The sequence below is a fragment of the Hippopotamus amphibius genome, chromosome 11, assembly GCF_030028045.1.
Source record: "Hippopotamus amphibius kiboko isolate mHipAmp2 chromosome 11, mHipAmp2.hap2, whole genome shotgun sequence".
NCBI lineage: Eukaryota > Metazoa > Chordata > Mammalia > Artiodactyla > Hippopotamidae > Hippopotamus > Hippopotamus amphibius.
In genome coordinates, this window is record NC_080196.1 from 112,526,004 (window position 1) to 112,814,361 (window position 288,358).

General features: G+C 49.6%; 1 protein-coding gene across 2 annotated transcripts; it reads right to left on the reverse strand.

Moving 5' to 3' along the window:
• Window positions 1–32,284: 32,284 nt before the first annotated feature.
• ZNF516 (zinc finger protein 516) lies at window positions 32,285–144,536 on the reverse strand. Of its 2 annotated transcripts, none has more exons than XM_057699170.1 (6): window positions 144,379–144,536; window positions 96,253–98,182; window positions 52,189–53,601; window positions 46,284–46,388; window positions 45,404–45,471; window positions 32,285–36,485 (listed from the first exon to the last, which is right to left on the reverse strand). In XM_057699170.1, exons 2-6 carry the CDS (start codon window positions 98,003–98,005, stop codon window positions 36,426–36,428), a joined length of 3,399 nt encoding a protein of 1,132 aa, XP_057555153.1. In that variant the 5' UTR covers window positions 98,006–98,182; window positions 144,379–144,536; the 3' UTR covers window positions 32,285–36,425. The 2 variants fall into 2 exon arrangements, with proteins under 2 accessions (XP_057555153.1, XP_057555154.1); XM_057699171.1 differs by lacking the exon at window positions 144,379–144,536 and adding an exon at window positions 118,665–118,926.
• Window positions 144,537–288,358: the final 143,822 nt, after the last annotated feature.

A 288,358-nucleotide genomic window follows, 5' to 3' on the forward strand; every position in this document is an offset into this window, starting at 1 on the left:
CATACAGCCCTGCACACGTGTGTGACCTTGTAGCATAACCAAGAGTATAACAGCTTTTCAAATCTCCCATGGACATTTCATTCCAGGGATCTTCCTTTCACCAAATGGTATCACAGTCTCAGGCAACTATGTCATTAAGTAGATACAACTGATTATTCTGCAACAAATGCCCTGGGGACAGAGCTTTTCCTGCAGCAGGAGCTCTGAGTCAAGTCAAATAATAAGAATGTTTTCACAGGGCTTTTCCAGGGAGCTGTGGGACAGGTCGAGTAGTGGCCATGCTCTGGGGTTGGGGCTTTTTGAGTTCCAAACCCTCTTGGCTGCCTTTGGTAGCAGCAATAAGGCTGCTGGTTTCCACAGCAACATGGTTGCAAAGCTTCTGGTGTTCTAGGGTACTACAGGGCTCAGGAGACTTATGGGAGCGGGACACGTTTTATCATAAACCCCATCATTCTAACTGAGTCTCAGTAGTTTTCTTTAATAAATGTTTCTCAGATTGTTGCAAGCCTTTGCTGAATTTTCGGAGTTCCAAAAAACTTTATTTTGACAATTCCCCTTTTTTTTTTTTGCTTTTGTAGAGGAGTGGCATATTACTTTTCCATTGCTGCAAATTAGCACAAATGAGGTGGCTTAAAACCACACAAATAAGTAATCTTAGTTCTGAAAACTAAAAGTCTGAAAGGAGTCTTTCTGGGCTAAAATCAAGATGTTAGCAGGGTGGAAGTGAGAGAGCAGCATAGACATAGACACACTACCAACTGTACAATAGACAGCCAGTGGGAAGTTGCTGTATAACAAAGGGATATCGACTGGAGGAGGGAGGGATGATGCCTTAGAGGGCTGGGACGGGGAGGGTGGGGGGGAGTCGAGGGAGGGAGGGAATATGGGGATAGGTGTATAAATACAGATGATTGACCTTGGTGTACCTCAATAAATAAATACATAAATACATAAATTTTAAAAAAAGATGTTAGCAGAGTGGAATTCATTCTGCAAACCTGTTTTCTAGCATTTTCTAACTTCCAGAAGCTACACATGCTCCTTGGATGGTGGCTCTATCCATCTTCACAGCCACCGATCACGTCTGCAACCTCTGCTTCCACTGTCATACCTCTTTCTCAGATTCTGACTCCCCTGTCTCCCTCCTCCACACTTAAATGACTCGTGAATACACTACCCTCCCCCCAGAGAATCAGGATCATCCTCCACATCAAGACCCTTGACTTAATCACATCTGCAAAACCCCTTTTGCCATGTAAAGTAACATAGTCACAGATTCCAGGAATTAGGAAATGAACAGCACTGGGGAGCCATTATTCTGTCTGCTACAAACACATCTAGGAGGTCTTCCGTCTGTCCTTCCAGAAGTCCTGCCCCTTTCTCCTCATTCTTAACCATGTAATTCCATGCAGTTGACTCATGGAAGAGCATGTATGACTGCATGTATCAGTCAGCTCCTACTTGGTCATTCCTCATAACAAACAATTCCAAAGATTGCAGTTGCTTATAGCAACAGTGGTTTATTTTTTCTCATGTTTTATGTCACTGTTGGTCTACTGCAGTTCTACTGATCTCTGCTTAGCTGTCTTCTTTACTTTGTCATCCCAGCTAGAAAGAATTCCTCATCTGGGCCGTGTCCGAAATGTAATTTTTCCTTAATCTAGGAAAGTAACCAATCAGAGGTTATTTTGTCACCCAGATTCAAATGTGACTATAGGGGCATATGTTTAGGGAGGACCTTTTGCATCTCTGAATCTGCTGGTTCTGGAGGATACCTTTAGAAAAAAAACATAACAACCAAGATAAAGTTTCTTTCCAGTTGACCCATTCAGCATTTTGTTCACAGGATTGAGGTCTTTCAGCACCACAATAAGTAGATACAATTATAAGGAAGAAAGAATTGATGGGAAGATACAAGTCTGAAACCTATTGTCTCCAGTTACTTGTTTAGATATAAGAAAATAAACTATATGAATGTTTGAATTAAGGAGAAACAGAAGGAACACTGTGAAACAAATGTGAGCACAGGAGGATAAATGGATTATTTGCACAGAAGAGCCTACATGTCTTATGCAGAAAGAATTTACCAACCCCATATATTTGATCAATTCATGGAGTCTTCAAACATTTAGGACAATCCATGTGAATAATCCCAAGTGATTTGTCCTGAGCTTGTATTATACTGATTTTGTAGCACATTGACTATCAAAATGAAGTTCTGTTCAAGTTAATGGTAAAGTTTTCTGGCATTATTCCAAAACAAAAACCCCAGAATATGCCAGATGATAAAACCTCAGGCTGGGGTGAGCGTTCTACTGTGTAGAGTCCAAGGAAATGGTCTCCTTGTGCAGAGGTAGAATCTGATTACAATTTATTTTCTCAAGACACAGCATCTCAGATTGAAATTTTGTGCAGTCTCACATACATAAATTCAGGATTTATGTGTATATCATGATCTTCCACCTATAAATTCAAGTAAGTTTAAAAAACGGAACAAATAAAACACAAAGGTTAATTCACTGTAAAAAACTGAGGGTTAAATCAAGGTATAAAGCTCTTCTTAGCATGATTTTGGCGATGGCTGTTTTTCTCCACCCGAAGTATCAAGAATCTGGCTTTATGCAAACAAGATTCATTCCTCATCCACTTCAAGGGGCCTTGCCTGGTGCCAGCCAGGCTCAAGTCGCTCTATAAACGCTCGCTGAGTCTAAACATGGTTCTACACAAGGAGCACTGAGCCTACACGGTAGACTAAATGTTCACTTCTCCCTAAGGACGTGGGTTGTGAAGCACTGAGGCCAACCTAGCTGCATAATTTTCATGCAAATGCCTAACAAAGGAATCCAGTCCTTGAAAAAATGGAAGCAATGACATAAGAGACTTGTGTGACTCACCCCTAATCGACCAAAGGAAATGCCTTCCCTCTCTCTCCTCATCTATATTTCATTGGCCCTATAGTTAACAGTGGAGAGTTCCCTGTAGGGTAAGAAGGTGATTCCATGTGGGTTGCAGGTTGAAGCCAAGCAGGACCCCGTGGGGCTCCTGAGCACAAAAGCCTTTCTGTGTCTCCCATTTCTAGGTTACAGGAAATAGGCTTCATGCAGCCTCTATGACCGTCCCTGAGTTCCAACGGGCAGGACCAAATAGGTGCTCATCAGGGAAGGGAGGGGATGCGGCGACCAGGGAGAAGCAGTCAAGAAACAGTGATGCAGCCTTGGGGCAGGTCCTGGTCCCCACTCAAGGGATACACATCATGTCTTAGAGCTGTGTTGCAGAACCTGAAACCCCCACCAGGTGGAAAAAATTAACTGTATGCTGCCCACAGGCACGTCGACCCCAGACCGTTGGAACCAGAAGGGAGACGATGCTGACTCCCCGTTGCCTCACCACCAGCCAATCAGAAGAGCGTCCGTGAGCTGACCACGCCCTCTCTGAACCATGACTGTAAAACTCCTCACCACCCCCTCCAGGGCGGGACACGCAGTCTTGAGGGCGTTAGTGTGCTGTGGCCCCCTGTGCCTGGCAAAGCAATGATGCGATTCTTTTCTCCTTCACCCCGAACTCTGTCTCCGAGACTTAACTTGGTGTCGGGGTGCAGAGGCCAGATTCAGCTTCAGGGCCCGCCGTTACTCACCCTCCAAGGCCCAGAAGGAATGATTCTGACCTAAAAGGCCAGGACGGGCTTCTCTGCCAAAAGACCAACTGCTCAACGAGGGCCTTGGTTTTGAAGGTAGAGCCCAGAGAATCTGACTGTGAGGTCGCTTCTTCCCACACTCCCGGCTCTCAGGGATCTCAGGTCATGATTTAGATCCTAACCCAGAGGCCCGTTGTCACCACCAATAGATAGAGTCACGGACCCTGTGCCTGGAGGGGAGGTTCCAGGCAGGGAAAACCAGAAGTAGTGTTTTTGTAAATACATAAAAGAAGGCCATTGAACTTCAGGGGCTACCACTTTCCCAAGGGTAACAAGCTGTGTGTGGGTGAGACGCGCGTGGACAAATCGCAGACTCAGAAAGAGGGCGAGTGGAGGAAAAGTCACAGATGAAAGACGTTTCTGGGAAAATGAAAACCTAAAGCCACGCAAGCATCCGGAAATAATAAATAGTACAAACCTGAGACTTGAAAAGAAACCGTGAAATAAAATCCAAAGGGACCTAACTGGTAGCAGCCTGATTTAAATTTTGGAAAGAAAAAATTCGGCCATACACCACGAGACGTTTCCTCTGAAACCTCTGAACACAATCACAGCCGTGGGCCTGCCGCGGCTTCACATCTGGGGAGACCAGACAAAGCACTGGTCAAATGTTTTGGGCAAAAAATGCAAATAGAATGGATCCTTGGCTAGATTTAAAAGATAAAATATGGAAAAAATCCTGTTCACTGGGGAAGAGGAGGAGCTCTCCATCATTTAAGGAGATCTATCGCTTTTCGCATCCAGATGAAATCTGGGAAAATAACAGAACTTTCTGTGCCTGTGAAAGCAGCCCCGAGGGGATTCTAAGCTGCTGAAACACCCCCGTCCCCTGCAAGAGACACAGATCTGACAGGGTGAAGGTCACGCATTCTCAGAACGAGAAGGGTTTCATCGGAATTCCAAGACGGCATCCACACCCTCCAACAGAACGGATTCTGTAGGAAATGAAACACTCGTCTTAACAACCTCGCACATGTTTGTACCTCTTTCCCTTTTCCTTGGAGCTCACTGGGAAGCCCCCAAAATGAAAGAGAATAAATTTTCCTCTGAGATCAGTTCTCTGCTCCTCCATCTTCCTGAATGGAAGCCAAGACTCAGGCAAGACGTTCCTGCATTTAGGTGTAAATAACACTGCCTGTGTAGGAGGCTCCCCCTTTCCCGTTCATTACTGTCACAGATTTGAAAAGAAAAAAGCAGAGGTCATTTATTAGAGGTTATTTTTCATGCAAAACACCCTGTGTTAGCTGTCATTCAAAAGGATGTAGTCCACGCCTTCACTCATATATTAACAGGGCTTCGGGTCATAACCTTTTATGGCATTTGGAATTCCAGAACCTCTGATTAGTGCAATATTTACATATCCTTCAGTAAAAATGTTCCTCTAAAGAAATGCATGAAGTGTTGTAAATTTGTTTGGCCTTTAGTCTAGACTCTGCATGAACTCTGAATTCAAAGCAGGGTGCATTAAACCATATTACTTTGTCTTGCGATAGTGTTTCCATTAATGGGACGCCGGTTAACCCCTTAGAGATGGGCAGGCCTTTCAAACCAGTAACATCAACTGAGGGAGGTCTTTTCAATAAAATTAATAGTTGCCACTTACCCGAACTACCTTGACCATCTGATCCCATTTATATGTTACCGTATAAGAGAAATATTTATGTCCAAATCAGCCTGGATTTAATGGCCTCAATAGGATTTGAACTGGTGGAAATTTACTGGAAGTTTTAAGAACGTCATTGAATTATGGCTTCATCGTGTGGGAAGAGAATCACCAGTCAGGATTCTGGGATGTTCGATAGTAAGGGAACTTCTCCTGTTTAGGTGGCATGATCAGAGTACGCTTTTTTAAAAAAATTTGCCAAATCACGTTGTTCCCCTAGCTGAGAGGGCTGTGTTGAGTCTTGGCTGGCTTGTTGCTGTGGCTGGTGGGTAGGTTGCTGAAGCCTGCCATCCTCCAGTATTGAAACAGTGACCCAACAGATCTAGCAACTCCAGGTTACGAGTGACTTTTAAGTAAAATGTAACCTAGAAAAGGTGTCCATCAGGTGTGGCAGGGGTCACCCAAGAGACAGACTGCCGCCTTCTCACTGGAATTCCTCCACCAGTGAAAAGGAGGCATATCCTGGACTTTTTCAGAAACAGAGTTTACAAACCTCCCTTAACCTGCTGCTCGAGCTGCACTGTGGTTTTGAAAAGACAGATATGTTACTGTTACCTTCTTCCCAAAATGCTCTCTTTCCCGGGACGTTTGCATGTGCGGATGCCTAGCAGAACTTCACGTTTCAAGAAGGGTTTTCTCTCTCACATATCTTAATTTCCACCTGAAGCATTTGAGCATCGTTTAAAATATGTTTGGTTCAATAGAGAAATAAGCATATTTTTAAATTTTATGTTTTGAAGCTGTCCACTCTGCCCCAGATCGCGAAAGTGGGAATCTATCTCCCACACGTAAAAGTGATACGGCTGGTGGACCCACTGGGGTTAGAGGCAGGACAGAGTTGAGAAGATGCGAAGTGGGTGCGTCCTGTGGACGTTTACAACACTCCGTCCAATTTACACCTCCTTCCAGATGCAGGAGGGCTGGCATCCTTCCCCACTTCCTCTTCAGATCTTTACTCATAACCTGCTTCTATCTTTCACCTGATATTCCTTCCTGTTCCCCATTTTCCAACCCTATTCCTCTCTTCTCAAAACCTTTCTCCATCTTTCTGAGCACCCACCCAGAACCTTGTAAACAAATTATACATATATAACATAGCTACGTTTTCAAAACACCTGAGACAGTAAATAATATCATACTATACTTCAATCCATAAAAACAAAGAATATCATCTTTGCATTTTATTAGTTAGAAAATATATTTTTAAAAAGTAATCCTTTCTGCCTAGCTTCTAGAAAAATATGCTAATTTTTTAGCTTAGTTAGAGAAACAATATTGTTGAAATAACGCACATTTTCTTGGCAAGGAATCTTCACTTTAGCATACGAAGCATTCAGACTTTTTCATTTGGACTTCTGCAAATTTGCTGCAGTCGGAAAGCTGGTTCGCAAAGTAAAATTATCACTTATTAAGCCCTTACTACATGCCAATATCGGTGCTACCTAAATTATTTCCACCGTATTACTTAAGACTCACTGTTATTACCTCTATAGGGCTGGGAACTCTATTCTCAGCTGGGGACCCTGAGGTTCAGAGAGGGAAGTTAACTTGTCTAAAATCATATCTAGGTTGGTGAAGGCAAGAAAGAGATTTGAACTTGGGTCTGACCCAGGCTGGTGCTTTTGACCATGAGGTCATTAAAGGCATATATTTCCTCTCTCTTCATCAGTTTCATGCTTTGTATCTCAGTTGTAATGGGAGGGACACAAGGAGGTGACTGCCTCATTGAAGACCCCCTTGTGCTGAAAAAGACCTGATCCAAAAGAGTTCAGTGCCCCCCCACCCAAGCATGAAGGGGGCAAAAAATGGTGTCCGAATGACAAAGTGCAATGGAAAAGCTGATTCTCGCCACTTTCGGAAACAGACTGGCCGTATCAAGCTTTGTTATGGGCTGTGTAGTCTTCTTGGGCCTGTCACAAGGCAGGTGCAAACATGCGTCCCCAAAACAGATGCAAACGGCTCGAGGATTACTCACGGTTTGGGACCATCTTCTCCTGGGCGCACCTGTATTGCTGTGGGGGTCACAGGGTCCGCCAAAGTCACAAACGTGCAAGCAAAAGAGGAGAATAAACATCTGACCCAAAGAGCAGACCGAGATCCCGCAAACAGGACTGCTCTCTGCATGTGGCCCACGGACCTCAGCTCACGTCGGCGGCAGCTGAGTGTTCTGGAAACAGCTCAGACCTCCCCCAAGTACACAGGCTGTGAACATAGCGTCTGAAAGGAAGACAGCGCCTCGGAGGCCACAAGTAACAGCACCATTCCACTAAAACAGGCAAGTCCAGTGGACCTCGGTCTGTCCACTCTTTCCTGTCCAGGGGTAATCACGACTGATAGGCGTCCACGAGCATTTTAATGTAGATTCCAAGTCCCAACAGCTCAGTGTGCACGTGGGCAGAGAGCTGGGTTAAATTGCTTCCTTATTCATGAAAGTGGATCCTAACATTTTATTCAAAAGAAAAGAAGCACTCATCATTTCTGTAGAAGTGTTTTATCTCCATCTCGGTCACTAAAGGCTACATGAGTGGGGAGCTTGCAGAGGAAAAGGGGAAGAAGCAGACGTGTGCAGCGCTCCGAGCCAGGCGGTTTGGAAGGTTCTGGACGTGAGGGAAGGGCAGGCTGGGGGCTGTGCTGTCTGTGGCCTCCTCGCCATCCTCTCTGGGTCTGTGGACGGCCTGTGCTCAGCACTCTGACAGCATCTTCTGCCTGACATGACCGCCTGCATCCCCTCCCGACAGCAGAGGCGGAAAGCCTGGAACCCATCGCCCCGGCTCCTCCACCCGGTGCCGTGGACTCTCGGTCGTCTTGCCTTCGGGTGAAAAGGGCTCTTCCCGTGCAGCCAATGGGTCTGAGGGAGGTGCCGGGTGCTGATGGAAAAGGGGAGGAGGACTCGTTTATTTCACACCTCAGTTAGGAATCCAGGTCGGAGCACCTCTCAGAAAAAGACTCGACGCTATGACATCGCTTTGCCTTGAATCCGCTCCTCACAGCAGAGAGGGCTAAGTGTGGGTGAGTTTAGAAACCTGCATTTCTCTCTTCCAAGGGGATATTTGCTCGACTGACCCCTAACAGTTTCTGAAACGGATGCAAATGCTTTTGCTTCAGAAAACAAAGCTGTACACGACACATAACCCGTCGATTCCGCTGGTGGAGTGCCGGCCCATGTGGCTCTTGGCTCCATGCTCTGGGGGAAGTCCTGTGTGCACAGACTTTGGTTTTAGACCAACACGTGGTCTCCCCTTCAAAATATTCACATCAAAGGCCAGGTGCCGAGTCCGAGGGGAAAAGGCCTGCACAGGAACCACCCTGCCACGCAGACGTGTATTAAGCCGATTTTAAAAATTAAGTGCAAAGACACATCCCTTTCTCGGCAGTTTGCTCAGCCAGTGTAACCAGTGACAACAATTACACTATTCTCCCCAAATGCACCCTGTTCCTTGCCATTTATCTTCTTTCCCCTTCTCTAGAAAACACTCCTACCCAGGGAGAAAATCACCAACACACTGAAGTTCAAAACCATTATATAAATAGAGTCTGTTCTCTGCATCCTTTTCTGTCCCTCTTTCATTGGCTCTTTGCGGCGAGATGATATGGAATAGACCTCTGAGAGTTCATGAAATAACTCTGTGTTATGCTCTGGAGCCCATAAAATGCACAATGAGAGTCGTGAATATAACTTTTATTCCCAAATCGAATTCTAGCCCAAGCAGCAGGTCTGCCTGGGATGCTTGACTGGACTAGTTATCTGGAGCAGACAGTGGACTCCTGGTGCTACCAGTGAACTTGGCTTTCCTCTGGAGCCACACACAGTTCACCTAATGCCAGGTACGTTCTTATAAATGGAGGTTATTGGTGGCAAAACACTTGGGCAGGACCACAGGGAGGAGATTGCACCATCAGAGCCCCTTCTGAGCCTATTGGGGGCTGAGCAGTGGTACCCTGGGTGGATGAGGGGCCTGGAGGTAAAGGGTGAGAGCTTTGAGATGGTGACAGACTACATGGCGGGAAAGTACACTCAGAGACCAAATCCAGGAGTGACCAAAGCAGATTTAGAAAATAACCTTTATACCTACACTCTGAACCAGGGTCACCTCTGCAGCAGTAAGTGGTTTGTGATTAGATCATGAATTAGATCAGGAAGGGCAGCAGAGATTTACACATTCAGAGTCATGAGAAACCCAATACCCTCACCTTACTGTTGAAAAAGCAAGGCCTAAGGACAGTGTGACTTGCCCACGGTGATGGAGAGCAGGCTTTCCATCCCTTATTTCTCTTACCACCCTGAGTACCTGAGCTATGTCCTCATAAACACACAAGGTCTTGACCACAGTCTATCAAAAAAAAATAGTTGAAAATGTTAAGGGCAGAAAAATAATAGGTAATCAGCAGGTGTCAGTGTGCCTGTGTATAAAATAAATTAATAAGCACGTAAAGATATATACATAATGATATTTATGTACATTACGATATTTATATATCTTTGCAGGTATTGTAGCAGGCAGAATAACACACCACCCCCCAGAGATGACCACGTCCTAATCCTCGAAACTGTGACTATGTCACCTTACGTGGCAAAACGGACGTTGCAGGTGTGATGAAATTAAGGGCCTTGAGGTGGGAAGATGAGCGGGGGGGTGTCCTGGACGGACCAGTGTCATCACTTGGGTCCTCATAAGGGAAAGAAGGAGGCGGGAGGGTCAGAGATGTGACGTCCGAAGCAGCTTCAAAGAGCAGCTGGGAGGTGATAAGCCACTGGCTCTGGAGACGGAGGCAGGGGCCGCCGTCCAAGGATGCCAGGACCTCTGGGGGCTGGGAAAGCAAGGACACAGGTTCCTCCCCAGATCCTTTGCAAGGAGTTCAGCTCTGCCAACACCTTGACCGTAGCCTGTAAGACCCATCTCAGACTTCTGACCTCCAGGACCGTAAGATAAAATCTGTGTTGTTTTAAACAATCAACTTTGTGATAATTTGTTACAGCAGCAATAGGAAACTGGAATATATACACATATATATGGATTTTAATTATTTAAATATATATAGAGAGAGAGTTCCTCACCCATTTTATTTCTTCCTTTATATGAGGTCAATCCAATGTAACGAATCCTTTTCCCAACTAAATCTTCAGTTGCATAAACCATTACTTTCACACCACACAGAAGAGGCCTACATGTTATATTTGAAAATTGCACTTTGCAGACTGTCTCAGTGGATAGATTCCAGTTTAGACTCCTCTCTGGGGTCAGGCAGCCCTGGGGGGATTCCTGGCCACACCACTCACTCGAGACTCAGGCAGTCAGCTCCAGCTCTGCAGCCACAGGTCCTCGACAGCACGATGAGCATCATGGCACCTGCTCGATGAAACTCCTGTGAGGGTAACGGGATGCTGCACTGGAAGGGCTTCTCATCGGATGTCACCCCTCTTTCCAACACAGTAGATAAGTCACGGGATAAAGCATAGACACGGCTCTATACCCGAATCCCTGGTACCTTGCCAGGGTCACCCCCCCTTCCCTACTTCCCTCCTTCACAGTCTTGCAAACCCCCAGAGTCACTCCCACCCACCCCTTGACATCCTCACTTCTCCCATTTCCAAAGGAAACTTAACTCCTTCTGCAGCATTTTCTTCATAGACACAGAAAGTACCTATGTGAATGATGGCAGTTTCTGCATCTCTAACTGTGTGGCTCCTACCTAGTGCTCAATGCATGTGTGAAAGCTATGTGTGTCCTTTGGGGCTCATGGCCAGGAACCAGAGGTGCCACTCTCTCCGGAAAGGCAGGCAAAGACTTTGTCCTGGTCGTTGACATGAGTGTGACGACAGAGCTCCCTGGTAAATATCACCGCCTAGCTGTATGCCACCAATTCTAAATTTGCTATGAGTGCGTGAGGCTTCTCCTTGGCAACAACAAAGACTTGTTAATAATGGAGGAGAAATCACAGGGCCCTCTCACAGCATGGTAGCCAGCGTCTCTACTTCTTGGCCATAAAAAGTCTCAGAGAACTGCAAACTTCTAATGAAAATTTCAAAGACATACTTAAGGTTAAATGGATACCTTCAAGATGTGTGCAGAGAAGAACATCCAACATGAAAATTACAACACACAAAGAGTCCCTTTTTTGTTTGGAAAGCAACGCTCATTTTGTGAAGTGACTAATCGGGTCAAATTCTATTGCACCTGCAACAAATTTACCCAAACCCTCCACGGAAGCATCTTTCTTTCTTTTTATTTTTCTTTTTTCTTTTTTAAATGTTTCACTGAGTCCCTAGACTTTTTTTTTTTGGAGTATTTAATCTTATATTGAATAGTTGTATATTTCAGTCATTTCTTATAGAGTCTTACAAATGTGTCATATATATGTTTTTAATGACAAATAATCCCTTACGCCTATATTGTGATTATTGCAATCATTTTAAGTACACTCAAATAGCTCTAACATTACCCACCACTGAGGAAAGTGCAGAAGAATTAGGCAAGATTCCTCCTTGATCAATAAGGGTTACAACCTAAGTCATTCCCCAAACATTAATGCCTAGACTTTTTATTTATTTATTTATTATTTATTTATTTATTTATTGGCTGCATTGGGTCTTCATTGCTGCACGCAGGTTTTCTCTAGTTGCAGAGAGCAGGGGCTACTCTTCATTGTGGTGCGCAGGCTCCTCACCACTGTGACTTCCCTTGTTGCAGGGCACGGGCTCTAGGTGCACAGGCTTTCAGTAGTTGTGGCATGTGGGCTCAATGGTTGTGGCTCATAGGCTCTAAAGCGCAGGCTCAGTAGTTGTGGCGCACGGGCTTAGTTGCTCCACAGCATGTGGGATCTTCCCGGACCAGGGATTGAACCCTTGTCCCCTGCATTGGCAGGCAGATTCTTAACCACTGAGCCACCTAGGAAGCCTGCACCTCTTTCTTGAGAGGTGAAATGTTGCTTGGAGCACAGGACGCAGAGGCCACTACAGCTGGGTTGAGACCTTGGGGGGAAAGTTTGATGCGGTGACCTAGATTGTGCCACATCACTCATCACAAAGTAACTGACGTGTGTACGATGGCAAAGAGAAAGCCAGATAACTGTACATTGTACAAAACGTAATTATCTAAACATCCTTAGTTCAGAGCCAATCTCAACATCTTTTAAAAGACATCCACCCTCACCCCCACCGTTTATCAGTAAAACTTAAAAAGGCGACTTTTTACAGCTCCGTTGTCTTAAGAAACATATTGAGTGAGTGCACCAGGACATTTTTAAACAGTTGCAGGAAAATATTTTTGCAATTTAAATGTTCCAGGGGGAGGGACTCCCCTGGTGGCTCAGTGGTTAAGAATCCGCCTGCCAATGCAGGGGACACGGGTTCCATCCCTGATCCGGGAAGATCCCACATGCCAAGGAGCAACTAAGCCTGTGAGCCACAACTACTGAGCCTGTGCTCTAGAGCCCGTGCTCTGCAATAAGAGAAGCCACCACAATGAGAAGCCCACACACTGCCGTGAAGAGTAGCCCCCACGCGCCACAACTAGAGAAAGCCCACGTGCAGAAATGAACACCCAATGCAGCCAATAAATAAATAAATAAACAAATAAATAAGTAAATGTTCCGGGGCAAGATACGGAAAAGCCGTCGCTTGTGTTAAGCTGTGTGAACCTGCTTATTTAAAAAATAACTCCATGTTTGGCAGGCTGCTCTGTCTTTAAAGTAAAATATTCAGAGAGTTCATAAAAAAATTAAATAAATACATAAAACACAGAGAGAAAACCGAAACCTTCCAAGAGGAATATCTCAATTTCTTCCAAGCTACACAATTTAATTCAAGCCTTTCTCTAATCATGTGCGCTTATTCAGAAGTGGTCTAAGGCACCAGCCCCATAATTACTGGACCCTCCACACTGATCTGGGGCCGATTACTGCTCAGGATCTTAAATCTCAGTAATCTATTTGAAACATTATTAAATATTAGAGATTTGCGTGATTTGTTTTCTCATCGCTCTACTTGTAACTTCTCTGCCACTCACTGCCAAGAGATGATGAACAAGAGCCTGCTGCTTTAATCTCAATTTGTTACACTAAAAATGCAAAATTAAAGAAAAATGGGGAAAGTGTAATATTACCAGGGAATGTGATTGATAACATTGTGTCACGTTACGAGTTTTAATATTATAAACTGAGTTTTATGTTACTCTCTTGTAATAGTGACATATTTAACATTTTAAGACTGGATATAATAATTTTATGGGGTAAATGGATATTATTAGATGATTATACTGTAGTACTTTGTCAAATTCTTGTATATTAAATACAAAAGAACTACAATAAAAATAAGAGGAAGTTCTGCCTTCAGCTGAGTGAAAAAAGGCGATTCATCCTTGCCTCTCTTCTTATGATGGAGGGTCGTCCTGGCCCGTCTCAGGGATCTGAATCATGTCGATTCTGTGGCATCGGCTAAAAGCCACGAATGGTATTTTATCCCCATAAATAATTTAACATCATTTCTGGCTGGTATCACGGCTGTCTTCAGTTTTATCCTCGGGCAGCACTGCCCCCCAAATCTCATTCCTATCTTGGAAGCATTTTCAAGAGTCATAAAGAGCAGGGTGTATGTGACCAGTTTAAGAGAGGCTAACAGACGACTTGCAGGCCCTGGGATACCGAACTTCTGGAAGAATGCTGCTTGAACATCTGAAATTATAGGGAAAGGCGGACCGAACTTCAGCGGAACACCTACAACAGAGGAGCAGTTTCTTTGGGGGCAAAGATTTCATACACTGCACAAGGCAGGTACGCGTAACACCTGGTCAGGTGAGAGCCACAGAAGTGAGATAAGAAAAGGGCAGGAATCAGGCTTTGTGCTCCCTGCCAAGATTTCGGGAAATTCTAGCCCTTCAGACCAAACATGGAACACACAGCGGGGCCTGCGGTGGACACTGAGACAAGGAACAACACCCTTTTATGCTGTTAATACCCACGTGTGGTCCTTCCACTCCCTGTGGACTCAGGCACATCTCTCCTGCTCACCTCCCTTTCTCAGCACACGGACTTCTGACTCACGGCTCCCCTGGGGACAGGAGCATCATGGTCTCAACTGTAAGCCTTTACTCTGCTCGAGGAACCTAGACCAGGCAACAGGCAGTCCGTCTTTTTGCCTCCTTATTCTTTTTGAGCAAAAAGAGAGGAAGAAATTAAGAAGGTGAGGATGTCAGGAGAAAAGGCAGAAAATAAAGCCAGGTCTTCCTACCCATCATGTCACACGAGCTTCAGATTTGGCACAAACCTGGGGGTGTGATGGGGCATGTTCTAAGAGGTGAACCCAGCTGTCTCCTCAGTGTGGGGCCCGCTGGTTCCCTGGATGAAGGCACTGAGAAGTCCTGTTCACCTTCACCTCGGGAGGGACCAGGGCTGCGTCCAGGTCCAGGTGAGGACACAGACAGAGAATCGCTAAGGTTTCTCCACACCAGCTCACCTGTCGGCAACTCTCCACAAATCCACAGTTGGTGCGGAGGTTTCCGTCACCCCTGAATTCTCATCCATCATTTTCTGAAAACAGGAAAAGTGAAAAGCAAAAATTTACCTTCACTTTCAAGTGTTAAAATCACAGTTACATCCTGACTGTCTTATCACTTTCTCCTCCCCGCTTTGTTTTACTCTCAAACACATATATTCTGAATCTACTTCATATTAATACATATCTAAATACCATATAGGTTTGGATTTAGATCTAGCTATAACTACAGGTAAAGGTGTAGATACAGATATTTAGATGTAAATTCTATCAATAGACATATATGTGGTTACATTTCTGCTAGTGTCATAATTTAAATATCTGTGGTCATGGTCGCAAGCCCTGTGAAAAAAAAATGATCCAATAGAAATATTCAAAAAATTAAGAACACCCACCGTAGGTCTGCGTGTCTCCCCTTACATTTTCTCGGCCCATTTGAGAGGAAAACAAGGCCCAGCAATGTCTCATCATTATCATTCACCCAGAACACCTGTGATAAAAGCAGGCCCTGTGATGTCTAAGCATTTCCCTCTGTCCTCATAGTAAAGCACAAAATACGAGTGAATCCAAGGTCCAGTCTATGTAGAAAAATTCCTACCAGGAGGTGCACATGTTAACCCCCATTTCGAGTCCAAGAGACAGATTCCTAGTATGATTTGTTACTTCAATAATTCAAGTTCCCTGACTCCCCTGATTAAGACTTAAAAGAAATGAAAACAGCCTCAGGGACCCAAGCCGGGACCTCACGGAGATCCGGCATTGGAATTAGAAGGTGCTGATATAACCACCCCGTCTCTTTTCGTTTCCTGTCATATTTGGCTTTTATGAGCCCAATGTTAGTCAAACTTGTTCACATAAATTTTCTTTTTTTATTATTTTTTTTTTCTATTTATTTTTGGCTGCATTGGCTCCTAGTTGCTGTGTGCGGGCTTTCTCTAGTCGTGGGAAGCAGGGGCTACTCTTCGTTGCAGATTCTTAACCACTGCACCACCAGGGAAGTCCCCACGTAAACTTTCAATACCAGCATCTTTTTCCTTTTAGGCTGATGGTCAGAACAGTAGGCTTAAGGGTGGACATTCGTCAGGATGGGGAGGAAGGGTAACAGTAGAATGGGGTCCAATGATGGGAATTTGACCCAGGACGCCAAAATGTTTGCAGAGCAGTTTTGTTTGAAAATGATTTGGGAAGCCGTCTGTATGTGTTTTTCCTCCTAGAATCTTGCTGGTACAGAACTCTTCTGTTACCAATGTGAGAAGAAGATAGTCAGCATGGGTCCAGCGCAAGGATCCCTGGGTTCACCCCAGAGTTCGGACCACAGCACCAAGACGTACTCGAATTCAAAGAAAAGTGTATTTACGGTGTTCTTTGTAAAAGAAACCCACTCAACCTGCCACACAAAAAACCGAAGATATTAGAAGTCAGAACTTCGCCTGAAAGCTTTCCTCGATATTTTCTAAAGACTAAAAACTGTTAGACTAGCTTCTTTGTTTTACAGGTCAACTCAAAAGGTAACTACTTACAGCTTTCGAATGGCTGGATTTAGTAATGATGAGAGGAAACAAAATTACATTTGTTTACTGCCTCGTCAGAGGCTCAGACCCGTCTCACCGGCGTGTAGGTTCTGCAAGGTGGACGCTGTGGTTTCTTTAGGCTGTGGACCTGGGTGGGAAGCGCCGGAACCCCTGACGCAATCCTTTTCCAACCTTCCTCGCTCCTACCAAGTCTTGGCCTGGGGACCAGGGATCCCCCCCGGGAAGCCCTCCCAGCGGGCTCGGCTGGCCCTCGGGACATCTGCCCTCCCATCCACTCACGTATCACGACGTGTGTGTCAGCGCAGCCCGCTTGCACATCCGGGTGCTGGGCTCCCAGGGTCAGAAACCACATCTGTCTCGTCTGTGTATGGGCAGTGCCTTCATGAATGAATAGGGCCACCTGTCCACCACGTGCAGGCACTGGACACCCGGTACCCACACGATGCCGGGCGTGCGGCCCATGACAGGAGCGCACAGAACGTGCTGGCAAAGTGAACACAAAGTGGACAAGGCTTACGGAGGCTGCGTGTATGAACCGTGACTGCCATCTCCAAGACAGCAGCATTGCACATTCTGCAGAATGTTCCCTGGGACCTCCGGGCGCTCTGTGGCTCCGGACAGGACCCCAGCTGTCTTTACGTTGTTGAGTCTGAGGTCCCCAGAGCATCAGCACAGCAGAGCGCCGGCACGAAGAAAACAGCCTTCAGAGCCAGACAGACGCACATTCCCATCCCGGTTCTGCCACTTCTTCACGGGGTGACATCTGATAAGTTAATTAACCTCTCTGAGCTCCAGAGTGGTGATACGAATGGCTCTGGATCTCCAAAGTACAAATAATAAAATCATCCTTAAGAGGCAGATATAAATAAGACGTGTATATGAAGAACACAACAATGTGTTTTAGATGAAAATAACTCATTAAAATGCCATGAAAAGCCAGGATGAGTGGGAAGAGGAGAGAATGAAAGGCTGGCTTCGAACTTGGCGAGAGAAAAAAATTGAGGCGACATTTAGCGATTCAGCTGCACTATTATTAATGTTATTATTTATAAAGCATGTTAAGTGAGTAAGACATTTTACCAAACACAGACAATAACATGGTCTCTATTTTTACTTAACCATCACAAAGGCATAAAATCAGCCTCCTTGTGGTCTCAGACAGATGTCTCAGTGGTGTTTTAAAGCAAATGTACAATTCACGGTGCTATTGTAACGCTGTGCGTGGTTTATGTGTGCAGAGTACACGATCACACACACCCTCCAAAACACCTGCAGAAATGTGGGGGGAAAGAGAAGGAGGCTTGCTGTTGCCTGCATCTTTATCCCATAACTTGAAACATTTCTAATAAAAAAAGAAAAGATTCCACCCAAAGCTAGAATGGCACCAGAAATGTCAAGAAGTATGAAAAATAATTACTATTCGGGAAGAAATTACTGGAAATACCAGTGAGCGTGTACTTTAGGTCTAAATCCAAGTCTGGGCCAAAAGACGGAGGAGGTAGAACGTCAAAGTCGTCTTCCATTGACTTTCCCCGTAGCAGAATCATGTCAGACGGGTGATGGCTTCAGAAGACCCTGACGGGGCAGGGGTGCATCCTTGTTCGACCCAAATATTGTTTCTGTGGACTTTTTGCCTAAACTCTGCCGGGGGTGCTCTACCCACTGCTGCCTGTGAGCGATGGAGACAGGTGGTTTCTCTTGCGCCGCCCCCACACCCCGCACTGAAACCGGAGAAGCATCCACCTCATAAATGAGGGTGCTTGTAGGGAGCACTTTGGTTGGGTTTCAAATCTTCAAAACTTATCAAGCAGCCATTTTCGAGTCCTAGTACCACCTAGCTAATTGCAGGGACCATTTTATATTATGACATGTTCACGGCATAGCACGAGGGTGGCACGTGGACGTGTCAAAACAAATAAACCTTTTTTTTTTTAAATGAAATCTATTGCACAAATTACGGGGTAGAGGAAAGTGTCTACCTCCCCATCAGCATCACCTACCTGGAGAAAAACAGTGGCAACATTCAGGAACCGACTGAAAATTAATTGCGCACGGATGGAAGGTGAGGACAAGGGCAGCCAGGACAACACCCTCCTTCACAGCCCAGGGACCCAGCGGCCTGCCCCGCAGTCCGAGACACAGCTCACCACTCAGACCGCAGGGGACTCTGTGCAGAGGCCCAGAAGTGGCATCAAGGCCCTGGGGCGGCACAGAGAAGGGAAAGGAGATACCTCTTGGGTGACAGGCCTGGGTTCATCCCTGGTGCCTGAAAAACAGAGACTGGTTTAGCATCCAAATCTCTACCTTCTTGTTTTTAACCAGAGAGGAGAGAATTGGCCCAAAACCAGAATGGCAAATAGACAGGAACCAGGTAGTCAATGAAAACAAAATTTAAAAGAAAGGGGCCTGCTTTAAAATGAAATGAATGAAAATGTTTAGGGTGGGGCACAAAGGAGCCAGAGCAGAGGGGACCTGGTAGAGCCTGTCTGGAGGGTCTCTGACGAGCTGTGTCCATCGCCTCTTCAGATCAGGGTACAAGAAAGATGGGAACAGTGCCAAGAGGTGGGTGAGCCAAGGATGCTTATCGGAGCTTTCCTTATATTACTTTTTTTAAAAATAGAAAATAGCCTATAGGCACATCAAAACAGAACTGGTTAAATAAGTAATACTTCACAAAGCGGATTGCTCTGCAACCACTGAAAAGGATATTGTAGACAAAAATTCATACGCATGGAAGATGCTCACATAATAGATTAAATAAACAGGTTATAGAACGTGTAAAATAGTGTCTCATTTTGGAGAACATAGGATGCTGTGTCCTATTATATTAGCTATGGTACCATATATAAAAACTCTTTGGAGACATATTGACCAAAATGCTAATGTGGTGGTGATCTCCTCACTGTGGGATTTCAGACAGCTCCTTTTTCTTTTTGAGAACCAGTCTTCTCTAATTTTTTAAAAAATTAACATGTTTAGTCTAATATCAAAGGGGAAATATTTGGAATTTTTTAAAAAGGAAAATGAAAGCAAGAAATAGCTAGCCATAATGCATACTAAAAAAATAAAGAAAATAAAATGAAAAGCCAACAAACACTCAGCAGAGGAAGCAGGATGATACAAAAATGCAGCTGCCGTTGCTACAGACGGACAGGCTTCCTTCCCTCAGCCCGCGATCAGCCCCATCCATCTGTTCCCAGAGCGTGAGCCCAAGCCCTGGCCACGGTCTCCTTCTCTGTTTCTGAACATACTGGAAACAAATCCTGCAAAACCTGCCCCGGGTGACGGCAGACGATGCCTAGCTTTCAGAGGCACATTCCAAGCTTTAATAGTTCATCAGCTAGAGACGCAGCCCATATAACACTCTACCCATTGTTTTTTTGTTGTTGTTTTTTTCCTACCAATTCATTTAAAAGAATAGTGTCACAAAATTCAAAATCACCCAAGGCTGCCCAGACAATAGTCCTTCATTAGACAGGTGATGGGTCTTTAAGATAAACGTGGGTATGAGATGCAGAAGTGGACACACACAGAGCCCTATAATGAGACTGTCGCTGGCAGGACCAGGGAGATGTTCGGATAAGTGATGCCAGCAGCGTTATCCGCCGAGAGACAGCAAGAGACACACCGCACGCGGCGGTGGGCCGGTGCTTGGAGGTGGTGGCCCCTCCGGATGGGAAAGCTGCCCCTCTCCTGGGAAGCCTGGGGGCGCAGGTGAGGAGGAGCTGAGGTTCCAACCACGCAGCCGCACACAGAGAACGCGGGGGCCTCGCCTCACTCTGCGCCTTGTCAGTATCGAGGCCGTGCCCATGGCATCTCTGTGCGAAAAGCGCTTCTTTCACGAACCTCATTTCTCCGCTGAAGTCAAGTCCATTGCAAGCAGGCTGGATCTCATATGGCTTTCTCTGGAACCAGATGACTGGAAATGCCCACTTCTTTTCTTTTCCCTCCAAATCATTTGCATGGTTCGGATGTTGCTGCCAAGACAAACCTATAAAAAGGGTCATTTTACAAAAGAGAGGATGTGAGTGAATGTAGCAATGACCTAGGTTTGCCTCGTGGGTCACCGTCCCCGAGAGCAAGCACCCCCTCTTACAGATCCGCCGGACGTGAGTTCTCCCCTTGAAGGCCCCGTGATGGGGCTTCCTTGAGCCATCCGGCACGCCCTAAGTGTGTTCTCCTGGGTGTCAGCCAAGGACATACGACATCCCTGAAAGAATCAGCCCCGTTTCGCCCTGAGCCTAAGGCCAGAGAGATTTCCTGCTGCAAACGTGGCACCAAATCATTTTCATGTGGGAAAAAGGACCAAGCAACGGATAATGCCGTGCGGGGGAGGGGCGTACATCATTCTCACGCAAATCACAGAAGGGCTGTGACTATTACTTCATGTCCACTCATGTCTTGGTTATTTGGGACTGAGTTCAGGTGAGTGCCTCACAGGGACACACGCTCTCCAAAGAATCCCAAACACCATCCAAGGTTTTAGTCAACCTTGCTTTCCAGGCTGCGCTGTTTCCAGCTCCGTAGGTGAGGCATGCCCCAGGAGAACATTTACACAAGGAGTGGGACACAAAGTTAAACAATACCAGCACGTGATGTGTCCGTTCCCTGGGCAACGTGGGCAGACGATGTGTGGCCCTCTTTACCCAGTCTCGTTCGCTCGTACATCCCTAGGGACCCAGCAGAGCCCACAGTTCATCCTAGAATCCCGGGGGAAATGGCATGCTCAAGGTTTAAAGCAGATGCTGCACCATCAAGAAGAAAGAGCTGGAGCTTGAAGGAAAGAGCCTGGGACTGGCCAGCTCCAGCTCATCACAGGAGGCTGTGCCACAGAGCACCGCCTCCATGCTCCAGACTATGAAACAGACGTAGAAATACCGCACAGACATCGGTCCCGAAGGCCCCAGCCCACACTGTGAGAGCACGGGGCAGGCCAGCAAGGGTCCAGCGCTGTGTACTCCACTTCGGTGTGTCCGCAGGAACGCACAAAGCCCGTGACGAGATGGAGAGTTCCAGGGGCTTTATTATTGGAACGGTCTGCCTTAATTTGCCTTCTCTGGATGCCCGTCCCCCAACCCTGGCCAGCCCACTTTAGGAAGGGGCGCCGAGAGGTAGCTGGATCATTTGGGCAATGCAGTGGGTCTTCCTCCCCTGAGGGTAGAGCTTTGCTGTGATGAGTAGAAGAGATCAAAGCTTTTTGTCCTTCACATATTTTTCTTTCTCTACTTCTCCACATTAGAGCAGTAAGGTGATGTTTACGGGATGGGGAGGGGAGAATACAGTCTGAGAAGATTCTGTTTGGGAGTTTCCCTTGGGATGAGCCAGCAAAGGGCTGGAACCAAGGTGTTTTGTCCCCACATGGTTTGCCACGGGGGTCCTTTTCATCCCTATGTGTATTTGTCCCCTACAAATTTGACTTCCGGGTCTTCTCCATCTTCATCAGAGTCATTCGGATGGATACGGAAGAGCTCAGAGCCCATGGCAGCCCCACAAAAATGACGGTGTCCACTCAGCTCCACTATGGGTCAGCTCAAGCCTGACCCTTCCCTTCCCTCCAGGCACCTGTTCTTCCTTCACTGACTCCCGCACTCAGAAAAGGGCCCCTCAGGCTTCTCCTCCAGCATACACACTCCCTCGGCCGGTCCCATCCCATCCAAACCATCACAGATTCCTGCCACTTCTGCCTCCCAGTACACATCACATAGGTGTTTGCCTTCCTCACCTCTGCCTCCTGGGCCACAACATCCTCCTCTCTCCCCCGTACTAATAAGCTTCCCCCTTTCAGTCCACTCCTCACCCGACAGCCATGATGAGCTTTCAGCAATACAATTCAGATCACATCGTCATCTGCTTTAAAAACCATCTGTGTCTCACATTTTCACTTAAAATCAGGACCGGAAGTCCTGGGCCTGGCATAACCACAGGTCCCGGCTTTCTGGCCGCACTACACATCCTGACTCTCCTCACTGCCACACCCTTTCATGTCCCTACTAAGCCACGTTCCTCCCTTTGCAACACCTTCGCCGCCTCCCTAGGCGCGTCCCTGCTCATCCTTCAGGGCTCAGCCTCCGCCTCCCTTCAGGTAAGAGTTCCCTGTTCCCCCTCCTCCAGGTCCAAATCAGGTCCCTCATTTTAAAAATATCAATTTGTCATCATAAATGTATTTGCACAGGTGTTCATTAAATATCTTTCGAGCGAAAAAGTAAATAACTCATGAAGAGGGCTTTTCATTTGCACAAATGTCCACGTCATATTTTTCACTTTTCTGCAAGAATAGCTGGTCAAATCCCCTGCTGCAGTCCAGATATATCATTTCTCTCAATTCGTTCATTTACTAATTTTCTTCCAAAGCTTTCAAAGGAGGAAATGCAGTCAGACTCAGCATGATTGTTTCAATAATTTGTGTTTATTCCATAGACATTTCCAGAATACAATGATATGTCAGCCCTGGGCCAGAGAGGACGATGTGGAGGGACCCGTGGCAGAGTTCTCAGTGAATGCGTCCCCTTCCAGGGGCTCTCAGACCACCTCCTTAATGCTGTCTTCCAGAAGGCTGTTCAAGCAAACCGATATGGCCTGTGCGAATCTCCCATCTTATTATTTTTAAAAACTAGAGCGACATTTGTCTATTTCTTGGCACTTCCCCAATTTTCACAATCCCTCCAAGGTCACCGACGGTGCCCTCATCTGCAACTTCTTTCCACGTCTTCAGAAGGAATTGATCCAGTACAGGACATTCAGAGGAATTTCACTTACCTCGGAAGCACTGCCACAAATTCTCTTTAACCTGTCTCTTTTCCCTCCCATCCTTCACCAAAGTGCCAGTCACAGTGTAAGGTATTAGACACGTAAACGTGGCCCTGCCCTTGAGAAGCATCTTACAATGCTTCACCATTCATATCGGCTCATGGTTACATCATCTAGAATTTATCTGAAAATAATAAACAGCCATATCGATGCCAGATATTTATATCATAGTCACTTATCTATTTGCCTCGCAAGTTATTTTAATGAGAAAGTACTCCAGTGACACAATAAGTTCATCACAGGAGGTCCTGCAGTTAGTTCACTCTTTTTCTCCCCTGAAGTCTTACATTATAACAGATGCTCCCTCATGGTTCCCTGAAGTGACACTATGATAAAACAAGCAGTCTGAGAATCTCCAATGACAACTTTCTTCCAAGAGACCATTTAATAATTATGTAACTGATTTAAGTGGCTTTTAAATGTTTTCTACTAATAGCACAAGTTTAAATGCTAGTTCTCCAAGCAAACATGTCAGAAGAGGCGCCTTGATTTGGTTCCGTACAAACCCAGCAGGTGTCCAGCAAAGGGCTCGACTTGTACATCTGCTGATGAGCAGAGGCATTGGAGGGGCAGACGTTCTGCCACGTCCAGCGCTGCGACAGGTGCGCTGCACTCTGAACTCTGTCTCCACCCTCCCCAGAAACCCCACCCTCGCATCCACAAAGGCAAGCTTCCTCTGAAGCACAGCAGCCCCATCACCATCCGCGTCTGCGTTGACCTCACTGAGGCATGGAATGCTCCCCTTCCCGGCAGCTCTCTGTCTGAACCTCAACTGGCTCCACTTCGTCCCCTCTTCATTCCTCCAGGAGCATCATCACCTACCGGTACTTTGACCGCTTTTTCATTTTTATTTTGTCCTTCAGGAGCACGTACATTTTCCTGGCTTTTGCCATGAGTGACTAATCACACATGAATTTTTATTTTCCATCTTGCTTTCTCCCTAAATCTTAGGTCTGTGTTTCCAGCTATTTTATTTTATTCCAGGACACTGCCATTTACATATGAGGATAACGGTAATGGTGATGGTGGTGGTGATAGGGATGGTGGTGGTGGTGGGGATGGTGGTGGTGGTGGGGATGTGGGGATGTGGGGATGGTGATGAGATGATAACATCATCAGAACGTCACTCTTGTCCTGGATAGAATCCCTGCCTCTGGGAAAGATGGTCACTCAGGAGATAATTTAGAGAGAGAGAAAGAAGAACAACCTACGCTAATAAATCTGCAGACCCCTGAAAGATAAAGACTCTCCAGTGCGGGAGACAAATAAACAACAAACACATGTATATACATACAGATGACATACGGTGGCAAGTAACATGAGAAAAAGCGGAGCAGAGAAGGAATAGGGAATAAGGAGGACGGTTCCACGCAAAGAAGAGGGTGGACAGCGGGGAGGCAGGGGGCAGGGGGAAGGCTGCCCTAAGAAGGGGCGGAATGAAGTGAGGGAAACAGGCCAGCAAAGGTCTAGGGAAACACCCTACGAAAAGCACGACGGTTTCACCAAGGTCAATATTTATCCACCACAATGTGTAGCCCACTTCCCGGGGCTCAGATAACGCTGCATATTTGCTGGCCAGAATGTGGAAAAGCACAGGGCTTTATTGGGCTTCAGCAATATTTCCAAATGGTGATCAAAAATATTAGATATGCGTCTTTCCCCAAACCAGAGTGTTTCCAGCGTTCATGAAGCTAATTGTATCTAAAGGTGCACTCACTGAGAATTTTACCCAGAGAAATACTCACATCGGAAATCTAGAAAGACCTTATAAGTCTCATTATCTGCATCTGACTTGTCAAGAGCTGTTTTCCAGAATCTGCACGTTATTCTCAATAAAGTAGGAACCCCAGGGGGTCATCTGGAGTCACTCGTGGCGGCCGAGTGGGCCAGTTCCGAGCAGGGGGCTGTGTCCTCCCCGGGCCCCCACCACGCGCCCTGGGATGTGGCCCTGGCCCCTGAGCCGCGCTTCCCGCTTCATCTCCGCCAGATTTCAGTACTTATCCTCCCCTGGCCGGGTCTGCACACCCGCATCCCGGTGCCCGGCCGGAGCTGCGTGGACGGGGCCGGCGGGTGGGGTGGGGGTTCAAGTGGGACGCACACTGGGCCGGGCCTGGTGTGGGGGCCGCAAGGAACCCCCAGGTTCCCGTGCCTCTTCCCCACCCACCTTCCCCACACTCAGCGCTGTCCTCCCGCCTCTAACAGTTCGCTCACGTGCGAGTGAAGGACGCCCCCCGCGCCCTCTGCCCCAGGAGAGCTCGGCATCCTCAGCCCCCGCCGCCCTCCGCACTGCTGCCCGCCCGGCCCCGCCTCCTGGCTCCGCCCCCCCCGCCCCCCCCCGGGGCTCCGACCTGGCCTCCAGCTCACACAGCCACACGGCCCAGCCTCCTCCCTGCAGGGCTGGCAGCCTCTTCCCCCTCATCCCATGAGAATGGTGGCCCTTTCCCCGTGCCCTCCAGGCAGAGCTGCCAGCCTGGGCCCCCTTGCCTCACTCAGCTCTCTCTCTGGACTGTCCCCCAGGATCCGGACCAGAGATGCTGTGTAAACTCTGGCGGCTCACACGTTCCACCCCTGCTCTCCTCTCCTGCCCGGCGCAGACCACGGGGCCAGATGCCCTGCACTGGGCCCTGAACCTCTAAGGAGGCGAGGTCCCAGCCCCGTCTTAGTAAACAGCGCCACCCACGTGCCCTGAGGCCCCAGGCCTGGCACTGCCCCAGTCAGGCCCTGGGAGGCAGGTAGTCCCAGGAACCTGGCGTGTGTCTGCCCTGCAGCCTGTCTGTCCTTCCTCCATGCTCGGGACCTGGGACCCCAGTCCTCGGCGGATCTGCTCCCAAGCCCAAGGACAGGGTCTTCCATTTCCAAGCCCAAGATGCTCCCCAGGGGCACGGTGACCCATTCTGTCAACAGCAGACAGGAGTGGGGTCAGGTCCGCACAGCGCCGCGGGCCTCAGGGGTCGCGCCTGAGCCCCTGCAGCCCTGCTTCCCCGCCGCTGCGCTGGGGGCCTCGGGGGCCTCCTCAGCTGTGCACACGAGGTGGTTTCCCCTGCAGCCCTTTGTCCTTCTCGCCCTCGGCCTGATGCCGGAGGAGCGAGCGCGTCCCCGGAGGCCCTGCCGGCCACCGGAAATCTTCCTCACGACCCCCGGCCTTTCTCTGTTTACCGCGTTCATCTCCTTCCGAGATTTGTGTGTTTGTCCTCTTGACCACTGAGTGTACCCCCAGGAGAACGTAAAAGCCCTTGAGAGATGCGCGCTCGGGTCGGATGCACCCCCGCATCCCGGGGGCCTGGACCCCAGCGGGAGCCCAGCAGGTGCTCACGTCGGGGACCGAGGAGGGACAGCCAGCGCCGCTGACGGCCGAGGACTGCGCACCCCCAGCGCCTTCATACGTCTTCATCTTGGCGGCCCCCGCTCCAGGCAGCAAGCCCACTGTCTGGCATGCAGTAGGTGCTCAATACTTGTTTGCTGACAAAAACGGTGACTGACGAGGGAGTTTGAAACGGGGGTTACTTTACACTCTAGTGTGACCCCTACCTGCCATCTAGCGGTGGGAGCGGGCAACTTCAGGATGACAAGCTTTGGAGAAGCAGCTGAACAGGGAGGAGGGCCTGTGGGTACCAGGACGCCGGCGGGGTTCCCCGCACCTCCATCCTCCCGTCTGTAGGAGGAACCCTGAGAATTCTGCTGTGGAGCCAAACCTTGCACGTTACTGGAGGGCCGGAGTGGGTAACAGGTTGAAACCCCAGCAGAGGAAATGATGCAAAGGCAAAGGAGCCCCAGTTAAATGCACATAAAGCTTCCAGGGGTCCCGCGGGGAAGCCCAAGCAAATACTCGTGGTTAAGTTTGATTCTCCAGTGGTAGGATCGGCGCTCGATCGGCTTTCATGGGCTTTGTTCCCAAATTTGTGGGGTTCAGGTCTGTGTGGAGCTCTGACTGAAAAATACAACAACACTGCATTCCGGGTTGCCTGGGGGAACCTGCAGACAGTGGGGAACATTCTAAGGAATTGAGAAGAAGGAAGGCTGAGCAGGAGGGAAAGCTGAGGACCACCTGCCTGGATTAGGATTCACAGAGAGGCCCAAACGACACACACTCACTACAGGCGATTACAAAATTGCAGTAAGACTGCAGACTCCAAGTACCTGTGGGTGCAGGGGAGTCACCTGATGCCTCTGGATCCCAGCTTCCTTCTGTATAAACAAGAATTTGGGGGTTTTACAACCCTCAAGTTTCCCGGCTAGATCCCTAACTAAAACCTGGATGATGTACATTCATGACAGGTTTGAACTTCTCAGCTATTTCCTTGAAGAGTTGTTTGTTACATTTCTATAGGATTCACCTCACACGGAAGGGTACTGATCCCAGATAAAACATTACGTGATTCATTACTACGTGAGCGTGCCCCTCGGTTATGTGGAACCCTAACAGGGCTTTGAGAACGCCGAAAGGACGTGGGATTGAGGGGGTGGGAGCGGGCCTGCCCCGCTGCGAGCCATGACCTCCCTGGCAGTGGGCGAGTCAGGCCACGTAGGTGGCCAAACACGGCATCGTAAACAGGCACCGAGAATGGCTGTCTGGGATGATCCACCAGCCGGTGTTTTAATAAAGCCCAGGCATGGCTTGACCTCACTCTACACAGACAACTGTGGGACAGGAGCCAGTCTTATTCTTCAAGAGATTCGCGGGAAGCCAGGGGGGTTTCGGAAGTGGCAGCCCCTCCTTCCCACATCCCCATGCCTCCAACCTCAACCCGCAGCCTAATCCCTCCCACGTGTGGTGGGACCTGCTGGGCATCTCGGCCCAACCTCCATGCTAGCCGGGCGCTCAAACCATCCCAGGGCGAGAGCCAAGGCCCTGGATGTCACCGCCACCTGCCCCCCGGCCCCACATCCTCCCCGTCCACCACCCAGCCCCTGAGCACGGCGAGTCCCGACAGCTTCCCCCACCTCACTCCCGAGAGCGAGGCTGGGACCCGAGACCCAGACACTGGGGGATGGAAAAGCACATGAGGAGCGAGGTTTGAGGAGAAATCCCGCGGAAGGCTTAAGGAATGTAAGGAATGCCACGTTCCTGTTGCTGTGGTTTTTAAAAATACACCCCTGGGAGATGCACATGAAGTATCTGCAGCTGAAATGTCACGGCGTCTGGGAATTACTTAAGTGATTCCAACTCAACACAACCACAACAGCAAAGTGCCAAACACCAGCGACTTGGCAGATGGTGTCATAGTTGGATGATGACTGAGGGTAAGCGTGTGTGTGTCATTTTCCACTTTAAAAAGTTAGAATAGGTGTCGAATAGAAGGAAAAATAATCACACTATACAACTATCAGGGCCTTGATATCTTGGTTTGGGGGAAGCAGATGTCTGGGGCATGAAGGGAAGAGCCAAGAGGGAAGGAAAGACTGAACCTGGGCGAGGCTGGCTGATGGTTCAGGGTAGCACACGCCTGCAGTTCACACTCGGGAATCACAGCCAGCCTGTGGATCTCTATGCATGTTAGTTCTTAACTCACAGAAGGTCAACCAAGGGAAATTTCCATCCTTCTGAAATATGAGCTCAGAAATCCAAAACGTCTTGTTCTGATCCAGTGGTGGTCCTCTGCCCATCTCCTGAACACGGGCCGTGGCGGGTACACCCCTCACCTGGCAGAGGGCGGCGGGGCACCCGCAGGATGATGGGTGTCGGTGCTTTGGAAAGCGGCAGCACGTCACTGGCAGACCACCTTTGTCACTAGGCTGCATGCAGGGCTTGCAAGCCCACCCTCCTGGGCTCCAACGGTGTGGCCGCAAGTTACTGGCTGTGTCGCTTCGACTAGGCTGCATTGCCTTCTCCCATCTTTTTTTTTTTTTTTGCTTATAAAACGAAGCTAACGATGCCTGCTTTGAAGAGTGCTGCGAGGCCTGAAGGAGATAAAATAGATGAGAACTTTCTACCTCAGTTCCTGGCACACAGACAGCCCTCTTACACACTAGCTTCCTGCTGCTCTCGTCCCACATTCACCTCAGGACTGAAGGGTGTACTGCCTAGACCTGAACTAAGACAATTCCCTGTGCGAAACTATCTGACCCAAGTCCTTCCCAGCCTTTGTCTTTCTTACCTAAAATGCCTCACTTTTTCTGTCTCATGTTCAAGCTTCCCCTTGACCCCCGACTGTCCACCCCTGGCTTGCCTCTAGTTCTTGAATGAACGATGACAGACACACACAGTGACTCAGGACAGACGCATGATATCTACACAAAGGCAGGCCGCTGTGCTGACGCTGGGTTTTATCACAGCAGCTTCCCCGCTGATACATCTTGTGGATCTTTGCCTGAAGCCTCACTTTGAGTTAATGTCATCAAGGGATAATTGACAATGATCCCCGTCCCTTTCCTCTGTCAGATTTGACAATTCAAAACATGTTCTAAATGTACTGAGGGGCACATTTCCTTGGGCTCTTCCTCGCGGAAACTCGCATGTCACTTTTCTCTCTCATATCAAGATCTTCTCACAGATGATCCAAGTCAACTAAGGTTTGATACCAGCTGCAAATCCTATTTTAATTCCAAGTCATCACCCCAAGTATTTTGTAAAATTGTTTCCAAAATTTCAGGCAGGTGCCACCCAGCCCTGGAGACACGGGGCATTTGGTCTATCTTAGGAGCTCCTGGACTTCTCCCCAGGTGGACGCATCCCTTTTTGGTCCACACCCGCAGAGCCTTCATCCCTCTGGCTCAGAACTTGCGCTGTTGTCTGCCCTTCTCCCCGACTGTGAGAGCACCAAGAGCAGGTGCTATTTTCCTCCTCCCTCCACCCGGGTAGGGAGGGCTGTACTTAGCCACGGCAGGCACCCAGAATTTGTTGAATGAATGTATAATGTCAAAACCTTTCTGCACAATTTCTACAATTTCAGGGAAGCCTGGAGTCTTTTGATCAGATGAGACTTGCGTGTTCATCTGGCTCCGACTGCCCTCTCGGCACAGGGGCCCCGATACCAATCCCCTCCCACGTGGACGTCGCGAGCTTGTGCTTGACCTCTCTGGGGTCAGGGAGTCTGTCGCCCTATGCTGAATGGCCTGACCCTCAGGTCATCCTATCTGTTAAGCCGAAGTCAGCCTATACCTTCCACCCACTAGTCCCAGGTCTGCAATGCAAAACATCCAGAAGCTTCAACTTGCTATTTCTCAGGGCAGACCTCCAAATACCTCGCAACAGCTCATCTGTCTTGTGTGACACCTGCCTTCTTTGAAAGAAACCCCCTTTCAGTTTCAGCTACCCTGTTCTGGAAACGTTTCTAGTTTGTCTTCACCACTCTCTAGATGTCACGTCCAGAACTGAACAGAACATGACATGAGGAGACTGGGGAAGCACAAAAAGTAGGAATGATGCTCCTTGTGGCCCAAATACTGCTCTTCTGTTGACAAATCCCAGGATGATAAAAGGCCAGCTTGCCCTTCTCTTACGAGGTTGGGACTGCTGGCAGCCAAGCTAAGGGTTCACTCCGATGTCCTACTCTCAGCAGATCTGACATCCCATTAGGCTTGGAATGGGACTCTCCACTATGTCTTCTTTAGTTGAAAAAAGGGAAGAAAAGAAAGGGAAGAAAGAGAAGAAGGAAGGGAGGGGCGGAGGGAGGGAAGGAAGGAGGGAAGGAGGGAGGAAGGGAAGGAAAGAAGGAAGAAGGCATTCTCATTGACATCTTCGTTTCACTGTATCTTTCCTCTTCCCACAAAGGAAACTGACCATCACACGCTTCCACATTTCTGCAGGACTTCCCCGACCTTGAAACCTGCCAGGGCTGAGGCATCAGTTGACAGAGAGGAAGTCAGACATTCCAAGAACTTGTCACACAGGCAAAAAGCAGGCATTTCACATTCCGCTTCAGTAATCTTGCTGATCTCTCAAAGAATACCTCACCTCTTTAAAAGGTAAGATTGAGAACATGAGTAGCTCAAATCAGGAACGCACCACTGTCGTTTTCAAACAGCGAGACAGCGAGGGGGAAGAGAGGTGCCGTCCGAAGTGGAGCGGTTCTTCCTGTGTGTGCAGCTCGACCACGCCTGCCTCCAGCAGGGCCCGGGGCAGATGACAGACGCAGAGGATGTTCAGGTGCCACCTGCCACCTGAGTCCCATCACCAAGGGGGACGTGGCATGGGTATGTGGCAGGACGTCCACGCTGCTCTGCGGTGACCAGTGGAAGGACATAGAGATAAGACAGCTGCTTTGCTAGAGGAAGGAGCACGGTCACGCGTAGGACACCCCCGGATCGGGGCAAGTGTCTGTCTGGGATTGGACCCCACGGGCATCCCATGCCCGCGTTCCCTGGAAGGAATTCCCCACACCTGGCGACACACACAGAGCTCTGGGCCGATTTTGGTTGTGTCACACACCAAGAGTGCTACCAGGCTAGTGCTGCCCTTCCGCATTTAGAATCAGCATGCTTCTGCTCAGAGCCAGCCACCCGGGAGGAGACAGTTTCTTGATAAACTGGGTCATAAACCTCCCCTGTGCGAGGTCCAGTTCTGCAGTTTACAAAACCTAAAGGTCTTCCAGAAACGCCTCAACATCGGCATTTTCATCTGAGAACGGAGGGGCGTGAAGGGGGCACCCGTGTCCCAGACCTTGATGCTCTATTTTCTGCCCCAATATAACGTGAAAGCTAAGGTCACGTCCTTACCCCACCCCTCCTTTTCCTGCCAATTGAGACACAGACCTTTTAACGTCAAAATGCGTGTTATCTTTTTACGTTAAAATTCACTTAGTGCATATGAGAACCCCAACGAGTCCTGTTCCTACCACCTAAGCAGTAAGTTTACTGCAAGTCTAAGCACAGAGGGTGTATTTGGCATCGGGAAATGAGAGGTGCCGGGGGAAGATGAGAGATACAGTCACCTTCAAAAAAGAAAAACAGCGTGTGTGTGTCCTGAAGTCCACAAGACTTGAAAAAAATACTCTGGCCATCTCGGTATCTTTTTAGATGAACTATATTGTGAATCACCCAAAAACTCCTCTGCTTATATACATAAAGAGCACTAACACTGGGCTTTGCGTTCAGCCAAGAAAAATTTTCGAACCACAGATCCAGATGGGCTGACAAAGGAGTTAAGCCACCTCCTGAAATAGGGGAAAAAGGTCTTACAAATCTCAAGAACTCCAAGATGTTTTTATTGATTGCAATTTCCAATAGAATGAATATGTTTTATCTAAATATTTTTTATCACACAACTGAAACATTGAATTATCTTTTTCAGAAATAGAGTTAAATACATCAATCTAGTTACAAATTCTAATATAAAGAGTACAAAATATAATGTTATAAATTGTATTTTAAAAAAGAAGTACAAACTCTATGGTCTTTTGCATTTTACTGCCTCAAAGCATAATTAGCAAAGTTGAAGAATGAACATTTTCCCTCGGTCACGCCACACAGACACGCTATGGGGCACCTAACCATCACTTGAAGTCCTGGCCTGTGATTTTTTTTCTCTTTCTTTTTGCTCAGTGTACAGAACATCCTGCGATTAGAAGCCACCTAAGTTAAAAGCAGTGAAACGGCATACGCTAATTCAGACATGGAGACATTCTGAAAGTGGAAGAGTAAAGTTATACACACACAGTCGTTTCTCTGTGCATTGTTCAAACCTCCCAGGGGATGATCTGCCTGTTTTCAAGGCGCAATGTTGGTAAAGAGCACCTGGCCTTGAAAACCCAGGAGGTGCACTGTGTTTCAGCCACAGACTGAGAACTGCAGTCCCTTTCTATGACCCTGTGGGCCACATGACACTCGTAACTCCTGGTGGAGAGAAGGTGCAGCGACCTGAGCCAGGGGCCTGGGAGAGCAGAGAGGCGTGGCGGGAGGCTACACCCCAGAGGCGTGCTGAATGATGACCGTGTGTGGCGCACGCCTCCGTGTACTGTGTGCATAACACAGTACCCCCTGCGGCAGAGTGGCCGCATCTAAACATGGCTCTGGACATGCTGGGCAAAACTATGCCTCCTAATCGCACCCAAGTGGCATGTGTCATTCCCAGGGCCATCTCCTGGAGCACCTTCAAGAAACTAGTGCCTTTCTTGGTTTAAAAAATAAATACGTACATATTGGGAGGCATTTCTTAAAGCGTGGAATACTTTCCAAAACCAAAAAAGGCGACATCCACTTGGCTCGAAAATCTGTATTGTGTCATAACCAAAGTGAAATGTATCCATCAGAGATGGCCCCAAGGCCTTCCAGGAACCAGGCAAGAAAAGTGACAGGACCGCTGACAATTGCCCCAAGAAGATGCTGCGCAGCTGATTTTGCAGAGAATTTCAATGTTCATTCTTCAAATTAAGGAATATGAGTGAATAACCTGAAAGATTTCTATAAGCTCATTATTTGTGTTATTCGAGTTGGACAATGAGGAAGAGGCGTGAGCGGGGTAGGAGCGGGAGTGAGACCAACAGCAGGAGAGTGCAGGCGGGGGCGGGGCGGGGAGACACACGGAGAAGCTGCGGTGTAGACAACCAAACCCTTTATTGTCTAAGTTACATTGACGCCAACACTGTAAAATCCTGTTAAGAAACAAGGAAACAGCAGATTGGTAGAGGTAGTAGAAAGGCTGTAACAGTCAGAAGGTGACTTACAGGAGAGACCATGCGGAAATTATCAATCGAAAAAAAGCGAATCAAAACACATTGGCTAAATAAATAAGAAAAACACAAATCATATTAAATACTATGGTCGAACTGACATAAACGCGTGAACAAACCAGTACAATACTGATGATCAGTGGAAGAAAGGAACCACAGTCAGGCCCCCAAAAGGCTTGTCTTGGTGGGTGGCGTTCTTGGAGGGCCCCCACCCCCATGGGCTGAATTAAGGGAAACCCTGATTTCTGTGCTCCAGGAAGAAACAACTATTCCAACTGGCTCGGGCCGCATGTCTGGCCAACGGGACCCTGGGATGCGCCGCTGTGCACCAGGCTCCCCGCGAAGGGGTCTCCCGAGATGACACCTGCGGCACGGAAGGCGCCTCTGAAGCGGTAAGAATGTACACGATTCCTCCGTGTCACTCTGGGTACAGAATTCCTTTTAATAACTAAAACACAGAGAGACAGACAGACTGAATCACTAGCCCCTGTGTGTTCCTGAACTGTCACCCTTCACTGTCAGCCAAGGTAATCAAAGCCAGAAGATGCTGAAGCGATCACTGTGGGGAGACTATGGAAATGATCAAACACAAGCCAACAGAAAGGCGTTCTGATTTCCAGCGTGAACAGAGGAATGTATCTCTGCAACTTTGCTCCGCGTGACTTCACAGGACAGTCAGTTACAGTCGCTGAATCACATCTGCACGGACATTCCGAAGGACACCAACACGACAGATCATTCCGGTACATATGTGGTGTAAGAATATCAGGAAAAAACAAGTAAAAAAGTTATATATATACACACACACATATATGCATGTACGTGTTGTGTATATACACGTATACATATTTATAGATATAAGCTAGTCAGTTACGATGCATTGTTTGCAATTGTTGCAAAGTAACCCGAACTGTCAAGTAATTTAAATTCAGTAACAAGTAGAATCCAGAACCCAACATTAACTAAGAACAACAACAATAACAATAATAATAATAATAATAATATAATTCAACAAATCATTAGAACAGGAAAACCACACTTTAGGGGGTGGGTGGGTGGGTGTATGTGTGTGTGTGTTTAAACAAGTCTTTGTATCAGAAGCCCATTTTCTACAAAAACCACACTAATCCATTACTGTACTAAGTAAACTGTCGCTCTCACCAGTATTAAAGGTTAGGATAATTTCTGTACATGTAAAATTATTGCTTTTTGAAAAATATATTTAGCATGCTCATTTTAATCCATTTCCTGCCTTTACAAAATTTCACAATTAAAAAACACCTAGTAAAGCTTTTGCAAAAAATTTCACAGGACATTTTCATTCAAGGCAGCAGTAACGTCTGATGATGCGTAAAAACCATCATGTGCAAAACTCTGAAACTCTCAGAAATATCGCCGCCACACACAGTGCCGCGGCGACAGGAAGAGGAACCATCTCTACCTGTGGGACACAACGTTCACTGCGTGCACTGCAAGGCTGAAGGTCCTGTGTCACGGGCCTTAACCCCACCACGAAAACCTGCATCTGCGTGACTGAGGAAGAGGTATATAAAGCCGCCCCCACCCACGGGCCTGCGGGCCTCCCCGCTCTGGGAACGAAGGGACTCGTCTGCTGGAGGCTCCCAGGCCCAAGAAGAAAAGACGCCTACTTGCTGGGACAGGTGGACGGGCGGCAGGGTGGGAGGCGGGAGAGCAGGAGGTCCCAGAGCACAGGACCCCTGTGACCTGGGTCCCCCGTCTGCTCAGGGACTCTCCTGCCGTGACTCAAAGGGTCCGGGGTGGGGGGGGGGGGTTCAGTGGCTAGAGAATGTGTTAAGACGGGCAGTCTTCCGTTGTAAGCAGTTTGCAGAATGTAGCCCTGTTACCAAAAGGTCCTGAGAATAAACAAAGAAGCCTGCTTTTCTTAGTGTTCAACTAGCTCTCTTTTCCGAAGCACAATAAAAGCCTTCCCGTGGATGTGTTTCCTCTGCCGGATTCACTGAGCGCAGATGGAGGGAGGGACACACCTGGGAAACGCACAGGGCCCCCGAGGGGATGCGATGGGACCCGAGGGGATGAGAAGGAGGACGTCGCCACCCGCCCTCCCCCACAGCATCTGGACGCCCATCCTTCCTCTTTTATTTACTATTTTAAATACCCACTAAGACAAGGAGAGGCCAGGGCGCCAATACTCCGTCAACCTGGACCCTCCGCGGTCCGCCCTGACGTCGCCCCCACGGTCCTCCGAGCATCCGCAGCTTCTGTTACAGTGCTTGGCTGCTTCACTCTGTCCAACACACGCGAGCATCTTTTTTCCAGTGTCTCAAACCTGTCCTGAACGATACAGATGCTCCGTGCTCCCACCGCGCCTGCCAACACCACTGTGTACTGTACGAAAACGGACTATGGTCGGTGAGCACATACACGCATAGAGAATATCTACATGTAATTCTAAGTCAAGCCTCTTCACTGATGTTTTAAAACGCGTGACAAGGAGAAGCCCCCCTTCCGCTTCTGCTCCGGCCCAACGGCGCCAGGATCTGAGGTGTCCGGTCAGGAGTTCTTCCGCGGGGCGGTCGGGGTCACTGTCGGGACATCCACGAGGGGACTGCTGACACTGTCCCGGGGCACCAGGTGCAGCGGAAGCGTGTCTCTAGGTCCCCTTTCTGAGAGGCACGGTTTGGGCAGTATCTGCGTTAGAATGGTCTCTCGCCTGGGGAAAAAAGAGACAAGAGAAAAGCTCATTTCTGCCTTTTGGTTTCTAAGTGCATTTTTCCTGTTAATCTTCTTAGCAACGCCCAAAGCACAGACAACGACCTTCACAGAGCCACTGAGTCAGGTGGGCAGAGACCCCTGCTTCGGCTGTCACTCCCTGCACACGCGCCGGAGAGGCTTGCCGTGTGCCTCCCTGCCTTCCAAGGCAGCTTGAGAAAACCGCTCCCAATGGTCTACAGAGGGTCACTCGACATCTCTGCTGCACACACAAGAACAGCAGATTGTGTCTGAACCAGCTCTGGAAGGAAGGTGAAAAAGATGGCAGCTTGGGACGCAGGAGGATTCAAAACAACCGCACTCCGTGAGCAGTACAAGGCGGGTGGACACGTGAACGACGGTTCCAGGACAGGGCTGAACTTGGGGGCCATGGGATCCAAGAGGACAGCACTCCCATAGGTCTGTCAGGACCTGAGAGAGCGTCCACCCGTTTCCAAACATAATCACCATGCTGGAAAAATAGAAGGGGTTTTCTAAAGTCAAGGCAACTGCAAGATGGAAATGAGAATGGATGAGAGCTGCGGCTTCCAGAGAAGGCTCTCACACAGCGACTGAAGCGTCACTGTTTGAACAACGGAGTTTACAGTCTGAGGACAACACGACAGGGCAGGATTAATCTTACTTAACTGCATTAACCTTCAGCTAAAGTCTCCATGAAGTAAAACCAACAGCTTGAAATTAACATGCAGCACTCATGAAATTCTCGCTGGTTTCCAGCTACGCCTGTAGGAACCCTAGATGTACGTGTGTGTGCGGCGGGGGGGTCTGGTTGACACAGTGAATTAAGTGCTTCTCTTCAGTTAATCATGTCAGAAAACCCCTATGTAGAACCAGCTCTGCACTCACGACACCTACCAGTCGACATCTAGTGGAAGTCAGAACGATACCCAGCAAAATTTTACGGGGGGCTGAGGGTGGGCACAACGGCACCGACAGTAGCTTATTTGAAATGTAGGAAACAGTGACGGAATGGGAGAGGTGATAAAACCTCCCTAAGTGGATGGTGAATTTCCGGCAGTAAACTGGGAAGGATGTTGTGCATTTCTGCACCGCGACACCCCACCGCAGGACATCCATCAGCGCCGGGCTCATTCGGAACTGGTTCCAGACACAGTCGCGGAAGGAAAGCAGCCTTTGTGTTCACGGACAGAGAAACAGGAGTTATCGTGAGCTGTTCTGCGCGTGGCCTTGAACACTTCTAGGAAGTAACAGTACATAGCAGACAGACTTGCCAGGGATTCCATAGATGGGCAAGGAATGTGTGTGAACATGTGTGCTGTGCGTGTTTATATTCTGTACACACAATCTAGGCATCCCCTGGCTTTCCCTTCCTTTGGACCAGAATACGCAGACTTGTACTGGAAGAAGGAAAAAGGATGGTTAGAGAAGAAACATGGCCCTCTCTCCATAAAGGACTGAAGTTTCACACTGCGGGCTGAGAAAGTTCTAAAACTACTGATTTTAGAGGGACTGTAAAATCTGGCTAACCCAAAGAATCAGGTTGTCCCGTTCAGCCCACAAACCTAGAGGCACGGGTGCCAACCTTCTCTTTATGAATGAGGGGATGTGCTCAAATGGAGCTCACTTTTAAGACAGCAGTTTCCACTTACTGATTCACTAGGCCCAATACCTTATTTCTCAATGCAGCAGTCCTAGAGGGTTTTTAAGAAATGACTGAAATTCATCTGAGAAATGAGGTGTGGGGAAATGCAGCCACAGGATAAAGGAGTCACAGAAATACTTAAGTGGACACACGATGTCTGAGCACAAACAAGCTGTCTGTTTCCTCCCACAAAAAAAGGAGTGGTCAGAAAACGAGAATTACGCCCTTAGAAAATGTGGCTTTCCTTTACTGCAGCTGTGCGGACGGCAGACTCCTCCGTAAGACTGAAATAAACATTATCTTCTTTAAGGTGTTTCAGTGTTCCAGGGATGAGTACTGACTTCTGAACTTGATGAGGCCGACTCTGTCTTCCCCTTTTGTCTTGTAAGGTAAAGGAATGCATGTGTGCTCCTGTGCGGGGGTCAGTGACATTCACACACAAAAGCCTATCTCCCCCGGGAGACACCCGAGTCTCTCGGCCCCCAGAGGGAGGTCGGCCTGTGGAGCGAGGCCTGCATTAGACACGCGTGGTGAGGCTAAATGCTTGAGGATGTACATGGAGCGTCTTACAAGGATCTTTCCCCACAAGCCATCGGTAAGCCGGGGCCCACATGATCACAGGTCACTCTGGATAAATCACTAGTTATAGTCACGACTTTTCACGTTATGTTATACTTAGTGGAAAAACTGACACTGTTTCAAAACGTTTAGTTTACATGAGTAAGAAAATTGCTGAGACAAAACAGCTGAATTTTGAAACATGAGCTGTGATACTGAGAGTCTAAAAGTGATACTGAAAATAGATCACACATATATTCAAATATACCAGCCTTCGTGAACTCTCCATCGTTTGTGTTATAATCTCCAGAGCAAAAAATGAGACAAATTAGGTCGCCATTTATTTTCTCATTTCCCTTTATTTTGATTAATGGAATTATTTCTCCAGCTTAACTATTTTAAAATAACATTTAGAATAATACGCAATAAACTATTAATCATAGTCTATAAATTTCAGCAAGGAATCCAAACAAAACAGCAGATTTCAGATTTCAGCAAAAGACGATCTAGCCTCTTAAATCCCAAAACCAGGGGAATGGAAGGAGAGAGGGTTAATTTTTCTTCGTTTTAGACATGATTTAATTTCTAACATTTAACAAAATAATGGAAAAATGCAATTTCTCCATAACATTAAAGAAACTGCCTACTTTCTCCCCTGACATCCACAGCACGATGGTACCAATATCCTGGCATATTACTTTCAAAAAAGTATTCCTTCTAAGAATGAATTTTGATGATTCCTAGAAATCAAACGTTCAGCTGTGTCAAATCTATGGCAGAGCATCTTGAAAACAACGGTGTACATGAACCCCTCCCCTTATTCAGAGTCCTGCTGGGAACAGTAGCTTCTCTTATGGTCAGAATTATCTTCCCAATACAACAAAGCACAAGCAGCAGGTGCCTTTACCCCTGAGGCCCAGAGACGCACCCCCACAGCCGGGACGCGCCACCCACGAAGAGGGCTCCTCACCGCCAGCGCTCAAACCCTTTCACCATAAATGCAAAGGAATAGGAGCCCTACAGAACAGACGCTGCGCCCAGGGACCCACTACCCGACACCCTACTCTTACCTAACCTAGACCTGTACCTTCCGAGGAGTCAGTAATCCCTTCCACCCCACCCACCAGAGGAACGTGCTGATGAAGACACTGTCCTGGGATCTCCACGTTCAAGCACACGCTTGTAACACCGCTGGGGCTTAGCAGGTGTGCCTGCAGAAAACACACCGCGACCAAAATCACATGGAAGGGAAATGGTGGGGGAGGCGGGTCAGGGAGGGATGGCTTGGGAGACTGGGGTAAGCAGATGGAAGCTGTGACATATAGGACGGATAAAGGAGGTCCTGCACAGGGAACGACAGTCAATATCCTGTAATACACATTATAGAAGAGAAAAAATAAACTGCACCTATGACCCTGAAAAAACAAAAAAGGAAACTCTTTTATTCCTCCTCAAGTAACTAACTGAAGTAAACCCATTCCGGCGTATGTATAATGTGACATCAGGATTATCCCACGTAGAAACCTCAAACATTAATACGCAAAGTAAGCGCAGCTGCGGTACGGCTGTGGGTACAGACACGGCACCGGCCCACCAGCGTGAGGTCGTCTGAACACGGGGCGGCAAACAAGGGACCCACACGGATGCTGACGACACCCTTCTCAGACGGAGGGTTCCCCATCCTCCCTTCAAGGCACCACGAGCAACGAGACTGTAAAACGAGACAAAACCAGAGCGCTTACACGCACACGACCGGGTCCCGACAAAGCAGGAAGATGCCGAGGAGAGGACGTGGCCGTGACATCTGCTCGCCGAGCACAAGCATCCACGACGGGCACGTCCGCACAGGCACCGATACTGTGTCGACACGTGTACACGCGTGTGCACCACCCACATACACTGCACCCGAGTCTCCCCAGCTGTTCAAGACACGCGTTCGCCCTCAGGATAACTGACGACAGCTACCGTGCGGGACGGGTGGTCTCCGCCAGGCTCGGTCCACTGTCCTCGTCAATCTCCTCCGCGAGCGCAGCTGTAAGTGCTGCTGTTGTCATTTTACAAGTGAGGACACTCAGGTGACGTGCACCTGCTTGAGGCGAGGTCTAGGTTAGAGCCTCCAGATCAATAACCCAGCATCTTAACAATGCATGTCACTGAGTCTCTCGGAGTAGAGCTGGCTGATGCCGGCTCACCTTCAGTGTTGAGAGCTGTTTAAACACCCACGCGTCCTCCAGCAGCACCCTTCTCCTACACGTCAAGCCCACACACTCGCCTGCCAAGAGGTTTCCGTGGCAGCTTCCCACGAGCCATCTACTTGACACGGGGTGGTGTAAAGCCGTCAACGCTGCTCTCCCGCTTGGTCCCAGCTTCCCCTTGCCCCCGCCCACGACCTAGAGGGGTGGGACAGGGAGGGTGGGAGGGAGGCTCAGGAGGGAGGGGGTATGAGGATACATGTATAAATACAGCTGATTCACTTTGTTGTACAGCAGCAACTGGCACAACCGTGTAAAGCAACTGTAATCCAATAAAGATCTGGGGGGAAAAAAAGCATCACGAACTTGACTTGAAGGTCGGCTGGAACTGGTTTTGTGCGGCTCCTCCTGCCATGTTCTAGGCTCCAGGAATGGCTCTTCCTGAGATCTGGAGCCTGAAGCCAGAGCCCGGGTCCACTCCATCCCTTCCCCTCCTGCCCGTCCCGCATCCAACCCCCAAGCTCTGCCTCCCCCCAGCATCCCCACACCCATCTGCTCCTCCGAGCCCCACCCCAGCTGAGGCCACCTCTGGGTCTCGCTGGGACCACCCAAACACCTGCAGAGTGGGGCTCAGCAGACTCCAGAACCTCCGCAATCCATCCCCGACCCAGACCAGCCAGACACTCCTGGGGACACAGCAATGGTGATGTCACGGGTCCCCACTGCCCTCGGGATGGAATTCCCACATCTCAGGGCTGGTACCCAACGGCTGGGTGTCTCCCTCGGCTCACGTCCTGACCTCCTGCCCAACCGCCTGGCTCTCCCTCCCGCCTGGCTCTCCCCTCATATGATTCCTCCAATGAGACATCTCTTCCCCCTCGGGGGTGGGGGGGTCTCTGCAGAGGGAATCCACCTGCTGCCCCTCCCCCAGCACAGTCTTCTCGAGGCCCCAAGCCTGAGTTTGAGGACCCTCACCCTGTCACCACGCTGCACCTCTCTGCCCTGTTTTCTTGTCTAAACCACCCACTGGACCTCAAGAACCACAAAAGCAGGAAAAATATTTACCTTTTCTCCCAATATCCTGATTATCTCCACCAATATGACAGAGCCGGGCACAGAGGAGGTACGCAATAAATACTGCTAATGAGTGAATAAATGAGTATTGTAAAACTGAATTCCCAAACACTGTTTCGGCTAGATAATTTAACATCTATTATGTACATCCATAAAAGTCCATCAACGTTAAGTGCTACATCAAATACTTTCTGCATGAATACACAGTGTTGCATGATTTTAAAAAATCCCTTGATCCACAGCTTCTAAAGCCCACAGGGAAAGAATGAGATTTAAATATTAATGAGTTAAGGTTTGTAAAGCACGCAAAACACGAAAAAGAACATGGCCGGTACGCATAATGAGTCGCGTTCTAGACGTAAATAACTGCAGAATCGCCCTATGAATCTATGTCATATTCTAAACCTAAGACAGCAGTTGTGGTGTGTGCAAACAATGAGAACTCCAGGATAAGAAAGAACAGTAGATATAAACCAATACCTACTGCTGCCATGTTTCTCAATTATCCTGGCAGACACACCTGGATGAGAATTCTACATTCCAAAGTACGTTAAAGAAAACAGAATTTGCTTCAAGAACCAGAATTTTCAGGGATTATTCAACAAAAGCTACTTTTAATGTAACAAAGGACAAAAAGTACTTCCAGGGACTTCCCTGGTGGTGCAGTGGTTAAGCATCCGCCTGCCAGTGCAGGGAACTCGAGTTCGATCCCTGGTCTGGGAAGATCCCACATGCCACAGAGCAGCTAAGCCCATGTACCACAATTATTGAGCCCACATGCCACAACTACTGAAGCCCATGCGCCTAGAGCCTGTGCTCCACAACAAGAGAAGCCATCGCACTGAGAAGCCCGTGCACCACAATGAAGAGTAGCCCCCGCTCGCCGCAACTAAAGAAAGCCCGTGTGCATCAACAAAGACCCAAGGCAGCCCAAACTAAAAATAAAATAAATAAAAATACTGGGGAAAAAAAGTACTTCCGGAGGCCATAATCTCGAACATGGTAGCACGAGAGGCACATAAGTCCAGCTCAGTTTTGATGCCACAGGCCTGACACACATGGTCAGGACACTGAAAAGCAGGACAGCTGACCCATGGAGGCCGTGCACCAGAGCCAACAGTTGCTACGACCACAGTGTTGAGCCACTGTTCACATGAAACTAAGAGGTTGGCTGGTAATAAGCACGGAATTGCAGAACTTGGGTTTATAGAGACATAGACAAAAGTATGAACACACCTCTTCTCTTTCATCACCAAGGATGAGTAACGACTGCTGTGAATCCCCAGCACAACCACAAGTGACAAAGCGCTAATTTAAAATACAGCCTTAGTGATTTGCTTTGTGGATCTATTAATATTTCTCCCTAGGACAGAAGCCTTTGAAAAGAGACTTCGGTAGAATTCATATGCGGCAGATAAACTGACACATGTTCCTGAAGAATCTCACCACATTATTCAGAGGCCTGCCTGGTGCTTCCGGCCCGTCAAACACTCTTCTGGAAAAGCCACGTCTTAGGCGGACGGAACGGTCGCCTGTGTCTGCAGGATCAACTCGCCGCGTACTATCAGTATGTAATTCTCCAATTACGGCACGACCTCGCTGCTGCTACAACCGGCAAACAGGGCACAGTGACTCCTGTCGAAAGGGGGTTTTATTTCTGTTACAAAGGAGAGCGCCGCCTAATTCGAGCTGAGGTCACATGTGTCCGGAAACCTTTTAATTCCACGTTCAGCGAGATGTTATTTTCTCATCAACTGTCACAGCATCGTGAAATAACAGCTTTTCATTCTAAAACTGTGGGTTTTATTAAGAGAGAAGTCACTTCCAAAAAAACTGCAACAAAGGGCAGGGCATTCTGTCCGTGATATATGAAGAGAAAGCTTTTAACAACAAACAGGGATTCTGAAAATTCGATAAAGAACAAAACCAAAGCCTCTCATCAGGTACCGTCCACCCTGAGGCCAGCTCAACCACTAACCAGCAGCAAGCTCCGGGCAGAGTTCTCTTCCAGAGGAACAGACCGGCCTTTCTGGAGGCGCCTCTCACACCTGTGGCACCGCCCGCATCCTCCCCGGCCAGGAACCCACACGCATCCAGCAGCGCGTGCTAACTGCCTGCGACCGCGTGGACCAGGAGCCTGGATGTTTACTCTGGCGGCAAGGAAACCCCGCTTCATTTACAAAGGGGAGAGGGCTGCAGTTACAGAATCCTCTAGGGCAACTGATTAGAAAACAAGAAGGTTACACAGAAAACGCTTGTGGGAGAACAAGGATGGGTGTCACATCCTATAAAGGGGCAGAAAGGAAGAGGGGCTCTGACCCGAGAACTCTTTGCCCAGGATGACGGGACAGACCACCTAGCACAGCGTGTGCCTCCCTACTTCAGAGCTACATGCTGAATCCATGGTCCCTCGTGCCCAGGAGCTGGCCACATTTTGTGGACTGAATGGTTTACACACTAAGGCTACACATCTATGGTAACCTGCGTTTTGTGTACACGCACATGGGTATTTTTATGCACTATGGCCGAGTCGGAGGTGTGTTACACACAGAATCAAATCAGAAAAAGGAGGAGGCCATGAGACACCAAACTCAGCAGAACGCTTCTCGTGGAGTGATTCAAAAATACAGTTCTGAAATAGTGCCACGTGCAGCGACACAGATGGACCTAGAGGTTGTCGTACAGAGTGAAGTAAGTCGGACAGAGAAAGACAAATATTGTATAATAGCGCTTATGTGTGGAATCCAGAAAAATGATACAGGTGAACTTATCTGCAAAGCAGAAACAGAGACACAGACGTAGAGAACAAACCTATGGACACCAAGGGGAAAAGGCGGGGGGGATGGATTGGGAGATGGGGATTGACATACAGACGCTACTGATGCTATGTGTAAAACAGTAACTAATGAGAACCTACTGCACAGCACAGGGAACTCACTCAGTGCTCTGCGGTGACCTAAATGGGAAGGAAATCCACAACAGGGGACACATGTACATGTATGGCTGACTCACTGTGCTGTACGGCAGAAACTAACACAACAATGTAAATCGACTATGGTCCAAAAAAATTTTTTTTAAATACAGTTCTGAGGACAGAAGGCGAAGCATAAGCTGTTCTTAAGCCACCTTCCTGCAAAACATCTTGAGTGGAAAAGTATGGCTTTCTAGTATTTTCCATCACCACCAGCCTCTCTACCAATTCCCTCACCCCCAACGAGACCCAACGCAGCTGCATCGACCCCAACCGTGTCATTCACGGCCCAGGGGTGGCGGGTTGGCCTTCAGTGATTATCCATCACCCAGACACCGTCCTGCAGGACTGGGCTCACACTTGGGTGAAGCCCTCCGTGGTACCCTTGTGACGACCACCGTGACACCCCTTTGCCCAGCCACACATGAAAACCCCCACACCCCGTGCGTCGGGAGACCTACTTGTTTGGGGGCATCTGTGGACGTGGCGTGGGCTTCGGCACCTCGGAGACCGTTAGACTCAAACAGCACTGTGGGGACAAGGACATGCGTTAGCAGGACAGGAGCTTCCCGATGCCCCATGACACGCATCCCTTAAGAGCAAGCACTCGCACAAAAAAAAAAGACCCAGCATCCAGCCTGTGGCCAGAAAATACCAATTTACCATAACACTTACTGTAAGAGACTGAAAACGCTGCCTGGGGCCCGTGCCCTTTCTAATTCAGGCTTCGAGGCCAGAGCCCCATCAGTGACAACATTAATGAGCCGGGCACGTGCAGAGGCCCGTCCTCCGGCATCACTCACCGCGTGGCCCCTGTCACTTTGCATCAGACGCGGGTACGGACGCATCCCTCACACTTGGGGGAAAGCCCCCCGGCCCCGCCTCGCCCTGGCTGTGGGGTGTCCCCGCCACACACACAGCCTTCACCCGATGCCGTCTCAGGCAAGCTCTTCACAAAGAGGCCGAGGGATCCTGCCACTCAGCACCGGCCGGCCCACAGAGGCCCGCCGGTGCCGGTGAGGAAAGAGCAGCGGGTCTCACGCCGGTGGGGGGCTTGGGGCGCAGGCGTCCTGGTGGCAGCGTGACGCGTCACCCCACGCACGTCTCAGGTGCCCACTCTCTAATTACAGCGGCGCATCTGCAAACAGGCTTTTCTCCGATTAAACCACAGGGCACTCGGATGCAAAGGAAAACCCATCTCAGGCGCAGGCGCTGCACGGCAGGGTCTAGAGCACAGTCACAGGCGCGGACGCCTGACCCTTCGCCTCACCGCGGCCCCATCTGAACACGTCACAGACTACTGATGAGTAAAGACCGACCCCGGGGCCTGCGGGTGGGTACCTGTGTGCGCCCGCATGTGGGCCCGGAGGTGGCTGGGCTGGTGGAAGCACGTCCCACACTCCACGCAGACGGAGTCTCCCTGGTGGGCCTGCGTCCGGAGCGTCCCTGGGGGGCGGTGCAGGTGCGGGGGTGGGGGGGGGTGGGGAGAAGGGGGCGAGAGGAAAACATCATTAGTCCACCTGCTGTGTCCGGATGGGAGGCCCCTCCAGGCCCCCGACAGCCGCACGCACCAGAAGGGAGCAGAGCTTACAGAAGATTAAATCCACTCCCGTGATGCACCCCAGATGTGTGGGGCTGGGCAGCTGGCGGCCCGCACCTGACGGACGCGGCTAGGCCAGGTAAGGGACCAGGAAGCAGGGCCGGGCCCTGTCCCCGCGACGATGCTGGGCCACCCTCCAGGGAGCTTCGCCCCTCCCCCCCCACCCTTCCCCCACCAGCCCCTTACCTGCGTGCCCTGAGAATCCCGGGCAGAGCACAGACGGGACACCTGGGAAGGAGGCCGGGCTTATGGCACCGACCTCCTGTTCCCTCCTGAACCTAAGAGATGCCTGGCTTTCCTTTAAAAAGGGACGCAGAAGACGCTTACTCGTCTGTCTGCTTTCTGTGTGAGGGCATCTTTCTAAACAAAAGGCTAATTTTTCATGTAATAGTAGCTCCAAAACTACTTCCCTGAGCCTGATTTCCCCCATCAGGCTCAATGGTAATTCAACTCAACAGGAAACCAAAAATCAAAAATACGAACTAGAAAGTTATACCTGTAACAACAAATGTTTAAAACTTTTGCCCCCTGAGCTGAGTATTTATGTGCCTGAAGTCTGACATTTGAACGTAAAAGGTGAGTGAAAGGATGACGGAGGGTTTTAACCAAATCGGCTGAAACCATATCATTCTCTTGTCCTAAGTCAGAAGCCACGACACACAAAAAATAATATAAAATCATTTCTACATGGCAGATGATGTTTATGGAGATAGCAGTCAAAGAAATGTACGCATCGTAGGGCAGATCTCGGCGGACTTCTCGCTGAACACGTCATGAATGGGAGCCTCGGAGCAAGAGGAGAATTTGCCCACAAAGTTCTCAGCCTCCCACCGCCAGGGAGTGATAAGACACGTTTTAACCCACTCGCACCCTGTCCCTAGTGAAAGATCAGGGTGCCCGGTTCCTGGTAAGACACGGAACGTGTCACCCAGCCAGGCGACCTCAGGAACCGCGGGCTCTTTGTTCTGGGACCACCCGCCTCTTTCCCGGAGTTCTGACCCGGCCGGGTGGCGTGGGGAGGAAAAGCTGAGGACGGCGTCCCTGGATGACCCACCGATGGGCCCAAGTGGAGGGCCGGGGCTCCTGAGGGCACCGGACCCGCCAGATCTTCTGACCCCAGGCAGCCAGCGTGACGACGGCTTCCCTCAACAGCCGTTCAGGGCTGTCCCTCGCTCCTCCGATCCTGGTCCAGGAAAATCTCAACTTGACGGGCGCCTCTGTTCCTCCCTCCTTTTCACGGTTAGCCACCAGCTGGGCTCCTACAAAGGCCCTCCCTGACCACGGCTGCGGCCACGCGGATCTCCCGAGGAATAACAGGGCCACCTCTAAGTGCGCGTCCTAACGATGCCTCCAGCACACCGACCCAGCATGACGCCCACGGGGCCTCCGCATCTAAGGTTCACAACGTGCAAAACTAAGCCATTAGGATACGTTTTTCTGAGTAACTCCCATCCGAACTAGCAGCATGGAAAAGCACAGCCCCGTCGCCACTCACCCGCTCTGACCGCCTTGAATTACGTGTGCATCAGCACGCACGCACACGCACACACAGTCTTCCTGTGCGTTCCATCCCATCACTTTCTCCCTACTTTTTAAAGAAAAGACCCTTGCCCTTTACGGTCAATAATATTACACCCAAGCTACTCCAAAATTCTGAGCCAGTAAGAAGGTTACAAACGTCATGTGAATTGAAGGCTACCTGGTGAGCAAGCAGCTCTGACACCCTGACCTCAAGAGTGAAGCTGTGTACAGAAAGTGGGCTCGCAGAGGAAAGGAAGAGCCGCCTGCCGGGTCCTCAGGGCACCTGCAGACTCTCCTTCAAAGCTCTGCCAACAGCTGTTCAACCTCATCATGTGGTGAGGGGCCCCCCAGCCCCCTGCAAGGGGAGGAAGGAAACTGAAAGATTCTGCAAACCTTCTACCAAGATTCACGCAAAGGAAGCATACATCTTCCCTCATCACCCACTAATGCTTCCTGGACACAAATGATTTTTTTAAAGTCCCAACAAAAAAACCTTATATATTATCCTATCCAGAATTATCCTATTCTTTTATCTTCAATTTTTTTAATTCTAAAACCCATATCGTCCTGGATACAAAGTCTGGAAACACAGACAATTTATTATTTTATGACTATTCTATCGACAAACCATTCACATTATATTCATACCTGTTCCCAGACTTGGGATCCACACTGCAGAATGATCACAGAAACTGTAGCTTTTTTCATCTCTAAAGGACTAGGCTTCAAGCCCCTAAGGGAAGTGACAATGGGCTTTTCCATGTGATGTCCTTTCTCTTTTGGCAGAGTCTCCAGACTATTCATTTCTACACAGATATCATTCGGTCAAAACGCAGGTGGGGAAAAGCTCCCTGAGAATTCTCTCTCTTAACCTCAGACACCCGGGATGTCTTAGAGGCATCGCCTGAGAGCAACGTTCTCTGTCTCGAGACAGCACATCCCTTGGAGAATCACAGAATCACACCTCCAGCACCACAAGGCTCTCGTGTCCACAACAGACAAGTACCTCTTCTTTTACAAGATTCCCTTCTGCACGTTTCTGCCTCCCCCACTATGAGGCGGTACTATCGAGATACATGTCACCCCACGGCCAGCGTGGAGGGGCTGCAAGCTTCACCCCGCAGATGGCATCCCTCGGGGAAATACACCCAAACTTCATCACAGGACAGCATGACACCCAGAAAGTGCTGACAGGCTCGTGGAATAGGACAGTCGCAAAGATTACTTGGAATGGAAATGAATTCGCTAAGATTCTAGATTCAGGATGCCAACGTCAACCACAGATGGACTCGAGGAAAAATGGGTGCTCAGCAAGGAGTGGAAACCAAAACCTTGAGCGTTGAGTTACTGCAAATTCAGTAACATGTCAATACTGTAATTTTTTGGAGGGGCTGCACATAGCTGCTAGGCTGCAATAGTAGACGTAGTCTCCACAGCAGGAAACATCATGGCTCTGCTCACCTCCCAAACAGACCTCGCCACGCCTGCTGGGCTGCCTTGTGGCCACGACACTTTCAAAGCATCATAAACAAACACTCAAAGGGGAAAGGAACCCGTAAAGGCCCCGGAGGCCAAGCAGGGACTGATACCCACCTGAGGGACCAGGAAAGGGATGCAGGAAAGGTCAAAGGGCAGGGTTTGAGGACTCAGCAGGCTGGGATGAAAAGAGCTCTAGGCTTGCTCTGAACCGCCCCCAAGTCCAGACCGGGAGCCAAACCAGGTCCACGTGGGAGAGAAGGGACCGCTGGCGGAGCAAGTCCCCGCAGGGCACTCGAGGTAAACGGAGGCAGGCCGACCAGGATTTCCACAGCTGCTCTCAGTGCTTCCCTAAACCCAGGAGCTTCGGTTCTCAAACCACACCTATGAACTAACGCATTAAGGCGAACATTTTTTAAGCACTTTCCCTAAGAAGCCCAAACCAGGGTGAACGAAAACACCATAAATTTGCAGACTTACACCCGACATATTTCAGTGTGTCCGAAAGAAGAGCAAATCATCCAAGAACAGCACACACCCTTTGAAGACGACTTAGCATTTTTCACATTTAAAAGATAAATATTTAACCTCTGTTTAAGGGGGAAACAAGCCTTAGAAGCATTTATTTAAAAAATCTTAAGGAAAAGGAAAACGTTCCAGGCTATCTGTACTTCAAATTCTGTCATCTGAAATTCTCTAAACCTTAACTTAAAACTCGCTTCTACTTTTTGGGGGCAAAAAGCAACAACAAGGCGGGTCAAAGAGCCTTTAGGATGTGGGCGTGAGGGCTGCTTACTAGGTGCAAACTGGCAGGTTTAGAGCTGTGATCGTGCAGGCCGTGGGGTGTAACAACTGAAGTTCAAGTCTGGTTTACTAAGTGGAAGTCATCCAAACACTGTGCAAACTCCACCTGCTCCCGGGTGGACGTAGACTCGGTGAAGCCCTGGACGGAGGCGAGAAGGTGACCAGGAACACGGCGCCCACAAAACTCACCACCATCTGCATCTAAGTCCTCTCTGCTTTAGGGTCCACGAAAACCCATATCTAGAGAACTGAGGTTGGAGTGAGATCCAAAAGGCCAACCCATAGACATTTATTCCATCTCAGAGCAAATACCCTGCACAACTGAGAAACACTGCTGAGAACATGGACAGCTAAGTTTAACGACATCCAAAACTGTGGAAACACTAGCCTACGTGGTAGCAGCCTTTCCCCACCTACCAAGGGCCGTGTGCCCAAAGACCCTGAAGCTCAGGGGGGTGGCAGGGGGAGAGTCTTAACCGGGACACATCCCTGTGCATGGCGTCTTATGAAAGCCTCCACCACCTCCGAGCAGCCAGGTTCCCGCTTCATTCTAAAAATTCTCGAAAAGCTCTGACTCTGAGCCACAGCCCCAGAGCCACCAGGGGTAAGGACTCCACTGGCAAAATCGCTAAGCCTGCGGAAGGCCGGAGTTTTCTGCTTGTTGAAAAACATCTTACTTTTTCTCTAAGGGTCAGCATGGACCAAAGGCTCCTTGTCACACCAACGTGGCCCCAGCAATGGAGATGGGAGGGTTCCAAGTGACAGGAGAAAACCAGAACTTAGAGACGCACATCTGTCCACCAAGAACCACAGCCACCAGGCATCCCACACAGCGGATCAGGTGCCTCAGTTCACACGACTGCCCCAGACCTGAACCTCGTCCCCTAAAGGTGCTCCTGAGTTCCTGGAATCTCAGGGACTGGATCACACAATGCATCTTAACTGGCACCGCACTTTAATAAATTACAGGTGCTCGATGTCCAGTTGAATCCAAAGAAGGGTTGGGACTACCCAGGTAAGTAGCTGACAGCCAGAGCCCCACAGGGTTTTTGTCTATTATTTTTTCATAGGAGATACTTAGATTTCCCAGCATTCTGGATATTAACTGAGAGCTACCTTCAGTTTATAATCAAGAACAAGGCTATCGTATCCCATGCATGCATTCAACAGAGCATGTGTAAATCTGCTGACAATTCCCAACTGTTACTACAATGGGTATCAAAACCAAGATACTGGGAGGAAAGGAAGAGAATGATTTGAGGTATAATTTTTCCAGAATTTCCACATGAGCCAATTCCCCAGACCTTGTAAGGCACTCACACTCGGCAAGGCTCTGCTTACAAGTGCTGGAGCACCGATGTGAACTTTTACAATTATATATGTATAACGGGAAAACTTAATCACACCAAACGAACATCCTGTCTTTGGAGAGACAGGAGACAAAATGAACATCTACTGATTCTTGTTTAAAATAACCAAATGGAGGGAATTTCCTGGTGGTCCAGAGGTTAGGACTTGGCACTTTCACTGCCGAGGGCCCGGGATCCATCCCTGGTCGGGGAACTAAGACCCCGCAAGCCGCGGGCGCAACCAAAAAAACAATAACAAAAATAAAATAAAGGGACCCAGTGGAGAAGTGCCGTGGAGGCCGCCTGCTCAGCGTGGAGGGGACGTGACTGGGCGTGCAGGGGCGTGACCAGGAGGCCGGGCACAGCAGCCAGGGCGCACTGCCCGGGCTCTGACACAGCAGGTGGGCAGCACCGTGACCTTCTAAGGAGAGGTACCCCCCACTCCGCGAGGTCCCAGCGCCCCCAGGGTGGGCGGCGGGGAGGGTCCGCGTCTTACCTCTGTGCTCGAGTGCAGGGCCGCTGGAGCCCCAGCTGTGGTAGAGGGAAGCAAAGTCCTTTGGAATGTACGTCTTAAAGATATTGAGGATGTCCAGGCGTTTCTCGGGGCCCTCGGACGCGGGCTCCTGCTTGATGGCGTGCAGGACGGGCTGGGCCTGCGAGGCCGCGGTCCCTCTGGCGCCGGCCTTGGAGGGGGGCTCCCGGGGAGGTAGAGGGGGGCCCCCGTCGCCTTTCCCGTGCGGCTGACCCTGAGGCTGAGGGCTGAATTTGGCTCTGGGGGGGTCCGGGGCGCTGTGCTTATTCGGGGGCCCGAGGCCGGCCCCGGCCGAGGGGAGGCCGTGCTTGTCCCCCTGCCTGCTGTTGGCCGGGGGCTGGGGGCCCGCCCGGGCGATGACGGTGGGCGTGGGGGTGGCACTTCTGCTGAGACCCCCGCCGCCCGCCGCGGGCGCGGGTCTGGGGCCGGCCTCCGGCTTGGGCTTGGGCGGGGGCGGCGGAGCCGGAGCCCCGGGCTGCTCGGGGCCGGGGCCGGCCTTGGTCTGCCGGTGCCCGTCGGGGCTGGCGGCCCAGAGTGCGCAGGGCCCCCCGGCGTGGCTCTCCTTGCTCCTGGGCAGGCTGGCGGCTCTCGTGGGCACCCCCACGGGCGAGGGGCTGCCTCTGGGGCCCGGCGCCCCGCCCGGCACCTGAGTGCGGGTGAACCGGGAGATGGGCAGAGGCTGGCACTCTTTGCCCCCGAGGGCAGGCGGGGGGCCCGTGCGTCCGCTGCGGGCGAGGAACACCAGGTTGTTCCTGATGCTCCTGTAGCCGTTGGGCTGCACCCACGGGGGGGCCACAGCGTGGCAGCTGACCCTGTGCCAGATGCGCTTGTGCATCCACAGTACCTCGGGGTAGTAGGTCTTGTGGCTGCAGTAAGGACACGGGTGAACAGCCAGGGCAGCCTGCAGGGCGGAGGCCAGCTCCCTGCGGCCGGGCTGGTCCCGCGTCGACCTCGCGCTCAGGTCCAGCGGGCTCGGGTCTGGGGCCGGCGCCCTCCTCCCGCCCCCGGGATGCTCCTTATCGTGCACGTCGGACAGCTTCTCTCTCAGGCGGGTGGCCTGGCTCTCGGAGGAGAGCTGCACATCTGCAGTCGGAGAAGGGCTGGGAGGGTAGTCTGCAGCGTCCCTGGAGCCGGGGCCCTCTTGCTTGGGATGAAATGCTGGCATCTTTAAGTCCACGGAAAACCTAGGCTGCTCTGCTCTCTTGGAAGTGTCTCTGCTACTGCTTTCAAGTACGGACACAGAAGCTGCAATCCCCATGCTGGGCTCCCCGGCGCCTCTTCCTGGTGCGTTATTTCCAAGGGTGTGATTTTGGTCTCCATTGGAGAGCACAGTTGAGGCTGCGCCCTCAGGAAAGCAGCAGCGGTGTGGCTTTGTCCCTGGAGGATCGAAATGGAAAACGTGAGGTTACCATTTCTCGTCAGCACAGAAGACAGAGAAGCATACCCAAAGCACTGCGTGCACACGTGCAGGGGAGCGTGTGGGTCTCAGGAACGGTGTGATCCAGGGCCTAGATCAGCAACTCTGTTAGGAGCCGTCCAAACCTGAGGACAAAGTGGCGAGATCTGGGGTGGGGCTTCTTTTTCAGTTAAAACGACTCAGTAGACTGCAGGGGAAATAACATAGCTGCTTATCTAGTGGCATATAACTACGCTGTTACTAGTTATCAGAGGGGGACTACCAGGGAAAAAAAGGCTTAATTCTTTATAACAGCATAAGGCTTCCCGTTATCTTCAAAGAACCCCTCAGCCCGCCGTCACACAGAGGCTGGGCTGGAAAACAGCTTGCTCCCCCCAGGGATCCAGACGCTGCCTCAGAAACCACGGGCTTCTGGTGTGATCCAGGACGGGCCCCTGTGACTATCTTGTAGCGGCCAACATTCGGCTCTGAAGCCCGGACGACAGTTTCCTCCGGAGGCGTGAGAAGGAGGGGGTGAGTCACACTCTTCATCCCCATGCTGCCCGGGGCGGGGGATGCCCGGGAGAAACAGTGCTCCAGGGTGGGGACCCCACCCCCGCTCCCGCGGAGCCTGCCTGGAGGCTCGGGCAGGAGAGATGGCCGGGCACAGGTTTCCCGCCACAGGGCGGCCTCGCCTCCTCCCGGGCGGAGGCTGCGTGCCGGGACACCACCCCAAATGTGGCCGGGCTCCCGAGCTCTGGCACCCAGGCTGCAAAGCTTCTCCCCGCCTGGACTGCACTGCACGTGGATTCAACACAATTTCACAAAGAGCCCACCTGACGTTTGCACCGATGACCTAGGGTTTAGCGCGTGTCTTTGGATGTCCTAAACCTTCCCAAACTGCAGTGCGTGGATTCTGCCCATCAGTACCAGCTCGGAGGTGTTTCACCTCCTTACAGGTGTCACAGCAGGGATGGACTAAAATGTTAGGTTTTCTTTCATGAGAAAGCCCAACACTGTTGGTGTTTAAATAAGACTTTTTTAGAGATTTTAACATTCTGGTGGAATGTAGTTATCTGTTTACAAAGAATGGTCTTTAAAATTTTTCTACCCTCAATATTTTACTGTACTTCTAAACTTAGTATTTTACTATACTCAATATTTGGTAATAACCTAAAAGGGAAAAGAATCTGAAAAAGAATGTGTGTATGTGTTCGTATATAACGAAATAACTGTGCTGTACACCTGAAACTAACACGACATTGTAAATCAATACACTTCCACAAAAAACAAAAAAATAAAATAATTTTCTAAGTATATTACTAGAGTTAAGACTTAGTAATAACATCAAATTGGTTAAAAAAAAAAAAAGTCTATTCCGAAGGCATCTTCGGGAAAGCAGGAAGGCATCCTTCACAGGAGGCATTTACCAGAGATCTGAAGGAACACAGTACCAAACAGTTATGCTCAATTAGTGGGTAGTTAGAGAGCCACTCGGAAGCAACTTTAAAGGATTATGTCCAGGTAACAAATGTTACCAGTATGTAGGGATGGGCAGAATTGATCAGGAAATAAGACAAAGGAGGGATACATTTTCTGATCCTATCAGCTCCAAAAAGCTCACATTTAAATAAAGTCAGACATACCTCCCTGTCATGTGGGTAGCTAGCATTACTCAGAAAGCAAACCGGGCTGACTTGGAAAGCTCCGTTGATAGAAAGGGCATTTAACCTGGAATTAAATACAGGGACCGTCTTAGCCTTTGTTTAACTCAGGTTGAGGCTCAGTTTGTCAAATTCACTTTTACATTTTCAAAAAGAGTCAGGCCGGCAGCGGGGGACCTAGTTTTTCCTGCAATAAAGGTACACGGATTTATGAGAACACACGCCAAAGCCTATTAGGGGAATCTGTAAGTTGAAACAACGGGGCCGGTGTACCTGACACTACACACCTGCAGGTGTTCAGAGCACATCTGTCAGAGCCCACAAAGGTTATGTTCCCACAAAGGATTTCAAACACCACGAGAACCTCCGGTACCTCTGACCAAGACACCAAGTGAAAAATTACATCAAGCCTTCCATCACAGTAGCAGAATTCGGAGACAGGGCTCCTGGAGCCCCACGCCGCACAGTGGGCGGGTACACCCGCACAAAGATTCTGAGACACCTTCCTTAGCCCCTCACCTCTGTGCGTGGGGCTTACATTGCACTGAGGAGAAAAGGAAGCACTTTGCAGCAACGTTAACGCAGATCAGAACACACTTTTCAATTGACCTGCTGAGAAAGCAGATTAGATCAATTCTGTGAGCCCTGGTGGTCTGGTTTATAAAATAGGTACCATCTCAAAATATTTTATCTCCAGCTTAGGGGGAAAAAGAAATAGCACCATAAAAGCCCGTGAGTCCCCCCATACAGAGGCTTACCCCACGGGTCATTCAGGGGACAGGAGAACACACGGACCTGGTGTCTCCTGACAGTCTCGGGCACAAGACGAGGTGTGGCTGGACGACAAGGTGGACTGGGAGCTGACCCAATGCCCCGCCCAGGACCCACAGGGAGGAAAGTCTCCTAAAGATGCTACAGCATTGGTTCCCCCACAGCCCACCATCATTTATCAGTGGCCTAGATGAAGAAATGGGACTGGACAAAGGTACTGGAACCAGGACTGACACTCAGCTCGGAGCGAGAGCCAAAACCTTCACCAAAAAAAAACCAGGTTCAAAAGTTTTCAACAGGATGGAACAAAGGCTCGAAACTAAGAAGAAACAAAGTGCAGGAAGTGAAAGGTCTGGCTTAGGAGCTGTGCTATGAAAAAGAGTCCAGGCTCCTAGGGGACCACAAGCTCAGCGTGAGTCTCCACGGCCCAGGGTTTTATATGAAGGTAAAGCCACAGCCAGGGAGGCAAGGACACCGACAGTGCACACCTAGCTGGAGGAGCCCAGTCTCGGCTCTGAGCCCCACACTAAGAAGCTCTGAGATCATGTCCAGGACAGGCCCACGGAGGGAGGTCTCTGGAAACCAAGTGATGTGGAGAACGGCTGCAGGAACTGGGAATGCGCCACCTAGAAAGAGGGCTGCTGGCTGGACCACCACGAACTCTGACACTCAGTCCGTGTGTCCTGGAGGGAGGGCGGACGGGCTGGGCTAGTTCATCCACAGCAGCGTTCCTGCTGCGCCCTGGAATCATCTGGAAGGGACGTGAACTGTCACTGGAGGAAAGACCCAAGGCCAGTGCCCAGACCAAGAACCAGCCTTTGGGGAAGAGAGGTCTGCACGTTTTTTGAAAAAAACCTTTGGATGATTCTAACTGTGGCCAAGATTAAGGTGTGCTGGGGTCAACAGGACAAATACTTGGGAGTCATCGAGAACCGGATTTCAGGAGAGGCCAAGACAGAGACAGAGCTGCCAAGGGGCTGGAGGTCAGCTCCCAGGAGGCGGGGGGCCAGCCTTCCAGGGCTCACAGGCTGCGTCTGCTCTGCCTTCAACTCCGGGGCTGGCAGGATCGTGCAGGAGGGACCGACGACCACCAGAAACGAACCGCTGACTGCACAGGCGCCTCGATGTCCGCGCTGCTCTTCTTTCCATTCCGCGGACTCAGGTGTAGTGGCTTCTGCACAGGCATGTCTCAGTGATGCAAGGGGGAGACACACTTCTTTTTTTTTTAAAAAAAATGCTCTGACACTTCTTTTTTTAAAAAGAAACGCTCTGTCATTGCTTTACGTATGACTTTAAAAATAGCAAGTTATCACTTCACTCTGAGAAGTGTGTGCGTAGCCATCACTATGTAACCTTGGGACGTGCTGGGGGGAAAGGCGTCACGTCTGGGGGAAGAGGCGCTTCTGTAAGAAAAGCCTCATTTCTAGTCCTCGGTTATCACACAGCACCTCATCTCCTCCTCATGGTTTCATTAGTCCACCTGGTGCATGACTGTGGCTCTCTGCCTCTCTTTTACTGTTTATTATAATTTCTTTGCTTCCCACCCTTGGTTAAAACAAAACACAAAACAGAAACTCTAATACAACCAAAACCCTGAATGCTTTACCTTACAGTGGGCCATCCCCTGGCACAAGTACCCCGACAGACTCTTCAGTAAACCCACGGCCACTGCAGGCAGCCGTGTCCCAGGCACTGAAGGAGGAGCTTCACGCGCTGACCTGTCCCTGCCGTCAGCTGATTTCTGACCAGCTTCCCCGATTCCTCACCCAGTGAGCTACGCTGTCAACACAGATGGCTCACTCTGATCGGAACCTAAGCAGATCTCAGAGGATGGACGTCCGCTGTCTGCAGCTACCAGCGGCTGGGACGGGACGAGAGGGACGTGGCTCACCAGCCCCGCCTGCCGCAACGCGGCTCCGCGTCACCGGAGTCAACTGCCAGTGGCCAGACGTGGCCCCCGGTGCCCACCAGCCCGGCTCCCCCACGGGACGTGGTGCCGGACGCCGCAGCAGAGCCTGGTCAAGGTTGACCACACGATCCTGCCAGCATCCCGTGGCCTCGTCTGGGGGGGGGGGGGGGGGGGGGGCGTGGCCCTGATGGGTCCCCAGGCAGAGAGGGCCTGACTCACAGCAGGAACCACACAGACGTTCGCCGTCACCCTTAAGGGGAAGAAGGCGCCTCGGTTCCCGCCGATGAGCTGCCGTCCAGCCAGGAGCACCCAACGCAGGGCTGGGAGGAGGACTCCCCCCACACACCCCGGGAGCCAGAACCCTGGCGCAGCCGTCTACACACACTATCACCTCTCTCAACACACCCAGGAGGTGATGCTGCAGCTAAGGCAATCGGGGCAGAGGGCCACTTCCCGAAGGCCTCGCTGTGGGTGCTGGAGCCCGATCCCCACCCCGGACACCCAGCTCCCGCCCACCCGCGGCGCCCACAGCTGGGGAGGGGCCACAGGGACGGAGGGGACCCTGTCCAGTAACTGCTGGGGGGAGTCACGTCCTACAGGGGAAACCTGACTTGGCTTTTCCACAGACTTAACCCTATTTGGGTTAGGTGCTCGTGAGGTGAAGTACGGAGCCGCACGTGTGCAGCAAGGTTCTAGAACGTTTCATACTGGACCCCAAATGACGTCAGGTCCTGCAATTCTAGAAGACAAACATTCACTCCAAAAGAGGAAGCACAAGCACATGGTAACGCAATCACGCTCAAAATGACGGCCAGATAAAGCAGTCCGCACAGCACCGGTCGACCCTGGGCACGCTGGAGGGGGCCACCCGGCCGCCTTCCAGGCCCAAAGGTGTCAGAGCCACGGCCTCCCCGCTCCCAGGGCCTCCTGCCATGGCCACAGACCAGCGTGTGGCCCCCGGGAGTGTGCAAGCTGCAGAGGGAACCGGAAGACATACTCTCTTCTGCGGCCCCTCCTGCCCCAGGAAGTGATCCTGGAATGAGATGCCACTAGCAGGCCCACCCCTTAACTAAAACCCAGACATCATACATGTATGATGACCTCAAAGGCAGCTGGCGCTCAGGGCTGAGAGCAAAACTGCACGTTCAGGCAAATGGCTCTCCCAAGCCCAGCAGCTATGAGGATGAGCTGCTCTTCACGCCCCTTCCAAGCTGTTCCTCTTTGTTGAAAAAGAAAGAGCCACCAAACTAATTCCACACACAAGTATACAAAGGGGGGTGGAGTTGAGTGGGGTCTCAAGATAGGAAGTAGCCTAAATCCAAATTATACTAGTGATCTGTGCCTTACATGGGACAAGCAATAACCCTCCCCCCAAAGACAAAATATCCCAAGTACTGTAAACGCCTGAAGAATTCTCATAGTTAAGAATTCCTGGGTTAAAAGTAATTTTGAGACTTCGGCAGTGATTTTTAATATTTGTGAGTTCCTAGTAACTTTCATAATAAATATTACCAGTCACCAAAAACTTGTGGCAGCAAGAACATCCGTTTTTAAAGAATGTTTCCCAGAAGATCCTTCTTTTCTAATTTTTTACCCTGTCTTAAAAAGGGACAGCTGGTGACAAAAACAGATACAGAGCAGACTGAAAGGTAAGATGTTTTGAGAGAAAGGAGAGCCACTATACACCCATATTCAGCTGAAACTTGAGAGTTACTCAGACAACGGAAACATGAGAAATTAACAAAGAGAAAACTACATGGAGTGGGGGGCGGGGGCGACCCTGGAAACATATTTCAGCTAAAAGAATCTCAGAAAGACTGATTCTCAATGAAATGTGATGAAGAGGATTATTAGGAAAATAGGATGTCTGGCATATAATACAGAAACGACTCCAGAAAAAGTTTTAGCTGCAGTATCCACAGGGCTTTTCAATTAACAAACACGGTTTCATAAGTTTTCTGTGCAAGCGAAGCAAAGGAAATGCTGAAAAACACCGCCCCGGGCTGGTTCCATCCGGAAGTTCTCCTTCTGGGAAAATGATAACCAAGGGGCAAAGACACACTTAGTATTTGCCGTGTACAGAGGGGCACCCGGGAAAGCACGTGACCAAGTGACCTACTTACGAGGCCGCTTTAAGGAAATGACCACGGCTTCCAGGCCCAGGGACACCACCAGCAACCAGAGCAAAAGTCCCAGCTCAGCCCCACTTCACCCTTTGTGAAAGGACGGGCTTTGTTTCCACAGAGAGTAACACAAAAACCGCTTCTAATGGCCCAGCATCTACCAAGGACGATTCAGTTCTACGGTCTGAAAAGTCTCTTTAAAAGAAGCGTTTCAAAGCTCTCTCTCATTACACATGCAATGTGAACCATGATGATGATAATAATAATAATAAAAAAATACCGTCTCGGTGATAAGGAGACCAGAACAAGAACAGTGACTGCTGAATAACCGTGCTTTAACACTTTTAAAACTGAATATTTTATTCCCTACATTGTTCCTGCTGGTTTTTCTGTCTGAATATAGGATACGGGTTTTCATTTTAAGTAATTAATTATTCACATAAATAACTTGCAAAGCTGTAACTTATTTGTGTTAATGATAAAATACGTAGCACTCTGGAAGCCAGATTTTGATTTCTGAAGAAAAACAGTTACAGATTAAATAGAGGACTTCTGACTAAACAGAGTAACTACATTCCACAAGAAAACAAAGCGTGAAATCTGGCAAATAATTTTTTCAAGAATGCTCCCATTCAGAGAGTACAAAACCAACATTTTAAAGGTTAATCAAATACCCCGAGTTTCCACCCGAGGTTCCAGTTACCAGACTGGAGTAAAACAGAATCACACCTAGAATTCTAGAGCTTACTAACCGCTTCCTCATTGACGCAATCAGAAAAACATATCACTCGGGTTGTTTGTGTTTTGTTTGTTTGCTTTTTAAATCAAATCCATGCTGAAGCGAACAGAATTCAAGCCTATTTTCATGGCTACTGCACATTTTACACACCCTCTTTCACACCCAAGTCCTAACAGGAAAGTATAGCTTGTCCATCTGACAAAATTCAAACAAATGGAAAAGGAAACCATTAAACAATTTTACAGACCACGGTCTGAAGAGTAATGAACACTTCCATTTTACAAAGGCAAAAAAGAAAGTAAACCAAATGTTATAAAGAAGTCTGTTAAAGTGGAAGTACCTGTTGAAAGAAGGCATTTTATATCACTTTTAGATTTTAAAATGCCGTTAAGGGGGTAGAGTAAGAAACAGCCCAGGAAGCCCAGCCTGTGACGCTCCTTTCACATCATCCTGCAGTCCTGCTGCTTCTGTGAGGCCAGGGCATCTACAACAGCCTCTCCAACGCTACGAGCAAGGCACTGCACTGAAACCACCTTTGTTTCTTCTTTCACAAGATGTGTGTTAAGAGACCAAGATCAGAGCAAGACTTCGGAAGAGAAGTAACCCTGCAAACCTCCAACATAAAAACAGATGCTACCTGCCCGTTTCCTTTCATTAGACTCTGAGTTTCTGAAAGGAATACTGTCGTACTCATTTTGAGATCTTTAATACCAGCACAGGATACAGAATACAGTATGTATCTCATGAGTATGACTGAATGGATTTTTTAATGAATAAAATAAATCGGTTTTTACAGTTAAAAAAAAAAAAAAAACACAGATGCTACAGATACAAACTGGCATTCGAGTGGTTTACAAGTTTTTCTGCTGCTTAATTATCCCCAAATACAAAACCCGAATTCTGCGTATGTGCCAATTATAATGGCCCTTTTTAAAGACACGGGACCATCCATCACGCAGTCTCCAGAGGTAAACCCGGCACGTGCTGACCTGCAGAACAAAGGCCACCGGGGCGCAGCGCTGGCCGCCCCAGAGGAAGGGCCTGCGGTCGGGGCCGTGCGCGGGCATCACCGCTAGATGGCGCCCGGCGCGCGCTGCGTGTGCGGTCCGAGGAGGCACCGACTTCAGACACCAGGTGCTCACCTGCAAACAGGTGCCCCACAGCTCGCTTTACGTGTGGATCAGCACAACCGTGCACATTTCTTCCGCAAGGGCTTCCTAAGCACAGAATGTATTTCAAATGGATAAAAGCAGCTGCAGCAAAAGCTCTTCAAGCCGCTTACCTTTCGACGTATCTGTTCAACCGTATTTTCAGAGATTACAATGCAGAGAGCTTTGAGCTAGTCTGAATGATGTGGCCAAAATGAACTTGGGTGAGAGGCTGTATTTATGGCACTCGGCTGTGGGGTTAGATTATAAGGGATCGCCTTCAAGTGTCCGATTTCGGGACAGAAACGCACAGAAACGGGGGGGCTCCAAAGGGTAACCAGCCCGAGATCGGCATGATATGGCCCGATTTTCCACACACAGAACTCTGTCTACATCAAAATCAAAAATCTTCTCATTCCTGGGGTGCTGTCATATGTGCCTTCATATTGGGGGGGGGAGGGGGCTGAATGTCCTGGGGCCATGATTTCCGAGCACTTGGCATCTACATGGCTGCAAAGCTAAACCTTGGTTATTTCACGAAGTGGAATGCATACAACGCACATCCCATCTTGCCTGGCCTAGCATCCCTCCTCTTATGGCGCCAGCTGACGTGTAACAAGGATGCTCCTGACCTCACACGGAGCTAACTGTAAACTAAGAATCCGTGAGCCCGGGAAGGAACCATGGAGAATGTTAACTAAGCAGCACCAGCTGTTTGCCGGGTAACCGCATCCCCACCAGAAGCTGGGCACAGTGACCCGTAGCCTTTTATGGTTATAAACGTATAAGTGGGTATAAAATATAGAGATTTTTCTGTATCGCTCACATGAAGAGTTCAAACTACTTTACAAATATTAAATTTCAGAAGTTTCACCCTACCAGAGACACTCAGTGGCAAGAATTATTTTCTATTTTACTTTAGTAATTTAGCAAATCCTCCCAAATTACATCACTAAACTGTTTCTGGATTCTCAGACAGGCTGCCCAGGCCTGCTGTGCAATGGGTTCAGTGATACTGTTTTTCATTAAAATGCAAAAATAAAGTATATATACATTTCTTCTTCATGAACATCTTCTTTCCTTAGTTTTCATTTTCTCTCTTTTTTTAATAAAGAAGAAATAACTCTATTTCCCTTTCTTGCATATCTTTGGTTCTTCTTGACTTACAGCTCACCTTCAATTGATCCAGGTTTTTAAAAGTCTAGACAAAGAATGACAACCCTGATGGCGCAATGCCGTGCAGAGAAGCCTGGGGAAAGCCCCAACTGCTAACATTTACTTCCTCAATCCTCCCAGTCCTATTTCTATTTTCAGGAGTTGCAACATCGTTCTTCTGTGATTGTTTTCCAGGAGCACGCTGGCTAAGCGGGAGCTGTGAATCTATGAATTAAAAATGTTTAAAGCTAAATAAATTGTTTTCCATCAAAACTGTTAGCCGAGCTCAAAAGGAAGGGCCCTCCACCCAGTCCCTCCGCCTCCACGGGCCTGGCATCCCATCCGAGGCGTATAAGGGGACCTGAAGCTGCAGGATCTCTCCCCACCCAACCTGAAATAACTCACACGCCAACGCGGAGGGATGCCGGGGGCGGGGGCCACCGCTGTCACTCAGCCCACGACAGGCCCCACTGCCCTCAGGCGTGGTCAGCATCCTGAGCGCACGGGCTGCGTGCGGGCAGCGCCTTGACAGCGGCGTGTGCACGTGTGCCTGTGCCTGTGCGTGTGCACGCGGGGGGGGGGGGGGCCTGTGGCCCTCCCAGGGGGTGGGGGCAGTTCTCTGAGGACATATTTTGAGGACACAAGTCACGTCTCAGCCCCAAGTCTTCCACTTGCTAACGATGTCATCTCGGTCGATACTAATTAATTTATTCCCTCTTTCTATACAACCCAGGCGTGACTGCGATGCCTCCCGCTGGACTCTGTAGTGGGCGGAGCACCCACGCGGTCCTCACGCAGCGCCTCCCCCAGAGCGGCGGTCCCTGTTAATCACACCACCGGCGCACGTGCAACCTCAGGGCGACGAAGGCCGTGGCCCAGCCACGCGCCGGGGCCCGCAAGGTCCCCCACGGCCTCCGCGCCGCCTGCCCTACCACACCTGTGACCTGTGTTCTCCCTCTGCGCCCATCTCCCGAGGCCCCTGGGGGACGGGGACCCAGATCCTTCCCAGAACACTGAGTTCGGCCTGGACAGCAGCCAGACGTAAAACGGGGAGTGATCTGAAAAGTCACCACGGGTCTGAACGTCTAGATTCCGTGACCTAAACCCACTTTTTAAGAACAGCAGCCACGGACACTATTTCTTCTCTCTGACCTAAAACACACCTTCACCAGGCTGCTGGGTCGGTCCCCTTCATTCACTACCTCCATGTCTCTCCAAATGCGGGCAGCTTACAGTTTTATCCGGGACTGAAAAGATACACTGAGGCCACAACAAAGCACACGCAAAGACGGCACGCGTTCACGAACGCGACTCACCCGCAGAGCCGCCGAGTCCTGCCGGGGCCACCCTGGCGATCCCCCGGCCCAGCCGGCACCCCTCTTGCCTGCGTCCGTCCGTCCCCATCCTTCCGTCCTCCCAGCACAGAGGTGACGCGTGTGCACGAGGCCACGCGGCCACACACACTCACAGTCATGTGTGCTCAGATGCACGCCCAGCCACAGGCATCTACACAGCATGCATGAGCACACACACACACAGTTTCCCACAAGAGAACGGCAGTGCATCTGGGCTGCAGGACCGCCGGGGCAACTACTGTCCAACCAGATGACTGCCCGCGCGACCCCCCATCCTGAGAACTCGCTCCCTTTCCCACAGCCAATTACAGAGTCCAGAATTCAAAACCCCGTGAACATGCCATTCTTTAGAAGTAGAAAATATATCTATGTGTGCGTGTGCGTGCATGTGTGTGTGTTGAGGCTATTTTAAAGGCTGGGCGCATCAGTCCATACCCTGAAAACTTCAAGTGGCCGAGCCCAGCACCACCACGAGCTACACAAGCAGGAGCCCAGGGCCCCCGCTTCTTTCTTCCACTCAGACTCCGATGGACTTCTCAATTTCTAGAAAACACACACACCAAAACTAAAACAGTAACTGCAAACAACAAAATGGGTATTACTTTTAGAACCTGGGAAAAATGACACAGTCACCCGCCGTAGTCATCGTACCTTCAGAACCACAGCCCCACGGCTGTGTGTCCACGCGGGTCACCACGTGTCTCTGCGTCGAGGTCAAGGCTACCGCTCGGCCTGTGCGACATGCTCTGCTGCGAGGCCCCAGGACGTACCCAGGGCACCAGCCCTGGGACAGAAATCACCCCATTTCTGCTCTGCCAGGGGCAGGTGGCCAGGGCGAGGACCTCAGCCTTCTACTCCTCCCCAGTGGCTTCTGCAAAGCACCCAGCGGGCATGGACCGACTTTTATGAGCAAAGTAAGGACCATGGAGCCCAATCACCTCTTCCCCCTCACTGCGGCTGGGCCTGGGGACCATTCCACGCGTGGCCTCACCACCACTCCAGGGGACCCCAGGCCACCGCCTTACTACCCCCTCCAGTGTTAACGACCCATGATCACCACTGTGTGCATGTGTGCGTGTGAACACACATGTGTGTGTCTGGGGTGCACGCGTGTGCACAGTGGTCCCCACGGAAGACGGTGCCTCCACCCTCACAGTCCCCGGCAGCAAACCCTGCGATACACGCCTGCCCCTTGCTCCCTGCAAACACCCCAAACCCACGCCTCAGGCGGGAACGGGATGAGTGGATATGAACTTTTCTTGGAAGCACCTGGTGAAATGGCTTCCTGGCGCCAGGGCAACAGTGCACCCCAGCAGGCAGGAGACACGGTCCCCCAGGGGCGGGGTCTGCAAAGGCACCAGGACCAAAGGCAGACCCACGCGGCCCCTCTCACTGCACCCCCCTCCGACACTCACACAACGTCCCACGGGTCAGCAGTACGGCTGAAATGTAAGAGCAGGGGCCAAAAAGATTAATTTTACCATTTCAGGCGTGTGCGTTAAACGCATCCATGTGAAAAGCTATGAGTTTGGGTGTAAACTAAAAAAGGTCCCAAAAACCTACAAAATGGCAAATGATATACATTCCAAGTAAACACACACCCGCCTATTGCATCCGTGAACGGACAACAAGGCAGAAACCACGTGTGCTCACGCACCTACAAGCAGAGGCGGGACGGTCGGGGGACGAGGGCTCACTGCCACCTGCGGCGGCATCTGAGCCCCTCCCGGTGGCAGGAGCCAGGGCCTCCCTCTGGAGTCAGGGCAGGAGGCGCTGCCGGAAGCAGAGGACCGGGACTCTGTCTGACCGCCGGCCACTCAGCAGCCCGCGCTGGGGCTCCCCTACGCGGGAAACGAGGGAAGCGGCAGGAACTGGCAAAGCTGCCATACGATGGGGTGCGGGACCCCATGGGGCAAGGCCGTGTCATGTTCGTCCGCAGGGCACCTGGTTCCTCCCGGAAGCCTGGAAGTGCCGTCGGGACCACCCTCCGGGCGGGGCACCACAGGGCTGGACGTGCCCCCTGATGGCCAACTGTGCCCGCCACCCCCGGCCCCATCTCACACACACACACACACACACACACACGGGGCTCCCTGGGTTCGGGGCTGCTGGCATCTGGGGGCCGAGACCAGAGGCTGCGACGTGCCCCCAACACCACGGACAGCCCAGCCAGGGAGCGATGCAGCCGGGGGTCAAACGCACGGGCCGAGGGGTGCCAGCTCGGGCTCAGACTCGACCCCGGCCCCACCTGGAGCCCTCCTTGCAGGACAGGAAACCCAGGAAAGGCCCAGAAGTGTGACGTAGACGGGTCTGGCGATGAGGAGGGGCAGGACGGTGCCGGACGGGCAGGAGGCACCCGTTGCGGCGGGGACAGCCTCTCGTCCCCTTTACCTTCCGGACACTCAAGGCTGTTGCGTCCTCACAGCGGTTCTGCTCATGGGTAATGTAAAAACCACAATGAAGCATCCACCCATTACAGACAACCACAGTCATAAATCCCTCTGTGTTTTTACGAAGCGTCCCCACGTGACTCACTCACGCGGCACACGAGGAACGTGGGTCGCGCTAACCACAGAGCCTCGTTCCTGGGTTCACGGCGGACAAAGGCCTGTCCCGCCCCGTGTAGCAGCTGGGGTCCAAAACCCGCTCCCGCGGCTCGGGATCCCGCCTGCCGGCCCGTCGGGCGGCGGGCCCGGTACCGCAGGCGTGTCTGCGGACCACCAGGGGCCCATCCCCAGGGGCCCATCCCCAGGACCCACGAGCCGCTCCCACGCCAACTGGCCGGCAGGGCGCCGCGCGCTGACGCATCATTCCGTGCCCCTCCCGGCCCTGCCACGGAAAGTCCACGGCAGAGGCGCGCCGACACCGGCCCGGCAGGCCACGGAGTGGCAGCACCCTCGGGTGCGGGGCGGCCACTGGGACCCTGACCCAACCTCTGCTTCGGGGCCCACATGCCCGGCCGCTACCTCTTCAGGTCGCGGTTACTGTGAGGAAGCATCCCTGTCCTCGGACACCTGACTCCCTCACGGCCAGGGACCTCCGACCTGTTTCTGCACCCGAGGCCTTCCTGTTAATCCGATTCTTCTTCTTCAAACAAACAGCCAAGCCTGTGCGAGCAGCTTTCGTGTCTCACCAAGGCCCTCCCTTTCCAGGCTAACCCTCTGCGGTTTTGCTAACGTGTCTGCGATGGTGAGGATTTCTGGGCTTCGGCTGAAGCTTTCTGTCAACCCCAGAGACCCACAAACCCCCAGGCGTCAGTCACACCCTCTTTCACCATCAGCTGCAGGTCCCATCCGAACCCACGGGCACCCCCGAGACAGACAGGGAGCCTCCTTCTCAGAGTCAGAAACGCGGAGCCCTCCGTGTGCCCCGGCCTGGCCCTGCCTGGGCAGCCTCACACACCCCAGCCTGCGCGGGCCCCGCACGGAGACCCACCTGGCGGCACCCAGGCTCCCTGGGTTGCAAGCGAGGGTGCCCAGGTGTGAACTCTGAGCGGCACTCCCCGCTACCCCCCCTGTAACATGGGCCGATGCCTCTTCTGTGACGGGGAAGGCCGACAGGACAGAAGCCCTTCACAGGGCCGTGGACGCCCGCCGAGCCATCTGTCTACCATGCCGTCCTGGGCAACGCCCCCGTTCCCCCCGGAGGCTTTCAGCCTTTTTATGGTAAAATAAACCACAGATTCAGAAAATACACAAAACCAGTGCACGGTTAACGAAGTCACTCCAGGGCGAACGCGCTCGGAACCACCCCCAGGTCAAGAGACAGGTGCCGCCCCCCCCCCCCCAAAGCCCTTCCCAGGGGCCTCAGAGGGCCCCCCACCGACCCCCACACGCACAAGGAGCCTGCACGCGGGGTTCTGTGGCGGTCACTGCCGTGCTAGCACGTGGCTCCGCCTCTGGAGCGCCAGCCCACCCCCCCCCCGGGAAGCAGCCTGGCCACGTCTGATTTTATGAATGCGGCCCCCCACCCTGCCCTCCCCCAGCCCGACTTCCGTAAGAACAGCCCCGACCTGTGGGCTCCCCACCAGCTGCCCCGTGATCACGCCCCCCGGGTGCCGTCAGCGTGTTCTCCCATCCTCGGTGTTCATGCCACGCGGGCCAGGCCGCCTTTCCCACGAATCCACGCAGGGAAGAGGAGGAGGAAGAGTGTCACCTACACTGAGATGAGGCTGCGTGTTCCGGGAGATGAAGAGAGGTCTAGACCCTGGGGGACAAGACTGGTAGGAAGAGGAAAACACGCTCCGCTTCTGATCTCGTGCAACCATGACCTTGCTGTCCTCTTCAGAACGTGGCCCCTAACCACACACCACTGTCCACGGCGGACGGGGGCTCCCGGCAGAGCTGTGGGCGGGAGCCACTGAGACTCCCATCCGCGACCCGGGACCCGCGGTCCTGCGGGACCCGCCCCCAGGGAACCGGGAGGACCCAGGACCCAGGGTGACTCAGCTCACTGAGATTTAAAGGGTGGTATGAAAGAACCTGCAAAGTGGAAAACCCTGAAGACGGGCAGTGCAGATGGCTGCTGGCACGGCGAGGAAGCCCCCAGGGCACCGTTCAAGAGGCTGCAGGTACGTCACCCCCAAAACCGAGAGGACCGAGACGGCGGGGTCGGGGGAGACGTCTGAAAGAGGCTCCAAAGCTGACAGATGCGTGTTTCCAGGCTGACTGTCTTCTGTTCTCGAATTCCTATAAAACTGCTTCTACAGAGCTGTCCTGGGACCTCCAGTAAGGGGCTACCTCGGTGGACAAATTTTCCTATGAAAGACTTAGTATCAACTTTAAATAACCTATCTCCTTAACACCTGGAAGGAAGGTCACCCTAACACCGGCACCCAGCTCCGCTAGACGAGGCCCAGCCACCCACTCACAAGCCAAAGCAAAATACATCAACAGGTACAGACAGCCTTATCCGTCTAACCTTCAGAAAAGAGAGAGCTGTGAAATACTAAAATTCAATCAGAATCCCGATTTGGAATTTGGGATTAACATATACACACAACTATACACAAAGCAGACAAACAACAAGGTCCCACTGTACAGCACGTGGAACTCTATTCAGTACCTTGTAACACCCTCTAATAACCTGTAATGGAGAAGAACTTGAAAAAGCGCGCACACACACACACACACACACACACACACACACACACACACACGACAGTCAGTTTGCTGTGCGCCTGAAATACTGTAAATCAATTATACTTCAACGGAAAAAAATTTTTTTAAATCATGACACATTAACAAAATGAGGATTTTTTGGCCACAAACACTGTTTTACAATTTCCCATACTTGGCAGTTATATCTTTTCATAATAAGTTGACAAACATAAATAATTATTGTGACCATTAAAAAATAACAAAAAAATAAAATTCATAGAAGTTGTAATTTCAGAGGAATATACAGCAAATGACTATATATATAATTTCCAATTTAAGCAAATACGCAGCCAGAAGAGGACCGAGAGAAAAGATTTCAGGACAATTAGATTGAAACTTTCCTTAATGGGGCTGTTCACTCCGGTTCCTCTGCCTGGGAATGTACTGTGTAAAAATACTATTTCCGTAGATCAAGGACACTAGAGTAGGACTTTGATGACCAAATTTTCACTACCGAAGTTAGTGATGAAAATTTCATCATCAAAATCAATTAAAATGTATAATCAAAATTAATAAAACTCTATTTCTTAACCTCACCCTCAAAAGACCACAGTAAATGCTGCCACCAGCACAGCTCACTTGCCAACTGAAATTAAAAAGAAAAAGACTCTAAGAAGATAATTTTGAAGTTAACATTATTTTGAGGGAAAAAAGGCAGGCACGTGAACATCACCTGAGCAGAAATTATTCTTCTGGTAGGAACAGTACCATTCACACCAAAGTCAGTGACGCCCAGCAAGACACCAACCCCCCCCCCCCAACGGCCCATCTCCGAGTGGCCCCTGGCGTCTGTGCCAGGCACCCGAGCCAGCTGACCCCCGACCCCCCTCCCGGAAGCTGGGACCCGGGAACTCTGGAAGGAAGGGCACCTCCCACACACCCCCACCCCCCACATCCCCATAGTCGCATCTGCTGTTCCAGGCCCCACATCAGAGGCCCCGGCGGATCTGGAGCGAGGCGGCCAGGCTGGCGTGGCAGTGGGGCATGGGGCTCGGCCCCAGGGGCCTCTTTTTTTCAGCAGAGACAATTCTGGAATGTTCTGGGAGCCTTCCAGGAGGCCGGGCCTAGAGCAGGAGCCCTCAGCCCACCCAAGGATGCTGTAACTCCCTGTGCGGGATGCCTTCCTGCCTGACATACCTGGGGCAGTTTCTACGTCCTGCGCTGAACCCTGACAGTGACACTGCCTTGATTTGTCTGGGGGCGGGGGGTACTATGACCCTGAAAACTTCAAATCATTTTGATAAAAGGGAAACTTTTCTCTTGCAAGTTAACTTCTGGAGTCAAAGATACCATCATCCACTTGTAGGCGATTTGTGAGTCAAGACAGAGGAAGAGGAGAAATCTGCAACTCAGATTCTCACACAGGTTTCACCTCCCCGAATTCATCACATCTGAAGGCAGGCGGCTCACACCCAGTCAGCAAACATCTCCCAGAGGAACTGATTATGATTTCAGGTTGCAGCCATTTCAGTACATCAAAGATCAAACACCAATCCACCCAGCCCTCTAGGGACCACACGGCACATGCTCATCTGACCTCCAACCTATCAATAAGGCGAACTTGCGATCCTAAAGGAGAAAACACTTTCAAGGGTCAAACACGAAATAAGAGCAGCTGGAATTCCAAGACAGTTTCTGGATCTTAGAGGCCATGTCCCTGAGACAAGCGAGAAGCCCTTAGGCCAGCACCGTCCGAAAGAACTTCTCCAATGACGCAGGGCCCCACCCGCCTTCCCGTCCCCCAGAGCTGCCTCACGTGGACCAAGCACATGGGATCAAGCATCCTCAGGATAAAATCTCGAGCTCAGCCACATTCCTAACACGAACACCAGCCACAGCCAGTACCACTTTCCTGCCTGAATCTAGATAAATCTCCCCCAAAGAGACTTCCACCAAGCACCACTTATTTCAGGCAAGCAAACTTCCACAGAGTGAAGCAAGAGGGACGTTGCTTAAACGAAATACTCCTTAACCAAGGGACTCGTTCTAAGTTCAGATCTTCACTTAGGATCATGCTCTCAGAGTTCAGAAACAAGTCCATGCTCCCTGGCATCAGGAGAGCAGCAGCGGAAGTAAGGAGGTGAGGCAGAACCATCACTATTGAACACGTGTCACCCACTGGTAACCCCCTGACTTGATGGAAATTAGAACTAAAGTATTAGTAACTCCAAAAGTATAGACAGTATACAAAAACCAAAAGCACCAAACTCAGCAAGTTCTAAAACTGTATCTTAGCCACAAAGAAAGGGTCCGTCTCGACTCAGGAGGCCTGAAATCCAGGCTTGGCTTTTACTTTCCATTTGCAAAATGAGGAGGCAGCTCCAGAACTCTGAAGCACCTGCCAGCTCCGAGGATGCGAGGGGGTGGCTCCCCCATAACATGCAGGTGTCATCTGCACTTAGGCAAAGCAGAAACCCATCTGCCCCCCTGCGCCGCCCCTCAGCATAAGATGTTTTTTTAAAATATGTTAAATAAAAATATGTTAAACATCACCTTTTATTATGAGATACTTAGATAAGGAAGCTAGCAAAGCATGTAGGTCATCTTAACCTCAAAATAACCTTAAAATTACCTTAAGATGAAAGTGTCTGAGCCCCGAGGGAGTCAAACCCAAGCAAGTGTCAGAGACAAAACACACAGCAGCCCGGAGGCGCCAGGCGGGGCAGCGGATGGGCACTGCTGCAAAGGTGTCATCCATTATTTTCCGAGTGAGTGACACCAAGGTGCACTGTCCCCTGATTGGGTCCGATCCCTGAGAGCGCGGACAGGGAGACACAGTCCTCACACGTACTGCTCCCAGCGCCTGCAGGGCAGGGAATTCTAGCTCCACGTGGTGGCGGTGGGAGGAGACAGGGAAGGGGACAATGAGCCTAGAGGGACACCCCAACGGGACAGGAGGAGGGGCACCGTGCCCAGTCCTCATCCTCGCTCCTGGACTGTCACCCCATCACCCACTGCACGGTGTGGCCTGGAAACCCCGCCTTGGTCTGCAGGAGAACTAGACTCTACAATCTGACCTGGTGACCCACAGGGCCAGCCCAGGCAGGAGATTTTAAACTCGTGTCGCTGGGGCTGCTGTATGCGGGATTAGCATGGGGACGAAAGAGGAGGACCGGGCGGCAACACGAAGGGTGTGGACCTCAATGGAGAAGGCGGGAGGCCAGCCCACGGCCAAGATGCGGCCCTGACGACACAGGGGACCAGTGGCATCTTGGTCACTCTCAACACTTCCACCTCAAGGTCTTCTGAACACAGCTGTGGGCAACGGTGGAGGCCTGAGTCAACTCAGTTCACTCCTGTTCCCAAGAACCTGGGTGTCTTCTTTCTAACGGTGTCTTGAAAATCCCAAGGCCACTTACCCCCCACACAGCCCTGCCCCTGAGTGTCATCCCACCAATGACACCAGAAGTCAAGCCCGGGTCCATGCCCGGCCCCCTCCGCGTGCCCCTTCTTGCAGACTCCACTGAAGACTCCTCCCTTCTCTGACACCAGATTCCGCATCTGGGAGGAAAGAACACAGAACTCCAGGGCCTCAAAGAAGAACTGGAGGCAGAAGCCAAGTGCTGTAGTTCAGAAGCGTGACCAGTGTGTAAACAACCACACTGGTTCAGATTCAAAAGGAAAGCTTTTCTGTCTCTGAAGTTGGCTCTGATCTCCCCTCCCCCCACCACGACCCCAACCACCCCAACCTGGCCAAAAAAATTTTTTTAATTGTTTCTGGGGACTTCCCTGGAGGTCCAGTGGTCAAGACTTTGCTTTCCAATGCAGAGGGTGCGAGTTCAACTCCTGGTCGAGGAGCTAAGATCCCACATGCCTCAAGGCCAAAAAACCAAAAAAACATAAAACAGATGCAATATTCTAACAAATTCAATAAAGACTTTAAAAAATAAATGGTCCACATCGAAAAATAATCTTTAAAAAAAAAGTTGTTTCTGAAGTTGCAAGTAGAATTTAGTAGCTAAATTTTACTACTTCAGGATTTTAAAACTGTATATACATACACACATACCTAATGGACAGGACATACGCTGTGTATTCACATCTGCGTGCGTGCGTGTGTGCGTGCGTGCGTGTGTGTAAAATCTGGATAAATAGGGACATATCCCTAAGTTCCAAATATGCTGAGCAGGAATATACTAACTATCCTTCTCTGCAAGACTGTAACTTCTTAACAAGACGCATGGGATGCTATCCATCTCTGATGAAGTGCAGCCCCACAGCCGACAGAGTCCTGTTGAATGAGGCAGTCAATGGTTAGGCCGACACCAGGACTGGAGAAACAAAAGGACCCGTGTTTCCTCTGCAACCATGTATGAGTCAATCAACTGGGCCCATGTTTTAGAAGCACACGAACAAGGTAAAGTGCAAATTTCTAAAAACAAATGTTGTGTAATACTGGAACTTCCAATTTGCCCAGCTTTTTCCTATTACTTTCTGATATTTTGAGGCATTCCTACACTGTTTATTCTATCACGTAACTAAGATCTGACTTTATTCTCTGAAATAATCAGCCCCACACCCCCGCACCCCCTGCCCCCCACGACGGTCTCACACCAGAGAAACTGATTTTACGCTAAGATAGAAAATGTGTTTTTAATCTAACCCACTTACGGCGCAGCTTAAGTGTGACTGGATAAAACTAAAACTGAAACGGGGTCTTTAAAGAATGACGTATGCTAGTGAACGAGCAAAAATCTTCATGAAATCCCATGAATGAAAACGTTCCAACACAATTTTTATGTATTCAAAATTAGTGAACATCTGTTATTTAAAAGGTTTTGTTAAATATTTTCTCAAGTTGATACACTAAACAGCTTCTATAACTACCAAGCAGCTTAAGGAATTTTATGTAACTTTTATTTTTTTAAAAATTAAACATTTTAAACAAAAAGGTGTTTTGGAGAAACTGATGCCACCAAAACCACATCGTCCTTTGCCACTACTCTGAACAAGTTCACTTTAAAATTGTCCTTCTAACAGAACCTGAGAGCTTTACATGTGCACAGACACACACACATTCCTAAGTACTGAAATAAACTATATTATTTATTACCGCTTGGCTTTCAGCATTACCCACAGATCGCTCACAACCCCGCTGTGGGAAAAACCCTATTTCTTCTGAAATAAGGCATTTTCCTTTTTTTGTGAAGAGCACACCTAGCATGCACTTAACTAAGATTTCACTGAAAAAATAACCTTATGTAAAGCCGGCATACCAGCTATGAGTTTCCTCATTCAGGGAGTTTTTCAAAAGTCTGCATCCCTCAAGTGTAAAGTGAGGTTTTAAGAGTCAGCTGGTCAGAAGCAAGCGTCCCAGCAGGGCAGGCGCTGCAGCCGGGATGGCCAGGTGGGCGCCCGACAGCCCTCCTGGGTCTGGTGGCTTAGAGTTCAGTGTCTGAGCCACAACCTACATTCCAATCTATTCAGAACCATCAAAGTTTCCTTTTTTTTTAGGTTTTCTTAGACTGTCTTCACCCAAAAAAAGTTACCTACCTCATTAGCACTGAAAGCTTGTTAAAGCGCTCTTCATCTTGCCAAACTGGCTTAGAGTCATTCGATTATGTGAAAGGTAAAATACGCCAGTAAATTCTAGTTTTGTTGCTAAATGATGGTCTTAATGTTTTTAATGACGGGTCACGAGAAGGATGCTATAAACGTGCACGTACCATTCCTGTTCCCACCAAACATGTGATACTAAACACACAGCGAATCCGGCTTTCAGTCCTTTTTTCAAATGAAGTGATACACATACATACACGTATATACGCACGCACACACTCACACACACTCACAGACACACACCACTCACAGTCACAAGTACGCACATTACACACCCCGTACACACACCCCGTGAGCGCGTCCGGAAGACAGGGCTGGTTTCAGAGCTTCTCCCTCCAGTCGCTCAACACGGCGCTGCCGGGACGGTCAGCATCACCCGACGGTAAGAGCAAGGGCTTCACAGGCGCTTCGCTTCCATCCAGCAAGGACCTCGGTTTGCAAAGCAGTCCACATGCCATTGGCGACCGTCTCCAGCACCTGGAAATCCCTCTGCTGACTTACACGGACAGACGGAGCTGCGCCAGCGCACGTCCTTGCACCCTAGACGCACAGACACTGCGCAGGAAAGACCGACTGCCCCGGCCTCGCGCTCAAGCACTGCATCTCACAGAGAGGGAAGGCCAGGCTCGCAGAAAAGACAAGCGAAACTTTAAGGATGAAAACTGCGGGACGCTAAGCCATCTTGTGAAAGGCATGGGAGCTTCCTAGCTGGAACACACTCAGCCCCGCTGGAGGAGGCCAGCCCCACAGGCAGCACGGTCCCCTGTGCGTCACCACACACCACAGAGCACACACAGCCTTCTCTCCTTCAGGCGCAGCTGGGAAGCCCCCGGAGCTCAGCACCAGGTCCCCGCCTAGTAGCGCCGGCTTGGGAAGGTGACCCATGCTTCAGACCACATCGGAGGCCATGAGTTTGCAGCTTAGTGACCAACGACAAGATCTGCACGTTTTCCAAACGTACTGTTTGGGGCTTTTTTTGGACTTTGGACAAATATTTAATCCTGTTTCAAACCATAAGATGTAACCCAAGTCCAAATATCAGATTAGAAAGTTGCGATTTATATTCTCTGTGGGCCTCAAGAAACAGAAGGCAACAGTTCCTAGAACACTTACCATGAGACTTCATCTGAAACATCTCTCAACAGTCAATGCAGAGCCATCTTTGATAAGAGGTAACTACGCACTGAACCTCCACAACAGCGGAGACCAAGGCTTACAGACTCATAGGAAGGAAAACTTGGGGAGCGTCTTCATCGATGGCAAAAAAAGTATTTCGGAAGATACACATTTCCCTCCGTCTTAGATACTGCCTCCTTCCCAAGCTGACTCTCAATAAAAGAACATGCCCTCCATGCCTCCACTCTCCCTCCTCCAAATCCATCTGCAGTTTCAGAGGAAAGAAGGATGGAGGCAGGCATGTCCAGCCGTTCCCAGGCTTAGCCAACACAGCCCCAAAGACCTCCATAAATACCCTGGAGAACGCAGGGTCAGGACGGCCTGGGCTACGGAGAAATAAACAGATTTTCACAATGCTTCTCAGCCTGCCACCATTTGATGGTTGCTGTAAAGTTTTGAAATGAAACTTGGCAAAGGGTCTCGCGAGATGCCTTTGAACTCTGAACGCTCCCACTCTGTAACAGCTTACCCAGCGGTTCATCTGGTCCCTGATTCCCGACTTCAAAGAGCAGCCTCGCCCTGTCCCGGCAAGGGCAGAGATCTGGGAGCACAGTGTCAGCTTTAAATGCTTTACTCCATGGTCCTCTCAGCTCTTTCAACATTTTATTAACCCATGCAAACATCGAAACCAAAGCCACCAGAACAACTCCAGAAATCCTGAACGTTCAAAATCTGAAAACTTTTCTGCCTTCACCCAATTTAAAAACATTCATGACTTCTTGTCTTTACCAAGGATATTTGCAAGCAATGCATCAACGTCTCTAATCATGCTCTGTGAAAATTTAAATAGGTACAAAATCCAAGGACAATCTTTTATGACTTTAACCTACCCCTTTAAGTAATTCTCAGTAAAAATCTGTTATCTCAGAATTCACATCTGACATTTTTCTGCTATTTAAAGCCAAGAAGTAATAAAACCTGAAGGGATTTTTTTATCCCTTCTTTGATGTAATTAATTATATTAACTTGGTAGCTTTCACTTAGAGAAAATACTGCACTGAAGATTTTATTATTCCTAAAAAAAAAAAGGGAATGCACAGTTCCTTTTACAGAACGGCTGCCCTGGTGTTTCTGCATAAGTGTCAGAAGTTTCTACGTCAATAATTACATCATCTCAGCCTCTGAAGGAAAATGCTATTTAAATGTTCAAAGACAAAACAGGGCTCACCTAGTAAATGTGAAATCCTACTATTTTGCTAGTTTTCGAGTTGCAAGTTTCTCCGCCTAGTGGTCACATACAACTGTGAATTTTTAAAATTAAACTATAAAGCAGTTTGTTGGTAAAATAAGTGTGTCAGTAAAATACAGCCTTTTAGAATTCCTCTTTCCCAATGCTTTTGGGGTCCCCAGCACATTTCTTCACCACTGAGAACAATATCTTTCATTAACACTAACTCACTCAGGTCACTGCCTGAAATAAACTGGCCTAAAATATGAAAAAAATAGGAAGACGACGACTGGGTTTCTTGGATTATTAGCCTTACCTGTGAAAAAAGAGTTAAGGTAGACACAAAAATCCGTTAGCGATAGCTTCATTCAAAATGTAATTAATCCTTTTTCTCTTGAAAACCTGTCATGCAGTGCTAGGCAAGAGAAAAAGGAATAAGCGCTTTAAAATATAAAAATAATTTAGTTGTGACATCAAAAGCTGAACAAAATGACAGACCCAGTGTGCTAGTAAGTGAAGACAAAAATGTGCTTCTGCTTGAGGCAGCCACAGAACCGACCCACTGAAGAAGCAGGGACGGCAGAGAGGGGATCCGGCTGGGACCCAAGGCCTCGCCTCCCAGGTGGGAAAAGACACGCACGAAGTCTGCGGAGGGTCAGTGTCCAGGCGGGGCTGGAACCCTGTTCTTCTGATCATCGCTGAGTTCCAGAAAGTAATCCGCCCCACTGCTAAAAGCAGTCCAATGCCAATAACTAGATGTGGGAGAAACACAACCGGGGAAGCTAGGGTCCTACAGGTTTCTCATTTCAGGGGCATACACACTATCTGGAGGACTATATATGAGGGGAAGGCAGGGCCGGGGGGCAAGGGTTACATTATTCCATGGAAAACAGTGGATACCTAAAGAAAATAATTTCTAAATCTGAGAAATGATCAAAACAACTTGGGCACACAAGCAATTCCTGTAGCTATACAAGTTCATACTTCACATGCCTTTATTGCCATCTTAAAATGCTGGGGGGGGGGGGGCGCAGGGGTTACACCCTCTGAAAATGTTATATTCTAAAAAACAAAGTACATATAAACCCGTTGTTCAAAAATAAAATTGCATTTTTTATCAGAAAATTTTATGCTGGGCACTTAAATTCCCAGACTCTCCCCCAAACAGGTACTTGACCCAACCAACACTGAAGGTTACTGACCGCCCGGTGACTATGGTGATGTTTTGAAGACACTAGTAACAGACAAAAAAATGTGGTGACTTTTCCCCCACCAAACAGAAGGATACACAGAAGAGGACAAAGAGACAGGAGACCTCTGAGTTTTGAAGGTCAAGTGAAACACTATTCTCATGCATATTTTCCACTGTCAAGGTAGACCACTGACTCAGAAATGTTCAAAAGTGATGTCAAGGGACTTCCCTCATGGTGCAGTGGTTAAGAATCCACCTGCCGATGCAGGGGACACGGGTTTGAGCTCTGGTCCAAAGAAGATCCTACGAGCCGCAAAGCAACTAAGCCCGTGCACCACAACTACTGAGCCCTCGCACTGCAACTACTACGCTTAGAGCCCGTGCTCTGCAACAAAGAGTAGCCCCCACTTCCCACAACCAGAGAAAGCCCACGGCACAGCAACGAAGACCCAATGTAGCCAATAAATAAATAATTTTTTTTAAAGTGATGACAAAAAAATAAATAAATAAATAAAATAAAGTGATGACAGCTCAGGAGTCACCCTGAGTTTAGGCTGAGGCACGTCGGAAAGGGGGGCGGAGACATAGCTTGAGGTGATGTTCAGGGTGTCCCAAACCCTGAGACACAGGAGGGGCCAAACTCCCCCGCAGAGCACAGCGCTGGCCCGGCTGCTGCTGTCCTGGCCGCCCGGGCAGATGGCCTGGCCCACGTGCTGGCTGCACAGGAGCAGAAAGTGGGGTGATGGACACACACCTGGCAGGTCAAGGCTTCCTGTTTAAGGGACATGTCACATGTCCAGGGCACATCCCGGGCCCTCGGGCGGCACCCTGTCTTAGAGCTGAACAGAACCCAGCCCGAGGCCCTGGCAAATTCTGTTCTAGCAAAGCTGCCACCTGGTCCCTCCCTCCACCCTCAAAGGAACCTGCTGGACAGCTCAAGGCAAGGGCTGGCCTGAAGGACACAGGGGTCACCGGGTCCCACACTCTCCAAACGGCTGGCATTTTTCAAAGCACCGAAGCAGGATGGATGGGCGCCCATCCTCCTGAAATAAACGCGATGGAGCTTTCCCCAGCGCACTAGCGCGTTACTATATAAGGGCTCCTCGAAACCACGCACAGGGCTGCCTGTATTTTGGCAACACCTCACGTTTCTTTGGTTTTACTTACAGTGAAAAAGTATATACGTTTGCCCCAGAACATGTACTTTCAAGAGAAAAAGGAGGTTTTGAAGACATTTCCACAGATCTTAGTCACCAGGCAGGTCTGGCACCCAAGCCATCACAGGTCTGTCTATCTCATGCATGGATCAAACTATGTAACTTTGGCCATTTTAAAGCAAGCTTTCTTTTTTAATCTTAATTGATTAACGCAACAGACTATCAATGATTATTATTGCTATTTTAAATAAAACTATGGCTACTTGAGCAATTTAAAGTAAATCCCAGCCAGACTGACATATATACACTACTATGTATAAAATAGATAACTAATGAGAACCTACTGTGTAGCACAGGGAACTCTACTCAGCGCTCTGTGGTGACCTAAATGGGAAGGAAACCTAAAAAAGAGTGGATATATGTATACGTACAGCTGATTCACTTTGCTGCACAGCAGAGACTAACACAACACTGTAAAGCAATTATACTCCAATAAAAATTAATTTTAAAAAAAGATATGCATGAAGAACATACTCTTTCGAGAAAAAACAAAGCCATCAGTGCTGTATAGAGAAACAAGGACATGCAGCTCTTTGGGCACTTATGACAAGACTGCCAGTATCCTGACCTCCGGATTAATCCCATCAGATTGATCATGGAATATCTTTTTTTCTTAGTAACAGAAAACTTCATAAACTACAGATTTTTAAAATTTAAAACAAAATTAACGTAAATCCCAGCCAAATTCAGCCGTTATTATATATGCTAATCATGCCCTCCGGGCCTTTGCAGGTGTTGATTAGAACACAGTAAGTCACCGCTGTTAGCTGGAGGCGTGGAGGACACGCCCTAAGCGAGGCTGAGGCGGACCCTTCCTGGAGAGAAGCCAGAGGACAGTGCCGTCCCCGCCCCCGAGGCGGTGTCCATCCACCTGCAGGGCTGCGGCTCCGCGTGGCGGGTCTCAGCATCCTCCCCGCAGCAGCCGGGGTGAAGCACACGCCCTCCGCCTGCTCAGCCCTCAGGACACAGGCCCACAGTGGCATCAGACACAGGCAGGGCTGTCCTTGAGACCATGAGCCCAGGGACTCATTTTCTGGAAACCGAGGAATCAGAAATGCAGGTTGATGCAACGGTTAAAACAAGTATGGTCTCCAATGAAAAGAACTAAGGAAGTATGAGGCAGTTCTAAGACTGCAGGAGACGTGTCTCCATGTTTATGGGAAGGTGAGGACTGAAAACACCCAGACACCAGCTAAACGGAAAGGAGCCGTGGACCAGACACACCTGTGCACACAGACCACATCGAGGAGGGTGAGGGGGACGAGGAGGGTGACCTGGGGAGACGAGAGAGGTGTGTTTCCAATTCTGCCAAGGAAAGGACAAGCTAAAGAGTTTAAATTACAGGCAGTAAAGGCGAGAAGGAAATCTCAGATTATAAAATAGGTCAAACTGGAAAAATAAAACCATCTAACCTAATTCTCCTGTGCACAGATCCTTAAGATAAGCAAAGATAACTCATCTTTGTAACTGGTGGGTTGAGTCTGACCTAATGAAAGAAGAGAAGAGGTCCTCTCAAAATCGTAGCCAGTCCTACAACCAAGTGTTGCATCGTCCTGCTGCCTGGCATCGGCATGGAAACGCTGCGCTGAGCATATCTGAAGCCTTCGACCGGGATACCCTCGGAGATGCCAGGAGTCTGTCCAACAGCCAGCAGCCCCTCCCGTAAAGGTCAGTGGAAACAGGACTCCACACCGGGTTAACATGGGTCCTTCCAAGGGAAGAGTCCTCAGGAGGAAAACAACTGCAAGCCCTTTTACAAGCTGGAAAAGAAGTTACAGGGATCAAACTCTGCGGTTCTGAAGTTCCTCAGGGGACTTCAGCCCAGTCCTTCCTGCCTGTTCCCACAAACGCGTCTCTGATGTGACCTGGCAGGACCTCACCTCAAATGCCGAGTAAGCTACAAGACAGGACAAGACATCTGTTGGCAGGAGATACCACTCATCTCTGAAATGCATTCAGGTGGAGTCAGGACCTCCCATGGACCCATGAAGGCCTCATCTCAAGGTGACACCAGATTCTAGAACCTTCTATTTGAATTACAGACCAATCTTTCAAAATGAACTCAAGAGCTCTTTGTGCATTCTGTGACGTCAGAGAGATGGGAGGAGCCCACTGCTTTTAGGACTTTTCCATTTGCATCATGGAATCTACAACTGATACATCAGTAATTCTTCAACAGCTCAAATCCGGGACAAAGGATTTCCAAGACGGGTGATTTGCCAGATTTTTTTTCACACATATTTACACAATAGTTTTTTAACTGAAACTAAATAAGGATAGATCAATCACACACAGGCAAAATCAATTCAGAATCAGAAGAGATATACCCAGTAAATAAACCACTTCAGGACTAGAAGTGAATTCCTTACGCTGCTGTGGGGGAGAGGTAGTCAGTCCCGGGTCATCATTGACTATTATTTGTGAAAATCACAGGCTACAGATCACGTACCACTGAGATTACAAGACACGTGTCTACATCTGGGCAGCCCAGATCTAGAGTAGGGCCTAAAGGAGTCTCTGGTCTCTTTTTATTTTGAATTAAGGAGAAAGGCCCATGTGTGTGAGCTAAGTTTTAGCAATTAGGGCCAGGGTCTTTTATTAACCAGATTACCAGATTCTGTGGGGCATTTGCCAGGGTCCCACAAAGTCAGGGCAAAGCTGTGACCCCAAGATTACACACACCAAGGAATACTGACACCCCACCACGGAAGAGCACTGACCCAAGAGAGGGGAGCAAACTTCAGCCCAGAAACTCCATCTACCAAATTCCAAACAACACAGAACTTTCCGTTCTGATGACCGACGTCCGTACCAGAGAAGCAATCCCTGCAGCATTTATTCTCTAAGACGTATTTCGGTAACTCTCAATGCCACGGTTCCCTCGATGTACAGAGCACTCAAATATGTCACCCGTCCTGACTCCAGGAACTCTGCAGAACATTCTCTGTTATAAAATGCTAAGACTTTTTTTTTTTCATCAAAGAGACTAGAGGCAATCCTTGTTTTCTCTTGAATCTCTTTTCCACCAGCACTGTCCTGACCCTCAACAGAGCTAAGGCATGCGTTTAAAGTATGAACATGTGTAAACCATGGAAAGAGAGGGCTCTCCACCAGAAGAACCTCCCCTCCTCTCCCAGCTAATTATCCTCCGAACATTCACAGCGTGAGGTGAGGTCTCCAGCATCTCTGACCAGTAGTAAACAGAGCTGCTAAACAGGCCTCAGTCAGCCAACGAGCAGGCCAGGAAACAAGACCAGACATTTCCTGGGTGCCCTGAAATAACCACCCGCCAGAAGATTCACCCAGAGACACGCACCAGGTAACACTCAGGACAGCCAGGCAATCTGATTTCAAGACTGAGGACGAGTAACTTTTAGCGTAAGTGTGTCTCAAATATTACAAGGGACATACTTATATTTTTAAAAAATGTTCGATGTTTATCTGAAATTTAACAGGCATCCTGTATTTTTTATTTACTAAACCTCTAACATGTTATCAACTAAACAAACACATTATTTACATGAATGACTTCAAAGGAAGCACTGTGTGAGTCAGATGCACAGTCCAACAAAAAAACACGTAAACGCTGACGTAACCGCCAACATCATGTATCACTAAGAAAACTACTTTTCATCTACATGCAGTATCATTCACTTCCTGACAAAAGCTGAGTGGATTCACGGAAAACAGAGGAGAAGCCAATATTACCTTCAAAGGACCCAAGCCACAGGGTGGGCACTTAACTAACAACCAGTCTCTACTGCGAGGGGGCCTCTCAGAGCCTCGGTGACTCCAAAGGTCCCTCCTGTGCAAGCGAGGATCTACCTGCAGCCCCTCGTTCCTGCACCTTCTCTGGGCAGGTTGCCGAGACATCCCAGTGCCAGGCCCCAGCCCGAGGCCCTGCTGCTGGGCCGGGCTTTGGGGCAGAGCAAGACCGGGAAGAGGAGGATCGGAACCGTTCAAGAGCCAAGGAGAGACCAGGCACGACTCTAGCACGTGTGAGGCAGTCCCCATCCTCTCCTCCTCCTCCATCCCTCCTCCCTGCCTTCTGAGCAGCCCATGTGAGCAGTGGAACAGAACAAGCTCTTGATGTCTGGAGCCACTTGGCTTCAACACTTATAAGAGGTGCAACCCTGAGAAAGCCTTCTCAACCTCTAAATCTCAGATTCCCCACTCACACCCGTGACCCACGGGGTTAGGATGGTTTCCCAAGCATCCAGATGCTGGGCAAAGAGGCTGGCACATGGACACTCACGTGCACTGAGGATGTTTCAAGCCAGGGGAGGAAAGCCTGATGAAAGAATAAATCATGTTGGAAAAACTGGAAAGCAAAACGGAAAAAATGTGAAAGGGCCTCACAGGATACGTCAGACGTTCCCGGGCGGGATGAGCTCCGTGTGGAGTAAAGTAAGTGTGGTGAGGCAACTAGCTTCAGTCAATGAAACTACTCTACCCGTAGGGTGGCACTGCCTTTCTAAGCGGCGTGTAGAGCTGAAGGACCGTGAAGGGAAAAATGGACAACTCTGACGTTTTAGAACTTCCACAATAAAAGACTTCATAAAGCAAAAAGCCAAATGGAAAACTAGGAGACAGTATTTAAAGCAAACAAAGAAAGACTCATATCCACAACATATAAAGAGTTCCTACAAAATAATAAGGACAAAACACTATAAAAGTGTGCAAAGCACACTAACAGGCAAATCATGAAAGAAGTACAACGGCCAGCTAACGTGAAAATATGCTTCTTCTCACTGAAACCACAAAAATGGAGGCCAAAGCAATAAACAAATATATAACATTTTTCCTTTTTGGGCGGCAACTACAGAACATCTGTAACACCCCGAGTGGTTGAAAGCCTGGGATATTGGATCCGCCTCATAAACTATTGGTGGATATGAGCATATTACAACATATCTGGCAGAATCTCCTGAAATGTAAAATGTGCAAACCCCTCAAACCAAGAATTTCATTAAAGAAATTGATCATGAAATTCTCCTAAGTGTTCTCAGCACGTTTACGGCAGCTCTACTTGTAGTGAAAACGGAAAAAAATTTCGAAGTCCACCCGCTGAAGCAGGTCAGGAGGGAAGCAGAGACACAGCATGTGGGCGATTTCCAAGACATGCTGTGTGCTGGAAAAGCAAACTGTGCAATGAAACAGAGAAAGTCATCTTATTAAGTATCAAAACAAGAAAAAAATTTACATACACATATACACTACATACATACATACTCTTTAAAGACCTGAGAGTACTGACTGGCTGAGGAGGGGAAGCACAGCTGCAGAGTGCGGACTGTTCTCCAAAGACCTGTACGTTTTGCAAAGGAGAAACAGAATTCTCACACGAGCGGCGCGTGCCAGCCTGAAAGGCAGCCCTTGTTGCTTCACCTCCATCCCCGCCCCTGCACCCGCGGGGCTCGGGGACACAGGGTCCTGGGGAAAGAGGCAGAGAGGAGTCGGTCATCTGCGTGGGGACTGGGAGGCGGCAACACTGGACTCAGGCAGCCGCGGCCCCTGCCCTCCTCACCTGGGGGCAGGAGAGCCGAGGTGGCAGGGAGCAGTCCTAAGGCAAGAAGACCAGGTGTGGGGGCCCCTAACCTTGCCCTGGAAGGCCCTCCCCCCACCAAGGGCATCAGAGGGAGCTGAGAAGTGACCCACCCTCTGCAGCCAGGGCAGAGGGATGGGGGATGGGGGTGAGGTGGGGATGGCGGGGGGGTTCCCAGAAGAAGGCCTGTGGGAATGCCAAGGGCAGGATCGTGGCCACCTGCTCCGGGCGCACTGGCCACAGGCTGGGATTCTGTGTCTGGCCTTCAGACACGGAGGAGACAACAAGCACAGGATCCTCTGAGACTGGACGGGGGCCCCTGGGCCCACGCTCCCCTACGTCACACCCAGTTGTGCGTGCTGAGCGCTGGGTGTGAGCTGATGCCCTGTTTCCTTCCGTTTCCTTGCTCCCCTTTGCCCATCTGACAGGAAGAGGATTGAGGGGGAGGAGCAGAGGGGCTGGACAGGATGAGGGGAGGTGACGACCAGTGGCCGGCTGGGTGGGCGTGGCCGGCGCTGGACAGGTGGATGGCAGGAGGGAAAGACCAGCCCCTCACTCGCCTTCCACACCTGCGCTGGGGGGCTTCCAGGTGTGCTACTGCTCCGAAAGCTTCTACAAACTTCTACAACACCCCCGCACACCAGTCCTTTAAATTCAAAGAAAAAGATCTTTAATGCAAGAGAGAAAAACCAAAGAAATCCTGAGCCAGGATGGCAAAGAAACGTGGACATTTAAAAGGGATCCAAGAATCTGATGTGTTCCCGGTACCGTCCAGCTTACCAGGCAGCTCTGCGTAAGCAATTTTATCTCTTCCTGACTAACTTTCAAGCACGATGCCCTTTGGGGGCTGAGGTTTCAAAACAACATCAAGAAGTTGTTTCTAAGTGGTGAGTAGGCTGTCACCATGGAAACTGCAGCGACTCTTTCTCTCATTGATGTAACACACGACCCGTCCAGAACCTTGTGTTCAGAGTTTCCAAAATTCCCCAAGTCAGGACTTTGCCATCCCTTTCTTCACACCTGAAATGCAGGAACTCCATTTAAGTCACCTCCGCGTAACACATTTAACAGCACTGTGAGGCTAGTAACGACATTCCTCTATCAGCCAAGGGCCTTTACAAGAAAAACAGCTTTTAAGGGTTTAATGCCTGTTTTCAACCTCCTGGCCCTACGCTACCGCATTTCATCATTTTTGAAGAAACAGCACCAAATCATACTTCTTCAAAATGAAAATGTTCAACCCACCCCACGACCCTGCATTTCAAGTCCAATACCCGAATAATCTATATAAATCACATCTCATGAATTCTGCAGAAATCAACTTTTAAAGCCAGGAACATCACAGACAAGTTTTAAATCAAAGCAATTGCAGTACCTAGGAGTCACACTGGAAACCTGACCATCATTCCAACATCAAAAAAGACGTTCTCCAATAGCGCAGTCCACCGATGAGCTCTTCAATCACTGGAGTACCACCTGCAGGAGCAACCTGACTTCATCGTCTTGGAGGAAGCCGCCAATCCCCCGCAGGCTTCAGACGTCAGGGTTAGGCACAGGTGACACTTTCTATAGGGTGACCAATCTACCATCAGGGCGTGCCGCTGGCTTACCATGTTAAATGATGTATTTCAGTAACCAGTCAGGTTATTACATGAAAAGAGTAGTCATAGTAAAAGTGGAATACAGCTTATTCACAGCGCTGAGGGTGATTATGCTGGAGTTCTCAAAAAGAACACGAGTGACACTCAAGTCTGGCACACCGTGCAGGGAACACACTTGGCAGCTAGCACTCAGCCCAAGCGTCTTACTCATCTGTGAAAATACTTCTCTCCAATCGGTGGCTGCCTCTGTAAATAAAGCGAAGACGAGGCATCCCTTAAGTGGCTATGACTGCACTGACCACACACACAGGTACCGGTAAAATTCCAGCCATGAAAGTATGACCTTCTAAACTTTAATCCAGGGAAGGCTATCCGGAGCTTTTCCAATGCCAGTAAGATGTAGATCTGAAACCACAATCTGTGTTAATATGTAAAGGCTTATGCAAACTCGGCATCCAAATACTGGATCATATCTGTAGCTTACAAAGGTTTCATGAAAAACCAGCCTCAGATTAGGCCCGGCACAGAGAAAATGAAGAACTTAAAAAAAAAAACAAAAACCTAAACTTACAAATTAAAAATTAAGAACTTACGCCAGAAGCACGTACACAACATATATACTTATCAAGTAAAACCTAAGTGCTTGAAAACAGAAAACCTCAGCTAACTAAATGACTCACTGTACCCACAACGAACACGCAGACCAAGGATGATACAAACTGACCAGCAACCACGGTGCAGAGCTGGCCAGGCCACACTGTACCACGGGAAGGACAGCACGTCCTGAAAGAAGGGGCCGCCTGAGCCCTGGGTGGGCCTGCTTCCGAGGTCTCGGCCATGACTGTGAACTTCAGACTCCAGTGGGCTCAGTCCCGGTAGGCGCAGGCAAGAAATGCTTTCCTCAGCAGGAAACACCCCAGGGCAGGAGGCAAGGGCACAGGGTCTCCGCAGCTTCTCAGCGTCTGCACACCGGGGATCCCCCCAAGGGCTCCAACCCCAGCGCCCCACACAGTCCCCAGACAGCCCCCCGGCTCCTCGCTCTGCCAAGGTCTTGGGCCCTCCAGTGCCAAAGCTGTGTCCACCACCGACTGCCCCACCAGGCCCACCCTCCCGTCACTGCCCCAGCCCGGGGCAGGGGTCCGCCCTGCTGCACGTGGGGCCTGGTGGACGCTGCGCTCCAGGGCGGTGAGGCAGGCACAGGGTCCAGAGCCCCAAGCCCTGCTCCAGGGTCCTTCTACTGCCGCCAGGCAGGGGGACCCTGACAGTGAAGTGGGAAGCCCTCGAAGACCTGAGTCACTGCGTTCTGGGAAGTGTGCTATGACCATGAGCAAGGTGGAGCTGACCGCACACCAGCCGCCCTGCACCCGGCCGTCCAGCATTGGAAACACTGAGCCCGCTTCTGCTCCTCCAGTGACAAAGGTTCACAAAGAGGCCAGGATGCAGACCCCAATCACGGCACCATCAGGAGACATGCAGGGTCATAAGTCACGTGAAAGGGTTCTTCCCGGAATCCTGAATTCACCACAAATCACCCCAAACGTGACAAACACCAGCCCACCCAAAATGGCCCTGATATTATTGCACATTCACTGAAATCTGCAGGATCACACGAATGCTAAACGCTGCTGGATGAGCCACGGCCGCTGTCACCCGCCGTTGCTACCGTTACAGACATGTGGCGGCTAGACGACTCGAGAGCATCGCCGCATCCCCGCTGCTCCAGGGCACAGGGCCTCCCGGGAACACGCCGCCCCTCTGCTGGGAGTTCCCTGCAGATGGAGGACAGACCTGACGGACCCCTCGCTGCAGGGCCACCGGCCACCGCGAGGTCAAGGTCACCGCGGGGCACTGGGATGGACAACCAGCCCCGCCCACCCAGAGCACAATTCCAGGAGAGGGATGTGCCCACCACCTGTGTTACGGGGCGGACGCCGTGTCACGGCAGAGCCGCACGAATTCCAGGAACACAGAGGAACAGGGTCCGACATGAGAGTCCAAGCAGGAGTGTGGGGTCGGGCGAGAGGAATTTCCAGCCTCCGAAGCGCCCAGTGGGGAAACGGGATGCTCGGGCCACTGGAGGGGGAGTGGGGAGCTCTGGGCAGGGCCCTCGGGGCGCAGAGAAGGTGCAGCAGGGGAGACGGGGAGGCAGATCGGGGCCACGGCTGTGGTCCCTGAAAGCTGGCGTAACAGGCTGGAACGCCTCCACTTGCAACGGCAGCATTAAAGGGCTGAGCAGATCAGCCACCCGCCCAGGTCTGCACTTCCAACAAACGGTGAGAAGGGCTGCAGTCAGGTGTGCCCCATCACAGGTCCAGACAAACATTATGATCACATTTACGATCACAAACGCCGGCGGGTGTCAGGGCTGGCTGGAAGCACGTGCCTAAAACAGCAGGGGCAAGGCACCCTCTCGGGGGGGACACCCCCACTCCCCAGGCGTGAACCTCGCTTCCACAGCCCAGGGTCACCCGCCTGCAGGGCCGATCGGGACACCCCCTGCGGATGAGCAACTGATGGTTCAGACCAGAATCAGGTCGGTCCGCCTCCTCACACATGAGGCCACATCTCAGGGGACTGGGGCGAAAGACCCAAATTCGATCGCTTCTGCTCGGTAATCAAGGGTAACGTCTAGAAAGAGGAATCTCACGCTTCACATCGGACGTCACAAGCTCCCGTCTGAACTGGAGAAGACCAAGCTCCTCTTCACGACGTATGAACCACAGGGAGGAGCTGAAAACTGTAGCCAGCACCGTCCACACCGCAGACTGGGGAAAGCTAAGTCCAACAGGGCAGCAGGACAGAAATAACAGGATCTAGGATGTGAAGCCGAGATGGGAAACACTGAAAAGCTGTCACGTCAAATAAGACTTGTAAACACCGCGCACACGTCTGGACTGGAATCCAGCAACACGGCTGATTCTGCCTTCCGACAACGCCCACGCGAGGCTTCCCACGAGCAGCCTCCTGCGCACAGGCTGAAGCCGACACCCCACCCCGCCAAGGACCGGCTTCCGTGGAGCTCAGCAGGGCTGCATCGCGGCCGCCTGCTGCACAGGCGGGAGGGGACCCTGGGGACCTGGAGCCCTGGATGGGGCCTGAGCCACCCCGGGACCACATGCTTCGGCCCCTCGAGTGACAAACCAGGACAGACACCCTTTTATAGATTGGGAGATGGACGCTGTGGCCCCTGGTTCTGGTTCTAACGCTTGTACCGACAAGAGCTGCGTGGACAGGATGCCCCGGCCACGCCAGGCATCGCACAGGAACATGCTGTCAACGACCCCGCCGGCAAGGATCCGGGCCCCCACAGTGCAACTCAGGAAGCCAGGCACCCAGGGAGTGAGGACTGAAGACACACCGCTACCTTGTGCAAAAGAAGAACCGCAACCTAGGCGTCCCCGCTCACGTACCCTCCACCAACCAAGCCATCCTCGGGCAATAAACACGCCCGACGGCTCTGGGCAAGTCACAGTGACTCCCCCGACGCCTGGGTTTCTTTTCTGTTACAACGGGGAACATCCCTCAGTTCCCTCCCAGCTCTAAAATTCTCGGATTCTATCTTGTGTGAAAGAGAGAGCTGGAACAGAGAGACGGAAGATCAAGCGTTTGGACTGTGCTAACAAACCAAGCGTCTGCACGGCGTCCGCCTGACGCCAGAGGACCGTGCATCCCACGTGTGTGTCTGTGTCGGAGGAAAACCTCCAGAGTCTGACGTGTTTCACAGCACAATCACTTCATTCGGAAAGGTCAGGGGATGCAGCCTTGGGTCCAAGCAAATGTGAGAGTGCACGCCGTGCACAGACGATCAATGTCTGAAGAATCAGAACACAATAAAGCACACTTCTGAGCCACGATTCACATCGTAATTCAATCTCCCTGGGATAATTCAGAGGCTTACCAGGGGACCGCAGGGCCAGTGAATGATGACCGCCGTCTCCGTGCATGTGCGCTGACGGAGATGCTTCTGGTTGCTAAGATGCTGACTAAACCACAGGGCACTCTGCAGTCGGTTGTCAAGTGCATCTGGATATTTTTCTTAACGAACTTCAGGGCATTTTTATACTGAATGAGGATTTAATAGGAAGGTCCTCAAGTCTCACCTTCTTCCCAACTAAGTAAATTCCTTGGTGTTCAGCACAGTAGAAAACACTACGGATGCTGCCCCCCTCACGTCTTGCATAAAGGCATCTGTCTGCATTTTACGGCCCCTCTTCTATAATCTGGAATCAGCCTGCTCTTCCTTCATCTCCATCTCTGTCTCCTCCTCACCGGCCCCCACCCTAGTGCTGTGTTTCAGACACTCGCTGGCACGTGGCAGGGAGCATCCGAGCTCTGCGGCCTGGCACCTGCGCCAGCATCACGGCCGGGACACCTGAGGCGCGGCCCATCAGCCTGCATGTGGACGTTTATTAGGTGTCAGTCAAGACGCACCCAGGCCGCCAGGGAGATGAGGAAACGGGCCCAGCAGGCCGGCGCGAACACCGTTCGAAGAGAGCTGGCCTCCGTTTCACTCGCACCAGTGGCTGCAGGCTCCTCTTTAACCGGGGCCCCAGTGCCAGGTAGGACAGACTCCATCCCCTCAGGATCACCCCCGCCCCCGCCCCGGGCCCCGGCGTGCTCCCTTCTTGTGCAGGACTGCTCCCAGGCGTGCCTGCCACCTCCCCACAGCCACACGCATTCTATACCCTGTCCTCTCACTGTATTCGGGTTCTCTCCTCCTGGGTGCCCAACCCCTTTCTTTGTGGTGTCATTTTTAGTTTCTTGGGCGGGGAGGGGGGGCCCTGCGTTAAGGTAAAAATCCTTCCTAATCACCGAGCATGGGAGGTGGGAACCGAGCGGGGCTGCGAGCGGGTCCCCGCTCCCCTGCTCAGGACACGCAAGCCCCCCGCGGACCCGGCCAGAAGGACAACGGGGAGAATCCGTCCCTTAGAGCTCCTTCTGCTCTATCAGGAAGTAAATGCCAAGAATAAGTAACAATAAAAGCCACCCATCCCAGCAGGCCCGGCCACCACTGCCAACAGCCCTCCCCGGCCCACCGCACACTCCACACTCTGACGGCTGTCCCTCAACTCCTGCTTCAGTGAGAGGACGCGTGACAACAACGCCTCCCTAAGCCGTGCGACGGCTGTCCGTGTGCTACCAAAGAAGGAGAAAGACTGGCTGGTTAACCTGTGTGGGAGCTGAGTGCCCACGGCCTGGGCCGCCTCAGCCACCCACACTCAAACGTGGACAGCAGGTCCGTCTCAAAGCACACGCTCAACGAACGTCTTATAAGCAACACACTGTGGTTCTTCTCGCAATGACAACAGAAAGATGAACTGTAATGTCCAAGAGTGTTGGCCTGGAGGCAGCAAACAGAGAAATGTAAGAAAATAGAGGCTTTCTGAAATAAATCTATTTCTTTCTTCTAATCATCTTGACTATATTTTTAATTACAAAAACTCTCTAATTCTTGCAACTGCATGTAATACTACGGCACGTGTTCTGAGAACTTTTTATTCTGTTAGGTTGAGCCATATGGTTTGTCGGTCGAAAGCACTCACACATGTACAATTTCATATTTGCAATTTCAAAACCTGGGGTTTTACTATTAATTATGTTACAATCAGTACCCGAAGATACACAGAGAGGGGGCGCTCAACAGACTATCCACTTGATGTGACAGAAGTTAGAATAACAAAAATAGTCAGAGCCAAGGATATACTGCACAACACAGGGAAATAAAGCCATTACTTTGTAATACCTTTAAATGGAGTATTAATGTATAAAAATACTGAATCAGTATGTTGTACGCCCGAAACCAATATAATATTGTAAAGCAATGACACCAATTAAAAACAATACCTAGGATAGTCACCTAAGTTTTAGCAGAAAGGTTATGCAGATAAACAGTAGGAACGGGTCTTGCATCAAGGCAGGGCCCCCACACGAGGCAAGGCTTCTCCCAAGGGCACACGGCTCTTACAGTACAGGGACCTTGTAAAGAGAGTCCCTGGAGACCCACTCTGCGGGCTTCTATCACTCCTAAGTCATCGCAGCGCTTTCTGAGCAGAAGTCCACTCTGGCCCACGCACCTGTCCTCAGTGATGACCTGGGAGCACCCTGACTCTGCTTTGTGTTTGAAACTGTTAATTTTTCTGCCTTTCAATTATATGCCCTTTCAACGCTCCTCTTCTCTAATTAAAAAGATTAATTTTTGCAAACTCTGAAAGTGTACATTCTATCGATGCCACATCTCTTTCTCAATGAAGATTTAACTCCAGCTCAGTAACACATTTTAAATTATCGAATTTTATTCACAACTTTGCTCTTAGACTATTTTAAGTCCGTAATGAGGGCTACTGGGACCTGGTCTCATGTGGAAATAAAAGTAACGTGACCATCAGAGCTTTCCAAAGGAGTAGACGGCAACACTCAACAGACAAAGAATGCTTCATGAAAAAAGGAAGTTTCTTTCAATTAATCTGGTAATGCAAATGGTCTCTAGATCCAGAAGCATCATTCAGATCCACTCCTGGATGTCAAGAAATTTCTGGGGAAAACGATGGCGCAATGGGGGTTTACTGGAAGGGCCACCAAGATCTGAATTACACAACTGCGGTACCACAAGAAGCTGAACTCATTCTTCTGAGAACTTTCCGTCCCTCAGTTTCTACACGTTTCCTCTCATCATTTTAACCAGTCATCCCATCAAGGTTCTATGAGAATTTAGAGTCATTTCAACGTTTAAAGATCTGTCATCTTTTAGTGGCAAGAAAGGCGAGTATTTTCCAAAGCTGAATGCATTTTTTTAACACAAGAAAGGTTTGCTGCAGATCAACATAGAGGATTCAAAATACCCATTTGCTCTTCCAAAGCAGCTGCTTCCGAGGCCTTGCCAATCCCTGCTAATGAGACTGCTCTGTGAGTATTAAATCCACATAACACATCTCGCTCCTTAAGGGCATCCATGCAGCAGCGATTTAATGCCAGCTAGAGCACTAAAGGCCTGCTATGATATAAAGTTTGTGTTTTTAGGAGGAAAGATACTGTCCTTTGGGGCTATAAAAAGTGAACCGTGCAGACCTACGATGTTCTTCAACATTTTATACCACTGTCATGTCATAAGTTTCTTTTTCTAGTCTCTCAGTAAGCTACAGTATTCTGTTGTCAACGTGTTACACTCAGGACCACATGTAATCTTGTTATGGAATCATCGAGGCATCAAATTTCTCAAAAAGTAGATTACGAATAGAGAAAAGATATATAATCTTAGTAAGAAATAAATGACGATCTCTAAAATTTAATGAACCTGAGAAGAAAAAAAAGAGTAAATTCCAATTTACAGTGAACATAATTTGACCCCTCCCACATCTTGACTGTAAAAGCACTACTGAATTAGCTTATTACTAATCACACTTCACTGCCATTACCAGAGACGGGGGTAAGGACAGCTCTTCCAAACATTAAAAATATCTGTCATCAAATTAAAAAAAAAAATTGTTGCCAACTTACTAGTTTATCCAATGTGCTCCCAAACGTAGGCACAGTACTGCTGGAATGTGACCAGCAAAATCTACAGTTGCCAACATTTTTAAAAAGGAAACCAAGAGTTAATCTTCAAAAATGCCACCCAGGGGTCACGACTGGGTTCCCCAGGTCTTACATGACAAAGTGCAAAGAATCCAAAAAAGCTCACAGGATGAGCACTGTCAGAGGACGGTACATTGTCCTCCTTCCCACGGGCTAATGACTAAGAAATGAAATGCAGGACACACGCTGATGCATAATGTGTCATTTTCATTTACCTACACGCGCATGTGTGAGGAGTCAGCACAGACCGCCCTGCAGGATCAAACAAACAACTTTCTCCTATAATTTAAAGATTCCATATACACCTCAGTGTATCAGATGCTCACACAATACATGGTATAGACCTGTAATAATTAACCTCTGTTTGGGAAAACAGATGAAATCTTTAATAAGGGGAAAATAACATATATTTGTGGGGTTTTTTAAACCATGCACATGGGTGATTTTCCTCACTACAGAATATAAAAAGCCCAGCTGAAGCACCTGGGGTTCTATCATCTCTGACCTTCCAGTAAAAGCAACACCCAGTAATCAATTTTCAGGGAGAAGAGAAAAACATTCCTGGCCACAGGGAGAAAAATCACAAGTTCCTACCTGAAACATCACTTTCCACTTAAAAGAATTACCCGAAACAAAAAATAATGAAGAAAATACCAAAATGCTTACAATGTATTAAAAATTAGGAAAATGATGAAAATAAAGTTGGCCAAGCATCTTTAAATATTTACATAGCTGCAACTTGGAAAGTAATCTGGTTCCAGTTAGCCGTCTCTAAACCCACAGGGTTACTTGGATCCAAGGAGATTAACTATAACTGCACACAATCCGATGTTCCTCTTTCGCTCAGCTGTCTGGTGCAAGGAGGGAGCAGAGGAAAGCATGTGTGCCCCAGCTGACGGTGAGATGAGAAGGGAACCTCCTGGAGGGGCTCCATCACCTGTTCTTTGCTCAGAAATGTCTGATGCCCCAGAGAGATGCGGTGATGCCTACAGGGTCTGCACCCACCAGCCTCAGCTCCAAGGACACACGGGGTGCAGACCACCTGAGCACAAGTCTACCAGAGCCTGGGACCCCTGGGAAACGGCACCAACCACAGGGCTACCTGGGGGTAGGGCCAGCTATGTATAAGGCTGCCTGAGCACCCAGACTATGTTCCCCACCTGGGGAAAGGGCTAACTAAGCCCAGATTGCCTGACCATGAGATCCCGGGCAAGGGCTAGCTGGGCCTGGGTCACCTGGGGACAAGGCTACCTGAGCCTCAACTACCCCTGCCTGGCTGATCTGGGCACCAGGACTACCTGGCCTGGGCTACGGTCTACTGGGCCTGGACTTGCCCAGCTCAGGACCATCCGAATACAGAGATACCTAAGCCTGGACCACCGGAGCACGAGCTACCTGGGCAAGCACTTCCTGGGCCTGGGCCTGGGCCACCAGGGTATGGGGCCCCCCAGACACCGGACTACCTGAGCCCAAGCCACCTGGACGTGGGATACCCGGGCAAGGGCGACCTGGGCACAGGGCTACCGGGCTACACAGGCTACCCCACCCGCGCCGGGACCACCCAGGCGCACGCGCTCACCTGCTGCCGGGTGGGCCGCGCCCTCCTCTCCGCTCTCGTCGGCGGCCTCGTCGGCCAGGCCGGAGCCCGGGGAGTCGGCGGCGGCGCAGGCCGAGCCAGGGCTGCTGGGCTGTGAGGCCGAGTCGCCCTCGCTGAGCGAGCCGCAGCGGGCGCGGGGCGCGCGGTCCCCGGGGCCGTCGCGGTCGCGGCGCGCGCGGCGGTGCACCCGCGAGTGCAGCACCATTTGGTGGTAGGTGCGGAAGATCTTGCCGCACTCGAAGCACTCGGACGACTTGCCGTGGCCGGCGGGGGCGGCGGCTCGGCGGCTGGGGCGCGCGGCCGGCCGGGGATCCGGGGGCCCGGGCGCGGGGTCGCCGGGCGCACCCGCCCGCTTGCGCGGGGGCCCCTGCGCGCCGGGCTCGGGCTCGCGCTTGCGCTTCTCCTGGCTCACCAGGATGAACTCGCGCCGCTCCTTGTCGAAGGCCACGTCCCCGGCCAGCGCCTCGTCCCACGCCGCGTACTTGAGGTACTCGGCCGGCTCGGCCACCTTGCCGCGCGTGGCCAGCTGCCAGGCCTGGTAGCTGTTGACCGGGTCCAGCTCGGCCACGCGCCGGCCGGCCTGCCCGCGGGAGGGCGCGCCGGCCGCCGGGCGCAGGTTCAGGCACTGAAGGAAGAGCTGCTGGGGGTCGGCGGGGCCGGGCGCCGCGCCCTCCCCGACCGGGGCCCGCAGCCGGCCGGCCTCCACCCGGCGGTGGATGGCGTTGTGCGCGTTCAAGCTGTCCAGGTTCGTAAACAGGTTCCCGCACTTGGTGCAGACTTCGTAGAGGCTCAGGCCAGCCACCATCACCTCCTCCTGCACCACGTTGTTGATGGTGGCGATGGGGTCCAGCTCGCTGCGGGGCTTGTTCTTGCTCCCCCCCTTCGGGCCGTGCGCCTTCATGTGGTTCTTCAGGAACCACGGCTCCTTGAACCTCCGGCCGCAGATGTGGCAGCCGTGGTCGAAGGAGCCCCTGTGCTTCTTCATGTGCGCCTTGAGGAACCAGGTCTGGCTGAAGGCCTGGCCGCACACCTCGCAGGGGAACTCGCCGGGGGGCAGCTCGGGCTTGCCGTTCTCCGCGAAGGCGTGGCCGCGGGGCCCCTGCGCCGTGATGTGGTCCTTCTCGATGTGGCTGAGCAGGGACTCCTCGCGCAGGGTCGCGTAGCCGCACAGCCGGCACTTGAAGGGCTTGTGCGCCTGGTGCACGTGCCGCTCCAGGTCCTTCTTGCGCTCGAAGCTGCTCCTGCAGAAGGCGCACTGCCCCGCCGGGGCGCCCGGGGCCGCCGGGGCCGCGCACGCCGGCCCCGCCGCCTCCTTCCGGCTGCTCCGCAGCAGGATCTTGCCGTCGCCCGCCTGCGCGGCGCCGTTCAGGATCTGGTTGCAGGCCGAGGTGCTCTTCGTGGGGCTGGCGCAGCCGTCCAGGCCCTCGGACACGCGCGCCTCGCCCGCCTCGGGCTCGTGGCCCTGGATCAGCGTCCCCGTGCGGTGGCCGCGGATGTGGATCTTCAGGTTGCCCTTCTGGGAGGCCCGGTGGTCGCAGTAGGGACACTTGTAAGGCTTCTCGCCCGTGTGCTTGCGCATGTGCTGCGACAGGGAGCTCTGGAAGGGGAAGCTCTTGCCGCAGATGCAGCAGCTGTGGCTCAGCGCCCTCTCCCCGTCCGCCTCGGGGCTCCGGCTGGCCCCGGGGGGGCTGGGGCCCCTCCTCGGCTCCGTCTGGGCCTCCCGGGGGCGGTCCATCTCCACGACGAGCGCTCGCCCGGCCGCGGCGGCTCGGCTCTCGGTCACGCGAGCCTGCAGGACGCCGTCTTATGGCTCCATGTTCAGCTGAGCCTCCCGCTGCCCGGCTGCACGGGCGCGCCTGCCGCGCGGACGGGCATGTCCTACCTGGAGAGCATGGCAGACGGCCGCAGGCACCTGCAACAGAAAAGACACGGAGATCTTAGGAGCCCGGTTTCCCAACATAACAGGGGCCGGGTGACATCCGCAGTCGGTGATCCCCACGCCCCACCTTCAGAAGACCGAGCCCTTCCAAACTAAAGGCAGGAAGCCCCGCAAGAGTTTACCCAGACGTAGCAGCAGCTGCTTTGCTTTAAAAGATCAGTAAGTAACCAATTAATGACAGATAATAATTGGATGCTGTCATTAATAGTCATTGTGAATGACTGTGTACTAAAATAATTTTTTATCAAACATCCAATCTTTAAGGAATGACTGTGGTGAGAAAGTCCGTGAGAGTGTGAGGAACACAGGTGAGGGGACAGGAGCACATCTGGGAATGAGGGACAGAGACACGGGCCGGGAGGAGGATGACAAAACGTGGGGACACGTGCAGGACACGTGAGCTGTGAGCCCTTTTCACAGCCGGGAAGGGCACTTCACAAATGCATCACTGTGTCTTGGTGAAGAAACATGGATGATTTAGTGAAAGAGAGGCGAGAAGAGCAGCAGCAGAACCCTGAGGTCCTTCCGGATCTGGGCCTGAATCTGCTGCTCCAGGACCTGGTGGCTCACGCCAGCCACCCCGATGGACACCACTCCCAGGGGCGTGTGACCACCAGGCCGTTTCCACAGCGACATTAGTTCTCCCTGCCTTAGGTAAAACCCGAACGCCTCGGCTGACCCTCCCCGACCTGGCCCTGTGTTTTCTTTCCTGCACTGCCCCCCCACTCTCCCCACCAGGTCCCTGATGCTCTGGCCGCAGGGCCCCAGAACACCCTCCCCACCCCAGCAGGTCGGGCAGTCTCCCCACTCCTCCACGGGTGGGGTCCCCATAGCACCTTCCCAGGGAGGTAGGGTCTGAGCCTGGTAGCAGCAGGTGTCACATTGCGTGGTCACTGTCACTCTCACGGCCGTCCAGCCTCTGGAGAATGAGAGGCCAGCCCGGGCTGCTCCTGCAGACGTCTGGGCACATCCCTCACCTGTTCACAGGCAAAGGTGACATGGACGGGGCGCCCCATGCTGTGCCCGACACACATTGGCCATACATCTGGGCTGCGAGAGAGCCAACCCAGAGGCCTGCAAACCACCAAACAGGCCCAAGACACTATCTCAGGAATGTCCATCTGACGTCTGATAAGGAGAATAAACAAAACAGCCGACCAGAAGAAGTGTGAGGGGTAAGGAGTCTTTCTGGACGGTATTTTGATGGGTATATATATGTATAATTGAGTCACTTTGCTGTACAGCACTAATTAGCACAACATTGTAATTCAACTATACTTTAATTTTAAAAATTATTTAAAAGAAAGCTGGGGAGGGGGGTGGGAGTTGGGGGAACCGCACACACAGGCCCCTAGGGCCCGGTCTGGTCATCCTTCTTATCTCTCAACAGAAGTCACTGAGTTAATGATTCTGAGGGTCTCCCTACTGGGGGAGGCTCCAGACTTGCACAGAGAGGAGCCCAGATGGGCAGATTTTCTTTGTAAAAAAAAGCTATAACATGTAGAAAGGAAATCACGTTTTTTACAAACTTCCAACCTCATACACACTAAGAACTCCTATTTGAAAAGTTACAAAATGTGAAGAAACTACATGTTTCTGATTGTCAAGCAGACAGTGTACAATGCACATCATTTGTTCAAAGTCAGAGGAAGGTCCCGTCCCCAAAGAGCCCGGGCAGCAATGTCTTGTTTGCTCTGAGTGGTCCGACTGCCATGTTTCCCCCGGAGCAGACCCAGAGAAGGATGCTGATGGTGGCACGGAGGGTGTCACCCGGACATCCCCAGGGCTCCGAGCAATGACCTGTTCCTCCACTCACCCTGAGGCGGGAGAAAGCACACAGGACAATGCCTTCTGGAAAACAAGGCACCTCCTGCTCTCTCCCAACACAACCCCCAGAAACCCACACAGGAGGCAGAAATCTCAGTTACTTATGTATCTTTCCAGACAGCTTCATCCTAGCAAGTTTCCCAGGCACCTGATGAAACCAACACAGTCTGAGCAACAAACTGGAAAGAAGCAGGAAGCACAGCTGCACACAGATATTCCTGAGTACAGAGTTCCCCACCCCCGCACCCCAGGAGAGAGGGGGAGAGAGAGAGATGTGAGACAGGAAACTCCCAGTAAAAGAAAGAAAGAAAATCTCCCCCTGAAACAGGATAAACAAATGAGGTTAACAAGAACACTTCTTAGAGGGAGGGAGGGGATACGGGGATATGTGTATAAAAACAGATGATTGAACTTGGTGTACCCCCCAAAAAATAATAAATAAATTAAAAAAAAAAAAAAAAAACACTTCTTCATGACAATGTAAGCTAATTTATTTTTTCAAGCTGTTCTGGCCTTGACGGCTGCATATTATTTATGATGATTTTATAAGGCAAATGATTTGTAGGCACCCATTTTTTTAATCCCAGGGCTTACTGCATCCCCCCAAATGTTGGATTTGATGTAATATATAAAAGGATAAATGAAACAGACTATTTACGTGTCACTTAGTGACCTAATCTGGGTATAAACATCTTCCATTTAAAGAACTGTCTAGAATGGGTTTACAGAAGAAAAAACAAAAACTGAAACACCAGAACCTGGTGTCTCTGAAGCAACTTTACAGACTCCACTGGACCCCTAAGCTGGTTCATAAAGGACATTAAATGTCAGAACTTCTCCCGTTCAAAGGAATTACACGTCGGAAACCCAGCCAGGAAGCCGGGCCCACGAAGCGTGAGCCCTCAGCTAGGGAAGGATCATAAAACGCAGCTACAGAGGCGCCCGGAAATAAAATGAAATTGTCAGGTGGGAAGAGTGGTTAGCATCACCAAAAACGCACTCTGGCGAGTTCTGCTTCCTTCTCTGCTACTCCCTGCCATTTCGCGCACTCCCGGGGGGCCGTAGAAAGTTGACGGCTCTCAAAGCCGAGCAGCTGCTCTGGGCATCTGCACAGAGACCCCATCTCTGTGCCGTCCAGGTGTGGTGCAGAGCTGACCCCGGGAGTCCCGTCCCCAGTTTGCCAGCGTGTGAATTTCAGGAGGTGTCTTTCACACCGGGGCGTGCCCTCACCTGTCAGGTGCTGGGAGTCAGGAAAGGACTGGAGAAAGCCGTGTGACCCCCAAAGCCCCTTGCAAAGCACCTCCTCCGAGTGCCACTCAGACCTCAGGTCACAGTGCAGAGTGAACCATCCACAGACAATAAAACACCTGCCCAGTAGGGCCTCACTTCTACTACCAGGTAGCATCCCGGCTGGGCAGGCCCAGAGCAAAGCGCAAAGAGGATCAGATGGGAGCACAGCCCCATCCACTACAGTGGAGGCAGGAGAGCCAGCTCAGGGGGTCCCAGCACATCCAGCATCCAGGCGCACAGGCGTCCAAAAGATGCAACTGCACGGCCCCCTTCTTTCCATGGGGGCCTCAGACTCGCCTGCCCATTTAAAAAGGCTTGGCGATGCCATCGTTGCCACATGGCAAAGAGAAAACCACATCCCCTTTCCTCATTACAGCCTTGATGTTTAAAATTTCTGATTCCCCAACACCCCCGAACCCCAGCCAAAGCCTAGACACTTCCCCTCAAGAAACACAAACACTAGAGAATACACTGCATTTCTTATTCGAACTTCCTGCAAAACTAGCTTTAAAGCTTCAAGCAAAGGCAGCAAGGCCCTGCAACTTACAGGAAAATCAGCACAACCAGCTCTTCTTTCTCTTTTGTTTTCTACTTCTCTGTCCATCCCCATCATTCAACACTGAGCCCGCTGTCACTCCCTGTGAGAAGGACAGGGGATGTCTTTTTAAAGAACTTAAAAGTATTTGGAGGGGGAAAATGGAAAAATAGAAAAATACCAAAAGGGTAATGACCACTTAAGCTCAAAACACCATTCTCTTAAGGAAATCATAACATCAACAAAACCGGCTCCACTTGAAAGAGGCCACTAAGTGGCCCCCTTCCTAAAGCCCACGGTCCACTCACGAAGTTTCTTGCAAACTTTTAAAGAAACAGTCAAAAAGGAATTCCCCACAACTGGCTTTCCTTACTCAGTGGGCAAATCAACAGGTCTTCGGGGCCATTCTTTTCAGCTGCAGGCAGAACCTGCTGTTTAAGACGGGGTCATCACTTCTTTTCCTCAAAAGGATGAGAATGGTGTCCTCAGAACGTCCAGCGTGAAGATGCAGCGGGCGGCTTCCCAGTTGGAAGACTTAGGGGAACCTTATTAGCCCCATAACCCATAGCACTAACCAGCTCTGCTCTCCTGAAAAAAAAAAAAAAAGGCCACCAGCCTCTGTGAGCCCAGAGGGTCTCAGATGGTTTGTCAGCATCGACTGGGGTCTCTGGTAGTGAGTGGTTCCCATCTGACCACCGCCCCATGATAAATGCCACACTGCCTGGTTTCAGCCAAGTACATTCCGGGACTGAGCTGCCCCTGCTTTACTCTCACAGACAAACGCAGGCCAAATGCGACCTGGTATTGCAACTTTCCCTAAAGCACATTCACCTAAAGATAACTAGCCTTACAAAACATGTAAATAAATGCCAGCTTTTTACTCAGACTAAAGCAACTAAAGAAAGTCTTCCAGTAACACAAATACTAGGAGGGGAGAGAAAACGCACACACCTGTGTTTCAGCTGACATTCGACCCACGTGCACGCACACACAAAGCACAGCCCCATTCAAATCATATTTTGCCCATAACGAACCACAGTTTTGTTGTTGTTACATTACAAACTTTTTCCAAGACTGTGGCTGGGAACTTGCCAGACAAGCCTGTAATTTAATTGTTTAGGCATAAAAATGGCTTGCTGATTATAGCTTTAAAATAGATTTCCAAGCATCTCTCCGTGTGTGTGTGTGTGTGTGTGTGTGTGTGTGTGTGTGTGTGTGTGTGTTTCTCATAGGGATGTAACAAACAGTTTGAAGCTACTTTTTTAAAACGCCTTATATAATTTTGGAAATAAATGTTTCTTTTTGAAAAAGTTTATTTCATATGTATAGAAACATTTATATTTGTATATATTACCTATATTATTTTATAATAACATAGGAAAAAGTAAAATGTTTTTTAAAGAAAATATAAATCTGTATTCAAAACATAAAATGCATTATCACAGAGATGGGGGAGGAGTTTAAGAAAGGGCAAAATATAAACAATTTGAAAATAAAACACGGAGCTAAACTTTCTATAGCTAAACTTTAAGACGTCATCATGTGAAGGCATAAGTAGATAAAGCACCAGGTCTAAATGCACATCTGTAAGGGCACTGCCATGCCGCAGAGGGAGTCTTTCTTTTCACGCCTACACAGCACAAGCGAAATATGCTGAGTTTCTCAAGACTGTGTACACTCACTGGATTTGGGATACATTTAATCTGTGGGCAAATGTTTCAACAAATAAATCACTTCTGTAAGTGAGGACCCTGGGAACTGAGTCTTGGACCAAACACAAGGCAGGAAAGTCACTTCCTGCAGCGTCCCTGGTGGCCCTGGGAAGCAGCGCTGAGGGCCCGGTTAACTCCACCTGCCGACCGTCACTCGTTTCAGAACAAGCCCTGCGGGGCTGGGACCAGGCCACACACCAGCAGGAAAAGCCCTGTGACAAAGCTGTCGGATCTCACAGTCCATCCCCGTCCCGCAGCCCCTCCTGCGACAGCCCCCTCGGTGGACGCCCCACAGCGCAGTCACGGGGCCAGTTAACAAGGGTTTCATCACAATCCCCGAGAGCTACTGGGCGCCAGGCCACTTATGGGACCTAAGAGCTCAGATAACTAAGCAACAGGCTTGGCTTCGAGGGAACCCAGATGTCAGGAAGAAACCCATAACCACACAGAGAACAGCAGCAGGGCAGGGAGGGAAGTGATGACCTGCCCTGGCCAAGGACGGCCGTGTCTCCCCTGGGAAGCCCAGGTGGGTGTGGGCTCAACTAGCCTTTAGAGCGACCCTCAACCCTCCTGCCCACACCCTGGAGTAACCCCCGCATCCTGCTGAATGGACCGCCAATCACAATTGAATCCACACGCTCCCCTTCATCTCAAACCAAGATCGTCTCCCAAACACAGAGCTGGGCGGCCTCTCTGAGGCTTCGACCCTTCACAGGCTCTCCACACCGTGGAGATGAGGCCCAAACTCTCCCGAGTGGCCTTCTAAGAACCTTCATCCCTGCACTGCCGGGGTCCCTGGGCCCTCAGTCAACGGCCACGTGCCTGCCCCACACCCCAGCTGGACACCCACTCCGTCTCACCTCTGAACCCTCGGGCGTGCGGGTCCCCCCCACCGTCCACCATCTCAGGCGTGGTCTTTCTAAGAGGCCTCTCCTGACCCCCTTCGCCCTGTGACCAGGTCAAGCCCACAGTCCCCCCCGCCAGCCCAGCCCTGGCCCTGTGCCGGCTCACGTCTGGACCCGCTTCTGTTACCGCTGCCTTAACGGGTCACCCGTGTGTGAGGCCTCCTACTTTGCAAAAGCAGGCCCACCACGTACTGACGAGTCCTGACAGCAGCGCAGGGCCAAGCAGGGCAGGCATCCCGGCACCGCGAGACGTGGTCTAGCCCGCGCGCTCCGAGGTCGGGCTACCCGGGATCCAAACCCAGTTCTGCCACTCCCTGGGGTCGGCTGTGTGACCGGGAGCAAGTCTCTCAACCTCTCAGCTCCCTGGCCCATTTCTTCATTTTTAACATGTAAGTGATGGCAATGAGAACTACATTACAGTATTTTTGTGAGGTTGACATTAACGCCTGCAAGGTGCAATGCCGAGCACGCAGCGACAGGTCAGTATGTGGCAGGTGTCATTATGAACGAACAGTTGGTACACGGGTGAAGGGTCAGTGCGGTACCCAAAGGTACCTGCTCACTGGCGGCGACACTGTCTGGTTTAGCAAATTCAGAAGCAGGAATGAGAGTTTAGGAAGCCGTATCAGAAATGGCTCAACAGCAACCCGAACGTGTTCCCTGGGCCCTGACAGGTTCACCACGGGGGTTAATTCACATGATGACAAAGTGCCCCCACAACAGCTGCAGTCACCCACTGCACACGCGTTCACACCCGTCCCAGCCCGACTCCACGCCAAGGCAACTTTAACACAGACTGGACACTAGACCATATTTGAGGATGACTGTCACTTTTGTTAAGTCGGTAGTACAGAACATTCTTAGTTCTTGGAGATGTGTGACGAAATATGTTAGAGGCGGTTTACGAAAAGGAGAAGGCAGATATATAAAACCGTGAACACCTGCCAGAGCTAGATGGTGGGCGTATAGATGCTCATCGGTGACTCTCTGCTTTGCATGGGTTTTGGATGTTTTTCACTAAAGAAGTTCGAAACATAAGCCCCACTTGCCACACCAGTAAGTAACACAGTGGAAAGCAGAGTAGCTCTGGGGCAGCCTGGCGGGCCCTCCCCCAACCCCATCCCTCTCCTCCCCTCTCCCCCTCCCCCACCCCTCCCCTTCTCCAGGCCCCCAAGAAGCTCAGGGGTCTCTAAGGAATGCACTTTGGGGAAATTACCTTTTGTTATTTTTCAGTATTTGAAAATCAAAGAAAGAAAAATCACCTGAATGATAGGAAACTGTCCAAATGAAAGCAGTACTTTAAGAGGCTGCCTGCTGATGTTTCCGAGGCTCGCCCCAGACATTCAAGGGTCCCCCCAAAGCTCCGTGGGGGGCGGCCTCGGTGCAGATGGTGCAGACTCAGCCATCGGAGCCAGAATGAGGCAGCCACAGGAGGAGGTGGGCGCTCGCGAAGACCCTCCCATCCTGTCCCAGGGCAAAACTCCGTGAAGGCTGCCAAGGTTTCTCTTCCTCAGTTCAAACAATCATTTTCTGACCAACTAAACGCGGCGTTGTCTGGGGGAAAAGGTAAACTATCCTGTACTTTTACACAGTAAGCACAGCTCTGTCTCTACATGTTTTCTGCTCTGTGAAGTAAACCAACACAAAGCAAAGGCCAAACGGTTTTGTCCTGATTTCCCCAAAACCATCAAAGTCTGGTCAATGAAAATCATATCCTGAAAAAGCAATCAGAAGGCTGATTTTTTTCAAATAACCTCTAATATTTAGAGTAATCTGCATAACAAAACAACTGTGCAAGTTTCTTTAAAGGGACCCAAACCAGAGACCTCGGGGAGGCCGACAGGCTGCAGGGAAGCTGGAAGGGGCGGTTCCTGCGCTGGGTCTGCTGCTCTTCTGTGGACAGAAGCAAAGCCTGACGCTTGGGCTCTCTGTCAAATAAGCCTCTTCCATTCCAGTTCATTAAATAACCACATCAGGACACTAAGAAATAGTTTGGCTTTCCCAACGCTCTGTGGTCTCCCCTCCTTCTCTCTCCCTTGGTCGCCACGGGGGTGGGGGGCTTCCGGGAGGCAGAGGAATCGGGGCGAGCCCACAGGGAGGCCCCTGTCCCAGAGGGGCAACAGGAGAATTCGGGAAAAGTGAGGAATCGGTGATGTGGGGAAGATGCCCTTACAAAGAAAACAGCTCAAGGCAGACAGCACGCTCTGGACATCTGCAGGAATTCTGGCTCCGGAAGGCAGGTCATAAAATTTAAAAAGCGGCCTCCCGAGGGCGACTGTGAGGCCGTCCTCTCTGCGGCAGGGCTGCTGGGCGCAGGCCCGCGGGTGCCGGCCGTGGCCTTCACACACCGTCCGCTTGTCCTCCAGCAGACAATGCAACGGGCCTCCCCTGCGACACTGTGGTCTTATGAGCCACCAACTAAAATACACCATTAACATCCCGCACAAGCTTATCTACTGCGGAGACAAAAAGCCCTTTCTGTGAACAAATGGGCAGAATTCCCTAACAACAACGAGGAGTTCCTCTCTCCACTCGCCAGTCCGCCCCGGATTAACAATCCCAGGCTTATAGTCCCCAGACGGGTCCGAGCCGCCCGTGAAGTGGCGCGTTCACTGCCGGCAGAGCCGGGGCGCTGATGGCAGGGGCCGATCAATAATCCATTATAAGCAAAGCCCGTTTCCACGCGCACCAGGAGAGACGAACGCGAGGGGCCAGAATCGCAGCATTCACGAGCAAGTAACCCCCCCACCGCCGCCTCCCCCACTCAGGGAGGAGGACACACACCCGCTGTCCCAGCGTGGGGGGCGCCCTGTGCACCCGCAGCCCTGCTTCCAAGCAGCCAGACAGCAACGCGCTCGCACTTCTCTGCCAAAAGCACCCGTGTTAAAGGTAAACCTCAAAACTGCTTTGTTCACGACATAAGGTGATGGAACAGCACCACGGACACGGCGGTGACAGACACCCATCCTCCTAAACAAAGGTCTCCTTTAAATTACTTTGCACCCCAAATAAATCAACGCGAGCGCCCATGTGAGTCCCCCAATGTAGCCAACTGTCCATAAAAAGGGTTTATTATGCAAACTCCGCCATCATTTAAAAGCAAGACTCGCTTCAATTCTGTGTCTCGGACCACAGGTTTGGAAGCATCATTCCTTTTACAGCACAGAGGCAGAGAGGACCTAAACGTTACTCCACAAGTAGGTTACCTTTGATGAAGCTGTTCACCAGAATCTGTCAAAAACCCAACAAATTCCTGGTTGAGCAGAGAGAGAGGCCATCTTTACCTCCAGAGAGAAGAAATTTCCTAACAGTGAAGACAGTACACCGACAAGATACTTGCTAAAGAAAATATAAATTAACATTAATATATAAGCTGCCCACACATCCTCTTACTAAAATACAAAAATTCGCAGTCAAATCTGACGTTACAGGCGACAACAGAAGCAGATGAATACGCAACATAATTATTGATTACATTCAGAAAAGGCCAAGAATAAACAAGGGAGGATGTGTGAATTTTCCTTCCCAGTCATTAATAACATACCCTGGAAAATCCAAAATGGTTATGGAGACTTAATAAAGAGGCATCCAATGGAAAATAAAGGCAGTGGATTTTTTATCTCAAAAGGAAAGAAGCATCCCTTTACTTGCTTTTTCTTCTGCTCTACAAAATGAATACATCACTGATACTTGTTATTTACTAGTTCCCAAGTCTTATGTTAAGTAGTGGCCTTATCAACCTATTTGTCCTCAAAAAAGGAAACCTCACAAAACCGGAAAAAAGAAAAAAAAGAAAAGTCACAGGAGCCGGGGCTTGCTCTGCAGATAGCTGTCCTGCTGGAGCCCAGGGTCCACCACAAAGAGCTGGGATCTGGCAGTAAATCCAGCTTCCTGGAGGGGCCGACACTGCCAGGCCGCGTAGTTAATGATCTTGTCAACATTTCCATTAAGAGCCGCATTTCCAGAAGCTAAGAACTGCATCTCCCCCAAACTGGGCAGCTCCACGAAATCTGTCGTCACCGAGGGGCTTTACAAAAATAGAAGAAAATCACTCGCTATTCAGTACAGGAACCACAAAAACACAAGTTTTTACTTTCACTCTTTTTCCATCCTGCACCAAGACGATGAAAGCCAATGTTTCCACTAATTCAGAAACCCTGGAAACTCGAGGACACCAGAGAAAATGAAGACTCATCAATTTCTTTTTAAAAACAAACACAGAACACCAGAAGGTCTTAGATAAACATCAGGGAAAATCCCGTTTAAAAGTGGCTTATAGGTTTTTACTCAGCTTAACCTCAAATGTGTAGAAACTGCCACCAATTAGGTATCCAGGTTAAATTGTTTTTAATTTTTTTTTTCTTTTTAGCAATTACCAGCAGTGAAAACAAAACAGTCATGGGCAGAAACACTGCATTTTCTTACTACGGAACACTTCCTGGTCTACTGGACACACCTTTTTGAAGACTGTAAATATATCTTAACTGAAATTTGTTTCTAGAAATAAACTGTACTTTATTTCATGTAAATCAACAGCAAAGGGCAATATTCGCCCCCAACATGCATATACTGACCTGTTTTCCAGCCTGTTACCTAAAACCAACATTTCTCTCCCAGCATAAGAGACCAGATCACAATGAATGCCTACCATCTGTGCTTTTTGTGAAAGCACCTAGAAGTCCCCACCACCAAGTAAAAGAATTGTGCCCAAGAATACAAAAGGAGAAAATTATGTGCAGTAAACCATAAACCATTCTGTTAAACATCACCTCCCCGGGCAGTTCTGTTTAGCAGAGAACTCAGCCCCCAAAAATCCCTTCATGAAGAGCACATAGCAGATAAATACTTCAAGAAATCAATTTTACTCAATTCTAAGCAGCAGCTTACAAACATTTCCTGTAAGAATGCCCTGAATTAAGTCCATTTTGGTAGGACAGCAGAAAGGCACATCGTGCAAGAAGTTATTTAAGATTCTGCGTGCCACTGTACCTACACCGATCGATACTGTAAGAGGATCAAAATTATTAAAGGGCAGATTCTCCCCCAAATGCTTTACTATAGAAAGCACGTATACCATAACCAGCTTAAATTCGCCAGATCTATTACTGCCAACAACGACTGTAACACGACCTGCTTTATCACTAATCCAAACAGCACCTTTGGAAGCAGCTGGATAGTTCAGCCTCTTAAGGAGAGTGATCTATCAGAGAATGTTTACAAAGAGCAATTCTTGACAAGAACATGATGTCACACGGCGGTAGGATTTACCCTGCCTTGCTTGTCTAAAAATATATTTTCAAGCACAGTTAATGACACATCACTGCAAGTTCTAAGTTCTGAAGATAAAAGACCTATCTATACTTTCCTTTCAAGGATAAAAGAATAAACAAGCAAAATTCCACTTTCAGTCCCCAAAATAACATTATTGTGTGATTCAGCTACGAAAGTTAAGAAAATCCTACACCTGAAGTGCCTGTAAATGACCTTGCCAGAAATGAGGATGGGCTGTATTCTAAGCCAAAGCATCCTGCCCAGCAACAGCTTTTGGAAACAGTAAATATAAAATACAGCCAGGCACACTTTTGAATGTGGAAGCTCCCGGCCTCACCCCTCCAGCCCCGGGCCCCTCCTCCGGCAGCCCCGCCTGGCGTCTCTGGGAAGGGCTGTGCTGTTTGAGTGCAGGGCTGGCCTGCGGTGAACAGAGGGGCGGCAGCGGGCACAGCAGTGGCTGCAAACATTCTCCAGGAACCCAGAGCCCAGGACCCCAATTCGGCGACCAAGGCTGGACCGTCCGTCTGAGTCCAGCCCGGAACCGGGTCCACCCTGAAGGGTGCAGGGAGGCCGGGCTGGGGGTGCCCGCTCCACCCCACCGGTGCCCCCTCCCCCTCATTCCCCCCCTCCAGGAGCTGCACCACATCCCACCCCAGCCGCCCTTCCTCGCACTGCTCGACCAGACATCACGGCACAGACAAGGTGAGGAGCCACGCGGGCACAGGTGGCTGGGCGAGGGCGGGTGACCCAAAAGCCAGGGCGGCGGCTCTCATGTTTTCAGGGGCTGTGACATCCAGTTAGGGACAACTTGGTCCAAGAAAATTACTCAGGCCTTAGAGCTCACTGACACGAACCATGTCAATGCCTGTTTGGTGAAAGAGATAGTTACCCGTAAACTTCGTGTCGTTTACACAAGACACAGGTCGACACAAGTCTATCGCACAACAAAGCCACGTGACTACACACAGGTGTCCGTAAGCACAGACCTGGAGGAGAAAGCAGCGGGACATGTGTGTCCTGCCCATGGAACTCACATAAAACAAAACAAAATGCAACTGCTCTAAGGTATGTTTCCAACTCAACCGCTGGAATGAGCGTCTCTTAGGTTCCTTGGTAAATACAACTGATCAGAGGCCACCTTGACCTCCCGTCTCCCGACCAGAGACCTGAGATGCCGTCACGGGCCCTCGTTCCTGGAGGAAGAGGCTCTGTCTCCCCAGCGGAGGACGGCGAGGCTCACGGCAAACAGCAGGCGCTGCCTACCAGCCGTACCAGCCTCCCTCTCGCAGAACCTTTCCACCCTTCTGAAGCCACGACGAGCCGCTGTACCATTTCAGGGACTGTGGTCCAAAGCCAAGTGTGGACCATCGCGTGGGACTTGTAGGCAAGAGGAGCGAGCACATCTGGGGCCTCGCTCAACTGCAAGCCCAAAGCTCGAGGAGCCTCTTTCTATCCATAAATAACCCAGCGCGAGCTGGTCAGCTGCAGAATCGAAGGACTATTAGATGTCCGGCGCTGAGTCTCATAAACTAGTGTGTTCCTCAGCGGCCGCCCTGGGCACCGCCGAGCCCCTGAATGAGGGGCCGGCCCAGGGTCTCGAGCCCCTCTGACACACAGGCACTGGCGACGGCAGCCGGGGCTTCCTCGCGGTGTGCGAGCATCCGCACTGGGACCCCCCAGAACCACGACGGGGCTGCCTAGTTACGCCTCCCACACGGTCACCACTCACTGAGTCACTGAGGGTGGGGAACAGGCTGTGACTTCTGAGTCTACAGTACTGCTGGCTTCTCAGCTCTACACTTATAATCGTATGAGCAAGTGATTCGTACAGAAGTACACCGTAAAACCGCTTTCGGTTCCTTGTTTGACACTTACTCTGAGTTTTGTCTTTTATTTTCTCCAAAATGGGTTTGCTGCACTAAGGATGCCCAGTTACAGAGGCTGGGAGACGGGGTCAGGCCATGGAGAGGGAAGCCACCACCCTCGGGTCTTCAATTTGTCCTTCCCCTGAATTAAGCTGGCAGGGCTCACGGTAAGGTTAAGGAGACCTGCAGGTAAGATGCCACGCTCCCAGCAAAAGATGCTTATTTTTAAGAATTCATAGGTAAGTGCGTATTGCATCATTGGGCGAGGGGGTGGGGCAAAGAAAAAATCTGCATAACGTCCTTGCACGTTGGAACCTCCTCCTTGGAAAGTTCTCAGTAAGGAGCTGCAGGATTTGTACACACTTTTAAGCTTTTTCTCCTTAAACTAAACCTGCCTGCATTTTTGAGCAGCAAACCCTAATTGCTTTCTCGGTTAATGGGACTTCTCAAACTAGTTCTTAAGTCTCTCAAGGGAAACAACGCTAAAGAAGCTACGTGAGGGACAGGAGACCCTTCAGAATTAGAACCGAGACCAAGAGCAGCTTTCTCTCAGGAGTGACGTGCAGACGGGCCTGGGATAATCAACTTTTTTTTTTTTAACACAAGGAGGTTCCTTTCACAAGAACACGCTCATCCCATCCTGCAGTCTATCGGGATATTTCCTCCCTGTGTCACACTCTGAAAACATGGCTTCAGCATGAAACAAAGGGAAAATCTCACTTTTCTCCTGAGGAGGTAAGCCTCTCACTCACCTTCAAGCCCTGAGGTCCAGCACAGCTGTCTGTTTGAAAGGATGCCCACTGTCGCTGGGTCCGTCTCGCCCACCACATGTGCACACACTTTTCCAGGCGCACAGGACCATTCTCTCCGGACGCTTCCTAATCACAGGTCACTCAGCAAAGCATCCCTTGTAGCTCTGGTCCCCAACGCCACAGGCACTTACGGAAAAGCCACCAGGAAAGACACTTCCAAAAAGAGAATCCGCGGGACTTCCCTGGTGGCGCAGCAGTTAAGAATCCGCCTGCCAATGCAGGGGACACCGGTTCGAGCCCTTGTCCAGGAAGATCCCACATGCCACGGAGCAACTGAGCCCATGCCCCACAACTCCTGAAGCCCATGCTCCTTGAGCCCGTGCTCCACAACAAGAGAAGCCACTGCACTGAGAAGCCCGCACACCGCAACAAAGAGTAGCCCCCGCTCGCCACAACTAGAGGAAGCCCACACGCAGCAACGCAGACCCAACACAGCCTAAAGAAAGAAACAAACAAATAAATAAAATTTAAAAAAAAGAACCTGCGTTGTGTTGAGTTAACGCAGGTCCACGGTGTTCTCAGCAGCTCACTCCACCCTCTGCGCCCACACCCTCACCCCAGGCACGCAGACGCCCAAAGGAGCCTCTTCCCCCCAGAAGGGCTCCACATGCAAATCCCACCCGCAAGGACCCGCTAGGGACAGGAGCCACAGCGCACTGCAGACGAGATGCCAGAAGATGTGCTGGCCCCAAGGCCACGTGGTGACAGGCATGTGCGCGCACACGCGTGTGTGTCCTTTTAACCTAAGGATGCGCTCAGACACGCACTACACATGGAGATACACGTGCATCCAGGTCCAGTACCCTTGTGCCCACGACACCGGCCCATCACCCAGTTGCCGGCCCCGAGCCCGAGCCGGCAGCATCCCTGTCCCAGGTCCCAGCACAGGACTCCGCCGTGCGGGTTGCGACGGGCCGTCAACTGAGCGAGGTGGGACCCCGAACTCTGAGCCCAAACCGACAAGAGGAACAAGAGGCAGGGGTCTGGGCAGCTGGCAGGAGAGCCACGCGCCAGACACAAAAGCAGGGGATCTGACCAGCCCTGCGCTTGCTCTTTTTTTAACGAGCCCAGTCGCTCGAGAAACGCACGTGGACGGCTTCGCACTGTTACTATTTAGGCCAGAGAGTTTCTGGATTAGTACAACCAGGGTCTACGGTGTCTGAGCCCATCCCAAGAGAGAAATCACTAGAAAAAAGCCACAGTGAAGATAAGAGCCCCACTTCCCAAACCACAGAACCCACGGTGCGTGACTGACTTTGTTCACGAAGGATAACCACCCATCCCTTTGTTTTCCTGGAAGTGCGGGAGAGGGCAGGCGTTGCCTTCCACAAGCTACTCACCCTGACTCTTCCGTGACGTTTATGACGCAGGACTGGGAGAGGCACCGTTTCTACTGGAACCACGGCCAAGGCCCTGTCTGCGGCGCGACAGGCAGGACAGCTCCTCCGGTAGCCACGGCTGCCGCCCCAGCTCTCCGCGCCCCGGCCCCCAGGAAACGGGACCGTGTGTCTGGATTTCACGTGTGAGTGGACCAGGCCACCTGCGGCCTCCTCACCACCGAGGGGTCACAGGGGCCAGCATCTCGCAGGCCCGGACCCACGCCTTTGAGAAGCCCTGGGTGGCCCTCTTCACTGTGACCCTTAGAGGCAATCCGGGGAGAGTCACTCGTCACCCACAGCTTCCACGGCTGTGACAAATTCATCCTTAAGACGACGATTTGCAATCCTGTCTTCCAAACGCAGAGTAAGAAAGTGTACCTAAGGTCCTTAGGCCGGTGCCAGGTACCTCGTGGGCGCTCAGCAAATTCACATCCCTTCTTCTTTCCGTCCCAAACCCAAGGTTCGGTAATAGTGTAAAACGCCAGGACGAAGCACGTGGAAACCAAGGCCCGTGCCTGTCACCACAGGTGCGGGTCCAGGGGCCCGAGTCCCGACTCCGGGGTCCACATCCCAGGTCTGGTTACTAGCAGCCAAGCGATGTTTGCTGTGGGCCCACGTGGACCAGCCCGGCCACCAGGCGGTGTTCACACCTGGGCAAGTCACTGGCTCACCTGAGCACCCACACCTGCAAGTCAGGATGCTGGGGGCGGGGCACTGAAGGAAATGCCTCAGCTCCCTCTCCTCTGACACTGAAAATCCAGTGATTTTTCCCCAAGTCCAGAGAGAAAACTTACGAGCTCTCCCTTTCCACCCTATTTTGCATCATAATGTCTTTCAGATTAAAATCAAATTTAGTATTTTCCTTCGGGCTTCTAAACATATTTTTCTGAGCATACCTGTCCCAGCAGGGCTGTCCGGGCTTCCCCGGTGAGCTTGCCGTGGCCACACGGAGCCACGCGATCACACCTGCCCATCACCACGCCAGGCACCACGTGGGATCCGCCCAGAGGAGGAATGTCACCTGCAGTTTCCGTTCTTCAAACCCAGAGACTCCTTCGTACCAATTCAACGCAAACCATTTCATGACTTCAATCAAAGCACCATCCACAGGATCAGTGGAGAAAAAGGAAGGAGAGCGTCCCACCGTACATCCCCTTAACTGCCGGCGTCTCGAACGTCCATTCGGGAGGAAACGTGGAAGCCACAGAAGCACGCGTCCACACACGTCCCCACACAGGGTGCAGAGAAACACGCGCAGCTCCGCTCACGAAAGACCACCCGGAAAAATCAAAGGCGGAAATAGGGACATCCCCAAGTTCGTAACGGACCGATGGCACTGCTGCTTTCTGCACCGAGACCCAGCAGGGAAAGGGCAGCTCTGTGCATCTCAGAAGCGCTCTGCCCAAAAATACCACCCCAGGAGCAGCTGGATGTGCAGATGCGGGCAAAATGATCTTACGCACATGCACGCTAACATCCTTTCCCAGATAATGAAGGTGACGGTCCTCGTCCTCCTCCCCACCAACACCAGGTCTGCCTGCACAGCTGCCTCCCCGGGAGAAACTCTTGAAGAGTTTTGCTCGAATTCATTCTACGATCCTTCAGTCCTAATAAAAAGGAGGGGACGAGGGGGCTTCCCAGTCAGGTGTTCGTGCTCAGTTATCTTTCTATTTATCATCAAACTCCTTTTAACACGTTTCCAGCTGAGCCAGGAAAAGCAGTCCCGGGCCAAGGTCAAAGTAACAACGGGTGCTTAGCCCGCCCTCAATCCCAGGTCTGGGAAACAGACGTCCGACGGATTAAGCGGGAAGGAAGGCTAACTGAGCCAAATTCGACTTGCCGGGGACGTGTAAATGAAGTAACAAGCCCCCCCGCCCCGCCATCTGAGCTGGTGCTCTGGGGGAGAGACACAGCTCCCCCAGCCTCTCAGAGCCTGATATGATCAGAAGTCGGTATTAAAGCATCAATAATCACCTCTGTAAGAACATTCTTGCTACCAGTTTTCTTTAAGAAAGAAACGAACTACCGAAAACACACAGGGCCTTTTGGTTCATAATCTTGACTGTCCGCTCATGCGGGCTGTCAACCCATCACCAACAAAGACCCGCTGCAGGGCTTTCCGGGGCGACCCGGTGCCTCCCGCACGTCCGGCCCCACCAGAAACAGCGCACCCGGGGCGTCTGCGCGCCCTGGACCGCGGATCTCAGAGCAGCTCCTGCACGCCTCGCCCTGCCCCGCATCGTCTGTGCCGACAAAGCAGAGCATCCTGCCGGGGGCCAGCTGAGCTGGGCTACTGTTCTCACCGCCCTATCGGAGTGACACACAGAGAGGCCTTCCGCAGGTATCTGACAGGGAGCTTTAAAAACAGCGCCTGCAAACATCTTTTAGACGTCTTACAGAAGTACTTCTGCTGCATGAGCCAAAAGCAGTGCATGGAAGTCTATTTCCTTAATCATACATTAAACATACTATTTCATAAATGAAAAAAGGCAGGCGAGGATCCCTAGAAAGAAGAGCTCCTGGTGAGTTCCCTTTCTTTACGTGATCTCCAGGCTCAGGAGGGGAACTCAGACAACCTCTCGTAAGCGGGCAGCTGGGGGGCGGGGGGACGGGGGTCGGTGGTCCGGGAAGGGCTGCTGGGAAGCACCAGAGTCTCGGGGACCAGGCGTGCAGAGCCCCACAGCAGAGTGGGTGACACGGGGGCCTGCAAGGCCTCTCCTGCGCCCGTGCCTGGTCATTTCACTTGCAAAGAGGTTGAGACGTTTCCTGTCATTTTTCCTATTTTAGAGAAAAATTAGTGGACATACCTTTTAAGACCTGAGATGTAGCTCAGGCCCCTCAGGACGATGCAGCAGGACCAGTGAGAAAGGATGGTAGCATCCGAGCATCATCAGTGATGCAGAGAAGCTGCATTTGGTGTGAGAACGACATTCAATTATGTACTAAGTGCCGCCTGGCACTGGTCCCCAGCAGGACCGGGAAGGCCCGCCAGGCTCTCTAGGCGACCAAAGGCTCTTCATTTTCTCACACCAACTACCTGCTAGACGACTTGAGTTTGAGTATTTGAAATTAAGCACGAACTTTTCTCTGATGGTTTCTCCTTGACCTCACATTCCAGGATTACGTGCGTTCAGAGACAACTCCCTGCCCCTGGACCCAGCTAGTGAATGGGGAGAAGAAACATAAAAGATTTTACTCTTCGGCTGTGATTCTTTAGTCAAGGGAACTCAGAGCTGAAAAAGGCCATTTAAAAACTCTATTTACCGTTTCCCTTGGGCCAAGGGAGCCAGTCGACATCTGAGGAAGGCTCTGAAGCTGCGACGTCCCCTGGTACCCGGGAGGAAAGTTTCAGATTCACCCAGACACGCGGTAAGAGGGCAGAATCTCAGGGCCAGCGCCTCACGACAGGCGCTTTGTACCTTTATTTGTAGGTTCATTGGGTAATAAAAGACAAAGGAAGCAGAGCTGGAAAGACCCTGACACATAAGTCAATTTTTAAAAGACTGACCCCTGATGGGATGGTAAGAGCCTCCCCTTCCTGTGGCATTCCTCCAAGAACCCTCAGCCCAGGTCTAACAGGGAGGAGGAGAGCAGAGAAACCCTATCGGAGATACAACCTAGGAGACACTGACTGGTACCCCAGGGAGTGCCGAGGCCAGGAGGAATGAAGCAGGACAGAGGAGTCATCTCCACCTGGAGGGGCTGGAGAGAAGAAACCACCAGATGTGGTGGGGACCCCTCTGGGGCAGAAGGCAGACGCTCCCTGAACCGTGGATCCCAACAGGACCCAGAGTTCAGTCACCAGTGATGCACCAGTACGGGTCCTGCAGGCCTGACCAAAGCACTGAGGTTATCTAAGGCGTTGTATCGGGGGAAGCTGGGTGAAGGGGAGATGGGACGCTCTGAGCTTTTGTTGCAAGTTTCTGCAAATCTAGAATCAGTCCAGAATTTAAAATATAATTACACTGCCTTGAATGCTGTGCAGAAAACCATTCAATCACCCATTAAAATCAAAGTAAACCATTTTATTAGAGAGCGTATGCTTTTACAAAAGCTGCCTCATTTACATGAAATGTTGTCTATCTGCAAAAAAATAAATAAATGAAACAAAATTTACAGAGAGAGAAAAGAGAACGCCATCATGTGAGAGGCGGAAGACACAGTGGTCCCTCCAAACAGAGGAAAACGTGAGCATCCCTGGTCCCTGGTGTGGTCCAGCCAACCACACGATGGACCTGCCTCCACAGAGCAATGTGAGGGTCCTCATGGCTTCTTGCCAAGATCTCCCTGCGGTCCCTGCAGGCACCTGAAGACGCCCACCCCCTCCAGGAGGCTGCCACTCGGCGGACAGGCGACAACAGCTACCAGGCTTTGAGAGCTTGCCAGGTGCCCAGCGTGAGCTCAACACATCTCCCACCTATTGACCCCTCTCCCCGTGACGTAATTCTGGCCATTCTCTCCACTTTACACTAAGGCAAGCAGGGCACAGAGACGGCAAGCCCACTGCTGATGTCACAGAGTACGGAGGTGGCCAGGCGAGGGTTGGGCGGGCAGGGAGGCTGGCGGGCTCGCTCTGGCTGGGAAGGAGCACAGGGGGGAGCTCCACACGGATATTTAAGAGGACACCTTGCAAATAAAGACGGCAGAACAGAGGAGATGAAACGGAGAAGAGAAACGTGGGGGGGAGGGCGGAGGCCAGCAGAGGACCAGGCAGGGAGCCGCTTCTAGAGCTGGGGGCACGAGAGGAGCCCGAGCAGGGGGCAGGACTGCAGAGACCCGGTTCTGCCCACACTCTCCTGCGCTCGCCGCCCCCGGTTCAAGCTTCAGAAGCGCAGAGGCTCTCTGGATTGAAAACTGACCCAGGCTTCCAACCGCTGCTCCTCCGACATTCCACGTCCCCCGTGGCTCTTCTCAGCCTGCTGGAAACTGCCGCGGTCCCTTGGGAGCGAATATTAATTCAAACTCCGGCGACATCCCTCACGTGTGACATGAATTCCATTATGACTGTTAGGGTCCTGCCGAAGAGCAGGCACAGCACAGGTCCGCGTGTCTGCCTGCAGCCGCCGGGCCCTGACGCCTCTGCGACGCTGCCCGGGGACATGCCTTCCCCGGGCTCCAGGGCCTCCTCCACCTCTGTCACCTCCGTGCCCACGTGTCCCCCCCACAGCCCACCCGGTCTCCCGCACCAGGGCCGCCGTCCACACACGCGCTTCACCCACCAACCCCGGGCAGCGGGAGGAGGACCCGACGGAGGACCCCGCCTGGTGGGGCAAACTGGCCCCGCGCGCCTGGCCCACGTGGAGGGCGGGGGCGGGCCGTGCGCACGTGGTCGGCTCCAGGGAAACCAGGACGGACGGCCCGCCAGTGGAGGAGGGCTGCGGCGGACGCAGAGCCCCGGAGGCAGAGGGGACTTCGGGGTACACACCCCGGATCTGGGGAATGGAGCTGCCGCGGAGGCCGCGGCAGGGAAGCAGGTCCCAGGAGGGGGGCGAAGCCCTCGGGGGGCTGCGGGGAAGCGAACAAAGAAGGCACAGGTGATGACAGCCCTCACTCTCGGGATGACCTTAAGTCCCACTCTCAAGGACACAGGACGCCACAAGGTCCCGTAGCCAGGAGGAGAGGACCAGGGGACCTGCGGCGCCCAGCCTGTGGGCCCCGCAGCAGCACGAGGACAGGGCACCTGGGGCAGGGGCTGCGGACTAGATTTCCAAGGAGACACTAAAACAGAGGCCGGTCCAGGGCCCGCCAGAGGCTCAGACGTGAGGCCTTGGGGTCCTCTGAGGCAACACAGCATCCGGCAGAGGCGACCTTGTGTCTCGGGGAGCATTGCCTGGAACCCAGGGCCGGGAGGAACATGGGAACAGCGGGTCCCACTTCTCTCGCCTCAGAGAAGAAACGATGCATGCAGGTGAAAGCAAACGTCTCCCAGCGGCTCTGCCTGCCCAGCCCCTCCCTCCCTCTGTAAGCACCCGGGGGCCATCTCCCCCGGGGGCCGCAGGTGACACCTGGCTCAGAGAGGGCGCTGGCCGGGATGTGATGCAGGGCCTGGTCCCAGTGCTGACTGTGATCTTGAGAAAGTCACGACATGTCAAATCAATCTATAGTCTGAGCCTCAAAAATATTTTGCAATCTGCATGGGCAGCCTGGTTTTCAAAGCAGAAGTTTAAAGATTTCCTGCATCTGTAGGCATGTTCAAACTGTAAGTACATTCAATTCCTGATTTTTCTGTTACCAGAGAAATGCATCACAGACCCTCAGACAACTGCACAGAAAGCACGCACAAGCACAGGGCAGCCTGAGCGCTTCTGACCACTGCCTGGCCGCCTCCAGCACCCTCTGTCCTGCCAGACAGCCTTCCCAAGAGGAACCAGAGCCTAGTCCAGACGCGTGTTTGGAGACCAAGGGGACACCCTGAGTGACCCTGGACGGTGGTAAACACAGCCCCGCCCATGCCCATCTGCACGCAGGGGCGTCAGCACCCCCCCCCCAGACACGCAGGCACCGGAGGAGGCCCCCTGGGCACCTGGGACGGCACGGCAGGGAGTCGTGCTCTCGTGGACCAGAAAGGTCGAGAAACGGGCCATCAACCTCTGCTTCCCACTTTCGCAGCAATGTGCTTATTTATCTGAAATTAGAGATGTCAAAATGAAGACTGGCAGTGTCCTGCAACGTTTGTGACTGGGCACAGGCCCACATCTGCTTAATAAGAAACCCCACCACACTAGGTATTCGTGTGACATAGACGCTCACTCGGGGGGAATAAATGGAAACGTTGCTCCATCCTCCCGTGTTAATTATCCGGTTTAGTCCTCAAAGCAGGGCCAGCGTGTAGCCAGGGCACTTACCAGTGCTTCACAGGTCCTAGGCCTCCCCCACCAGGAAGGCTCCTGCCCCGTCACAGTATCGCACTGCTAAGGAGGAGTACTGACAGACAGCTTCCAGGTCTCAAGCCTCCAACCTCCCATAGCGGTTTTAAAGGCATTTAAGGTTCATTCTCAAATAGTTTTCTTGAATAAAGTTACAGTCTTTCTGCAGGTTTAGCTCTGTCTGCCTGAGTATAAACAGCTGAGGTAGTCAAGTCGGGCTGTGCTAAAGCTCCCCTGTCCGGGAGAAAGGTTTTGCCTTCTCCTGGCAAAATGTAAAATTAGTAAACTGTGCAGTGAGGTCACCAGCCCAAAATTACACCCAAACTTACTATTATTAAGGATTTGCTGTCCTGTTTTTATATTACTAAGAAAGCTACACTCATTCTATCTTTATATTTAGAGGGCTCTTTAAAAACAAGTTTTAGTACAGATCTATGAATGTATGTCTTGTACAGAGTGGACAGTTAAAAGAAAGTACTCATGATTTTAGGTTACATATTTTCCCTTCTACACTGAAATAACCAAAAACTTAGTAATCGTTTCCACTACTGCATTCAGGGTAAAAGTGCTTTCTTTCAATGTAAGAAGAAATTACACAACATTACTGGGTGGGCCAAGGGAGGAGATTCACTTCTTAGATAAAAGGGATTTTGGTAACTTTAGTCTCCTAACTAGAAACTTTAATATTTTAAAAAACATAGTTTTAATGTTGGGATTAAACAGAGACTTCCTTGTCTATTATTATCTTCTTTCATTCTCAAGCCCTGGTACCTGAAAGGTTAAGTCCCAGTGTGCTTAGAAAAATCACAGGGTTGCCTTATGTTCCTTCCAACTGACATTCATTAATTAAAACATCAATGGAGGCACTGAAATATACATTTAAAAACCATACGTTACATATATCTTACCACAATAAAAAATCCAAAACAAAAAACTGTAATTTTAAATGCTTAAAATCATTTAAAGTGCTTTAATATTGTACTCCCTTAAAAATCGTAACAGAAAACATACATGAGGAATGTTTACAGGCATCACGAGGTCAATGATCGATTGTTAAAGCTGCATAAGATACGTTGTTCTGGAGACAGTATCATCCCAAGTGAGGATCAGACGTTCTGATGTCAGAGGTCTTCACTAGAATCCACCAACTGTTTAAAAACATTTTTTTCTAGACGAGGCAGCCAGCTCCCACGCACTGAACGCGGAACAGCCTGTGTCTAAATTCCCTGTCACACCGCATGCCCTCTGCCGACTTCTCTGGGCCAAAAACTTACAGAAGAGTGTCCCCTGTTTCCCCTCTGATTTTAACTTAGCTCTGGAGTGAATCAAAAGTTTTCAGAATAGAATACTAATTCGAATATAGAAAGAAGAGCTCCAGAAAGGGTACATTTCCATCCAACATTTCTATCCAAACATGCTTCCACACAGTGACTCTTTCTGCACTAACAGCTTGAGAAATTCCAAGTTCAAGTTATTTTAGATGCAGCATTTAACTGACACTGTGTGGTGTTTTGATCCAAGGAGCCCTTTTATAAATCAGCTCTGGAATGTCCCACTTTTCCTGACTGGAAATTCCATACGAATCCTATTCTGTGCTCTCTGGTCTACTCTGAGGATTTTAATCCACTTCATTTTTTGTAACAGATATTTTACAACCATCCTTGGCCGAAAGCACTGAAGTTCTGACCTAATTCACCTTAAGAACTTCTTTTCTGTGATTTTATATAAATCCTACATACTGCACGGCTTACCCTTCCCTTGACAATGTTTCCATAAAGTTCAATAAACCTGATTTTTTAAATTCCTTCTATATTCCTTTCTCCTTAAGTTATTTTCTTAAAAGTAGTCTTGTAAGCTGATTAATTAAAAGACAACTTTCAGAGGCCTTATTCTACCCACATCAAAGACAGGACCTACAGTCTCCCTCACCAACCTGTCGGCCAGAAGAAATTAGAAGCAGAGAAAAACACTCCTGCTATTAAGAGCTTTTAAAGAATCATGTGACAGGTATGCGCAGTGTAGCCTCAGTTCAGAGGTCATGACATTCACCAAACTCCCAAGGTCCTGAACTCAGAAGGCAGGCTTCCTCTGCCACCTGCATCCCGGAGGGACAGGTGAGAAGGCTGGGCTGCAGCCCCTCCGACATCTGGCAAGAGACAGAAGCCACGCCTTGCAGGGGGCTTTCCTGGGTCTCGTGCCCCAAGGATGCGTGGCCTCGGCACTTCTCGGTGCCCATCTGTGATGAACGCTCTGTCATCTGCCTGTTTCCTCGGGGAAGCAGGGAAGACCAAGTGTTTCTGGGACCCGGGAGGCCGAGGCCACTGCTGTCGAAACATTCCCACAGGAGGGGTCAGTCTCTTCCCGAACATTCGGTGGCCTCCCAGAATTGGATGTAACTGGACAGAGTCGTGACCCAGTGCAGGAGACACCGCCCGTCTTAGGAAGCTGGACTACACCGTCCAGGTGCAGCCTCTCCCAGGGCCAGACCTGGACGCCCAGGCCCCACACTCACCACGTCTACACGGGGCCTCCCGCCATCTCCCACCTGCCCGATCCGTCACCACGTCTCTGGGACCCCACTCTCCAATGTCCCTCTCGGGCCCCATCCTCCAGTCTCACAGCCACTGGTCTGGCCCCAAGTACCACCCTCCCTCTGCACTGCGCTGCAGCGTCTTCCCAAAGCGGCCCCCTCTTCAGTCCCCCCGTGGTGAGCCCCCTGCTGCAGACCACTGAGAAGTCACCCTGAACCCACCACCTCCCCACCGGTGAGAGCCCTCAGGATGCCTCACTGCACTGCGGACAGAGCCTGGTATCCTCCAGGTCACCCACTGCCCCTAACAGCCTCTCAGAGATCACCTGCCATCCACACGCACGCGTGCACACACACTCACACGAGCACGTCGGGCTCTCTTGGGCTCTGACCACTGCCCACCGCTCGGCCTCCCCCAGCACCCTCTCCTGCTCAGGGAACTGACTCCCACCGAGACTCCTGTCCTCACCAGCAGCATCCTTTACAGTCTCCTCGCAAAGGGAATCCGGCCAAACAAAAGATGACTCAGAGAACTCACAGGCAAAAACATAAAAATGAAAAAAAAATGGTGATGATAACTAAACCCAATAAGCAAAGAAATAAATTTAGAGTCAAGTCTAAGTAACTGTGACGTACATACAAACATGTAATTATTACATTTCTTGCAAGACATTATACACAATGTAAAAATAATAAATTAACAACAGTGGCCTGAAACAACATCCAAAAAAGGAATGACGGTTTCGTGTGGGGAGGGGGGAGGGGTGGAGAAAGGGAGGAAGGTAACCTTAGGCTCATTTCTTCATCCTCCCCAAAGAGGAAGTCAACTTACACTGTTACTGGAGTTGATAAACTGAGAAACAAGGCTTTAGGCAAAAATTATAAATATAACCAGTAGTAGAACTGAAAACATTGTACTTTCTACCTTCTGACTTCAAGGATTAAAGCAGAGGAAACATACTCATACACCAACAAACAGAAAATAAAGAAAAAAAAGGAAAAGGCATAAAACAAAACAAAAGGTTTTTTAAAAAATTAGGAAAGAACACCTAAGAAATGTTTCAGCAAAAATATAAATGGAATCCACTTATTTATTTAAAAAGGCTCAATGAAAGGGTTAAAAACCAAACCCAACTATTTGCCCTGTACAAAAGACACCCATGATGAAGGAACTCAGAAAAGTTGGACACGTAGACAAAATATGCCAGAAAAATGCAAACAGAAACAACAATGAAAATTGAAATATCACTAGAAGTTTAATTCCTGGTTTGAAAAAGACATTCAATTCCACAAAAGTCACACTATAATTATAAGGGTAAAAAAAGAAATCACAAAGAATAAGATTGTCCTACACCTTTAAGTCACGCAACACAGAACAAAATACATAAAACAAACGGCCCAGTGAGTACATGGAAAGATGAAAAGAGACAGGATGGAACTGGGAGAATTAACAAACCTCTCTGAAACCTGGCAGATGAAAGAGGCAAAAACAATAGTAGACTTGAATTAAAAAGTAGAGTTTATCTAGCATGTAGGTATCAAAGCCCATACGGAGCACTTTGCTAAGCTGACAAGAGAACAAGCGGTGCTGCACAGGGACCACAAAGGCAGGCTCTCACCATTCCTCAAACCAGGAGCCGCCCAGGCCTCCCAGCTGCACACAAGGCTCTGCAGTACCAAACGTTAACAAGTGAAAGCAAAACGGCGCTAACTAACGCGCAGTCGCTTGGAAAACTGTGAACTCCCCGTAACAACTCCTGGGGCAGGAGGCGATCACAGGGCAACTGCAAACCTCTCCTGAAACTCCTCTGTGTCGAAATGTACGGGACACACAGAAAGCTTAAAGTACAACCCGCTGCGGGATTAAAGATGAAATATATATGTAAGTGAAACATTCAGATCAAAAAGTAACAGAAAAAGGATTTAAATCCTTAAATTTGCATTTTAAACGGCAACCAAAAATCAGAAAAGAAACAAAACAACATTAAAACTGGGAAATAAAATCAATAATTGGCTCTTTCATAAGCCCAAACTAATGAGAAAAATGACAAGCTGGCCTAATCAAAAACTAAATAAGTAAAAAAGGCAGGGGCTGGGGGAAAGTAGGTCTCCTAATCCCCGAAGGAAGGAAAATTAAAAGAATACAGTGTTCTTCAAAACTCTATGTTAGTAAATGTGATAATATCGAAAGAAATTACCAATTTTCTGGTAAAATATAAATGTTCAAAATCTGTCCAGAAATCAACAGAAAGAGGACCCAGAACAATAATCAGGTAAGAAATCAGAACTGTTACACACTCCTTCACCAGCTCAAATCCAAAAAAAAAAAAAAAAAAAAAATCAGTTACAGTCACACACCTTTTGAGAAACAACTCAGATGTAGCCTACTTGAATGTTTCTGGAGCAAAACGAACTCACAAAGTGAAAGAAAAGAGATAAAAAGTTACTTGCAACAACAAGGCACAAAGCTATTGTCCTAATAAACAAAATGTTCTTACAAAGCAACAAATCATAAATAACTCAATGGAAAAACTGACCAAGCAAGGGAACAGGTGGTTCACAAGAGAAATAATAGTCAACAAACGTTAAGAAACGCTCAACGTGGTTTTAAATTTTTAAAATACAACGCGGTATTTTCCCTATCAAGTTGCCCAAGACCTAGGCTGATAACATCAAGTGCTGACAAGGAGAAAGCCACAGGTCCCTGACTGCTGGGGGGTGGGGGCAGGGAGGTGAAAGGGCATTTTGATATCCTATTTGGAAATGTGTCAATATCCGTCAATGAAAATGCCCCTTTCTGCCAAAAATTCCATCTCAGGGAACTAATCCCAAAGGAACATTCCCACATGTGCACAAAATTTTGTCTCGGAGAGGTTCTCTGCACACGAGGAAACTAGCAGCAACGCAGAGGTCCCCCACGGGGACAAGCACAGCACAGTTTCTGCGGGTGACATCCAGCTGGCAGGAGCTGGCCCCTGCCACTGGGTGATGCCCACAGCCAAATTCCCTTCCAACGGGCCAGAGTGGACCGCACTGGGTACTGGGCATTTGGGAACCACAGAGGAGGTGTGCAAACACCTGCACTCCACTCATGCCCTAAAGAGTCAGTTGTGAGGTTATGTTAAAATAAGTTGGAGGTCCAGTGGCTAGGACTCTGAGCTTCCACTGCAGGGGGCATGGGTTCAATCCCTGGTCGGGGAACTAAGATCCCACATGCCTCACAGCATGGACAAAAGTATATATAAATAAAAATTTAAAAATAAAATACTTTTTAAAAAAGGAGTAATTTGGTAAAATAAAAAAAAGTTTTTTTCAGTTGCAGGAAAACAGAGAACATGATCCAATTTTAATTTTTAAGTTAAAAATGTACATACATATATTACGAATCTGAGTACACTCGTTAAGCAGCTGGATTTAAATGCCTAATACAGTGACTGGCAACCAGAAGGCAGTAAATACGTGCAGCCTATTTATGTACAAAGTAAAATGACATCCGTGTTGTGGAATCTCACACATGTTCTTTTTTCTCAAAATGCAACTTCCACTTTGGATGGTAAATAACCTGACGGCAAAGATGATGGTGTCTTGCAGTCTGCCGACTGTGCATCTTGTATAATTATCTGAAGAGAAATAGTGGAATTTAGGCAAGAACAGTACCCTAAGTATTTGCCTATAACTCAAGTGCTCAAATACGTAGCTGAAAATCAATTAACGTGTTATCTGCTGTGAATGCCACACCACGCACCCCTAACAGAAAAGCGCTGCATCTTCGCACCATTTCATGAACGTCCACGTAACTTATTTTTGAAAATCTCTATCTATGCCTTCAAAGTGAAGGACCGTGTCTGTCTTTACCCTCTTACGCAAGAGAAATACAGTGTAGGACCTTGGGTCCCAGCTGTCCACGTTTAATTCTGGTTCAATAATTTAAATGTGTAGCTTCATATTAATCCCGGGAATAGTGACATTCACATCAACTCACTGCTAGCAAATGGGATGCTACACAAGAAACAAAGTCACGGGGTAACGGGAAAGGAGCCCCACTTGTGCTCCGCGACTACAATTCCTCTCAATTAAAACTAGGATAGCACTCATATTCGTAGCTCCAACTTCAGACATCTTCACGTGAATTAAACAAAGTGACTTTCAAGTGAACAGGAAAGAAATTCTGCCCCAAGTGATTACATGCAAGCCGGCAGTCCTGTGTCTGTCTTCCACTAACCTCCAAAACCAGCCATGGTTTGCCTAAGAAAGGGATGTTTTAATCAGAACACTTGAATTTACTGTCAGACTGAGGTCCCACCTGACTAGCAGATCCTGAGACAAAGCAACCATAAATCTCACACGACTGGGCAGGAACGGCCTAAGCTCTGGAGCCCCCCAGGTGTACAGCCGATTCGGGGTGATGGGCTCTGGGGCCTTCCATCACTCCTTAGACAAGGGCCCACTTATGAAAGCTAACGCGTTGCGATGAGACGCGTGCGACTTTACAGAACTCTGCAAAGAATGTCAGGTCCACACACTAAAAAAATGGTGATCCTGACACCGAAAGTTCTCCTGTCTCCTTTCAGTGGAAACCTCCCTTTGCCTAACCTTGCACACGTCCAAAGCACGATTTTGCCACTGAAACAGAGAAACATGGCGCTTTTATGAGAGCTGAACAATGTCAACCCGGACTTTGTCATCCCACCTGAACCCCAGTCCATCTTACTTTTTTTTTTAAAGTCTATTAAGTTTCCTGAGCACTGGTACTGCCAGTCCACAAGCGAGAGAGTAAACAGAATTCTAGTCTGTTTCAACACAATTTAACTATCCAAAGAAGCACTTCAGTGATTGATAGGGCACGATACGGAACCCGACCTTCAGTCTAAGTAATAAACTTGCTGACCTGAACCTGGATTTACAGGCAGGAACAGCACACAGCGCCATGGCAAAGAGCAGGCCCAGCCCCGGGATGAGGAAGCAATTTAACCAGGTCTCACCTTGAAAATGTGACAAAACTTAATACCCAAACGGAACAGCAGTCTTGAGACACATGGCGACACAGACTCACTTTGCACCAGCTCCTAAAGTGGCAGCTTCCGTGCCTCCCTGTGGCCGGTAATAGACATCCCAACACAATGCGATTCTGCTGCAACTGCATACCTGTAAATCCCCTTCCAGCTGGCTGCCAAACCACCCCCAAGCACAGTCTGCAGCTCACAGAACCACCCGCGGTAAAGTCCTTGAGGGCAGGACCTGCGTCTCTCTCGCTGCACCTCCTAACAGCACGGGGATAGGAATAACACACAAATCGTACTCAAAAATCCTGCTGACGTGAAGGAACAAAAACTCATGACACTGTACTTAAGCCTCATCTCCCTGAAAGAAGCATCGTCTGAAAGGAGATTCGTTTGCTTTGAGTTCCACACTTTATTCTTCCCTCTGAGAAACACCTTTTCTGAACCATTACTGTGACCTGTTGGGGGGAAGGAATCTTCATTTTTATTATTATTAATAGCATTACACTGAAATGAGCTACTTAAAAAGACTGATGAAACACACCGCTTCCAGATTCACTTTGAGGAAAAGAAGTTTTGCCCTTCGGTCCACACGGCCCTCCGAAGTGGAAACCCTCTACGTCAGCACTTCCACGAGCTTTGACACAGAGCTCAAAGTGTACCGAGTTCTCAACCAATGACCACATTTCACATCCCAGGACCTGGGAGCAGAAATGAGATCGGCGCGAGGTCATCCAGGAAGAATGTGGGGGAGGCTTTGTGGAGCCAGAATCCCAGGAAAACACACGGCTCCTCCACACAGAGAGCACTGTGCTGGTGTCCTTCCATCACCGCCACCACGAGGTACAGGATGGTCAGTGACCTCCGCCCCGGGTTCCCACGCCAGATATACCTTAAGCCCCAAGCAAAGTGAACACTGTCTATGTTTTATACAAAGTTGCTTTTTACAATGTGAGGTTAACAAAACAAAACTGTGGCAAAGGAGGATAGGACAGGTTCAAGGCTTCATGTGCTGAATATAAAGAACATCTATCTCACTGAATTAGACCCGTCTCATCGCCTTTGTAAAATAAACAGATGATTTGTTTTAATATGCAAAAAGGAGGAAGAACCAAAGGCTTTTTTATGCTGGATGTAAAGTTTATATGTTCACATGCTGGGTATAAAATTACCCCTCGATGAAACAGAGATAAACTGGAACCACCAGGACTTTCCTTCTGTGTTCTGAAACCCTTAAGTAAGTGACCTTCACCTGTAATTTCGTCTGCTTTCCAGCTCCCTTTCTTTCCAGTGCACTGCACACCATCCTGTACTGGCCCCCGGGGGAGGCCGGCATCTCACCCCATTGCACAGATGAACAAGTAAAGGCAAAGAGGCTCCAGAACAGGCCAAAAGGCACCACCACTGGATGCTGGGTTGGAAGCCAGAGGCTGCACCTTACACTACAACTCCTTCCCACACACCTGCAACCCGGGACGAACACATCTGAGTTTCTGGATGCTACAGCAGAGGCGGGGGCTTGGCTGCAGGGAACTCGGGGAAATACCTGGGCAGGACAGCTCCTGGTCCCCCAAGTGCTGGACCAACTTACTGGGGACTCGCCGCGGGACAGACACTGCGGGGTCAGGCCCCAGCCTCCTGGCCGTCCCAGGGCCTCCCTTCAGCACCCAGTGCACTCCCCCTCCCCACCTCCTCCACCCCCCACCCCCGCCCCGACCACTGGTTGCTGGCACAGACCTTGAGAGTGGTCAAAAAGAACTTTTCTCCGTTCATTAAGCTGCTCGGATTCAACTGAGGTATTTCCAAAGTATCGCATCTCCCCTTAGAGTCCTTGTCTACCAACAGCAGAGCTGGGGAGTGGAAGGTCCTGACGGACCTCAGCACAGGCCCTGAGTGACGGCAGGGGTGCCCACACCGGCGGCAGCTCCAGCCCCACCGCCGTGCCGGCCTCCACGGGGCCCACACAGGCCGAGTCCACATCGGGCTGAGCCCCAAGTGTAAGATCCACGCCTGATTTCTAAGGCTTAGTATGAAATCAAGAGCGATGACTATCTCAGGAATAACTTGTGTCATTCATGAGTTCAAGGAACATCTGGGATCTACCAGGTTAAATAAAACATGTTATTAACATTAATTTTACCCGCTTCTTTAACCTTTTTTCATGGGGTAACTAGAAAATCTCAAATGACAACAGCCTCGTCTGTACCAGGCAGCACTGTCCTTGCACGCAGGTCAGCCTACTGCCGCCCTGGGGCCAGAAGCCTGCCTGCCCGCCACCTGTTTTTGTGTGACGTGTGAGCTGAGGACAGTTTTTACAGTCTTAAGTGGTTGAAAAAAAAAATCAAAGGGAGAAGAGTATTTTGTGACACGTGAAATGACATGAAATTCAAGTTTCGGTGTCCAGAAATACAGCTTCTTTCCGCACTGATGTGTTATTTGCGGCCGCTTCTGTAACTGCTACAAGGCAGAGTGAGTGAGCTCCAGCAGAGAAGTTCTGGCCCACAGAGCCCCGAATATTTACTATCTGGTCCTTTACAGAAATAGGCTGCTGGGGGGGCGGGTGGTAATTGGGAGAGTGGGATTGACATATACACACTACTGTATGTAAAACAGGTAACGGGTCAGGACCTGCTGCATAGCACAGGGAAGTCTACTCAACACTCTATAATGGTCTATATGGGAAAAGAATCCAAAAAAAAAAAAAAAAAGAGTGGATATGTATAACTGACTCACTGTGCTGTACACCTGAAGCTAACACATCAGAAATCAACTACACTCCAATGAAAAGTTAAAAAAAAAAAAAAGAAAGAAAGAAAGAAAGAAAGAAAGAAAGAAAGAAAGAAAGAAAGAAAGAAAGAAAAAGGCTGCCAACCCCTGCCCTAGAAAATCTCTAGGGCAATCTCTGCAAATACAGACCCTGATTTCCCAAGCTCGGGCCCCTCTAGGCTCCGGTGCAAGCTCCCCAGGCAGACTGGGAGAAGAGGCGGCCGAGGTGGGCTGAGCTCCCCAGCTGCCGGGACGTCTGGACGCTGATGCAGGAGTTTCCCAAGTTCAAGTCCCCACACACCCCTCTGAATTCCTTTTTCTGGATGGATTACTGGAAACCGCCGCTCACCTTCACAGCGGACACGGCCATATACTTGGGGGGGTCCCACCGGTAACCCCACCACCTAGAACAGGGGAGGGGGGCAGGAGGAGGGACACCGGTCTTCTACGAAGTGATCTCCACACGGACACCATTCCAGACGGCTCAGACCAAGACTCAAAGTGTCTACGTGGCAACACGCATAAAGAAGGTCAGACTGCAGGTGACTGCCCAGAAGACGGTCTGCTCAGATAACCCAAGTTCCTGAACCACGAGGGTCTCAGCGTCCTCCGAGGGGGCAGGGGACTGGAATGACTTCCTATCTGCTACCTGTTATGAACACTACACAATCTCCACACAGAACGTGGGGGCCCTGCTCACAGCGCGATCGATGTTTGCGTAACGGAAATGAGCCTTGATGGAGCATCTATGAGCTATTATCTAGGAGGCTGGTCATCCAGGCATTCACCCAGTCTGATTCAAGTCTACCGTCAGACCTTAGTGATAAAAACTCAACTTCTAATATAAGGGAAAACGGACGCTCAGTACCTGGGGTCACACTGTCACAGTGATTCAACAACTAGCTCTCAGTCGCGGTGAGGAATTCGGACCCCCTCGGGTCCTTGATTCAGGGAGGCTCCAAGCAGCCACCTTTGGAACACCACTGCAGACCCGCCCCAAGAGCCCCACTGAAGACCGTCTACACGAAAACACGTGGCCTGTGCGGAAAAGGCCAACCAACGTACAACTCAAGGTGAGGTTTCCTTTAGGGTTACAGGCTAAAAAAGGCTTCTCTTTCACAGAAGAACCAGTGAGTTTTGCCCTTACTGTCAATTCAACATAATAAATGCCCGTTTCACTCCTGTCTTAGTGGCCAGAAAGCTCAGATTCTAAAGTCTGGTTCAAGTAGACGCACGGGAGGGAACACGGTGATCCTGTTCTCCCCTTGTCAGGACCTATTATTCCATTTCCTTGTTCTTGACTTTTATCTACGTTTTACTCTATAGTTAATGCATGACCTCAGGGCACGTCACACCTTTTATGGAATGAGATGTATAAACACGCAAACTCTTCGTACCAGCAGACACACAACAGGATTTCGGTCACCGGATTCTCCAACAAGCCTGCCCCAATTCTCAAAATCTCTCCATTTCTGAGTTTACACGGGTCATGATGTATTTTGACAAATTTCTAGAAAGGTAGCAGACTACCTAGGGCATAGTTTCAGGTAAATAATGCAGACGTGCTCAGTACTATCTTCTTCAGAAAAGGGAAAACAAATGCAAAATCTGGGTCTCAGTTTACTGATTTTTCCTCCTAAGCAGAAACCTAGATAGAATGTTGACTACGTTTGTCCACGCGAAGAACGCAAAGGAGATAGATTTTCTACGTGGCTCTGGCACAAGGAAGACAAAGTCACTGCGCGCTGGCCCAGCTCTCAAATGGACCGGCGTGTGCAGCGGGGACGCACCCCCATACAGCACCCAGGCGCAGAGCAGGGCCCGCCCGCCAGCCCCATGGGTGCTGTGGCCGCGTCTGAACTCCCATCACAAAGAGGGAAGAGGGAAGTGTGGTCTCACCACGGGCGGCTCGCCCCCTCCCCTGCCTGTCTTCCTCTTTCCTGCCATCCTGTCCAGCTGCCCCAAAGACGTGCTCTGCTATCTCCTACGCCTTCCCCCGACCCACACTGTGGTCACCTGCGCCATCGTGCTGACAGCCTAGCCGTGCACGTGCCCTCCTCTGCACCAGCAGCACTTCACCTCTGCGGTGGCCTGAGACCAGAGGCCCGTGAGAGGCTGGGGTCCACCTCAGCCATCGCTGGTCCTCAAGGATCCCCTTCCCTGCAATGTTTTGGTGGCTTTCTTCTTCTAGGACTTTCTATCCCATGCTGGTGATTTGCGTTCTATACTTACTCTTATAAAAAGTGATGAGAGGAGGGTGTTACCACTGGGTTTCCCTAGAAAATCTGCACCCTGGCCCCACGCGGAGCTGGGAACAGGTGCCCACAGCTGCCGGGTCTTGGGTGACCAGGCTTCCTCGTTTCCTCCCAGTCTGAGCTCAGTGATGCTGGGACGGCCCATCCAGTTCTCCCACTAACACCATATCCCCGTCAAGAGCTCCAAAAACTCAGTCAACGTTTTTCCTTCTCTCTGGAGACAGATCTAAGCATCAGAAAGTGAAACTGAAGTGGGGCCCTCTCCCTCCTATCCTAAATAACCCAGCACGTTTAACCCAGCTGGGTCTGCACTCGCAGAGCTCCGTCAGCCTGTGCCTTCTCAACAAGCTCATCCTGAACTCAGACTGCGACCATGCTTTCTTCTGTGCGCTCGGCACAGGGTACCAGGAAGGGACCAGACTGTGACTCAGGACACCCGGGTTTGAGCTCAGTTGCATCACTGTGGCCTCGGCCGAAACACTAAATCCTCCTGAGGTTCCGTACCTGTAAAATGTCCCGACTCACCCCTAGATCATCTCTAAGTCGTCTGCCAATAACATACTTACAACTCTGCATGTGCACCTTTTAAAACAAGTCCAAGAAATAACATAAATGTACAATGAAAGGTAAATAACCAGGAAAGTAAATGTTTCCCTTCATGGTTGTTCTGAAGAATCAATTGAAAACTCCCGACAGACATGAAAACCCTGCAGTAATGAACCCCTGTGACCTGCTCAGGCCACGAAGGTACAGCTCAGTAAGCGTCTAAATGGTGCCTTTGTGGCCCAAAAGATCTAATGCACTTCCCAAAATAGTCTACTATTTCCATGGACACTGGGAAGACCTAATTTAACCGCTGGCTGAAATGCATGCTCTCAACTGCCCCTGAACGTTCGTAGCTAAACAAACACGGGTCCTCAAATAACAGCCACACGCTCAAAAAAGCCCAGATTGTAACTGCAGAAACTTCTTTCTTTAACCAATCCCTACAGACACGTTAAAATGTGTAGCTATTAGGAAAATTAACCTTCCTTTGTAAAGTTCAAATTCTAAGCAGCCCATAATCTCTCATCAACCTAGAAAATAACTGATAAGCCAATCTTCCTGTAAAACCATTAACAGAGTCTGCCTTTCTGTCACCAGGGTAATTTACTGAGGCCAATTTTAATCCTACCACTAAACCACTAATCCCATGACTCTACAGAATTGTCTGAGTTTACGTTGCTATGGCAAGTATTTTTACATTAGGAATTCAGTTATTTACTCATAGTTATGTTTTTCAAGTTGGTTTTAGGAATGAGATCATTGCCCTTGCCTCTTGTTCTAAAAAGTAAAAAGCCATTTCTGAACTAAGGAGGCCGCCTGAGCACGGGGCCGTGCTGCAGTCATCACAATAACACTAATTTAAATTATGCTCCTGTACTCAGAGGAACAAATTATCACCATTACGCGAATGGTCCCGTGAAAGACGTGAAGAGCTTTGCTGTGATGGATCTAAATCTGGTGGGACGATGATTACCGATGTGAATGATGACATTTTCTCAAACTGGCATAAAACTCTCCCCGGGTCACTGAGGATGTCAGTATAAATGATGGGCCACCCAAAGCCGCTTCCATTCACGCCACTCAGATTCTCTGAGCGGGACCCAGCCCCCCCATCCCATCCACAGATGCTTTTCAGGCAACACACGGCAATGAGTAAAAATGTGTTTACTTCTTTCCTTAAAATGGGAAACAGAATGACTGAAGCTAATGAGACAGATTCAGCAGGAGACTATCTAGAGATACATGAGCTTCCAGTGGGCAACTCCACAGCCACCCGGGACCTTAGAAATGGAAGCAGAAATCTTCTCCGATGCTCCACATCCACACATTCCTGAGACGTGGCATATAATACAGAGCTACCCTTGTGATGAAATCCACGTCTATCCAAAAATTCAAAGTAACGTGTGTAAACAAAACACATTCTTCAGTGAAAACATCACAGTTTTGCCCCTAGATAATCCCAGAACAGCACCACAAAAGTTTAAACTACAGAATAGGCTCACCCCTCTGGCCATTGGTTCATCCATCCATTTGAAAAACACAGCTAATTCTTTAAGGGAAAAAAACATATTTTTTAGCTCTAGGTTAAAGTCACCAGGATAATCAGGAACTAAACAGGAAAAGTCCTGTCTCACCAGCCCAACTTTCCACCTACTTACAACCAGCAGAAGTTTTAACTACTCACATCGGGCCGCATGTGTTCCTGAATTAACACAATCAGCCGACGTTTAATGTCAAACTCTTTCCCACAAAAATTATTTCAGGGAAAAAAAGTGACACTTGCTCACAGCCCTCAAATATCAACAGAACGAGAAGCTGCTAAAGGCAGGAACAGCCTCTCAGCACAACTCTGGATTCATCCTTCACTGTCCCAGCTTTCAAAGAACATTCTGGAATGGTGAAATGAATCAGTGCCTCGCGCAGCCCAAGTCAGCCCGAGCAACATAGGTTAAACAGTGCCATGTGGCCAACACAGGCACTTGTTGCCCTTTTCTGAGACAAAGGACAAAAATTCCTAAACAAATATCCTTTCCTCTCACAGCGGAAGAGTTGAAGAGGGGAGGGTTTCTCAAGTGAGACCAAATAATGCTGAAAAAGGGTTTCTTTATCGTTAGTGCCTAAGAACAAGACTAGAGTTTTACCAGAGAACCTCAATTTTTCAGTCTCCCTCCAGCTATGTCCTGAAAGCTAACACCACGTGTTAGCCGAGCTCCCCGTCTCCTAAATGAGCAAGAAAAAAACAAGACAGCTGCCCCCGAGGGCTGAGCAGACAGCAGTCCCCTGGGTGCCAGCTACCTGCTTTTGAAGGAGGAATAAAGCACCAGCTTACTTTTGTCTTGAAAACAGAATACATCACTATCTCATCCTACTCTTACCACTCCATTAGGGAAGTGTCTGAACGTCACAATCCCATGTAATACGCATCTCTTAAAGTCAATTTTCAGAAGGCAACAACCTGATTAAATTCTTGACTGCAAAACATCAACAACAGAACAGAAAGAAAACCTACCGAATGAACACATATTTGAAATATGCAGTAACATGTACCTAAACCCGACGGAGTTGCTTTTTAAATCTATTTCTTGGACGCACTGGTGCGGTGTTTCACTCATCATTTCACACATATTTACACGTCTGGTTCTAAAAATAGTTGTGTTTCTAATTACTCCTGCTTTGTAATTTTCAGTACCATTTGAATTGAAGACTAAACGCCAGCTCTTTTCTGGAAAACTACTTTTAAGGGATGTCAAAAGCCACAAAATTATACTTCATTATGATTCCAATGTATGCTGATGGAGAACATTTCATTCTGGACAGAAATATGACAGCCAGAGCTCGCTTCGGAAAGAAAATCTTCAGCTGTTCAAATCACATGTAGCCAAATGCAAGGGGTAAAGAACACACAACATGGACAGTTGGAACTGCTAATCTGTACCAGCGCATCTAAAATACACTCGATATACCTTAGCAGACAGTATAAATTTCAAATACAAGCAATGCATTTACAGTGCCTATATATGTATCCTCTCTATAGCTATTTAAGTCATAACCCTGAGTCCTCTCGTGAAGAAAATTAATTTTAAAATAAAGATACTTTTAAAAGAACCGGATGAGACATTTTAAATTTATACTGAAAGTTTTTCTTTATTCTCCCCATAAAGAAATTATTTATTAAGAAATTCTTCATAAATAAACATTCCACGCGATTCCTTTCTTACCATAGGCTTATGACAATTTGCCGATATTTCTAAAACAATATGTTACCCAGAGCTAGAGTCTGAAGATCAGGAGGATGCCCTCCCGTAAATCACTCCTCCTTCCGGCGAGAGAGGGGAAAGGGGGATCTCAACTTGCTCTGGACAGAGGTCACCCTTCCATCAAAGAGAAACGTCCCACTCCCAAACCCACTCGTCCCTGGGTCCAGAGAGGACGGAGGCCAAGGCTTGAACCTGAAAGATGCTGTCACTCTTGTGATCCCAGGGCACATTCAAACCCTAACAGGCTGCTGCCAACATACTGCTCATCCTCAGATGGAAAAGGCCAGGGGTGACATCCCCAAGGGGAAGGCAGGAAGGAGAAGAGGGCCACCGTCACCCGCGTGACTCACGCCACCAGTTAGTGTCAAGCCCAGCGCAGAACAAGAGTCGAAAAATTGCTGGTACCCAAACTCCAGAGCAAACAGAATGGCAGCCCAGGGATGCACACCCACATTCCACATGCACACCTGCCTTCTCACATCTCCATCCTGCTAGCCTACCTCTACACCACACACACAGATGTATTCCAAAGGCCACCTGATCAGGCTTCAGAACAAATCCACACCCTGACACTGCTTTCACTTGAAAAATGCAAATCCCAATGAGATGTGGTTTCCTACCAAGAGCTTAAGGGTCTGGGAGCTCACGTCAGTGATGCAATGAATCCTTCCCGTTTAGACATTAGTAATTCTGGAGGAGGAGATGAGAGGTGCCCAGTGCTAAGCAAGCCAAGGCAGGTCCAGGTGCTGGGTGGCCGTGTGCCATGGGTGTAGTACAGTGAGGGGAGCACAGCCTGCAGGGACAGGGAGCACAGACCACAGGTCCACCAGGGCTCTCCACACAGCATTCAGCAAGAAGAGAGGTCATGAAACTTCTCCCGCAGCCTCTAGAGCTTTTGAGGGGGCAGGGATTAGGGGAGCAAAGAGATACATTTTTTGAAAGAATTGTGTCAGAATACCCCCATACCGCCACCCAAGTGCTAAAGGTATAAACATTTACAGCATGTAAGATGTCTGCTTTTGAAGAAAGAATGTTACTATTACATTCAAATATTTATAACTGCAGATCTCTGATCAAATACATTTCCTTTTCTTCTGCTTTCTTCCATTAGTTCTATTCCTTCTGCTGAAATCTATGCCTATCACTGAGAAAGGTTAGATGCCTCCAGCTAAACTTGGCCATCAAACACCAATGAAAAAGTTATTTATCCTGCACAACAGAGTTGCTTTATTCAGTTAGAAATCTAATTACATTATAAGCAAAATATCACTTAATGATATAACTAACACCAATGTTGAAAACGGAATAAAAACCACAAGAGTGCAGTGGCTTGAACACTGAAAATAAATATAAAAGGAGAGCACACACGTTTGGACAAACGCCTTCCCACTGAACGGAATCAGCTTCTATTTCAGTTTCCTATTTCTGTGCCATCAAGGTATAATGCAGTTGAAACCCTACACACAATCCCCAGCCAGACTTACAGCCACTCCCACAAAATTCTTTATAAAAGAGTCCTTCTGGTACATTACGAATAAGACCAATACGTACCCTGGAAAAGGAATAAATAAAAAATCCACAGCAACTCAATAAACTGAGCACTGGTTTTTCAAGAACTATCCATGACTAAACTCTACTTAAATTCCTAGGTCACATTATCATTTTTCCCTGTTTAGTGAGGCTAAAAACCATCTCTTAGCGTTTACCCCACTTTGAGTTATTCTTTTAAAGAAGTGTCCTTTTCTTTTTCACATAATTGTTGCTAAATTTAATCTCCACATCAAATGCTTCACCTGTAAGACTCAAATATCTCCAGTTGGGAACAAGTAAGGTAAGTGAAGTTAAAGTTTAATTCATGGAAGTGGAGACAAGGTGATTTCAGCAGCGACCTGTTTTCACAAACATTGCCTATTCTATTCACTCTGGGTTGGTCTCTGGGACATCTTATAAAGGTGGAAATGTAGGACTTCAGAGCCCTAAGAAATCTTTAATCTCTAAATTAGTGAGTCTACTTTAAAGGTCCTTTACAAATAACAATGGGATTAAGACTAGTGATGAAAACGATTCTCAGGTCATCAGTGACTAACGTTCAGTTACACATCCAAAAGTTAACAGTTCTTGATCAAGTAAGTTGCAGTATTTTAGGCCATTTGGAAAGATTACTCTGAGAAAGAAACGCTTTCAGAAATAAAATGAAGCAAAACTCCTTTCTTTCCACTACTGAATCCTGTACCCTACTAAACATGCTCCTTGGCAGTTCTGTTTCATTTTAGAAACACTTGCATCCTTCTCAGTTAGCTTTACAGCACACCCCTTGGGGTTATTTTTTATAATGTTAATGTGCTCTAAACGTTTCATTACATTCAAATTGGCAAGTTTAACAAAACAAAGCCCTACTAATGATCTAAGAAAAATATCAGACATAAAACACAGAAAATTCCAACACATCAAACTTCTCATTCCATTACCAAACTACTGGAGCCTGGCTCAGGGCTGTGTCTCCCAGGGCCCATTCGAGACAGCACGGGAGTTGCTCTCGTGAAACTGTCCTTCCCCAGGACCCGAACTCGCAGCCCCAGGCACGGCCGGCCAGCAACGCACCCTCCAATTTCACACAGGGGGGTGGGGGGGGGGGAACTGCGCCGCAGTGGCATGTGGGGTATTTAATTCTGGCCAGTCTGTGTCAATATAAATAACACTGCTATTTTGACGCCACAATCAAAGAATGCAAGAGAAAATGAAGGAGGAACAAACACATGATAAAACGAGCTCTTCTTTGCGCGGCAGTGGAAAGACCCTACCAAATAGCATGCATGCCTAGTTCCTCAGAGTAGCACTTACGTTCCTGAGCCAAAACACTCCGATCACATTCATGGGGAGGCACGAAAGATTATCTGGGGGAGATCCTGCTGGGAGCATAACCACCCTGCCTCTCCTGCGGTCAGTGCTTTAACGGCATTTATTACACAGCCACGGGGTGAGAGCGCCTCAATGTTTAAAGCCTCCTTCCTCAAAACTGGAGACGTACGGGCAGGTTCACGGGGGAGGTGCCTTTCCGCTGCACATTTAATGGAGACCTCGGTGACCTGCCGTCAGGTCAGCGCGGCGCGCGGCCCGGGGTCCGCAGCCCTGCCCTTTGTTAGGCGGCAGACCCCGCCGGCAGCCCCGGCCCCCGCCACGGGCCCCCCCGGCCCGCACGCGTCGGGCCCCACGGGCAGGACGCGGCCGCCCCACGCGCCGCAGCCCCGCACGGGGACGCCGAGCCCGGCGCCCCCCAGCCCCTCGCGCCCCAGTCCGCGCGCAGCCCCCGGCCCCGGCGCGGATCAGGTGTGCACACTTATGTAATCGCCCGGGGGCCACGCCTTTCCCACCGCCCCACCTCCGCCAGGACAAAGTGAAGTTTAAAATAGAAACCAATTACCTGGCCTCCACCGCGCCTCGGCCCCCGGAGCGCCATCCGCGCCCCCGCGCACTCCCCCGCCCCCCGGAGACCCCCGCCGCGGCCCGCACTCCCCGGACCCCGGAGACCCCCGCCGCGGCCTCGGCGGCCTCCACGCCCCCCGGAGACCCCCGCCGCGTCCCGCACTCCCCCGGCCCCCCGGAGACCCCCGCCGCGGCCTCCACGCCCCCGCCCCCCGGAGACCCCCGCCGCGCGCAGACCCCGCCCCAGCCAGGACCCCACTCCCAGACCAGGCCCTCACGCCCGGGCCAGGCCCCCCGGTCTCCCGGCTCAGGGCAGCCCACGGCCCTGCCTACCCCACCGCCCGGCCCCCGCCCCCCAGCCCGATCCCTCCCGAGCTAGAGCCGCTCCGGCCCGCACGGACCCCCGCCTTTGTTACGGTGCGAAGTTGGGCCGTGGGTCCCCGTCTCTTTCACTTCTTGGGTTACAGGGCAGGCGTGTGACGTCCGCTCCACATGACGGGGGCGGGGGGCGGGCGCCGGGGGGCGGGGGCGCGGGCCGGGCCCTCCCCCGCCGCCCCGCCCACGGCCCTCCCCCAGTGCGCCGGGCCGCCGGAGGCCCCCGCCCCCGGGGCGGGCAGGTAAGTGTCCCCGCCCCCGCCCCGCCCCGCCCCCGCCCCCCAGGCGCCCCGGGCCCCGCGCCGCATCCGCGCGAGAAACAGAAATAGGAATGATTTAATCTAGCGACACCTCCCCCTGCTGCCCATTCCTCATTCCGCGGGCTCCCGGAGATGGGGCGGGGGGAGGGTGGGGGGGAGAAAATCGAGTCGTCCGCGGGTTTAGGGGCGGAAATGGCCTGGGCGGGAGGCACGGGGCTGGACACCACCTTGTAACCGAGTTAGGATCTTGCTGGGGGAGGACGAAGGTCGCCCGGGGTCACCCATGGACCCTCCGGGTGACCTCTGTGCGTGGACCAGGCCGGGGCGCAGGGTCCCTCCCAGGGCTCTCGGAGAAGGAGGGGGCACGTGTGGGTCCTTAACCCGTTCCCGGCAGCATCACCGCCCTCCCGGAGCGAAGGAGCACAGCAACTCCAACACTGGACAGAGATGCTGCATGGCTCGTAGCACGTGTGAGCACGCAGCGCTGCCAGGATTCCTAGGGAAGTTGGTGCCGGGTTAAACCCGTAGGAGACGTGGGACGGCCCGTGACGCACTCCGCCCGTGAATGTGCCCATTGTGCGCGGGAGCCGCGGCCAGCGATTCGCATTCGTAAGTCGGGGGGGCAGCCGAACTTTCACTGACCACGAGCAGGTCACATCCTAGACTCTGCCATGGACTGAATATCAACTGCCAGTGAGAAAACAGAATCTGAAGTTGGAAGGTACATGCTGCCCTTCACTTTTACAGGTAACACCAGTTTCAACAACCCTCGATCTGGCTACGCTTAGAGCCCGGCGAGTGGGCTTCATCCCTCGGACCCCAAGAGCGCAGGGTGCGCCTGCCGCGTGGGAACGAGACGAAAGGAACCACGCATTTCGACGCCCCTATCTCTGAGAAGCATCATCGCATCACTCCTTTTCTACTCCTTCTGCACGTTTCGACTTGAATCCGAAAGCACCACCTATGCCCATTCTTTACAGAACACCCGGAGGAGGGAGAGTCTCCATTTGGACTGCTGCGTGCCCACCTAGCTGCAGCGACTCAGATGAAAGCGTGTCCACGTCTACAGCTCACAAGTGTGCACATCAGGAGCCTGCGGATGCGCGGGGCTGGTGGGTCTTAGTGCGCAGACACATGCGCGCGTGCACGCGCGCGCGCGTACACACTCAAACCCCAAATTACCTCCGGGATGGAGAAAGCCGCTGCGGATTGGCCGGGAGAGCCGTCACTCACACCCAGGGGGCAGGGAGACTTTGCAAGGCTGTTTCCTTTTTTTTTTTTTTTTCCCCTTCCCTACCGTTTCATTTATTGGTAAAACAACAGCAGAGGTCTGAAAGTTAGCCATCTGCGCCGAGAGAGTTTGCCTTCTTTAACGAGGGGGCGTCAGACAATATCCATTGAAATTTATTTCGTACTTCCACAATGGATGAAAGGGGAAATTAGCAACCGGGGTGGGGGCGGAGAGGGAGCGCGCGGTGAAAAGGAGGGGGTCATCCGGGAGGGGGTGGACGCGGGGTGAAGTTGTTCTCAACACCCAAAAGGGACTTTGACCTCTCATTGATCTCGCAATTAAAAAATGTTCTTCGCAGGTCAGATTATAACAAACTCCGGCCCTAGTTTATGAACTCATTATTTTAATTTTATTATTTAAGCATGCGCCAGCAAATCGTGTTTCCTTAAGAAAGAACTGACCTATTTTTGGCTGGAGATAAACGATCATGTTAACAGATGTTAATCTTGTAATCTGTTTTTCCTGTAAGCACTTTACATACCCTGGTTTCAGACCTTAAAAATAACATCTTTTCCAAAAAGACCTGACGTCACAATTCACTCCCTGAAAAATGACTCCCCCTCTCCAGTTTTTTTCCTCCGCAATGATTTCAAAGACATTAAATCTTTTCCACTTTATAAATGCTCATTTGTTCTGCCTCAACTCCCACAGGCTTTTATTTGCATTTCAAATTCCACAGGTTACACCAGTCGCCTTTTCAAAAAATGTAAACCAGCGATGAAGCACCAAATGGCCTTTCGTGCATCTGGATTAAATAAGGCACAGAATGGATTTGTTTTAAAAGAGGGCTGAGCGAGTTGATCTTTGCACACCCGGAGACCAAGTAATTCTTTATCAATAAGCCCAGCAGAATGAGCAAAATAACAGACGCAGCCCCAGAAGCTCCCGGTCGGATCCGGGTCTGCTGCGGAAGCTTATTAACGCTGGTAACAGAAAGCACCGACTTACAGACCCATATTTTTCGGGTAAAAGACTCGCTGTCTCTGGTCCCTAATATCAGGGACCCACCGGCTCCCCAGCCCGCCACGGCTGGTGGTCACCGCCCACCAACCATCCTCCACGAACCACTGTCTGAAATACCCCACTAGGCTGGCTTTTAACAAACTTATTCATAACAAAGTTTCTTTACAACTTGACGAGGCGGTTTCATCTAAATGCTGATCGCAACTCTTCAGTAGGTTAGCTCTCCCTGGAAATGGCAGGCGAGGCGCTTTTCCAACCACCCCCCTCACACACACACCCCAAGTATTCTTTTCTAGAGTATACCCGGGTATACATCGCGATCAATACCCCCACCCCCGCCAGGAGCCCCTGTCACCCAGACCCCCTCTCCCCACCCTGCGAGAACCCTCGCCCCCGCCCCCACCCCTGCCCCAAGTTCCCTTCCGGGCTCTCACTTCTTGCATGTTAGGGTCACTTACGCGCTCCCAGCTGATGGGCACGCAGCCAGGGGAGGGGGGAGGGAAAACAACGCCCCTCCCCGCACACACGTCCTCGAGGTAGCAGCGCTCGGTGCCCGCTGGCCTCGATCCCATCAGCAAAACCCTTAATAATTGAAGCGGCTCCTCGGGCCCCGCAGCCCCATCACCCACCTTCATTAGCCTGAGCGTTTTACTTTAAAGTAAGGCAATTTGCTCTTTGTCTCCTAATGGATGGAGAGCGCATCCGAGCTCCCCTCCTCCCGCGTCGCCTCTGACGAAGTGTACAAAGCCGGAGCCTCCTCCGCTCCCACCCCGGCCCCCACCCCGCCCCTCCACTGCGGTAAAAGCCACCTCCCGGGCGCTCGCTGGGCCGCGCGAAGTTGCATCTTGCCTCTCCCGGAATTGCGGAGCGGAGCAACTACCCACGGGGAAAGCCAGCCGCCCGCCCCGCGCCCGGGAGCCCCTCCCCGGCGCCCCGCACCCCCACCCCCGCGGCGCACGCCGGGTCCCCCACCCGTCGAGGCCTGGTCCCCGCGCCCCTCGCCCCCCGAGGGCCCCGCCGCGCCCCCACCGCGGCCCCTACCTTGGCGGGGAGGCGGCGGCGGCCCGGGGGAGGAGGACGCGCACGCCCCGCGCCTCTGAAGGTGAAGCCGAGCGCCCGAGGCGCGGAGCCGAGCGCTGCACTAGACCGACCGCGCCAGCTGCGCCCGGGCGCGGGGGAAGCGCGAGGGCGCGCGGGGGCCCGCCACGCGCCCGGCCCCCTCCCCGCGCCGCCCGCGCGCGCCCCGGACGCGCCCGCCCCGCCAGGACCGCGGCGCCGGCCGGGCTCCCGGGGCGGCGCGGCGCGGGGAGGGGGCCGGGCCCCGGCGGCCGGGCGCAGGCCCGAGGCTTCCCCCGGCCCCGGAATGGTCTGCCCTGTAGGAAACGCACACGCTCCACTATTGTCTCATCAGCACAAAGTTCTGCCACACTGCGGGGCAAGTCTGGAGGCTCGCGATGACTCAGACGCTGAAAATTCCTCCCCAATAGCACTGAATCACGGTCCCAGCGGCTCGTAGTCGCCCCTTCTTCCCAAGGACTAGATGCAGTTACGGGAAGCTGTTTACGCGCACACACGGATGCACACACAGGCACGCAGCCGTGTGTGCAGGCGTGCTGGGGATGCGTCCTCAGCCACCGGGCACCTGAGCACTCAGCCCGGAGTCCAGATTTACAGGCGGGTATCCTTCCGGTGGTCCCAGCCGCGCGTGCTTCACAAACCGCTTAGGGTGTGCGTTTCCCCTAACTTCCTGAGCAGGGTGCTGGGGGTCTTCCGACGCAGGGTGTCTGCAGATGAAGTCCGGAACCAAGATGGGGTCCCACTGGAAAGACTTCAGAACAAGGACTCTGCTGTATGGCAGAATTTAAAAATGCCTGTTGTTTTTTATTTTTACCCTTGAAAAGTTCCACTTTAATTTTTGTTTTTCAAACTCCATTTTCGCACCCCCACTACTATCTCCGTGGGCCGTAGCTAGCCGCACGAAGTTGAGGCTGAGAATGGAAATCCCAATTTGGCTCCAGAAAGCTTTCGTGGGGGGTGGGGTGGCTGCTAGAGGAGAAGGGGCGGGAGGGGGCGGCTGGAGGGGAAGGAGGAGAGGTGATGGGGGGAGGCTGTGGGACCGGGAGCCCCCCCCACCCGCGAGCCGGCGGTGACGTAGCGGAGGGAGCGGTGGCCTGCGCGGGGTAACGCTGCCCTCTCCCACCAGGCTCCCGGCCCTACGCTGCTCACCTCGTGACGATCCGCGGTGGAGACGATTCCACCCGAGACCGGGACGTCGCTGAGCTGGAGAGGCCGCGCTACAGGGCAGGCGCCACCTTCCGCGGGGGCATCTCTCTCGGTGCCCAACGTTCGCTAACGTTCACGGCTGCTGCGGCTCGGGGCCCTCTCCAACTCGGGGCATTTACAACAGAAACTGCCGGGGACGAGCGCCAAGGGAGGGGCTTGTGCCTGCAAAGCCGGACGCTCAGCCAGGGGGCCATTCTGCGTGTGTGCAGCGTGAGTGCAGGGTGTGTGATGTGTGTGCGTGGGTTTCCACGAAGGGAGGGGTGGGGGTGAGAGACAGGGAGGGAGCAAGAGGGCTGAGGACCTTTGCGAGCAGGATCCCTGGTCATAAAACGTGACGAGTGGTCTGCCCTACTGCGGAGAGCGGGCACCGCGTAGGTCCTTGACAATTGTTGCTGGCTTCAGCCCGAATGCCTCAGGGCGAGGTATTCTTGAACAATCAAATTTAAGTCCGATGCACGGGAAAGTATTGAAGTGCCCACAGTTCTTTACAATGCAGAGTAAAAATGCACAAATAAAAGGATCCCCCATCGCAACTGGTTACATGGATATTAGTGTCATATACCACATACTACCACATATACATGTATGCACCCCCCCATAGAGATTCAAATTTGCATACTGGAAAGTTTAATGCTTTTTGTAGCATTTTGGAATGGATTTGAGTCCATGGTAAAAATTCTCAGGTCTACTGAAGACTACAGGATTGCACTAATAACTTCCATGTGTGGAAAATTGACAAGTTAGGCCAGCAGTCCGTGAGCAAAACCTGCACACTCTTCCACCTAAAATTGTGATTTTCTTGACTTGCTTTCTCCCCTGCTTATCCCCCGCGTGTGATTTCACTCGGGCCACGTGGGTGCTACAGTGATATTGTGCTTTAAAAGATTTCCTTTCTTCCCCCGCCCTCTACACGGGGTGCAGAATCTGAGAATGTAACTTGAGAGGCGGCAAGAGTTACATCCTGGAAAATGGCAGCTTGAGGACCAGCTCGGTTTTGTTACTGGTGAGAGCGCCACTGGTGAGCCGAATATGTTTATATTGCTGTTCATTTGTCAACACACTATTTTAAAAATTGTATCAAAATATTTGAGTTCTCATACTACTCCTATAACATATTTAGCATTGTCAAAATTTCAGCTGTTTAATATCTTCAAACATTCAAATTCCCCATTAGAGATTAAGGACACCGTTTCTGCACAAAATATACATCCCCTGAAATCCCCCAAAAGAAGCCCTCCTATTTTGAAATGTTTAGGTAAATTACAATATTTGGGTGGAGAGAAGTCAGCAAGACTGATGGATTCATGGTTGGTTATATATTGGTTATTTACAACTTTATAACAGACAAGAATTCTGGTTAATGAAATAGATGGGGACAAATACTTATTTTTCCGTTATTACTGTCTAATGAATTATTTGTTCAGGATTTGGGACTCTATTGCTTCAAGCTAAGGAACATGGCATTTTAATGAAACAGTGTTCAATGGCTTGCCTGCGTATGTCAGGCGATGGCGTGCGATTGTTGGACCTTGAGATCAGAAAGGTTCCTAAGAGATTCTATTAGAGGATAGTTACAAGTGAAAAACAAACAGATACCCAAAAAAAAGAACCCCCTAAAAGGCCTCGCCTGTCTGAAAGCTGGAACTGAAACTCTCTATAGTATGAAATCTAAGACAACTAAAAATATTTATTAAATATGCATGCTTGAAATTTTAAGTGCACTATTTGTTAGTAAATATTTAATGTTGTCTTTGTGTGAATTTCTTAGGATTTTCTAAATTATATCTGAGAAAGGAGGATGACATTATATACAGGGATAACCTTTAGCGCTCTGAACTAATTTAAATTTACAGATTTCAGAGTGGATTAGGGATAAATTTGATTGAAATTGTTAAGTATTCCTAGGTAAAGGCTGTTTTAAGAGCAGTGCAGCTGCTGCCTGCCTTCTACTGTTTGGAGTAGGTAGCAATTTCACATATAAATGGAAATTGGCTATTTATTTAGTCACTGATGGTTTCAAAAACATTACTGCAATCCTAACTTGCTGTTCTTTCCTAAAATCTTTCCCTTTCATAGAACCTGGGAGGCTCAGAGAATACGCTGTATTTAGATTATGGAGGAAGGGAAAACAGCCCATCAGCATGAGTGGGTCAGTATGGAATTTAACATGTGGTGATCCCCTGCCCTGATGGGAGGCAAAGTTGTGATTAGATTTTAAATAGTCTTTACCAAATGGTTTCAGGCTGCTTGAATCTGAAGTTAGCCAACAGAATATTTTTAATCTTGGTGTAGAAAACTCTCTCAGTTGTTTCTTAAATTTTAATTCTATGGAAGGTGATGAATGCTGTGCTAGTGAAATAGACTCTATACATTTCTTCTAAACACACACACACCCACACACACACACCCCATTACCTCTAATGTGATCCATGCCCAGATTCTCCTAGCTTCTCACTGAGCAGCTTTGTCTGGTGCTGTCTTTTGTGTAAATTTGACAATTTTGGGTCAGTCTGTCTGGGCTTTAGGCTTAGTCAGTCATGATGGAAACTTGCGTGTTGTTTGAAAGACTTTTGTGATGATTTCTTCATCTCTCCGTGGAATCCGAGTCTGAAGACGCTTTAAAAGCCATACCTGAATATTTCGATACTTTAATAATCAGCAAAGCATCTCTTCCAGGCCTGTGCAAAATGGCCCCACATGCGCGGCACGGAGAATGCCTTCTTCATTTCTCCCCATGGCAGAAACCCTAACCTTCCCAGGGAATCCGACATCTTAACAATCTGTCCTGGTTTTCCTCTCAGAGGAAAACTCCATAATGACCCCTGATGCTATTCTTATTGCAACACAGGTTCTCTTTCACTCTTGTGCACCGATTTTGGTTATCGACAAAGATATCAGTAATAACTTTCCGTCACAGAGTTAGTGCAGGTTCAGAATTGAGAGAAAAGCACCCTAGAAAATATACAAACAGTTCCAGGGATTTGAGGGCACGTTTTCTCCCCATTTGCAGTTTGGGGGAACTACATCAGGACCTCACAGCAGGTAGAGGGCCCTCAAATCTGTTCTTAATTTCAACTTAAGTAAAAGTCTCAGCAACAGCTGGCTGCAGAAGAGCGGATACAGAATTCCACAGATGTGGTTCGTAATGGCTTGAAGCATAAAAGGAAGGAGGCCGCAGAGCAGAATTCATTTAAGGAAAGGCAAATTCAGGAAGGATCCCTCTTTGGAAAGATTTCCCATGTTAGGGGAGGGCGGAAGTGTTTTTCTGATCACCTCTTCTTAGCCTAGGTATGGTAATTGCTGAACAGACAGCTGGTTACTAACGCCACACGTTCTTTTTTTTTTTTTTTTTTTTTAATTTTATTTATTTTATTATTTTTTGGGGGGTACACCAAGTTCAATCATCTGTTTTGATACACATATCCCCATATTCCCTCCCTCACGCAACTCCCCCCCACCCTCCCTCGAGTCCCCCCCACCCTCCCCGTCCCAGTCCTCCAAGGCATCTTCCATCCTCAAGTTGAACTCCCTTTGTTATACAGCAAATTCCCACTGGCTATCTATTTTGCAGTTGGTAGTATATATATGTCTGTGCCACTCTCTCGCTTCGTCTCAGCTTCCCCTTCACCCCCCACGCCCCTCAAACCTCGAGTTCTCCAGTCCATTCTCTCCATCTGCGTCCTTGTTGCACCACGCGTTCTTACAACAGCAAAACCATTGACTTTTTCTGCCCCCAAATCTCATTATGTTTTCCCATGCATAACTGATTACATGTGCATCTTGATGCGAAATTTTCTGAGAGAACTGAAAATAAAATAAGGGAACCAGCAGCAATGTCTTTCACTGTGGGTAGGCAGATACACTTGCAATGCAACCGAGGAGGGTAAACGCTCAGAAACCTTCGCGTGAGACCCCATTTGACACATCACAGAATACGGTTTAAAGGAAAGCAGAATCTGGCATTTACGTGATTTGACGATGCTAGAATCAGGACAATAAGAAAAGAAGTGGTCAGGGCATGGATGAGTCGTCCCAATGAAGGAGTCAAGACATTTTGTTGATGAGGAAGGCTGGGTACAGTGTTTTTAGTGGCTTTGTATTGCATTAAAATAGACATAACATAAAATTTACCATGTTAACCATGTTTAGCTGTGTGGTTCAATGGTGTTAAGTACATTCACAGCCATCACCACCGTCCATCTCGAGAACTCCCTTCATCCTTTAAAACGGACTCTGCCCCCATCAACAACTCCCCATCCCCGCTCCCCGCAGCCCTGGGCCACCACCATTCTACTTTCTGTGTCTGTGAATTTGACTGCTCAAGAGAACCTCATATAAGCAGGATCTCACAATATTTGTCCGTTTGTGTCAGGCTTATTTCACCGAGCATCATGTCCCCAAGGTCTGTCCACGCCATAGCATGTAACTAGGTACAATTTTGCCTTCTTTATAGAGGATGTACAGGCAGGCGAGAACGTTGCCAAATAAACTGGTTAACAACGTGACTATAATCTCATGAAAAACAGTTCTCAAGAACTTATCTTCTCTTATGATGATCTCCTCATCTGGCTGTCTTTGCCTCCTTAGAAGCTTCTGGAGAAATGTGAAAGAAGGCCATATCCTCTTCCCGAATGGAAACCAGTGCAGCTGGAACCACACAGAGAAAGCCGAGCGTTGAATTTGAGTTAACTGCTCTCTGATTAGTATTTTCATGGCTGATTGATGACTTGTCACCAGACTACATCCCCCCAAAGTGGAGGAAGCATATTAAAATTCAGAAAATTAAAAATTAAAATCAATAAAAAGGACCAGTGACGTTGACATACCAGGCACCTGAGGTGGGTGCATGAATGCAGCCAGCCACCAAGGCAGCCCCAGGCTCCTGGCCCCAAGGAGAACCTCTGGTTAAGAGGGTCTGTCTTTCTGGGGACGGAACCAAGACCCCCGTGTGTCTCTGGGGCCTCACTGCCCAGCTGTGAGCGGACGTGCGGTTCTAGGACGCATGGAGGTGTTGTGTGGCTCCAGCAGTGAACCGTGGCTTTAAGTGTAACCTGGGCCAAAATGGAAGTTTGGAAAGAGACGAATGGTTGGATCTCTGCAGCGAGTCACTAAACTGTAGAGAGTCACCGAGAAGTTTTTGCTCTTCGTGTCAGCAGCACGGTGAGTGAGGTGAGCTGGACATGTCGGGGAGTCATGTCAGATCACCAAGGCATGTGACACAAGGGACAGTTCTTAAAATATTTCAGGCAGGCAGTCATTCTTTAAAGCACACAAAGATGAAAATTCAGAAAAATGTTTAAATCCTAATTTTTCACAACTGTGCATTCCTTCCTTCATTCCTTCCACATTTACTACTCTAACCCATGCACGAGGTTAAGTGCTCATTTAAAAAGGAGTATTTATTATATAAGAGCTTACCTTTTATGTCGTTTAATCCTCACAAGAATCCCACGAGGTAGGTGCTGCTACCGTTCCGTTTTACAGATGCTCAAGTTCAGCATGTGTGGCCCCATCCAGTGTGCAGAGCTGGCGAGGGTCAGGGAGGGGCCAGAAAGCAGTGGCCCTGGACCGCATCACTAACCCTTACGTCAACCCCCCCACCAGCCAGAGCCCGTGGCGTGGGCTCTTGTGAAGATGATTCTAAGGTGGACAAAGCCAAATCTGTGTCTCCTCGTAATAGCTTTAGGGCCTTGGTGTGAGCTCCAGTAGGCAGTTCTGCTCTGTGTATTGGTGTTTGCACGTGTGTAAGTTACATTGTTACAGCACATCCTCTGCACTTACGCCGTGAGTCACCCCATTTGGCATTTGTCACTCACCACGAAGTACTGTTGTCTTCTGGACACCTGATGTGGGTGACATGTTTGTGCAGGAAAACGTGCTCACTGACAGATAGAACCCCTATGAAAAGCTTCTTTAGTTTTCTCAAAGGATTTGAACTGCTCTTATAAGGTAATATAAAGTACAAAAGGATAGCGTAAGCAGTGGGAGGAATTGGGCTAGGAAAAACAAGAGTAGAAAAATGAAATCAGGCTCAAGATCAGCTCACCAGGCTTAAGATAAGTACACGTTGATCCCATGTGCTGTCAGAGGTAGCAGAATTTTCCTCTGAGCTTCCCAGCATCCAAAACAAAGAGGGAAGTACCATTCTTTACAAGATTTCCACGATCTGAAAAAAAGTTCATTTTTCCACTGAAAAACATTATGTCCTAATCCTGGTATCTAAGTGAAATTTCTCCCACAATTTCTCAAAAAGAAGAGACTGTGGTCAGTAATGGACTGCATTCCCAACAAAATTTTTACCAAACAACAACAAAAAAAACCCAGAGAGTGTTCCTCACTGTCGTTTGGAGGTGACGTATCAACCTACAGATGGGAAGACTTTACATTGATTACCTTACCTGCAAAGTGGGAACTGCACTTTGAGCTACTAGGAACGAGAGAAGTGACCGGTGCCATCTCTGGAAACTCTTTCAATGGTGTATTACTGGGGACAAATATAAGTGCTTTTCTGAATACGCAGGTTCTCTCTCATCATATAGCTGCTGATGTAATCAATATTATAAAATTATATGTTCATTTAATACATTGCTTTAAAACAGCTGAAGGCATCAGAAATGTTATCCCAAATTGTATCGTGCTCTTGAAATGGGGATCATTTCCAGAACCATTTTTCCTCATTGATTTTTTTTTCCAGTTGTTAAGTCACTTTCTCTTTTTTGCTGTTGTTGAAGTATAGTTGATTTACAATGTTGTATTAATTTCTGCTGCACAGCAAAGTGATTCAGCTACACACAAATATTCTTTTTTTATATTCCTTTCCGTGATGGACCATCCCAGGAATTGGATACAGTTCCCCGTGCTCTGCAGTAGGACCTGGTTGTGTATCCGTTCTACGCGTATTGATAGTAGTTAGCATCTGCTAACCCCATCCTCACTGATTTCCAAACTCTTGTTTGTTTTCATAAAATGTCACTGGAGTGGTCAAGTGGCATTGGGAATCTGGGATTCACACCCCAAACTGCGAATGTTTAAGAACGGTTTCCATTTAGTACCTGCTCTAGATGTTCTCCACTCTGTTGGGACACGTAGGCTCCTCCCCTGCCCCTGCCCACTGCCTGGGGCAAAGAAAGGGTCAGATTCCCTGGGGCCACAGACCCTCCTACTACAGAACTTGTCAGCTTCACCCTGGCAAACTCCAGAGCTAACCAGCCCTCGCCTCCTGCAAGCAGCGAGGCCTCTGACTGTCCTGGGTTTGCAGAAACTTCTGGGGTCTCAGGGCATTTGAGTAACATGCAGCATGGGCAGGTCTGGACGCACACGTACTTCTCTGTGTCCTGCAGCTTAAGCCCTTTGGCTTCTAGAAAGCCTTTATTTAAAATAAATGCAGAAAAGATGTGTTACACTGTGAGTTACAATCCAATCCAATCATCCATCAAGTGCCAAACTCTGTTCAAATAAAGTTCATGGAGGGACTGACAAAGTTACAAAAGCGAGGAAATTCAAAGAGGAGGGGCTGCCACTCAACCCGGGGTCTCCCTGTTGTGCAGGCAAAGTGGGGGCCAAGTGGGCCAACAGACAGAGCGACGGTGGTTCTTTCCTTTTTTGCTCTAGTTTGCTTCTGAGTCGTGCTTCAGTAAAGTAGGGCATGGCTACGAACAAAGCAATCCTTAAAAATGAAGTAATTTCTATACATGCTTTTTTTTTTTTAGCAAATAAATTACCCGATACTTACTGTGGGGGGGAGCAGTATTCCACTTTCCAACCCCTCCCCCACACCACTTTTTTTTTTTTTTTTTTTTTTTTTGCAGTTGAGCTTATCCAGTTGTTTATGTTGGGATTTCCTAGATTGGAGCACAGAAGTTACTTTTAGGCAAACTGATCATAAACTTCCATCCTAGAGCCTGTGTTCTTTAGGACATGTTACTAAAACATAATTTTACGGATATTTCTCATCATAAAAGATATTTCTTTAGAACAATACAAAAAAGCCTAATAGGAAAAAAAAATGGAAGTATTATATAGATAACTGTTAAACTACTCTTACCCTTTCCAAGCCAGGAAATTTCATCTTAGTTTTTAATCTTATTTTTGAATGCAGTGATGTGCTCATTGTACCACCGATTGAAAATATGATGAAACTTTCTTTCATCACCAACAACATGAAAGGATTCCAAAAATTAAACTCTGCTCTGGAAGAACTTATAATGATACGAATGTCTTTCTCTTCCCCCATATCATACCTCATGGCGCAGTCTTACTTCACCTTCCTTGCCGTGCAAAATTGCAGGGAAGTTAATGCCGCAAATACCCTCCTTATGCATCCCAGCACCATTTCAGTCTTGAGTACCCAAACAGGGAATAGACACTGAACATCTATGCCAGAGATTATTAAAAGTTTGGTCATCTCACGCTCTGAGAAAAAATATAGAAACCAAGTGAAAAACAAATTTTGTTCAATGTACACTGTGTGGAACACATTTCCAAATGTGATGGGAGTTCTGTATATATTGGTCTCATCCATGTTAGCGGGGGGTCAGAAAAGCCACATGACTTCTCTCTTTTGTGTGTGGCGATACCTGTTTTCTAACTCAAAGTTAACAGGTAGAGAATGCCATAGATATGAAGGTGGGAACGATGAACGACAGATGATTCTTTACAAGAGAACAAAGTGCGTGCGTCAATTGTGGAATGTCGAATCCTCCAGCGACTGAGGCACTGTTGTTTTTGTGAGTCTCCGAGTCCTCACACCAGCTGTGATCAGAACAGATGACCATCATATGCCTTCTGAAACAGACGTAGAGGTTTTGCCCTATAGAATTATAATAATTACACATACTACCTTTTGTGTAGTTTATTTCATTTAGTTTAATTCTGCTCACAACAGCAAAGTGAAACGGCTCGAAATTATTAACTCCTTTAAAAGTTGAAAACTCAGAGCAAAGCGGTTGTGTTTCCTTGTGGCGCAGTCATTTAGAAGCCAGATTGTTTTGAATTTATATAATGTTTTTAAGAATTATGTGTCTAAGAGTATAGCTCTTAAAATCCCTTTGCCCCACGGTGGGATGAATTGGGAGATTGGGAGTGCCGTATATGCATTACTAATAAGAAAAAAATATATCAAATTGTACACTTTAAATATATGCAGTTTATTGTATGTCCGTTGTATCTCAATAAAAGTTCTTTAAAAAAAAATCCATTTGCCCACGTACTACAGGAAAGAATTTCCTCCTTGTTGTGTGAGCGCCACTCTGCCTGTTATGAACTTTGAAGGCAGAACAATGCCCTCGTTCTATTGTGTATGATTTCCATACTCCTTGGTATAGGGACACTGAGAAATTTTAATAAGAATGGTGATTCTTTCTCTAGCCAAGATTTTCTTGCAAAATGTAGTGGTCAGTGATGAGGTGCAAATGTGGGATAATTCCTGGATAGACTCAACTCTATCCACCAACTTCAACTGCACATTCAATGATAATCTTAACAGTCTTCATTAAAAGAAAGGATGATGTTAAACAAAATGTAAGAGGCTAAAGGAGCACCAGGAGCATCCGACCTTAAACGCACGCAGGATCGGTAAGGCCACGTGCAAGTCATAAAGCCTGAAACGTCCGTCAGGGCGCTGGACGTTATCACGAGGATGAAAACATACTAAACACAGAAGAGAAGCATGGGCAGCGGCACCACTCACTCAGCTCATTCGTGCTGAGTGCAGCTTCCTGATGAGGAATTGCACTGGGCCTTGAGGGTCTGGCCATTGCTCAGGGCTTTGGGCAGCGATGCTGCGCCAGGAGGGGGGCTGGGGGTCCTGGCTCTCAGGGAGACACCCACGCACGTGTTCCCAGGCGCCGTGTCCTGGCCGCCTCCAGTGTTGGCTGCAGACTCTGTTGGTTCCTCGGCAGCCATCACTCCAGCCCCTTCCTCCACCCCACGTGCTGTCCCGCCCGGGCGCGGGCCGCGCTGCCTGGGAAGCGCAGAGCAGCCCAGCTCCCAGGAGGGGCAGCTGGGTTTGGTCTAAGCCGATTCGGGGCTCCCACTGCCCCAGCTGGGGTTTTTGTCCATACGTCCACATGATGCCAATGCTGGCTGGCTGGGTGGAGGTGGAGAAGCTTCTAGACAAGGGTCCTCTCATGGATAAAAGGAATCAGAGGTGGAGAAATAGTTCTCCTACTTGTCCCACAAGGCGAACACCTGGAGCAGGGGTACCTCGGAGCCACCTCCCACCTCTGATTCCATAAGCTTGGAGCAGATGCCCTATCCTGGGCTCCAACAGAGGAATTTCCCATTTTGTTTTAGCCTTTAGGCAGAGATTTCTGTTTCTCTTCGTTGAAAGCAACCCGAATCTGAGTTTGAAGTGGCTGTTTGCTTTGCGAGCTGCTCCCTGGTCTGAGCCCAGAGTGGCTGAGGACGTGCCCAGCCAAGCAAAGGAAGGCAGACTTCCCGAAGGTGCCTGGTGGCCACCAAAGCATTTTAAACAGGAGAAGGACACAATCAGATATATTTTTAAAGATGGCTCTGACTCCAATGAGGAGGAAGGTTTGGGGGCAGAGAAGTCCACTAAGCGCTAAGGTGTCACTGAAATTGAAGATCAAAATCCGGAGGCCTCTCCCACTGGGCGGAAGACGGGGGTCCCGGGCGGATGTTGAGAAGGAGAAAGAAAGGGCCGTGGCGTGCCCGGCAGGCGCCCCTCCGTCCTGGAGGCGGGAGAGGCCGTCTGAAGAAAGAGAGAAGGGCCAGCACTGTCAGACCCCGCTGCGCCTCCGTCTGATTTGAGACCCTTGGAGACGCTGCCAAGGGGAGAGGCGGGTGGCGAGATCCTACCTGGAAGGGTCTTAGGGTCAAGGCAGAGGCCTTTCTATCACTGTGGTCCGTCCGACGGCAGGAGAAAGGTGAGTGTGTTTGATGGGATGTGCAAAGAAGTGAACACACAGATTCTGGAGGCTGAGGACACACCACGTGGCCCTGGGCATCTGGGAGATGACCCTCGGCTCCCGCCTGGTGGGGCCACTTGACTGGCCACGGCCTACAAACAGGGGCTGCTTCGTGCCTGTTTGGGGAGCCTCGGCCCATGCCTGTGAGGTCAGCTGCCCGCGGGAGCGGAGTGCCTCCTGGACCTCATCTCGAAGGCCTTATTCTGAGGCCCTGAACGTCTTAGCTGTTGGGGCAGGTACCCTTCTGTCCTTCAGGCCCAAGACCCATCTTGATGCTAATTCTAGACACTACATCTCATTCTATATCTGCTGCCTCCCTTATGAAAATCCCCTCAAAATGTAGAATTCAAACTTTATGTTTTCCTCTCACCAAGTTTTGGCCAACCTCAGGGCCTGGTTTCTTCTTCTGAACTTCAGACTAAAGGAAATTGGAAATAAAAAATAAATTTAAAAGAAGATGAACAATAGAAGAAACATGGGTAAGTAAAGAAACCACACACGCACACACACACAAAAACCCTAAAAAAAAATGTTGCTGCATTTAAATGTGTTGATTGTAAAAAATATAAAAATAACTATCTAGAATAATAATTCCCCCAAATTGCAGGACCAGAGGAAATAGAAAGAAAACATGGTGGGACTTCCCTGGCAGTCCAGTGATGAGAGCTTGGCTTTCACTGCCGGGGCCCAGGTTCCGTCCCTGGTCAGGGAACTAAGATCCCACATGCCACTCGGCTCAGCCAAAAAAGAGAAAAGAAAAAAGCATGTTAAGATTTTTTGTTTCTGTTGGGTAGAAAAAAGAGAGGTTCAATATATGTGTTCAAAATGTATGAGTACCAACTAGAAAAGAAATCAGAAGGAGTAAAATTTGTTAAAAACTAACAGAAACTTGGAGAAATCATGGTAAATAGAAAATACACAGTGTAAAATGAGTTAAAATGTATTAGGAATAAAAATAAATGAGAAGTGAGACTCTAAAATCGGTCTTAAAATTTAGTTATATGCTATTCATGAGAGACAACCTGAAACAGAAGAAGTTTCAATATAAAAGGACAGACATCAGGCAAGTATTAATAAAAATAAATTAAATGTAATAATAGAAACAGCAGACAAAATAGTATTCATGAGAAGAAATAAAAGGAATAGTTCAAACTGGGAAAAGTTATAAGATTAAAGTCATGGACACTTAAATATCTAAACATTAGAGCTTCATATAAAGCAAGCACTAAGAAATACCAAGAAAATAGACAATTCAGCCATTATAATAAAGGACTTAACACACATCTAACAGAAATCACAAGTTAAAGAAGCAAAAATAGTTGAGAATGACAGTCAGTAAGGTTGAGCTAATAAAATATGGAATACCGTAGCTAATGAAAAGAGAGATACTCTCTCTGCAAATAGTTCGGAAACAGGAATTGTAAAAAAAAAAAAAAGCCACAAGGAACTACGGATAAATCCCAAAGTGCAGAAATCATAAAGGCATTTTCTGCGCCACCATAAGACAACCTGAAACTAACAATACAGAGACAGCCAACCACTTGCTAGAGAAAAAAAAAATAAAAAATTGAACAAAAATGTGAAATACTTTATATAACTAATATAAATTTAAAGATTTTAAAGAGAAAAACAATTCGAAATTACTAACTACTTAGAAAAAAAAGAAGTGACAGCTCTACATATCAGTCTTAAATAAGAATACATTTATCATAAACTACATGAAGTAAGGTTTCAACTCAGAAAGTTGTCCAAAAAATGAAATAAAATCAACCTAAAAAAAGTAACAGCAAAAAAATCAGTAAAAGTCAAACAATAATGAAATAGAACAATGAATTGAACAATGAAATTTAAAAAAAAGATAAAGCCAAGTCTAATTGAGACAAAAAGTAATATACACAATCAAAAGATATGGAAATACTTTTAATTATGAAAAAATAATGTGTTTATATCAATAAATTTAACAATCCAAAAGAAACAAATTTTTCCAAAAATTTTTAGAGAATATGTTACCAAAAGTGACTTAAAGAATAAGTAGCAACCTTAAATAAACAAATAATAACAGAAAAATTTGAAAATAAAGTTAGATCTTTTTTCAAAATCACTAGATTAAATGGTTTTAATTTAAAATTAAAAAAATTTTTCAATTATGGAAGTAATGCATGCTCATTTTAAATGAAATATTCAAACAAATGTAGGTATATATAGTAAAAAGATTAACTCCCCACGCCCTCGTTTATCCAAATGCCAATGCCGGAGATTAGCCCATCACTACGAACAGGCAAATGTGTGTGTGTGTGTGTGTGTGTGTGTGTGTGTGTGTGTGTGTAATTTACAAAGCAGAGATCTTGCAGCACCTACTGCTCTACACTTACTTTCTACCTTCAACCACAGATCGTGGCGTCATTCCATGTAAACACTACGGCAGATGCACGGTCTTCACGTGCGTGGACATGCCACAATATGCTGTAGAATACTGATGTTCAGTCTTCCCTGGCTTCGAAGAAATAATCACCCATAGACAATCCTTTACAACCTGCAAAAATCCCTTCCACCAGACTGTTTGGGGGGAAGTCTTGAAATGAAACAAGAGAATAAGTTACTTCTTTTTTTTTAATTTTTTTAATTTTTATTTTTTTAAATCTTTATTGGAGTATAATTGCTTCACATTATTGTGTCATTTTCTGCTGTACAACAAAGTGAATCAGCCACATGTATACATGTATCCCCACATCCCCTCCTTCTCGAGCCTCCCTCCCACCCTCCCTATCCCACCCCTTCAGGTCTTCACAGAGCAACACGCTGGTCTCCCACAAGTTACTTCTGCTAACTTCCCACCAGCACTGAGGAAATGATTGGTTCCTGTACAGAATAATAACGAAAACCAATTCGAAGTAAAACCTTCCCAGATTAGCCCAACCATTTAAAAAATATATACATACCCCCCAAATCCTGCCTTTTTTTCTGTAAGAAGAATTGCTAATCATGTTTCTCCTTTGGGTCAGGACCGACTTGCACTTCCTGTTGAGAGGAATTAAGCAAGTTCTCTCCCTCAAGCATCTACCTCAAGCATTCCGCTGCTGACAAGTGTTCGTTGAGTCCTTCTGTGTGTTTGTTTTCCCCGAGTAATTCACTGGCGTGAAAATACCTAGAGTGTCCATCCAGATCTCGATGAGCCATTATCCCTTTCTGAGGCTGCGGGCTGAGAACTAGAAAGAATGAGACTGTTTCCTGGAAGGACACCATGAGGAAAAGATATATATCAAAACTGGAAAGTGAGAAGAAGTCCAAAGTCACCCTACTTAAACTGCCAGGGTTCTGTTAGGTCATCTGTGGGATGGTGTGAATAGCAGAGTCACAGGCTCCAGAAAAACTAAGATTAGGACCAATTAAAAGACCAATTAGTTAGTGTAGGGTTTTATACATTGTTTTTACAATATCCCAGACTTCCTACAAAGGCTATAAACAGTGTGTGACAACTGTAGTACTGTCCCTACTTCAGATCTACATTCTCTTCCTTTAACATTTTATTGGAGGGAATTCCCTGGTGGTCAGTGGTTAGGACTCGGTGCTTTCACTGCCAAGGGCCTGGTTTCAATCCTTGGTTGGAGAACTAAGATCCCGCGAGCCACACAGTAAGGCAAACAAACAACAACAACAAAAAACATTTTATTGGAATCATCTAAAAGTCATGCCTCCCTGCCTCATATTAAACATGGCAGGGTCTTTTTCAACAAATGGTGGTAGGACAATTGGATATGCACGTTCTCAAGACCGAAGGTAGACCACTTCCTCAAAATACGCCCCCAAATTAACTCAAAATGGATCATAGGCCTAGATGTAAGTGCTAAAACTATAAAACTCTCAGGAGAAAATATGTATTAAATCATCATGAACTTGAGTATGGGCAAAGCCTTCTTAGACGTGATACCACATGCAAAAAAGAAAACAAATTAGATCCAATCACAATGACAAAGGACACTGTCAAGAAAGTGAAAAGAACTCACAGAATGGGAGACAATATCTGCAAATCATATCTCATCCTGATAAGGGCCCTGTATCTGGGGTATAGAAAGAATGCGGACAACTCAGTCATTCAAAGACCAACAACCCAATTTAAAACAGGCAAAGAATCTGACTAGATACTTCTCCAAAAAAATAGGCAAGTGACCAGTAAACATAAGAAAAGATGTTCCACATCATTAGATGTCAGGGAAACGCAAATCAGGACCACGGTGAGAGACCACGTCACACCCGCCAGGATGGCAAGGATCAGAAGGCAGACAATGACACGTGCGAGCAGGACGCGGTAGGGTCCTCACACCCTGCTGCTGGGAAGGTCAAGGATGCAGTCACTCCGGAAAACAGTCAGGCAGCCCCTCAAAAGGTTAAACACAGCGCTTCCATGTGACCCAGACAGTCCACTCCGAGGTATATACCCAGGAGGGATGAAAACTCAAGCCCACACAAAAACTTGTCCATGGATGTTCATAGAGCATTATTCATAACAGCCAAAAAAGGGGACACAGCCACATGCGTACCCCCGATGGATGGATACACAGTGTGTGGTAGATGGGAATTCCCTGGCTGCCCGGGGGTTCGGACTGTGCACTCCCGCTGCAGGGGGGCGGCTTCCACCCTTGGCAGGGGAACTAAGACACTGCATGCCACATGGTGAGGCCAAAAAATAAGATAAAATAAAACTGAAAAGAAAAAAAAAAAAACCCGTATGTGGTATAAGCACACCATGGAGGACAATTCGGCCGTGAGAATAATGAAGTTGCCATCCTCCCTACAGCCTGGACGGTCCTCTGCGAAGAGTACGTTGAGAGAAGGATACTGGGCACAAAAGGCCACGTGTTGTACGATTCCACACACTGGAAATGTCCAGAAGGGGGAAATCCACAGAGACGGGAAGCAGAGGAGAGTTTGTCAGGAGTGGGGGACTTGGGAGAAAATGGGGGGACTGCTGATGGATGTGGGGTGATGGAAGTGCTTGGGTCCTAGAGAGAGGTGATGGTTGTACTCCGCTGTGTATATGACCAAAGCCACTGAATGTTCAGTGTGACTAGGTGAGTTATGTGATCTGTGAATTATTAACTCAACAAAGTTACTGTTAAAAAATAGCAGTGCCGTTACCAACGGTCTTGTTCTGTTAAGCACAAAAAGGGGATTTAATGGCCTGAGAGAAAATGTATCTTCCTAAGTACTGCATCATATTACAAGTTATTTTTTCTCAAGTACGCCTCACTTGCCTGGTCTTCTGGTCATTTAGAGAAGGGCCAACGTCACAGCTGTGATACATGACAGCTTGGCATCTGAAGGAGAGAGACGGAAGGAATGGTTTCTTGCCGTGACTGTGCCATGATTAGCTGTGTGACCTTTGGCAAGTCACTTAACTTCTCTGGGCCTTAGCTCATCTGAAAAATGAGAAGCCAGAACTAAACAAATTGGCCCACGTTAGAATTCTGTGATTCAGATTTAAAATGGCATATATAAATATAAACATAATTATGAAAGCAAAACATATTGTATTTGTTTATTTTTTTATGATGTAATAAAATGTGAATCAGGGGTTGTCTTGTATGACGGGGTGATTAGTGTTTTACCCTCATATGTTTCTCAGTTCTTCCGTAACACAAGCATATTTTATTTTATACTTGAAAAAAAACTTTTTTGTGTCGTACTGCATGTGTTAAAATGTGATAACTTGATTGAAGTACAAGTCTGTTAAATCTGTAAATACAGATGCAAGTGTAATTTTCCAGTGATGGGTGGAGATATTACAACCCCTGAGTGTTTTTAAAGTCAGAATTTTCTATACAGAATTAAGTTTTCTTTGTCTAAATGTGTTCTTGGTTTTTCAGGTTGAGTATAGTCTTTGGCTGATAACTGATTGTCAAATACATGTGCATATGCTGACAATTCACACAGACGCTGAGGGAGAAAGGTGGCCCTTAGTGCACCTTTCCAATAAAAGGGAGTAGTCAGAAAAATACTTAATTCTACACTTTCATATGCAAAACTTGATTACATACAATAGGTCTGCACTAATGACAAGAGGAAAGCTGTGGTAAAATAATTTATAATACACATTCCGTAATGTTCCTATGAAGGAAGTAATAAAACAGTGAAGAGTCCTTTTAGTTTAGATTTCCAAACCAGGAAACTGTGATCTACACGAGGCAGAGAGCACTTTAATTAAATAGAAAAGGTTTCCTTTAACTGAAGTATTTTTAGTGTGTACATTAAAAATGACATTGTAGCTCTGTGAGCTTGAAACAAAAGTCATGTATTTTAGCCTTAGGTACAAAAGAGGAAAAAGACATGTCCAAATAACCAATGTTTTCCAAATTAAAGACCAAATGACTTGTTAAAAAAAAAAAAAAGGAATGTATTTTAAGAAGTAAATGAAAATATAATTGAAGATCTAAAAATTGTTAAATACAGCAAGAGTCTTGGTGGATTTGAGGGGGACATGAAACGTGCTCACGGGTGCCTCCATGTGTTTGTTCATCATGATGGGAAAGCTAATCTGGAGGTCACAGTGGACCTCAGAAGCACGTGAGCGATGGGGCCACAAGTGGCTTTTCCTCTGGGAGGCAAAGAGCCCTTTGCAACATAAAGAGGCCCAGATAAACACTGGTTCCTTGCCCATTACTGTGTGCAGTTACAGGCAATCACTAGTCTAAAGATGTCCTTGTGTGTGCTCATTATTTCTGCAACTCAGAACACATAGAGATGGGATTAGGCAAGGAAGAAATGCACATGTGATGTCAGGAGTGCCACAGTTTTGCCTGGCTTCTTCATTGCCTTTGTTATTTAAATATCCTGTTGTGTAAGTATAAAGACAGGAAGTGAGTTATACAAACCCTTACAGCAGCAGAGGCATTGAGTTTCAGATAAGTAGAGGTGGTGCCTGGTGTTTGGGGTGTTGATACACACTTAGTTTTTTGAAAATGCTAAAAAGTACTCCATTTTCTCTGGGAACAACATTTTCAATATTTCAGAAGAAGCTATGACAGTACTGCATAAATATTCTCTAGTTAATAATTGCCGCTTGGGCCTGTAACAGCAGACTTTAATTATTTAGCGTCTGCTTTATTTGTGTTTCTTTGAAAACACTAAAATCTTGTCTTCAACAGTGAGAGAGAGAAAGAGGTGGAATAAATGCACAACACAAAATACACTGTGCATTGTTTCTGCCCCGGCTCCGCGGGGTTTTCATGCTGATCAGAATCTCTGGGCAGACAAGGAGGAGAGAGATCCTCTTACTTGGTCCACCCACCCCTGTCGGCTTTCCTGCCAAAACGGCCGCTGGTGTGGGAGCGTTTCCTCTGGCGCTCAGAATCCTCAACTTGAGAGAGAATTGTTGAGAAAAGCTCCTTCCTCTTTTGGGGTCAGAATCAGAATAGTCCCCTTCTGAGTCTTTCTCTGTTTGTTTGTTTTTCCATTTAAATGGCTTTGGTGGTATCCTGAATTTCAGATTTTAGAGATCTATACCTTTTCCTACAAGGAGGAGTATAAAGTAATTTGGGATGAGAATACAAATCGAGTGAGAAACACCTACAGAATTTAGCTTCTCAACTCTTGTCTTTATAAGACAAAATGGATGAAGTGGAGTGGAATGGCATTGTGGGGGCGGGGGGGGGTCGAGATGTGATTGAATTTCTTAACACACAAAATGGAAACGGTGCTGTTAATTTATAAGATCAGAAAGCAGCTCTTCTCATTGTCCCAGATGAACACTTGGGCTGGAGGAGAGGACGCCGGGAGGATTTAGAAAGAGAGCTTTTACGAGTTTCCCTTAGTTTCTGAGTCAGCTCCCCTCCCCCTCCTTCCCAGGGTAAGGAGATAGGGTCCATTTTCTGCTGCTAAAGTGCTGGAGCCTCATTAAACACCACGCTTTATCTCTGCGGCCAACTCAGTGATGAATAACCCTGCGTCCCCGACTTTAACACAATGCACGTCACTTAAGCGTAAACGAATAACCTGTTTTCTTTCACGTTTCTCTTAGAGAGATCACAAAATTCTGATGAGATTTAAAAGAATGTAAAATCCAATGTTTGGGAGCTGAGGGGAATTGGCTACGTTTTGCTGTCCTGGGTTCAGGCTGACCATTTGCATTCAGTCAATAATTAGTTTGCCAACAAGCGTTACTTAAGACCCACTACCTTTTTTAAAAGTCCTTTTAAGGTTTGAGGAAGAGATCCCAATGTCCTGTTTCAAAACAAAATCAACAGCCTCATTTCTTGTCACTGGTTCTCATGTGCTTTTCCTTTCCTTTTTGTGTTGCAGGGTATGAAGACTGTTATTTTGAAAGCCGTGTGCACACCTATGAACAAATCATTTCAATCAGCCGTTTGTACGAGATGTAAACCTAATGCACTTACGGGGAGCGTTGTCTGAATTTGGCTTGTGAGTGGCCCACCCTCTTCAAGTGGCATTAGTGAAGCCCCGCTTGAAAAGCTGAATGAGCGGGCACGTAACCCGCAGTAGGTAGCCTTGTTAGAAACTACAGTTTGGTCCAAAGACAGCTATTTTATTTATTAGATTTACTGATTTCTCAGAATGGGGTAAGCGGTTGCTGGTCTTGTTGATTTTATGTTACAATCACTTGAAAACATCGTTTGCCTAGCTGGGTTCTAGGCATCTGAGCTGGAGCTCTGCTTCTGGATGTTCTCAAACGTTGAAGACAACAAATCACTGATCCTTGGGCCACTTGAAATCTTATCTTTATTTCACTTGAGTACCCTGAGGCTGCAGGCAGACCCTGCAGCAGTAGAGCACACGGGAGTGTGAGTATAGATGTACTGGTGTTACGTTTACAATAGGATTTTAAGAAACACTCTCTTCCAGTTATGATTCTACTTTGGTTGCCGTTTGTTCTAGGATCCCTACCCTTAGTCTTCGCGTGATAACGACTGCGTTCGTCAGGTATTATTTAATGGTCTTTAGGTTTAATACAGAAACTCTTCTTACATCCATTCACCGGCTTTGCAGAACAGTCTAGTTTATCCCTAGACCTGCCGGACTCCTCAGAAGATAATAATAGCTGCTGACGTCCGCAGGGTTAAAATATAGGATTAATGATCAGCTTTTAACGTGTATCTTAAGTATTCAGTATGAGTATTGGGCAGTCCTTTAACCATCTTATTTAACTCAAATTCTCTGTGAAAATTAGAAGGGCGGGTGGAGTCTTGCCCTCAGTCTATGGGGGTTACATTAGGATGACGCTTCTCACTAGACTTTTGGGGTAAAATGGGACATTACAAGGAAGGCGACTTGGAAAAGGGGCATGTTTGTAGTTCCGCTGAAATGCCATCGAGACTTCAGAGAAGTTAATGATTAACTCTAAGAACTGCAAGGCCCAAATCTCAGCCTAAAAAGTACAAAAGCTGAGGCTGAGTCAAGCCGTCTGGATCCCTCCTGGCTGCTGGGCCCAGCCTCTAAAATGGGGGCCGCGGGGACATCGACGGCGTCCCCGTCCCAGGAAAAAAAGATCATCTTCCCTTTGTTCTGGGTAAAACTGGAAAAGATGACTTTTCCTGGAAACCTCAGCATGGTTGCCTTCTTTCTTTAAATGCTTAATAACGTTCTTTGTCAGCAGACCTAGTTATATAACAGTTTTCACTCATGGCAACCTATCAAGCGGCTACTATATACACCAAAATATACGGCCGAGAACTGCTGTATACCTTTGTAACTGGAAAAAGCATTTTAAACTCTAAGGCTAAAAAGAGCTGTATGTCCACAGTCTCTGCCACAAGAGGGGACATTTCTTTTGCAAGAGGCCTTTGCATTGCAAAAGACAAGTTTTACAGCTGACATTTCTCCTACAAGATAAAGTCCCTTTTTTCCTTGAAAAAGATAATTTACTATGTTCGAACCACCTCCTTCCTGTCATTTTGACAGGTTTCAGGCTTCTTGGGCCGATTTCTTTGCTATAATGTACACAATGGGTCCCTAAAGCTTAATCTTTAATTGTTTATGGTCTCAAATGGTATCCCGGGTTTATTGGGCACTTGGGTCCCGGGAACAAGAGCCCCCAGGGGTCTCCCCCGAACCGCACGCCATGGGGCAGGGAGCACCGGCCGCTCACCCTGCAGAACAGCAGCCACGTGAAGCACACACTATCCTGCACACACCCCCCACGTGCGAGCAGCACAGGTCTCCTCGCTCGTCCTTACATCACAGCGTGCAGGCTTACAGGAAGAGTACAATTAAACTACCAGGAACTCTGGTCACAACAAACCCCTCCTAAATGGCTCCCAAGGGATTTCTTTTGTTATTTCAATAACAAGGCCAATTTCAAAGGATACCCCTGATTTCTAAGAATCTGAAGTCATGTATTGTTAACAGCCTTTGAGAAACATCAGCCACGTATAAACTGATAAACTCACAGGGTCTCTTTTGCGTCGAGATACACAGCTTTCGTGGAACCCTTCACCAAGTGACACCAGATTGTTCACGCAAAGACACACACGTGAGCCTTCAGACGTCACCCTTGATCTTTACCAGTAAAACCCTCAGAAGTGTTTGAACGAAGACCACTCTACGTTTATGACCATTCAGCCAGCGTTCTCTGTGTACGGATGGGCCAGGGGAGTTTTGGGGGGCGTGGGGGAAAGCAGAGGGGGTGACCCTGGGATGCATAAGAAGCAGCCTTCGGAGCATCTCGGGGCCGAAGCCTTTCACGCTGAACGGGAGGCCTTTCCACTCACAGAGCTGCTCCTGAGCTGAATGGAAACTGCCTTCGCCAAGGCAGCAGCTGAGAGCTCCTGGTCAGTACTCGGGAGGTCCTTTTCCCCGTTTGTTTTGAAAGCAAGAAAATTCCCAGAATATTAAGTGTGGAAACACTGGTATGATAGGCCAAATCCGGGGGGCCGCGCCACACATAAAATGTTTCCCAGAAATCCTTATGAATGTTATCGAGATCACTTACAAATTACATGATTGACAGTCATGTAAATAATTACTTCATAAGGGCCATGATGACAGAAACTGGCAATGATGATGGCATGTCCATTTTCTTACTCTATATGCCTATTCTCTGTCATGCCTATCTTACAAAAAAAAAAAAAAAAAAAACCACCAAGAGCAGAGATGGGACTTTCCTGGTTGCTAGGAAACAGGTGTTTAAATCGTGTAGATGAATATTTGTCAAATATTAGTAATTTCGACTACCTTTTCTGCATCTCTCTTCTCCCCCAAATCCTCAACTCATGACCACCTGCACTAACATTATGATGCGTCACCAAGACCATGCAGAGGAGTTTCCACTGAGGCTTCATTGCTTTTATAAATAGATCTCCAGGCACGTCAGCTTTGCACCATCAGAAGCCCTGAAATGATTTTGGGGAAGTCGAGATTTTAAAAGGTCATTTTCCTCAGACTGGGGTGAGGATCTTATAGGAGAAATTCCATCTTCATCCCGAAGGGGAAAGACGTGGCTGAAAGAAGGAACTAACTATGGTCAATGTATAAAAGGAAAATTAAGTGGACTATAGCATGTTTTTTACTGTGATCTCTGTTACCCGGAAACAAGTTCTGAGACATTAAAGTCACTTCAGTTCTTTTAAATGTAAGTGGAAAATGGGGGTAAAAAACAGTCTTTGGGCATCAGAAAAATTGCCGTCTTAAAAAAATCCAATATCCAGAATTATATTGAATAAATACAAAAAAAAATACTCGGTGATTGTCAAGACTAACAGGCCAATTAATATCACTTTCCAAAGGAGTTTCACGGCCTGACATAAGGCAGCCCCCATGTCTTGTTGACCTGAGGTTGCTGGAGACAGTATAGGGTTTTCACACCTTAAATCAAATAGAAGTGAAAAGTTGACAAGAGCACAGCACACACGACATGAAAGTGACAGTGCACACAGAATTCAATTACATTTTGCAAGAAAAGTGCCTGAGACGTCACAGAAGCTGGACGCGGAAGAGAGAGGTAATTTCCCGACTAACGTCATAGTTTCTATGTCAGACTGTGATCAGTTTATATTTACCAAAGTAACAAAATAAATCATTAATTAATCCCTAGATGTTACTATATATTTTTTTGCATTTAGAATATCAGTGTAGATTGCCATTCTAAAAAAAAAAAAAAAAAGCCACTGACGTCTTTAAATGAAAATGTCCATTTACTTCCTTATCAGAGATTTATGTCTTCCAATTTTTTTTTCCATTGGCCCTTAGAGACTGATCAGCGATCCGTCCACCAATATCTAATACATCATTAAAAAGAAATGCAAATAAAAGAAACAAATATTATTGAGAAAAGCAAAACTTAGAAGCCTGTGTATCTGGTTCTCTGATGGTTGCATAGGCAGTTTTCTTATCTTAGTAACCAGAGTAAAGAGCCATCTACTAATTAATTTGTTAATGCTTGAAAGAAATTGCCCAGGCGAGTGGCTGCCTTGCCGTGCTGGCGAGAGCAGGGCTACGATTCGCCCACACAGGACAATGTGGATTGTGTATCCGATCAGGCTTCCGCTGGAGTCCCCACCGCTGGGCTCTATTTCTTTATACACCAGGAAGACTCCGATGTGGGCTTTAGGACAACACTATCTTCACAAAGGGAGCCTTAAACCCTCCATGTTTTCACCACCCTCTGCTGTGTCTTCTGCCAAGTAATATGTCTGCTGTGCCTTTAAAAGAACAGCTGTGTCTTCTCCTCTGTAGTGTTTGCACTTTTACCTGTAATCTGATTGTGGGGAGGAAAGGAAAACCTGGGCACCCCTCCCTGGCACCCTGGCACCTCGATAGTTTGTTTCGTTAGTAATTCTACCTAGCGGGGACTTCTCCCTTCGCTGGGCTTGGTCCACAGCGCTGCATCTCCATGGCGATGGAAAAACACGATGCTCCAGAGGCAGGGAGGGCCCGGAGCCTATGGAAACCCTGCCCTCCGCTCCCCCGCCTTGCGGGAGGGGCTGGGCTAATTTATAGGTCGCATGTAGGGGTGCTGGGATTCAGAGATCAAAGGAGGTCAAAAGGGGGCTGTTGGAATGGGAGATGTTTATTGCGTTTAATATAAATACAAATGTGTCCAAGGAGAGAAACTGAAACCTTGAACGTCCCGTAGATTGTGGTGTGTAAATATCAACACCACGTCCGAAACGGGCAGCCTGCGAAAATAAAACCAACCGGCACTTTGAAAAGCTGTCATTTTACATGGCGGTAAATGAAGCCAGGAACCATCTCAATGGAAACTGAAAATACAAATCAGTTGAAAACCCCGGTTAAGATTTGTAACGCTGCTTCAGACCTGCTTTGTGATACCGGCTGGCTGCTGCTTGAGAAATCTCTGGTTATACTCCTCAGCAGCAGACGTTTTGTTATTAAGAACATTTGTTTCATACTGTTAACTATACAGTTAACTTTGTGCCTGTTCACAATGTTAATTTGACAAATTGTGGGCTGGGGGTGTGGGTGCCTGTTGGAGAAAGGGGCTTTGTGCTTGGGGGTCTCCATTAGTGAAACAAGAAATAAGCCTCTCGTAAAACTGATATGATGGGGAATGACTTCTATTCAGTTAACTCAATGATTAGTGCTACTTGGGGCCAGGTGAAGCATGGATAATTGAAATTCACAGATAATCCAAAAACCTCTATTTAACCAATAACTTCAAACTTCTTCCCCATCAAACCAATGACCAGAGGACTTAACAAGTAGAAAAAATGGATTAAATTGAATTTCACCTCCCCAAAGATTCCCACCAGGATGTCCTTTTAAGGATGAATTCAGGACAAGAGCCAAAGATTGACTATATTCCAGAGACTAAATTACAGACGGTTCTTGACAGTTAAAAAGGAAAGGATTTTATCCCAAAAGTTTGTTTGTAAATCAGCGATTTGAAACTCAGAACGCTGTCTCCATGGAGCAATGGTATTTATTCACTGCGGTTGGATTCCAAGGCAGCCCAGAGAGGCCGACTGGTAACCTAATGACACAGGAAATATATTTAGAATTCTAAGTCCCTTAATCAATCCCTTTTGAATCCTAAACCCTTAGCCTCCAACCCCTAAATCTCTCTGAGCCTTAAATCGAAGGGCTTTTTTTTTTAATTGAAGTAAAATTCAGATAACAGAAAATAAACCATCTAAAAGGAAAAATTAGTGGTATCTAGTGCATTCGCTGTGTTGTACAGCCATCACCTACTTTCTAAACATTTTCATTGCCTCCCAAAGAAAACCCATTTAAACCCATGAGCCATCCCTCCCCACTCTCCTATCCCCTCAGTCCCTGGAAACCACCGATCTACTTTCTGTCTCTGTGGATTTCCTGTTGCGGACATTTCATATAAATGGAATCATACATGTGGTCTTTTGTGTCTGGCTTCTTTCACTGACATGATATATTTTAGGTTCCTTCACGCTGTATCATGTGTCAGCACTTCATTCCTTTTTACTGCCAAATAACATTCCATCATACGGCTGGACCACGTGTTATGGACCTGTTCCCCGGTTGAGGGACACTTCGGTTGCCTCTACCTTGCGTCTGTGTGACCGAGGGCACCATTACCCCTGAGCGTCCATCCTGATGTTCTCTGGCCCGTGAGAATCGGGAAGTGGAGTGGATGAGGCTTGGGAAGCAGGGTGCTCCTGTGGTGGAGCCCGGGGAGGCCCCTTCAACCTGCCTGGACTGTGGTACACCCACGCACAGGCCCCCGCCCACGACGGGAGATATCGGCAGGGGACATGTCTCACGACGGCCAGCAGTGAGGAGTAATTCAGGGCAAGGGACGACCACGATGGAGGACGGGGCAGGGAGGCAGGGAGCGTCTTCGGAAGAATGGCGCCTCCCTCAGATTCCAGTCCTGCTGGGCCCTGGAATGAGAGCAGCCCCGTGCTTTCTGACCCAGCCAGAGATCTGGCACATATTCTCAGTCTCTTTCCCACTTTTTTGAAAACATAGGTGCCAAAAGAGGTTTCCATGGCAGCCACCAGATTCAATACTAGGTTCCGCCCTGTAGAGGAGTCGGTCACTGCTAGAGTGTCCTTCCTGCCTGGAAGCCCCGACCCCTCCGCATCCGGCCCCGCATCCTTGTGGGGATGGGAGGGGCTGGCCCGCCGCTGGAGAACATTCCAGAGCTCCAGACGCAGGCCCTCCCTTGCTTCCGTGGTGCCCCTTTGGCATTTGCAATAACTTCTGTTGGTCAAAGTTCCTTACAGTAGAACCAGACGAGCTACGTAGCGTCTGGTTGTGTGATGTGCTCCGTGTCCATGTGTGTTATGTGTGTTTGCACGGATGTGTATGCATGTGTATGATAAGTATATGTATGTAATCTATGAAATGAGTTCTATTTATCCCTGTTTTATTTATTCCATAAAATTTGTTATCAATTCAATAAAAAAAATTTGTCCAAAATCCAACGATATCCTACTCACACATTAACATTTAGTTTTCCCCATATTGCCTTTTTGTTCTTGTTAGAGAACATGGGTTTGTATTTTGCCCTTTCCACTATTGTATCATTTTTCTCAGTGTTTCATGATTTAATTTAATTGGTAGTATTTGTGCTTCAAGACTGGAAAGGCGGTTCATCCTTCCTGACCTGCTTGGTCTGGTCAGGAAAGCCCCTGAAGGCAGCTCACATAAAAGCACCGGCCTTTGGCCTCCCCAGCGCGGGGAGTCAAGCGCTTTGCAGATGCAACGGTCCCCAGTTTTGTGAAGAGCTGGGAGGGTCCCAGAGCCAGGCTGGAGGGAGAGTCTGAGGGGCTCTCAGGGAGGGACAGTCACCTCTGTGCCTGTCTCGCATCCAGGACGCAGAGCTGCCCTGCCTGCTACGGGTCGGGGAGGCCCCGGTGCAAGGTCGTCTGTGTTTTTCCAAATCCAGAAAGTAAAGGGAGACCATTTGGAGAAGAGAGAAGAGTAAAAGTGTAAAAGTCGCTTCAAGTTTTTAAAAAGTTGGGGTATTTCCTTTTTAAAAATTAAAATGTTTTTATTGAGGTGAAATTCACGTAACATACAACTAACTTTTTAAAATATAGAATTCTGTGGTGTTTGGTGTATTCACGATGGTGCACAAACACCAGCTCTCTAGTTTCAAAACCTTTTCCCGACCTCATAAGAGTGCCCTGCACCCACCCTGCCCACCCTGCCCCTGGTGACCTCGAATCTGCTTTTGGCACCTGTGATTCGCTTGTCCTACAAGAGGAATCCTACACTAGGGGGCCTTTTGTGTGTGGCTTCTTCACTGAGTGTAATTTGTCCAGGCTTGTTTTGGTCTCAATGTTTACATCCCCCTCAGGTGCATGTGTTGAAACCTCAGCCCCTAATGGTATTAGGTGTGGGGCTTTGGGAGGTGATTAGGTCACAAGGGTGGACCCCCACGATGGGATTAGTGCCCTTCTAAGAAGAGGAAAAGACCAAGATCTCTCTCTTTGGTCTCCGCCACACAAGGACACAAGGAGAGCACGGCCCTCTGCAAGCCGGGAAGGGGCCCTCACCAGATGCTGGGTCCGCCAGCACCTCCGACCTCCAGAACCATGAGAAATACACGTCTGCTGTTTAAGCCCCCCGTCTGCATGTTTATACCCAGTTTACAGATAAATAAACTGAAATGGCATAAACATGCAGTCACTGACAGCATATGTGTGTTTCTTAGTTTTCTTCCCTCTGAGAGGGGATTATGGAGTTGAAAGGGGGTTCCAGAGGTCATCTGCTGCCCAAAAAGCTGGGAAGGGAGGTGAGCCGACCACAGGAAGAGAAGACCTCAAGGAAAATCGCATTTTATGATGCTGGTAAGTCCAGTGTACCTGTCTACTGCTTGTCTGTTTTCCCAGTAGGGATTATGTTCAGTGGCGCTAATGGCAGGGTTAAAAGCGGAAAAAGACATTTGTCTCCAAAACGCAAACGTGTGTGATGGTGAAAGTGAGGTGGCCTCAGACCTGCTTTGGGGGGTGGCTCCCCCCACAATGTGCACTGGCTCAGGATCAGCCCTTTCCAGAGCCCTCCCTTCCCCTTGCTCTGTGGCCACGTGCTGTCCGTGTAGAAAGCGGGCATGTTTGTAGGACACAGGGTAGCTTGCCGATTCTGTTTCTTCCCATCCCAAACGGTAGTGATCCGGGGACGTGTTCTCTTCATGGCCAAACGCGTGGCTGGAGTCACGAAGATCTTCCACGGGGATGAAGGAGGATGCTCTAGTCTTAGTTAATGTGTGGGATACTATTTGACTGAATTCATTTGTGATACTAAAGACTCAGACTGTCTCCCAGGACAATACGAATATCTAAATGAACATTTTCGGGCTTTGTAAATCCACACAAAAGCAACATTAACATTTCATACAAAGCACCCCAAAGGAAGGCTTCTCGAGCAATGTCTGTGGCATCACCTTGGCCATGGATTTTGGCTTGATTATTGGTTCACCTATGAAGGTCCCTGCTGAGATGCAACCAATGTCTCACTCTTACTGGCAACGTAGATGGAATTGTCTAGAATGGTTACTCTGTAGCGTTCCACAACAATACACAAAGTTCAAGGACTCACCAAGGACTTGGGGGTCTTTACCAAGCAAACCAGCAGTTCCACAGGGCGGGGACACACAGTACACAAGAAGATTGTCCCCCTCTCACAGAGCCGGCCACCAGGAGGGGAGGCAGACATCAGGACCCAGACCCTGGTCAAGAGGAAGGTGATGCTGTCAGGGGGCGGGGGAGAGGGAGTGGTCCAGAGGCAGAGCCGTGCTGTGTGGGAGAGCAGGAGGCTTCCCCAGAGAAAGCGGCAGGGAGCTGGTCAGGTAGCTCCTGTCCTGATGGTTACAGGCATTCGTGCTAATCGGCCAGCATCCCAGCAGGGAGAGGAAGGCGGGCCTGTGGGGGTGGGGGCGGCCAGGAAGGATTGGTTTCATGGCGGAAGGGAGGGAGGCAGGGCTGACAGCTGACCACACGGCGGATGTCCCGCAGGGCCCTCCAGCACCTGGGGTCCTCTCCGTCCCCCTCTCTGCTCTTCTGCCCCAAGACCACTGTCCTCCTCGTCCCGTGAGTGCTCTCCCTTAGTCAGTACAGAGCCAGAGGTTATAGCAGCCAAGCCTCCGAGCTCTTCTCCTGTGCCACCTCCTGTGTTATTTAGATTTCTGCACACGTAGGCAATAGCACTTCACTTAACCCTCAGGTGTGCCAAGGAGGGTTATTTTAAACCTTCTGTCAGCCAGCCGAAATTTGAAATGTCATCTGTTTAGTGTCCCCTTTCCATCCCTCACCTGCCAACAACGAAATACGTTTGAACTCACTTTGGCTCTGCCCCTGAGTGAACTTTTGTACAACTTCAAGAAATAGCCATCTTTTAGGGTTGTCTTTATATCACACAGATATTTGAAGAATCAAGATAATTACAATAACGCACAGCCTCACACAGGAGTATTGAAAACAAATGCATTTGTGTGTCTCAGGGCAGATCGAGTATGCTAAATAAATAAGTTACTCCTCTGTGGAGCAAAATGTAGCCACGATTTCCCCTCTTTCATCTTACCCATTTTTTAGGAATTAGAAAATTATGGTGCAAATAATGCAGGAGTTGAAAAGAAATAATAGGGAGTGAAGAAAACAGTTCTGAAAATAAATAGATCTGACATTTTCAGTACATTGATAAGAACAGACAGTTTGACTTTTTACCATTTTTTCATGTTTGCACTCTGAATGCCGGGAGAGCAAAGTCAGAGTCTGTGTTGGCAGAGGGAAATGTTTTCCTTGAAAACCCTGTAAAAAGATGACGTTCTCCACGCACGCAGGCCTGGCGGATTCTGTGAAACTCCCGGACGCCGGGCATTTCCGAGTCACACGTGATGAGTGGCACAGATGTGAGCAGGTAAAATTCCCCCCAGAATGTGGTTTAAATAATGTCGTTTGCATGAGTGTGTTTGTTTTCTCTGAGTTTGGAGCAAGTTTTAGACACACTGCCTAGAGCCAGACAGAAATCACACCTGCAGCACAGCACCAGGACGGAACTTGGGTTCATCTGCAGTGGAGCTGCCGAGGTGCTGTTTTTACTGGGCTTGATACACAGCTACAAAGTGAACGAAGTCAGAATCTCATCCCTGTGGGTCGCCTTCAGCTTCCCGAAGGCCTGGCCAGCAAGTCCCCGCCCGAGTCCCCATCCCAGCCCGTCGGCTCCTCCTGCCCCAGGAGCTGTGAGGGGACCACCCTCACCAGGCACATCCCGCCTGCTTCTGCCCCTGCTTCCAAGCTCCCTGGTCCCCAGACATTTCAGACGTTCCCTTTGTGTCCCTGCTTCTCCTCACAGCTCCTTCCTGTTGTGTGTTTCCTAGTCTTCAGCTGATGTGCCCGTAGACCCATCTTTCCTTAACCTCAACAAATATTTCCTTATGGGTTTGGAACTGGCAGGGGCAGGTGAGGCGGCTGGACTGGTGATGTGCTCATTCTTAAGTTGAGCAGTAGAGACACAGAAGCCATTCTTTATTCTTTTATATTTGTACACCTTCATATATATATATATTTATATATATTTTTTTCCTTTACGTGTAAGAAACATCTCAGGACAATTTTGTAATTTTAAATTTTAGTGGATCCTACATTCATTTAATGTCCAATTTTCCCCCCCATTTCCTAGGGCGTTCTTCACTGAACACTGTCTCTTTTCCTCCTTAAAACTCTACTTCAAGATGCAGAGTCAGGAAGGACACCCAGCACAGGCTGCAGAATCTCGTGGCTTTGACGTCTATGTTTGCACACGTACCTCAGTGTAGATCCCTGGCAGCCTTGCACATGTGTAAGTCACCACAGGGCTTGTGGAAACATGATCACATCTGGTTCAGCAGATCTGGGGCTGCTTGAGAATTTGTTTCCAGCAAGTTCCGAGGCGGTGCTGCTGCTCCTGGTGTGCGGATCCCCCTTGCAGGTGCAGAAGAAAGGCTGCAGAGTCAGCCACAGGGTGACCGCCAGGTGCCTCCGAGGCTAGAGCAGCTGCAGATGTGAAGAGGAGGTGACAGACCTCTGGACTTGGACTCTCTCACAAGACTTAGACTTATGACTTAATACATTTCTTCTGTATTTGAATTTTTAGACTGAGAATACAGGGCTTGGGAAATGGTATTTTTAATTATAATTTTTCTCACAAATGCATATACCACTCTTGCCATCACGGAGACGAATGATGCCATCTGGGCTGGAGCCATGCTCCTTCCTCCAGCTCTTGGGTCTGAGCAGACGACCTCGCTACGTATTTCAGAAATCGAAAATGATGTGCCTACGTGAACTTGGCTTAGTCTCCGAAAATCAAATAAAAATTATTTTTAAAAAACTGATTAGAATATTTTTAGAAAAGCAGTAAGCGAACCCAGCACATTTCTACTGATACGCATAATTGTTACCAGTGTCTGATAATCAGCCGATAAAGAAAGCAACTAATAGACAGCGTTTTCTTTTACATAGCCCAAACAACCTTCTTATACAGTTTTGCTTTCCTTTTTTTAAAAAAATAAATTTATTTATTGGCTGCATTGTGTCTTCGTTTCTGCACACGGGCTTTCTCTAGTTGTGGTGAGCAGGGGCTACTCTTTGTTGCGGTGTGTCATGGGCTTCTCATTGAGGTGGCTTCTCTTATTGCAAAGTACGGGCTCTAGCGTGTGGGCTTCAGTCGTTGTGGCACGTGGGCTCAGTGGCTGTGGCTCGAGGGCTACGTTGCTCCAAGGCATGTGGGATCTTCCCAGACCAGGGCTCGAACCCGTTGCATGGGCAGGCAGATTCTTAAGCACTGCGCCACCAGGGAAGCCCCACTTTCCTCTTGCTGGCTGCCTTCTCCAGGGTTTATGCCATCAGCACCACTGGCTGCAGTACTGTCCCAGGAACACGTTTAATCCCCATCACCCACCCTACAAAATACATGCATCACATTCTTCCGACATCAGAGCTCGAGACTGAGGCCCATTATGCTTTTCTGGGCTTTTCCAACAAAAGGCAATGTTGGGGGCATTGGTGGTAGCCGTGAAGATGTCGGTTAAGCTGGGGAAGACGACAGTGAGGCCCCCTGCACTGGCCAGTTCTTCCGCACCAGGCGTCGTCCTGGGTCCTTGGGACACGCTTTCTTGTTTAGTCTTGTTGATAACCACACATTGTGAGATCGTCACTCCATTTCATAGATGAAGACATGGTCTCTTGGCCACTGTCCAACGCCAGAACAGGAAGGGGGAGGATGTGAGGCCGAGGATCTCTTCCTCCACAGCAAGAGAAAGAGAAAGGTCACCTTTCCCCCGGAGGTGACTCCAAGCGGCCGCTGGGCTGACCCGCAGGTCACGCCTTGGCCGGCCTGATTCTTCCGCCCGCTGCCCGCCCCTCCCTACCCTCACGGCCACACGCCCAAGTCTGGCTCATCATTCAAGGTCCGGTCCGAATGCCCTCTACTTCTTTAAGCTTTTCTGAAGGAGGCTTCTTTCTGCTGGCCCCCTCCACATGTCCCTGCACACCCCAAACACGCCCAAACTGTTGTAAACGCCATGCATCAGGCGTGCACGTGCAATTCCACGGAGAGACGATATTTTAAGTCTTTTGTAAACCGCCGTCCAGGGTCAGCTTCCCGCTCCCAAGGGTCCACGGTGCTTCGTACGTACCTAAGATCCCCAGGACTCAGCCTCGCGTCCGAATTCGAGCTGCACGTCATTTCCCCAGAAGGCTTCAAACTCAAGGATCCACGAACAGGTCAACTTGATGTTTCCCACCAAGTGTATACTGAAAGGACACCAGGGTAAAATTTTGCAGCAGAAATGTTAACGTCACCACGCCAGTCCAGTCACACAAACTCCTAGTGGTTTTCTATCAAACTCCATCTTGGACCCTCATCTCCTTTATCATTCTTCTTTGTCCCCAGATCTCAGCACCTGTCATCTTTGGACACGTGAGGTACCTTCCTCCCCCGTGAATCTATCTGCTTGCTTCTCTCTACCAGGATTGCCCATTTGATTTTTTTTTTCCTGCTTGTTACAAGTTACCGATCTTTTAAAGCTAGGTTAAATATCATCTCCTCTTGGAAAGTTTCCATAATCCTCACGCCTGCCCTGATCTCCGGGCTGCTTCTCTCGGGGGTGACGCCCCAGCCACCCAGAGCCCTGGATCCGCAGGACGCAACCGGGAGTGGAGGGCAGGCTGGTGCCAAGCTGGCCTCTGCTCCAGGGGTTGGAGCCCCTCAAGGATCATTACACATCTTTCACATCACTGGACTTAGAGCTTAATGAGATGTATTCTTCTTCTTGCTATCACTCAAACATGAGCTTTAATTACATGGACTGATTTATAAATTGCGATTCTACAATTGCAGAGATTAATAGTGCTGTTTTCCCCTTTTGCAGTAAATCGACGTGGTCAACTGGATCCTACGTCCTTAAAGTTGGGGTTTTGCCAAATTATTGTATTTTTTCTGATGGAAATTTACTGTCCCTTTGAGGGAATCCATGTTATTGAGACACTTCCAGGAAGCCCCGTGACGGAGCGGGAGGCCTGCCTCCATTCCCCGGGGGAATCTCTGGGAGCAGAAGTTTCGGAGCGTATGGAGTGAGGTTTCCAGGTTCGCCAAGGATGCCCAGGAGGCGATGTCCAGGAGGTGATGCCCGGAGCCAGTACTCCACCTGCTCTGTTGGCTCCAAGACGGCACCGGAGGCTGTAAGAAAGAGAGCAGTTCATCCGCCATGTGACAGCTTGGTCTGGATGTGGGTCCTTCACGTGTGAACACCAGGACCCTCAGCCCACCAGCTTGGGAGTGATAAATGGTGCTTGGTATTCATGTGTCGGGCAGCTGGCAGAGGGGCGAGAGCAAGGCCTCCGGAGTCCTGAGGTCTGGGCTTGAACCCCGATACCACCCAGGGGTCAGGGCAGATGCCCTAACTCCCCTGTGCCTCGGTTTCCTCCTTGTAACCCTGGGATGGAGCTGTCACTCACTTCTTAAGGGTGATTAAGTGCAGCCTGTGAGAGCTGCCTCAGACATGAGCCCAACACTCTGCAGTGCAGTCTGGGTTTTTAATGGGTGGAGACTACGGAAAGGAGAAATCTTCATTCTAGTTATTATTTCCAGGCATAGAATGAAAAGGGTGAAAAATCATAGTGGATATATTTTATGATACATTTTTTTTCTTTTCTCAGTGTTCACTGTAGGTCTCCATGGAATTTTTAAAAATCACATTATATCTGGAATTATGCCTTGAAGTAGATCCTTTTAAAAGAGATAATATTAGGCTGAACCACGTGAAATTGCTGTTGGTTATGTCAAAAATGGTCAAAAATCAGCAGTCTTGTGGGGTGTATGTAGCTCAATATTTTTCTCAAACAGTGTTTCCGGTTGGAGGCTGTATTTCTTTAAAAAAATTTGGCACCAAATAATGACACATCAGTGGTGAAGATGATGTCATAAAAGCAAAGCTGCAGTGATTATTGATGCCTGTGCCAATTTTACATAGTCAAATTATGCTCTACATCGTTGCATTTTAGCTGAAAAGTACCTAAGAGAGCATTCATCTAACATTGTCTTTAAGATATGGAAATTGAGTCTCAAAGAGGCGAATCACACAACCAGGATGGGAGCTCCTATCTCCTGATTTCCAGTCCAGCCCTGCACCCTAGTCCACAGGCCCCCCTCCTTGATCCAATACGCACGTGGAGCAGCTTGTGTGAACAGAGCCCAGTATTGGGTCAGATTTGCATGTAAAAATATAAGAAATCACGGTTCTGTTGTAGCATAAGTAAGACCTAAATGAAAATTTTAGCTGTGAAAATATTAAGCATTTACTGATACTCTTTGCACCTGAGACACCTGACTTACAGGCACCCGGCTCCACCTGGTCTCTGCGGGGTGGGCTGCTCGCCCTCCCTGCACCTGCCTTCGGCCCCGAAGCCACCTGGCTGCCCGCACCCCACCCCAGATAAAGGAGGGACCAGAAGATCCAGGCTCTTTGAGGGACAGCCTCCCTCTACCTCCTACCTTGTTCCATCTCTGGCAGGAGCAAGCTGGTGCCGTCCACAGGGAGCAGGGGGACAGGTGTAAGCGGGACAGTGGGGGCAGGCCATGACGGTCCCTCCGCGGGAGGAATTGAAATCTGAACAGGACAATCTCATTTCTGCATTTGTGAGGGGACGTCCCAAACTGGGTGCACCTGGCCCCCCGGGCAAGGACCAGCCTGCGGGGCTGTCCCCTGGGCGGTTGGGGGCAAACGGCTGGGGGGAAGGGACCGGGCTGGCACGGCGGGGGGGCTCCCGCAGAGCTGTCTGGCCCTTGGTGCCACGCGCAGGCCATCGCCCTGGTGAGCGCACGTCACCCGGGGTTGGGGCAGCCCTCCGAGGCTGGGCAAGAGGACACGGGCGGCCGGCCCAGACCTGAGGCCGGAATCACAGAAGCGGTGACGTCAGGCTCGGGTCGGCTGCGCGGAACCTGGAGGGGAGGCAGCTGTGCCAACGCCGGAGACTCCGCGGGGAATCCCAGGTGGGTTGCGGGCTCCCGGAGGCCCCTGGCGCCCCGCGCGTTCACCCCGGAGAGCACCTGACATCGTTAACGTGTGTGTCTCCGCGCCACCCTGCTGACTGGCGGGCTCTCCTGCGTGGGTATGTTGCACCTTTTCACCTCTGCAGCCTTGTCCTCACGACCGAGGCGCCCATTACCCGCCTTTGCAGACGCCTCGCCCCGTCAACAAACTCATGACGTGTTTGTTGAGCAAATGGGCGACTGTGTGTGTTTCTGACCAGGACGACGCTTCACGAACAGGCAGAGGCACCTGCAAAATACGCAAATCGAGTGGCGTCAACTGCCACCAATTGTAATATTATTAAACATTCAGTTAGTTGGGTGGAAAGATGATTCTGAGCTGGCAGGCATTTTTCTTAAATTGCGGTGTAGTTGCTTTACCAGGTTGTGTTCGTTTCTGCTGTACAGTGAAGTGAGTCAGCTGTATGTGTACACGTATCCCCTCCCTCTTGGACCTCCCTCCACCCCCACCCCACCCCCAACCACCCATCTAGGCCACCGCAGAGCACCGAGCTGAGCTTCCTGTGCTCTGCAGCGGGTTCCCAGCAGCTACACGTGGCAGTGTACCTACATCAGTGCCAGTCTCCCGGTTCACGCGCCTCCCTCCACTGTGTCTGCTCATCCATTCTCTGCGTTTGCGTCTCTATCCCTGCCGTGCAAAGAGGTTCATCGGTACCATTTTTCTAGATTCCACATACATGCATGAATACACGATATTTGTTTTTCTCTGACTTACTTCACTCTGTATGACAGTCCATCTACATCTCTGCAAATGACCCAATTTCGTCCCTTTTTATGGCTGAGTGATGTTCCCCTGGCAGGCACTGTTGAAATGCAGCCCTGCAGGGGTCGGGTGGCAAACTCAGAAGTCATGACCGCCGTTGGCAGCTGAGCGTGCACTGGTTTCTCATCTCTCTCGCCTCCCTCTGAGGCTCTGGAAGCAGGCCTGGCAGGCCGCGAGAGTCTGGGCTGGAGGGGGATTTGGGGGCTGAAATAAACACAAGGGAAGGATGTCCTGAAACCAGAAGCAAGTGAGCTTGGAGGGAAGGCGTCTCCAGCAAACTTCTCCCAGCTTTTCGAGGAAGCCTGGCCTGGTCCGTGAGCAGGTGAAGGACCCTGACAGCCCCCAAGGCCAAGGGCACTCATCATGTGTGTGCATCTGCTTAGCCACTTACTGTCTTCAAAGAAATGGGTGCAAGGGGTCAACAGGTGCAGACTTCTAGTTATAAAATAAGTCATGGGGATGTGACGTACAGCATGGTGGCCACAGTTAATGACACTGTACAGGTTTTAAACCTGTTAAGAAAATAAATCTTAAAAGTTCTCATCACAAGAAAAAAAAGCCTGTAACTATGTACGGTGACAAATGTTAACTAGACTTACTGTCATGATCCGTTCACACATACAAATATCGTGGTGTACGCCTGAAACTAATAAAATGCACGTCACTCATACCTCAATAAAAATGTTCAACTGAAAAAAAAGAAATTATCCACACACAACCTGGCAGTGCCTGGTGCCCAGAACACTGGGTAAATGTGAAGCATTGAAACATGACAGGCATGGCTTTGCAAACGCCTCACCCCGTCACGGTACCATGCAGGGCCGCCAGCCTCCTCTCCTGGGTCCCCACTTCCTTGTGGGCCACATGGGGACAGTATATCCACCTCACAGCTTCCACCTATGTCCAAGAACGAGCTGAAGTTACTGCACGTTTCAATAACTTAAACAGCTTTCCGGCACTGGAGACTCCGTGTGTGTGTGTGTGTGTGTGTGTGTGTGTGTGTGTGTGTGTGTCTGTGTGTGTGTGTGGGGGGGGGTGGTCACTGAGAATTTAGAGACATGATCCGTAGGAGGGCAATGGTTTTGAATCATTGAATGAACTTGTGAAAACCATTTTAAGAAAGAAATAAATGGTGCTGTGATGACCCCTAAGTTAAAAAAGAGATCTGGATCTGAGAGGGAAGGGACCATAGGCCTGTTTTTCTCTGGAGAAAACTGTATAAACATCTGAACTGGAGGTGCAGTCCTCACATACTCCGGAGACCCCCACCCCCAGGCAGGCCCCTGTCTGAACACCGGAGCCACTTGAAACCCTGCAGGGGACAGTTAGCTGTCCATCGGCTCAACGCATCTTCCGAGGGTCCAACCGCATGACACCCAGGAGTCAGCGCTCCTGCCCAGCGAGTCTGGACCTGAGCCACGGAGCAAGCGGGGGTTCACCCTGGACGCGTGCTGGGAAAAGCCTCAGGGAGGACAGGAGGGCCCCTGGTCGCCGAGTTTTGGCAGAAGGTGCAGAATTTTAGCCTCCATTCCCGTTCCAGGACCTGGCGTCCTCGGGTTTCTAACTATTCTGTGGAGCAGACAGCGTCTCTCGCAGGAGAACGGGGGTGCGCTGCGGCCCTGGGAGGGCTGGAGCCCGTTGCGGCCTGTGGTCTGCCCCACCCGCACTCGGGGAGGGGCCCCCGCGCTGCTGCAATGCCCGATCCCGCAGCCCCGAGACCCCCGCTGAGGCCCGGGCGCGTCCTCACACCACCACCCCTTTCTCCACGTGCTGGGGGCGCCCCACCACAGCACCTTGTCACATCCACGCAGGAAGGACCCACCGCATCTCCCACGAATCCCAGTCAAACGTCCTCAGGGAGGGGGTGGGTGAGGTCAGGGGGTCCCCCCCCCATAGAAACTGCTTGGTGAAACAGAATAGGTAGATTTCACAAGTGGCTGTGGTTGCTGCTTTCTGTTCTCGTGTCTCAAACATAAACACTTCCAAAGAAGCAGACAGCGCCGACCAGGAAAAGGCACGGTGCCTTTTGTTTCAAAATGTGTCAAGAACCAGGGACTCTGAGCCCTGTTTCCGGGAGAACTGAGGGGGGGCCTCCTTATCTTCCCAGCTCCTCTTCCAGCCCTCCTCTTCCTGCCGAAAGTAAACGAGCAAGCGGTCCGTGGGTAGGCATCTGTCCGCTCATCATCGTGTTTCCCTGGACAGAAACAGGGGGGGTCGAAGACGCACCTTCCTCGGGTGAAGAGGCAGGGACGGTGCGGCCGCGTGTGGAGTTGCTCTGTTTTGTTCATTTCTCTAAATCTAGACCCAGTTGTGCATCTGATTCTTTCCTTTTCTCCCCCTTTCTGGGCGGCCCTGTTTTATGAGGGTTTCCACGCTGTCATCCTTGGAGCACCACCCTCTTCTAACAATGGGCCAGGAGGAAGGCTGGGAAGAAAAAGGTTTCCTGGAAGTAATTATGAGGCTGCCGCAGAAATCAGGAGGTTGGGTGGTAGAGAATTTTATTTTACTCTGCCTCTCTGCACTTGAGTCTCAAGTATTCTCGTAAAACTGTGCAATTCATCTTGACATGTACAGGTTGGCCAGAATTCTAAGCCTTAGAAAACACACCTCAGCAAAATTCTACACGACGTTACCATTAAAAGCAGGAGAAGGAAGGGACTTTAAATTATTGAGAATAACTGTCGTGTATTTTTCCTGCTTCCATCCATCGCCTCATGTTGGTTTGTGCAGCCCTAAACCGGCCCTGTCTGCATCGGGTCTGTTTTATTTTTTTTTCTTCACTACCTTGTCTTTTAGGTTCTTCCCAGAATGGAGTGTACAGCCTCCTCCAGGAATTCACTGAGATTTCAGCACCCTCTGTGCTGGAACATGCCTGCTCGCAGCTACCCAAACATCTCTGAGCTGTTTACTCTGCCAGTGCCAACCTCTCGTCGGAATGACACTCCTCCAGGAGCAAGGCCCCCTCGTTTGCCCAGGAAATCGGCAACGCCTTGTCTAGTTCAGCTCATCCTCTAAGAGATACGGATAGAAATGGATTTAAACCTTTACCACTCCTGTTAATTACACACTTGAGATTTCAATAGCTGGCGAACAAAATTTTCACTAATATGCTGTAATCAGTCAGAGGGAGACAGCGGCACATAAATTGTAAATTTATGTAAAGCTACGTATAGGGAAGACGTTGCCCAGCCTGTGTGTGCGAAGGGTGGAAATATTAGTTTGTGTCAGTGGGTGCCAGCTGGGCCGCTTGACGCTGCCACCCAGCCTCTCAGGGGTGAGGGGTGACGCGGTGACCGTGAGAACCATCCTCCGAGGTTTGTCAGGGATGGCAGGCTCGCAGGCTGGGAGCTTCTTAGACATTAAATAGGAGCTTTTCTGACACTTCTACTGTAACAGGCGATTCATCCTTACATTTGAGAGAACTACATGTGAGAGCAAACCGCATCCTGTCCATAATGTGAAAGGTCCTCAGCAAGATGCATGGTCTCAGGGCACCAAACATGTGTCCTTTGTTTTACACCCAGACCCTCAGACTCCCCGCCACCCCAGCGTCTTCCCCTCCCCGCCTGCTCTAGCAGGTGTACCATGCTTTCCGTCCTCTTACAGTGAATAAAATGTACACAAAAACATCTTCACGATTTACTTTGTGAGACGCACTTGAGGTGGAAGATATATGCATATACAGGGTATCTGACCTCAGACACAGAGTTTTAACTGTATTTTCCTTCTCAGATGCACAGCCCCCAGTGAACTGGGCAGGGTCTCTTTCATGTTTCAGTGATTACTTAATTAATTCATGACCACACTTCCTCATTCCTTAAAAACAATTTCACTTACAATAGCATCAACAAGAAATACTTGGGGATAAATTTAAGAACAGAAGTGCAAGACTTGCACACTGAAAACTATAAAACATTGTTGAAAAAAATTAAAGAAGACCTAATAAATGAAAGACACCCTATGTCCATGGAGAGTAAAATGAGAATACCCTCTAAATTCATCTATGGCTTCAATCCAATCCCTAGTGTGGCCGTATCTGGAAGTGGGGCCTTTAGGGAGGTAATTAAGGTAAAATGAGGTCATAAGGGTGGACCCCTGATCTGGTCAGACTGATGTCCTTATAAGAAGGGGAGGCGGTGCTCCATGTGCACACACCAAAGAGAGGCCACGTGAGGCCACGTAAGCAGGTGGCGGCTGCAGCAGAGGGACCAGCCGGTGGTCCCCTCAGCCGCCACCTTGCTATTGGGCTCCCAGCCTCCGGAACCATGAGAAATGATTGCCTGCCGGCCGGGTCGCACAGCCCGCGGGGTGTGTGGCGGCCGCCCGAGCAGCCACCACACCCCAGCCCTGCTCTGTCCCGCACAGCGCTGCCTGTTCTCCTGGTACACATCCCAGGCCCCGTGTCCTGTCTGGACTCCGGCTCCCACCTGCCACCTGGACACACTCTCTCCCAGCCCGGAGCCAGGCTGTGTGGGGGGATGTGGTTCAGACCCTGTCCCGCGCAGCGAGGCCAGTGCCATCCAGAAACAGGACAGGTGTGCTGCAGAGTCTCCAGGCACCTGGACCAGGTAAGGTGAGAGCAGGAACCACGGCCTCGGGCTGCGCGTGCGCACGGGAAGACCAGCGGTGCTTATGGACTTAAGTGAACCCACTGACGTCAGTACTGCTGCTGCCCGGTCATAATCTGAATGCTATTTTCTTTGCAGTAAAAAGTCAGTTATGAGTAAGTGAGGAGCCCACTCGGGGAGGACAGGAAGGGCAGGACACTCCTTCCTGCCCGCTGGAAGGGACCTGGTTTCTGTGACCTGTGCCCTTGTGGTCAGGGCTTCACGCCCTAAATCCATCAATCATGTTTCCCCTTTAAATGAAAACGATGGTGTAAAAATAATTCCTTTGTGGAACTAGAGCATCAGATGAAAATTTTCCCCAGAAAAGTCCCCCAAAATCCTTAGAAAATGTGAATTTATGAATAGACTTATAGAACGGATAGAACTGAGAGGACTTTGGGTATCACCTCCTCAAGGTTTAACTTTCTTTAGAGATCCCGGAGTTTCAAGTACGGTCATCTAGGTTCAGATTCCTGCTGCCTGATCTTAAGTGAATCATGTGACATGTCTATACTTAAGTTTCCTCATTTGCAAAATGAGAAAAATGACTCATACCTGCTGTGTACAACTTGGAAGGATTCTTACCACAGTCAGTGTGGAAACACATGGCAGGGAGCTCTGGAAACTGCGTCATGTGGGAAAACAGTGTCACAGAACAGTAGCGACCCACTCTGGGGGCGGTAGCCCTCTCATTTACGTGGTCACCGGCCATGCAATATTACAGGAGGATAACATGAGAAAGTATTTGTGTCTGTGGCCCTTCATTCTTTCCCAAAGGTGAAAACAATAATGGCAGTTTCTTTCATGAGTAATGAAAAAGCAATTTGTCATGAATATGCAGTTAATGTTTTAAAGAAGACTGTCGTGGTCATAGCTGAAATGAAAGAGGCTTGGTTGGAATGCCACCTGTGCTGCTTCCTAGCTCCATTATCTTGGGCAAATTCCTTAGCCCTTTCCGAGCCTCTGTTTCTGCATCTGTAAAATGGACACCATCTCCCCTGTTATCTGTGGGGAGTGGATCAGATTATTTACGAGCACGCTCCTAGCAGGATGCACCAGGCGAGCGGCTCCCAGCCGGAGCCCGGTCTGCACTCTTGGGACCTGCCGCTACTCAGAGCTGCACCCGTGCACGGGCTTCTCCTCTGGCTCTCTAACCTTGATGTTAGGTGTCAGGAAAATGTCCGCCTTCCCAGAGTTGGAGTGTGGCCTTCTCCATTTTCGAAAACTTTGGCAGCACTAAGAAGCCAAAATAGGCTTTAGCTTGAATGATAGGTCGATTTCACTAAACTTGGAGGCTTGAAAAAACAACTTGCTGATTCATTGTGTTTGCAGAATACACAGACGTTTAGTGTTTGTGTGCTAAAGAAGATTTATTTACTATTTTATCATTTGATTCAAGAAATCACGTTCCTATGTGATGTGTGCGTGTTCCAAAAGGTCCGTTTGTCTCCCTGTGCTTTCTATGCGATCCCTTTCTTGGGGGAAATTGCTTGTGTGCAGGCAGCATTTCTGGGAGGGTTTTTCCTCGGAGTCTGACTTGTGGATATTTATGCCGGGAACTCAAGTTTCAGGTGGTGGGCGGGGAGGCTGCCCCGCCAATCGGAAGGCAGATCTGCTCAGGTCATTTGCAAGCTGCAGCCCACTTTCCCGAAGTGCCACCAGGCTGGTGAAATATATCCTTGGGGGATGTCGCAGCTCTAGTTAAGATTTCCTCTTACTCCTTCGCTGCTGGAGCAAACTGAGGACGACTATTCGCATGTGCGGGCGGCGCTCAGGCAGATGGAGCTGTCAGAAGACGGTAAAATCTCACCCGCTTTGCGACTGCACCTGAGGAAGAGGAGGACTGACAGCGCTTCCTCTGCACCGAGGAGTGACTTCACTCATCAATGCACTGATTTACAGCCTACTGTTTTCCTTTGGCTCAATGTGACATTAGTGCCTACAAAATGGCAAATGTGGGAGAGTGCTTGTAAAGCAAAATCCATTTTTGCAAAGGTAATGATGTTCTAAAATTGGGAAAAGTGCAACTCAGGCAGAAAAAAAATAAAAAATGAACCCTGAAATGACTGAGCTCTTCTTCTTCGCTTTCCAAAGTAGTAGAGGTTTTTTCTTGATGTGCTATCAGATTGGTTCCATTATTTAAAAATATTTTTCACACAGGAAAACGTTAATGTTTCCTATTTTCTGTTTTGCAATGTGACCCGATCATCTGCTCTTCCGGATGCTGGCTCTCACTGTGCAATCAGGCTTGTGGTTTAAAATGGATCCTATGCAAGGATTTGTTCCAAAACGCCCGGCGGAGCGAGAGACTTGTGCATTGCCCTCGGAATGCTATGCAGACGTGCACTGGACTAGGCGCCGCTGAGTTCAGGGGCCATGCCGGCTGCAGGAGCAGTGAGATGCTGGTATTTGTATAAACGAAGCTGTTTGGTGGCCGGGGGGACACCTAGAAGAAAACACTTAAATAGAGTTCTCATTTGTGCCAGACCCACCCAAGCAGGCGCAGGGGGCGTCCAAGAGGGCAGCCTGGGCTGCTTTCTCTGTGTGCCTGTGTGAAGATGCCAGGAGGAGAAGCCCGTCGTTCGCTCCGAGTGGGAACGGTCTCTGACCAAGCGCAGGGCCCGTGTGCACTCACGTGCCTGGGACCTGCCTTGGGGAGGACATGGAGCATGGCGTGGGACGGCGGGTTTCTAAGTGCCAGCAAAGAGGGAGCAGACAAATGTCCTCCCTGGGGACTTCGGGAGTGGCTGGGGTGGCCACTGGTCTGAGAAATGGGTCAGCAGGGGTTTCAGGGCACAGCCTGGAGCTGATGTGACACAAAGCTACCCAGACCAGCACTAAAGAGGGAGAACCTGCTGAGGCCAAGTTCACTGCAGCCAGTGAGGGGCCAGCAGGGCCCATCAGAGAGGGCAGGCGAGTCTCTAATCAGCTGCCCCTCCCGGAGAGGGACCCGCGTCCTTTCCCTGTCACTTAGGAGTGACTCTCCCTCCCTTAGGCTTTCCTGTGGCCCCCAGCTCCGGGAGGGCTCCTCTCTCTTCCCCATCTCTGTCCTGACCCCTCCCTCTCCCTGTATGTCACGAGACCGTGTCTCCGCTGTGGCCTGTGGTTGTATGTGTCCTGGGTACCTCTAGCTGGAGGTGGCTGGGGACAGCGCATGCCCACAGAGGGCCGGGACCCACAGGCTCCCCGTGCGTGGAGGGAGCCCGCTTCTGGGTGAGCTTCCCGGGGCTGCTGTAACAAAGGCCACAGGCTGCGTGGCTCACCTGCGGAGATCTGGCCTCTCACGGTCCCGGAGGCAGAAAGTCCAGAGCGAGGCTCCTTCTCGCTGTGACAGGGCCTCTGCTCCAGGCTCTCCTCAGCTGCCGGTGGGTGCTGGCGATCTTTGGTTCCTTGGCTTCTAGACGCACCGCTGTGAGTTCCGTCTCCTCCTTCACGTGACGTGCTCCCTGTGTGTGTCTCTCTGTGTCCAAATATCCCCTCCCTGTAAGGACACAGCAATACATGGGCAAAGACTTCAACACCTTCTGGGGGGACCCAGAATAACTTTCAGGGCAATTGCTCTGAGCCTGCCTCTTGGGCCACGAGCAGAACAGGAACAGGAAGCACTGATCCCAGAGCTGCCTTCTGCTCCTGGGGCCCCTGTAGGGGTTCACCATGCACACCTTACCCTGCGCGTGTGTCAGCAGCCCCGTCGTGAGGGTCCACGTGTTAGAGCAGAGAAGATCCACTCAGGTGAAAGATGCACCCAGCCCCGGGCCAGGGGGCCGGCGGCAGGGCCGTGAAGGCGAGAGGGGGCTGCAGGCTTTAAAAAAGGCACAGACTTCCGCAAGCCCCCACTCTGCCCCCAGAGGGCAGCTCTTGGAGGTCTTTCAGTTCAAGGGCAGAGCCCAATTGCAGCAACCTCTACCCATGCAGGTATGTTTCCTGTTAGTTATGGGCTCCAAGCCTTGCACCGGGATTGGAAAGGTCCAAAACTTAGAATCTTGCATGCAAGTATACAATCATAAACTTTTACACAAGCACAGAATAAAATATAGTCTCAAGGTATAGACTTGACCCCCGGAGGAAGCACTCTGCTTCCTGGGTCAGCTGAGACTGGAGGGAAGTAGTACTTAGTTGCACGTGGCTGTCTTTTTCAATCAGGGAAGGGAGTGGGAGGCATGGAAAGTAGATGTCTGCATCCTAAGCACCTTCCAGAATGTTCTGTCCAATGGAGGTAGCACTTTCTCAGCTGAAGAGCAGCAGGGCCTCCCACGCCTCTGCCAGGCCCACATCTCTGCTATGGATTCAGGCTGGTGTCCTCTGTCCCAGGGGAAATCCAGGGGTGCTCGGATCTTCAGAAATGACACAGCATTTTAGTTTTGGTGGCAAGTTCGTGAATAAGAAAACTGAAGAGAGCTTTAAGGTCTACACACTGAGCGATTCCTCTTTGTTTGCTTGTTTGTTTGTTTGTTTTGGCTTCAGAGCTTATTGGAGGAATAGACGATTAACATGTTATAATACGTAGTTTGGACGGATGGGGCTCAGGGAGAAGAAAAGGAGAGGGATTTTGAGGGACACACCTCCTCCCAGGCTCTTTCCTGATTGTTTGGCTTTTCTGCCCCAGCGAGGTCTCCGGCCGTGGGCTCACCCGCGCTCCTCCCCGCAGGCTTTGCTGGGCTAAGCCAGGTCAGGTGGCAGGCAGTGGCAACGTCTAACGAGGTTGAGCATGAGGGACACATCCCTACGTCACTTTTAGTTCGCCAGCCGAGAGCAGTGCCCCTGTTTCGTGATGATTTGTGAAGAGATGTCAAGGCAAGTGGATCTGGATGCTGTTAATAAATCCTTCTGCGAGGTGGGCACGGGGAGAATCTCCACACCCACCTGGGGGCCGACGCTGCACGTGGTCCTCAGCACCAACGTCTGGGTGCGGGCCTGGCCTCCGGCTCCGTGCGTTAGAATCAACGTTGTCCGAGTCACCCCGGGCGCCACGTGCAGCACCACAGCCTGGGGGCTTAACAACAGACATTCGCATCTCACATCCTAGAGGCTGGACCTCCAGGCCGAGATGCTGGCCGTTGGCTGTCTGACAAGAGCCCGTCTCCGGGTTCACAGAAGGCCACCTTCTCACTGTTCCTCATGTGGCAGAGGTAGCAAGCGCTGGTCTCCTCCTAGTCTCATAAGGGCACTCATCCCACCATGGGGCCCCACCCTCATGACCTTCTCACCTCCCAAACACCCCATCTCCAAATTCCATCACATTGTGGGGTAGGGCTTCCATATATGAACTTGGGGGGGGGGGTGGACACGGTTCAGTCCACAGCACGTCATGGGTCCCAGGTGTGGGTCTGCTGTGGGTCGCCCCAGCCTGCCTATAGGCCAGCACATGAGTCAGCTCCCCTTTGGGCTCAGCATCCTACGAGGAATGATACCTTCGCCTGGGACACAGAACGGCTGGGGGATCCAGTGAGAGCAAATGGGTGCCAGCAAGTACCATTTGAGACAAATGCACTTCCATGGAGAAGTGATGCCAAGAAGAGCTTTGTATGCTTGGAGCCATGGGGCTGAGCAAACCCTGTCATGGGGAGGACCTGAATGGAAACGCAGCTTCAACGCAGGTTCCATGGGGATCTGGACCTGGGGTGGCCCTTCAGAGAGGTCCTGGATGGAGATATGGGCGGGGGCTGTACCCCAAGTGCACTGTCCGGGGGGAACAGGGGCCTCTTCTGCAGACAGTGGGGGAGGTGCTGCAGATCTGTGTAGATCATGTCAAACAAGACTGCGGGTCTCACAGGTGACCTGGGGTTTCACAAGTCAATGGAGGTGATGACAGAGAGCAGCTCCAGGTGCTCCCGTGGCCACGGCCATGGCCACACCTCTCATGACCACCAGTAATTACAGAAAAGTCATGGCGAAGGGGAAAGGTACAATAGCATGAAAGGACCTGCGTTTACACACCCAACGATGCAAGAGGCCTTTGGGGAAACCGGGGCAGCCCTGTAATCACGTTGCAAAAATGCCTTTTTGTGAGATGGAGCTGGAAATTGAAAGGTAGCGGACCTGTGAGTTCTGTTAGAAAAATTGTGCCAGGAAAACAGTAAGGCTAGAAGCATTTGTTGTCGCGTATAAGGATTACTGCGTCATTGTAATTATACATTAAATTTTTGCATAGAATACATTTAAATTAATTTGGTTTCATTTGTTTTCAAAATAAAAAATGCCCTGAACTCTTTTTTTCACGATTTACTCTGAAATTTTCATTCTCTTTGAAGTGGACTGTCCTTAGCCAGGCTCTCCTGGGCTAAACTGGACCTCCGCCAAGGACAGCAGTGGATGTGGCATCTGGATGAGACCACCGGACGCCCTGGGGAAGGTTGGGTCTTGGTGTCCCGTGGTCATAGGTGGTGTCACGGCACTGAGGACGGATGTAGGAAGGTCCCTTCGGCTGCAGTGAGAGACAGCTGCCTTTGTGAGCTCTTTCCATCAGGAAATCTACACACAGGAAGGTGAGAGGAAGAGGGCAGAATCTTGATATGCAAAGCTTGGGAACTGTAACCCCAGCTTAGACTTTTAACATTTCCTCGGTTGTTCCATCAGAGAAATGGGGGGAGGGAAGGATAAATCAGGAGCTTGGGAATAACATATACACACTACTATATGTACAATAGATAACCAACAAGGACCCACTGTAGAGCACAGGGAACTCTCCTCAATATTCTGTAATAACCTATATGGGAAAAGAATCTGAAAAAGGATAGATACAATTGTGTGTATAACTGATTCCCTGTGCTGTACCCCTGAAACTAACACAGCACTGTAAATCAACTCTAGGCCAAGAAAAATTAAGAAAAATAAAGAAATGGGGGGAAACACCAATGTAACACTGTCTCTCATTACAAATAGTGCAGAAACTTAAAACAACTCCTAGATCGTTTCTGAGAACGTTAAGATCCTAAAGTAAAAACTGAATCCATTGAGGTGATGGGGGAGGACGTACCCAGAGGGCAGGAGACCGTTGTCACCGGGCAGCTCTCAAGGGGTGGCGAAAACACGCTTCCTTCACACAGGTGGTTCACCTTTGGGACCCGGTTACTGTGATAAAAGCTCGCCTATCTGTGTGCAGGCGGTTGAGGGGAAGGAAAGCGTACAGCAAAGAGGTAAAGCAGCTGATGAGTCATGAAATTCCTCCAGAGACACATGCAAAATACCCCAGGACCACTTAGGAAGTCCACGGGGACGGGCCTTTCCGCAGAAACCCTGTGAGACTGAAGCGTCCTGTAGAGGATTGCGGGGAGGTGGGTGAAGACAGGCCGCGCTCTTTCGGGTTTGAGTTAGTGACACTGATCCGTGAAGCTCAGCCTAGAATTCTGGCTGCCCCCAAACCGCTCTACATACCTGTGCCGGACGGAGGCTCCAAATACCCTTACATTCTGTTCCATTGGTCGAAACACCATAAGTAACCAGAATGAGGTGGTTTCCGACCGCATCAGCCTGCAGGTTTTAAAGAAGAGGGGCAGGGGAACTGGCCCTGGGGCTGGCAATTTAGATCTGGGGCCGAGACGTTCTTTCCAGAAACTTCAGACATAACTGAAAAGCTCCAGGAGTTGAATTGCTCGCGCATCCTCGGAGCCCGCGGCTGTACGTGGTTGTTTTCCTCTTCTCGCCGGGTATGCTCCCTCTCTCCCTACCTGGGCAGCTCTTCCCTCTGCCCCACGTCCGCCACTTCCCTCTCTATCCTTAACCTTCTGTGTCGCCAGGGTCCCAGGCTGGAGAGATTTAAGCGGTCACCACCGGGCAGGACAGAAATCAATACACACTTCAGAGCAGAGGCCAAGACGTTGAAGAATGTGGGGGCAAAAATGAGACCAAGTAACTTACTTTCTCCTGACTCCTGTCTTGTAGCCAAACTGCTCGGCCAACTGTGCTGGTTGGGCGTGACTTCAGCCTGTCGTCCTCCTAATGAGTGACGCGGTGATGCTTAATTCACTGTCTGTCACACACCCAGAGCAGGCAACGTTTCCACTGATCTCCGCAGGATGCTGCTTCCACGTGAAGCCGCAGGGAAATGCCTTCCGTCACCGCAAAGTCCCAACTGATAACGGCCTCAGGCTGGGCCTTCCGAGGGGCTGGCGGGACCGTGCCCCAGCTCTGGACGGATGCCCTGGTGACCTTCCTCCTGAACCTTCCCCAGAGGTTCCCGCACACCTGACATGTGTGGTGCCTTAGGTAACAGCCCCAGACGCACACGCCTCTCAGAGCACTGGAGGCGAGGGAGAGGGAGTCTTTGCCCCGCGGTGAATCCAAGGAGGCCTCCCCGGGCCTCGGGCTGACCGCACTTACGTCAGGTCAGCTCATCTCCCTCCAGCTCGCTGTGGTGATGGCAGGACCAGGCCGGGGACCGCTAGAGAACCAGCTCTGCCCTCCCCTTGTGCGCCTCTGTGCGGCCCAGGCGGCCCCCGCCCGGTCTCGGTCTTGCTTCCAGGACAGGCCGTGGGGAGCCGTGGCGTAGACACACGCGGTTCCACGCGCAGAGAGTCTGCACGGAGCCGCGGCCAGCAGCTCCTGCTGGTAAAGCACTGCTTCCGGAGAACCTTTTCGCTTTTCTCCCAAGTCACATTCTAAACACACCCTCCTCCCGGGGAGCCGTCGCGGTGCCAGGATGTCTCTGCAGGCACCCGAGGGCCGTGTGGACCTGGCCCTCCCGCTGGACCTGGGGGTGGCTGCTGGGATTTGGAATCAGGAGCTTCCCGCGGGACCCGCGCTGGGCGGGGTGCGGGTGGCCGGCCGGGGCTCAGGACACACACGGTCAGTCTGGCCGCCCCCGTAGGGGGTCTGCTGCGGAGCGGTGGGCGCAGGCGGGGGTGCTGCTGGGCACACGCCCACCTCCCCCACCCGTGGGGTGGTCTGCAGACGCTCACGCGCACAAGGGTCCCACCTGGGACTGGGGGTGCCCGGGGGGCAGCTTGATGTCCGTGTGCGGACCGTGACCGGGAAGGACGCCGCAGGGCACACGCAGCAGGGGCTCCTGGCAGGCAGCTCCGTCCTCCGTGGTCACCAAGACCGTCGCGCGGCTGCAGAGTGAGACCCCGGGCGTACGGGCTCCAACTTCTCTGCGTACGTCCCAGACCCCAGCGGGCCAGTGAACGCACACCCGAGCATCACCAAGTGACCTCTCCGGTTACTTGCAAGCGTCCCTGTTCACACGGAGGACGGGGCGCTCTAGTCTTCAGTGGGTTCTGGAAAGTTCAGACGGTGGACGAGATCCATGGACAGTTTTCACTCCTTCCGTCTGTCTTACTTAACACTGAGTCTCTCTTCTGCAAAAATGAAAAAACGTCCTCTCCTTGTGTCTGCAGTTCACACGGATGCGTCCTTGCATCTGTCCATTGCTTACCTGGTCATTTGTATTTGCTACTGAGCTGCTGAACAAGGGGAAGTCCACCTTTGGGAGAGGATGTGGACTTTCAGAGAGTCTAGGATCACGGACAATGGTGGTGTTCCTGGACACTGGGGTACACGTGGTTCAAGGAAACGCACAGCTCCTGAGATGTTGATCCTGTACTCTGCATCCCATCTCGCGAAGACACCCTGGGCTTCCCTGGTGTGACAGTAGGGGGGGGCGGGGAGGTGGTCACCTCAGATGTGGGCCACAGCTGAAGCAGGGGAGAGCTGCCTCCGTCGCCCTTGCATTTCTCCGCTTACTGCATCTTCCTCCTCGGGCAGACCCTTCCCCTGCCCAGGCCTTCTCCTCTGTGTTCAGGTGTCTGTTCAGTCTCTGCTGGCTCTCGCTTCCGGCGAGCACCCTTCCTTTCTTCTCAGTGTACCTGCGAGGACAGGGTGGAAACCACAGTGGAGAGACACAGCCTTTGACCACCAGCAGGAGGCAGTCCCTCCGACTAGGTCAGGAGCACGTAGGACGATTCAGAGATGGCCTTGAAGGTGGAGCTAAGGCCAACCTCCTGCAGGGAGCCCTCCATGATTACTCCCTATTGTCAAAGCTCTGTTATCTGTCCTCTTACGTCTACAGGATTCGACTTGTGTATTTGACACTTCATAGGTTGTCAATGGAAATACAAGTTCACATCCTGGGTTTCAAAACCTAAATGTCACATACCTTCTTAAAGGTAGAGTGAATAGACCCGAGGACCTGGAGAACTGGTCACCCACCGCCTCCCCTTTTTATTCCTGGAACCCCAAATAAGAGGTTCCTGAGTCTACTTAGAAATCAATTTTAAACCATTTTGTGTTTATCCGTATTCATGTGCTTCATTCTTTCCAAATCGACCACTCCCAACGCCCAACTCGAGGGCAGACGTTATTCACGGATTTTTATATCCACCCCGCCCCCCATGTTGCTGGTGAAATGCATAGAACTCTGGACAGAAATAAACTTCATTAAGGCAGGGTCCTGGAAACGGGAAATTAGTTTTGCCTCCTCTGACAACCAACCGGAATATTGATGTAAACATTCTGCACGGGTGGACACAGTCCAGGCAAGGATGAGTTGATAACAGCTGGAGGAGTCTCAGATTCTTGATTAAGACAAAAGGAATTTGCTAAGGATGCCTGAAAACTCACAAGACTCATCTACAGGTAGTCAGGCATATTTATACAAGACAAATAGTAAAATACACAGGCTCATGAGGAAAACAGTGATAAATGATGTTGAATTAGTTACCCGGATGCGGATCTTGTCTCTGCCAAAAACTAGCTCGGCTGATCGGAGAAGGGACCCTTTGGCCTTCAGTTTCCTCACCCTTCAAAGAAGGGCGTGGAAGTAGAAATGCTGTGGCCCAATGAAACAAACCACACACTCAGAATCATAGCAGGTTCTCATATTTGTGGCGGAAGTGAGTGAGTTTAGGTTTGAGTGTCTGTGTGTCCTACTAGGTGTGAGAAGCACATGGCTTAGTTCCACAAGAACCTCAGCCTCTCCTCTACCCAATGGAAATAGTAACACCTGTTTATAAGGTGGGGGGAATGCTATAAGGGCTGGGAGTCAAGAGAGCAGACGAGAGCTGTCCACGACAGTACATAGTGTGTGTTCAATGACTAGTAACGCTGGATTGATATGTTGGTATCAAAGTTCTAAGTATCTATTGATGGGTTACAGGTACTGGCCCTTAGTGGATTCTCGGGGGCTGGTCGTTGAGGTGGGGGCCGGGGGTGGGGTGGATATTGTAGATGTGAAAGTTTATCTCCAGGAATCTGGTACATTCACGAGGGCAGGGAGCAGATGGGCAGTTCTAGACATCACCCTGTGGGCAATCAGAGCTCATTCTGAAACATCTGACGTGTCACCCAACTTCCCGGAATGCTTTTCTGCCATCGGGGGTGATGTTCTTTATTCTCAGAGCAGTGGAGGCCATTGAGGGCCTCTCTTAATTGCTGAAAGTGTCCAAACACGGTGGCTCTGAGGATTCAGGGTCCAACTCCCTTTGCCTAAGATCATCGCACTGACTCAGCCTGCATGTCTCCGTGACCCCAAGGGCCCTACGCTGTCCTGTGATGGGCCTGAGGCACGCACACGTCTGCTTCTGTATCCGGTGTGGCTCTAGGGGCAAGGGAAGACGCTGCTTCTGAAGCTGAAAGGTGAACTTCAGAGAGGGGATGCGATACCCTGATGCCCAGATTAGAGACCATCCTAACCTTGTGTGTATCGGTGCACATCGAAGACGCAGAAAACCAGAAAGTGGAACTCGCACAGTATATGCAAGGATACCGCTCAGAGATGGATTTGATGTCACAGAAAAAGAATCATTTAGTTAGGAGGTATTTTCATGTATGTCTGCTCTAAAAGCAATTTTATAACAGCGTGGGTCTCTTTTTGGCTCATATGATGCTAGGCTCATACGATGCTCATGCCATAGTATCTCTGCATCTTGTAAGGTTACCAAATTTCTTTCCAAAATCTGTTTGCTGAGCTAACGATCGTCCGTCTTTTGCTGAGATCACAGGAATTCTCTCTGACCGTCGGGACACAAGCCCGGCTCCCGTTCCCGTGGCTGTGCTGTGCTTCTTTAGGAAACTGTAATTAGCTTCCCTTTTTCTCTTCCGTTCACCAGGTACATATTGTGCTTCTCCGCATTTTATTTCTATCTGGAGGGTTTTCCGTGACGCCTGTGAATACTTGTTCACGGTTCTTGTTGGTACCAGGTTTTGACCATGTTTTGTTAGCCACCCCCACCCCGGGCCACTTTCTGGCAACGACAGTTCTCAGGCCTGAAGGAAATGGGCCCATGTAACGCCCAGCAGCCGCAGAGAGAGAGACGCACGGCCACCACTTAGCGCCCAGGGGTTACCTGGTCAGTGCAGCTTTGGCAAAGGCAAGGGGGCTGGTGGTCGAGGCAGAGTTGGGGTCTTGCCTGGGGGTGCAGTCAGTACTCCCCCAAAACGCCTCTGTCGTTCCACACAAACGTTTTGTGATTCCTCCTTGAAGTAGCAGAGTTTACTCGCATTCGGTCTGCACCCTCCACCTGTGACATTTAGGTAAACGTATTTTCCATCCTTTTGTGCTCCCATCTAATTTCAAAGGCCCCCGTCGAATCAGAGAAGTAACAGCACTGTCGAATCACACTGTGCCCCTGTGTAACGTAACTCTACGTGTTACCAAACAGCTTTGGATTGGGAGTCGGGAACCCGGGGCCCCGCCCTGGGCTATATGGAGAAGGGCTGTGAGCCCCCTGCCCAGGTCCATTTAGATTCTCTGAATCTCACTTTTATGCTCTTCAAAGGTGATAGAAATGCCCGATGTTCCTACCACTGGAGGTTATTGTAAGGGTCAAAATAACAGTGAGGGGTTCCACATGTAAGTGATACCATACGGTGTTTGTCTTTCTCTTTCTGGCTCGCTTCACTGAGTATGATCATCTTTAGGTCCATCCATGTTGCTGCAAATGGCATTATTTCATTATTTTTGATGAAACAAAAACAGACTCATAGATATAGAGGACAGACTTGTGATTACCAAGGGGTAGGTGCGTAGGGGAGGGAAGGATTGGGAGTTTGGGGTTAGCAGAGGCAAACCATTATACAGAGAATGGATAAACAGCAGGTCCTACTGCAGAGCACAAGGATGCGTATTCAACACCCTGTGACAAACATAATGGAAAAGAATATGAAAAAGAATGTTTATACGTATAACTGAGTCACTTTGCTCTACAGCAGAAATGAACACGTCATAAATCAAGTGCACTTCAATAAAATTTTTTAAAAAGCGAAAAAAAAAAGTAAGGGGGAAAAGAGCTTCGTAAACTTTACAAACCACGTAAACAAAGCATTATCTCATTTTTTTCCCTATCCGCTTACACTGAAATGACCACTTTCACTGTTCAATCGGAAAAGGCTCTGAGACTGAATTTTACATATGTGGCAAATGCAGATGCACTTCATGCACTCACAAGGGGAGCGCCCCCCCATTGCTTCTCCTAGGATGTGTGTTTACCCTGCTGGCATTTGCACCTCAGATACTCTGAGGCAAATGCTTTTCTTGTCCTGCAGAGGCCTCCCTGGGAAAGGTGACATGTGGGCCTGAAGGCCATTAGCACCAGGTATACTTATTTTGGCTTCACTGTGCCATTAGTTGACCGGCTCTGGTTCCTCCTTCTGAGCAGAGGATCTGAGCGGCTGCTGCTGGGGCTCTGACGCCGGCCGTCTCTAATAACATCCTCACTACGTGCGACAGAGGCTAATCGACAAGGGCCACGTGTTCATAAGACACATGGTTTTCAGCGAAGCCGTACGTCTTCTGTTTACTTTTAGCAAACAGTACTATATTTTCTTTCTTCATTGAACTATATAGTTTTGTTTGGGGGGTTTTTTGGGGGGGGTTGTTCATGCAAGTTAACTGTTAATATTTGACCACTTACACTGTCTATGTCTACATTACAGGTTTGAAAGAATTTTTTTGTTGCTGTTTAAAATAACATTTGGTTATCTCTAGTTTCTCTAAATATTTTATTTGACAAAGTTTCTTTTTTAATTTTACATGAGAAAGTTGTGTATATGCCGCTCTTACAACTATTGAGTAACTTTAACCCTTTTTTTTTAACCATCAAGATGTATTTTGTGTTTTTCTTTTAACTAAACTCAAGCTACTTGGGAAGGAGAAGGATTCTTCGCTTATTTTAACCTAAATGCTGTTGCTTAAGAGCATCCAACGACATAATGTTTGTACTGGTCAGGGTTCTCCAGAGGAACATAACAGAGGGAGAGACAGAGACAGACAGAGACTTAAGGAATGGGCTCACGAGATGCTGGGGGCTGAGGTCTTGGGAATCTGTGCAGGCTGGAGACCGGTGGATACTGCAGTCCTGAGTCTGAATTCCACAGGGTAGCAGGCTGCAAGCTCGGGAAGGGCTTCTGTGTTGCAGTGTGGAGATTTCCTTCTTTGGGGGACCTCTGCCGTGCTCTTAAGCCCGTCAACTGATTAGATGAGGCCCACCCACACTCTGGAGGGTGATCGTCTTTACTCAAAGTCTACTGATTTCGTGTTAATCACACCCAAAAAAACACCTTCACAAGAACATTTAGCCTGGTGTTTGGCCAAACAGCTGGACACAGTAGCCTAGACAAGTTGACACAGAAAATTAACTATCACAGATTGTAAAACAGCTCTTGAAGACCTTGATCACATAACCAGACTCTCCATGATTAAAGGTCTAAAGGGCATCTTCCTTACAAGGCAACGACCCGGTTGTCCCCAAAGGGAAAAACAATCACGTCATAGCAACAACGATTTGAACTGGAGCATCATAACCTCACGTTGGGGGCTGCTGTGGACACGCGTGGGGATGACGTGATGTAGTGGTGGCTCTCATCTTAGAGCCTGAAGTAAATGCTTTTCTGGTCCTTTTCTGACTTTAATTATGTGCAACACAAGCATCTTGCGCAGGCAGAGACTAATCACTAATACACTTCTCTGCCTGAGAAACGTCTCTCAAAAACCCAGAACCAGGTCATTTCCCCCCAAATGTCAGGCTGCTTTTAGGGAACTATCAAAATGAAACAAAATACCCTGAAACCCCACACTGAAAAAACTCCTAAATCTAATCAAAGTGTTTTATCTGTAAAAATTGTGCCCAAATGTGAAACTGGCCAATTTTAAAATCCAGCCAAACTTTCAAACCAGTCCTGGGAGAGGTTGACAGTTTAAGGAGTACGTTCTGATCTTGCCAAGGGATTTATGCCTGGATGGTCGCTGAGTGCTCGTGGCACCTGGAGGAAGAAGTCCTCCCCCCGTTGAGATAAGGTTACACAGATAAGCACCAAAAGCACTTTGCATTTTCTCAGAGAGCCCCCCTCTTTGTCCTCAGAGGCCTTCTCACACACAAATCCTTCCCCATCAAGATAAGGCGCTGCCCCTAGAAACCCCAGGCTGCTGGGAAGCTGTGGGGTCCTTCACAGGCACAGAGAAAGCTGTAGTCTAAGAAGGCGTCTTGGGCTTGACAACAAAGTCTGCGGAAGCAGCAGAGGAATCCCAGCAAGAGTGCCCTTCCCGGCTCAGCTGCAGCGCTGGCCTGAAACCACGGTGGCCTGGGAAAGGGGACAGTGGGGTTTGGGCCGCACTCCGCAGCTTCCCATCCCGATCCCACTTCAGGGACATTAACGAGCCAGGGCTTCCACCGCCCACTCCCGGCCGCCCGCGGACTCGCCAGGACACGCGGAACATCTGAGACAACAAATCTCGGAGGAATGTGCAGGCAGCCAGCGACAGGATCTGAAATGGTGTCCCTCTTCTTCTCGCAACACGTCCCCGTCCCGGGTTCTCATGCAGTTACATCTTCGAAAATGGCCCACAGGCGGCTGGTGGACTGCCCGCGTGACCTCTGGGAAACTCACAACAATTGCTTGAAACTCTAACCCAGGAGGTGCGTGTCTTTCCTAAAATCCCCCCTTTTGTCAAACATGCTTTCTCCCTACTCGGCCTCTCTCCAGCCCTGCCCTGAACACAGGAAACAAAGACTCCTCTATGATTTGTCCCTGAATTTCATCATGCTTTTTTTTTTTCTTCCAAATCCTGAAACTAAATTGGTTTCCAACTACTTAATAATCAAATTTATGTCTTAACCCGCAGCCGCCACCATGTGAGGGTGCAGTGTGCAGAGGAGTGGAAGGTACGGGGAAATTAAAAGTGCAGTTTTCCTCTCTTGAAGAGTATATAATATTACAGTTTACACCAGGAGATGGCAGAGGGAAGCCCCCCCGGCCCACGAGACAATTAGGGAACAAAGTAAGAGAACAGTCATTGCGTGCTAAATTGTGTGGCACAGATTATTCGTGCTTTCAGGGGTTCAGAAAAAAAGGGCTCAGTGTGAGCTAAAGCCGCTTGAGATGATCTCCTCAGGGCCTCAGAGCCATTTTTAAAACGCAAATAATAAACTGGTAAGAAGGGCTCTCTTGAGGGTTCGGCTGGAGAAGAAGCCACGTTGGGGAGGAAAATGAACCCTAATAGTTACGTGGACAGTCACCCCCAACTGGAGCCGAGGAAAGGTCAAGCTCCGGTAAAATAAGCAGCTTCCTTCAGGTAGGGTTAGTTTGCAAACTGCAGGAAGGACAGGGCGCCCAGCATTGGAGCCTGCGAGGTGTTGACCGGCACGGAGCCCTGGTCCCAGTCTCCTTCCTCTGCTCCTTGAGGCACAGTAATTTCTTTCTAAAGCTGCTAAAAGGGATCTGCTGAGCTTCTTAGGACGACTCACAAGCACCAGTCTGATAAAATGGGCGAGCTCCTGGCAAGCTCCGCCGTGCTCACCCACTCCTGTCTTCTCCACCGCAGCCCAGCAAGGCAGGCCTCCCGCAAGCAGTCTCTCCGACTCACCTTTGCTAGAGGAGGAACTGACTCGGTGCAGGGAAAGTGCTGAAGTCACGAACAGTAAAACGCAGGGAGAACCCCTCGGGCCCTCACACCAGGTTCCTGCTGCCCCAGGAGACCTGCCCGGCCATGGAGGCCGCGGTGCAGCCGGACGCTGGGAGGGGCTTCCAGAAGGCCCCGCTCCCCTCCAGCGCTCACGCTGCTCTGGGCTGACCCCCAAACTCCACTTGCTCCAGCAGCACATTCTTGAAATCCCCCCTCGTTCTTTTTGTCTTTAGATTTCATTTCGAGCAGGTCACAGCCACGGCCACCTGGCCGAATCTTCTAGGAGACCCGGCTGCCCCACCTGCCTCCACAGGAAGGTCCCTCACAAGGCCCAGTGGCCCCCACTTTCCTGCAGATGGCAGGGTCTTTCCCAGGTCGGGATGTGCTGAGCAACGGGCATTTGCGGTCTAGTGGTCAGGGTGGGGCAAGGTCCCCAGCCCCCAGGGAGCCCCACACATCAAGGCTTTCACATCCTGAGGCTGGGAGCCTTCCCAACCTGTGGCTGGCGTCGTGGGCAAGCCCAGCAGATGGCAGGGTGGAGGCTCAGAACACAGGGTCCGGAGTCAGACCCCTGTGGCTGGTTCACTTGACCGCCTCCCTGGGAGGACAGGGCTGCCTGGAGAGTTTCTGAAAATAATGATACCCGTGAAATACCCAACACGTGGCTCAGAGTTGTAGCAACATTCTTCCCCAACGGCCGGAAGGTGGAGACAACCTGAATGTCCATCACTAGAGAAAGATGAACAAACGGTGTCCCAGCCACGCAGTGGAAGATTATTCGGCCGTAAAAAGGACTCAAGTTCTGACGAGCGATACAGCGTGAATGAGCCTTGTTGAAAGCATTCTGAGAGGAAGAAGCCACTCTCAGACGGCCACAAAGCACCCGCGTGCATTTCTCTGACGTGCAGAACAGAGACAGAAAGCATATTCGAGGCCTGGGGGGCCCGTGAGGGGGAGGTGAAGGACGGCTCAGCGCATCTAGGGTGCCTTTAATGGGCTGACCAAGAAGTTCCGGAAAGACACAACATCACGCATGGACCAAAGCCACTGAATCGCTCACTTTAGAATGGTTAATTCTGTGTTGTGCCAATTTTATCTCAATTTAAAAAGTTGAAACAAAGAACCCCACATTTGGCCGGCTGTGTGGTGTAGGTTAAGTGCTCAGGAAGTGCAAGCTTAAGATACTTCCATTTCTGCAGCTCCTCGGGCCTCTACGTACAGCCAGTGTTGCTTTTCTCCACCTTCTCCCACAAAGCATCCCGAGCAGACTCGCAGGGGTTCATGCCCGGCAGGCCTGTTTTCAGCCCCTTCTCCCCGAGCTCTCAGCTGCAGCCGGCACCCTCCCCCTGCACGGAGCTGCGAGGCCCACGGGTCCCCACCCCGCGAGGCAACCCGGTTGGGCTGTGTTTCCTGATCACCCCCTTTCTTTCTTCCAGGCCCCCCCACTGGCTACTCTGGGGGCCGGCGGGCTTGCCCCACCCCCCCACCCGGCCATGGGACCAGCCTCCTGGACGCAGTGTTTTCAGCACCCAGCTCACCACCATCACTGGGTGTCGGCTGCTCTGCAAAGAGCCGCGAGGCCGCTGTGCTAGACCCACCTCCCGAGAACCTGGCCGGGAGTTCTCCGGGTTCGCTTTTCACCTATGACCCAGAACTCAGAACTGCGAGGAATTTTGCAGAGAATTGGGTTCAGATGCCTCATGTCCCACAGCTGGGAATTGTCTCCCAGAGAACTGTCACCAGGTCCCAGGGGCCCAGGCTGCGGCTTCTCCGCTGAGGGCGGGGGAGGGGGGGGTCCCTCTGGGCAGCACCCTGGGTTGTAGGTTGGCGTGAGTCCCCAGGGCCACCGCCGCTGGCACGTTTGGTGCCGACTGGGCGGGTTTCCCAAAGCTCTTTGCTTCAGGTTAGTTCACCATCGACTTCAGGACTCCACCAGGGATGGCATCTGGGGCCCCAGGCGTGAGGGCTGTCTCCCACCTGAGCTATGACTCCGCACCCTGAAATCAGGCAAAGCTCCGTGCAGAGAGACCGGCCACCAGAGCATCTTATTTTGAGAAGAGAAACCTGCCCTCACTCTCTGCCAGGCTCACAAATGCAAGGAACACAACTTCGCGTACCTTCAGCCTCTTCCAAGCTCCTTTTGGCCACACCCTCCTAAGGGCCGTGTCCGCTCCGGTGACCCCTGCAGGCACTGCAGTGAGTCCTTTCTGTCCCCCAAATTCCATGGGAGGTCTTGAATTTATTCCTAATTTCAGCTTGATTCACCTACTGTGTTCTGCAAAGTGTTCTGGGTCAAGAGCTGGTAGAAGTTAAAGATCTGTTTTCAGTCTTGCTACCAGGTCCCTCGTCAGGAGAGTGGCCCTTCATCCAGCTCTTACAGGTGTGCTCGTTTCTTTGCCTGTAGATGGGAATGGGCATTTGCTCTCTGAGTTGTCTTGAGGATTAACTTAACGAAAGCTTCAAGGATGGTGGACAGACGGTAGGAAGACAGGCATCATTTGGGTTTTCTCACAGAGGTTTGCCTTTTCCCTGCAAAACCCTTAGGTAAACAGGAAATGACCTGCAAGACAAAGCAATTCTGGCATCTGGAAGAGGCAGCCCTGGGGGCTCAGAGGGTGGCGTCTGGGCCCTGGTGGGTGTTAATTCCCAGCCAAGATAAGAACAAACCACCTTCAGGTCCTGGTGCTGGACACCCCCACCTCCACCCGGCAGAGGGAGAGCCTTCTGCCCCCAGGTGAAGGGACATAGGATGCAATCGCAGCAGAGCCTCCATTTGTGCCAGAGAAGTCCTGGCAGCCGGGGACACGTGGGCCAGGGATCCTGCTCTTTGTCCACGTGGAAATCACCAGCGCAGCCAAAGACCGCACTTCCCTCCCATCTGAGCCGGTAACCCTGGAATATTCTGGACAGTTGCCAAGTGAAAATGCTTGGACGCTCTGTGCCCTGATTTAATGGTCTAAATTGTCATAAAGTTGTTTGCACTCCATGTCAGACTACTTGCTCTCTGCTCCAGGAATGGAGCCTTTTTTTTCCCCCATCCAGATGGCAAAATACACAGAAAGGAAGATGCAGCCTGTTGGGGAACAGACTGGAGGACCAGTGCAGCCTTAGCTCTGGGACATGGGGACTGACTGATGGTGGGTGTCCACGCGCTCATTTCTACCCCGACTTGTCTTCTAAAGGAAACAAGACCCAGTTCCTCTTTGTAGCCTCCGCAAATCACCCTCCAGTCATCTTCTCCCTTCCAACCCTTTCAAGAGTCCGGGCTCTTGTGCAAGTGTTTTCTGGTTTAGAGAAGTTAATTTCTTTGAAAAAGAGGTTGTCTTATGTCTTAAATGAAATCTTGTCAGCTCAGATCTCCCACCTCCATCTTATCTTTTAGCAATTTTCTTCTTTTAGTTAAGGAATTTCAAGATGTAGTTATTGGAGCAGGTGTTTTCATGGAATGCATTTGAAAGAGAGAATAATGAACAGTTCTCTGTCCTTTAAAAGTTTTAACAAAACTGGGAAACACCTAACATAGTATTTGCTATGTGCCAGAAACTTTTGTGTGTTTGTATGATTATATTAGATGTTTGATCCTTGCAGCTGATAAATGGGAAACTGAAGCACAGAGAGGTTGTGGGATTTGACCAAGGTCACAAGCCTACAGCCGGAATAAGAACCAGGCTGCCAGCTCTCACATCCCTACACTGTTTTATGGGAAGCTTGGAAAATGAAGAGGAAGCAGACAGTCTGTAATCCCATGAGATCACGTCACGCACGCCCTTCTTTTTCACACATGCCTTGTTTACAGGATTAAAATCATAACATACATTCACCTTTGTGTCCCGAATCCTCTGTTTTAGCATGTAGCTTGCATGCTTGACAAGGGCTGCGTGGTTGTCTCATATACGACTCAGGTCATTTATCTAGCGACTCCCCTATTGTTGGATTTTGAGTTTGCTTCCACTTTTTCACTAATAGAAATAACACTTCAATAAACAGCTTTATGACCTATATTTTTCCATTATTTCTATAGGATAAACTGAACAAATTATCAGTAGCCATAACAAAATGAAAAAAGTATCACAGATCTACCTAGTAGTTTTCAAGGAAAATTCTATAAAGCCAAGGAATAAACCCAAGGTTATTTAAATAATCTCAGAGCAGGACAATTCATTTTATAAGTACATGCTTTATAAAGACATTTCAAAAAGAGATTAAAGTGAACAAACAAAAAACAGAAAGAGAGAACAATTTAGATCAATATCTCATAAAAATTAATGCGAAAATTTTAATTTAAAACATGAGCCAAACGATTCTGCAGTGTATTAAAAAAAAAAAGAACAATGTCCCATAATCAAGTAAGTTTTACTCTTGGAAAGCAATGGTAATTCACTACATATATATAGAGAGTAAAGGAGAAAGATGTTATGATCCTTTAGATAGACATTAAAATAATTAAAAATTTCAGAGCCATTCCTGATGAAGACCTTTATTCATTAAAATTAGAAAGAAATTTCTAGAAAGTGATTGAAGATTGAAGAGAAAAACGGACAAAAACAGATAATAGCAGTATTATCTTGATCTGTTTTGGAGGTCCAGTTATTATGACAAGAAAAAAATAATATGAAAATACTGAAAATTAAAGTTAATATCTTTTAGATCGTACGGCTGTAGACTTAGAAAAGTCCAAAAATTTAGCCAAAATATAATATTAAGTGTTTAGAAACATGGCTAAAGTATATAAAAAATATCTTTTTACATAAATATAAACACATAAAATTCTATCATATTTTTATATATAATAATTCACAAGAGCAGTAAGGACTATATCACAGCTGACATTTAACATGAAAAGAAATGTATATGCAGTAAACTGAATGATTACACTGGAAAATAAAAGCCTGAAAAAAATGAAGAGCTATAGCTTGTGCTTACCCGAGGAAATTTAATATTTAGAGAAGTCCACTCTCCCAAAATTAACCTCTAGCTGCAAGTTCATTCCAAATCTCATTTTTGTGTTGAAAAATCCGCGGTCAATTAGGACGTGAGGACGTCCTGCAGCTAAGACCAGTGTTAGCAAGAGGACTGCAGGCCTCAGGTGCCCGGCTCCAGCAGGGCAGCCGTGACTGGGCGGTGCCGACGGACAGAGAGACAGATGATCCGGGGAACAAAATACACGGTACAGAAATAGACCCACGCCTGTTTGTAGGCGTGAGAACTGTATGATAAAGATGTGTCACAAAGGAGTGACATCTGACTAATACACAGTAAAGCACTGGATGATCTTTAGGGGAAGAGGAAGAAGTTGGCTGGCTACCTTACAACACTCAAAATAAATTATAGTGATCGGTTAATACATATTAGAAAATAGAAATGTAAACTAGAGGAGAGTACCTTAACTTGGGGGGTGGAGAAGGTTTTATTGCCACTGTTTTAACCAAGACCAAGAAAATATAAAGGAAAAAACAATTAATTTGGCCAAAGATATCACAAAAAGCAAATGGGAAACAATGTGTAATTTATCCAGATAAAGTATTCATCTCTCTAATATATAAAGGTCAAAAGATCAAGAAGGAAAAGGCAACTCGAGAGAGAGAGAGATGCAAAGCACACCAACAACCAGTCCCTAGAAACAGACACTCAAGTCCTCAGTGAGGTTAGGGACCATCAAAGAAACACAAAGTGAGAGATCTGGAGAGTAGTTTCCACCCACCAGCCTGCCTGAGAGTAAATATTAACATGACTTTTGGATGACCACGTGAACAAGTAGGCACATCCTGCTGTGGGACACCACATCTTGGGGAGGAAAACTAACAATATCTATCAAAATGTTAAACACACACACCTTTGATTTGGCAATTCCACCTTTAGGAACTTGCTTTTAAAAACACTCGGCACGTGCCTTATTTTCATTACATGTGTGTCTAATAACATCTCTTATTTTCATTACATGTATGTCTAATCACATCTCTTAAAGAATTTTTTTAACAGTACAATTTTTGAAAAGAATATAAATTTTCATCAGAAAGTTAGATAAATTATACTATCATCACAGAGTGAGATTTTATGCCGTTGCTGATAAAAATGCACAAATGTCCACAGCGTGGTTTTAAGTCACAGAGCAGAACACAGAAGAACCCTTTTCTGTTTAAATAAGACTTGACCGACATGTGTACGTATCACGCATGCTTCCACATACCGGTATACACATGCACGTGATACCCTGTCAGCCATACCAACAGATGTACGTACTTACACACACAAACATCTGTTTCCAAACGGATGGTGGAAAGTCAGGCAAGACGTACAAAAGACTCGTAACTGTGAGTCTATGGGAATTAGAGAAAGCTTTACTCTCATTTTCTACTCTTTTTACTTTTGCATCATTTGAAATATCTACAAGTAGATACACCTTTTATAATGATATAACACAGCGCAAATATTTAAAAGTTAGGTTGAAAAGGCCCAAGGAACGGAACGTTCTTTATGGCACTGGTGCATGGGGCCAAATTGCTTCCAAACGTGTAGGGCCAGTTTGCTGAGCCAGAGCTCCACACCGACCACGTCTCATCTTCTTGTGAAGCTCATCTCCAGGCTGGAGTTCTCAGGACACTGCAGGGCAGCAGCTCTGTGGCGGACTGAGCCTCTCAACCTGTGATTCTCCCTGAATTCTTTCACCTCTTTGCCTGCTGTCAACTGAAACCTGTGTTGACCTACAGCAAGTGCCTGGGGCGAAAATCCAACAGCAAAAATAGTGAAATTCCACCAGATAAGTCTTGCTCTTTATTTGGGCCACTCCAAGTAAGTTTAGTGACAAAGATGAAAGTTCTGACTATCCACAGATTTCCCTGCAAGTGGACCCATGGATTCCTCATCCTCTCCATCCACCCACCCTCCTCCACACCTGCACCCCGTGCACTGGTTCCTCCTTCATTCTTTTCTCACGGCTCTTCTAATACAACATAGTTCACTTGTTCTCTACGTCTATGTCCTCCTGTTAGGATGTAAGATCCACAAGAGCAGGCATGTTTGTTTTGTTCACAGATGTAATCCAAGAGGCCAGAACGGTGCACGGCACATAGTAGGTTCTTGGTAACTATCTGTTGGATGAATGGACAGCTGCTTTTCTCCCCATCATAAAACGACTGATGGCCAGAAATCATTCCAAATGGCCACCCCTAACTCAAGGAGTTAACACGAAACTTTTAACGGATGGCAGGTCTTGAGCATAAGATATCAAGTTGAAAAGATTAGCATCTTTCTTTGCTCACAGTTTAGGTTTCTGGGATCTCAAGATTGGGAGCCCACATAACCCAAACATAGATCAAAGGCTTCCCGGTGCTCTGCGGCCCCGCCAAGGACTCCTCGGCCTGGACTTAATCAAGTCCAGCGACAGAACTCTCCAGGCCACGGGAAACAAGCTTCAACTTAAAAGTCTTTCTTTTAAAAAATGTGAATGTACATTAATCCAAAACCAACCTCATCGTGACTTCCAAGTATATCCTCATTCTGCTTCCCCAGCCCCCACCCCAGAGCTTATAAAATAAGTCAAATTTCCTTCTCGTGTGGAGGGATGTCCTCGAAGATGCCATGGCAACGCTCGTCAGAGCTTTCCCTTTCCAGGCTGACCACCTTCAGTGCTTCAGGTCGTGTGCTATGCACCACCTTTTCCAGACCTTCCTTCATCTTCATCTCTGACTTTTGGAAATGGTCCAGCTTGCCGAGGACCACATCTCTTCCCAAGGTGAGGGCTCTCCGGATGCGCTCCTTTATGTTAAGACATTCACAGGGGTGACACCCCTTTTTAGATTTGTCTGTAGTTTGTCACTGACTCGGCGCATGAGCGCTAGCATGGAAGGGCTTCTTTTTCTCACCTTTGATGCCAGCGGGAGTCTAGAAGTGGAGGAGGCTGACCTGATCTTCAGAGGGCAAGATAACGCATGAGCCCTCCCATGAGATGGTGGGGACTCCACGACTGGGAGCAAAGGGTAGAGCGGTAACAGCTTGAGTGAGAGGAGCTCAGGCTCTAAGCCACACTGCCTCTTGTGAGCTGAGGGCACCTGGGTCCCATTTCTTCATCTTTATAGTTGAGTTAATCCGATGTGATAATATCACTTAAGGACTTAATTTGTAAGTCCTCCAATTTATCCTACAATGTCTCCTGCAATAAATAACAGTTCCAATGATTTCATTTGATTTAAACAGGTGTCTGAGATAGGCATGCTGATATTCAAAATATTTAATAACCTGTACAGGTAACAGTGGACCAGAATGACATGGATACGGATGATGGATGTGGCTGTGGACACGGCAGCCGCGGACCAGGTGAGTATCCATCTGCCTCGGAAGCAGGGATTACTGCCATTTTGCAAACAGGAAAATAGACTCCAAGAGGTAACTGTACCGAATAAATTTCTATATACTTGAGATATGAGGACAGCTTGAGTGTTTGGGAGAGATGGAATTTCGTTCCCTGGTCTGTGCATTGGATGTTTGGGTTGGCATACTGCGTAGAAAATTTTCCGCCTCCAATGCACCCATCTTTTAATCTTTGAAAAGGTTCAGTGTAAAGTCTGTCTCATAACAGGCTTTAAGGAGCAGCATCGCGTCTTCTAAATGTGCACGTGCCTTGTGATCTGCAACATGACATAAGGAAATAATGTCTGACCCTCCGTATCGTCACCACTGATACACTGTTTCAGCAGGGACACACCTGGCCGCTCTTGGGGCTGAGCAAGAGCGGAAAGGAGAGTATGAGGATGGAGGGAGGTGTCACAAATGCATCCCGACACCGTGCTTGGCTCGTGGAGAATGACCCGGTGGAGGCGCTGAGAATGTACTGTGCAGCCGTGAATGTTCTGAGGATAAATGTTGAAGCTATAGCTTGAATCATACACACCAGTGTTAAAGTTGCCAGCTTCAGGGAATCTGCTTCTGAAATGCACCGAGTCCATAAGCTACACCGTAATTCTAGTGATTCACATCAAACGTACACCTATGCTTTTTTTAAATTTAAACGTACGGAATGTGCTGAGCCCCTGGGCATTTGTATTGAGATACATTTCCGATCTCCTGACATGTATGCCCTCGCTATTACTGATGGAAATGGACTATGGGATTTCTGTGTAATTTCCATTTATATTGTATTAAAATGTTCAAGATGCATTTTCTGTCAAAGAAAGTATCATTTCATAAAATTATTCACTACTCCTGCACATGGAAATGTCAGACATTGCTAATATAATCCTCAAGTTATTGCACAGAGTGTCTTTAGGCGAAAAGACGTGTTTCCTACGCTGTGGCGCAGAATAGCTGGTTCAGCCTATTCTTGGGGAAACCAGTCTGAGTTTTGTTTGTTTTCAGTCCATGCTTATGTGGTGTCATCCCTAGTGAGAGACTTCTTTTTCCCTTTTCTGCTTCTCTTAGTTACGCTATAGGCATAGAAATTGAAAATGTAATGAAAGTACAGAAGATGTTTTATTTCCTTGATTTTGTAACACTGCTTGCAAGTGATTTTCAACTTTGCTACACATACAGAGCTTATGAAAATGCACATTCCTGGACCCTGCTGTACAGTTCTACCTTAGAAGGTCTAAAGAGTATCCCAGGAGTCTGCATTTTGACAAATGCCCCAATTATTTTTACATGTGTAGGGTGTAGGTCATGTTTTGAGAACTATTGCTAAGTACATTGATAATACTTACATAACTCCACATTCTATGTTAATTTCCTTTCCATGTGTAAGATGCCACTGATCAATCAAGTCTGATAGGTTTTATTCTTGTTCCAACAGGTCCTTGTGCATTCATCTGTCCACCCACGCATCCACCCATGCATCCACCCATCCACCCACCCACCCATCCACCCAGCCATCCACCCACCCATCCACCCAGCCATCCACCCAGCCATCCACCCATTCATCCCTCCATATTTTCACCATTTCCAACAATTGATAATAGCAAGACAGACGGCCGTAAACCAGGAAACACCCTTTCCTCTTCCTGCTCAGTGTCAGTGTCGGGCTGCCATTCGAAAGCTGAAGGCTGATTTCTTTTTCAACCTTCAGGTTAAATCACTACACACAGTGGGTGGTGTGTAGCCACAGCAAGGCCTTACACAGGTGGACTCTGTTTGCCAACCAAATTCTGTGTTTTTTGAAACTCCGCCCATATACAGTCAATGGGCGAAAGGACTGGTCACATTTTAGCCTTTACCCTAACGTCCACACACACAAAGAGCGGTCGCGTTCCAAGAGACATCTTTAACATATATTCGAAGGAAAGAGTCTCTGTAAACACCAAGGAATACGAAGGGGAGAATTAGAATCAGTACAGTCTCTCTTCTACTTGCTCATCTTCACTTTCTTCACTAGCAATGGAGACTTCGCCAGTATCTATGGAGAACGTCCTGCGATCTAGCAAGATATTTAAATTATGTAAGTTTAAACATCTAACCACACTTAGCAAACTCTTTTTCTACTTCTTTTTGGAAGAGAGATGGTGGAAAGAGTGAAAATAGATCCCTGATATTCTACCCAGATCTCAGAGAGACAGCAGTCTAGGTATATAAACCATGTATCAGATTTCCCCAGACCCTCTGCAGATCGCAAAGGCTCCCCCCACACCCCCGCCTCCCACCCCTGACTTTTTAGGATCCTTCTAAGCAATATTGACCACATTCAGATAAAACTGGCCATTATTAAGGGCAGCTGCGGGTAACCTGGATGGCATCCTTCAGAGAGAGCTGCATCACCTGCCCAGGTGATGGGGCGAGTGGCGTCGTCACTCAGGGACCGGGACCAAACACCTGAAACCTTACGCATCTCTGCCCCGGGGGCCACGTGGCGACACACACTCGCAGACCTTCAACCACAGCAGAAAGAGACGCATGTTCCACTGGGCAGACACTGCCTTCTGTTGTTTGTTTCCAATCATGGCACTCAAAGGGCGACCTGGGTTGGTTGGTTTTAAACAAATCAGTTCATTTTATTCTTGAATTACTCAGGGCAGAAAAAGCCATCTCTGTTATGTGCATTTAACAAAATACATGGCAACTAACGATACAATGCTGGTTTCCTTTTCTGTTTCTATTTTCAGTTAAACTGAAAAAATACATTTTCTTAGATCTCTGGGTGACTACTTAAAATTTTTTTCTACAGTGGCAAAACTTATAAACATAAAAGGTGTGGTTTTACCGTTGTTGTTAAGTGTAGTCGGTGATGTTAATTACACTGACAATGTTGTGCAACCACCACTACTCTCTCCCAAAACTTTGTCATCACTTCAAAGGGTAAGTCTGAACTCCATAAAGACGTCATCCTAGATTCAATCAGGCAGATAAAAGAATCAGAAGCAAGCTGCAGTGGGTGATCCATGTGACACATCTATAACGAACACGAAACTCTTGGGGTTTTGAACTAAGTGATGAAGCCCACAGCTGGAAGCAAAGCCCCGAATTAGAGCTCGGGGTCCATGCTCCCCTGGCCCCACCGGCTGCTGACTTTGCCCTTTTCTTCCGACTGCTTCTCTATTCGTGTGGCCACATCGTCTGGAGGCCTTTGCTCTTCGCCTTGCATGTAATTCCAGCGAGTCTTAACTTGCCCAGTGTTTGTTGTTTTGTTTTGTTCTGAAATAACTTTTTGTCCCCCAGAGAATATGACACACCGAATACAAAACGACAAGACTCAGTACAATGTTACAGCCACCATGGTGCATTATTTCAACGCTTAAAAGCCAAGGCTGCTCTCGCCTTTGGAGGGGAGCACGTCACTTCTGCTGGGTAAGTGAGGGCTTGCGGGTTTCGTGGAGCCAGGGGTGGGGGTCGGGGGGGTGCCCTGGTTTGAGTGGGGGGTCAGTTCCTTTGTGCCGCTTTTGCCCACCTGTGCGAGTCCACATTTGCAAGTCCCCTGACGTCCAGCTGCTGCCCACTGAAAACAGAGAAGCTGGAGTGGTTGGCTGAGTGTGGCCACTGTGTCTCCCCTTTGCACACGCCCTCGGGTTGACCTGGGGCTTGTGGGGCAGGTGGGTCTCTAAGAAGGACTCTGCCATCCTCCGTGGGTCTGTAGCTATGGTAACAGTAGGAAGGTACCGTGAACAACTGGAAAAAGGTGTTCACATCTCCCTTTGTAAATTGTCATTGTCATAATAATCTCTGGCTTCAAAACATGATTTTTAATGACTACATGCACTTACCGTGCAAGCACTCGGGCATCTGTCTCTAGGAGCTGTGTGCTCCCCCGGTCTGTAAATGGAGGTGTTTGGTTTCAGTTACGCACTAGGGAAAATGCTGTGAGTCAGAGGGAAGAGTAAATTATGCAAGAAAAGCAGTGTGTGTGTGTCTCTGTGTGTGTGTGTGTGTGTGCGCGTGCGCACGCGTGCGTGGGTCGGTGGAGGGGACTCGTGTGGAGTTACTGCTGTCGGGATTTGTATTTTTGCAGCACGGAGACACGTCTAACCCAGGCATCCGGTGCTCAGCGCCAACGTGTCTGAAGCTCTGCCCGTTGGGACGGTGGCCGGTGCGCCCTGCGGCCAGCGTTCTCACATCCTGGCCCGTCTCAGGCGGTGCTGAACATCCCAGATGAGGGCAGGCATCAGAAACGGATGAGAGAGATTTCAATATCGGCATATTTGGACCAGAGTATATGATCGGGGGCATTTAGTTTGGGTGAAGCAGGGAGGAAGGTGGCAAAGAGAAGAGGGAAAAAAAAGAAGATGAGCAGTGCAGACAGCGGGAGGGGCAGGCGGGGTACTCCCGGAAGCCCGGGGAAGCCCTCCTCCCCCCAGGGGCTGCACCCCACCCCAGCTCCCCTCCCACCCTGACTGTCTGGCCAGCTCTCAACGAGTGACCAAGGGAGACCAGATCCTTTTCGAATGAGGCAGGCTCCAAACACAAACACATTCTTTCACACTCTGATGCGTATCCAACAGAGAAGTGGGGATTCAGGCCTCCGGTTGAGACGTGCCTGCTGAGTTCCAGGGAGAGGAAGAGGGTGCCGTCCAGTCCCACCCACATATTAGCACAGACGCCCGTGATGCCCTTGTTGCTGATCCCAGGAGAGCCCCTGCGAGCCCAGGGTCACTGCGTGGGGGCGCAGAGGCGGGGCGGCCGGGCTGGGCGCGGGCTGGGTGGACCGCGCAAGGTGGGAGGGGCGGGGGACTGCGTGGGGCAGAAAGGGGACTTGACGGCGGTGTTAAGCCGCCAGGGCTTAGGGGAGGGGTGTTCTCTATGTTGCTACAACCAACGCTCTCCCTCAACCCTCTTAGCAACCCCCAAGAACTTGCAAAACATTTCAAGTCCTTGTGGAAAGGGACCCAAGGATCAGCGCGCAGGAGCAGGCTGTGAGGACAAGCCCTGCACTCACGAGTGCCTTCCAAGTGCCCAGAAGCCTGCTGGGCACAAGTGGGTGATGACTGCCAGGCAGGTGCGACCTCCCCCCCACCCCACTTCTGCATCCCAACAGACTAAGACTTAAGGCGGAAACATAGTGACAGAGGCCCGATGCAACCTCGGTCTTTCCACGACAGCCTGGTACCCTGTTCTCCAAGCTCACAGAGAAGCAGAGCGGAGTCAAGAGCTTGGAGCCTGGTGTCTGGCTATCCAGGACAATCCCACCTCCCCCTCACAGCAGGGTCCTCACAGGCAAGGGCATCCCTCTGAGCCCATCTTCTTGTCTGTAAAGGAGAGAGGAAGGTGACCTGGTGCCACCGGAAAGGAGGTGCCCGCGACACAGTGACTGCTGGCTACATCGCAGCTGCAGTTACCCCAGAAAATGCACAGCCACCCAGGGGTGATGGCAGACAGATGGAGGGCATGGAATCTGAAGACAGAGTTGACTTCAGACCTGTTTGCTTTGGCCTCTGTGGAGCTGAGATTGGGGCAAGCACCTTGCCGAGACTCGGCTTCCCGTTTATGAAAGAGGACACATGCGCCCGGCCGTGGGGGTCGCAGGGCAATTCTTGGTGAAGACTGGAGCTCTGCCTCTGCCTCCCAGGAGGGCTGTCAGGAGGCCTGTGGGAGCGGGAGTGGTGTGGAAGGTGACGTGTTCCAGAATAAGCAGGGGTGAGGAGATCCAGGACAGGAGAAAAGTGCAGATGATGCAAAGGGGATGGAGCAGGAAGCAGGAAGAGGAGGAACCACGTGAGGAGTGCAGGATTCTGCTTCTGGTCTCAGGGCTGGACCACATTTCAGGCTCAATACTGAGCGAGAGTTCCACCCACAGTCTTTTAAACGATATCATTCCCTGTAAACACAAGAGAGGGAACTGAGGCGCGTAAACACAGGGCTTACACCTGGGTGCTTGTGCTCTCCTTCCCGAGACAGATGTGGGGAGTCGCTATTTTGCAAAAGAGAGTCTTCACTGCTCCCCAAAGTGAAACCCATGACCAACCTGCGCTTGTCTGTTTCTGTCTGCAGAGCCTGCTCAGGGACCCAGTGTTCCTCCCCTCTGGGTGCAAAATAAATTTTTTCAGGTCTTTGGAATTTTTATTTTATTATTATTATTTTTAAAAATATTGATTGATGGGTGGATTTGGCCGTGCCAGGTCTTAGTTGTGGCATGTGGGATCTAGTTCCCTGACCAAGGATCGCACCTGGGCCCCTGCAGTGGGAGTATGGAGTCTTAACCACCAGACCACCAGGAACGTCCCCACAAGAACAATTTTGAGGGCTTCCATTCCTACAGTCATCTGAACTCCTGTTTCTTCATTTTTAATTTAGAGAAAGATACAAGCAGTTCAGCGTGGCTGAGCCAGCTCACATTCCTCTGTGTAGGAGCAGAGACAGCCTGCACACTTTTAGGTTAAAAGAAAAAGTATTGTCTGAATTTGCAGCAATAGGAGGAACAGTCTCGGAAAGGAGAGTCTAGAAAACCAGCAACCCACTATGATGGGGTCTAGGGACCCAAATTTTCCCTCGAAAATTTTCCTTTGATTTCCCTTAAGTGTGAAGATAAAGAAGTAAACTAACCAGAACAATCTGAACTTAATTTGCTAATACTGAAACATTCGTTATATATTCTGGTTTCTCTTCTGATTGCATTAAAACAAAAGGGAAAATTCTATGCCTCTTATTAGAAATGAATTTGTCTAAAGTGATCTCTACCCTTGAGTTTATACTAATGCCCTCAAAAACGTACAAGAAGTCAGTTAGTCCTGCTGGGGTCTTCCTGGCTAGAAGGTGAATAAGCAAAAACATTTTGTTTCACTGACATTTTATTTTGTCCTGAGTCCCTTTTTCTGTTTCCTCAAGTACATTTTCTGCTAAGATTCTGCAAATACACATCAAGATGAGTCAGAACCCGTGCAAGTGTCTCGAGCCTCACAGGTTCTGCGATCTCATTACATGCTGCCTGGCATTTATAAACGGCACACGGGCTCTCTGTGCGTCAGACACCACCAGGCAGTGGTCACTGTCTCTCTGGGTTTGTTCAGCTACATCAGGCCAGCCTCTGCATGCACCAGGATTACGAATCCAAGCATCTTTATATGCTTGGTGTAGGAATGTGGAAATAAGATTGGGATCTGGTGATTCTGGGGAGGGGCTTAATGATCTGAAATTCGCAAACTAGAGGCTCTATGTACTGTGTGAGAGTGTAATGTGGGAAATGCCATTAGACTTGGTCCAGGGCTGGTGTGGGAGCTGGGCCCGGGGAAGGGACCCGCAGACGTGCATGCAGCAGGCATGCCTCGAAACCCAGGCTGTTGGCTGGTGGGAGGGATTGAGCCCCTCTGTGGAGAGCTCGGGCATAGGGGAGGGGGTGTGGCTGTCACAGGGAGAACCCAGACACCAAAGGCAGACTCAGTCAAGACAGAAAAGGCCAGGGTCTGACCAAGGGTAACCTGGGCCTCTGATAGCCTGCCTGCCCAAACACTGGATTGTCACCCGCGGTTTCGGGACTGAATTTGTAAAGGAAGGTGACACAGCCATGAGGATCCGCGGGACGGAAGGAGTGAGACCGAGCGGGGAGGGTGGTCCTTACTCTCTCCCGCAGGAGTAGTGGAGGAAGGGTAGGTTCTGGGCTGTGCTGGGAAATCCCTGCTCCTAGGCAGTGTATCCTGCTTCCCTGCACTCAGGGCTTAGAAAACCCGTGGCACAGTCACCAGGAGGACCAGAAATGTCCAGGAACACATGCCATCTAAGGAGGTCAGCGGTGGGCTTGGTTACAGTCACTGGCTGTGATCAGCAGGAATGAGTGGGGCGATGACAGTTGGTGGAGAGACATCAGTGAGGTGCCCAGGAAACGAGACACACAGTGTGAGCACCTGTGCGTGCACGTGTGGGAGGGGTCGTGGGGGGGCCTCCGGGAGGAGTTTCAGAAGTCTCAAGTGTGGGGAGATGTCCGGGGGGGGGGGGTGAGATGACCACTGCCCCTCCACTGGCAGCCCCTTTAGGTGAGCTGCCCACCAGAGCCAGCGTGGACGCCAGGAGGTAAGATTCGAAGCTCTTCCCGTTCCATGTGAACAACACTTATTGCCGAAGGAACCCACCTTACGCTGGAATTAGTGGTGACAGTTGTACCCCCTGTGCGTGAACTAAAAGCCGCTAAATTGTACACTTCAGAGTGGGAATTTTCTGGTGTATGAATTGTATCTCAGTAGGAGAACGTGAGTCATCATGAGGTGGCTGAAAGCAACTTAGAGCATCTTCAGCGCGGCCGAGTGAGAAGCTGAAATCTCTTGATCCCTTCGCTGACCCACACATCGCTTGCTGTCACTTCTCACAGGGAGACTGCGTGACCACCCTCCAGACATCCTCTCTGACCGCGACGTCTACACGTGCACACACAGAGGATCAAACTTCTGCAGCTTGCTTTTTTATGTAACAATAGATCTCTCCATGTCAACACATATAAAAATCCTTAATTTTTTAATAGGCGCGTAGTATCCTTCTGTACCGTCATCTACGTAAGCAGTCCTCTATCAACTGGCATTTAGCTGTTTCCAAAATTTTACTTTCTACCTATATCTCTGTACACTTATGAAAGTTTACGTGCAGGACGGATCCCTAGAAGGAAAACGGATAGACGAAGGACATGTGCGCCTAAATTTTAATAGCTGTTGCCAAATTGCTTTCCAAAAACTGTTGCTAACAGCCAGTGGCTCCAGTGGTGCAGGCAGGACCCATCTCCTCCCACCGTCTGGGTGGAAATCTCTGTCCTTTGGAGAAGCTTCAACTCCTCAGGCAACAAAACACAAAGAAACTACAAAGGACTAAAATAACTTCAGGCCTGCACAGTTGGGGCAGATTATAGACAACAAGATACAAAAAAAGATTAAAAAAAACCCAAAAAACAACCCCCCCCCCCCCAAAGGCCACTTCTGAAGAGCTGGAAGCAAAAGCAGGGGACTGCGCAGGCCCCCTGCACGCAACACCACCAAAGGGGTGGGCAGACCACCTAAGCCCCTCCTCCAGCCAGAGCCCTGGATACACGCCTACCTTCAACCCCCGTGAGGAACCAGCTCCCCGGCCACTCCTAGAGTAAGCAAGGGAACCTGCTCTTTGTTCTGGCCCCCCCCCCCCCCCCCATGCAACAAGAGCCCTAATAAAGCCTTGCCTGGACTTCCTGTATGGCCTCTGATCGATTTCTATTGACTGAGGAGGCCAAGAACCCTGGTGGGTACCCAGGGGATGGTGGACAGGGCGGGGGGCAGGCTGAGGCTTGGGGGTGATTTAGCAAGAGTAAGGGGTCTGAGAGGGAAAGAGCAGGGCTGTCGCCCAACAAGGACTCTGCAGTGAGAGCCCAGGGGCTGGATCGCGGGAGGGACAAGAGAGGCCCAGGCCGGGCCACCAATGACTTTTCTTAATCAAGAACCAGTGCCTTTTGTTCCCCTCTGGAAGGTCCTTGAGTCCCTGCGAGGCCCCGACTTGCTCATGACAGTGGTGGCTTTGTGCTTCTCTCTGACAGAAGACTTTTATCTTAAAAAAGAAAATGTATCCAACCAATGCAGCCTGTCGTCATCGCGGTATTCAGACCTTCCCCCACTCCGGAGGGGAGCGCGGGGGAGCCGCGGGTTCACCGGGGCACAGGCGAAAAGTCCCGAAGTTAGTTCCTCATTCTTTTCCCCTCTCTGGATCTCTGTTGTAACCTATTGAAGATCCACAGGAAATGTAATCCCCAAACGTGGCTTTGATTTTTTTTTCTTCCAGCTAACCCTTTCCATGTTGGGAAAGACCTGGCTGTGTGGCCAGGGAAAGTACAGTTCGGCTGAGATGCCCAAGCGTGGCGGGCAGCGTGACAGAGGCAGCGGGGATTGCGGGCCTGGAGCCCCGCGGCTGGCTCCGGCGTGGGCCGCGTGGGAGAGGATGCTTCGGCGTCGCGCGCCTGCCCGAGCGCAGCGTGCGCGCGGGGCAGGGAGGGGCCCGACGCCCAGGCCGCTTTTTGTTCCCCGAGCACCCGGAGCGCGCGGAGGGCTCTGCGCAGGGTCCCCGAGGCCCTGGTCGCGCTCGGCAGGCCCAGGCAAGCCGCTGTGACCCGACCTGCCCGAGAGGCCCGGCGGCGGCCTCCGCCCCGGCAGCCGCGGGCCGGGGATGCGGCGCCGACGGAGGGCCGCGCGGGAGGGGGCGGCGGGGCTGCCGGGAGCGCGCGCGCGGCGGGGGCTCTGCGGGCGCGCGGGGCCCGCGGGTCGGGGCCCCGGGTCGGGGCCGGCCGCGCTGTCTCCCCGGGCCCCGAGGCCGCGCGCGCGGCGTGTGCCTGCGGATGCCGCGAGCGGCGGGAGCCGGGGGCGGGCTGCGCGCTCCCCAGCCGGGGCGTGAGCTGGCCGCCGGGGCGCTGGGGCTCGTGCCCCCGGACGCCCCCGGGAACGCGCGGGCCGGGCCAAGCCGGTCGGAGGCAGGGGCGGGGGCCCGCGGCCGCGCGGCGGGTGGGGACCCTCTTGGCAAAGACAGCGGGCCGCCCGCCCGCCCCTCCTGGCGCTGGGGGCCCGGGCTGCACCGCGGGCGGGCTGGGGGGGGCCCGCGTCCCCGCCGCGCGGCGGGCCTTTGTCTCGGCGGGGCCCGCGGCGCGCCCTGCCGGCAGGTCTGGGCGGCACCTCCTCGGCCTGCCCCGGATCCTCCTCCGCATCCTGCTCCGGTCTCTTGCGCGGCCGCGGCCACGCGGACGGAGGGGGTCCTGCCTCCCGCAGTGCGGCCGGGGGGCTTCGTGCCAGTGCCCGCGGACCCCCAGGCGGACAGACGGGGGCGGGGGCTGGGCCGGGAGAACCCCGCCTCCCCCCTGCTTTTTCAGCCCACAAGGGCTTTAGAAAATGGACTCACTTAACCTTTGCCAAGATGTTATCCAAGCTGCAAAGTCTTGGCCATTGGAAGACCTTTTAAGTCACTATCCCAAAGAGCTTTACTCAGCATTAAATGCAAAATGCCAAAATGACACTTTGAAAAGCAAGCACAAGGGCTAAGCGTGTTTGCAAACCGTGCAACACAGGCACTTCTGAGAGCCTTCCCCTCCCCTCAGTGCATCCTGTGCAAATGCTGTTGGCCCCCGAGCTTCAGGAACCAAAAATCCTGGGAGCTCCTTCTGGCTGGTCATGGGGACGTTTGGGCTCACAGAGGGGGTTTTTTAATCTCTGAAGGACTGAAGTCAGTGTCTGTCCTGGAAAAGCCGACTTCTTCCCAGCTCAAGGTGGCCCGGAAGAGGCGGGCCTGGGACCCGCCCCTCTGCATCCCCTACCACCAGGCCAGCAGGCCAAAGGCGCTGGGTGAGGAAACGGGGTTCTGCTGAAGAGGCCCGCAGCAATGCACCTGGCTTTCCAGACACAAGAAATGAAAGTCTCCTCACAGATGCAGAGAACAAACACATGGACACCAAGTGGGGAAAGCGGGGAGGGTTGGGGGGGGGGAATGAATAGGGAGATTGGGATTCCAAATTGTACACTTCTAAATATATGCTGTTTAATGTCTAACTGTATCTCAATAAAAGTTCTTAAAAAAAAAAAGAAATGAAAGTCTCTTATAGTAGAAAAAATAAGTGATGACGTCGTGAGGGAGAGGCAGAGAACACAGCCTAAGCCAGCCAAGACAAGGCATGCAGAAGCAACTGGCTTCTGAAGCTCTAACAGAGATGCTGTAGCACTTCCTGGCAGCTCTGCAGTAGCCAGCAAATATTTCCACATGGAAGAAAATAGTCCTTCAAAAGGTAGCTTGTTCCGTTCAAGAGAGAGGTACAGCAAGGTCCCCGGCTTTAGTGGCAAAGGGCATTGTGATGTATTTGTTCCCGTTCGAGAACTGTGTGCCTTTCCATTAGGACCCGTGGATGTAAACACGGATTCCCACGTGAATTGAATTAGTCCGCCCTCCCCCTCCATCCCATGCTTGGGAGAACAATGAAGGGATCTCGGCTGACAAATTACGTCTGCGTTTAATGCTGTGATTATCTGGTGAGTTACAAACAGTCATATGAAAAGCCTGGACCTGCCTCACATTTTCATCGGCACTTGTTACTCTTCCCTCTCCCCCATTTCTGTTTCTCCCCAAAGATTTAGAGAAAAAAAAGGAATTCTGACATGTGTTGCTGGTGTCCTGAGTCTGAAACCAGCACATGACCAGGCAGGACGTGAACTTGGTGGGTGGCAGAAGCCCGTCACCAGTTATCATCATTTGCGATTTTTTTTCTCTTTCAAAAAACTATTCTGAGGAGTGGCTGTGAGTTAGGGCTTCATGCTGCCGCGGGCCCGTGGTGGAGGCGTCTCCAGGGAGCTGGCGGCCACAGGAAACTTGCCTGCTCTAAGGTTTCTGAAGGACACTTTTCGGCCAGGCTTCCAGCCACCGAAATGAGAGTGAATTATGCTGGGCCGAGGCGAGTCATGTATAATTCAAGGGCAATTCATTCACTCATTTGTTCTATAAATGTTTATTGAGAGCCTAGGTTGCAGCCCCTCCCGAAGGCGGCGATTCCTTGGGCAGGCGGTGACCCCCGCGTGGCACAGACCCGGTGCCCTGCGCGCTCAGCCTGGCCCCGTGGTGTTTCCACACAAGCCTGATCCCAGAGTGCTAGGGTGGCGTGTTGGTTTTTGTCTTGTTTTAAAAATCAGTAACTGCTTGTTTCATCTAAATTTTAATACTAAACCTAGATCCATATGAGATATGTTAGTGGTGTTTAACAGATCATAAGTATAGCGTCTTGGTTGTGTGGAAGGACTGGAAAAGAAGAGCATCCTCTTTCCTTTTTCGGGCCTGCAGTTTCCTGCTTAATGTCCTCTGTCCCTTAATGAAGAAGGCTTCCTCCCCTCCCCCCTCTGTGCCCTCATTCCTATCATGTAAACAGCTGCCAATAGCTCCTATTTCTCTTTGTTCAAACAAACAATAGCCTTTATAACTAAGGAGAAAATTAGTATCAGGTGAAAGCCTCATATTAGGGTGCTTAAAGGGTTCTCTTTTTCTTCCAGAAGAACAAAGTCCAGCAGTAATCTCTAGAAGAAGAATTCACATTTAACGTTCGGAAAGTGACAGAACAAAAGTCTGTCTTTAATGATGCATAGACACTTTTGTGATTGAATTTTAAATATTTTTTTCTTTTCTTCTCTTTAACTTCCTAACTGAGAAGCTGGAGCTTGGGGAAAGAGGGTGGCTGAGGGTCCGGGGAGTCTGCAGCCCCTCCCGACTTTGGGGCAGACCTGCAGTCTTTGTTAGGGCCCAGGAAAAAGCCCAGTGTTGGGGGGGCTGGGTTTCTTCGCCAAATTAGGGGATTACAGTTATTAATGTCTGAGGAGTGCTTGGAAGTGAAAGATGAGCTGAAATATGCCCCAGATCCCTTGATTCCTTTCCAACATAAAAGGAATCTCTTCCTGCTTGACCTCAAGTGCTTAAAAAAAGCACCGTGTGATTTGAAACTTAAATCCCTGGGAGATGTAGGAGGGACTTTGTAAACATTTTATGTTTTTCTATGAAATAAATTCAACAGGGGGCTAACTTTCCAGAGTAACCCATGGAGGTGCATGTTGGTGGGTAAACCTGAAACATTGTGTTGTTGCACTTCTGTATGTTTTCTCTTTGTGGTTTTGACAATTATTATTTTGGAAGTCTTTGGAACAAGACCAACGAGCTGATCCTTTACTGATCAGTGTTTTCAGGGCCTGAAAAAGCTTTACACTTTATTATCACACATTATCTCCAACGATTTGATGTAACTTTTCTTCAGGTTTGTGGTAGAATTTGATTTCCTCATTTTGTATTCTAATACACCCGTAGAAACATAGATATTAAGGAAGAGTGACGGGGTTTTTGGCCTCAAAGTGGCATTTAAGATGAAATTAAGCCACTCGGACGGATAAGCAATTATCCTTTATTTCTTTAAGGTGCAGAAATTGGAACTCAGAGCAACTTCATTTTTGTTGTTGTTAGCATTTATTTTTATTTTTTATTTTTTAAATTAATTTTTATTGGAGTATAGTTGATTTACAACGTCGTGTTAGTTTCTGCTGCACAGCAAAGTGAACCCATTATACATACACACATCTCTACTCTTGTCCCGTATAGGCCATTGCCGGGTATTGGGTAGAGTTCCCTGTGCTGCACAGTATGTCTTTATTAGTTACCTATTTTAAATATAGTAGTGTGTATATGCTAATCCCAGTCTCCTAATTTATTCCTCCCTCCCTTTCCCCCCGGTAACCACAAGTTTATTTTCTACATCTGTGACTATTTCTGTTTTGTAAATAGGTTCTTTTGTACCATTTTTTTAGATTCCACATGTGAGCGATACCATATATTTGTCTTTCTCTATCTGACTTACTTCACTCAGTATGACAATCTCTGGGTCCATCCATGCAACTTCATTTTTTAAAATAAATTTATTTATTTATTACTTATTTATTTTTGGCTGCTTTGGGTCTTCGTTGCTGCACGTGGGCTTTCTCTAGTTGCGGTGAGCGGGGGTTACTCTTCATCGCGTGCGTGGGCTTCTCATTGCAGTGGCTTCTCTTGTGGAGCACAGGCTCTAGGCGTGAGGGCCTCAGCGGTTGTGGCTCATGGGCTCTAGAGCGCAAGCTCAGTAGTTGTAGCGCAGGGGCTTCGTTGCTCCGTGGCATGTGGGGTCTTCCCAGCCCAGAACTCGAACCCGTGTCCCCTGCATTGGCAGGCAGATTCTTTACCACTTTGCCACCAGGGAAGTCCCTTCATTGTTTTTTAATGGAAGATATTGGCTATGGGAAGGATGGACTTTCATACCTTGTAAATGCTTTTCTTTATCTAGAGTGAAGAGAAGCTCCACAGTGAAATGAGATGGGATGAGAAGAGGAAGGAAGAAGGACATCCGTGTGTCAGGACAGCTAATCCTGTAGGAAAACCCTTTGAACAGAAGCACTGCGGGGGTTGGCAGAGAAGCCGTGGGGCCGGTAGGCAGACTCTGCTGCAGGCTGTTCCAGCTGCATCCCTTGGAGGACGGTCTCATGTGTGGGTCTCAATGTGTGATCCTAAAATCGTACCTGTGCTGCTCTCCCAGAAGTTTCAGGCGGCTGGGACCACCGTCTTCCCAGGTAGGACCCGTTAATTTGGTTTTCCGGGGGACCAGTGGGCAGACAAAGAGCACTGGATGGACCGCAGGACTAGGGGACTAGCAGAGGCCACTCCCGGGATGGTGGGGGCATGTGGGAAGGGCGGGCCAGCTCCTTCCCGTGAACCCGGTAGCCGGGCTGGGCTGGAGAGGCAGCCAGTTCCCGTGGCCTCAGGAACTTGGCGACAAAGAAGGAAGGATGGAGCGGAGCTGAGAGGAAGAGGGAAGTTTCCTTTTGAGCCAGGCGCTGGGCAGGTAGTTCCAGGGGCCTCCAGGGCCCACCTGCTGGGGCCACAGGGCAGTGCTGGGGACAGGGCTCGGCCTGCTCTCTGCTGCTACTTGCAGTGCAGGGCTGTGGGTGCCCTGCCGGAGGGGACGGCGTGGTGCTCTGGGGGGTCGAGGCGGTCTCCTGGGTTACCGGCCTTCTAGGACCTTGACTGTGAAGGGCGCTCCTTGGGAACGTGTTAGAAACGTTCTCACATCCCAGCCCTGACTTACTGAATCTGACGTTCCTTGAGGGTGGGGCCCGGCCATCTCCACTTCCGCAAGCCTCCAGACGACCCTGGCGCCGTCGGGGGGGCCGGGCCCCGTCCCCGAGGCGGTGACAACGGCCTCGGGTGCTGCCTGGGTGCTGGGATTTGGAAAGCTCCCCGTGACTCTCCTGCATCCAGGGTCGGCACACGCCCCTCTAGAGCCAACGACGTGCCGTCCAACAGAAGCCTCTGTGGGGATGAAAGCGCCCAGCATCAGCACCGTCCAATGTGGGAGCTGCCGCGCAGCCACGGAGCACACGAATGGAACCAAGGAGCTGAATTCAAATCATACTGAATTCATTTGACGTTAAACAGCCGCCGTATGGGACAGCACGGTCCTAAAGCCGCAGAGAGAGGTGGCACCTTCCTTCCAGATGATTTGAAGATGCGGGGGCGTCATTGAGGTACATTTTTAAGGAGGTAAGAGAAGAGGTATTCAGAGTCTCGGGGTTGTTTCTGAGCCCGTGTTTGGTGATAAATAGGTAAAGACAGTATGCTGGGCCCTGGGCGGTCCTCCTTTCTTCCCCTCGGAGTGGGATCACAAGTCCCCCAGCAGCGTCCCCTCCTAAGTTAACGAGCAGAGAATCGCCAGGGATGGTCTTTAAAAATCAGAGTCCTGGGCTCTACCCCCGATGTCTGGTTTCTGTAGGTCTGGGTAGGGGCCCTGGAGACTGTATTTCTGGCAAATACCTTGCTGATTCAGATGCAAAAAAAAGTTCAAGAAACCCACCTTGAGAACTAGTGGAAGAGTCTAATTAGGCCGCTTTACTGGAGTTACCCCCGCTCGAGTGTGATGGACCTCGATGTGGGAAGTGTCTGTATAACTCATTCAGGAATCAACACACGTCAGAAGCTGTGCTGTTTGCCTGACTGTGCGAAGCCCGGGGAGAGGCAGGTGAACAAGCTTCAGCGCGGCAGGGCTGAAAGTGCAGTGACTCTGGGGACTTCTGCGACCTCCAGGCAGCACGCGACTCCTCCCCGCTTCCACGCGCCGCACACGATCGTCCTTTCTGGTTTGTGGCCACACAGCGGTGAACTGTGGGTTCAGCCTTCGACTCCCGGTGAGGGAAAGCCTTTACCCAGAGCCTGTGGCCCCGTTACTGAATGCTGCTTCCTTTGATAGCAGGAGTTGCTACTCATTCAGGGCCTCCTGTTAGATTCTTATTTATTGTTCACATGGACACACGTTCGAGAGTAAACCGGGACAATGGTAAAGCGATGCCAGGGCACCAGGGACTGTCCGGGGCCAGTGGGGATGCACTGTCACCTGAGTTACACGGCGCAGCGGCAGGGGAGTGAGGACCGTGAGGTCACAAAGCTGGGGAGCGGCCCACACCCTAGTTCAGGTCTTTGTGACTCTGAGCCGGCTTTGTTAGGCGGCAAGTTGCCCTTGAGCAACGGGAGGCGGCCCCACCGGCCGCAAGTCCAAGAGCCGCCGAACCCGCCAAGCTGTTGCTGCCAACCGCGCCCCCAGCGCGCCCCCGTCAGCGCGCCACGACAGCCAGGGGACCGGAAAAATCCCCCCACTGGCCGACCGGAGGGGCTTCCCCCGCTCTGGCGCCTGCGCACCCCCCACCCTCCGTCATGTCCCAAGGTAACCTTTGGCGGCCATGAGGCTTATTGAACCTTCATAACTATTCTGTGAATACGTACATCTGATTATAACAGACTGACGTATGGGAAGGACACGCGCATTGGAGCCTCTTGCTGTATAACCTGCAGCTGTCAATCAAGACTGTCCATCAACGACCTCGCCTTAAGAAGCCTACCCCCCAGCCCTCCGGGGCCGCTGCCTCCCTTGGCCTGGCCCACCTCTCACTTGAGGTGTTCTCTCTGTTTTCTCGGTATCTTTAATAAACTCTTTTGCAGCAGGCACGACCTCAGATTCTTCTTTGCGTCCTTACCAGGAACCGAGCCCCCCAGGATGAGGGTCTCGGGACGGCCCTCCAGTAACAGGTTGACTAGTGTCTCTAAGATTCACGTCCGTCCAGAACTTCAAAATGCGATCTAATTTGGAAATAGGGCCTTTGAAGATGTCATTGGGTAAGATGAGGCCATCCTGGATGAGGGCGGGCCCTGTGCCAATGACTAGTGTCCTTTTAAGCAGAGCCGAAGAGACCCAGAGAGCCAGGGCGAGGCCTGTGCGATACCGGGGGCCCACGTGGGGCAGTGGGGCCACAAGTCCAGGGACCCCACGGATCGCCAGAACCACCACAGGCCCAGCAGCAAGGAACCAACTCTGCCAGCACCTTGGCTTTGGACGTGCGGCCTGCAGGACTGTGCGAGCATAAACTGTGGTGCTCTTCAGCCACCCAGTTTGTGGAGCAACTCTCGGAAACGGATCCGGACTCTACAGGCCAGTGACCAGGCCCACCACCGTCTGGTGCCATAGTGCCCAGGACTGTCAGTGCTGGCGTCTAGAAGCCTGAGTTTATGCCCGCCATTCACTTACTTTTAATGTGAACTTTAGGAAATGACTTACGCTTGAAGGTTCACTTCTCTCGTTTGTACCGTGGGAAGGATGATAATTAGACCCGCCTCCTAGGCCGTAGGACTGTTACTCTCTTTTTGCTTCAACACGTGTTCATTTTACCTGGGGCTTTTCCGGAAATAAAAGACACAGTCCTTAGGGAAAAATGCTTCTTACAGAGAACAACCGATAAAAATGATGGACAAAGCATAATCCTTGCTTTTAGGGAACTTACAGACAAACAATTATCCCCACTTGGGTACAGTGAGCATTATTAGAAATATAGGGAAACCCTGTCACCGGACGCAGAGTCCCAGCTCCGGATAAAGGCTGAAAGGAGACGTGAGCCCGCTCTGCCTTTCCCAGATAGCGAGCGCTCGGGCACGGGACCTGGACTTGGCCAGCCGGACGCTCACACCAGGACTTTGGAACTGAGACCGTGAAGCAGCAACAAAGGAAAGCAGTTGGAGTCCGTGCAGAGACGCTGCGGCGGAGCCGTCCCACCACACCCGGGGCAGCCCGAGCTCCTGGTCTCCGGCTCCCTGCGGCGTCTTGGTCTGCAGCCTCCCGTGAGCCCCTGCTATCATTTCAGCACATTCAGGTGTATCCGGGAAGCTCGAACCTATCTTCAAAGCCATGTGGGAGGGCAAGGGGCAAAAATGGCCGAAATCATCCTGACAAGTTAGAACAAAGGGGGGGACTCGCACACCCTGGTTCCAAACTTACCAGGAAGCCACAGTAATCAAGACAGGGACCAAAAGAACGGACTCGGGAGTTCAGAAGGAGCCCCATACATCTGTGGCCGACTGAGTTTTCAACAACTAAGACGATTCAATGAGGAGAGAATAGTCGTTTTAACAGATGATGCTGGGACACCTGAAGAAGGATGAATTTGGATTCCTACCTCATATCATATACAACCGTTAACTCAAAATGAACCAAAGACCTGAAATACAAGAGCTAAAACTATAAAAGATTTAAAAGGAAACGTAGATGTCAGCCCTGCTGACCGTAGAGTAGGCGACGCTTTCTGGGATGTGACACACCAGCCACAGGCAACCCCCCAAAGAAATAAATTGGCCTTCTTCAAAATTAAGAATTCTTGCGCCTCAAAGGACACTCTCAAAAGTTGAAAAAATAAACCCATAGGATGGGAGAAAATATTTGCAGATCACGTGTCTGATAAGGTTATAGTATCCAGAACATATAAAGAAGTCTTACAACTCAACAACAAAAAGACAAAAAACCCAATTAAGATATGACCAAAGGAGGAGATATACAGAGAGTCGGGAAGCACCTGGAAAGATGCTTGCATCATTAGTGATTAGGGGAATTGATATCAAAAGCACAATGAGATGCCCCTTTGTATCCACATGGACAGCTAGAATAAAAAACCCTCTGAAAAGGGAAGTCCCAGCTGAAGGCCTTTGGACTTGAACTGCAACATCTGTCTCCTGGGTCTCTAGCTGATGGTCCATCCTGCAGACTGCGGACCTGCTGGCCTCCACAATTTCGTGAGCCAGTTCCCTGAAATAAACCTCTTTCTTTATATACACACATCCTACTGGTTCTGTTTCTCTGGAAAACTCTGACTAATACAATCCTCTACGGACAGGACCAGCAAACTCTCAGATTCCTGAAGAGTAAATATTTGGGAAGCCCTCGTGTATAAGGACCTCAGGCCATGCAAGATGCTGCCTGAAGGTGGAACAAACACAGTGGTAGAAAGAGGGTTGCAACATCAGCTCTGGCGCTGCAGAAGCCACGCTGGAGCCTCTCTGGGCATTTCCTTCCTCGCAGTGTCATGTATGTATTTATGAGTTAATTAATTTCCATTTTCACTCCTCTGCCTCGCTGTTGTATACACAGTTTGTGGGTAGCTGACCATAATTTAGTGTGCAGATTTCAAAATAGCAAGACAGCACACAATGGGACGCGAGGAAGGAGGAACAGTGGCGTTGCGGACGGACGTGTGGAGGGTGACCGTCGAGGCTTTGGGCTGTCACCAGTTGATGAATGAGTGAGCGTGTGTTTTGTCTGAGACGAGGAGAGCAGCACTGTGTTACAAGGAACTAGTTTGTTGTTGTTGGCAGTGACCGTCCAGGAAGAAAAGTGTGTGTGTGTGAATCTAGAAGAGTGGAAGGAGTTGGTTCAGTGGGCATTTGCCATCCTGTGTCCTGGCGGAATCCCCAAGACATGCTGTAACAGTGGGATGCGGTGCCCGGCCGCCCCCGCCAAAGCTGGAACACAAGTGACTCCCGTTCTTGGCTCCGCGGCGGCTGAACTTGGCATTAACCCCCGGCGGGACCTGCTGGACACCCCCACGCGGGAACTTGTTGACTCGCTGACGGGAAGTGGTTCTTAGGACCCATTCACAGTCCCTGCACTGTTGTCCACTGTTCTGCGGTCCAGACGTTTCATGCAGAGAGAGCCGGGCTACTTCCTGCTCCGTGACCTTCCAGAGTTCCGGAGTTCCCAGCAGCCTTGCGTCCTCGGTCAGTTCTGCGACCCTCCTGGTATTCACACCCCACCAAGAATTTCTTGTACTTAAGATAGCCAGGCGTAGCTGATCTGGCTGCAGCCAGAATACCGACCAGCAGATGGGTTGGCCCTGGAGGCTGTGGGAGCCCCAGGAGGGAGGCACCAGAGGAGAGGGGTCTGGTTGTGAGAGAAGGTGGGCTTGCTTCTGGAGGTGATCTGACTATTCTGCTTCCTAGGACACAGCCAGAAGGAGTGTGCTGTCGGCAAAGACAGAGTCTGAGATGTTTTCCTGGCCTTCTGCTTTTTGAAGCTTCGGGGTCACATTTAACCCCTGCCATCTTGGTCTCTTCCTGGGGCACTGCTGCCCAGTCACCTACCGAAGGCCTTCTCACCTGGACAGTCAAAGGTGTTCGTAGGAGGGTTAGCACTCAGTAGGGTGCCCCCATAATACTGGAAGAATTGAAAGATCACAGTATAAAAGGTGCACATTTGCATCTTCAGTTGCTTATCGGGCTACAATTAGATCACGTTAGCTTTTACACATAAACCTTTGTATGTGTTGCTGAATCTAGCTGGGAATTTTGCCCACTCACCAGGGTATTAAAACACATCATCCCACAAGTGCAGACAGTTCTATAGCAGATGGCTGAGACTGTTCATTGCAGATTTAGTACTTAAACCTTGGTCTCTTGCCTCCTGGATCAGTGCTCTTTGTGTTAGAACAGTCGCCAGACTCCAAGTGGTTCTCCCTCTCGATGTAACGTATCAGAGGGGAGAACAGAGGTGGGGGGGGCAGGGGTGAGGGGGTGGGCAGGAGGGGATGGTGTGGCCCAGCCGCTTCTCTGGGAGACGGGGGCTTAGACTGTGCCCCTGGAGACACAGTGTTTTATGACCTTAGATAAGTTTCCTTACCTCCCTCTGCCTCAGTTCTAAATCAGAGGGGAAGGGAAGTTTCTTTCTAATTTGATCTTGTTGTAGTCCAGAAAAATCATATAAAGGAAGAAAGTCAATATAGAGCATCTACTTTATTTTGTATGATTTTGCCAACACATTCTGTCGAAAAATTTAAAAATCACCATCATCATCCTGGTTCACAATTGCTTTTTTTAGACAGAAACTCACATATTTGTGAATTCAGCCACTTCCTTATACTCTTAATTGTGGGGGTTGGGAATCATTTCTAATCCCATTGTACAGAGCAACAGGGAGCACGTCCTCTGACCCAAGTGAGTCTTTTTCTGGGAAGATGGGAGCCGCGGACACCCCTGCTTGGTAGGAGCAAGTGCTGGGACAGCCCTACCTGGACAAGGGGGAAATCAAGGTTTGCAGGTAGACGAAGAAAAGCAAGTCGATGGCCAGTGCTGTGGTTCATAAACACAAAAGGTGTTAAGAGTATACATGAGATACAAGGAATAATATTACAAACATCCCAGACCAACCACTCAGCTCAAGCATTAGAACTGGGCCAGTGTTGCTGAAGGTCGTCGTTGATATTCACATATGTGTGTGTGTGTGTGTGTGTGTCCCAATTTTGTATTTCATATTCACTTAATTTCCCTTATAATTTTCCCATACAGCAATGTACCCTGAAGCCATATATTGCTTAGTGTTGCATAGCTTTGAAGTCTCTGTAAGTGGTATAATATTGTAGGCACTGCTTTCTCATGCCTGTCTGTGTATGGGATGTTGTCCATGGGTGTTGATGTACGTAGCTCTTAGTCAGTCATTTCCACCGTGACGTAGAATTCCATCACACGAATACACAGTGATTCACTTACCCACACGAGAATATTAGTTTTCTCTTTTTTTAGTGCTCGCACTATTATGATATTTTAACGTTATTCATACATACATAATTATTATACATTATTATTACTAAGTTGTAAACATTCTCCAAATATAGGCTCCAATACATAAAAGATTCCACTGTGGATTAGTTTTCCGCGTAGTCTCTTTGGAAACCAGAGATTTGAGAGCCAGGGTTATTGGCAGTCTCCTCCTTCAGCCTCGTCATGCCTCTCTTGAAAATCAGTCACCTGTTCTTCAAATAATATCGCCTCCCAACTGTGCCACCAGCTAGATGTCAAAGCCTCAGTGATATCAAATGGTGTCTTTTGGCATCAAAACGTCAATTTATGTCAAGTGTAATGTAACCCAAAGCCGAGTTTCCATTCTTAGAATGATCACATATCGTACGTCTTTCCTGTCACCTCCCCTGCTGTTAGTTATTAAAGCAGCACCCGCTCCCTGTGCCCGTTGTGAGGCGGCGTGGTCGTCGCTGATGGGGGTGTGGCATCAGAGCGCCCTGTGAAGATGGCTTCAGCACCCACGGTGATGAACAGGGTGCTCTATAGATGGGCATTGAAAATAATCAAGATGTTCATGGATCCAAACAGGCAACAGAAATACCACAGCAACAAATGAACCGTGAGGGCAGCACTACGGGCTCTTTCTCCAGCTGCGCTCTCGTGGAATCGATGTTCACGCCGCGTCCTCAGGAGCAGCCCAGGCCAGGTCTGGCTGCCTCAGTCCACGAGGAGGTGAGGGCTCAGCTGCTGGGCCAGGAGGAAATGGGGGTGTGCTCCCTCTTCCAGTCCTCTCTGCGTCCTGCCCACTTAGGCCCAACGTGTCCTTAGCACCGACAGAAGTGTGGAGGTTCTGGGCACCCCACACCCCAAGCCAGTTAATCCAAGTCACCCAGTAGGATTTTGCTCTCAAGAAACAAAACTTCCTGTTGGCCCAAAGTCCTCATCGTGGTGGACGAGCAGCTGAGACCATAGCAGCAGATGGGCCCGTGAGGGCTGTGAGGGGGCAGGGACGACACCGTCCATCTCTCTCCAGGACCAAAGCCAAGAACACAGGATGGGGCTGTGGCTCCCTTGGCCTCAGGGAGTCTGTAGACGCTAAAACAGCTGTTTCTGCAAGTGGGCACAAGGTAGATGTGACCCCAGCCCTGCTTCTGTAAGGCACAGAGGCTAGAAAGGATCCCGGAGATCTGTTGGATTTGGCCGTGACTCTCACTGATGATCCTGGGAACACCCAGGAAGGTGCCAACGTGAGAAGGAAGGATTGCATTTTGCAGGGACGTCCCTTGGCCTGACCCGTCTTGCTGAGGTGTCTGCTGGGAGAGATGATCAGGTTGGTGGGTGAGAGAACTGTGGGGGCGGAGCTGCTGGGGAGGGTGCATCCTTCTGGAAAGAGAAACAAAGTGGAGTGGGGGGGGGGGGGCGGAGAGGAGAAGGCTCCCTTGCCGCTCTTGCATCCCGGGGCCGGGGACTGACTTATCAGACACTTCTGTGGGTCACAGCTCTCCCCGTCTCCCGAGTCAGCCAGAATAGTCGGTTTCATTACATTCCAGATATTTTAGAACTAGTTCCCATGCGTAACATGATTTTAGAGCTTTTCTCCGCCTGTGCCATCATTGAAGGGTAATCTGGATTCCGGAGGTTTGCTCTCAGCCTTCTCAAACTCCGGTTGTTTCCATGGTTACAAAACTGTGCTCTCCCTGACCCACGAGGCATCAGGAGGTGCCCGCTGGCTGCCTGGTAATGGATGTGTTGTTTTCCAAATCCGCAGACCTCCTTAACACCCTCCAGGTATTAGAAAGGTGGGCGCCTTCCTATTGTGTGTGCTAGCTGGCAACCCTCATTTTTATTTAAGTATTTTGCAGGGAGCAAGTAAAGGATATCTGCACTGCAAATTACAAATAATGAAGCATTGTTCCCCCCCAAAATGGAGATATCAAAGACAAAGGTCGGAATGCAAGACGGTGTCAGCAATTGCCGTGGCATCCCAGGGGAGTTTCATCTTGCCCAGGCTGAGTCCGTTAGGCCAGCTCTGCACGTGGAGAGAGGAGACCCTGTCAGGGAGGCCAGATGCCGCGACAGTCAAGGGCCAGGCAGCACATCTGAGAGATCTGGGTGTAAATCTTTTTCTTAGTAGCTGCGGACAATTTATTCTTTCCTAACTGCAGTTCCCTTATCTGTGAGAGAAGTGACTCTCGAGGGATTAAATGAGATAAGCGAAGGATTTAGTCCAGAACATATCATGCACTCAGTAAATGATAATCACTAGTTTTGGCACTATTATTTCAAAAGTCATCAATTCCTGTGATACAAAACAGTGCAAGTATGTTGGTGCAAAGTTTATAGAAAGTGTCTGGTGGGGATTTGGAATTAATGAATTCATGATGGTGATGAGGATGAGATATGATGGTGATGGTGGTGGTGGTGATGGTGGTGGTGATGGTGGTGGTGGTGGTGGTGGTGGTGGTGATGGTGGTAGTGATGGTAATGGTGGTCGTGGTGGTGGTGGTAATGGTGGTGATGGTGGTGGTGGTGATGGTGCTAGTGATTGTGGTGGTGATGGTAATGGTGATGATGGTGGTGGTGATGGTGCTAGTGATTGTGGTGGTGATGGTAATGGTGGTGATGGTGGTGGTGGTGGTAATGGTGATGATGGTGGTGGTGATGATGGTGGTGGTGGTGGTGATGGTGGTGGCGGTGGTGATGGTGGTGATAGTGGTGGTGGTGATGGTGGTGGTGGTGGCGGTGGTGATGGTGGTGGTGGTGGTGGTGGTGGTGGTGGTGGTGGTGGTGGTGATGGTAGTGATGGTGGTGGTGGTGGTAATGGTAGTAATGGTGGTGGTGGTGGTGGTGATGGTGGTGGTGGTGATGGTGCTAGTGATTGTGGTGGTGGTGGTAATGGTGATGATGGTGGTGGTGATGGTGGTGGCGGTGGTGGTGGCAGTGGTGGTGATGGTGGTGGTGGTGGTGATGGTGGTGGTGGTGATGGTGGTGATGGTGGTGATGATGGTGGTGGCGGTGGTGATGGTGGTGGTGGTGGTGGTGGTGGTGATGGTGGTGATGGTGATGGTGATGGTGATGGTAGTGGTGGTGATGGTGGTGGTGGTGGTAATGGTAGTAATGGTGGTGGTGGTGGTGGTGATGGTGCTAGTGATTGTGGTGGTGGTGGTAATGGTGATGATGGTGGTGGTGATGGTGGTGGTGGTGGTGGCAGTGGTGGTGATGGTGGTGGTGGCGATGGTGGTGATGATGGTGGTGGTGATGGTAATGGTGGTGATGGTGGTGGTGGTGATATGATGATAATGGCGGTTGTGGTGGTGACAATATTAAAATTATTGAGGTATAGAAAATATGGAGTCTTTAATGTACACTTGGTTGCATTTGCTCCACTTAATGAGAGAGGCAGTGCACATAGTGGTTGCAAGAGGTGGTCCTGGAGCCAGAATGCATGGGTTCAGATCTTGGCCTTGTCTCATGGTAGATATGTATTCTTGGGTGACTCACTTGACCTTTATGTGTCCGGGTTTGCTTCTCAAGAAAGTGGAGAGGATGATACCACACCTGTGCGCCTCACTGGGCTGCTGAGAGCATCGAATGCACCAGTATTTGCTGGGGCCTCGGGCCAGGGCTAGGATCTCAGGACCATGCAGCAGCACAGGGAAGAGCAGGGCACCCGTGACGCACGCTGGAAACAACCGTGTTCTTCTCGTCCCTCATGTGCCTCTTCATCCGCTTTCCCAGCTGTTTCTTTCCTGCGTGGAATCTCAGGCTGGTCCTCATAGCTTTTCCAACCACTCTGGAGTTACACAGAGTCTTCTGGTCACTTCTCAAAGTAACAACAGCCTTATTTCAGAAATTATAGTGCCCGGTCCTGTATGGTAAAGTACCAGCCTTCATTCAGAATGAAGTGTCCCTCTCCCCCCAGTTCACGCTGGCTTGGAAGTGGATTTGTGGCTTCTGCTAAGAACGTGGATGAGGGGCAAGAATCATGACATTGACTTTCACCACCTCTTTTGAAAGCGCCCCAGAGGTCTTGCACCTGCATAGATATGGGAGTAGTGACACTTCGTATCTTGAGGCCTTGGTGGAAACTGGGATAAAAGACTCTCATTTTAAACCCTGTTACGCATGCAACAAATATGGCATTATGACTGTTAAAATATATTTTCCTTAAATGCTACATCCTTAATTTCACCCCTATCTTGGGAGTTGAGGCATATGTGATGTATATGGAAACATTAATTTTCAGTTACCATATATGTCCATTCCCACTCCAACACGGGGTGCCAGATTTAGCAAATAAAACTACGGGGCCGCCAGTTAAATTTGAATTTCAAATAGTGTAAGTATGTCCCATGCAATATTGGGGGCATATTTATACTAAAGTATTATTCATTCTTTACCTGCAATGTAAACAAAACTGGTTATCCTGTATTTTGTCTGAACTCCTGTTCCAATAATTTGTATCTGAGAGTGTGGGGCTCTCTGTCCGTGCTCTTAGGGGCCCTGGCCTTGTGACATCGGGCAAGCTTTTCACCTCTCGGTCCTTCCTGTTTCTTGTCTGAAGTGGAGGGGGTGACTGCACAGGGTGAAAGTGAGGTGTGAGAGACACCCTAAGAAGCCTGGCTTAGAGATAGCACCCAGCAAACAACCATCGCTGTTTCCATGGTGCCTGCCTTTTTAATTTTTTTTTTGAGGCGACAGTCTTGTTGTAATTGGGAGAAAACGGGCTGCCGTGCATGTGGCAGACTGAGAGTCACCTGCAGCCAAAGTTGGGGTCGTGGGGCAGCCGAGGGGCTCAGGGCCCCCTGCCTCACGTGGAGAAGAGAGGAAGAAGAGGGCAGATTCTAACCCAGATGGGAAGGTTGGTCCCTCAGGCAGCCTCACTCTCAGGAGGGTGGGGAAGGACATCACCTCCCCTTGCTGCCAGAGTGTCCTTGACGAGAGGTTGGGGAGGGTTTATAAAACTCCCCCGGCGGAGACAGCCTCCCCGACCAGCCCCCCAGGTGGCCTCTGCTCCCTTCCAGCCACGTCACCGCCCTCGGCCCCCTGGACCTCCCGTGAACGAGGCTGTGCGTTCCCGTAATCTGCCAGCAGCACATCAATTACGTGTGTAACTCTGTCACCCTACACGTGTGACACGAGGATGCGTATAAATACGTACAACGTGAGCTGGCCGAAGGGAAACTGGAAGATTTGGAGTCTGGCTGGACACCCTTTCCCTGGGCTCTTCCCATGGATGGCTGTGTCTCCCTAATCGCGTTCCTTCCAGAATCCGTTTCCTCCTCTCCATCGTCGCTCAGGTTCTTGTCTGCGAGGAGGCATGGACCTTCACTATTTGAAACTCCCCAGTTAATGAAGCGTGTTGGAATCTACTCGGCACTAAATCTACATCACAACTTTTCAGTGCCTTTCATCTGGTGTCTCAAACGTCTTTAAAAGGAAAAGAATTTCAGCCCTGAAAATGGCATCCGTAACTATCAAGGACTTTCTTTGAGAAGACAAAGCCACTTCCTATCCATAAATTAGTTTTCCGAGACCCCTGCCTGTACGACCCGTGCAAAATCACTTGAGGACAAGTGGTATTATTCACGTCTGGTAAGGAAGCAGAGGTTCAGACCCCACTATACTCGCTCATGTCTCACATTATGCAATAAATGTCTTTCCTTTTGGAAGCAGAAAGGGGTTTCCGCTGTCTGGCCACATCCACCGGGAAAGACTCGACCATCGTGATTATCTGGGCAAGTCCAGGTTTTCCTGTGGGGAGGAGTAGCAACCAGGTACTGTCCTAAGTGGTTTTGCACACCTTCCCTCACTCAATCCACACAGCAGCCCCAGGGTGAGGGGCGGGGCGCTCTCCATTTCACGCTGAACTCTGAGAGCAGGGGTCCACGGGGCTGCGGTTTGAGCTTTGGCATCTCGCGCGAGAGTCTGCGCCGGGCTGCCTCCTGCTCACACGATGGAATATCACTCAGCCATAAAAAAGAGCAAAATAAGGCCATTTGCAGCAACAAAAATTGACCTAGAGATGATCATGCTACGTGAAGTAAGTCAGGAAGAGAAAGACAAACACCATATGACATCACTCATATGCGGAATCTAAAAAATAGTACAAGTGAACTTATTTACAAAACAGAAATAGACTCACAGACATAGAAAACCAACTTTTGGTTACCGGGGGGAAGGAGTGGGGGGATAAACTGGGAGTATGGGATTAACAGATGCACACTACCATCTACAGAATAGACAAACAACAAGGATTTATTGTATAGCACAGGGAACTATATTCAATATCTTGTATGATGGAGGGACCTCCCTGGTGGCGCAGTGGTTAAGAATCCGCCTGCCAGCGCAGAGGACACGGATTCCATCCCTGCTCCAGGAAGATCCCACATGCCGTGGAGCAACTAAGCCCGTGCGCCACAACTACTGAGCCTGCACTGTAGGGCCCGTGAGCCACAACTACTGAGCCCACGTGCTGCAGCTACTAAAGCCTGTGTGCCTAGAGCCCGTGCTCTGCAACAAGAGAAGCCACAGCAATGAGAAGCTCGAGCACCGCAACCCCACCTCAGCGCAACTAGAGAAAGCCCGCACAGAGCCATAAAGACCCAATGCAGCAAAAAAAAAAAAAAAAAAAAAAAACTATGGAAAAGAATTTTTAAAAGTATATCGATACATACATATGCATGTTTATAACTGAATCACTTTGATGCACACCTGAAACTAACATAATATTGTAAATCAACTTTACTTCAATAAAAAAATAAAAAATAAAAACTCCAATGACTCAGAAAAATTCCCTTACCAACAGGACATGATACCTATGTTTCCAAAAAATTTTGAATATTAAAAAGACATTGCTTTTATTCAAATAATAATCTATACACAGATACACAGAAAAAAAAAATCCTAGATTATAGCAAGGCCTACAGCTCCAAGAAAGACATCACTTACTATGCTATAGTTCTCCTTCTAAATGCAATTGATCCTTTTACATTCCCTTTAGGAAAATAAACTTTCTCCCTTATCTGAACACTTACAATACATTTTTAGAAGCAACTGAGTATACTTTGGGCATAAAGGTGAGATATTTACTAAAAATGTGACTGTGTACCGCTACTGAAACATCCATACAGGGGAAATTTGTTGGTGATTGAATTATTTTGGGACTGCAGTTTGATAAGCGTGTCAGACTTCGGCTGTATTTCCTGTAGGGTCGAGCAGCCAAGAAGTGCTAAGAAACAGAGGTGTGCTGCCTTCAGGGGTTAGTTCCAGCCTCTCACCACTCGAGGAGGAACAGAGGCCACTCCAGGCCCCTGACAACGGGTGAGACCAGCATATCGACCAGCCTGCTCTTCTCACATCTTCTTTTCACATCTCCGCTTGCTTGTTTGAAAAACACTCCATTCTCACTCTTCAGATTAAGCGAACGATCTTCTGACAATATTATGATGACCAAATAGAGCACAAAATAAAGAAACGTAATAGGATGAGGCAGATCCACAAATTTGTCTAAAAAACATAGGTCAGCTGCTGTTTCCAACATGTTCCGAATGTGTGTAGTAGACGTAATATTTAATTTTTTTTATACCAGAAGATTAAAAGTCTTCCTCTCTCTTACCGCACCTTTCTTTCAACCGCTCTAGGGTCCTTTTTGGCCTAAATGTAGCTGCTGTTTATTGTCCTCGGTGTTGGGCAGGAACGCTTTGTTCTGGCCGTGCAGTTATCTGGGTCCAGATCGTTTGCTTTACCACGGCCTTTGTTGGTACTCAGAGAGTGAGGCTGGGCCCTGCTGGCTCAGAGAAAACAGAGCGAGTGAAATACAGTTGCCAAAGATTCTGAGGAGCCTGGCTAACACAGGAAGTGATAATAATCTCTGCACGGGCTTTTGAGAGTTTAAAGTACTTGAAGAAAGTTTGAATCACGGCCCAGTATGTATTTAACCCTTTCAGCGCCAGGACGGAAAGAAAAAGACGGTGAGGATGGGGGAGGGGGGATTTGATGTCCAGGAGGAGCATGTGCAGAGCAGCTGCTGACAATCAACGTGTTTGGGGTTTTATCAGTGTCCTCCTTGTTCCCTGCAAAAAAAAAAAAAAAAAAAAAAATTTTTTTTTTTGTTTAAAACCTTGCACAAAAGACACCATTTTAAAATAGTCATTATTTCTCTCCCCTCTCCCTTCTCCTCCCTCTGGTAGCTTTCTGAAAAGACGAGACGGACAATTTGATGATCATAAAAATTTCTTCAAGTTAATGAGAAAGTCAATTCTTCCTTGCTGGGGAGAAAACCCTGCTCTTTCTCACATCCCACCGTCGTGTCAGGAAGGCGCCGCGTCAGCGGGAATAAATGCCACGGTCCACGGAGTAGCATCTCGCAGGAAATCTGTGGCCGTGAACCAGAGAGTGCTAAGGCCAATGAGACGAAGATGGAGGGCCACAGCCCAGCGGAGTCTATTTATAGGCATCTGCACCGAGAAGAGTTGAGGAAACCTTTTTTGGTCAACTCCCCAACGCGTTCAGTTATATCTAGTTACGAAGGGGCGTTTAATTCCATTACATTCTGGAAAGACAATTCAGCTGACCACAGACCACCAAATAGCTTTTGGACTACCCTGGAGAGAATTTCCTCTTTCCGAATGTTGGAGGAATCGAACAGGACAGAGGATGTAACTGCTTCTTCACAGGGAAGAAATCGTGGGAGATTTAAAGATAAAGCAGGTAGCTGGTTTAGAGGAATCAGTCCCAAACATAACCAGACGCGCTACTTCAAGGGAAGGAAAAAAGTGGAATCGGAAAAATAAAAAGAACTTTAGGAAGCAAACAATGTGGTGTCTAACGTGGTGGATTGAACAGACACATTTATCTTCTCTCTACCCCACCCGCTGCAAAGGAAGTTTAAAGGTTTTATTCACAGTAACAGAGAATGGGTGAAGAGACAGCAGCGGGTGAGGTGTTTCAGCAAGTGTATGGAACTTAGGGGGCCAAGGCGTTGAGGAGGTGAGTAGTGTCTACAGACGGAGACGTTGACAGAAGAGACTAGTTTATCTCAGGGAACCCACTGAGAAGGGTCCCCTCCAGCATTCTGAGTGGCAGGTGAGGACCACGATCCCTTGCTTCTCTGTCTTGCAGGAAACTGAAGGTTTATTCAGTGGAGAAAGTGAACAGTAGGTGCCCTGAACGTGGGGACCCGGGCACCGCCAAAGGTCAGCGTGGGGAGTGGCCTCCAGGCAGGAGATATTGGAAAGGGCCCTTTGCTACAGGAGCCCCCTCCCCATCTACTCCCAGACATTCAGAACCAGGTGAGGGTGTCCCTCACCCATCCACAGGCCCACCATGTGCTCCACCAATCTGCATTTTAGTACCTCAGTCATCCATATGAGAGGACAGTGGTATTGAAATTTGATGGGGAGAAAGAAAAACAGAGCAAGTGAACCGAGAGGAAATAGTGAATGAAAACGGAGAGAGCAGAAATAAATGTTAAAAAATCAATATTAATGTTAGGTACACAAACACTGCCTTCATGAAACAAAACCAGATGAATGCAGGCACCCCTACACCCACACACGTACGCACGGCAGGGAGTAAGTGAAAGGCCTTGGGAGTTGCAGGTGCGGTAGCTAAGATAAAACCCAATTTCTATGAGCAGTTTGAGGAGTGACGTGAAGGAAGGTTTCTCAGCGCTGAAAGGTGCACAAATGTACAAACACACTGGTGCCAGCAGAACGGGAAAAAAGGGCCACATTTGGGTCCGTCGTCATGAAATGCGGGGACACCGGCACCAAACAGAAGATCTTAAGGGTTTTGAAACGGGAACAGCAAGCTCACACAGCTCACACACAGAAACGTTAGAACAGATGGGACCCCTCAGCACAGGGAAGAGGGAAGACGAGGCCTCCGAACCCTGAGGCCCACAAGACGGTCTGCGTACTGGGCACTGTCTAAGCTAGGTGATGGGTACACCTGTGGGTCTACTCTGCTACTCTTTTTCATGTATGTATGTTTAGAATTTTCAAAAGTAAAAATTTTAGAAACTGCCATGAAAAGAAACCAACCAACAGCAAGACCCCAATAAGAGAAAACTAATGAGCCAAGACTTCCCAGCCACACGCATCATTTAAATGTGTGTCGTCCATGGTCAACGCCGAAGACACAGCTGAACGTGGGGCTGGGACACTGTGGTTTGTGTTATCAGGCCATTTGATATTTCCCTTTATACACACACAAGGACAAAAATGAAAACTAGGGCAATTGCAAGAGGAAAATTATGTTCACCATATAATTTTATACCCGACCACACCATAAAATACGAGGGTAAAATAAAGACATTTTTAGGCATGCCAGGACCTAAAATCTGTGCTCCTCTGCCCCCTCTCTAGGCCACTCCTGAAGGGTGTGCTTCCTCATGGAGAAGATGCAGCCAGGAAAGAGGAAGACACGAGCCTGAGGACACGGGGTTTCCCCCCGGGACGGGAACCAAGAGAACTCTCAGGAGGGCTTCACCTGCGGTCGGGTCTCGGCAGCTCCAGTCCAGACCGCTCCGCCCCGTCATGCGGCCTCTCCTCCCCTCCCTCCCCCGCTCATGACCACATCACCAAAGTCCCGGGGGTGGGGGGAGCCACAGGCGGTGAGTCGCTGGCCTGGTAGACACTGCGTGACTCCCAGTGATGTCTTCTTCCCAAAACCAAGGTAACGGGATCGCTAAACAAACGGGGAATCGGAGCAGTTGTCAAGAAAGGAGTAGATGGGGGCTTCCCTGGTGGCGCAGGGAATCCACCTGCCAATGCCGGTACACGGGTTTGATCCTTGGGCGGGGAAGATGCCCCATGCTGCGGAGCACCTAAGCATGTGCACCACAACGACTGAGCCTGTGCTCTAGAGCCTGCGAGCCGCAACTGTTGAGCCTGTGGGCCTAGAGCCCGTGTTCAACAACAAGAGACGCCACCGCAATGAGAAGCCCGTGCACTGCAACTAGGCGTCGCCCCCGTTCGCCGCAACTAGAGAAAGCCTGTGTGCAGCAATGAAGACCCAACGCACCCAAAAATAAATAAATATTTTTTAAAAAGAAAAAAAAAAAGAAAGGAGTAGATGGCTCGCTCCTGGGGGAGATGCTCGTGGGTAAGCAGACTCACTGCCCCAGACAGCCCCAGTGTGTGTGAGGGAGAGGCCCAGACGGGAGAGAGGAGCAGGTAGAGGCCGCCCCGCCCCCTGCCCTCCCGCTGCCCCAGTGATGAGGGGCCGTGGGCTGTGCAGACCCGGGCAGGGGGCGCAGGACCGGGAGGGGGCTGGGCTGGGGTGCACCCGCCTCTCAGGGAACTGAGCGGTGGGCCGGCCCCTCCCCCAACACACACACCCTCACGCTGCGCGCGGAGGGGCCAGCGTTCAGACACCTGTATCGATGAGGACAGCCTGGGCTCTCAGGAAGGACAGCGCTGCACCCTGCGCATTAAAACAGCGTCTTCACAAAGTCACAGTCAAACCAGATCGCAAGGACAGGGCTCAGTGAGCCGTCGTTGCCGAGTGACAAGCTGTAGAAGATACCACGGCACAGGAGAAACAGGACACCTCAACATTCTTCAAATATACGAAGTGAAGGGAAAAATAAAGGAAAACCCTTCCCCTAAAGTGGAAAGCAAAAAACCAGAATATGTGCTTTCCATGTTTGAGTTCCTCATATTTGCTGAAGAATGCGTCTGTGAACAGTCTTGCAGAATCCCCATGAGAGATGGCTGGATGGATGGAAAGTTAGAAGAGGAAGAGGAATAATGGCCCATCACCCAGCAAAGGATCGGTTCCTTTAGAGGTCTCGGCCCACTTTAGGCGTTGGCGGGCACCACTGTGGGACCTGAGCTGTCATGTGAGGGGTCCCAGAGGACACGGGAGATCTCCTGATGTTCTTCGAAAGGAACAGTATCACCACCTTTTGAAAGAGGTGGCCTGGGACCTAGTTACAGACTGTTCATCTTGGAATCCGTATCTGGGAAGATACTGGAACAAAGATATCATTGAGTAATCAACTGGCCACCCACCAGGACGGCAGAAGACACTGGGGAGGAACGACAAATGTTTCTGGAGGAGCAAATATAATCCACAAAGTCCAAGGACCCCCTCCAGGTCTTCAGGGTGCAAAGGGACCCCAGGGGATGGGCCTGGGGGTCGCGTACTGTGGTTGCCAGGGAATCTGCTAACATAAAAAAACTGTCGCCGAGTATGTGATCCACGCTTGAGTGAGTACAAATGGTGTGTTTACACACGACACCGGTTTCAGCAAATCCCTCCAAATGTGAAAGATAAATGACATACATACATAACAAAGTATGAAATTTAAAGAGCAAAATCCGGACAAGGCTGCCCCTGGACAGCTGGGGCCAAGAAGCTTTAGGGCCGCGCAGGGCGCACCCGTTCCAGACGCGAAGCTATTTGTTTTCTACCCAAATCCAGATGGGCCTACAAATCAAAACCCAACCATAGCAACCAGGACGGGGAAGGCACACTGCGGAGTGAGTGCTGGAGAGGAGCTGCCTGAGGCACTTTATCATCCTCCTTAATCACAGCGGAAACTGGCTCACGGTCTCTGCCAAACAACGTTCTAAGGACTTGCATCCTTTAACTCACATAACCCAGACAGCAACCCTCTGAAGGTGGGATTCTGAGTATCGCCATTTTACAAACAGGGAAACTGAGGCTTCGAGAAGCCAAGCAGCACGTCCGAGATCACACAGCGAAGAAGTGGCCAACAGGAAGGCCGTTATCGAAAACTCGAGAACACAGTGGACGTTTCTGTAACCTATCCAACGAAATATCATTAATGCAACTTTCTGTGCTAGATCAAATGGTACATTCGCTTTTACTCACCTCTGCATAAGAAAGCAACATGTATCAGAGAGGAGTAGAAGGCATTTTGAGAGGCGAGAGACACAAAAATGAGACATTCAAACCATCACCTTTGTACCTTTTTCTCTGCGTGGGGACCGCTCCGAGCCCCAGTTCCAGGGGAGGACAGGCTGCCCCAGGGCCGGGCTCTGTGCCGCTGCCGCGGTGAGCCCTCAGGGCGCCGAGTCTGATGGGGACAGAGGTGAGCGAGTTTCCCCCTCACAGCCTCTCGTGGTGACGCGGTCGTGGGTGCATGCGGGCCGCTGGCCAGCGGAACACGCGGAGGCAGCTGCGAGACGCAGAGGGAGAGAGGCCAGGCCCCCCCACCATCCAGCACAGGGTCCCTGAGTACCCCGTGTCCCACCACGTGTGTGCACGTGCGCCAACTCACTACCCAGGCCACCCCGCAGGGGCTCCGAGCTCACGGCCAGCAGTGTCCTCAGTCCCCAGGGAAGAGCCCCTGTGCGGGTGTCCCCAGGGGACACAACACCCACAGGCGACGTTCTGGGGCGTGCGGCAGAGACCACGTCACGACAGGACCTGGCTCCTTTGTGTTTGTGACATGTTACAAGAAAACTTGATGTGAAAGGAAGAAGGCACTCACCTTGGTCCGTGTCACACTTCCACGAGGCTCTGGCCACAGAGAGAAGCTTCTGGAACCCGCAGAGCAGTTAGCGCTAGATGGAGGAGGTGCTGCTGCTGCCCAGCCCGGCCCGCGGCCGGCCCTGGGTGCTGGGACTGGGGGGTGGCCGGGTGAGCGGGCCCACAGGTGCAGGGGTGCTGCACGTGAAATGTGTGTCACGGATGCCAAATCACACGTAACTGTCCTCTGAAGATAATATTTGTGCTTTATATTTTTACAGACCTCATATTAAGCTGTGAAATTTGCTGCCAATGAAAGGGAAAGTGCTGACAATACTAACTCCTGCTTCCCAAGCGCCTACGGTTCCAGGAGCCCTGTGTTGCTGCGAGCGTCCCTCAACGTGCAGGGCAGGGGGCATCCACTGGTCCACAGAGGATGCGGCTGGGACGCAGGAGGTCGGCAGTTTGCCGGGGTCACACAGCATCCACAGCATCCAGGTCACCGAGCTGGAGAGAAACGTGAATCTGATTCCAAAATGCACATTCACTCTGCGGGCGAAGATCCCAAACAGAATCTGCTAAGCCCTGGAAAGTGGGGAAAAAACAAGAAAGAACAATTTTGACAAAGCCAAAGAAAATGATATGATAAGACAGTGCAGGGGGTTTGCAGTTCAGGACGTGCATGGAATAGACACACATCGCCCTGTTCCCCGCCAAGTACAGCCAGAATCCCTGGACGTGAGGTGAAACGAACATGAAAAGATTCTGAAAAGGGAAGGGAACAGGCTGACCTGCCAGGTGTGGGAGTGGGTTCCTAGAGCCTGGACTGGATACAGGAAACCAGCAGGCCGGGAACCCCAGTGGACACAGACCAGACGGGCAGCCTAGCAGGACGGAGAACTTTGACTCAATTACTGCCCTACACCATCCCAACTCTATGGAGAAATCCATGGCCTTCACTTCCACCCCCCGGCAAAGGCTGAGTGGGGAGCTGGGGCAAGAACATTTACCAGCACCTAGTGGGGAGAAGGCTGGCACCAGCATAGCCAGGTGGTGGGAGGAGGCCCAGAGGGAGGTTGGGTACCACCCGTGCCCCCCTCCCCAGGGAAACTGGTCATTCCCTGACCTGACAGCAAGGGCAGTGCCCCACGGCCTATCAGTGTGGTATCAAAGGGATCCTGCCGAAGTAGAAGTGGTCCTAACAGAATAATCCAAATATCCAGGTTATAATTAAACATTACTCAACAGACAGAGAAGCAGGAAAATCTCAGCTGGTACGAGAAGAGACACTCACCAGATGCTGACACCAAGATGACACAGATGTGGGTTATCTGACAAGGGTTTTAAAGCAACCATCAAAATAAACTGCTTCAACAAACCACTACAAACGCACTTGAAACAAACAGCAACAGCAACAAAAATAGAAACTCTCAGCAAAGAAATAAAAGACACAAGGAGGAACCAAATGGAAATTTTATAACTGAAAAATACAGTCCCCGAAATGGTGGGCTCAAAAGCAGACTGGAGAGCACAGAGGAGAGAAGCAGTGAACTCGAGAGGAAACAGCAGAAGTGTCCCCATCTGAGTAACAGAGAGAAAATGGACAGGAAGAAAAATGAGCAGAGACTCAGCAAGCTGTGCACCTAGAACATCCTGTCATCAGAGTCCCAGGAGGAGGAGAAAGAAGTGCAGCTGAAGAGGTATTCCAAGGAATGAGGATGAAAAGTTCCCAAATGTCACAAAAGACATAAACCTACAAATCCAGGAAACAGTGAACCCCAAAGATATAAACCACAAAACTGCATGCCAGGAACATCAAACTCCAACTCCAACCCCCTTGCAGGGGTTCCTATTGCTAAATGGTAAAAACATCTTATTTTTTATATCAAAGAATTAAATAATGATATAAAAATTTCCATTTAAGATAGAATAATTTTCTATCGTATATCTAGAAGCATATTAACTAAACGCATGTGACAGTGGACATATAAATATTATAGACAAATCAATTGGCTTTTTTAAATAACAAAATGCAAGAATTCCAAATAGACCGTGACCGTGCTTTTTGCTGTTTTTGATGTTATGACATGAAGGTAAGTGCCCATCTACATTTTGGTACATGAGCAAAAACCAAACAGGACATTGCAGCTCATTGGAAAATGCATTTGTCAAAGGATCGTGCTTTTACCACGTAATTATGTTAAAACAAATTAAATGGAGACTATCACCGTTGCCATGGAAGCAGTTGAAATGCATCTTTATCTGTAATCAAAATGATCAACATTTGTGTTCAATCTTTAATGACATACCAATCACAAAACGCTTTTTTAACTTAACACTGTGTCTTTATTAGGTACCATGCAAAAATAATCCTGTGATCAAAAAACACCTCTCCCACAGCTCTTGAGATTAGGTATTACTGTGTAGGGAGTTGGCAACACTGTAAGAGGTTGGGAAAGTGTGCACGTCTGTTTATTCGTGAGCTCTTTCATTTTCCCCAACCACAAATGTGCCTTCATTTCTTCACCTCCTCGCTGGGAGGTGGACACATGTTGCTCCACTGAGCAGGGGCCCTAATTAAATTGAGATGCTCACCCGAGGTTTCAGGACAACAGCCTCATCTTCTTACCAACCCAAGGAAAGGGTGCTGTCCCCTCGCCCTGGTGACGATGGGCTGCAAGACTGGGAGAGAGGAAGTGAGGAAGACGGGCCTCCAGCGGAACCAGCTCTGTCTGAAGAAGCCAACGTTGGTACACTTTAGAGAAATGTGAATTTGTCAAGGCAGATCACACAGCATCCCCACAAACAGCGCTGGGGTTTGATTTAGGCTCAACTGAGGTGAATTCACAGCACACTCTTGCTTCCTATGGGAATGAACATGCCCTCCACGTACTCACATCTGGGCACGGGGGTCGTTTCTGTTTTCTCTTGCATTTATGCAGATAGACTTAACGCCGCTCTCCATCCACGGCAGCAGAGCTCGTAGGTCTGCCGTCCGTCTCGCGCGCTTCCCAGCTAGGCGGTCTGGGTGAGCCGCTATTCCAGGCTGTGCCGATTTCTTCATCTGCAAAGTAGGGTCGGTAACGGCACCTGCCTTTACCCTAAGAGCAGAAAACAAGTGAATATCTACGAAGCCCTGAGAACAGTGCCCGCCACGTGACAAAGCCCCACAGAGAAGCTATTACATAAACGAAAAATAACCAACACAGATGCAGTCGTGTCCAAAAACACTGGAAACATGAAGGCGTCGGGAATCGGACTTGGGCCCAGTGAAGTTGTCCAGAGGGTTTTCAGTAGATGCAGGTCTTCTCTTGAGCCTAATCTTCGATGTTCTCGTTTCCCTACTTTTTGACCATCTCCCATTCCCATTCTGCTGACTGAATCAGGGGTAGCGGAGGGTATCACAGAGGAAACAGAAGGGTCTGGAGGAGAAGCAGCCCCCAAGCTGGGGGTGAACGAGGAGCAAGGGGTCCCCTGGGGCACCGTCTTGGTTCCAGGCTGCAGTGAAGCACCCGCGGGACCTCCTGTCTCCAGGAGGGAGCTGCCTGAGGGGAACCCAGGGTCTCCTTGCCCGCCAGGGGGCCCCCCCGGCCACCGAGGCATCTGCAGACAGGGTGAGGGGGGCCCAAGGACCAGCGACCCAGGAACCCCCCTCTAATTCACTGCTCTCCACGGGCCCCAGGAGGGAGGGACAGGCAGCTTCTGCCCTAAGAACAGCTCTCGCCCTTCTGGAAAGGCACTGCACATCCCACGCCCCTCTCCTCTCCAGACAGAGCCACCTGCTTTGGTGTTTTCTCATCACGCTCTTCTCCAAACTTGGATGAGACATAGCTAGGAACGCGATAGGCATTATTATTTATCTGCCCAAGACTCCAAGTTCTCAACTTCTTTAGCCTTTGAATGTTGTTATAAACTATGTTCACCATCAGAATTTCCGATTACAAAAAGGTTAAAGCTACAGGCAGGGCTGGGCGGGAGCAGGGAGGGGACCACCCTCTTCAGAAATGCTGTGCCTTCAAAGGATCATTTCCCGCTGGTTTTGCCAAAATTCCTTTGGATGTGGTGGCCTCTCCCCATTACTCGGAGTGGTTCTGGAACCAAAATGGGGTTTCCACAGCTTCCTACCCGCCCCACCCCCGGGGAAGGGGCGGGGACATCTCTCTGAGCTTCCAGTGAGCTGGAACTGCATTTCCTATTGCTAAGCTCTCAACTGAAATGTAAAAATCTCTTTATTAACTTTGAAAACATGTGCTACTTTAGTTGTTGAAAAATGCCCAGGGAATCCAAGCTGAAACAAAAGCCATCATCCTCCTGATGGCTAGATCCAAACCATATCTACTCTCAGGGTGACCTGTTCAAAAAGGGGCCCCCATCTTCAGGTTCCTGATTTCTATTTTAATTTACAATTTAATGCTATCACCAGGAGAAATGCAATAGTGTGTAGCATATACCCGTTCTTGGGAAGTCTATAGATGTTAAAGAGAGCTGATTTAGCATGGATTAACATGGTGAAGGTGTGTTTATTTGCTTGCCCAGGGGACATGGATTCTTAAAAGCACTCTTTGTTTTTATTGCTTTAAGGTGACTAAGTTTCAGTCCCTGCTGTCAATGACATGTGAGTTTTGAGTTGTCTTCTCCAGTCTCCAAAGAATCTCCACATCCATTTCATTTCCTCATCCTGATGGTCCTGGGAGGATGGAGAGCAGTGGTCCGTCAGCCCGAGGCTCGGGTGAAGACCCCGCTGCCCAGGTCCACACACAAGGGACCCAGAGCCCAGGTATCCTGAGGGTGAGCCCACCTCACATGGTGGCTCTTTTCCTATTAAGCAACTTATCACGTCAGATTGCATCCCACTTTATCTAGAGATGCAGCCCCCTCGTCCTGAAGCCGCAGCCCGGTTGTCTTCCCTGCCCACGTCGTGATCCAGTCCTGCTCTGCGGTCCTGTGGGTTCTCACCCCCCACAAGACCGTGCTTGCTGGGTAGTACCTGCTTTTGCTTTAAAGTATGATTTATGGCGATGTACAAACATTTACTTTTAGGAGTTAAAGCGTTCATGACCCTACAAGGATAGGAGAGTTTTTGTGTTTTATCTTGCAATCCTGTGCAGACCTCTGCTCTACATTCTCACCGTGATGAACTGGAGACATGGCCGTGTTAGTTTCCTAGGGCTCCTGCGAGGCGCACTGTTCCTGCCTCAGGACCCCGCCCTCTGGAATTCTTTCCCACCGGCCGTCCTGGTGGTGGGTTTCACGTCACCCTTCAGGACTGAGCCCAAACATGCCCCCTCCTGAGGCCTCCTGCCCCCTCCCTCCCTGTAGAAGACTCCAGTGCTTCCCTGCTCATTGTCTGACCGTCTCCACTGTAATGTCCCCTAATAGTAGCAGGGCCCCTCCCAGCCCAGCACTGCCTCTCCGGTAACTAGAACAGGCCTGGATACACGATTCCGGGGAGGAGCTGGCAGTCTGTCTCATCCGGCCTCTCAGCAGTTCCATCATTACGGTTCTCATGTCAAACGCAGGTCAGCCGGTGCTGGTCTCCCAGGATAAAACACGCCCCTGCATTCTCCAGCCCACCTATCACTGGTCCAGCCCCCAAGATGGACATTTCCCATGTCGGACCACCCAGCATCATTGCCTACTACTGATAATGGCCCCATTCCACTCGGGGAGGTTCATGCCCCCCAGCCTCTTGTGCTTCGGGTAGAACTGTTGGTCCCCCAGGCTGGGACCCAAGCTGACAACTCCCTTGCCCCCCAGGGACAGGACCACCTTGAGGGGAGACACAAAACCCAGACAAGCCAAGGACAGTCAGGAGGCTCCGTTCCAGGATGCTTCTAAGAGCTATTTGGTGAGCAGGTAAAAGTAACAATAGCAGCAGTGACCATAGTAATGACAGTGCTTTTTGTATCCCAGACACCGTCCCAAGCAGCTTGCATAAACCGGCTCATTTAATTCTGAATCAGCTCCCACAAGGTAAACTGGTGTCCTCTGGGGGATGGTGGTGGGGTGCTGACGGATCTGAGACGATTGCGCTGAAACAGGACTTCTGTTTCCATGCCCCACAAGGTTGTGGTTGCAATGGAGGCTCCTCTAATTTGTCTTCTTGGGCAGGTCATCTCTGAGTTGTATGCCACAAAATGTTCTTTTTACCATAAATAGTTCAAAGATGCAATTGTCCTCATGTGGTAACATGACTTGCAACACAATACAGATATTTTCCTCCCCCACTTTTTACATGTAGTGTCCAAATTGCTCAGTTAAGGCAAATCTGGCTTTCACGGAACTTAAAAGCAAGGGATCCTGTTACCTGACATCTAAAATGTTCACAATTGCTATATCCACCTGCCCATCAATATCCACGTGCCAATGTCAATATCACACTCCCACAGTGTCACAAATAATGTGTCCTAATTTAGGAGAATTCTAAAAAGAGTTCTCAGTATAGTAGCATGATTTTTATATCTGCGGGTACAGACGAAACGTAGAAGAGTGAAGGAAGTGAAAGCAGCTGTCAGTTAAGGTTCTTCTCGGGAAGACTGTTACTGAAACGTGAAAAACTTTTTCATTTTTAACTCTAGCAGAAGCTGCCTGAATTTGTAAAAGAAAAGAAAAGAAAAGAAAAAAAATCCTAAATTGTCAGAGTCCCAGACCCAATTAATTTGGATAATTATCAGAAAAAAAATAAAAAAGGAAATATCTTAAAGGAAAAGATGTTTGAATGCAATGATTCTGAGCTCTTTGCAGGTAGGACCTAGGGTGGTTAACTTCACTGAGAAACATCACGGCATCCACGTACCATTAAATCCACGCACTTAAAATGGACAATTCAATGTTTTTTAAAATATGTTCACAGGGTTGTGCAACCATCACCACTCTCTAATGTTTGGAACATTCTGTCCCTCCTGGACCCATTAGCGGGCATACCCCATTCTCTCACCCCAAACCCAATCCCCACCAACGCACCTTCTGTCTCCATGGGTTTGCCAGTTCCGGACTTTTCACAACCACAGAACCATACAACACGCGGCCTTTTATGACTGACGCAGCATAACATCATCCAGGCTCATCTTTCCACGTGCGTCAGGTAATAGTCCCTTGTGTGGCTACACCAGCGTCTGTTTATCCATTCCTCCCTTGACAGACGTTTGGGTCATTTCTACTTTTTCACCATCATGACTACTGCTTCTGTGAACATTCGTGTCTTTGTGGGGACATGCTATCATTTCTCTTGGATACCTACGAGTAAAGAATTATAATTAGAGAGAGAAATCATCTAGTTACTCTTGCAAACTTGTGTACTAGCAATAAGCAGCATTTTGCTCTTCATATGATACTTGTTTTGTTGTAGGAGAACGGAAAAAAATAAATAGACATTTGAATATTGAATAAAGATTTCGGTTAACATTTGTCCTTCATTTGAAAAAGCACAGGTGGGTTCTTCTTTGCTTGCAGACAAAAGTATATACATAAAGAGGTGGTTTGAAGCAACTTTTAATTTATCTGATGTTCTCAAGAATGTTCTAATAAATTTTTCAGATAACTGGAGTCCTCACCTTTAAAAATGTTACCATAATTTCATGAAAATAGTAAACAGATACTTAGCTTCTAGAGGCTTATCGCCTCCAATGACTTGCTGTTATGGACACTAGTGTTTACTGAGCCCGTGATTTGCACACGTTCGTAGCATAAGAACTACCGGAGTCTTGTTCGGGATCTGCCCAGTCCAGGGCTGCCTCCGCGGCCAGATCAAACCATATTTGAATTCTTTTCATTTCGGAGGCTTTTTCAGGACCCCCAGGAGCCCAGAGCCTGTCAAGGGGTCTCTCACGTCCTGTATTCCCAGCCAAATTCATTCTTTCCAGATACCCCAGATACCGCTTTCAGTCATCTGCACAGAGGTAAGAAATCTTCAATTACCCCAAAGGCCCTGGGCTCCGAGGTTAATGGGCTCCGAGGTTAACTGCCCTGCACCCTTGGGTGACGGGCAAATGACAGACTGCCTGGTCATACAACCAAGCACCTTTCGAATCACTTTTTCCCAAAGCAGAAAAGTTCCTTTTGCCTCATTTGGAAGACAGAGGGGCCAACTCCCCCTGCGTGGGCGCGTGGAGGCAGACCTACGACACTTTGGGCTGTGAAGGGGACGCTGTGGGGCCCTAGAGGGAAGGGGGCTTGGCCGCCTGGAGTACAGCGACCCCCTGGGCACCGGGCGGCAGCTCTGTCGGGGTGCCGGGAGCCCAGCGGCTCCGCCCCAGCCTGATCGCGGGCACGTGGTGTTTCCTCGTCTGACCAAGGTCAGCGGGGTTGCTTCCCCCGACACTGGTGGAGCTCTGTTTGGCTGAACACGTCTGAGAAGCTGGAGAACAGTGGAGGCGGGCGTGTCTGCAAAGGAAAAGCTGGGCGCAGGTAAGAAGGAGAAGAAGAGGAATGGGTAAAGGATGGTGTCCTGGCCCCCCTAGGGCCCCCCAAGTTCATGCCTTCCCAGAACCTCTGAATGTGACCTTATTTGGAAATAGGATCTTTGCAGATGTCATTACTTAAGATGAGGTCATGTGGAGCAGGGTGGGCCAGTGTCTGGTATCCTTATAAGAGGTGGGAATTCTGGACAGAGGGAGGCAGAGATTGGAGCACGGCGGCCACAAGCCAAGGGATGCTGGGAACTGCCAGGAGGAGGAAGAGGCGAGAAGCACCCTCCCTACAGCCTTCAGAGGGGGCACGGCCCCGCCGACACCTGGGTTGTGGACTCTGGCCTCCAGACTGTGAGCGAATAGGTTCCTCTTGATTTCAGCCGTCCAGGTGGTGATGCTCCTTACAGGGGCCGCTGGGAAACTCCAGCTAGAGAAAGCAGCGATGTCCACCCCCACACATGTGGGTGACAGAACAGGGGCTGAAAGCTGACCCCCCCATCGGCAGCTTCAGCCCATCTTCCAGGAAAAGGCACAGCTGCGTGGGAACACCCTCCACGGAGCACCTGTCCTCAGTGTCTGTCGCAATAGTTCCCACAAGAAGGCAGAATCCGTTCAGCCATGGGGCCACCACTTCTGAGCTTCTCTTGGGCCCCCGATCACGCTGCATGAGCCTGTTTGCCGCAGTGCACAACCTGGACGATGAAGCTGGTGACTGTTTTTCTCCCGTGGAAGGAATGCCTCGTCCCTCCTCTGTTGTCAGGGTCACGACACTGTCTTCACCTGTCTCAGGCAGCCCCCCTCAGCTCCTCCTCCGAATTTTCCATTTCTAATATACCGTGAGCTGACAACTCAAGCAGCCAGACTTGGGTGAATTGTCTGTAAGAGTGAGTGCTTGTGAGGGACAGCCCAGGGGCTCTATTATCAGCAAAAGGCACACGATTTAGTGCAGGGACTTTGCAATATTTAATCCGACTGCTGAGAGGCCTCTAAGACGTTGCTTCCTGGGCCCGCCCGGAATACTCCTCATTCCTTTGGGTTGGTGGTTTCCAGTGGTGGTAAATTTCTGGAACCCAGTGTTGAAATGAAACCCGAGGGTGGAGCACGAGCCGTGAGGGGGCAGCCCGGCGTGCAGCTCCCAGAGGCTCTGGTTCAGGAGAGGGTGATGCCGCCCCAGAAGAGCTCCAGCAGTTCCAGGGGGTCCTGGGGCTCAGCCCAGACTTCGGGAGATGAGTGCAAGGTGGCAAACATGTCCTCCGAGGTGCTTCATGTCACAGCCCAGGCGATTCTGTCTTTCTTCTCTCTTTTTTAACCCTGGGTCTCAGCACACCTGTGATAAATCAGCACCGAGGCTGTGCTTCCCGGTCTTCAAAGGAGATTGCACGGCCCAGTCCGATAGAGAATAGCTCTCGTGCTTGTTATTTTATTGTGATAAAACACACACACCACATTTACATACAGTTCATCATCTCCCGCATTTTTTCATCTTGTAGAACTGAAACCGCACCCATTAGACACTAACCGCTCACCCCCCGCCCCAGCCCCTGCCACCCACCTTTCTACGTTCTGTCTCTGTGCATCTGACGGCTCTAGGTGCCTCCCAGGAGTGGATTATACAGTATTTCCCTGGCTTGTTTCATGCAGCATAATGACCTCAAGATCCGTCCAGGTTGTAGCCCGTGTTGGAATCTCCTTCCTTTCTAAGGAAGGTGTTGTCCAGGTGGTTCTTAGACACCAAAGTTTGCAAACCACTGGTGCAAGGTGGCTGCTGCCCACACCAGCTCTGAGATGCTGTGCAGGGTGTGCCCTCACCCAGCTCTCCTGTCCCCTTTAGACCCCCCCACCCCACCTGGAAGGGGCTGCCAGACTCCCAGCACAGCCTCCAGAGGAGGACACTCACTGGTTTTAATTCTCTCTGCTCTCTGTGATGTTTAGGGACATCCAGTCTTAGTGTTCCTATTGGACAAAAGAGGAGGCACATTGGAAAGTTCACCAGAGTGAAACAGGGGACCAGTGTCCGTCTGAGTGCCCTGCTGGACAGCGAGACCCTGGGCAGCAGACCTAGCCCTCTGTCCTGCCCCAGTCTGAACTCTGGGTGCCCCCGGCTAGGCAGATGGGAGGGGCCCAGAGTGCACGTGTGGAACACAGGCTGCGGGCCACTCACATGGAAGCACAGATCCTGCTCAGCTGGGCCACCTGCCCTGGCACCGCAGCAGGGAAGAGCCAGATCTGACCACAGGTGGGGTCTCTTTCTTTTACTTTAACCTTTACCTCCCTTTGCTTTTGTTCACTAAAAGGACACTGTCTATACCTAACGGCCTGCCTCGGGGAATGAAGGCACCCTGCCCCTCTGCCTGAGTGTTAAACCAAGGAGCCTTTGTTCAGGGAAGCATCTGGACCCTGCGCACCTGTGGATGGCTGCAGGAGAGAAGAAATGAACACGTCCCCTCCCCGAGGCTGGCCATTCCAGGGGACGTTTGCAAGACGTATGGGCTTTTTACTTTACTTCCTCACCTCCTCCCCCTCCCTGTTCAATAAGAGAAACTGGCATCCAGACCTGATAAGATGATTATTCAGAGACACTAGTCTGCCATCTTCTCGGTCTGCCAGCTTTCCGAATGAAGTCCTATTCCTTGCCTCAACACCTCGTCTCCAATTCACTGGCCTGTCGTGTGGTGAGCAGAGCTCGCTTGGACTCTGTAACAGCACCTCGATTAGGACTATCATTCCCCACTGGATCCTGGTTTCTTCGTCCCTAATATTGGTAAAGTAATCACATTCACTCCATGAATTGATCTGAGGATTAAAAGCAGATAATCTATACATGGCACGAAACACTGTGTCTACAAATAGTAAGGGCTCAGGGAGCAGAAGCCAAGATTAATATGATTAAAATCATAATTTAAGAGGGAAAACATTTAAAGTGCACTCCATCCATATATTTCAGTTTTACGCAACCATTGAAAACTGTGTTTGTGTTTTGTGTTTACAAAGTTGTTTAACGCATGAGGAAATTTTTATGCTACGTTAAATTATTTAAAGTTTCCAGAATTATAGATATGGTATGTTTTCAATGATGCTTAAAAAACAGTAATAAGGACCCCAGAGGAGATAGGGCAAAACATTAACAGCGGGTCCATCTGGGTAGTGAGACTGTGCATTACTGGTCTTCCACCTTTTCCTACTTTAATCTACTTCCCATAAAGCGGGTACCTATCCCTATAATTGTACAGAAAATACATCAAAAATGCGAGGAAGTGCACATCGGCACTCCTTAAGCTTTGTTTTTCCATCTCACAGGGGTCCGCAGCCAGGGCTGCCCAGGAGAGGCGCCCGGGAGCCTTTCACACCTGACGTCCAGGCCGCACGCTGACCAGTAACAGCAGCAGCGGCTGGAAATCCGCGTCACGGCCTCGCTTCCGAGGCAATTTTTATCAGGATCTTAAAGTGGGTCCCTCGTGTTATCTGCAGACAAAGAGCGTCCTTCTTACTTTAAAGCCCGGACAGAGATTAAGCACAGCTGCAGGATGAGAGCTTATTGGTTACACATTTTGTGGGTGTGAATTATTGAGACCCGGGAGGCAGACGGGTGTCTGAATCACCGTTGATCTCCGCGCCGGTAACCCCTTCAGCCCAGGGCTCAGCTGTCTCACCGTTTCTGTGCCGCATCCTGGCTCTTTCTGAAAAGCAGGGAAGAGCAAGGAGAGCCTCCGAGGACCCCGTCGAGGCCACGAGGGTATCCTCTGCTGGGGCGAGAGCGGACCGAGGACAGCCTTGGGTTCTGATGAGAAGGAGAGCCGGAGCCTGGAGTCTCCTCCCCGCCAGCCAAGGAGAGGACGGCTCTAAACCTCTGGGACCCTGCGCGGAGCCCTGGCCTGCACCTGCTGTCCACGGCCGCCCGCGGGCAGGCCCGACGGGATTCCGGCCCTGAGCCCGCCTGCGGGGCGGAGGCTGGACACCCCAGCGCGGGGCGCTTCTGCTCCAGCCCCTCCCCTCCTGCTGGCAAGCCCAGGACCCACGTGCACGCGCCTGACTCTGAGAACCCGAGGCGGCAGAGGGTTCCCTTCGGTCACTTCTCACCCCAGGGCACTTGTGCAGCTTTGCTGCAGAGAGCCCTAGAACACACGGCTGTGCACGGCACCCTCCGGGCTCCTGGCTGAGGGCCTGTGCAGACGCCTCTCCCAGCCCAAGCTCTGCCGTCCCGGCTGCTCAGACCCGGCCAGGTGTGTCCGAGGGCCACGCAATGGGCCCGCCAGAGGCCTCCCTGCGGGTGGCTCGAGGAGCCTGCGGGGACGGGAACCCCTAGACCCGCTGGGCCTGAAGGCCATATTATTTAGTGAGACCTGGGGAGGGGGAACCTTCACCCCCGCCCCCATCCCCCACCCCCGACCTCACAGCAGGCACTGTGCTCCCCCAATGAGGGACAGTCGGGGTGCAGGGGGCCCAGGGCTATGGGGACAGGACAGGCAGGAGGGTCCTTCACGAGTCAGTGACACTTGACTTCCTCCCCACCGCTCTCTTTCTTGCCCGATGGCAAGGTGGGCTCTCGGGAAACCACATGTCTAACACGATTGATTGATTGACTGACTGATAGACTGATTGATAGATTGATGAAACGGCATGATCTCCATAGTTCCTCTGAGGTCTGTGATGCCACACATCTCTGCTTTCCTCCCACAAACACAGGCGCTTGCCAGGATTTAACAGCCCTCTTCCCATCGCCCCACGAGGCCAGCGAGACTTGTTCCCAGTGACGCCAGCTCCCCGCGGCTCAGCAGGGCCCCCCGCAGGCCCTCCGTGCACCCCTCCTCTCTGTCCTTGCCAGGTGTCCTTTCCCAGAGGCCTGAGCAGGAAAAGGGGGGACCCAGCTCTGCTCGCTAACGGATGGGGCGCCTCCACGCACTAGCTCTTGGTGCCATAAGTGCCGGTCCCCCGTTTTGCTGAATCACTTACATTGAGAGAAAGTGTTTGCTCTCTGTCAACGCGACTGTGATTTGCAGAGTCGTAACTCCTTCCGAGCTTGTACTTTTAAAAATAATTTTCATAGGAGTAAATTATGGAAGCGTGTAGAACGGGCAGGCTTTTCTTAGCGAAGAAGAAAATCTGTGTGTCTTGCTAGGAACATCCCGACACTCCAGATACATGAGTATCAGCCGTGTTGTCCTGTCCACACCCGTCTGGCCCATTAGAGGCCTCCCCACCCCTGGGCCCCCCCACGGCCCCTCCACGCCCCACACCACCGTATGTCCCTCTGATGCTCCCAGGAAGGGGCGCGACCACAAGACACTGAGGGAGATTTGCAACCAGCAGCCCACCTCTGGATTTCCGGGTTAGACCTGGCAATGGCCCTGGAGCCTACCACCACTGCCAGCTTCGACAGTCAGCATTAGACTCTCTTCTGTATTTGAAATAAAACTGGACAAAGTGAGACTGCAACCTCCAGATGGTTTTGCTAATTTTCCAAAAGGTTGATGTTGAGAAAACAGAGCTGCAGGATGCAGGCCCCAGGCCCATCTGGGTGAGAACATTCGCCATGACTTCACGGAGAGACAAGCAGGTACCGTGGGTCCCGGGGCCCTGACGGGGGGCCCGTGGGAAGAGGCCTCACTGGGCACCACGCGGCGGGACTGACGCCCCAGCTCCCGGCTGCTCCCTGACGCTCGCGGCGCCGACTTGGTGAGACTCGGTCTCTTCCGGGATAAGAGCCGCACACACAGCCCCTCCAGGTTATAGGACACGAACTTGAACTCAGTGGACTGTCTGGTCCATCACGAGCTCAAGAACATGACCCCTGCCCTCCCACAACCTCGCGGGCGGCCCAGACGTGCCAGGCGTGCAGGCTCCCTGAGCCATTGCCTTTTAGTTTTTATCTTTGAAATCTCGGTCGTTGGCTTTTGTTTTGTTCTTGAGGTGGCAAAAGAGGGTTAGATATTGTTTTTAGAGCCTGAGCGATCCCCGATATGGTTGAAAACAGCTATAATGATCCCTATTCGTGTGTAAGACCACTTTTTAAGATCACACACCGCTAACACAACATTGTAAATCAACTGTACTCCAATATAAAATAAAAATTTTTAAAAAATAAAAAGACCAAAGCTGAAAAAAAAATCACAAACTGTTTTCCAGCTAGACCTTGTACCGTGTGGCTGCCTGTTACAAGACATGCCTGTCTCCTCCGAGGACAACTGTCCCTCCTGCCCCTGGGTGGGGGGGAAGGGGTCAGCCTGCTTTCCCGACAAGACGGGGGTTAACCGAAGCATTTCCAACTTCCTACTTTCCCACACCTGCCCCCCAGGGTTTGCAAGCTTCCCCCTCCGTGTGCCTTGGGAGAAGAAAACAGAAATATCTTGAAGATTATTGTCCAAAAAGGAGATGCCATCTCCTGGGAGCCTGTGAAACGGCCCAACCCAGGAGCCAAGCAAGCCCTTCGTAAGCGCGTGTTCTGTTTCTTCCTCTTCAGAGCGTGCAGGTAGTTCCAGGGCCACCTATCAATTTGTAGGTCAGGCTGACCCAGATCCCATACTTGCAAAACAATAACGCAGACTATGTCTTTCCTTTTGCCAACAAATAAGTTATAAAAGGAATTGACGTCAACAGATCTTCCACCGGATAAGTTTTAATGTGGCTGGGATGCAAGTTTCACAGGCTACAGACGGTGTCAAAGTTGCTTATAAACTCAGACTTTGGGGTTGCAACTGTGATTGCATTGTCCTAAAAACATGAAAACGCCAAGAAGTCCAGGAAAAGATACTTTTGAAAACAATGTAGGTCAAATCCATTCACATCCAGCTTTTCGTGCAGGTCCCAGGGTGCGTGGGGGCTCCAGGCACCCGATGCTGGGTTCTCTCCTTAACTTCTGGTCCCTTCCTCCTCCAGATACCAGTGAGGGTGTGCTGGAAATGGAGACCAGGCAGGTAGGAGTGACTCACTTCTCACGTGAATAGACCCTCTATAAATATGAGTCATTCTCCCTAGAATAAGTCCTTGAGATGCAATTGTACAATCTGTCGTCTTTCTAAACACCTCAGGCTTAAAGGGAGGAGGCGGACCTGGGTGTGGGGGTCTGAACAGGTGACCAGAAAGGGCAAAGTGGGGAGGGGGCTGTGGACCCGCTCAGGAGTTCCAGAGAATGAAGCAATTTAATGTTCACTAAAATAATAGTAAGTGTGTTTAACAAATCTTCCGTCCTCAGCTCTCTTCTGCGATGTGCATCACTGTGGTTATTGGTGCTGGTCTCCTGGGCTTTCCACGAGCGGCCCTGTTTTGTGGCCACTAATACCAGGTCTGTTCTGAGCTATTATCAGGAAATATGGTGGTTGCACACACACACACACACACACACACACACACACACACACACACACACACACACACACACAGAGCAGCTCAGCGGGTGACGCAGTGGGCCGCGTTGGACCACAGACTTTGCGACTCACCCAGAGCAGGGCCTGTCACCTCCAAGGGCAGAGTGCACCCTCATTGGGGGACCCAACCCCAGGGACTGTTTGGTTCCTGACTTTCTGATTGTCAGAGAGATGCCAGAAACAAACATCCTGAAAAGGGTTCTCGGGGAAATAACATCCCCAGGAAGAGCATTCGGAGTGGCATTGCCCCGAATCTGGTTGGCAGGCAAGCAGGGAGGGTGCTGGTGGGAAGTGGGAGTGACTCAGCTGGACCCAGATGCTTCAGCACTTTTCTCAGGCTGAAGGTGCTTGGCCCGGGCAGGGCCGTCGGGGCCGGAAGGAAGGCCGAGGGAAGCCCTTCTTTCCTCAGCTGTCACTGAGGCCAGTTTCTCCTTCCTGAATTACCAGTGGTCGGATCCAGATGCGTGGGAAGTTTGGGGTCTTCACGGATAGCGCACTAGAGGAAGTGTCTGTCTGTTCCCTGCGTCCACCCACCCCAGAGCAGGACGTGGCCCTCCAGCTGTCCACTTCCACGCTGGGGCCACCAGTGGGCGGCTCGGGGCCAGCAGTGAAGCGGGGGCTCCGGCCCATCCTACCCGGACCATGCTGTGCAGACCGCCGTGTCCCCCAGGTGCGCCTCCACTAGGGAATTGGGGCCGGATGGGGACAGGAGAGGCTGGGGGGGGGCAGGCATGAGCAGCAGGCTGGAAAACCCACATCTCATGCAGATCAGCACAGTCTGCCAGGCCTGCGGAAGGCACGTTCGGGGCGAGGGTGGTGGGCTTGCCTCAGTGTCTGCGAGTTTGGAGGGCTGCAGGCCGTGGCACAGTGGGTGCAGGAGGGTGGTAGAAGTCTCTCGAGATCACGGAAATCTCGAGGAGTGACTGTCTGACACTGAGGTTCCCATCCCCGTCGGCTGCTTTTCTTCCTGCTCCAGCTGCAAGCCCGTGTGAGCAGACACTTCTGGGACCCCAGGCCGGTGCGTCCACCCTGGTGCTGGTGGCCTGGGGGTGGCCTCGAGCCCCAAGTTCCCTTCCCTGGCAGGCTGTGTCTGTGTGTGTGTGTGTGCACGTAACAAGTAGCCACTAGCTTCCCGCCCCCCAACCTCCCACCTCACATTTCTCCCAACCGGTGGAGATCAGTCCCCACCATGGAAATGACTGAAAAAGTCTTTCCCCCTCCCTCTCCAGGGAGCGCCACTTCCCAGCCCCTCCCTCCGGTGGGGGCTTCCCGCTCCTACGTAGAGATACTCAGAGCACGTCATCTGCATCTTTGCTCACAAAGCCCTAGTTGAGGAAATGAAGACAGCTGCGTGTTATACTAACGAGATGTACTGGATTCCAAATACCTCTCCCCAAGGGCACACTTCACAGTAGCAAATGTGAAAAAGAAATGTGTAATCTAGGAATTACTTTGCTATTTCATTGACACGCATGTTGTCACTGGAGGGGCTTCTAGCAACGAACTGACGTCTACTGAAAAGAAATCTTGATTAAACATGGGCACCCGTGAAGAAGTGACAAAAGACAGTGGGGCTTGAGCAGCCTCACCCTTGGGTATATATCCAAACAAAACTATAATTCACAAGGATACATGCACCCCTATATTCATAGCAGCAGCATTCACAGGAGCCAAGGCATGGGAACAACGGAAATGTCCATCGACAGATGAATGGATGAAGAATACATGGTACATATACACCGTGGAATATTTCTCATCCATAAAAATGAATGAAATCATGTCGTTTGCAGCAACATGGATGGACCTAGGGACACTCATACTGAGGGAAGTAAGTCAGAAAGAGAAAGACAAGTATCATACGATGCCACTTATATGTAGAATCTAAAATATGACACAAATGGACTTCGCTGTGAAACAGAAACAGACTTGCCGTCATAGAGAACAGACCTGTGGTTGCCAAGGGGGAGGGAAGGGGAGGAGGAAGGGTTGGGAGTTTGGGGTTGGTAGGTGCAAACTATTACATATAGGACGGATAAACAACAAGGTCCCACTGTACAGCACAGGGAACTATACTCAATATTCAATAATGGAAAAGAATATCAAAAAGCATGTATATATGTATGTATACGTATAACTGAATCACGTTGCTGTACCGCCAACGTTAACACAACATTGTAAATCAATCAACTACACTTAAAAAAAAAAAAGACAGCGGGGCTCACCCACAGGGCGAGGAGAACATGTTTAGTCGTGAAACGAAAGCTCGGTCTCACTCCTGCGTTTCTCATGTAGCTCACCCTTAGCCAATGATGCTGTGCAAGTGCTCATTCATTTGTGGTGGAAAAAAAACCCACGTCTAAAGCGGCCTCTTTTGAAAGGGTGTGTTAAAATCACTGTCGCATCCTTCGCAAACCCTGGCTGACAAGCAGCACCAGGACGCCCATGCGGGGTTTGCGAGGGACGGGTCCGCCGGGCTCCAGACGCAGTCCCAGCGCCCGATACAAACGCCGGACAAACTGCTCACTGACCTGAAGCGCCACCTGCTGCCGCCACCTAGAATGCACCCGCTATACAGACGCTCGACGGAAACACAGGTGGGAGGAAATGAAAGATGGAGGAAGGATGCCCTGAGGTGTGTTTCTGTGCAAGACCAGCCTGAGCGCCTTCAGACGTGCCGCGGACGCCCGCGGTCATGCAGGGCGCAGCCCCGCGCGACTCCTCGACCTCAGGTGGCCTGCAGCGGATGCTTCTGTGTGTAACAGAATTCCTGTGCAGAGCAAGTCAAACGCAGCCTGGGGGAGTTTGCTCGCGTGCCAGCAGTGCCGTCCACAAGGCCTGGGAACACGTGAAGACCGCAAATGGGATCTCGTCTCTCGCATTTCAGTCTTTAATCGTTAGCTGCTTACTCTCGGATTACACCCGGGCAGGTGCTCTGGCGCACAGGTCTCCTCCACGGGAAACCATCTGATGAGAAGCATCAAACGAGCCACATGTCACCTCCAACCAGAAAGGATGGGCAGACTGAATGCAGCCGTGCGGCCAAAGGGATTCCCGGCTCACGGGCCACGGACAGAGGGCCTTCTTGGTGCCCCGCCCCCCGGGGGACTCAGGCCCACCCGTCACAGTTTTCACAGCATCCTTTACTTTTCCTTCACTGCTCCCAGCACAAACCCCAGCAAGCGTGACGTGCAGGACTCCCTGCACTGGTAGACATCTGCCTCCTCGCCTGGAGGAGACACCGGGAGCTGGGGTTTTCTGTTCTTTCTTCACCACCGTCTGCACGACACACAAGCACGTGGAGGGCCTGCAGAGACGGTTCCTGGGTGAAGGGCCCAGGGAGCCTCACACAAACCGCGCAGTCGGGAAACACTGTGTCTGGCCAGTCCGGCTTCTGAGCCCTGAATGACGGGATTCTGTTTTTCAAATGGAAACATTTGGTCAGCAAGTTCCTTTCAGTAGTTTACCCTCAAAAATAGACTCTGTGTCATTTGCTTCCAACCTGACCCTGGGCTTCATGGATCTGACTCAGAGGTGGGTCAACCACAGCCTCACAGGCAGCTGCATTCACTCAGCTGTCAGCCGCTGGGCAGAGTTTCCAGTGAATGATGTCTACAGTCATCTTCTCATTTGCACTAAGAGTTTGACTTCTTAAAAAGTGTACTTTTACTCACACTGCTAATATCAAAACACACACGGCCTATTTCATAAGGGGGATTTTAAAGCCGATACCTGCTTCTTACAGGCTATAACGCTGGCAGCTTCCAGACCTGCCAGTTCTCAGACTCACCGACTGGCAGGGAAGATGCACCTTCTAATAACAAATGTTCTCATCCGATGAGATCCAGGACCAACTTTTCCACTGACCCAGATATTTCACACGCAGAAAAAGGGAACATTCACAGTTGGAGGACTGTGAGTACAGACTTGACGTTGAATAAAGGCTACACTTCTCAACTTGGAATTGTTCTCGTTGTTTTTGGAATGTAATTTCTGGGGGAAAAAATTCTAATCCTGGCCACAAACCATCCCCCAAACAATAACTGCTTTTAAGTACAGTTTTAAAGAGTGATTTCTGAGGCTTTGTTCTCATGACAGCAATTCATTCCTATGGCAATAGTCATGGTGCCCTACCGCTCATATTGAAAAAATATATGGATAAAACATTTAAAAAAGACAGCCAGGATTGAGGCTGGAATAGGCAAGTGACACGACTGAGGGGCAAGTTTCAACATTAGGGGGAAAAAAGCAACCTTAGACGTCTGCCGTTTATTCCAAGGAAATTACACACGGATGACTCTTGAGGAAGGAATACATACGCCAGTGGGGACCCGCAGAGACGCTTACAGACCCGGTTACTACTCAGCCATCCAGAGAGTAAGGGAGGAAACGAGTGCCCATACTTGACCCAATGGCTTCATGCCCTGAAACGACAAGTCTTGTAGTTGGAATGCTGTCAATGTGCTAAGACTTGTGATGGGTCTAAGCAGAAGAAATAATGGGTTTTTTTTTCCAAGAGGAGAAAAGAAAGATACTAATGTACTAAGTTGGACTGTAGGATACATGTGATTCACACACAAGCCTTTACAGCATCTGCCAGAGACTAACGAACAGGCCTGTCAGTTTCAATAATCTAATAGCCAGTTATTTTTCTCAGCTAAAGTGAGTTTCTTTGGGAATAGCCAGAAGAATTGCAATTCAGGATGTGTGAACTATGGCAGACCATTGGCAAATCCGGGGAACAATGAAAGGAAACTTGCTTTTATAGAGAAAAGGAGAGCATTGGGAAGAGCTGGGATGACCAAAGAGTTCATTGGAGGACCTAGGAGTCCAAAGGAAGGACCCTCCCATTGGTTGGGCTGCTGCAGTCTCTGATTGGCCGGGCCGGCCAGTGGAGACAAGGTGTCTTCTTCCTCCTGGATGGAAAAGAGGAGGCACCTTCCTGTGTGAGATGTAGGCCTAAGTCTCTGCCTATTTGGAGTAACTAATGGTGCTGGTGGGCGTGAGGGCACCCCTACAGGCCTGTTCTGACTCCAGCTTTAGCGGAGGTCCCTTAATTAACTCCAAGGCCAGACAGGGAAAGGCAGTGGTGCATTTCACCAGAAGGCCAGGCACTCTGAAGCTGGTTTCTTTTCATCATAAGTTGTCCCACGGTTGATGTAGCCAGAATATCAGGGAGTTTCCTGTCTGGGTACTTAACCTCCAGGCTCTGGGGAGAGTTGCTTGGTGATTGCTCATAGACACAGGAGGGCAGAGGCCAAGGGGCAGAAACAGCTTGGCCTCTGCAGTCCTCACCCTGCACCCTGGTCTAAGAAAGCTTCGTTCTCAGTCTGTGCTAAGGTTTTCAACTTAATTATAAATCCCTATTGTGTCCAGAGTCCTTTACACTTGGCTGAGAAAGAGTTGTTCAAGGCTGATATTTTCATGAAAAGCATCTATGCGAGTAAAAATGTACTCTCAGAATGTAAAAAACAGTTTCTTGTTTTGACTTACAAAGTTGACAGTAAAAAGAAATCTCTTTCTCCCATCAAGGTTTTCTTGTTTGGGAAAAAAAACAAAGACCACAGTTACTAACGCGGAAATAAGCAGGTGATCTTTGAAGGGGACGGGGGGGGTGGGGGGGGGGGTGGTCAGAAAGAGTTGAGAAAGACAGCATTATCTTATACAGCAGCGTTTCCTGCAGGATGTTAAAGCACTTCATAAATATTAATTATCTCCTGAGTTCTCATTGCTCTGTATGAGCCAGAGACGTCACAGATGTCCGGTCACTCAACTCGCTAAACTAAATATCTCAAGCCGCCATTTCCAATTCAAAAGAGTCTCGCCTCCCTGTTATTCAGAGATGTTATTGAGTTTATGAAGGATCCAGTCCCTTCTGGTTCTTTCTGTCTGTTTTGCTCAACCCTTTTGAATCGCTAAACATCTCTGCCTCTGCCCCATCTCTTCCCCCTTTCACACATGTTAATTCAGCGAAATTAGAAAATGTAGACACATAAAAATAAAGGTAAGCCACCCATAAGCTCATGACCATTAAAAAGTACCTGTGGAGGGGCTTCCTAGGTGGCGCGGTGGTTAAGAATCCGCCTGCCAATGCAGGGAACACGGGTTTGATCCCTGCTCCAGGAAGATCCCACATGCCGCGGAGCAACTAAGCCCATGCACCACACCTACTGAGCCTGTGCTCTAGAGCCCACGAGCCACAACTAGTGAGCCCATGTGCTGCAACTACTGAAGCCCACATGCCCAGAGCCTATGCTTTGCAACAAGAGAAGCCACAGCAATGAGGAGCCCACGCACCGCAACAAAGAGTAGCCCCCACTTCCCATAACTAGAGAAAGCCCATGTGCAGCAATGAAGACCCAACACAGCCAGTAAATAAATAATAAATAAATTTATTTTAAAAAAAATTACCTGTGGATATTTGGTGTGTGTCTATCCTGAAGAGTCTCTAAATGTGTGAGATCATGCATCTTTATTTGCTTTAATACTGTTTCATGTTTATTAATATCTTTATTTTTAATATATTATACATATGTATTTTCATGTATTATATACTATTATTATTAACAGCTGAATATTATTTCACTACAGGCAGGGCTTGTTTTATTGTGCTTTGCTTTATCGTGCTTTGCAGATGTTGGGTTTTTAAGAAATTAAAGGTTTGTGGCAACCCTGCCTTGGGCAAATCTATCGGCGCCATTTTCCAACTGCATTTGCTTACTTTCTCTCTTTGTGTCACATTTTGGTAATTCTCACAATATTTCAAACATTTCCATTATTATTATATCTGTTCTGGTGATCTGGAATTAGTGAGTGACCTTTGATATTACTATTGCAAAAGGATAACAACTCACTGAAGGCTGAGGTCATGGTTAGAATTTTTTAGCAATGAAGTATTTTTTAATTAAGGTATGTACATTGTTTTTCAGACATAATGCTATTGCACACTTCATGGACTACAGTATAATGTCAACGTCAGTTTTCTATGCACTGGGAAAACAAAAAAGTCATGCGACTTCCTTCGTTGCACTGTTTGGTTTATTGGGGTGTCCAGAGCTGAACCCACAGGATCTGTGAGGTCTGCCTCTGTAGAATGTGCCATGATGAAATTAACTACACTCTTCAGCCCAAACACTGAGCTCGTTTCCACCTCTTTGCTGTTATAAACTGCCGCCTCCTACCCAGGCCGTCAGCCTTGTCTGTATCCTTCTGAACCACTCTTGGCGGCCAAACAATTCTATAAAAACTGCACACTCATATAAAGGTTTTTGTTTTATTTTGTTTCTTTTATACAAACGGTATTATACCATTGAAACTCATTTTGTTCACTTAAAAAAATACATCATGAAAGTTCTTCCAGAGAATTCTTTAAATAGCTGCATAATATGTGTGAACATACCATTATTTGTCCAACCTTTTTCCTTGATAGGCATTCAGGTTATTTCTTGATTCTTTTGCCATAGAAATGATCCTGCACTAGACACCCTTGAACATAAATGCTAGTGTATTCACGTGTTTACTTCCATAGCATAAGGGCAAAGACGTGAGATTGCTGAGTCAAGTGGCATATTTGTAATGTGACTAGGTTTGTAAGACACGCCTCTTAAAGGCATTCACACTGATGTGTGTAAGAATTTAGTTGCTTTGTCAGTTTCTTTCATGCAGATGCTCCAGCTAGAAGTTTCTTGTATGCTGCCGTACAGACAAGGAAACTGATGCTCTGAAAAGTAATGGAACTTGCTCAGGGTCATACAGCTAAATGTCTCAGAGTCAGAACTAGGATCTAGGTCTCCTGATTCTTTGACCAGCACTTTTTACATAATAGTAAGCCTTTACTGGGCGATGGAGGAGTTGGTAAAGTAAGAAAGAAAAGGTATACCAGATAGGTATTGCCATGTAACAAAGCAGCCCCAAACTTAGTAGTTTAAAACAAATGTCATGTATGTAGTTATGATTCTGTGAGTCAGCAGTTTAGACGGGGCTCTGCTAGGAGTCAGCTATGGGTCAGCCGGGTGCCTCAGTTCTCCTCCTGTGCTCTCGCCCTGCAGCACAGTACCCAGGCTTGTTTTCATGGCAGTGGCCCCACGAGAGTGAAAGTGTGTAAGACCTCTTGAGGCTCAGAGCTAGCAGATCATCACTTCTGCCACACTTGAAGGTCAAAGAGTGTCACAGGGCCAGCCCTGATTTGAAGGGTGATGAAATGGACTCCACCTCTTAATGAGAGGAGCCGCAGAGTCACATCTCAAAGGGCAAAGACAAAGGAAGATGCGGAGAATCGGAGCCACGTTTGCAAGCAATCTACCACGTTTTCAGGTTAAATTTGTCCCATTTTTCAAACCATTGCTTTGGTATCATCTTGATGTGGTAGTTTGAATATCATGGCTCTGTCAGAGCATAAAGAAAGTAGTGTTTGTAGTGAAATCACAAAAAGTTCTCCCAAGATACCTGGAGCACATCTGGAGCACTGCCTCCTTAGGCCGGAACTTTTCCCATTAAAAAAAAATAAGTTTGTCAGATAAGAAAAGTTCATCACTAAGACCACTTTACTCTCGTTATTTGTAACACCTTATACAGGGGGTTAACTAGCTCTTCTTTGTTTCTTTTTTGTTCTCTTGGAGAGCACTGTAGCTGTGGAGAGCACTGTTTGGGGTTTGTGTCTTTTGCGTCTTTTTTTAAACTTATTTTTGTATGTGTGCCTTTTTCCCCCTTTTATTATGTCTCTAGTTTTCCATCTCACACAGTAAACAAGTGAAGAGGAGGGATTTACAGATCATAAAAATAGCAGGCCATCAATAAAGTTCAAGGCCGTACACTTCCTTCTGATATTTCAACAAGAGTGTCCTTGGAGACGAGGGGTGGGATGTGGTACCGGGGCCGAAGCCACACTTTGCTGGTTTAACGGGGCTCAGGCGGACACGGCATGTGGCTGTGCAGACAGCCCCGCAGGGGCACTCGTGAGCGCCAGGGAGACAGCCACTTCTATATTTAGAAACTTCTGGCTTCAGCCAAATATAAAATGGATTTAGGATGTGGGTTGAGGACAAGGAAGGGAACACACACATGTTAATACTGCGTCTGTTCTTTCCTGAATCAGCAGCTTACTGTGGAAAATGACCTTGTGTGACATTCCTGCTTGTCTCTAATTACAGATTGGCGTGGCAAGAAAAGTCACTAATGTGGACCCTGCTGACATTACGCCCGACATCTTGTGACGTGTGCGCACTGGCGCAGCATCCGCCTCCCGGCATCATTGGGTCCCCACCTCTGAGCAAGGGTGAGGGAGCGGCTGCCGACAGCGCCCAGGATTCTGGAGGATGGAGCTGGGCGCCTCGGGAGCCTGTGTGGCAGACATCCTCAACGGGGCTGCAAATGGTTATAACGACTAAGATAAGGACGGAGGGAAGAACTATAGGTTTCAGTAAAAAGTGCTTCAGAGACATTCTGTACCAGAAACTTCTGTCCAAAGGGAACAGGATACACAGAAACGTGGAGACCCTGTTGTTTACTTGCAGGGATGAAGAGAAATAGGTCAGTGATTTGTTTCCATAGTGACTGTTACTGAAATAAGACAAACGGACACCAATACTGATTTATTCTCCTATTCACGCCCTTTTAAAAGATCACTTTAATCGGAGTTGGTGCTTGAATGTAAACAAGAAGACTGAGGCATCGTTCACAATAATTATCTTTCGCCACCTGCAAATGAGACTTTTTAAAAAATAATAAAATTAAATAATCCAGATCCACGCTATAGCAGGTTATGGGTTTCAGAACAACATGGGTTCTACGTATAGGAACCGTGTCCTGGGCATTTTCAACTTAATCCCAGTTCTGAGAGTCCCATTGGTTCTTGCTCTGCCCCTGGGCTACAGGGTGCTTGTGTGCTGCCGGCGACCTCGGCAGCCACGCGAGAAGGTGGGCAGGGCAGCTGACTGCTGGCTGGCCAGTCTCACCACGACCTTCAGATGCGAGAGCAAGGTCGGGCCCGGGGGGTGGCGCGCGGGGGGCTCACGCGGGGAGCCCACTCACTGTGGCCATCTTCACCGGCAGGCTGCATCGGGCCCGACGACGCCCCTGCAGGGACCCGTGTCCACTCCCAGCACAGCCGGGGCGCCCCATCGCCGCGTCCGGGCGAGCCGGGAACCTGCGGCGCCGCGCATCTGGGCGGAGGCCCGGGCTCCCCGCGGCGGGTTTCAGGGCCGCGCCGGCTCCTGGGCTCGGCTCGTGTCCTCTGCAAGCACGGCCTGAGCCGGGCGGGCCTCAGCCGCGGCGGGTGGGCGGCAAGCCTTGCGGCCTGGGCCGGCCCGCGGGGCAGCGCCCGGGAGGGAGGCCTGTGCGCGGGCGCGCGGCGGGCGCGCGCGTGGGGGGCGCGTGGGCGCGGGTGGGGGCGCGTGGGCGCGCGTGGGGGGCGCGTGGGGACGCGGGGGCGCGTGCGCGTGCCCGAGGGCCCCGGGAGAGCACGCCGTGGCGGGGGGGGCTTCCGCAGGAAGGGGGCGCGGCACGCGCCTGTTACCCGCGTCTGCACCCCCAAGCTAGCCGATGAGCTGGGTCCTCCTCCCGCGCCTGCGTCCGCCTTTGCGCAGGTGTGCGCGCGTGGGACCCTTTCACAGGTGTGTTGCCGGGAGAACGGATTTCTCCGGTAAGATGGGGTGGGGGCGGGGCAGAGGCGGACCCTTTGGGCTAAAATTAGGTGGGAAGATTATCAGTGGATCCGTGTGAAAGTAAGGAGCTTAAGCGACAGGCTTCCCTCCTGCACTAGGTCAAGGCTCCTGTGTTTCCTCTTTCTTCGGCACCAGTGTTTGCCAAATAAACGTATTTTCTCTATATTGAAGCAGTGATTATTTTCTCCTAACATAAGAGGCAACATCAGACCCAGCAGTAGACGAGATGAGAAGCCATTATGGGAAAGCGCTTTGCAAAGAGCATGGACTATACTTCAATAAAAATCTACTTCTGAACCAAAAAAAAAGAGAGAATGGAGACCGCTGCGAGTAGCCCTGCCCCCCGCCCACGTGATGCTGGGGAGGAAAGCGCCTCTGCTGTGTTCTCTCTGGAGGGTCCCCGCTGCAGGACCGCTCTCCGAGGATGGGCTCCTGCCCCTTTTACACGGGAGGGATCTAGCGGACACAGTTCAGGTCCCTAGAAAGGCATAAGCCACAGCAATTCATCTGTATATGTTTTAAATATTTATAGAATTAAGATGATACATTGACTTTATTTTATAAATGGTATATATTGTCGCCTCAATTTTCGGGCAGGTTTTATCCACGTGAATGTGTTTTTCTCTTTCAGTCATATCTCTGTTGGAATGGGGTCCATTGGGTATTAGTATCACAATGTATTTACTCTCTGTCCTCCTGATCAGGATTCTCTTCAAACAAATCCTTAGAATGTTATTTTATTGAAATCTCTGTTTTTAAACCTAGCTTTGTTTCCCTGTTCCTCAGAGGTACTTTTCCCAGTAACTTAGCCATAAATATTCTAAGTCAACTTAAAAAGAAAACAAAACCTACTTTTTTCTGACTATAAAACCAATTCCTGCCCATTTTAAATTAAACACACAAAGTATAGTTCTCCACTCCAGCAACAGCCACGGGGAACATTTTGGTATATTTCTTTCCAGCAATTTTGCTATACTTTTGTGTTACTTTTGATTTGTACACACCTAATGCTATCAAAAGAAGCAATTTTCCTCGCCCTTAAAAATCTTTGAAAATAAACTTTTAATGATTGAAGCACATTCCTTCCTGTGCTCCAATTGTTAGGCATTTAGGTGCTTCCAGTATTTCACTGTATCCCATTTAACGGATGTTTAGGAGCACCTGCTCTGCTTATATTAGGTGTAGAAAGTGCCAAAAAAAAAAAAAAAAAACCCCACAAAAAAAGAAAGTGCCACATTACAGAGATGAGATTGTACCCTTCACAGATCATTAACCAAGAAACAAAAACTATACAAATGATTATATGAGTTCCATTGTGATTTGTAGTATAAAGAATAAGCCAAAGATAAAAGTTATCACAGGGAGGCAGAGATAGTCACATGGGGGAGGGAAGACTTCCACCAGGAGGAGAGTCAAGCTGGAGTCAAGGATGAAAGGAGGTGGCTAACTGAAGGGGGGTGTGTGTGTGTGAAAGAGAGAGAGACCTGTGGTTGGACACATCTGTGTTGGTGTCAGGCACGTCCACCGGCATCGAGAACACGGCCTGAGCCAGGCAGGAGTGAATGCAGACCATTGCCTCCTTACAAAAGCCTACATGTCTAACTCTTTGCCCATGTTTCTGGTTTCTTGTAAAGACAGCATCCTAAACACTGAATTACTAGACCACAGTGCTTTGAAGGAATCATATGTCAGTAAGATTTTGATATGTTAAAAATAAAGTATTGCCCAAGGTTCCATATTTTGGATAATTTATTTCTTTGCATTTGGTGCCCGTGACACTGAGTATTGCCCTGACAAGGTGGTGGCCTTAGAAACAGTCGCCTCAACACTATTATTATCATTTTTTACTGTGTATCAGGTAAGGCGAGGGGCTATAAAACAAGTGAGTAGAAGAAAAAATTATTCTTAATTATTAAAAACACATTGAGAAAAACATTAAAATAGCACTGGGACGGGGAGGGTGGGGGGGAATCCAGGGAGGGAGGGAATACGGGGATATGTGTATAAAAACGGATGATTGAACTTGGTGTACCCCCCCCAAAAATAATAAATAAATAAATAAAATTAAAAATTAAAACCAAAAAAAAAAAAAATAGCAAAGGGGGACTTCTCTGGTGGTCAAGCAGTTAAGACTCCATGCTTCCAGTGCAGGGAACCCTGGCTCGATCCCTGGTGGGGGAACCAAGATCCCACATGTGCGTGGCCAAAAAAAAAAAAAAAAGCAAAGGTATGTGGGTGTGTGTATCTTTGCTATTTGAATAATACACACACATACAATACTTAGGGATACACTGAAGAGGAATTATCAAAGAGGGCCTGGGTGAGGCAGGGGGATGCCACAAATTCAGAGGGCATGAAAGGTTTCAATAAATGAGAAGACACTTCAGGAAAGAAAGTATCAGTATTATAAATAAATAATCTGAAATTTAATTTAACAAATTTCAATAGAATTTTAAAATGATTTTTTTTTTGGTCAAAATAATTATAAAGTTGGGACTTCCCTGGTCCAGCGGTTAAGACTTTGCCTTCCAATGCAGGGGGTGCGGGTTTGATCCCTGGTGGGGGAGCTAAGATCCCACATGCTTCATGGCCAAAGAAACCAAAACAAAAAACAGAAGCAATACTGTAACAAATTCAATACAGACTTTAAAAATGGTCCACCTCAAAAAAATCTTTAAAAAAAGTTCTAAAGTTTATTTGGAGAAATGATAAGAACAGCCAAGAAAACTGGCAGTTAAAAAAATCCACTAAAATCATTTAAAATGTTTCTTCTGATGGATAAGGGGAAGGGTGAAACAGAGGCTGCTGTTTTTCATGTAAGCCCCGAATCTTTACTCAACCCTCTGTCTGCACTACTATAATTATAAAAATCTAAAGAGATGTGCTTTAAGATATAAAAAAAAGTACTTGCTGCATTGAGCAGCACAGCAATAGGGAGACATATTAGTGGACAGAAGAGAGAAGCCCAGAGCTTTCATAAGAATTAAAGATAAAAATAACATTTTAAATCAGTGACACAGCTGTTAATACTCTGCAAATAAGGTCAAACAAATTTAGAGCACTACTTCACAAAACACATTCAAGAATACTTAGAGATAAGCTGGAAAAGGAATGAAAAAAAGGAAGACCTATAAGACAAGGAAGTAAATAATAGGTGAATATATATCTGTGCTTGGCATAATAGTCAAATAAAAATATACAGTAAAAGGTAAAGATATTTGACTCCTAAATATTTTAAACTTCCATATGCCAGAAAAATATGTAAGTAACATTTAAAAGTTAATGACCAAATAGAATAACTATGTACTAAAATTATGTCAATATTAAATTTTCAGAACTCCTTGCAAATCAAGAATGATAAACGTCCTTAGAGAAAAACAGGCAAATAGCATAGGAAACAATACATAGAGGAAGCAGAAGAAAGAGTCAATAAATACATGAGCAATTTTGAGTTCTCTGGTCAAGGAAATGCGTATCAACATTACACTGAGACTCTGGTAGCGGTGAATGAGCGCCCCCAGTGCCCAGGTCTTGGTTTGCAATGCGCGTCTCCAAAGAAAGGGACCAAGGCTCCTTGAAGACATGACGCATTTTAGTGAAAAAAAAAAAAAACCTAGGTGGTCTCAAATAAGAAGGAAGGTCTCAAACAAGAAGGAAAAAAAGAAGTGCATTGTATGTTTAAAAATAACATCCAGAACACACAACCAAATGTAACATGAATGACATTTATCTGTACTGCTAAAGTTATTTTAAGTTAATTACAAAATCCACCCCCCCCCAAAAAAAAGCACACCTAAATAAATACAACACTGTTGTAACAAAAGACTAGGACTTGAGCCATATTTTAAATCTGTGGGTGTCATTTCAAAAGAAGCTGAGTCAGCTCTGAAGGGTGGACTGCAGAAGCCTCAACTGAAGACACGCAGCCCCGTGAGTGCGAGCCAGATGTGGAGGTGAGATTCCACTGCTGCTGGGTCCCCCAGGTCCCTGGTACAGCTGGCCTTCTCTACAAGCAACAACTTCTGATTCCTTTTCTTTCATTCTTCCCATCTTTCATTTCCAGTGGTGCTAGCACACAGGGAGGTGATGGGAACCATTGTGAATGGTCCGCTGCTGATTCAGCTTGCGCTCAGTCTCCCAGGCAACTCTGCATCCTGAGTGGCCAGTGAATCCAAACGGACTTGAGTCAGAGTTACGTTCTTCATTTAGGCACATCTACGGACAAGGTAACAGCATACTTTTCTGCGATGGTTCTGTTTCTTCCGCGTGCAGATGGTATTGTTAATACAATACTTTAATGTTACACTCTCCAAACTTCTGATGGTGCACCTCTAACAGATTTTTTAAAAAAGTGAGCACTTACATTAAAAAAATCATACACCATGATCAAGTGGGGTTTATCCCTGGGATGCAAGGATTCTTCAATATACGCAAATCAATTAACGTGATACATCATATCAACAAATTGAAGGATAAAAACCATATGATCATCTCAGTAGATGCAGAAAAAGCTTTTGACAAAGTTCAACATCCATTTATGATAAAAGCTCTCCAGAAAATGGGCATGGAAGGAAATTACCTCAACATAATAAAAGCCGTATATAAGAAACCAAAAGCCAACATTGTTCTAAATGGGGAAAAACTGAAAGAATTCCCTCTAAGAACAGGAACAAGACAAGGGTGTCCACTCTCACCATTATTATTCAACATAGTTTCGGAAGTTTTAGCCACAGCAATCAGAGAAGAAAAAGAAATAAAAGGAATCCAAATTGCAAAAGAAGAAGTAAAATTGTCACTCTTTGCAGATGACATGATATTATATATAGAAAACCCTAAAGACTCTACCAGAAAATTGCTAGCACTAATTGATGAGTTTAGTAAAGTAGCAGGATACAAAATTAATGCACAGAAATCTCTTGCATTCCTATACACTAACAACGGAAGAGCAGAAAGCGAAATTAAGGAAACTCTCCCATTCACCATTGCAACAAAAAGAATAAAATACCTAGGAATAAACCTGCCTAAGGAGGCCAAAGACCTGTATGCAGAAAACTTTAAGACACTGATGAAAGAAATCAAAGACGACACAAACAGATGGAGGGACATACCAATGTTCCTGGATTGGAAGAATCAACATAGTGAAAATGACTGTACTACCCAAAGCAATTTACCGATTCAATGCAATCCCGATCAAACTACCAATGGCATCTTTCACAGAACTAGAGCAAGAAATCTTACGATTTGTATGGAAATGCAAAAGACCCGAACAGCCAAGGCAATCTTGAGAAGGAAAAATGGAGTTGGTGGAATCAGCCTTCCTGACTTCAAACTATACTACAAGGCCATAGTGATCAAGACAGTATGGTACTGGCACAAAAACAGAAAGGAAGATCAATGGAATAGAATAGAGAACTCAGAAGTAAGCCCAAACACATATGGGCACCTTATCTTTAACAAAGGAGGCACGAACATACAATGGAAAAAAGACAGCCTCTTCAATAAGTGGTGCTGGGACAATTGGACAGCTACATGTAAAAGAATGAAATTAGAACACTTCCTAACACCATACACAAAAATAAACTCCAAATGGATTAAAGACCTACATGTAAGGCCAGACACTATAAAACTCCTAGAGGAAAACATAGGCAGAACCCTCTATGACAGACATCAAAGCAAGATCCTTTTTGACCCACCTCCTAGAATCATGGAAATAAAATCAAGAATAAACAAATGAGACCTCATGAAACTTAAAAGCTTTTGCACAGCGAAAGAAACCATAAACAAGACTAGAAGGCAACCCTCAGAATGGGAAAAAATAGTTGCCTATGAAACAACGGACAAAGGATTAACCTCCAAAATATACAAGCAGCTCATGCAGCTTAACACCAAAAAAGCAAATAACCCAATCCACAAATGGGCGGAAGATCTAAATAGACATTTCTCCAAAGAAGACATACAGATGGCCAACAAACACATGAAAAGATGCTCAACATCACTAATCATCAGAGAAATGCAAGTCAAAGCCACAATGAGGTATCACCTCACACTGATCAGAATGGCCATCATCACAAAATCTGGAAACAACAAATGTTGGAGAGGGTGTGGAGAAAAGGGAACTCTCCTGCACTGTTGGTGGGAATGTAAATTGGTACAGCCACTATGGAAAACAATTTGGAGGTTCCTTAAAAAACTACAAATAGAACTACCATATGATTCAGTAATCCCACTACTGGGCATATACCCAAAGAAAACCATAATCCGAAAAGAAACATGTACCATAATGTTTATTGCAGCACTATTTACAATAGCCAGGACATGGAAGCAACCGAAATGCCCATCAACAAATGAATGGATAAAGAAGATGTGGCATATATATACAATGGAATATTACTCAGCTATAAAAAGGGATGAGATGGAGCTATATGTAATGAGGTGGATAGACCTAGAGTCTGTCATACAGAGTGAAGTAGGTCAGAAAGAGAAAGACAAATATTGTATGCTAACTCACATATACGGAATCTAAAAATGGTACTGATGAACTCAGTGACAAGACAAGAATAAGGACGCAGATGCAGAGAATGGACTGGAACTCGAGGTTTGGGGCGGGGGGGTGAAGGGGAAGCTGAGATGAAGTGAGAGAGTAGCATAGACATGTATATACTACCAACTGTAAAATAGATAGCCAGTGGGAAGTTGCTGTATAACAAAGGGAGTTCAACTCAAGGATGCATGATGCCTTAGAGGACTGGGACGGGGAGGGTGGGAGGGAGTCAAGGGAGGGAGGGAATACGGGGATATGTGTATAAAAACAGATGATTGAACTTGGTGTACCCCCCCAAAAAATAAATAAAATTTTAAAAAAAGTAATGAATGTAAAAAGGTTGGACAAATAAAATATCTACATACCAAAAAAAAAAAAAAGTGAGCAGCTGCCCAAATACTTTGATTCCACATAGATGTGTACAATTACTGCACTAACACGCTTTATTAGAAACATATACATGTTAAAGGGTGAGATAAATATTTTAGAATTATTGTATCTTAACTGTAAAAACATATTTTTTTTTTGGTCTCACTCCAACTTGTATTTTGAGTGCACATGTAAACTATACACACACACCAGAAGCTGAGAGAAAACAGCCAGCGGGCACCTCCTGCCCCCACCCTTCACTCTAGGCGCTCACCCTCTCTCCAGGGATGTCTGTGCCAGTCAGAGGGGCACAGAGGGAGGGGGAGGGGAAGGGATCAGTCTGACCAGTATTAGTAGAGTCTGATGTTCTTATTTGATTTTTAAAAAGAGAAAGATAAAAAAAAGAGAGAGAGAGAGGAAGATAAAGGGACTCCCTTTATCCACTTCCCTTAACCACTGGTGGTTCAGTGGTTAAGACTCCGAGCTCCCAATGCAGGGGGCCCAGGTCTGATCCCTGGTCAGGGAACTAGATCCCTCGAGCTACAACTAAGACCTGGCGCAGCCAAATAAATGAATAAATAAATAAATATTTTTTAAAAAGAGCAAGATAAAGAAGTTATAATGGTTTCTTCCCTATTAATTATCTTGAGGGTGCATTCATTGATCTGTATGCATTATTTAAAACGAGAGCAAGCTCAGATCCAGATTTTGTGGAACTTGGGACAGTTATAATTTGTGCAGAGAAGAAACTCCAAGTAAAATACAGAAAAACAAAACAAAACAAAACAAAAAACAAATGTTATTTTTGCAACCTTTACAAACTCTGTGACCTTAGGAACACATGGCTAGGGCCCTCCCAGGGTGGTGGATGAGGACCCTGCCAGGGACCCAGCACCTCCAGCAAGGAGGTGGGAGACAAGCTTCAGCAGACTTGAGGAGGCTGCTCCTGGAAATCAGCAAGCTTGGGAAAGAGGGCTTCTTTGCAAAAGGCTGCTTAGTGGACTGGAATTTAAATTTCCTTCCCTGGTTGAGTCCTCTTCAATTGGCCTTCATTTTTAGAAAATCCTGCTTTCTGTGCTAAAGTGTTTAAAGAGCAAACTCTGCAGCCCAGTGAACTCAGAGGTCTGGAGCTGATAAGGACCGGAGCTGAAATGTTTAGATAACATCACAGCCGTCCACCCTGGCTGTCTTTTTTCCTCCTCCCTCCTCAAACTAAGCACTGTGGTCTCAGGATAGCTGTACTCAGAGCTTGAAGAGGAAGCGGTACAGCTTTTCAGTAAAGAACAGTCTGGACTAACTAAAGCAAGTTACACCCTCAGCTTGAAGAGGAAAGTTAGAAACTTACACTCAGCTAAAAATAACTCCAGGTTTGTTTTGTTTTTGTGATATATGCTTGTTGCAAGAGAAAAACAGGATGACCTAACAATCCAATGTAACTTGCAGATGTTTTGCTAAAAAATGGAATGTTCTGCACCTGCTCTTGTAAGTTTCTGTTTGGAAACTTCCACGCTCTGTAAACACCTGCACTATAAAAGTAAAGCTCACCTGAGCTTGGGGCCCAGAACTTGGGAGCATTAGCTCGTCTGGGGCCACCGGCTTAATAAACCTGAGTTCTCCACCTCTCCGAGTGTGGTGCTTGGTTTCTCGACAGACCAATTTCTGCAACATTTCTGGAGGCCCCAGCGAGATTCCAACCATACTGGCGCCCTGAGCTGCTGGACAAGTGGCTCGGCCGAGCTGGAGCAAAGGAGCTCTGAGATGAACGAGGTGGCACACCACCTGACGGTATTCCGGGTTCTCTTTCGGACCAGTGCTCTCACTCTCCGGATGGCCGGGCCCCAACCGGACTCATTGGAGGGATGGACCAGCTCACCAGGAATAGCCACAGGATCAGGTTTAAGGCCCCGGGGCACTGAACCCAGTCAGGTCCTGTCTTCGGAGGGAAGAGGAGCTTGATCACCTCCTACAGTCTCCAGTAAGAAGTCCACCAGTTAGTGGTGACCTTCCCAGAGAGGGGAGGCACCCACCAGTTAGGAACCTTCCCAGAGCGGGGAGGCACCCACCAGTTAGGAACCTTCCTGGGGGGGGAGGCACCCACCAGTTGGGGGCCTTTCCAGAGGGGGGAGGCACTGTGATAAACTCTGGTCTGAATGTGTGTGAGTGAGCACCCTGGTTCATCCTCGTTCCAGGGCGATTGTGTGGCTCCATGGCCTTTGTGGCTACGGAGTCCAAGTGGGCCCTAACCTGCAGTTCCGTGGTGACGTCATACGGCTCAGGGTGGTGTCTGTCTCTGGGGGACCCAGTCCCTCCCTGTGAGTCAGATCCAGGCCAGGAGTTTACACTGGCCTGCCAAAGTTAAGAGGCACCTAAGTTCCCCACGGGGATGCAGCCAGGCGGGCGCCTGAACGGTCTCCTCTTCTGAGGGGGCACCCGCCCTTGTTTGTTTTTGTGACACTGACACAGGGCGGGATAGATGGGGAGACAATTGACTACTGATTTGATTTAGCAATTGTGTATGTCCAAACGGCCCTTTTGACCTAGGGTCCTCCAAGATTATTTTCTTAAAATTTTAAGGCCCACTCTCCCCTTTCGTCAGCTGACTCTTTGAGCTGACTTATTGAGAAATTAGGTTTTCCCCAAAAGACTTGCCCCATTTGCCAAACAGATCTGTACCTCCCTCCCTCTTGGTCCCCTGGATCAGTCCGTGCAGAGCGGCACACTCTGACGTGTTCTTGTATACTTTTGGGTTCTCATTACGAGGCTGCCGTCCTCTGTCACCTTTCCTTCATAATCCCGATTCCCCAAGGATTTCAGGCTCTTCACTTAGGTGAGGAGTACGCATACTTGCTCCCTTCACCTGCTCAGTGCCCACAAGAGTCAATCACCCCAGACCCCTCCGGAGTCCCACCTGAAGTTATTCCTCCGCAAACCCCATTACAGGAGACCGCCTCCTTTCAGCCCTGTCTCCCTGAGACATGTAACGATCAGGGCCATCTTCAAGGAGGCACGTACTCGTGCTGTCTGGGAGTACTGGGCTTTCCAGGTAGTGACATCAGCACTACCTGGGTTATGAGGCCCTGAGACAAGGCCCTTCCCGTGCACGCCCCTCTCCTCCCTGGTCAAAGAGGTAGATGACACTTGTCAACGTGGGGGGAGGGTCCTCTAAGCTGACTGCTTTGGATTGTATGATGAAAGACTTTAAGAAAGTTTTTTCCGGAGACCATGGGGTTAAGATGACCTCGGGAAAGCTCCACACCCTGTGCGAGTTAGAATGGCCACCTTCAGGGTGAGATGGCCCGCGGAGGGTACTCTAGACCTTCCTACAGTTAGAGCTGTGTACCGAGTGGTGACAGGGACCCCCGGGCACCCAGACCAGTTTCCATACATAGATTCCTAGTTGCAAATCGCCGTTCAGCTGCCTCCTTGGGTTCAGTTCTGTGCAAATAGGCAGGGACAGTGTAGGATCCTCGTGGCCCAACCGGCTCCGAGGACAAGCAAAGAAGAGCCGGAAAAGGTTATCCACCAAGAAGACCCTGAAGAAGAGCCCCCCGTGCCTCCACCCTGTGCCTCTACCCTATATGCCAGCTGCTCCACCAGTTCCCGTTACCAGACAGCCCTCCACCATCTGTGTCTCCACCGCCTCCAAATCCAGAGCACCCTCCAAGCCCATGGCAACTTCACTCAGCCAACCAACCAGCTCAAAAGCCCACAGCCCTGCAGATGCCCTTGCGAGAGGCCCGAGGCCCACCCCAGGTCAATGAGGACGGCTCCGTCCAGCCAGGACGCCCGGTCCTTTATTATCAGCCCTTCAGCACCACTGACCTTCTCAACTGGAAACACCACACCCTGTCCTATTCGGAGAAGCCACAAGCAATGATTGACCTCCTTGAGTCCATTTTTTACAGACAGCAACCTACCTGGGACGGCTGCCGCCATCTCCTCCTGACTCTCTTCAACACCGAGGAACCCTGCCGGATCCTGTCAGAGGCACGGAAATGGCTGCAAGGGCAGGCACCAGCTGGTACAGTAGATCCTGCAGCCTGGGCCCTGGGGGCAGCACCCGACAAATCGAACCAACTGGGACGTCAATGCCCCGGACGGGAAGGACTCCCTTGATAAATACCGACAAGCCCTGCTGCAGGGACTGAGGGCAGGAGCCAGAAAACCAGCCAACGTGTCCAAGACAACAGACGTGCAGCAGAAGCCAGATGAATCACCCAGGGAGTTCTATGAGAGACTGTGTGAGGCGTTCCGGGTGTATACTGCTTTTGACCCTGACGCGCGGGAGAACCAACGCATGGTCAACGCAGCGTTCGTGGCCCAGTCTTGTGCTGACATCCCCCGTAAGCTTCAGAAGCTTCAGGGCTTTGCTGGAATGAATGCCAGCCAGCTGCTGGAAGTCGCAAACAAGGTGTTTGTGAACCGCGACCAAGAAGCCCAAAAGGTGGCTGACAAGTGCATGAAGCAGAAGGTGTCTGTGCTGGCTGCCACACTGGGGATCCCAGGTCCGGTAAAGCAGGCTGCTCCCCCGCAGAGAGGGGAAGCCAAGAGGAGACAGCCACTACGTCGGGACCAGTGTGCCTATTGGAAAAAGACCAGACACTGGAAGAATGAATGTCCCCATCGCAGAGGGACAGCTGAAGGGTCAGAGAAGTTCAGTCAACCCAACAGAGGCGGTACCAGTCTGAGCCAGCCATCCAAGACCTTATCGGCCTGGCCAGAGTAGAATCAGGATAGGGAGGACCGGGCTCCCTGATCCTTGACCTCTGGCCTACAGTCACAATGATAGTAGGAGGCCAATCAATGACTTTTATGGTGGACACTGGAGCTGAACACTCTATGGTAACCACACCTGTGGCTCCCCTCGCAGGTCAAACAGCAGCTATCATCGGGGCCCCAGGGGACAGGACTGCCGGCTCATTCTCCAAGGCCCGCTCATGTCAGCTAGGGGGCCACCTAGTGACTCATGAATTCCTGTACTTACCAGAGTGCCCCATTCCTTTGCTGGGCAGAGACTTGCTGACAAAGCTTGGGGCACAGATCACCTTTTTCCCCAGGAAGCCCGCAAGCCTCACCCTGGGGAGCCAACCAGCTCTGATAATGGCTGTGACCGTGCCCAGGGAAGACGAATGGCGTCTCTATTCTTCAGAAAGAGAACAAACAAATCCAACTAGCCTGCTAGAAGAGTTCCCTGCTGTCTGGGCAGAAAAGGGGCTCCCAGGTTTGGCCAAAACCCACGCACCCATCGTGGTGGACCTGAGGCCAGGGGCCACTCCTGTCAGGCAGAGGCCATATCCAGTACCGCGAGAGGCATGTCTGGGAATTCGGGACCACATCCAACGCCTGCGTGATGCCGGAATTCTGATCGAGTGTCCGTCTCTCTGGAACACTCTGCTCCTACCAGACAAGAAGCCTGGAGGGAACGACTATCGCCGCGTCCAGGACCCCCGTGCCGTCAACAACGCAGTGATCACCATCCATCCAGTGGTCCCGAACCCTTACACCCTCCTGAGCCTCTTACCCGCCCAAGCGAGCTGGTTCACCTGCCTGGATCTCAAGGACGCCTTCTTTTGCCTCCGGCTATCACCGGCGGCCAGCCCTTGTTTGCCTTTGAATGGGAAGACCCACACACCAGGAGAAAGACACAGCTGACTTGGACCCCACTGCCACAAGGCTTTAAAAACTCGCCTACTTTGTTTGGTGAAGCACTGGCTGCGGATCTTGCTGCCTTCCCTGGAGAAGCCTTGAACGGCACCCTACTCCAGTACGTAGATGACCTGTTGCTAGCCAGTCCCACCCAAGAGGACTGCTGGAAAGGCACCACAGCCCTGTTGGCCCTCCTCTCCACCATGGGGTACAAGGTGTCCTGGAAAAAGGCGCAGATCTGCAGACAGGAGGTCACGTACCTTGGGTTTGTCATATCGAGAGGGCATTGGGCACTCGGACATGAAAGGAAGCAAACCATCTGTTCAATACCTTGGCCAAGCACCAAGAAAGAGGTCCGTAAGTTCCTTGGGGCTGCCGGATTCTGCCGGATCTGGATACCGGGTTTCTCTGAAACTGCCAAGCTGTTGAACGAGGCCGTGGCAAGGTCTGGTAAGGACGCCCTAGAGTGGGAGCCTAAACAAGAAAAAGCCTTCAAGGAGTAAAGAGACTCTTAACCAGCGCTCCAGCATTAGGGCTGCCAGATGTGACATGGGACTTTAACCTCTGCGTGCATGAGAAAAATCATGCTGCACTGGGGGTCCTCACACAAACAGTTGGACCATGGCTGCGCCCGGTCGCATATCTGTCCAAACGACTGGATCCTGTGGCCGCGGGATGGCTGCCATGTCTCCAGGCATTAGCGGCTACGCTGGTCCTGGTCAGAGAAGCAGACACGCTTACATTGGGGCAGAATATAAATGTAAAAGTTCCCTATGCTGTGACCACGCTGATGAACAGCCAGGGAGATAAATGGCTGACCAGCACCAGAATGACTCACTATCAAGGACTGCTCTGCGAAAACCCACGGGGCCGCCTCAAGACTGTGCGGACGCTGAATCCTGCCACCTGCTCACCTACGGAGGCAAGAACCCCCGATCACGACTGTGAAGCGGTCCTGGATGAAATCTACTCAAGCAGGCCAGACCTGACCCACACTCCCCTCCAGAACCCAGAACCGGAACTGTTCACTGACAGAAGAAGCAGTTTCGTCCAGGAAGGACAACGCAAAGCAGGCTATGCAACAACAACAACAGATGAGATAATAAAGCCTGAGGCCTTGCCACAGGGGTGGTCAGCACAATGGGCTGAGCTGTGGGCACTCAGCCAGGTGCTGAGGCATGCCGAAGGGAAGTGAGTCAACATCTACACAGACTCAAGGTGTGCCTTTGCTACTCTGCATGTTCATGGAGCCATCTATAAAGAAAGGGGACTACTAACAGCAGGGGGAAGAGGGGTCAAAAACAGAGAAGAAATCCTTCAGCTGTTAGAGGTAATTTGGAAGCCTCCCCAGGTGGCAGTCATCCATTGCAAAGGCCACCAGAGAGGAACTGATCGAGTCAGCAAAGGAAATCGGTTGGCTGACCAGGCAGCCAAGGAGACGGCAACCCAACCAAGTCCCACATTGAGCCCGGAGCCAATCTCTAAGGTCCTCTTGGCACCAGAACTGCCCCCGTCCCCAAGGTATACAAAAGAAGAAGATCAATGGGCTTTAGGTGAGGGAGGAAGTAACGGAAAAGAGGGCTGGTGGAACCTTCCAGACCAAAGACTCTTCATCCCCAGTGCTATAGCAGTCCAGCTGGTACAGCAACACCATGAGACAACTCACTTAGGGAAAACTGCACTAGAAAGTCTACTGAGCTGCTACTATTTTGTTCCTAAGCTCCCAACCCTGTGTGCCCAGATCGGTGCTAGGTGCGTGACTTGCGCACGAAGCAATGCTAGCCAAAGACCAAGACCCAGCCCAGGGGTGCAGACGGTTGGGACGTTGCCCTTTGAAGATTTAGAAGTGGACTTTACTAAAGTCAAGCCTTACCGAGCCTATAAGTATTTGCCTGTGATAGTCTGCACCTACTCGGGATGGGCTGAGGCCTACCC

Coding starts and splice junctions, on each gene's coding strand:
- ZNF516 (XM_057699170.1), bottom strand. CDS start 98,005: ATGGACCGCCCCCGGGAGGCCCAGACGGAGCCGAGGAGGGGCCCCAGC. Junction 53,602..96,252: donor CGCGGCCCACCCGGCAGCAG/GTGAGCGCGTGC, acceptor TCGATCCTCCAG/GGACAAAGCCACACCGCTGC. Junction 46,389..52,188: donor CCCTGCACTCGAGCACAGAG/GTAAGACGCGGA, acceptor ACCGCCCCCCAG/GGACGCTCCGGACGCAGGCC.